The following is a 285,778-nucleotide window of genomic DNA, read 5'->3' as shown; positions in this document are numbered from 1 at the left end:
TGCTGGTTTATTTGTTCTTCCTGTTTATTTTGATTCAGTTTCTTACCTGTAAAGTTATATTACGAAGATTAGCTTAGACACTGCTTTGGTTTTATTTTAATAATGGTGGCACATAGAGTGCCTATATTTTCATGACAAAAAGGCATCAGGACCAGTGCTTGACACCAATATACATAATGCACTTTAGCTGGCCTGAAGTACCAATGAAATACTCATTAGTCAAGTGTTGATTATGTTCTACTTTAGATGCTTTAAAAACAAAACTCTGTTTAGAAATCAGGACTCATTTGTGCTTAATTAAAACTCATAATCTTAATTAAAACTCAAATAAAGCTGGTGAAAATGTTACTCAACTTGTTATAATCTTGGTCTACCTTAATAAAAAAGAGACAACTTACATGACTATAAAGCATGTCCTGTAGCCCATGCTTTCTGCATCTCAGTGTCACTACTTCAGTGACTGAATAATTCAACTTGCAGGAGTTCAGTGTTTTTAACATAGCTTTCAAAAGCTAAAATTCTTCTCTTATCTTTCCAAGTCAGGCTCTTCTTTCCAGACTATCTTGAATTTCCATGGGAAACACAGACCAAATCCAACTCAGAAATGGTCTGCCCTGCCTTGGAGTGAGGCTTGTCATGGACTCTATTTCTTTCCCAAGGAACACTTTCAGGAGTTTCAGCTGCATGGATTGGGGGTTTTTTTGGATTTTCTTTATCCATCAGTTTCAAAACTACTGAACTGAGAAAAAAATCCTTGGGGTAGTGGATTGATGTTTTTTGGTGGTTTTTTCCTGGCAAAGGATTGTGGAACCTGCTTTAAAATTGCTGCTTTGTTTTTGCAGTCTAAGCCATGAGCAGGCAGTGACAATTTCTTTTGGAGAATGCCATGGGTGACACTATCAAAGATTTTACTTATGTCCAAGTAGAAAATATCCACAGCTTTCCCCTCATCCACCAAGCAGGAACACCATGTTGTAAAAGGAGATCAAGCTCATCAAGCAGCACCTACCTTTCATAAACCCATGCTGGCTGAGCCTGAGCCCATGGTTGTCTTTTATGTTTAGGGTGATGGCACTCAAGATCCTCTGGACCATGACCTTCCCTAGCACCAAGGTCAGACTGACAGACATGTAGCTTCTGGGAGGCTCCTTCCAACACTTCTTGTAGATGGATGTTACATTTGTCAGCTTCTAGTCAACTCCAGTAATCAGGACTGCTGGTAAATGATTGAAAGTGGCTTGGCAAGTTTTTCTGCCAGGTCCCTCACTAACCTTAGGTGGATCCCCTTAGAGCCCATAGATTTATGGGTGTTTTAAGTGGTGTAGCAGTCTACTAACCACTTCCTCCTGGATTATATGGGCTGTATTCTGCTTCCAGTCCTATCTTCCAGGGTAGGGGGTGAGTACCCTGAGGTCTGCTGTCTCTATGTTTCCTTTTGTGTCAAGTAAAGGATGGAGATTCTCTATAGCTCTCCTTTTGTTGCTGATGTATTTGTAAAAACATTTTCTCTTGCCTTTTATGGCCCTAGCAAAGTTGTACTTGAACTTTGGCCTTTTAATTTTCTTCCTGAATAGCCTCCTCACATCTTTGTAGTCCTCGTGTACTTCTTCACTATTCTGTCATCTCCATCATTGATTTATGTTCTGTCTTAGTAGCATTACCATGGAGAAGTAGAAGAATCTAATCTGGTTTCTGCCGCTTTCAGCATGAGATTTAGTTTGCTGTACTTATTATGAAACTTTGTATTCTAAACTGAACAAGCCCTGTCCCATGGCCATCAGAGATTTCCTCACATGGTAAATGTGAATAGTATCAACCTCCTTGCAGAAACACCAATATGTACAAGACCAACAGCCATAAAAGAGTTTATTTTCAGTTCCCTTTGAGTTTCTGTGGGTAAATGCCATCCTTCTGAAAGAAATCTTTTAATGTACCTCTCAATGCTGTTATAAATGGAAGAGATACAGGAGGAAAACTCTCCTAATTAGACTTTACTCCTAGGACAAGGTGTTTTTCTGCTGTATTAAGGGTATAAAAAAGTTTAGCAGAACACAAACAGCCTTGTGTTGCAGCTGGTCTTCAGAGGGGCTGGATATGGCTGGACTTAAATTCTGGTTAGAGTCAATAGACATTGTTTACATAAATATGCTCTGGCTTCTTTTCCTAGGAATTTTTCTCTGACAACATTAAGTGTTTCAGTGAACACTGTCTGAGATCAATGAGAAAAACATGGCATCTGTTTTAGACTCTAACTTTGACAAAAGCATGGAAATACTAAGGGAAAACGTCAGTTGATGTTTTATGACATATTCTATATCTGTGTGTTCAATTCCTGTTCAATTTATGCAATGAAAAGAGAAAGCATGCACAATGAGTCATGTCCTGGCAAATCTACAGCTAAAAGTCCACAGGGGAATATGAGTATGTTAATGTCAGTACCAGTGTCTCAAAACCAGAATCACTCTTGTTAGTAAAAGACTGCTTGCATAAAACCTATGTATTTCTTCACAGCTCCTTTGAGATCTCCTCTCCTCTTTTGTTACTGAGATAAAAGTTGCCCTATGGAGCATCAAGACTATGGTTAGGAAATGTCTTTTCCTTGAGAACTGTGTGTGTATGGCATGCAGCAGACTCAGAGTCTCCTTGGGTCCTCCTTGGGGCCCACAGTCTTTTCTTTGCATGATGTAGAGCACCAGATTATAAACCTGGTAAACCTCCCCAGTCTTGGGGAAATGTACAATGCAATGCAATGTAAGATTTGTGTACAATACTTTTAATTCAGCAGTCCTTTTCTCTTTTCCTCTGTTCTCTTTCTTAATGTAGCCAGTTGGTAAAGCCAAAATTGTGTCCAAAAAAGGAAGACTATGAAGGTAAGTATTAGTAATCCCTTAGGTGTCCCTTTTAGCCTGGTTTCTGAGAAGGACTGCATTTGGTCGCTTTGTCTATTTAACTTGGCTCCAAAAACGTCTGAGGTCATCAGTTTAATTCAGCTGAAGCTGGGAGGATACCACAAACATAATGAATTTCCTAGGAGTTTCATGAAAAGAAGTTGGAGCAAACAGGAGGGGATGCTATTGATTCCTTTAATGGTTGGGAAGAATGCAGTGTGAATTCCTGCCTGCTCTTAGGCACTAGCAAATCTGATCTTTAGCTCAGATTTCTTTGTGACATGGATTTTTTGGAGTCTGCAGGACAAAGATTAATTGTAAATCGTTCTTGAAGAATGAAGAAATACTGCAGTATTGTAGCACATGTGAAAATTAATTTTGTCATAAGATGCACAAACCCACTGCTGTGGGGAAGTTGAACATATTACCCTGAAACCAAATTGCTGTGCTGAGTACACAAGAAGGCTTGGTGCCATGAGGCTGCTTGCTGGAAGCTGGGAAAATCCAGTAGCTCCTACCAATCATAGGCTAAATGTGGAAATGGGCCTGAAATGCACTTTGTGCATAGTAACTCAAGTACTGCTTGTGCAATATAAATTGTTATTTACTGAGCTCACAATTAGTTTTATATTTGAGATTATGAGATCAAAGCCTAGCTGCACCTAAACTAACATGGTGATGTGTCCATTACTTCATTATTTCCACTTTTCCAGACAGAAGTAACTGGAATAAATTTGACTCTATATGGAACAGAAGTTGGATGTTTGTTGTCATCATGGCTTTCCAGTCTATTAAAAATTTGCTGGACAAATTAGGCTTTTAAATAGACAGTTTAAGCTTAAGTACTTTAAGTTGAATGCTGTGGTCATGACAATGACTTTCAATTCAGTATTTAAAGAAAAAAAACTCTATCCACTGTACTTATTTTTCCATTTTCCTACAGCAACAGTCAAATAAAGGGAATAATATACTTTCTGTCTCAAAGACTTTATACGGCATTATACTTTAGTCACCAGAACAGTGAAGACCAGAGCTTTCACAAAAGCTACAGGAAAAAGTGTATTCAGAAAACAGGAGAAGAAGTTATTTCTTCCATTTCTCCTTAGTCCCTTTTTGCCACAAGTAAGTTGCAGACTTTGACATTCTCTCCAACAGAAATTTCTATTGAAGCTATTTCTGTTGATGTTTAGACCTTTCTGTTATGCTTCAATTTTTCCCCCTGAATTGTCTAATAATCTCAGTTTGTGGTCTTGAGCTCAATTTGTCGTCTTGAGCTCATTCTAAGAGAAAAAAAATAAAATTATGGCATTGTTTTGAATTGACTTTCAGAAGCTGCTGAGGGAAAAACACAACATCTGCCAAAATGTGAGTTTTGTCATTTCAGTCTTTCCTCATCTGTAGTTTATTCTTGCTGCAGTCAGTGGTTGGACTAGTTCAGCAGAATTGCTGCATCAAGTTACATGCAAAATATCAAAATGTCACCCAAATGTGAAAACATTCAGGACATGGAATTAGAGTCTTCAGTTTTGTCTACAGAATAAGAAGCTTTCAAATTTGCTGTCAGAAATGGCATCTCCTCTGGGTGTTTATTGCCATGCTTGCGATCTTATACTTGCTGCTTGATGAAGTTTGTTGCTCCAATAATAGACAGGCCTTAGTATGTGTTCTGATGTCTAAAAATGCATTTCTAAAAGCATTTCCTCTCTGAATTTGTTTCCCTTCACTTTCTGGATTGATTTTGCCTTTTTCCTTATTTTCTGTTATTGAATTTCTGTTCATCATATGTATATTATTAGACTGACCAAGATATTTCAAAACCTGCCCTGGTCGCAAGGGAAGTCTTCACTAAAATTAAGGGGTTTTAGAGTGTGTTTCATGTGATTTTTTCTTCATTTTCTCTTAAGTGACCTCTGTCAGCATTCTCTGAGGACACTGAAACTGGACTTTGTATCTGAAGTGCAATCACACAAAAGAAATAATGCAGATTTTGTGTATGCAAAATGGGAAATTTTCATTCAGACTGCATAAATTATATTCCAAGTTAGGCCACAGTGTCACTCCAAGGGGTTATTTTCAGCCACTTGTTTGCCAAGGGTGCTAGCACCTATTCCAAAGCAGTAATTCCTAGGAGACTTCTAAGACTTGCATTTCTTGTTCCAGATGGGTGATACAAAATTTCCTATTTCATTGTTTGAGTCCAGATTATTCAGTGTGCCTTTTAGCAGCTGGTATCAGGTTCATAACCTCAACTGGGACCTTTCTGAACTGCATCCAGCCATTGATCATGTCACAGTATTTCTTCTAAAAATATTGATCATGTAATGCAGACATAAGAGGGAGTTTTTGGAAAAGTATCTCAGCATCATGTGGAGATGCCCGAAAACGTTTTAAATTACCTGTCACCATGATTTCTGCATGGTCAATGGGGCCATTTAGCCATCTTCCCCTGAAAGCCACACAAACCAGCACTTGAGGTAGGGGGTGTGAGCAGCAACCCTCAAAAGCAAGGGTGTGTCTCAGATCACAGTTCCTTTAGTGTCTGATCCAGTGGAAGCATCTCCCTTCACCCATGGTTAACAAAACAGTCTTTGATTAAATGCTGAAAGTCTGTCATCAGAGAAGTCCTTTGACTAGGTGAGGGTAGAAGAGAAAGTCAATTTTAAGCTGTACTGGGAGCAGAGAAGCCTCCTTTTCTCTCTGATATCTCTCTTCACTAGTAGGAAAGACCACTGATTTATGTATTAGTCTTGCTTTAGCCTGGGTTCTCTAGACACTTAATACGCAGGTAAAAGACAGAGTTACCACTTCTCCAACCCTCCCATATCTTTCCAGCCACTTTAGCTGAAATCTGGGTGGGTACTGGTACTTTCATCTTCCTTATCAGTGACTTTGAAGGCCAGGCAGTGTTCATCTGCATGAAGAAGGTAGTGGAGCCCTGTGAGAGGGGTTTTCCTCACAGCAGTGAAAGGGTCAGGAACCAGCAGCTCCAGGTAAATCACTGCCATCACCGTGGCTGATCCCATCCCCTGTGCATTTATTATAAGAAATGTAATTTTCCTGTTTGTGCTCTAACATCAGCTGAGGTGCTCTAACAGGCTGACAGATGAAAGGTTAATTCCTTCAGAGCCAGAAGGCTTTTATTCTCCAGACCCAAGCTGGAGTAAGGTGAATTATATACTGTATATGGTGAATTATATACTGTATTATGAACTGCATACTAGCAGTACAAAACAGAGATCAGTGATCTGGCAGAGGAACAGGCAGAAATACACCTGCAGGTAGCTGCAGAATGATGCTGATCAGTGAATAGCTGTCTATGAGATGATCTGAAACACATGAAAATTGAGAATGTGCGAGATGGGCAGGAAAGCAGTATTCATTTTTGTCTGCTGAATTTCAATACAGCTTAAGAAATCTTCCTCAAATAAAAAGTCCTACTTTGAGTTTGCAAATACAACTTTAAATTAAAGTAGGACTATAATGAGGCTTGAAGCAATCCCAGTGGAAGCAATAGCTCCCATTAACATAGAAGGGTTTTATTTCTCTATTGGCTTGTATCATCTATAAGATTGAAGGGTCTTGTTTGAACTTTCATTTCACATAAACATCAATGCATTTAAGAACACCCCACCTACATTTTAACTCGAAGATCCTTTGAGTGTGTTTTTCTTGTTTCCCAAAAATTCTTATTAAATTTATTAAAATGCATCTCTTAGAACATTTTCACATGTTAAAAAGAAACACTTGTCCCTTTACACTGTATTGATCCAAATGACATTATTTACAATTAATCACCAAAACTGTTCCTTTGAAAATTTTCCTTAATGTATTTTTTGAGACTTTTCAGGTTTTTTTCCTCTTATTGTACTTGCACATAACATCTCTTCCTTCCAGTCTTTTTCTTTGTGCACTGAAAACCCTCAGTAACTGCTGCAGTGTTTAGTACTCTGCCACTGCTCTTGCACATCCTCATGCTACCAGTAGCTGTAGTAATCTTCTCTTCTGGATAAAAAATGGGAGTTTTCAAGCATCCTGCATGTGTTCCCAAAACAAGGCAACTGTGTGACAGCATAGGAGTCTCAGGATGAAGTGAAAGTCTATGATAAAACACACCAATCAATACAACCAGGAAGTGGGAATGAGTCTTTTTTCTCCCATGGCCTCTCTTACTGTGTCAGCAGTCTGAGCTGGGACTGGAGAAGCAGATTTATCTGAGTTTTCCTTTGTCCCAGAATCTGGTGTCCTTTCAGTCCCTTAAGTGTCCATTGCAGGTGCATCACACTGCTTTATTGCTGTAAAGCAGATGGAAGTCTGCTGCTAAGGGAGCTGACACTTCTGCCACACTGGGCACAGCCTCTGGTAAAAAAAGATGAATGCAGTAGTTTTGCATCATCCACTCCCTGTGTCTGCATACAGGGTATTTTGGAGAATAGAGTGAAACAGAAGCTTTGGTGTGGCTCTGATGGCCCTATACATGCTTGTAGGTCAATCCTAAAGCATCTTCCCTGGGTGCCTGACACTGGAGATCTCCCTTTGCAGCAGCTCAGCCTGCAGACTGCACCTGCTTTTCTCCAGAAACACTTGCAAAGGCTGGTTCCCAGCCTTTGTTCTAATCTCCATCACGGTCACCCTTGAAGATGTGATGCTGTCCTGTAAAAGGGGCCAGGCTTGACTTTGTACTGCTTGTAACTGATGCCTCCAACAGGAATTACTTTTTTTAGGGAGTGGCGGAAGGGGAGAAATGACCCCTTCAAGACACCTGGTGAGATGGCTGGTCTGTTATAGCTACACAATTTTGGCCTTTCCACTTGACAAGAGACAAAGAAGGGAGTCACTCTTCTCTTTCAATGTGTTTAGCAATATCAATTTCCTCTCCTTAATTGTATCACTGTCTACCAGTGTATGCTGGCATGGGCTTTCACATCATCTCACTGCTGTCTGAGATAGGGCAGCTAGCGTAAAGCTTAATTTAGTGAAAATTATGTTGAGGGCCTGTCACAACCCAGAAGCAGCAGTGATGTTCATGATAAGTCCTTGTCAGCTGAACAAAAACACCAATCTGCATGTCAAGGAACTCATGCCTTATAACTGTCTAGCCCACTTCTTAGTTTCAGAAGTGTTGGTTTGCCTGTGGCTTGACTAAGGGCTCCTGCTTGGGTTAGTTATTTCCCAATTTTCTTTTTTTTCTTTTCTGTAATCTCCGTACATTTTCTTGTAGTCACGAAATTCCTCATTTTTTTTTAAGTATCCATGCCATGTCCCTGATATCTTGCCCTCAAAGTTGTGTCTTCCTCCTTGATTATTTCCCCCTGCTTTTGCAACACCTCTGTGGTTAGTTTTGGTCCTTTCCTGTGCACCTCATGTAATTGCGGTCCATATTTTTGTAGTCCCTAAATTTCCCAATTTTAGGATTTTTTTGTTTTGTTAAGTGTTCATGCCATGTCCCTGTATTGTTGCCCTTAAAGTTGTGTCTTTCTCCTTGATTTTTTCCCCCTGCTTTTCCAACATCTGTGTGGTTAGTTTTGGCATGTTTTGGTCCTTTGCACTGCACTTCATTTCCTCCAAGACCATTTTCTTGTAGTCACGAAATCTCCTGATTTTCAGGTTTTTTTGGTTTTTTTTCAATTGCATTTAATTTCATCATATCACCTTTCTGGACTGTTTGTAAGTCTTTCTTTTGTGTTTTGCAAGATTTCGTTTCCCTTCCCGAAAGGAAATGTTATTTCCTTTCCGGAAGAGAAACGAAATCTTGCGATTTCAATGGGGATCAACTGGGCAAGCTGTGGTCTGTGTCCCTGCACTTGATGGCATGCCATGCCTTTGGATGGCTTTCAATTTAGCTAATTTTTTTTTTTTTTTTTAAGTATCCATGCCATGCCCCTGATATTTTGCCCTCAAAGTTGTGTCTTCCTCCTTGATCTTTTCCCTCTGCTTTTGCGACATCTGTGTGGTTAGTTTTGCATGTTTTGGTCCTTTGCAATGCACCTCATGTAATAGCGGTTTATTTTCTTGTAGTCACAAAATCTTCCCATTTTCAGGTTTTTCAGGTTTTTTTCAATTGCATTTCATTTCATCATATGTCCTTCCAGAGTGTTTGTAAGTCTTTCTTTTGTGTTTCTCAAGATTTCGTTTCCCTTCCAGAAAGAAGTGAAAGAAAATGGTCAGTGAGGAAATGAGGTGAAGTGCAAAGAACCAAAACATGCCAAAACTAACCTCACAGATGCTGCAAAAGCAGGGTGAAAAAATCACAGAGGAAAACATGACTTTGAGGGCAAGATATCACGGACATTGCATCTATACTTAAAAAAAAAAAAAATCTTCCCTGAAGTAAAAGCCTTCATATGCTATGGGATGCCATGAATGGCAGGGACATAGACCATAGCTTGCCCAGCTGATCCCCCTTGAAATTTTGGAAATACAAAAGAAGGACTTACAAACACTCTGGAATGGAGACACCATCAAAGGAATTGTAATTATAGAAAGAAAAACCAGAAAATTGGGAAATTTAGTGACTACAAGGTAATGGACCTCAATTACATGAGTTGCAGTGCAAAGGACCAAAGCATGCCAAAACTAACCTCAGAGATGTTGCAAAATCAGGAGAAAAAAATCAAGGAGGAAGGCAGAGCATTGGTATGGGTTGAACAGAAAATATTTTTGTTGGTTGGTGAAAGCAGCAGCTGTGACCAATCAAAAGAATAAATACCTGTTTTCTGTGGTTTGTGTATTCTTGAGGAGAAGCAATTTTACTACATTTTGTAGCCGGCTTTTTGTAAGTTTATTTTATATTAAATTCTTGTGCTCAATGAATCAATCCATTGTAGAGCTGGGTCTTGCAGAAAAAAGATATCCACTGAAAACTCTATAGAAAATATTTGTGAATTTAGAACAGACAATTTTGGGTCTGTTGGGTAAGATAGAAAAAAGAATTTTAAAATTGACTTTGAGATGAACTGATGATTTTGGACGTGTCAAAGTGACAGACTATATTAAGACCCTTAATATTGTGACCTTTATTGCAATTATGACTGTGCCAAATTTTTCAATTCAAAAGGTTCAACATTTGTAGCTAGATGTGAATTCATGTGAATGCAACATCTGTGAAATAACAGTCTAAGCCAGGAAGAAATTTTTTTTTTTGTCTAGTTGAGATGGCAAGTGTAAGCAGTTAACGTTGTTTAGGTAAAAGCCAAGGTATTTCTTTGTATATTGAAAATAGGAAATTGAAATTCTGTCAGGAGGTTCTGCATGAAGTTTATAAAAATTATGGAGAGGATGTCTATCTTTTGGGGTGTTTTCCTTCCATGTTTAATTTTTCTTTTCTATTTCATCTTTACAGGAGCAGTCCTATTCCACTTGAAAAACAGACTGAAAAGTTTTATTTCATTAAATGGCAATCTCAAAACAATTTCAATGAAGCAAAATAACTGAGCTACCAGAGGTCAATGAGAAGGAAGTGCAGCAAGACAGGTACAGGTCAGTGCTCTTGTTATTTTCTGGTTTTTTTTTATTTTTATTTCTGTTTAGTGTCAGAACTAGTTGGAGAGCTTTTTCCTGGATCTCCATAGTGAACATATTTTACCAAAACTAACTTAGCTTTGATGATTTTAGAGTCTCAGCAAAGAGTATTAATTTTGAACTATTTTTGTATGTTTATTACTTGCATCAGATGCTGTTTCTTGGTACGTCCTAATAAAATTATTACATAATAACATATATATATTTTATTTGTATATGTGTGTATCTATCTATTTATATATATATATATATCTACATTTCATATATAACATAATGTTAATCCCAGTCATTGCCTGTAAAGTTTGCATAGTAGTACCTACAGTTTCTTGTAGCTGAAGGGTTCTTTCACTTGGAGCCAGCAGTCCTTTACTCTTTGTGCTTGTAGCTGCTGCCGTCCAATTTTATTGAAGTTGAAGAAGATTTAATTATGGTAAATTGGGTGTCTATATCTGTTGGCCCCTGTGCATAGCAATCTGCATAAGTATGACAGTTTTGCACGTGACAGCAATGCCTCATGTGGAGTAGCACATTTCCCTTTGTAGAAGGACATCTGCTACCCTCTGGTGCATGGTTTCAAAACACAGATGGGCCAAAGAGGTTTCAGCTCTGATGCATGTCAGCACAGTTCCCACTGCTCTGTACATCATCATCATTACTCTGTTGTTATAGGTGATTTTTCTGAGGTTTACTCATTTGAGTACTACTGCAGTATCAAAAACTAAGTCCAACAATTCTGCTCCATTTCCCCTCTCACAGTTTTCGTTTTTTAATTTCAAAGAGGAGCTGACAGTACTACTTCTACAAATCTAAGGACTTCAGAACAATTTTCAGAAGGAGATACATTATTCAAAAAGGAAAATACCTTGATTCTCCTTACCTTACTTCCCTGAAAAGGTCTGAGTTCGCCTGGTTATTTCTGAACAAAAAAAAAGAGCATGGGAACAGAACGTGGATTCACATTTTCCAAGGAATGTAGCCCTCTGCTCCCCTTATTACTGACAGTGAGCTTTGAGCTCACCAAGCAGAATCTGCCTTAAACAAATTTGGAAAAGAGAATCTAATTCATATCTAACAACATTTCATGATCATGTTATTAAGACATGGTGTTTGATCAATATCTGCTACTGCAGATGCTGAAAGCAGAATGTTGTTATTTTTGTCTGTAAGTTTTATTTGACTGGTACTTAATCCAACTCTTGGTTTTATCCATTTTCAGACTCTATGACATGTGTTGCATATCTTCATCTTTCAAATCAATCTTACTATACAGTAAAGTTTGAAAGGCAAGCAACTTCTCTAAACAGTAACATTACCAACCAATAAAACTTTCTTTAAACAGCCTCTTGACAGACACAAAGTATTAGGACATTTCACAGATTCAAATAGTCACAAACTTTTAGGTCAGAAAAATATAGCTGTGTTCATCTAATCTTACTTGGATGACATGAATTACAGTATGGAGAGATATCTGGAATCATTCATACAATTTACAAATCCATCCAAAGTATGAATTATTGTTGAAATTAGTATTATGTTGCTGTTGTAAAAACTGTTCCTCAATAATCAGTTTGGCACTGTATTTTCCAGTCATGTAACCAGAAATTCTTTCACATCTCATCTGAATGTAATGAGCCAAGTTTGGTGACAGAAACAGCGTAGGACAATGAACAAGCCTGTTAGACACTTTCTGAACTAAGCTGAGCTATGGAACAGGACAAAACTAGCAGAGTCTGAACAGTGAAGCCAGGAGAAGTGAGGCATCCAGCTCAGAGGTGGGCAAGATTTTATAAGGGTTTGTTTCTTGGTTTTCTCATACAAGGCCAAATGAAACGCCTAAATTCAAAGGAAATTATTGATAAAGAAGAAAAAAAACTTTATTTCAAAAAAAGATGCAGGTGGAACAGGAGAAGACTGTGAAAAGGGATAAACCTCTATCACAGGTAGGAGAAGGAAATTCTAGAAATCCTGTGAACAAAAATTTTGTTGCACTGAGAGAAAATGTTTTGTCAGCAGGTAAAAAGATCTTTTAGGGTTCTTAAGAGGACACCAGTACATGGATGAAGTAATGTTATATAAACATCATTAACTTTTTGAGCCAAACTTGAAAAGTCATTAAACTTCATAGATTAGTTACACCAGATTTACTGTCTAAGAAGCAGAAAAATAGTTAACACAGAAATAAAGCTTAGGAATCAAAATAAACTTTTGTCAGGTTCCCTCCTTTCCCTAAGTCAAAACCAATATGTTCTTAGACAAATGCAATTTGAGATAACTATTTAATTTTAAATTAGACAAAGAGCTGTGTTCTAATGATCCATAGAATTCATTAAACTCCAAAATGCAGAATTTATTTCCTTGCTATCCAGTTAAAATACCAGTTAAACCCTTCACCTTGTTAATCTTTAATCAAGAAAATTAATGCTACTTTTAAACTCTTATTTAAGTCTCATATCATAGGATAACAATAACAATTCCTCTCCTTTATGAGGATTTTGGTGCTGCATCCAGCTGTGCTGCTAATGTAGCAGCCATGTAATAGTCCCTGGTTATTTGCATTCTTGTTTATGGAATTTATATGGTAGTAGAGATGACTGAAATATCTTGCCTGAATTATTTAAATGATTTAATACATTTTGTCACCTTTTTGAGATGATCACCCAACATTTTCCATCACTTTTCTTTGTAACTTTTTTTTTTTTTTTCTCTGGGTATATCAATCTTCTCTTGCTAAAGGATTCTGAGAGGAGTTTCGTTTGTTTCTTAGTTTGCCTTATTTTGTGTTATTTTGTATTTTAATTTTCTGAGCAGTGAGTGACTCAAGTAGACTAACTACTGCCATGTGCCACAAAGGATAAATCAAGGTCTCTCTCAAAGACAGACCAGGTATTTGGCTTAGACTAAACATGTGCCTTGAAGATGACTGTGTTTGATGTGGAGATGGAGGCACATAGTGGCAACCATTTAGGGTTTGGCTCTTGAGAATTTGCCAAAGCTTGGTCTCAGTTTTAAGACTTTAAACAGTAAGTTTACACCTAAGTTGTTCCTATACCAGTGTCACACAATCTTTAGGTCTCCTCTTGATCTCACTACTCGCACCTTGCCACAGGAAGTTTTAGCTCTGAGACCAGGACTTAAAGGACATGGGAATGGTTTGCATCAACAGAGTAGTAACACAGTAGTGGCTATGGGCAAATTAGACTAAGGAATAATTGGATTTTCTCTAGTAGAAATAATTTACAAATAGAAAAATTCATGTAAACTATGCTCTACACTAAAAAGCAAATTCAGGCATGTAACCAAAGATATAGCTTTCTTCTACAACTAGATGTCACAGCTTTGAATTATAATTTTACACTGAAAAAGTAGTCTGCAAGATGTGTGGTATATTCTTGATGATCAAGGTTTTGTTACCATGCTATTCTGAGCATGTAAATGAGGAAGGATTTGAAATGAGGAGTAATTCCTTTTATCAAGCTGATAAAATGGCAACTAGGCTTTTGGACATTGGAGCCATTTTTCATATATACATTTTTGCCTTCATCTTTTAGAAGAAGAATTGTACCTTTCTGCTGAAAGGTATTTTCATTGACAGTTGAATTTACTTTGGTAGGATGAAATGAGTTTTCTTTTCTAAAATTTGCTTCTGAGATAATAGTTTCTTTGTTTTTATTATTTCCAGTTTTCTCAGTGGAGCAACAAAGAAACAGTTGGCAGAAATCCTGTCAGGAACAACCTTAATAAGTTTGGTTTGTGGGTTTTTTAAAAGAATTACTTTTTAAAATGATTTTTTAATTTTAGCATTTTGTAGTAGAGTTCTTCACTCATATCCAGTCTCTTGAAACCTTCATTAAGGATCCTGTGTTTTATGACACCCTCTTGCCCTTTTAAATTGAAAATGCATTATTCTCATTTGTTGCTATAAACTACAATAAATGTCTGCCAAAAAATTTACCAGTGAAATAATTACTTCTTGTTTTGCCTTATCTAAATAGCTGTGTAGAATATTTGCCATTAATTCATGAAACATTCACTGAGGTGCATGAAGTGGGATAGCAAATATGCAACGAAAATATGCCATGACATTTTTTCTAGGAGCTTTCTTCTGATACCAGAGATAATCTGGAATCTGGCAAGAGATGTTGCATTTTAATGTAGTTTGCTTCCTCTCATTTATGTTCCTATCTCTGAAAAAGCTAGCACTATTCTCATTCCCATGTTATTAATGAACACTGAGGAAAACTTCTATTTATTATCTCTGACTAATGCTGTTTTACAGCTTTCAAAGATCCTCTACATCTTGTCCATTTGGTGCATGGGATAATGGTGGTTTTGTGTTATCAGGCTTCACTCCTATCTAGCCAAGCACTCATGGCTGAGAATATGCCACATGAGTTGATAAAGAAAAGATAATGAAGTGAAATCAGCTTTTGCAATAAATGGCAAACCTCCCAATCACTGACAGGGTGTGTGTTTAGTATTGTTATATTTTTCATGAGCTGTTCTCAAAAGCTTCATGCAGCCTTTGCTTCTAATCCTGCAGCATTCTTGCAGGCCAGGTTCAGCCCTCTGGGCATGCATGCTCTCAACCTTAGCTGACCTCTTCAGAATTTTAACTTCAATTATTCCTCGGTAAAATAAAAACTTCATATCCATTTTGTGGTACTTCTGTTTGTCTCCTCTTCTTCTGAAACTTGATTTGATCTTTGCCGTTTAAGGACTCATTTTGCCAAGAACTGGCTTTTTATTTCAAGAGTGCTCAAATAAGTCAGAGCAACATTTGGCTTTATAAAGGAAACAGAACTCCTCATAAGAAAAATAATGGGATTTTTCAGACTGTCTGGAAGAAATTGCAAATTTTCCTCTCCCATAGCTTATCTTTAATGAACTCCCTTTATTGATTTAGATAAGATGCTTGTATCTGCAGTCAGAACTGTCAGAAAAAGCTGATCCCAGCAGCCATGGGCCAGGGAACAGTGTGCCAGGCATGAATTCTCATCAGTAAGAGCTGCACAGCAATAGCTGTGTCCAGTAAGAGCTTTGTCACGAGTACACCAAGTCCCTGAAGTCTCCCTGGCTCGTCTGATAATAATAAATGGAAAACCTCCCAATATTACTATAAGGTAATTTGGATGGCCTATATGTAAGGGAACATACTGGCCCAATCCTGGCTCAGAATCAAGGCCAGACCTGGCTGAGCATCAGGCCCTGTTCTTGCACTCTCCTGTGCCAGAGACAGAAGGCTCAGTCCCAAGGACACAGAGAACAGGTGCATTAGCTGGTGCTGTATGGTTTCACAGGCTGGATAGGCATCAGGATGAATATACTGCACTGCTTTAGGATACATGACAAGAGTAGGAGGCAAGACTTGTGAAATTACCTAATTACAAGAATTCTTTTGGCCTTTAAATTTTGATAAGGCATTCATTGGGATTCAGCTCTAATTTTAGATACATTTTCTGCTTTATTGCCTTGGATGCAGGAGGATTCTTCATTCAGACAAATATCCTTTCATAATGTAGAAAACATCCAGTACATAATAACTTCTCCACTATATTAACTGTAAACAGCCAGTATGACTCTAAAGCAAAAGGATCATCTTGCATTCTCTTAATTTCCTACATATTTTACTGAAATTTGCTGTGAAATTTTTAAAAGCATGGATAATCTGATTGATTAGCTAGGCGTATTGTAAACTATGTGATAATGACTAGTGTCTATTTATTATAAATCAGAATGCAGATATTTAATATATAATGAAAGTTTCACACTTTTAACAAAACGTTGTAGGTTTGTAAATGCCAGTAATTAATGAGGCAACACTGACTTCTCTTTGTCCAGGATTTTGACCCACATATGCCTCATGTCTGTTTTACTGTTTCTCAAGTAAACATAGATTAAATATTTTTGTGAATAAGACAGGCTAGAATCTAGGCCTGAGGCATTATGCTGCTAGTTTTCAGCAAAATAAGACTTCTCCAGAAAGCTTTAGCTACTGCAGAGTGAAAGAAGAACACAGAAGTGTCAGTGATTCTTTTTAAAGGATCATCTTGGGGCAAAATGTTTGTCTCACTAGCTTTTATTCCATGAATTTATTTTGTTAGATTCTGTTATAAATAACACAAGTGTGTGTTTGAACAAGAGTTTCAAAAGTTTAAATTAAACAGAAGAATTAAACAACTGATAGACAATTTTGACACTAATTACTAAAATGAAGTTCTGTTGAAAAGAAAGGCTTATAAGTACTTAAAAGCAAACTTCACTATGATTTTCACACAGAAAACCTGTTAATTCTTTCAGAGATAATTCCTTTAGGGTCTCCATCCAACAAGATTTTAATTGTCATGGCTCAAATTGAATGCCTCAGTATCTGTAAAATAAAATACTGAAACAAGATTTTTGTCAGTTTCATACAGCAATTTTTATGTCATTCCTTTCACTCATGAAGTTCAATGAAAACTTTTTAATTACTCAAGACAGTATCTCTCTGGTCTTGTGTCTTAGTTCCTCTCAGGCCATTCCATGCAACATGAACATGAAAGCAGGACTTTCCATGCTTGGTGTGTACATGAATTAAGAATGAATTCTGAATTATGAAATAAATCTTACCAAAAGGATCCCATCTTCTAATCTGTGTTGCACTTTTCAAGCAAGGAGATGATTGCAGAGCAGGTGTATAAAAGATGAGAAACAGCTTGCCCAGTTGTCTCCTTGGAGTTGCTCATGACATGGGAATGAGTGTAGTTAAGAGAAGCTTCATAAAGAAAGGAAGTTATATTTCTAATTTTCATGCTGAGTTCTCTGTACAGTTCCTCACTCTGGGTTGCACAGTGTGCATGAGGCCACTGATGAGGCTGTAGTGGCCCTGGGGGGAGCAGAGCTCACCCAGTATATGGCTGTAAATTTGAGCTAGTGTCTCCAGAAATGTGCTACTCCTGGCAGGGAAGATCTCTTTCCTGTTCATCCTTATTCAGAGCCAAAAACTGAGAAGAGCTTCTACAGAACAAGACTTATCTACAGAAGAATAGATCAGCACATTGAGGCATCAACACAACTGAATACTTCACTCTCTGCTAGCCACTGGGCATGTCTTCAGCTGGGAGGTCTCATAAAATCACAGAATCACAGAATGGTTTGGGTTGGAAAGGAACTTAAATGGTCATTTAGTTCCAAACCTGCTGCCATGGGCAGCGACAGCTTTCACTAGACCAGGTTATTCAAAGCCCCATCTAGCCTGGCCTTAAATGCTTTCAGAAATGGGACACCCACAACTTCTCTGGAATATCAGTTCCAAGTGCCTCAGCACTTGACAGTTTCCACTTGGACTTTCCTGCTATACAGCAGGCATTTTGATGTCTTTCAAGAATTATATCTGGGGATCACTTTTGTATTTTTTTTTTGTATTCAGTACAAAGAACTTGCTTTGTCCTTGCCAGTTGGAGATTGCTCACATGAATTTGTGTGATTTGAGTTGTCCATTTCTTTATCACTTTATGGATCATTAAGATGTGGTGATAAAATTGAAAATAGTAAGAGCTGATCTTTTAAAATACATTTCTGTGACCTCAGATTTCTTACTGACCCTTTGTGCTAACTCATTTCAAAAGACTACCCATAGATGTGATAACTTAGAGAAACAAAGCAATAAGCTAACAACCATGACAATTTAACTGCATTTAATCTCAATGATGCAGCACACTCATTTTGAGGGAAAAATGAATCTGTCAATTTATAAGTTCTTCATATATGTTCCAAACTTGAAAACATTTTATAACCTGTTTTTAAAGTATATTTCAAAATAATGCTTTCACTATCCTTAAAGAGAAAACAGCCTTGGAAAAATATTTGGGAAACCCCAAGCACTGGCATTTTGAAATGACAGATTAAATTATTACAGTGAAGGCTGGGGACATTACAGTCTTAGGCCAGTTTTCTAGTGAAACTACAGTGAAACTATTTTGCATCATTACCAACTACCAGCCAGTTAGCTGGCCTGAACCAGTTGTGTAATTCTTTAAATTGGACATGGGTTATTCATCAAAATATCAAACCAAAATATTTCAAAAATACCTCAAGAAATTTTTGGTATTTTTAAAACATTTCTATAAGGCATTTTTATGATATAGTGATGTGTAAAGCTACTGCTTTTTGCCCAGTGTGCCTTGAAACACTGAAACCAGAAGTGTTCCCTGAAGTTAAGAGACGTATTGAGGAAATTTGTAACTGGTAAATGTTTTAATAAAGGGATCTATATAGAGTTCTAGCTTTTTTTTTAGAAAGGAAATAATTATACTTGGCAACTTTGATGAACAGAAGGTTACTATTTGAAATACAAGAGATGTTAATAAATTCTGTCATATTAACTACCTCATTGAACTTTATTGTTATTTAAAATTTTACTGGCAGGATTCTGCACTGAATAACACAACATGAGAAATGCTATGTGAAATGGGCACAGAAATAAACTTCCAAAGGGAGGAATTTTTTAATGCACTATATATTCTCCATTTGAAAACATACTACATGCTAAAGAACAAGAAGGAGCACTGGGTTTTGTTTGTCTGTTAAAACATTTCTCAAATTTGGAAACAGAAGTAATGTAGTCTGGCTTAGATGATCCTTCATACACATGCAGAACAAATAGATGCTAACAAAACAGTGTGACATTTTTAGAAGGTATTTGACAAATACTCAAGTTCGTGTAATATGTACAATCAAGGCCTGATGTGTACAGAAAAGAAAGTTTGCCAGTGTATTCATAATTAGAGCTGTCATACTCTATAGTTACTTGTTTTACAATTTCTTAACTGCAGTCAAGTGTGACACACAATTTGCTGAAAATACTGCTGACCACTGGATCTTGGAAGAATACGTCACCCAGCCTAATAAAGCATAAAATAACTTTTCTTCTATTGTTGTGTACAGAAAAACATTATGTAGAAAGATTAGAAAAAAAAAAGAAACACGTAAATCCAAACCCCAGGCAAAACATTTTTGTTCTCTTGTTGTATAGGGAAAAGAATTTAAAAGAAATGTAAGAACCCAAACTTTAACAAAATTATGAACACAGTTTTTATAAACTATTGCAAAACAAAAAGGCAAATTTCACAGAAAGTTACAAAAACTTCTGACAATCTGTAGAGTACAACAGAGCAAAGACATCTGTCTAAGCACATACTTCCATTAAGCCTAAATATACATATAGTTCTAAATTAATGAATACGTTTTTAACTTTTTGTGGGAATCATGGCATGACTGTATTCCTTCAGAAGATCCAAATCTCCTTCAGCTTTTTTAATGAGCCCAGGAAATGTTCAGTACATTATAGATGCAGATCTTCAAAGTTTAGATTGCACCAAATTATTGAATACAGGAGGAACCTCTGCGACATTTTCCCAGAGAAATTGCAGCGTGTCTTTGAATGCTTGTTAATTCAACAGCTACATTCCCTAATTAAGTTATGGAACACCCCGTTAGTTTCATTTTATCAATTGTATCAAAAACATATAAGTAGTTTTATCTAGTGCAGAACAGAATATTTAGCACACACGGTGTGACATGGTGTTGTGTAAAGTAGCAGACAACCCCACAGTATCAGTGAACTTGGCAAATAGAATTAGGCAGGATTCAGTTAAATTTCAGACAACTTGACACTATCTGTCCATTCCTCTCATCTTCTCTTTCCTGATGGTCCCTGTTTCGTTTTGCAGTATTGAAAACAGTCCACAGAAATTAAAGTGTCAACTGCACTTTCATAAATACAGGAAGAAATATTTTCTACAGTTCTTCTGTTCCTATGAACATGTGCCTTGTGAGCATACTTAGGGGGACAAAGCTTGTGTTAGTAAATGCTTTGTAACATTTGCAAGCATTGTGATAGCACACATTTGTCATCAAAGGTGAAAACTGACATACTAATTTGAAGGAAGAATACTATCTCTATGAATAAGAATGTGTCCTGGTAAATATCTTGGGGGAGTCATCTCCAGGATGCACCTATTTTTCTCTAATGGCTATATGAGAAGTCTGGACAGGGTTTTTTTGCTGTGAGTTGTATGCTTTGACAGAGTGCTGAAGTTCAGCTCCCTTCTTCATATGAGGGTAGAGGAACAAATTAGGAGCTGTGTCAAACCTCAATGTCCAGTCAGACCAGGTAATTGCTACTCTGAATGCTATAAAGATTTGCTTATTCTCAAGGAAAGCAGAGATGAAGTCCCTGCCACTCAGTCTTCTACAAAAAACTTTTCTTGATTGCATTGGAATGTGGAGCAAAAAAAATGTGTAATGTTTTTTACCCCCACAATGTTTGTATCAGTTTACATGACTAATGTTAATGAAATTTGAAATGCAATGTAAAGGAAAGGCCAAGGCACATCTTCTACTGTCTGGATTGTTTGCATAACACAAAATGTCTGCAGACAGAGGACTGTGAGCTGTCATTTCAGAGTTCGGCCAAAAGATTCTGTTCACTTCTAATATAATTTCCTAAAAGTTACTTTTAATAATCTGATCAAATTTATGGAATTCTGTGTGATATGGATGATACAATTCAGCATTCAGTCACCTCGACATCCTTGTGTGAGTACAAAGTTTAAGTGAAGTTATGAAACTATCCACTCAAAAGTTCCTCAAATAATTCAGTATCTTCCTCAGAAATAAATATACTGTGGTCTATAGCTGGCTGAATAATGCAATAAGTTATTAATGGGCAATTATTCTATGAAAAATGGTCAAATTTAAAACAGGTTTTATTCACAATAGATTATTTGACCAGTTTCACTGTTGTGAATCAATTTTACTAGGCAGCCAGGGTATCTCCTGTATGAAATACACAACTCAATGCTATTAAATGAAATTAAGTACTTCTGCAATATTATTCATGGTTCACTGTAGCCAAAGAAATACCTTATACTCTGCAAAAGTTTTTATGGTGATATAAAATACTTCAAATACCTTTAAAACTATCAGAGTATTGTCTTGGGGTTTGTCTGCAGTTAAATATCTTCTTTTTTACATCACCATTTCTGTGTCATTTCAATATTTGTATTTTACAATGCCTGCATGCTGGCAGTCAATACACTGGGCTTCATGAATAAATCATTTATTTGCAGACTGCTTTCTGCAGTCTGCACATTAAATACCTGCAAAATCCAAGGGGCTTATTGGACTTTAGAAGTGTATAGTATATTTTATTATTATTTACTTAGATCTTCTAACATCCTACAGTAAGAAAAATACTGTGATGATAAGAAGCAGAGATTGCAGCTGATAAAACACATGGGGTTTTTTTCAAGGACACATAAGTGACCTGAAAAGTGTCAGGGCTCACCTGAACTGCAAAAAAACTGCCCTGTGCCCCCAGAGAGCTCATGGAGAAATCTGAGGAAGAGTGTGGTAACAGTTGTAAACAAAGGCAGAAACTGCATACTTTAAAGAAAATTAAATTGATTCTATCTACCTATCATGTGGAATGATTCCTTGAACTGCAGCTTAAGATGAAAGACGAAAGATTGCTCTCCAAACTCATCATTACTATTTTAAAGCTAATGAAGGTCATTAATAATGTTTCCCAGACTGAAGGAAAATGCATAATACTATGACTGAATAGGTTTTTACCAGGTATCTACAGGAAAAAAAAAATACATTCAAAACACTAATTGCAAAAAACACCTATATATGAACCAAGAGGAAAGTTAGTGTTACTCTTGGAAAGAGTTTACATAAAATAAAAATAAACCCCTGAAAATCCAAGAACCCCAAATCTCTGTTCCTGTATTCAAATTTGATTTTCAGTTTTATAACCGTAGACTTTGTGTAAATGAGAACATTAGCTTCATTTCTGTCATAGGCTGTATTTTGATTTTTTGGTCTTGGACTTTACCATAGAGCAGTCTTTAGATAGTCCTTGGTGGTGCTCTATTTCACTTAGGAGTTACTATGTTTCCAGTGTTTAAAAAAAATTACTTATTTTAGAGTCTGTCTTTGTAAAGGCCAAGGTAGTAAAACTCCCAGATCACTGGCGATTCCTTACTTGTCCTTTACCTTCCATAACTGGTATAATTTCCTGAAGCATCAGAACTTTGGAAGTATAAAGCAGAAAGGTATTATATATGCAACTTTCCCTCTCAACAGCCAATGGAATGCCTTATCTGTTTAATATAAATATAAGACAGACAATTTCCACGTGCAGGATTTTAAACAGATGCATGGCAATATTTTGGTTTTAGGGTTTTTTTTGTATGAAATGCCTTTCCTGCCTCACTGCACTTACCAGGACTGTGGTTCAGCAGAAGTTTTTCAGAGCACTACGGTGAAACCCTCTCACCTTACAGCTGAATATTTAATACCATTCTTGTGGGCTGTGGGAAAATATGGGCCAAGAGCCTCCAGCTGGTGCCTTGCTGAATTTGCTGTCTGTCCTCTGCACTCAAGACCACCCAAGTTTTAACCCCATCTCCTAAAATTGTAGAGCTCGTGAATTCAGGCACTCTCCTGAGTGTCAAGGGCCTTGGTCTGTGTCCTCAAGGAGAGGAATAGGTCTTCTTTGAAAAATTAAGCAGGAAATTAACCACAGTATGTTTAGAGATAAAAGTGGTTTTGCTTTTGTGTGTGCTGACTGGGACCCGCTTGTCCCTGAAATCTCTTTTTCTTTCTGCCTCTACATTACTTTCATAGAAGCCTGAAATGGAAACTGCACAGAGACTGTCAATGACTACTAAAATATTTATTTAGAATTACTGGGATTAGGCAGAAATATTGTCCTTCCTCCAAATGCTGCTTCATATTTACCATAGTTTTGAAATGTTTTCTTTTGGATCTGGTGTGAAAGTAAAAAAGAAACTACCTCACTATTTTCATTAATTTACCAAGGCTTAGATGGTCTAATTTTGTCTTAAGGCAAAAATAAGCAGACTGAAGTGTAAAACCTTATTTATTTCAACTGGTGAAGGAAAGTTTACTCCTGCAGCAGTGATTTTATGGATGTCCACTAAGGAGAAAAATAGATGTCAAAATGTAGCTTAATCAAATCAAATTTTTGGCTATTCTCAGAGAAGGTTTTCAGTCCAATTTCAGGAAAGAAGGAAAAAACCTCACTTGTTATTGTAGAAGATTAAAGTGATATGGGCTGTTATTTTCTTGTTTTAGACATTTATGTATGTTTTGTTCATTTAACTGAATTACCTCAGTGCTGGTTAAAAGTATTTGAAGGTGAAATGGAGAAAAAATTAACTAGAGTGTAATAGGAAACTAAATAATTATTGCTGCTGTTTTCCAAAACTTATTGGGATGCAAAGGTATAAGAAGCAGAAAATTGGTCAAATGCAGCTGGAAGTGGATTTTTACTGTCCCAAAAGATGTCTTGTGATAATGAAGGTAACAAGTGAGATACAAAGTAGAACAAATGAGTTCTGATCAATCACTGGTGATCAGCACAGATCAATTTACAGTGAAGGCTGACTTATTTCTCTTATATCTCCTTCTCAATGAGATCTACAATAATTCCAGGGAAAATGCAATATAAAAGATCTGGAAGAACTTTAGAATGAAGCAGATGGATGTTCTACATAGGAGGCTCTGCCATTTTCAACTTTTTTATGGGACCATTCAATGAAAGCAAGAAGTATCACTGTGAGTGGAGTCATACATAGGCAGCCGCTACAGCTCTCTTCTGTAAACCTGGTCCTTCCTCTTACCTGTGTAATTTATGAACAAAAAGGGAGACTCAGAAACCTCAAAAGACCCCTCCAGACCATGGAAATGAGGTTGTATGATTAACCAATCATACAGTGAGTGAGCAGCCAGTCACACACAACAGCTACACCGCAGAACAGAACTTACATTTGATATTTTAGGCCATTCACTGAAGAACTGTGTCAAACAGCATATTAAAAACTCCTAGAATGAGTAAGAAGCCCAGTTATGGATGTTTGATTGAAGAGTGTAAGTTGTGGCTAACTTTCATTTGCACCCTTCCTGAAGCAATAAGACTCCATGAGAGTTACTGTGTCACATAATGCTTCTGGATGCAGCTGGACACCTTCTTCTGGCACTCTGATCATGCTTCCAAATAAATGGCTATTTAAGCCATGCTCTGAGAGGCTAAAGGGGGGTAACTGAGAAAAATATCTTCTCTGATTCATGACAAACTGGAGGGAGAGAGCTCAAAGGATGGCAGAGGCATGAAGGTTTCAGACAGTGGCAGAAAGAACCTTTCTCCTCTTCACTAGATTGCATTTTTGAAACTTGTATTTTGGCCTGTAGTATTTGACTTCACCAACTCTTTCCTGCTTGTGCTGGCAAGAGAGATGAGTCTTGGATTTCCTGTATGTTTTACAGTTTCCTGCAGGGTGGGAAATGTAGGTAAACTGGAGAGTGTGTGTTGTAGTCTGTCTTAATTCTCACCCTTTTAGGGCATTTTCTACTGAAATTATGTTTCTGTGAGTAAAACTACTTGTAGATGAGTTAAATTACTTGAAGACTTGCTGCAGTAGTATCATATTGAGTCTTGCCTGAAAGCCATGTGGTCTTCTTATGAATATCTAGTAAAGCACTTTATGCAAATGGTAACACACTCACTATTCTCACACAAAGCATGTTTTAAAATTAAACTCAGATCTTTCATGTCAAAATGCATGTAGTCCTGGTTAATTATGGGACAGATTCTCAGGGAATAAATTCTTCTGAAGCATACGCTGTATTGAAAGTGTCATTATAATGCATATAATTTCAACAAAATTATAGCTAATCATAGTAAAGTAGTGGGGGTTTTTTGTTCACTTTCTTCAGTAATTGGAATAATTATCAGAGCTTTCAACTGTCAGCCTTAAGTCTGCTGTGTTTCATATTATTCATGCCATGATCTGTGAGTTGGAAGTGAAATTCCTTTACAAATCTGGTGACAACTCTTGCTGAGATAAAAGATAAAGGTAGCAATATTGACACTAAAGGGATCAGGTTTACTGTCCAAATAATACCACAGAGAAAGAGAGAAAGACACTTAAATAGTATTGCTTTGAATGCAAGACTCAGAAAAGAAGGAGTTATATGATTTTGATGTTCTAAAGACCAAAAAAAGCAAATTTTGGAAAGGTTAAATCAGCATTTGAAATCTAATTGTTTTAGTAGCTGTTTTGCTCTGATTTACTCATGAAGGTTGGTGAATGTCCATGAACCTTCTCAGAAAGTGTCTTACGAAGTTTCTTATTAAGTGCAAGATATGAAACTGGAAGAGGGATTACTAAGCAGGACCTCAGTTTTGCAAAATCCTTGCATACATATGCAAGCATATGTATATATATTCAGCCTGACATCCTTGATGCCTAAGTGACTACTCAGGATAATGGTATTGACCTTAAAGTTGGGCCCAGGAGAAGTGTGTTTTGGGGTTGTGGACCACTGGTCTGGGGCACAGGGGCATTTCATATAGAACACATATAATTAATATTTATATATTAAGCAGAATAATGTATAATTAGAAATCTTTACCTGAATAATCAGTGTTCCTAATCTACTTCAAACAAACCAAGCTAGTGTAATGTTTTCTGTCAAAACTGATGTTAAGATTTCTATCTTCATATTATGCTGAAGGAAAAGGGATTACTTTATGTTAATAGACAGAAAACCATTTTCAGAGCTGGTGTTATTATACTTTTCCCTAAAAAGTAATAGTAGCTTTTAGAGGTCCTCAAGAAAATCCCAAGAGGACACAGGTAATGCAATAGTCATTTATTTGTTATCTCTCCTGTAACAATCCTTCTCTTCAAGCCATGTTAGTGATTTAGCACTGGAAAAAGATAAAATTATAAAAAAAGTAGTAGTTTTCAGAATTATGGGGACAGTGACATATAGTATAAACCCAGAACATAAAAATATGAGAAAAATAGGTGCATTCATGTCTTGTCTAAAGTAACTGCAGCTGCTTTCCTCTCAGCTTTACTGGCCTAATGATCCATAAATTTTGCTGCTTCTCCTGGTGTTGTAGAAATATGAGTATTGCCTTAAAAACTAATTGGAAGTTCTGCTAGGTAAAGTCTGATATAATCCTATTTTAAATCTCTTAGCCACAGTTAAGACTGTGGAGGATTTAAAGGGAGAAGAATTATAATAGAGTTTTTTTCCTTTAAAGTGTACTATGCAGGAAGCTTGTATTGCTGTGTCTCTTTTTTAGCTAAATGTGGGAGTCAGTGTCACTTGAAAAGAGTGCTTTATGAATCAGGACCTTCTTTTCTTGATAAAGCAGACTATTTCATGGCAGGATATGCAAAAACCCTTTTGCTTATATACAAGCTAAATATTATGATCTGTAACTTCAACTGATGTGAATCGACATACATCTTGATGCCAGTGATTCCAGGCCAGTCTGTATCTGATGGGGATGGTCTGGTTGCATTCTCTGCTTTTGGGTCTATATACATGTATTAAAGAACAATAGTAAATTTTACTGAGCTACTGTTTGAATCACAGCTAAAATGCCATGAAATTCAAGAGTGTCTATCAACCTGTCATACTGTCCAAGAAGGAAACTAGCACGATTTATTTCTTATGTTTTCAATGTCACAAGGGCCTCTAACATTTACTAGATGGGAAGAAGACATCTCTGTGAATGGGCATATGATACTGATCTTTATTTTGTCCCAGAAGAAAAATAAAAATGCTTGAGGTATTTAGTCTACATAGGAGAAAATAACAGACTGCTGTAACTTCACTGTTAATAATAATTTAAGTTATTGTGTAATAATTGTTAATTCCAATAACTTATATTGTAAAGCTTAGCAGGAGCTCACACAACATTAGAGAATTGCAGCAGAGAAATTACCTTTCAAAGCATGGACCAGCCACTGGCAGGTGAGACTTCAAGTGGACTGTCTCCATGAGAAGTTTATTCCAGAGACAACTACCTTGAAGCTTTCTGAGGTTGTCTTGGAACACTGAAGTGATCACTTAAGGGTGCCTCTGTTCCTAAAAATATGTCTGTTTTGCTGCCTTTGAGGAATAAGTGTCGGTTTGTCACATGATGTATTTCTGCTAGAGCTGAAAAGATATTTCACAGTGGCAAATAAACAGTTTAGTTTCTCCACCGGAACACATTAAAAATTAGAAACGTTGACTGTGAGGTGTGATTCACCCCAAAATAGAAAAAAAAAAAACTCTTCTACTGTGCTAGGTTTCAGAGATGCCCAGCACAGACTCTCACAGTAGGACATCAGCTCATTAGCTTTTCCTCTCTCTGCAGGCACAGCTGGATGGCATTTCAGCTCCAAAAAGCTGAAATGGTTCTACACAATTGATGCTCTCTCCTTCTCTGTGAGGTTAGACTTACACTGCAGAATTTCTACTGCATTTTTTTTCTACACATCTCCTTCTTCTGTGTCCTTCACAGCTGAGAGAGCATTATGTTTCACACATAATTAAAGAGAAGGAGAAATTATGGTAGACCACAGGTTTTAGGTACACAGGTAAGTCAGCTAGTCTGACTTCCCATCTGCACAAGCCAGGTGTTCTATTCACATTGCACATACGTGTTCCTGGGGGCTGCAGTCCAGACTAGAAAATGAAATGGCAACATAAAAAGAACTCTGTTACTTCATGCCTTCCTTCTGCTAATTAAAACAAGCAAAACAATACTAGCCAAGAAATGAACAGCCCTTCTGTGCAGAATGACACATGAGGCATTGATGGAGCCTTCAAGAGACTCTGCCCGCTTCAAGGGACTCTGCTGGGTAGCAGACACCCTGAGGGTGGGAAGGCAATGGTGGGGCAGCAAGAGGGCATCCATCCAGCAGGGTGTGAGTCTGTGATTTCTGGCAGTGGGAAGAGAGCTCCATTTCAGCCTGCAGCTATTTAATCTTAAATACACTCCAGTGCCCTGGCAGCAGAGAAGAAATAAGTCCTGTTGGGGAAGGATCCTAGGTCAGATATCTCAGCTTTTGCAGTTAGGATCAGTGCTACAATGAGAGAAGTGCAAGTGGAAGAGGTGGCATGAAAAAGGAGCACTGGCATGGATGAAACAGGATATTCAGCACAGACATGAGGACTAAAAAGGGAGGAATAATTACAACTTCTGTTGAGGAGACCTTTGAATGTTGAAAAACTACAGGAGGAAACAAAGTGAGATTTGGAAGTGGTGTGGTGGAGGTCAGAAACAGATTTCCTGGGCAGAGAAGGAGGTGTATGGGCCTTGAGTAGCTATTTCTTGTCCTCATGGGGTGCTGTCATACATCTGGAGGGAGGGCACCATAGGATTGAGCAAATCAGGAAACTGACATATTCAAAGTATCCTTTTGTGTCAGTTCTTACAGATAAAGCCCTTTTCTGGGACTACTGCTTCTATCAGTGTGGTTAGGAAAGAGAGAAGTGGATAACTTCTGAGGAGCAAAAGCTTCAGAGGATTATTTAGAGCAGCTGAGTGTCTTCAGATCTGAATGCGATACATTTAGAGGTATACTGAAGGAGTTTGCTGAAATGATGGTGAGACTAATCTAAGAAAATTCATGTTGATCAGAGGAGATCCCTGCTGACTGGAAAAAAGCCAACTTTGCATCCTTCTTTGAGACAGGCGAGGAGGAGGTGGAGAATTGCAGCATTCTCACTGTAAACTCAGTGGAGTCCAGGCTGAATAAATGACAAATTTTCAACTCAGATAGCAGTCTAGTGTTTTCTGCTGAAACGAGACGCTGAGAAACTGGAAAGAGACAGTGAGAGCAATATCACTAAGCAGAGATACACAGCATATGGAAACACCTGTTCCTGGTTGTGTTGAAGACTCAGCTATGGCTACAGTCCCTCTGGTGCAGTTGTGGGAATAGCCCTGCTCAGAGCAGGATGATGTACTAAACAACTTCCAGAGGCCCCTCCCTCTGCCATTTCTGAGGGTCTGTGAGAACTACAATAGAAAGACAAAAACTGGCAGTGTAATTTTGTGTGGGCTAGCAGAACAGTTTACTCTGATGTTTTCTAAAACCTTCTGCCATGCAGGTTTGGTATCTGACTTAATGCATGGATTCCATTGTTGTTTTTGTATAGAGACTGTATTTTCACCAAGGACATCTATGTCTAATAAACAGCACTTGAAACTATCTCACTGCTAGTGCCTTGAAGTCTGTTGGCTGAAACTGACAATGGAGTTTTCTGCAATACAGTGGGAACCCACTGAAGATAGTGGGTTCTAAGAAATATCCATTGATATAATCAGCTGCACTGGAGAGCATTAGCTAATATTAATTGTAAAATAAGTTGTCTGGCTATGATTGTTCTGTTTGGTTTATGCAGTTTTATACACCTTGAAGACTGGCTTTGAATTTATCTTTCAGACTTAGAAAAATATTTTACCTTTTAAATGTTCATGGGGAACAAAATAACTTTACTTCATAAAAGACCTTATTTGGTTTTATAACAACAGCTTTTTATTCTTGCAGATGTGAATTATGGCTACATCTGTAGCCTACAACAGTAAATTCAGTCAGTCCTTCAGATAATGTTGTTGACTACAGAGGAAAGCATATAAATAGCTCAAATACTCCCTTTATAAAAGCAGGCTCTGCAGTATACAGCAACATCTTGATTATACTTACTAGAAAAGAAGGAGCAATAGGTTTTTAAAATTATTTGTTGTAAAGTTCCTGGAGTCATTTGTACAGTTAAAGAAATAGACTTCAGGGAAATGGAAGCATTTCTCTAACTCAGAGAACATTTGTAATTCTGGTATGTTTTCATATGTTTGAATTAAGTTTTAGGCAACTATTCATGAATCAAATAACTGCTTTTTCAAGATCAAGCACTATGGTTAAATTGTATTCCTAATTTTTACCCTATTTATTTTATACTTTATTTAGAAAAATATAGGTATAATGTTATACAACACCAAATGATACTGTTATAGGAAAATAATTTGGAGAAGGGTCAACATTGTGCTTCAAATATACCTTTCAAGGAATGGGCATGTTGCCATGCAGCAGCAAATCAACTACTACTTTTGCTATATTCTTTTCTTTCTCAGGTGGATAATAGGACATGAAATTTAGATTCTAAAAACCTGTGTAGATAGCAATTTGGTGGGGGTGGAGGACAAACACATATGATTAACCTTGTCAAGGTCAAAAGAATTCCTTCCCTTCTCTGTCTCCAGGACTCAGACTCTATCTCCAAAAGATCATGAGTCAAAGAAAGGCAACCCCTTTATTTCAGATTGATATAAACATTTTTCATTTTTTCAAAGTGTATCTGTAGTGTGATTTGGCACTCCACTCAAATCCCTCAAAGACAAAGTAAAATATCAGTGTTATAGTAGAGGTTTATCTTCAATCACTGTCTCTTTCTTCCTGTGAGAGCTGTAGGGATAGTGTAAAGCAATAGAAGAACCAATATATCTAAGGGTCTGGCTCAAAGCCAAGACTAAAAATAAGTGCAACAAAAATCTCTCTGAAGCAATGCCATGGATCAAAATGAATTTATAGAGAAAATGTCTTCCTATTAGAGGGCCAACTGGGTCCTGGGATGCATCAGGCACAGCATCAACAGCCAGGCAAGGGACAGAATTGTCCTGCTCTGCTCTGCACTGGCCTCATCTTGAGTCCTGTTTGGAGTTTTGGGCACCACAATATAAGAAAGATATTAAACTATTAGAGAGTGTCTAAGGAGGGCTGTGAGGACAAAAGGACTGGAGAGGAAGCCATATGAGGAGCCCTGAGGTCACCTGGTCCATTCAGCCTGGATGAGAGTGAGGGGAGATCCCACTGCAGTCTGCAACTTCCTCATGAGGGAAAGAGGAAGGGCAGACACTGATCTCTTCACACTTGTGACCAGTGACAGATCACAAGGAAATGGCATGAAGCTGACTTGGGAAGTTCATGTTGGATAGCAGGAAAACGTATTTCACCCAGAGGGTGATTGGGCACTGGAACAGGCTCCCCAGGGAAGAGTTTACAGCATCAAGCCTGACTCTTCAAGTGTTGTTTGGACAATGCTCTCAAGTATATGGTTCATTTGATTTTGGGGGTGATTTGATTTTTGGGGTGTCCTGTGCAGGGCCAGGAGTTGGACCTGGTGATCCTGATGGGTCGCTTCCCACTCAGCATGTTCTGTGACTCTGTGATTCTAGTTGTTTACAATGTGTGTCAGGGCCACCAAAGTGCCAGGCAAATTTGGAAGGAAGCATTTTTCTGCATTGCCTTGCATAGTGCAATTCTGATGCTGATGCAAGTGATTTCTAAAATGGCATGAGATCTTGGCATGAGGTCAGCATACACATTTTGCAGGCTGAAGACTGTATTGTAGGACACAGTAGAGTGCAAACTGCCCAAGGTGGCACCACTGTTGTATTTCATCAACAGTTTCAATGCTGCAACATTTCTGCCAACCCAGCCCTTGCCTCTTCTTTCAAAGGAAAGATGAACTCTCTGAAATTCTCTCAGTGTATACTGAGGCAAAAGAAAATGATGAAAATCAATCAGACGTTACTTCAAAAATTTATCAAACTCCAGTAATCTATTCTTACCCACCACCCACATTACCCTCTTTTCTTGTTTTTTGTCTCATTCAAGTAATAAATTGCAGCAAAGCTAAACCATTTTTTTTCTATGCTGTATCCCTCACTCAAAAAAATTTGGTGCTCATGAGTCTTAAGTGAAGATTCTTTTTTAAGGGTATATAATTAATCTGTCTCAGAGAAAATCAACTTCTACAAATAAATATTTAAAGATAAGTAAACTAGTACCTGTATTTCAGTGTATCCTGTATATTCCTCTATCTGACAGGAATATATTCCTGTTAAGCCAAAGATTTTAGTAAGAAAGATTAATTGTTTTGAAAGAAGCAAAATGCAGTACAAGCAAAAATTGTGTTTAGATGAAGGTGGATGCCCTGTGAAGGTCAAGAGGTAGTAATTGTTCAACAAGATAGCTAGTTTTAAAATACAATTAAATGCCTATCTTTCTATTACTATTCAAATTTTGGGTTTTATCTTCATCATTATGGATTTTTTCAAAATCTTATACATAGTAGGAGACTTTACTATATTGAAAAGGTCAGCATTGCATTATCTGGCATGGTTTTGCAAGAGAAAGATACTTTCTATAGCTCTTTATAGCTTAAAATGCTTCACTATTCGCAGCTTCTTAAAGCAATATGAAAATAGTTCTTGACATATTTCTCAGCATGGTGGGGCATTGTCAGAAACTGGCTGATTTCAGGTACATCACTGAATATCAATTTCTGTCCATTTTTTACCTATGGTCACAATAAAACTTTTGCAAAGCCTAACAATTGATCCTCAATTGTAACACGTTCACCAACTTCCCCAGCCCCAGATTTTCTATAGATCCCCAAGAATAGTCTTCTGTGTCAAGGGCTAATCAAAGATCTTGTCACACTCTTGTAGAGGTGGCTTGCTCACTCACAGTAGTGATACCTCTGCCTGGGCAAAAGGAGAAGTTGAAGCCACAAGCAGCTTTTCTGAAATCTCCAGGGCTGACCTCGCTTAGAAACTAGATGTTAAATAAACAGGCTGTGGGTGTGTAGCCATGACATTTTCTGAAAAATACCTTTGCTAGGATTTTTTCTCCTGAGAAGCCGAGAAGCGTCAAAAACAAAATGTAAACAATGATTATCTGCTGCTGTGGAATGCAACAGGTGCATCCTTAATTGGTCCATGTCAGTTGTTTCTAATTAATGGCCAATCACAGTCCAGCTGTCAAGGTCAGACACAAGCTTTTGTTATCACTCCATTCTCTCTTTTCTTTGCAAGCCTTCTTATGAAATCCTTTCTTCTATTCTTTTAGTATAGTTTTAATATAATATATAGAATAAAATAATAAATCTAGCCTTCTGAAACATGGAGTCAGATCCTCATCTCTTCCCTCATCCTGGGGCTCCTGTGAACACCACCACATGGGTGAGCCTTAGTATAGCAACCTGTATTTGCAGATCCACCTTTGCAACCATCAGTGAGGATTCAGCATTGCCTTGTTCTGAACCCTTTGCTCCACCTGCATGGAGCACACCAGCTGATCTAACACTCTTGGAAAAATTCACTTAAAATAGACTGTTAAATAATGAAAGAAAAAAAATCATTTTCTCTAGTATGAAACCAGATTCACACATTCAATTTAATCAGCTAAGCTCTAGGAGTATTTTTCTGTCTTTTCAAGGCTGGTCAAAATTCTGGTAGCAGAGACAACAGTCATGTATAAATACTCAATGAGTCAGTTAGTCCCAATCTTTTGATTTTTGTGGTTGAAGTTCAACTTTTGTACTCTGTGAAGGAAAAACACTGCAGTAGAAAAGAGATGCTGAAGTTTCTGTCTGACTGGAAACTCAAGATCAATTGGTTCACTCAGCCACCTGACTGAGAAGCTCCTTTATTTATATGTTTTAATCTGAGAAACAACCTCTCCTATGGCCTCTGGTGAATGCCTAATAAGTAAAAAAAAAACCAACCTATTCTTGTTCTCCTGGTAATTGAAGCAAGGCCACTGAACCTTAAAGATCTGTACTAATGTAAAGGAGCAAAGGAGTTCATACTGGTACAATTAATTGATCTACATGTCTGAGGAGTGGTTCACAGGTGAGCTGTGTAACTCACTAAAAAGAAGTCAGGTAACTTTTTAGGTAATGAAGCTGCTAAGCTGATTTTGGGTAACAGTAACGCTTCATGTATTCATTTGTCAAAATATTACAGTGAATCTTCATTAAAACCTCAAAATACACAGTCTTGAACTCTAAAGAATAAAGGAGCTGCAGGTGTCTCTCCTTTGAGAAAACTGTCTCCACTTTCCAGGTGTTCTCATGCACAGACTGATAGGAAATATTTCAAGTTTGTGTCACCTCCAAGACAACCCTTAGGAAATAAAGACTGTTCTGTGTTTTCTGATACTATTTCAGATAGTGCAGTTTTAAATTGATCTAGATCCAGAGAGAAAACCAGTGAACAAACCATCTCTCCCTATTATTAGGCATAACTGGCATAGTCTAATACAATTTTCTTACTCCTGAAATCACACATGCCCACTGAATCTCATTTGCAGTTCTTGGTCTTAGACATATTTTCCCATTTCACAGAAGCTGAAAAATTAAAAGTTAAAAATATCACTACTGGCATGATTTTCCTTCCTTTTGCTGTGGTGTGAATTTTGTCTATCACTTCTGTTTGATTTTTTTCTTTCTCCTTTTTTTTCCCTTTAAATGAATTGGTAAAGGTCATTTTGTAGCTTTTCACACTTTCTCAGGTCTGAAAAACAAGAACACATTCACATATACAGAGAAAAACACATGAAAAAGCATCCTGGTTATCAGGGTAGATATATATATTTTGTATAATTTGGATCTACCACTAAATGCTACAAGAAAAGAAAAACAGCAGCAAAGTACCACAGAAGAGCAAAACTTAGGTTATAAATATACGTCCAACATCGTTATAATATTATGTGTGTAACAATAACATTTTCTTCTCTCACTGTTCAGAAGGCAGTATAACCACATTTTTGGTAATGGGTAGTGTGTGGGTCACAAAGAGTTCTGCAGAAAATATGCAGCAGATGCAAATATCAGTTCACTGACTTCAGAGAATGTTGAAATATTTCTAGGTTTAATTCAGATGCATATGCTGAAAGAGAAGATAGTGCACAAAGCAGCACTTCAGTGTACTATTTTACCTGGAACCATGGCTTTGACTTTATGCAACTTTCTCCTTGGGAAACTCATTTCACCCTTTGTGGAATTAGTACTTAAAAGTCCCTGGAAAAATCAGCTATTTATTATTCTGATAACAAGAAGAAAGACATGGAAAGGGAAGAAGAAAAACCTATTTAAATTGCCCTTTCCTCCTTGTGTTGTTGCAAGCTGAAGAGACAATGTTGTCTTCAGTTCCCCCAGTTCATATGTGCATGCATTGTATGGGCTAGGGAATTAAATCTGATATTTTTACTTGCAATCTGTGTTCATACCTGTGCATAAAATAACGACACATTCACAGCTCCAGTATCTCTTCAAATCTTGTGTCCAGTTCTTGGTGTCATCTGCAAAATGCCTGAGGGGGCACTTGATTCCCTCATCCAGATCATTGATAAATATATTAAACAGGAGCTGCCCCAATACTGAGCCCTGGGAAACACCACTTGTGACCTACATACAATCTACATGTATAAATTCTCAGAAAACCCAGTAATGCTGAGGCTCTCTCTAAATATAATTTTAATAATTTAGCGTTGCCACATTATATTGCAGTACAAGCTAGCTTGTACTGGGCAATTAATTCAGCTGCCCAGCCAGCTCCATAAAACCAGCCTCTGGCTTGGAAGACAGGAACCTCAACCAATTACGTTCCATCCTAAGCTGCAGGCACATCACTGGTCCAGGATCTGGGGGAGTAAAAGATCAGACCAATGAGCTGTCTAGAGCTGATAATTTTGAACTCTCTATAAAAGAAACAATAAAACACACTGTTTGCTGACGACCCACCGGTGTTGTGTTGTGTCTTTGTCTCTGACCCCACGTTACCACTTTAGAAATTCTCTTCTGGGATTATCAGGCTTGTTTTATGGAAGCTGTCAGGTCCTTGTGTGGTATTCACATGCCCTCTGAACAGCGAGAAGCTGTGAGACAAGCAGAGAAGAAGGAAAACACAGTTCTTATCTTGCTTGCTGTGCCTGTGTTGTGCTAAAGTAGAATGTGATATGGAGATTATTTACCCAAAGTGAGGATGTTTTGTTCCCTTGGCCTTTCAGGGCCAAGGAGTGTGTGTGTGTGGGACTGCCACAGGACAGTCACGAGAGAATCAGAGAGGAGTGCAGCTCTGTGCAGTTGTGAGCAAGAGTGCTTGGCAGATTCAGTTTAGATGAAATGTACATAGTATAGTATACTAAAGTATTCATTAGCCTTCTGATGATGGAGTCAGATGCATCATCCTCTCTCCCCTTCGTCAGAGTCATCTTTGATTTACAATATCCTTGAAAGCAGCAGAAGCTTCCAATGCAGAAAACCTAGAGGTAAAACATGACCTCTGAGTTTCCAAGTATATGTAATGTTATGTGGAGGACAGAGGGAGAAAGGATATATTTTACTTTATAGCACTTTTGGGAAGCAGGCTTTGCTGCCTGGTTTTTCCAAGTGAAGTCAACGCTTTTCCTTGCAAAACAGCTATCATAATGTAGATAAGATTTGTTAAGATATTATATACTGACATGATATTATTAAGATAAATTAGTTGGATCTTGAGGAATGCATATCAGCAGGAAAATAAGAATATATGTAAATATGACTCTCCCTATGACCAAATAAATAATCTTATCACTCCTTCAGTGCCAGGATTTAGGCAATGCTTTTTTCATACAGGTCTAAGTGCACAATCAGAGTCCTCAATATGTTTTTTCCTTCACTGCACCAGAGGAAAAAGAGAAGTAGTATTGTGCCTGTGCTTTTTGCTACAAATTACACACTTCAAAGACAGCTTCAGACTTTAAATTGCAAACTGGATATGAATTTGAAAGGATACTCCACATAGAAAAGTGACTGAAACTGAAAGAAGAAATCCAAATATTTTAGAAGATTATTACACATAAGTACTTCTCACTATTTAATACTTCCTTTCAAATAATTTCACTTTTGTCTAAACAGACTGTAATTTTCAAAGGCATGATATTGAACTTGCACTTGCTATAAATCTTTGCTTAGATAAAAAAGACTTTTTATATTGGAAAGAAATATTTTTTCTGCTTTCCTAGTTATAAACTCAATAGTTATTTTGGTGATTTCTTTCCAAATAAAATGATGCTTATAAATTCCATTTAATAGTGAGTTTATATCTGGTGTATTCAAAGACTGTCAATTTTACTGTAATGGAAAATATGCAAAATCAAGAAGAATTAAAAAGAGTGAGATAAAATGAAGTTGTGTATTGAAAAATCAAGCTGTTCATAAACAACATTCAGTCCCCAGAAATGCCTTGCAATGCCAGAGTCAATACTAAGGGACTTGTGATGATTGCATCAGATTATTATTTTTTTGTTTATTAAATGGAGAAGAGATTGAACTCATTTTAGCAATTAAATAGGTATCTGGAAGTTTGATTTTTTTTTTTTTTAAAGTAGTCCATTCCTGGTTCAGACCTGATATTTTTCTAAAGGGAGCTAAAAGAATTAGATGCTCATTTGCTCCAATATGTCAGGAATATATTTTGTGGGCTTCTCTGAAAATCTGATCTTGAAGTTGGAGGTAAAAGATGTGTGTGATTTCCTTCCTTTGAGTGATACTTTGTTTATGGAAGTATAAGATTTTAGTACCCTGAATTACAAATAGCAAGAAAGGACAGGACATGGGAAGATTCAGGTTTAAAAATTAGGTACATTTCCTTAGCTGAAGGGCTTGCAGGGTCTTATAAGAATAAGAAGTCATTCCAAAGCTCTCAAATATATTTTTGCGTACATTTTTTTGAATGTTAAAATTTTGTAAACAGTACTGTGGCAAAACTGCTTTCACATTCAAGTATGAAAATACAGACCTATCAACACTAAACAGAAGGGATGTATATGCAAAGCATGTAATTGAAATTGCAAATAAAGAATATGAACACAATTTAAAAAAAAATTGCTTGGCTGTTGGCTCCCTGGTGGCATCATCTTAGTAGTAAGCCCAGGAAAACCTCATAACTTAATCTCTGGTCCATGTTGTTTTGCACTTCTAACTGCTGAATAGTTGTTTGCATCTGATTGAAGCTATTTGAATTAAGCTTGAAAGGAAATAAAAAGCTCTAGCAGATCATCTTCACCTGATGGCAGATCAGAAAAATTCCAAAAGCTCTTTCCTGCACTTCTTCCCTTTCCTGGCCTCACATTCCTGCTATTCCTGCTATGTGTCATCTGTTGTGACTGTGCACTTAAACTGGGAGCAAGCTGGAAGTCTGACCTTGCAAAAACCCCAAAATATGTCTTGCTTATCCTCTCTTAAAGTTAGAAGATTCTTTCCATTAACCCAGTCAGCTAATTAAACACATTCCACAAGATCAAATGTGGTGGATGCAAAGCACTGGACAACACTGCGGCTGCCTGGGATAGTCCTCAGCTGGGGAATTTTCTCTCATTTGCAGCTATTAGATTGATCTAGTTGGAGCTTATAGGTTTTATTTTACCCTAAAAAAACCCTAGAGGATTGAAACTTGACACTAACAGTCCTAGCTGTAAGTTTTATTCCTTCCTGTACTCCTCACTAGGGGATGGTCACCAGATTAAATCAATTTCCTTAAACGAAGATATGTAACCTCAGTGTTGTGGTTCAAGAGGCTTCTCTCAAGAATAATGTAAGTTAAACTTACATTAGTCTTCAAAAGACATCCTTTGGACAAGAATCTTCACTTGTATTGAGTTGGTGACATACAGTTCTCAACCCAACACTAAACAACACAAAAAAGAAATCTAGCTGGAATTTCTCAGATTCCCTTCCCAGGGCTTGTGAATGCAGGGCTTGCCAACGGGCAGATAATTGGGAACAGAGCAAAGGTCTGGTACACTGCCTTTCCTTTAAGGTTTCATCACTAAATAAATGCAACACATGAAGTGATTAACACTTTCTTTTGAAACTTCTCAGAAAAGTAACTTTTAGTTCAAAGCACAGCAACTCCACATATGATTTAGCACATTCTTTATACATAAAAATAGGATGAATCATACAAAACTGAGTGCAAACCTATGCACTTTCAACCAGAAAACTCTCATTTTCATGCTGATAATAAGAGCTGTATCATATTATTCCTAATCACAGCAGGCCAGAAGCCTCTGGTGTGCCCAGTCTAATAGCAATATACAGAACAGCTAGGAATTATCACTAGATTAATTGTGAGTATAAGCTACCAGACTGCAGTGCTATGGTCTGGGTAACAGTTTTTTAGCTAAGCCTGAGCATATGAGATACTCTTGTACATTTTTCCTACCAAAAAAGAAGGAAATGCTGGTGTAGTTTCCCCTCCTGAGTTATACAGTAGTGTATTTGTATTTCTTGGAAGCATGGGAAGATCAATGTCGGCTGAAACACAATAGCATTCTCTTGCTTATGCTGGGAGAGAGTCATTTCTGAACAATTTTGCTCAGTCGGACTAAAAATACACAGTTTTATTTCTATCTCTCCTTCATGTCTTTTAGGCTTCAACTTGCTTCTATCAAGCCCTATTATATAACTTCTGATCATGTTGCACTTCAAGGGTGCAGAGAGAGGTGTTCAAAATCCCCAGGTAAATGTTAATGGAATAACCTGTTTCCACATTCCCTTTGTGCTGCTAGTGTTTAGTTTATGCAATGGAGAAAAAAAGCATATGCCTTTCTTAAAAGAAGAACTATTACTGTTCAAATATTCTTGGAGTTTTCATTATCCCCAGAATGGCTAATACTTTTCTGAATGCTGTTCCAGCTCTTGGTTTTATGTAACCTAACTCACAAAGAAACAAACAACTTTACAATTATAATTCAGGGAAGGTAGTTCAGATACTGCAGTTCTAACCCTCAGTTTTAGACAAAAAGGACTCCGTGAAACTGAGAGCTGAGGAATAGCTTTTAAAAGAAATACAAAGCCTCTGCATTTGTAGTTTTGGTTTTTTTACTCAAATTATAAAGCTGGATGTGGTTCAAAATCTGTTGTATCCTTCTCAAAACTGGTCTCCCTGTTTTAGCTGATGGTGGTCTCAAGAGAAACTTTTGCAGTACATAAGCATGAATATACAGTGAAACTAAAGTTTGACAGGGCAATATACAAAACAAGAACACTACTGGTCATAAATTACCAATTTAGCACTAATAAAATAATAGGTAGGTCTTTGGAAAAAAAAAAGGCCAGTATCTTACAGAAAACATTGTGCCTTTTCATGCTCTTGCACATGGATGTCCCTGTGACAGCCAGAGAAAGACACAGAGTACTACTTCACAACAGAAAGACTGCACAAGATCTCTATATATTAGAAAAGAAACTCATTAGATTTCATGCACAACAAGTTTGCATGAAACCATAGATATCTCCTTTATATTATTTTGCTGCTATTAAAACAGAAGGACAAAGAAATGTGTTTGTAAGGATGCCACAGCCCTAGTGGCAGGAATTGCCTCTGGGACTCAACCCTCCCATCCCTGAAAATGACTGTGTTGGCCAGGGCTGAATGCTTTTCAGCCAGGTTTGCAGCTGGGCTGCAGGGCTGCTTTGGTGTTACTACCGAGCAAAGTGTCTCTAACTCTGAACCAGAGGTGAACCTGTAATTCAAAGGGGAAAAAAAAAAAAAGAAGTCTACAGCACTTTTATGTTCATTTCGCAGTTCAGGGCGAGAAATTATTCTTATTTTTCAAGTTCCTACAGTGCTAGGCTGAGAAAATGGCTTTCAGTAGTTCTCTTTTGATTGGGAGCCCAGCAGTACAAAGACGGCCAGGCTGGGGTATACTCTAAAATCACCTGCTGCAGCTTGCACAGTGGCAATAATTGAGGCTAGGTGTGACTGAGGTATAGTTCATCTAATGGCAATGATAGGTGCCACACTCTGGTGTTCTTTCATAGGTGATAAAAGGATAATTTAGCACATGCTACATCTAATTCTTTTTGTTCAGTGGGTAACACAAGATCAGGGTTTCAGTTCCAACTTTACTTAACTATTATAGGACTTACCAATAACTTTGATTGATTTTTGCTACCAACTTACTTTTTATAAGCTTTGTCCAACCTGGTTTCCAGTTTTCCATGATTTCGTACAAGAAATTCCCTGTTATATGAACAGATATTTGGAAACTGTTGTTGATATGAATCTGAATTACTCAGCTACAGATTCTAGTTTGAAAATGTATTCAAAACTTTTCTTTACCTACCTTGGCCCATTTTTACTGGCATCTCCCCGCAGTTATCCTATCAAAACATCACAGTAAAAAATGGAAGTCTCATTCAGCAACATAAATATCCATAAATATTGAAATGGTTCCAAAACTTACATCCTTCTCAAAACTGAAGTTTTGAGACTCTGAGTAAGTCCTGAGTAGCTGAAACATCCTCCTGGAAGTGGCAGGTATGGTCAGGACTATGTGAGCCTTATTTCTTTGTGGAGAATCTAAAGGAGGACCTAAAATGGCACTAGACACCTGTGTTTAGTCATCTAAATTGCTTCCTTGGTGTCTCTGTTTTGGGATCTTGAGGAAGGCTTCCTGAGGACTTGAGTGTGTGGTATTACCATTGACTCCAGGAGGACTTGTGATCTCTCAATATTTCTCAGCCATGAAGACTGCAACCACTGGAAAACATCTGTGTAAGTGCCTCAGTTCAATCTTGCAGTCCTTGGAGCGTGCCCTCAGATATTGTCCTGCCCATACTGCTTTTGTTTAGCAAGCAAGAAAATGCTCAGTCTGCATCTGGGCTAAATTGCCATAGACTCAATAACTCTGTATGCCCTGGTCACACAGCTCATGCCCACACTCCACCTGTATGCACACAGGAACTCTGCCCACCTTGTACTTGGTATGATTATTTCATGTATGCATTTAGATAGTCTAGTTTGGTCCCGCACAGAACCTAGGTTTTCATCCAGTGGCATCTTGGCAACAGGATAGCCTCTCACTCTGCCTTTCAACAGCTCTAAGGTCCTTCCTAATGCACATACTTCTGTATGGTGTTCCTTGGGACAAACACTGGTTCCTTGGCAACATCTTGCTGGTTTCTCCCTCTGGGTCTTCCCTTTGTTCATCCTTCTCCAGTGCCCTTCAGTCACTACTATTTGCTGTTTCCTTCCCTGAAGCCTGTCATCTTGGGATTCATCTGACAGTGGATCTTAGGAATATTTCTCTTCTGTGGGAACAGCTGGGGCTTACCCAAACCCACCCTTCTTGTAGCTCTTTATCCAGCAGCTCATTACATAGCACAGATAGTGCAGAGATGAAATAGACAGGAACAGCTCCCCTCGCCACTTCAGAGACCTTGAGTCTACAATTACAGACTCCCTGATGCAGGGCTGCAGAATTTTCTGAGATAGCCCTTTCTTATTCTTTCTAGCTGGAACTCTTCCTCTGGGTGTGAACTAAGTGCTCAGAGGTTATGAATGAATTTTCATCCTGAATAGGATGAGAGGAAGCAAACTGAGCATGACTTCAGCAACTGCAGGACTCTACTTGGATAAAAGGTTCCTGCTTCAATAAGTGATCATGATGAGAATATTTTAAATATAGACAAGAGATTCTTGTGATGGAGAATATACATAACATGGGTGCTACATGCTGATTCTGGCACTCTCCTTATGCACCTTCAGCATTTTTTTAATGTAGGCTTTATGTATGTCACTTTACAATAATATGGAAACACAGCATCACAGAATTTCTGAGGTAGGATGAGACCTTTGGAGATCCTCCTGTCCAGCTGTGTTGTGTGGAGCTGGGGCACATCTCCACCAGTAGGTGCAGAGAAAGTCTTGGTCCTACTTGGAATTGGGGGTAGGCTGAAAAACCTGAGCTGGTAGCACATGTGCCCGTGTAAGGCAACAGTAAGTTCGGCGGGAGGGTTTATCTGCTGGAGGGCAGGAAGGCTCTACAGAGAGATTTTTACAGACTGGATCAATGTTCTGAGGACACCTGCATGACATTCGATAAGGCAGAGGGCCAGCTCCTGTCCTTGGGCTACAACAACTCCCTGCACTGTCACAGGGAGGGGGAAGAGTAGCTGGAAAGCTGCTCAGCAGAAAGGGAGCTGGGAGTGCTGGTCAACAGCAGCTGAATATGAGCCAGCATGTACCCAGGTGGGCAAGAAGGCCAATGGCACCTTGGCCTGTGTAAAAAACAGTGACCAGGACAATTACTTCCCTACTTCCCATTGTCCTGCTACACTTGGCACTGGTGAGACTGCATCTCAAGTGCTGTTCCAGTTCTGGGCCCCTCACTTCCAAAAGGACACTGAAGTGCTAGAGCATGCCCAGAGAAGGGCAACAGAGTTGGTGAAGGGTCCTGTAAGGAGTGACTGAGGTGTCTGGGGTTGTTTAGTCTGAAGGAGACTCAGGGTGGCACCTCATTACTCTCTACAACCACCTGAAAGGAGATCATAGTGAGGTAGGGGTTGGTCTGTTCTGCTGTATTAAAAGAGGAAATGGCCTTAAAGTGCACCAGGGGAGGTTCAGATTAGATATTAGAAAAAAAAAAAAATCACTTGAAGAGTGGTCAGGCATTTCAATAAGTTGCCCAGGGAGGTGGTGGGGCCTTATCTCTCAAGGTGTTCAAGAGGCACCTGGATGTGGCACTTGGGGATACAGGGGTGATTATGATGGTGCTGTGCTGACACTGGACAAATAATATTTCCAACCTTGTTGATTCTGTGATTTTATAGGCTCCAGTTTTAGATTCATTGGCTCAGATCTTTACTAGTTTGTGTGTCTCCCTCATACTCTCAGTTATTCTGTGTAAATGTGCTGAATCTTTCAGCCAGGTGCTTTGGAGATTTTTATGTATTAAAGGATACAGTGTTGCCTAAATTAAAAGAGAAAATGTACTAAAATTAATAGTTCAGTAATTTTTCTATTTTTTTTAACCAAAAATGTCTGCAAAAATATGGAAGTAGGAATATTTTTCCTGAGAGGCAACATGCTACAGTAGCATGATCCTTGCTCAATTGTAGTGATTCATGGTTAGTAAAGCCTATATTTTCAATAGCAAATGTGAGCATAACTTTCTCAGCATCCCTGCAAACCAGTCCTCAATGGGGTGCACTCTTAATTTTATGAATTTCTGTATTTGCTGCTGAAAGCTTTTCTAAATTTTCACCTGCATTGCTATGGAGACCACTGAAATCTAATTATCATTGCTGAAGGCACCATCTTAGCTTGAAGAGATTAAATAATTTTGCTTTTGCACAATGTTTGCTCTAAAACCTGGTTAACACGGTCAACTTAGAACCACCCCTACTGGGAAATTTGCTGGAAAGGAAAATGTGATTTAAGATTTAAACTCCATTACTATGCTGATTATTCACAGCAGTGAAAATTTATACCCAGCTTGATGTGAAATATTTAGTTTAAGAATTTTGCCCACAAGGAAACACAAAGATATGATGAACTGTAACATCAGCGTCTTTCAATTTGTAATGATTTTACTAGGCCAGGGTCCTATGTAGTCCTCTGAGCTTGCTGTTATCAATAGAGAATAGGAGAAGTCTGTGAGAGCTAAATGACCTCTCCAGGTCCTCCATCCCTTCTCTGTAGCTAAGAAATGGTTCAAACTCCTTCTTCTGTGACTATTTGAGGTTTGATGATGAAAAACAGTCTCTAAAACCATATTTAAAGAGAGGCACATAAACTCTCTGAGAGTTTTACTCCCCAAAGCTCAGTCTCTTAGCTCAGTCTCTTGCAACTTTGGCCCTACAGGAGGGGATGGGATGTGCTCCATTTGCAGGTCTGTGGGTTTTGTATGTATAGGTGTGCACATACCCATTTGGTCATGCTCTTCATTCCTGGGAGGAGACCACCTGACTGCTTTTATCCTCTCTGAAAAAACTCATAGTTTAACATATGAGACCATATAAGGGGAGGGTTAAGGTGTTGGGAAGAGTTTTAACTTGTCCCCTGTAAAGACACCTTTGAAAAGTGCTATCTGAGGAAGCTGCAGGAAATCTGACCTCTGCTTGGATTACTCACTCCCTTGAGAAAGCAGGAGCAGCAGGTGTGTTCTCCTTGTAGCTCTACACTGCATGGAATTTCACAGAGCTTCTCTTGAACTTCAAGTTTACATTTGATGGAAAATTCAGCAATGTCATTTGTCTACGTGGATGCCCATTTACAATTCCATGGGCACTCATTTTTCTTATTTATCTTGTTGCTGTTATTAATTGTCCACTTCCATCACATTATTTTGTGACATGACTTGAATCATCCAAGTTCTGTGTGGAACAAATTGACCAAAATGAGACCCATAAAAGCTGGTAGTCTGGATTACTGTTTCCCCACCTTGTTCGTTTACCAAAACAATAATTCAGAACTTACAATTCACTTACAAATGATCCTCATGTAATTGCAGAAGAATCCAAATTTCAAAGGTCACTCATCCTTGAAATCAGTACAATTGATTTTTTTATAGCTTGCTGTCAAAAAAACATATTTATGTTTCTGAGACAGGACCTGATAAACTTTCTCTCTGAAGCACTATTAAATAATATAACTCAGTGAATAGATTTGCAAAACACAATTTCATACACTGGTACTTTGATTACAGGTAATGCAGCACGTCATCACAAACATGGTAAAACTCCTGACACGTATCACTGAAAGTTGTCTTGTATAGAACTAAGAAATGTTTCAAAGCTGATTTGCTTGATATCACATATTACATAAAAATGTGTCCTCTTTTTAATGTAGATTACTGATGGAGACCAGAATACAAGACACTGTCAGGTGGAAAAAATAAAGGAAGAAAACAATCTAGATATTAGGAAGAAGTTCTTTAATGTGAGAGTGGTGAGACAGTGGGACAGGTCTCACAGAGAAGTTGTAGATATCTCCTCCCTGAGGATGTCTCCTCCTCATCCAAAGTTGTTGGATGGTCTCATGAAAAGTCTGCCCAGGGCAGGGGGCTTAGAACTGGGTGATCAATAAGGTCTCTTCCAACCAAAAACCATTCTATGGTCCAATGATCTATAGCTTTTCTATCAATGGAAGCATAGATTTACAAATAATTTCACCACTCAAGTAAACAGATATTTATGAAATCCCTCCCTTGCCTTGTGGATTAAACACCAAGGCTAAAATTCTGAAGAAGGTTTAAATGTTTAATGTGATTGACTACTTATTGCTGAGTGTTGAATTCTCACTAAATTTGACCAAAATCACATGCAAATTTTGAGGCTTGCCCCTTGAAAGAATCATCAAAATCATGGAATGCTATCAGATGTGAAAATAACTAAATATGTAGGGGAGGTTTCTTCAAATATAAAATGAGTACAAGTACAAAACATCCCCTTTCCTCAGTCATTCTGAGGTAAAATCCTTTTGATGCTCATTCAGATCTCAGCACCAGATCCAAGCTGCAGCCCTGCCATGCTGTAAATCCTCTGCTCCTCCACCATGTTCCACTGAGGTCCTGCTGCAACAGCAGTATTATCAGCAGCAATAAAATTTCTTCTTTCCTTAAATAATTTGCTAAATGTTCCTCTAACTGCTCATAGAATGAACACTGACCACAGTTTCTGCTTAAGAATCCAGTTGGAGAAGACACTGAAGGTACTCCTTTAATGACTGTCAACAGGGATGAATTTGATTCTTATTTTGCACAACTTTAGTTGTCTCAGGTTCTAGTAATTATCTAAAGCACTAAGCAGTGGAAGGGTTTTTTTTCCACATATGCACAGCTACATACCATAGATATATTCACATGTAGAGTAATATACCAGTAGGGTGGTTATGCAAAGTTTTTTCTCTATTACCTCAGGCTGCTAAGTGGTGTAGCCAGGACAGTATCAGAAAGATTTAAATGTAACCTTTAGAAACATTTTTGTTTGGTTAGTGGGATATATATGGGATGGATGCTCTGCAAACTAGTTTTTGTTAAAATAAAGTGTGATACTTGCCAATTAATTGTATTTGCACAAATATGGAACAAAAATCTTTCTTTGAGGGGTTAATCAGGAAAGAAGTACTTATTATGGCAGCCACAAAACTTCAAGCAATTTTTGTGTCAAATGGGTTATTATTCCATCGCCCAAAACCTAACAACTATGTATTCTCTGTAGCACTCAGTATTTTTTCTAAGCAGTCTCTCAGAGGATTTTGTTACCAGTTTTCCAGAGCTGATTCTTGTAAGGGCATGGATTGTAAACACAGGGCTCTAACTGCTGTACACAAGTGCCTTTATTTTCTCTTTCTCTTTCATTCTCATGGCCAGAACATTTCATTGCTGAGAAAGGCTCAGAGCTACTGTACTAACTTGTTAAGTTGTGCTGGTTTTACCTTGTATTTCAAAACAGTCTTGCTTCCCAACAATACCAATATAATTTAAAATAATTCTCATAGACTTTGTGGACCAATGTTCTTTAGTTTGCCTGCATAGCAACACCTTGGGAATGGAATAGGGAACTATGAAAAAGAAATGAATTTTGGATACTGAGCAGAAAATGATAACTATTTTTGGCATGGTTTTCATAAAATATGTTCATACTGCTTTTGTGATACATGAAACTTAGAAGCTTCCAAGATAAAGAAAATGCATTTCTTAAATTCAATGAAATATCCCCACTATGCCTCCCTCTTTCTCACTCCACTGAAGAATTCCCTCTTTTCAGGAAGTCAGTCACATTTCATGTCAGTCATTTTTTAATACAGTACTGTTGCTTAAATTTCTCAAACTATTAAAATGATAGTAGGTTTAACATTTTTATCCATTTTACTGAAGTTTAGGACTTAATATTATGAATGCCTCCTTCTGTTTGGTCTTGTTTGAAAGTTTGTGAAGGGTGGTTGTAAAACAGAGATTTAAATACCATTTTTCCATGAGAGAAATACATTTTTCCTGGAAAGTGTTTTAGAGACACATTTTAAGAGAAGAAATTGCAAAACTGAATTAGTGCATAAATCAGAGAAAATATTTATTTACAGACATGTAAAAATTATGTTACAACATTTTAAAGAAAACTGTAATGAACCATCAATCTGCTCTAGTGGGCAAACTCTGAATGTTTCAAATCTAAATTACAGTGGCACTAATTAAAAATAGGACTGCTAACAAGATTATAGTTATCTACATAGCTTAAGTACAGTGATTTTTCAGAACTAAAAATGGATCTACAGAGAAAATTAATAGGAACTGCAACAATATGTAATACAAGGGTTTACAAAAGTAAAAATATTTTTTCTTGATCCAAACTTTAAAGCTTTTTAGTAAACATTTTCCATTCATGCAGCTGCCCATGTTTGAAACAAAACATCTGAAATACACATATATATCTGTGTAGAAAATGAATTGGTTTGATTCAGGACTGTCTGTAAAGGATTTTATGACTGTTGACTGTCCAAACTGATTGACAAGATCTTTTATGTTTCCTATTCCTCCGTATTGCAAGGGATGAGCAATGCTGAAAAATCCCACAACTGACAAAACTTGTGTCAAACAAGTAACAGGTGATGGCAGACAACACCAAGCATACTGCATACATGGACAGCAGAGAACTATTAAGCTCTGTCAAAGCTACCAGCATCCTCTGGAGTGATTTTAAGCAAACATGCCATTGAGAAACCTTACTAGTAATAGACTGCATGGGGGTAACAATCTTCTGGCTTGCAAATGAAATAGTGCCTCATGGTGTCATCAGAGATGACTTTTGTGTTCAAAATATATTCAGGACCTAAGCTGTGGTGTGAAACAGTGTCAACATTATGATTGTGCAATAATTTCTGTGAGTTTAAACTGAAAAGGTAATGACTGTAAAGAGTGTGTAAAAATCTCAGAGTGCTTTCTGTGAGTGTTGGCTCATTTGGAATGGAGATGGTGAAGAGACAATACACCTAGATGTTTCTCATGTCTAGTTTGTTAACACAAATATCAGAACTGATTTCCTTGGATGATTTTCTGCATCTTTTAAGTCAGCCAACAGTTTATGTGACTTAAATGGTGCAAATGCACCTTGAGCTGCTGAAGTTTGGAGTTCCTTTCTTTTTTAACTGTCAGCCAAAGACAAAAATCCCAAAATGGCAGTTCTTTTTGCATTTTTACAGTTAAAAATGTTCATAACCTATATTAAGAGATAGAAAAAGGAGAAGTATTTCTCTCTCTAATTTGACCTAACATTTCACTTACAAGGAGTAATATTTTTTTCCTGCACTTTTCTTGGAGAGTCAGCCCTGATAAATTCTGAAGCTGCAGTGCTTTATGCTCAGGTGTAACTGCTTACACTAGTCTTTCCTTATTTAAGGAGCTGGGTACTACTCAGCACTTAAGTAAACCACGTAACTCCACGTACAATAGACAAGCTAAATATAAGGTACACAAACGTAACTGAGGGTGCAATGTCACACAGCTACCTAGTGAAAAAAATTCTTACTCAGTAATAGGTAATTAAAATGTATGCTTTGCTTCCAAATTTTTAAAAAATATCAGTCCTTCCTTGTTGATGGTCCCCATGCCAGAAACCTGACCAGAGACCTTGAGTTCCCACCGGCTTACACCCGCACTGCTTGAGCTGAACCTGTCATCTCAGAAACTGCTTTTTAAAACAGATATTTAAAGTTAGATCTTTTAAAAAGCCTCTCTGGTACCTTTTGTTGTCTCTCGTTTTCAGCCTACAGAGAATGTTTGAAAGGGCAAGGCAAAAGTTCATTTTTGTAGCGCTGGATGATCTGAATTTGTAAGTACCCCAGTCATGGAGCTCAGTGATCAGGGCTTAATGCTGCAGACTGGGTCTGTGCTCCATTTGACTGTGTAAGATACTTCTTAAATTAATGCCTCTCCCTCTTGGGAGGCTGTAGCTAATAAATAATTTGTTTACCCTGCAATCACTTTAAAGACATGTCTCTTTCTATATGAGCACCACTCACATAAAGATGTGGATGAATAAATACATATTCCTTGTTTCGTGTCATCTGCAATGCTAAAGAGGTCTGACTTTGGGATGGTGAACAAGTTGGTACTTTTCTAGGGGAAGAAGTCCTTATGCCCAATGCTTTTGTTACCTTTAATGTGTCAGTAACACAAGAGAAATAATGCATCCATTCTGTTTGAAAGGAAATATGATTTATTAAGAAATTCTATCCTGAGATTTCCCCTACATTTGTAGTAATTAATTATTCCAACTTCAGGCTTTTGGGAGGGCCTTAGGAGTTTGTGGGTGGAAAGACTACTGCCAGAAAAGAACCCAAAAAGTAATAAGTAGGCTAACTCAGGCTGTCAGATATTGGCAGGCTATAAGTAATTTTTCTGGCTAGACAGCAGGCTGGCTGACTTTCCATATGGTAGCAACAAACTGCCTTTAAAGATTTGCAAGAGCAGCTGTAACAACTGTCTGATGAATGGCATCACAGAGAGGGCTTATCTGAAGAAGGGGATTTACAGAAGGATGCAATTTACAGTTTATCAAGGATTGCTCTCTTATTTTGACATTTCCACTTTTTAGAAGCTATTCTATTACCAAATGTAATTATTTCCAATGACAAATAAATGAAATAAAATAATGGAAAATACCATACAATGTATTTAATTGTGGCACTGGTCAAAATGGTCTTGTTTGTACTAAGCAGTAAACAAAGAAGTGCAATATCACCTGACTCTAAATATGGTAAAACAGTAAAACGTGCTAATCATAAAAATAGCTTTTAGAAATATACATTTGTATACAGTGTTTTCCACACCTGTTAAATACGTCCTTCATATTATTATGATACAGTACATTGGCCTTTAAGACATCAAAATTAAAAAAATAATACCAATAATTAGCCAGAGAAAACCACATTTACAATCTAAACCATAAAAATCTGACAATTGTACAGCTTAGAACATATAAGAAATGGAGTTTCTAATATTTGAACAATAATGTCCATTTTAATAAGTAAATTGGGTTTCATACAAATTGAGTCAAAGGTGTTGTCAGCCAGTAAGAAACTGCAGTTCACAATTTTCTGTGGGGAAGTCAGAGTTTCTCTTCTCAGCCTTCACGGGGTTCACACATGACATTTCATCACTTGATCTGTAGAAACTGAGAAATGAAATGTGGGCTTTAGTATGAAAGCATAGAATTTCTTCCACGAGAACCTCAAAAAGAAACCAAGATGGCTGGGGAAAAGAGCCAAGAAGACTATGAATTGACTTTTTTCCCAAATCAAGCAAATATCAACGTCTATAATGCTTTCCCACCTTAAACCATTGAAGGTTAAAAGAAGAATGGTGTTCCTGCAGCAGTGGGCAGCCAGGACTGTGCAACAGTCTTGAGTTGACTGTACGGCCCAAAACAATTACAGCAAATCAAGCTAGAGCTATTGAAGCTGAAGTATAGCTCCCCTCAATAAAGCTATGCAAACAACTCCTGAATAATTTCTATTTTAGCAGCAGGAAATAGAATAATGTATCTTGGCGGCTTTGCAATGAAATGCTTTATTTGCATAATAGCATTCAATCTAAATAAATTGCTTGTAGAATTCTTTGCTTCAGACCCATCATACTATTTATATACCTTACTCCATTTCCATTGGCTGTGTGCTTTCAGCAATGCCTACAGTTACCAGATTGATGGGTTTTTCCTCAGTAGCTTCCTTTTTACCATGCCTTTTTTGCTATTGTTTGTGTATACCTGCCATAGGATATAACCGAATATCCTTTGATATCTTTTGTTGCTTTATCAGCCACACTCTGAAAATGCAAAAGTCCAGTGTTAGCCAACACCTTTAAGGTTAATTCTTCCAGCAGAGGCTGGAGGCAGGTTGCATCTAAATATCTGAGTCCTGCAATGTGACCCATTATTGCTAGCAGCTTCAAGTAGGCATTGAGTGATGCTGCAGGGGAGCATAAGGCACACCAGCTCCACCTACCCACAGGGAAACTGACAACATTGTCCTAATTGCATGTTTGGAAAACTGACAGTAGAAAATGTTAGCAGAAGTAGATGGTTTCTTTTTTTTTTTTTTTGAAGAGAAATTTGAAACCCAAGTTTTAAAAAAAAATTTGACAGTAAAAATATTTTCAGCCAATCTTTTCTGCACTCTTTTTTTTTTTTGTGGGAGGTGGAGTCTAGCTTGTTTTATAACTGAAACAGGAGATAGCTGATGAAGTCTGGTGCACTTCTGATCAAAGGCTGAAAAGCTCCCAGATGTTCTTTTCAGCCAATTTCCACCTACTTCAATTAAAAAAAAAAAAAAAAGAAGAAACAATTTTGTTAAAATTTCCATTTACTGAAAACCTGGTTTCCCAGAAACATCCTAATAACTGCAAGACTGGGCTCCTGGCCTTTGAAGAAGTCAGGCATCAGATTTCCCCTTCACTGCAAAGAGAGCACCAGGTCTGTGGTTGTGGTCTTCACAGGTAACCAGGACTGGAGAAAAGCTCATGTGAGAGATCCCAGAATTTTCTTCTTTAAGTTAAATCATCCAGAAACTATTATTCGCTACTTGCACAGAAAAAAAAAAAAATTCATCTCTCATGTTTTAGGTCTGATCCCTAGAGATACTAGCTATAATAAAAAAGACTTTTAAATTCTTCCCTTAACTCTGAGAGGGGCTTAATGGTTTTTAACTAGCTATTCATCTTAGGTGGAGTAAAAAAAAATTCCTCTGTACATCCTATTAGCTCCAAAGAGAGCTCCTCTTTTCTAACCTTTTTCTCGACTACGCTTTGCCCTTCCATTATGCCATTATAAGAAGCAACAATTATGAAAGCAATAAGAGGCAGATTTCCAAGTTATTTATCAAAGCTTTTTTCCCTTGCCATAAACCTTTCAAGCCTTTACCTGTCACAGCATTACAGAGCTTCATTAGGTTACTATTGTGGAACATTAATGTTGCTAATCATCTTGACCCAAGTCAGCAATGCTGCTTTAATGTTGGTTGGAAACAGTGATAAAAATTTAGGAACCCTGCCAGTCCAAAATATTCTAGTGTTCTTCCTTCAGTACATAGTTTTCTTATTTCCCTCTCACTACAAATAATGGTAAAGTTTGAGAGGAAACATTAAAATCTGAAAGAGCCAAACTTTTATTTTCCCTGTAATAGCAGGAATCCAGGGCTATGATTAATATAGAGTAATTCAGTGCTAATTTCATTCTCTTTCTTTCTTCTGAATAGTGTGTCATTTATCATCTGCCTTTATGGCACTGCTGATGATATTAAAAAACCCTCATGATGACTAGTGGAGTTTTAAAATTTTTTTTCATTTCTTTCCCCTTATATATAAAAACATCTCCTGACACAACAAGGATGAACTGAATTACATTTAAGCCAGTAATAAGGCTTTCATTTGATGTAGTTCTAACAGAAAACCACTTTAGAAAGTGTGATTTGAACATAATGCATTTTAAGAATTGAATAACTCAGCTGAGCATATAGACTTGGCATCCATAGACAATATCAAAGAAACTCTATATACTGTCCTAATTGCCATCATAATCTCTGAAAAAAAGATGGAGAGAGTTTATGGAATATTTATTTGTTCATTTTCCACCTCAAATTATTTCTGCTGCTTTTTCCCTATCTGGATGGCTTTTTGAGCATGAGGTATTGGAAATACTCTACTTAGGGATAACACTGTATTTCAGTCTTCAAAAAATGCTGTTGCTACTGTTATAGTTCTAGTATAATCCTTCTGGCATTTTTGCCAAATTCAAATTCTACTAGGTTCAATTAATTTTAAGTATACACATTGTATGTAACATGGGAAAGCCAACATTAAATAGTTTCCTTCTCATAGGGTTTATGGGAAGAGCATTCTGGGCAAATGTACAGGAATGTATGAGAAGGTAAATTCAGCATATGTTTTTGGGAGAAAGTATTAGGAATGTGCTATGACTAAATGACACAAAAGTTGTACATTATTACCATCTTTCCTGGTTAAGAAAATGCTTAAATAAAAGTCCCACAGAATATAGTTGTTACAGACTTCACTGTATGGTTACCCCACACTAATTATAAGCCATAAGAGCATCCAAAATACAGACAAATGAAAGACATTCATCTGAAAAAATGCATCCATTTTTAAAAAATACTTTGCTCTGAATGGCTTTTATGATTAATCTTAGAATTTTTAATTCCAAGAAATTAATTAATTTCTTAGTTAATCTTAGAAACTCTCAGCAAATGCAGCTAAAAGGAGGATGGATAGATGATGGTTCACATATACATGTGAACTTGAAACCCAAAGCCTCAAGCATCCTTCCTTGTACTCTCCTGTCTCTTTTTCCTTGCCAGACAAACCCATGCTCAGGATGGAATTCTCATTTTAAGAACTGTAATGGAGGCATCTGAAGGAACTGCTGACCACTGCTTGGTAAAATTGCACATCTATCTCTGGCAGGCTCCTCTTGAGTAGGAGACTTGATGCTTGACAACTTTCTAGGTTTCTGCTGGTGTCTTACTATGCTTTGACAGAAGGTTATGTGACTGCAATACATCACTTTCTGCAAAACAGCAGCAAGCCCCATTAAAATGCAGCACTGTCCTTTCACTCCCAACACTGGCCCTCTTGCTTGTGCTACCTCAAACTGCCATTGTAGCACAACTGATTTCTTTACATCTGATGCTCACTCCTAATACTGTTATCTGTACAACTGCGAATTCTGAATCCAGGTCTACAGATACTGCTTTTATATCCTCGAGGATAGCATACTCTGTTTCATCTCTAATAATTTCTTTTGATTATGAAATGCACTTTCTTGGCAGCCAAAGAGATGAAAAATGAAATCTGTCTGCAGAGCAGGCATTAAATAAAAAAAAAAAAAGGCAAAACAAACACAAAAATTTGCCAAAACATAGTTAGGCATTATTGATCTAGATATTTATGTAAAATGAGAAAAATCATAATGCAGTACAGAAAGTAGAAATGCAAATTGTCATTCTTTTTATTAGCTATGTCTAACTCAAGGCAATATCTTCCTTTTCTCTTAGGCAGGCACTCACACTGAGTACAAAACACGGTAATTTATATTTGTAAGGTACCATGGGGACATGCACATTTGTTGGCTTTTACACAGCATTCTTCATCATCAGTGGAAAGCCACCAGGAACAAGCAGAGCTTACCAAGGAACATTGAATTTATATTAGCCATCACATTGACTTCACAGCTGTGTTCATTTGAGGTACACCTTGCACTTTGTCCCTTTATTTAAAGCATCAAATTTCTAACTCAGTAGCAGTCATAGAGGTGGTTTAGTTTAATGCCCCCATATGAAATGTAAATGCTCAGTTCAGTAGGTGTGAGCAGGGGAACGTGAATGTGTATCACACTTTTGCTTCTTTCAGCTGTAACCCTTGCAAAACAGGAAAAACAAAATGATGGCAGTAATGCAAAATTTTTTGTAATGAACTAGTGATAGAATATTCACTGCATTTAACAAATAGATTTATAAATAATAGTAAAGAATAAATAAAAGAACGACTTGCACCTTCTTTAAACCCTTCTTCAAATGATGAAACCTAATCATTATGTTTTGGACTCAATCATACTTTAACTGCTAAAAACATTACAGAATTGCTTTTCTGTTCAGTGAACAGCTTAATTGCTTTGAAGTGCTAGTATTTATGTGAGTACATGTGAGAATGATTGTTTGCCATCAGTGAAAACAAACTTGTATCTTCTCGGTATTAAAATGCTCTGTTTCACTTGTTTGTCCAATAAAAATCAGCAGGAAGAATAAGATAGCCCTCTCAGATACTGATTTTTCCCCCAGACCATCATCTTTTCTTTCTCAGAGTCCAGGCAGAATTGTGATAAATGCTTTTGGGTGTAGTGGTGGAGACAGGATCCAATATTTGGAGTGCTAGCGAGGACACCCTGCAGTTGAGATGATGGTCAGGTGTGAGACTGAAGGAATGACTTTGGGAATAGAGTCACTGTGGTCATTTGAGAGCTTGAGTGGGGCCATGAAGGAAAGAAGTGGATCTTTCCACTTTTCTTTGGCTGCGTGTTTTCCTCCTGCTAGAAAGAAAGATTTTTGCAGCAAAATCTTCCCCTGCAAAGTCCTTTATAGTAGTAGGAAGAGACTTGGGGACTAGTAGCACAGTTTCTGGTGACAGTGGGAGGGATCTGAAGCTGGAGGCACTGGGCCTTCTGCAGAGTGTGGGGTGGGCCAGGATCTCCAAGCAGATGTGGAGGTGGTTGGAAGGTGGGAAGGTGGTGCTTTAGTAGAGCTCACTGCCCTGAAATCTTTACCAGAATTTTACCAGGTCTTTACTGGAAGCTCTACCACATTGCTAAGCCATGGTGAAACTGTGTTCCCACCAAACTCTCTCTTCTGTTCTCTCCGGGCTCATAAAGCCAATCTTGATGCAGTAACGCGTCCCTGATTCTGTCCACTGAGTTCCCTCAGCCCACACCAATGTGCCTTGAGAGATGCTCAACACCTTCTTGGGATCCGGTGCCAAATAAAGCAGAGAGAAGAAAATGTTGCCCCCTAATTTATCCCTGCATATGAGTGGATATTCATAGCAAATTCTCAGGGGTGTGGCTTTCACTGGAGATCCCTGGGTACTTTCTGTTTCTTGGGATGGTGTCTGCTCCATGAGAAGCAAGTCCAACTGAGTCAGTTCTAAGAATGATTCATGGTAAGTACTGTACTTTTATCATCCTGGATGCTACAGAGGAGATGCTTTTAAGTTACAGGGTGGTGTAAAAAATCTGTAGACTAATATTCCTACTGAATTAATCTTTCCTTAATGTGAGGAGTAGGAATTCTCTAGTGTGAGATTAGGTGGTCCAATTAGTATTAATGTTCATGACAAAAGTTCCTGTCCTACTAATGTCAAGGGTGCAGTTTTGAACACATAGTTTAATGCATAAAGGAACTACTAAACTTGTACCCTGAGGCCATCTAATATGTCTACATTTTAACTGTGTTTTTAAAATAAATTAAAGTAGGACCTTACAAGTAGAATTGCCTTAAAGTAATTATGCAGAAAGCACACAATAAACTTTCTCACTATTCCTAAATTAGAGTTTAGATAGGTATCAAAAACCAAAGGGCATCCATTCCAAGCAAAATAACTGCAGGCAATGACAGGAATAGATCTCAATGTATTGAGATGAGGAATCTTCTGTCTAATCAACTGGAGATTTTTCAGGTACTTGGAGGCAGAAGTTCTGCTCAGCTGAACAACCAGGTGGAGTAGCGTTAAAAAAATAGGAAAGAAATGGGAAGGAGAGAGTGCTGGAAGAAGATGTTGGAAGCATATAACATGAGACAGAGATACTGGGAAAGCCCAGAGTAAACTATGGGAAGAAGGAGTGGAATGAGACAAACAATGCAAAAGGAATATTTAAATGGTGACAGAATAATGAATTAAGACAGTCAATTGAATATACAGGATGTAGAGTTACATGCTTAAAACTGTCATCTGTGAAAGTTTTGCTGTGGCAGTGTGATCCAGGTGGAAATGGCAATAAAAGATGGTCCTATTTAAAACAGTTTTTTATTTTTATTTTCCTGCCTAATGCCTATTTGAATGCACAGTGCACAGTAGTGCATAAAATTTTGGTTTTATGAGGATTTCAAGAGACATTAATTTTAAAATAAGAGTTAGAAAGCAAAATGTTGGACTTGGGGTCAAATTGTGGTCTGCAAATGGTGCAGAATCTCATAATAGCTGAGAAAGGATTATGATAACTCTGCAAAGAGGAAGCAGAGAAGAATTTAGGCTTTTCATTCTTTATTTATTTGGGCTGGAAAACACTTTTATTCTTTTGAAAGACTACAGAACTGTAGTGTAATTTTAGAAATCAATAGCGACAACAATTTGGAAACTTCAGACACACATAGCAGCGTGACAAGCTGGATAAGTTGGTATATGATTAACTTCCAAATCTTCATTTTGGCAGACTGAGCTTGTCTTATTCTCACTGATTGCTTTTTTTGTTGTTGAAATGGCAATTACAGTTCTATCACCTTCTAAATAACTTCCTCTTTCTGAGGTGTGAAAATGCCTATGTATGGATAAATTCAATCTGCCTTTCATGTTTTGATATTAATCATGCAGAAAATCTTCTTCTTCTTCTTAGTAACACATTTATATTTTCTAAAAAAATTGAGACCTTTTGGAATAATTGGGTCACTAGCTGTAGTGGCTCTGCAATTTGTAATGAAAAAAAAATTTACAATTTTGTCTTTTAGTATGGAAAAATAACAATCTTTTGGCTTTTCAATGTTTGCACCTCTTTACTTGAGTGAAGGATTTCAACAGAAAAATGTTTCCTTTGAGAGTTTTCCATTCAGAATTTTTCATGCTCAAGGTTACTGATAAAGCCTGTGAAATGAGTGTTTTTTAGGGGAACTAAAGCTATTTATTTTCAAAGTCTGACACACCAAGAAAAATGTGTGATGCATGACAATTGTTCAATCTCAGTTAAATCTTAGAATTTACTGATTAAGCTGATAGACCCAAATCCATTTGATCCAATGGCTGTCCTGAGTTCTTCCAGAGGATTTCTGTGTTCAAGTGAATGCCTAGAAAACACCAGTGTCCCCCTTCCCATCCACCACATTCCCAACATAACTCATACTGCTGCTTTGGTTTTTATACTAGGTTACTGTTCTGATGGTTATTCCCCCTTTACACAGATCGGGACGTTTGGTTGTAAGTGATGGGTGAGCAAAACCCAGTGCAGCACCTTCAACAAGTCCCCCAGATTTACTGGAGTCAGCCAAAGCACAAGGGCTGCTCCACCAGAATTAGTTAAAATTTCACTGGCAAAAATAGTCATGCGTGGAAACTAAAATCAGTCTTCTTATTTAAAATGCTGAGTTACTTCAATTAATTTCTGATGTTTCTTTTTCAGCCATAAGGTACACCAAAAAGCATGTGATATTTTTTAGAAGTCATCATCATCCTCACCTGTAAAGGGATTCAGGTTTGCTTCTAAGAGGTAGGTGTTTGGCTGTCCTTGTTTCTGCACTTCACTCAGAGGCTGACTCTATGCTCATAAATTTTGGGTCAGCAAAATCTGTGGAGCTAATTTTGATCTACTTGGACTAAATAAAAATAATGAGGCTACCAATACTGAATATTAAGGTCGACTACGTTATGTCAGAGAAGAGTTAATTTCATTTAGGCAAGTATAGTGTTTACAGGTCTAAGAGAATTTTTGACCTGTTCTGACAGCATTGTTTACCTCTGATTAAATTCACTGATTGGTGTGTAGTTTTGCTTTGTTTTTAAGTTGGAGGCAAAGCAGTTGTTTTTGATAGAACCTGAGCCATTAAAATTAAATATTTGCTGTCTCAAATTTATCAAGCACCATGACTATTTTATTAAATGATGACTGAGACTTGAGGCAGGTCAAGACAGATGGCAGTGTGCAATGAAAAAAGTGAAACACATTCATTGAAGAATATATTGCCTGTTGTTCCACTGACATTTTTCGCTTCTGGAAAGCATGTAATTTTAATTAGTTTAAATAGTTGGGAATGCTCCTTCCTTACATGTCAAAGAAAGGCACCTGTTGGTCTCACCTCAGAAAGAGGTGCAAATTCTACCTGCATTTTCAATCTCCTGAGACACATTGCCTACCACATGGCCTCAGTGTCAAAGCTGGGAACAGGACCCAAGATTCCTGATCTCACATACTTTCCTTAAAAATGAGATAAATATAAGAGAAAACCCATTATTTTCAAGCTCTTTTTCATCAAATCCATAAGATTCTAATGTCTGTAAATTAAGTATAATTTTTGCATTACAATGTTTTAAAAGTTCCATGATTTTAAGTTTTGAGGATTTTTTAACTGGGAACTAAATGATATAGAGCAGATTCAGAGGAATAGATCTGAATTCAATAAAATTTGTTTGCTTATTTGTTTTACAAAAATGCAATTACAGACAGGAAAATCTAGTAGAAAGAGACACAAAATGGCATGATAACAATGCCTGCATTTTCTGCAGGTTCCCACTTGATATGTATGGGATAGAATTTAAATAATAATGAGAAAAACATTGTGTAATCAGTCATAAACCAGTTAAAATGCTGAACACCACTTAGGAAATCTTCCTCTGATAAATTAACTGCCAGGAAAAATGGGGAGGAGGGGCAATGGCAAGGTCCTTGCAATGACTCATGTAACACTGGGTGAACAGCAAACACCTCTACTGTGCTACTGCATATATTAAATAAAACAAAAGGGCATGTCAGGAAGTTCCTTACAATTTTTGATTTCATGGCATGCTTTTATTACTTTCTCCATTTTTTCAGTCACAGATTATTAGATTTACTGCAGCTTTGGAAGGTGTGAGGAATTAGTATCTGTTGGGTATGGTGCCCTTAATGACTTTCTTAAGTTGCTCAAGTACAAACATCTCACACTGATATTTATCAAGTGAACACAATCTCTTTTTACCTGTTCATTTGTCTTAGGAATGAAGGACATCGTGTTTCCCCGACACTGAATGCAAGATTTCAATGAATGGTCAGCTCAATAGAAAAGACAAAATTTTGCGTGATCTTAGTGATTTTTAAAGTAAGCTGAATAAGATTTCTGGCACAACATTGCTTCAGCCATTGCCATTAATTATAACATTTGTGCTTTATTTTCTAAGTAGTCCTGTACAAGCGCATTCAGAAAGCTGCAAGTTGTCAGAATAGCTACTGATCTTTTCGACAAGCCTAATCAGCTTAATTTGGCTGATAATAGAAGAGTCAGTCTTGTCTGTCCTGATGCTATGGACTGAAAAAACAGGCATCTAAATGGACAATGAAAAATCTAGTTTAATTACAATGATAAATTAAGTACTATCAATACTATTAAACAGTCACATATTTGATTAATCTTTCTACTTGAAACTAGGTTTGAACTAGATGAAATTAATCAGACAAATTTTAGTTCTTTTTCTGTAGGTTTTATTTCACTTTGTGCAGAGTATTTTCATTGTTGAATTCCATACAAAATAATTAAAGCAAGGAAAGTTTCAAAATTTCTTACAGATTTGCTAATAATTTCACTTTAGCTACCAATAGGAGGGATGTGATGCATACAATCAACCCTTTTACCAAACTAGTGGTAATTTGCTTCAGACTCTGAAGGAGGTAAAGGCCTGAGCCATAGCCCAGGCAGCCAAGAACTCCTCTAGCTGCAATCTGTTCTCTGGAGACCCACAAAGGCTAGGAATGGCCCAGGGTGCATTGATGTGGGTGATGTTGGAACACCCAATATGCAATTAACACATGAGCAGCAGGTAGCTTTTCAAAGTCTCACTTGTCAAGGAACCAAGAAAGTTGTGGGTGCAGGGAGTCTCATACAATCCTTTCCCATTGCATGTAATTTGACTACAATACAGCCACTACATTCCACAAATCTGACAGCCTAAATGGGCCTTCTTTGAGCTCTCCCAGCTGAGCAGCCTGGCTGCTGGGTGGTGGTTTCCCCTTGAGCTGGGATGCCTCTCAAGGTTACTTCTTGAAGCAGACAGACCATTTACCAATGGCAGATGTTTGGGAAGTGACTGGTATTATACCAAACCTTTTAGTATGGTGACTATGCTTTGTGCTTTGGTGGTTTTGAATCATTGTGCAAATGACTGTGCTATACAGTACTACAGTGAACCTTGCCACTGAACCTTGGCTAGTTACTCTTCTACAACATCATATTAAAACCTCTTTTGCTAATACCTTTGATAGTGTACCTGTGAGCGATCTAAATCACCCATTTGTGACAAGAGGGAAATGTTTTTGATGAGCTTTAGCTGCTGTGCTTGTTGGTTCCATTGATTTAAATGGCAAGTCATCAATTTCTACAAGAAGTATAGCTATTATTATATCATAATGGTTTTACTTTTGCATAATGAAAATGAGTGCAGCAGGAGGATTATCCTGAGTTTTACATCTATGGCAGTTTCTGGTATTAATATTTGAAACACTGTTCTCTATCAGATGTTAGAAACAAATTTGATAGACTGAAAACATGCAGTGTAGAGGTGGAGAAAGGGACAAGAGTAAGAAATCAAATACCCTTGAGAGGTAAATATACCAGAAATATACTTAATAGAAAGGGAACTATAATTGTTGTTGAAATAACTGCTGTAAATCTACATTGTAGCCAGAACTGGGCCTTTTATAGTCTCTATATCTTTGGTTCTAAAATAATTTAATAAAAATGCCTCTTAAGACACCTCATTAAAGTTGACTCATTATTGTGGAACTCCCATCTAATAATGCTTGTCTGGCTTCATCACTTTTAGCACAGCTACACCAGCATAAAAACAATGCTGTGATTGTGAATAAATCCTTCAAATTCAAACCAAGCACTAACCAGCATCTGATCTGAGTAATGACACCATAAATCTACTGCATTTGCATCACATACTCTACCAGAAAACAGTTTGCTGTACTGAATACTCAACTACTGGACCACTACCATGCTATTACTATTATAGTTATTTACTATAAAAGGCTGACAGTTTGATAGGAACTATTACTCTCAGGCAATGTAATACATATATGAATGCTTGTGTACAGTTAATTATTTTGTTGGTTTTTTATTAACCATTGGCTAAAAGGGTTTTGTGGTTGTCTTCCCAAATCTATAATACTTCAGGATTTCAGTGAAGTAACTTGTTTTATTTACAAGGGGGCTGCAATTACTTGATCAGTGCTTCCTCAATGATTGATTAACACCCTTTGAAACAAGTTCAGAGAAGATATAGGAAATGTTCTGGGTCTGCACTGGGTTGTCCATGTGCTAAATCAGCAGAATTAGGGAACACCAAGCATGCTCATTCCAAAATGTTCTTCCTTCAATCTTTCAGGCAGACTGCACAATATTAATGCTCTTTCTATTAAGAAGGGACTTATTATTGGGGGACTGAGGACAAGCTGCTGCTCAAATGCTGTAACGTGTTGGACTGTGTTGCAAAGGTCACTTTTCTGTTCCTCCCTGTGCAGCCACAGGGGTAAGAAAAGGTTATTTGTTTTCCTTCCCACTACTTACAACTTAAAGCCATGGCAGACACACAAGACCTGCTTGATATCACAGGAGATTTGTGTTAGGGTAATTTGTGACCTGTTTGTGATTTTTGTGTGGACTTAATTTAGTAAACATAAAGACCTTTCTTCATGAGAGCCTGTTTTCCATAAAATGGGATGGGTGTGTTGTCTTTGTCACAACATTGTTGAGGGACAGTTTAAATTAAAAGGAATGCACTAGGAAGGAACATAGAAATTTTAAGTTCACTGCTGCTAGAAACCGTTCAATGTTAGGAACAGAATGAAAGTCCGAATTATGGGTCCAGTAAAATCTGGGATAACCAACTCCTTGTTTTTTTACCTGAAAGGAGCAAAGGAAATAGACCTGAAGTTTTCAATCCCTCTCACTACCTCTGCTCAGTTAAGTGACATGAATTTTAAAGTAAGCTCAGGAGCTACATAATAAACCAGTGACTATTTTATATATACATAAAACTACAATGTATGCATGCCCTTGTACAGGTGGGAGTGAGAGGCTGTGTGAGAGCATGTGGATGAATGCTTATGGAGCACTTTACTGGGCAAGCTGAAGCCAATTCTTTAACATATTCATACGTAGATGGATCATGTTTCTCAGATCACCTTTTAAAGAACTCTTCAGTATAGAAATGCAGCAAAATTCTTTGGGAATTTTTCTAAAGAGGTCCTTCAAGCTGGAGTATCTGAAACACTGGAGACATTTACTGAGAGACACTTTTGGGCAAATAGTACAAAAGAGAATTTCTCAAGAGGTGGTGTTTGATGATTGCAGCAGGTGCCTTAAATGCATCATGTCTGAAATTGGAGTTCAGATGGGCAATCAAGTTACTGCTGCGTTAAACTTTTTCACACTTTAGCTGAGCTATAATGACTTTTTGAGGGCATGTGTTTAGTCACTGAAAATTACAATGCAGGGTTGAACAACATCCTCTTCTATATGGGGGAGGAAGAAGGTGTGCAGCTGTTGAGTGTGGTGTTGTTTTGTGTGTGCCGCTGGGCAGATAACTGAAGGGTTCCTAAATCCATGCCTGACTTAACTCAGACTGTGTCTTTCTTTACAGTTGATCTAGGCTGAAAGCAGGCATGAGGACAGCTGCCATCACTCAGTTAATGTGCAGTAACCTGTTCCTTCAAATAGACAGTTTGTGAATTTAGAGAACTGATCCTACCACCTAAACCCACAACATACATCCTGCGTAGTCACTTCCTTTGCAAGTTAGAATTAGAAATAAAGAAATGTATTTTTGAGTCCTCTGCTACAAAGATGGAGACCCACATATATGGATTCAGAGGCTCCACTCTGGCAGCAACTGGACTCTGGCAGTGGGTGTGACCTTTTTGAATACCTCCCTAGATTGACAGCCTTAGGAAAACAGAATTCTGTTCTGCAAACCTGCAACAGGTTTTGGAAAATGACCAGGCAGAAGATTTGCAGATAAATCTGAAGAACTCACTAGAGGTTAAAATCTGAATTTAAGTAATTTCCCTATTTTCCTCTATTAATATTTTTCATACTAGTGGACTCACAATTAAGTTTTCCTGCTGAATTATTTCAGGACATTAGCTTTGCCCATTTAAATATTTTTCTATTTCCTCTGCTGGTCTTAATGGTGAAAGAAAATCTTTTCTTAATAATTGTCTTTAATTCCTTTAGCTCTATATTTGGAAAACATTATAGATTTTATTAAAAAAAAAAAACTTTTGGAGGATTTTTTAAGATTCCAAGTCCAATGTTATTATTTTACACAAAATAGTAATGTTTTTCTTATGTAGAAAGCTTTTCTTACTGTTGTCACATTTAACATGTTTAATTCTTAACCTTTCTTTTGCTTTCTCAAAAGATTTGTATCTACTTCCATTCCAAATTACATATTTGCTCTTAGTCAGCTTTCTTTCCTAAATAATTTAGCTTTTATAAAACAGAATAACAACATTTCTTAGGACTTCCTTTATAACAAGCTTAGATATATATTTTACTTTTCAAAAGACAGAGGGCAATTTCAGATAAGAGGACGCAGAATAGGTAGAAGCAGACTGAATTGCCAAGTATTTCTACAGGGGTATTCATTATGTATTAGGTAGTATTCTTACTGTCTTTCCCTTTACAGAGCTATCAATGATTGGAGTAGGAACTAAATCTCACAGGAATTGGTCAAGATATCTAAATAAATATACGTCAGTAACAAACAGTTTAAATTACAATATGCATCAAAAACTACCATCTTCATATCATAACTACAGGCTGATACTGCTGGCTCTTTGGATAAAAATTGTAGAGGAAATATACATAATTCAATTTATAATTGCCTTTCTGTGGAAAACAACCATGCCCTGAGATTTGCACATTTATTTTGAAGCAATCCTTGGCTGAGCAATCTTTTATCCTATCCAATGCAGTTTTGAATTCACTAATCTCCCTAGGCTTTGAAAAAGAGGAAAGTGTTATTATCACATCACAGCAGGCAGGAAAACAAAGGTGAAGTAGCCTCTTCCAAAACTTGATGGAAATGGCAAGAGAGGATGAAAGGGACAGGGATTTTACATCAGTGACAATCTTAGTTGCAAGCTTTAAAGTCTACTGCCAGCTTATCAGCAAGAGGGTCCCAGCCTTTGGGAAGGTGGAAGGCATGAGGCTGACTGGCTCCACTGCCCTGGCATTGCACCAGGCTGCACCTGCCTGAGAGGATGCACAGAAGTCCTCTTACTTGGCCTTTCCTTGCTACCATCATGTTGGGATGGGGGGCATGCCACTCATGCCAGGATGCAATGCAGAGGACACCCCTCTCCACATGCAGTGATCTTCCTCCTCCCAGCACTCATGCACTTAGTGATGACAGGTAGAGGAACTGGAGCTGGTTCCCCACCCTGCCTTAGATGTGTGTGTCAGACCTTTGAGCTGTCTTTGGAGCTGTGTCTGCACTGCACTGCGCTTCAACAGCTGCAGTTCCATAACGTGAATCTTGGAAAGGCCTTTTCACTTGGAAGCAGCGGTGTGCAAATGTGCTTGTGCCAGTTCCAGACTTTCATTGCTAAGGAATTCTGCCTGTGCTGCTTGCTTTATAGAGCCTTTCCTGCTGAGGCCTTTGATAGATGAAAAAATTCTTCTACTTTTTGTCTCATATAGTATGAATATATGCTGAGTATATAAAATCCACGGGGTGAAATGACAGCATTGAGCAATCAGAGTCTAATGCACTGTATGTTAACATCCCCACTTAGTTGTCTGTAATGGGGAGTATGGTGCCTAATTAGTGCAAAACCCACCATTCTTGTAAAAATCTGGTCACCCCTATTGCTAAAATCACTTCAGCTCGTCAGGTTTTAGCCATGGTGAAAGATTATATTTGCAAGTATTTCTTAATTACAAAATTTCAACTCCCTACAAATTCAGAGTGGTAGCTCCTTATATCTGAAGAGGAGAAGCTGTCTCTTTAAGAAAAATGGGATAATGTCATCTGTTCTCCATTACGTGTGAAAAGATGAGGGAATTCAGGTTTTAGTAGCTTCTTCTGGGAATGGTGCTATTCAGGGTATAGAAATTCGTCTTGGGCTGGCTAACGGGACACAAACCTGAAAAAATTACAAGTAGGTTTAAATTGCTTCTGCATTAAGCAGCACAAACACCTGGTTATTCACATGCCCCGTTACTCCAGACTTCCTGTTGATTCTGCTTGCTAACTGACTTCTGCTGCTTCTCTAAAAGATTTTTACTGTACACACATGATTAAATATTTTTTAAATGCAAGCAATGACAATGAGCAGCAAAAGTTCTTTCAGCTCAAAGCAGAATAAGAAAACCAGGAAGGAAGAGTATTATAGAGGCTCAACCACTGTGACTGTTCCATTCTTATTAGGAATTCATAGAAGGGTATAAATCTCACTTTCCAAATATTTTTTTAATATTGCTCTAGAAGAACATAGGAGTTTAGCACCATAATGGTGCTAAATGAAATGCTTTTATTTAATGAAAGATGCAGCCTCAAGCTGAAAACCCAAATATTTCTTAGCCAAACATTTATTAAGGAGAAATCCTTCCATCAAAAAAATCTGTATCTGCCAGTACAGCCCGCAGAGTATACACATGGAAGATAGAGACTCGGGACTGTGGAAAGCACATGTTTAATAATGAAAAATTTCAACATTTTAGAATCTTATTTAATTTTTAGAAGCAGCAGTTAAGAAAAGAAAAAATAACACTCTACACTTTTACATTTGTAAAATAATAAATGTAAACCAATTTAAACTACATTTTATTTTCTTTCTAAAATCACCAAATGTAGTAAAATATATTTTTTTATTTCTCCTCAGAGGTTCCTATGCTTAATTGATATTACATTGTGTGAGGAGTATAGGTCTGGGCACAAGTTACAGAATATCACAGTGCTGCTCTGAGCTTATTTTGTTAATCCAGATTGCTGGTTCTCTGTGGTTACTTGTAGGAACCAAATAGACAGAGAGGTCATGATTATTCCTTACCAGCTCATTGCTGCCATCCTCATCAAAATCCTCCTCTATCCCATCAGTCATATCTTCTCCATCCCCATCTGCATCTGGCCCTCCTTCAATTGGCTCTTCCGTAGAGTTATCTGCATTCTCTGATATGCATTCCTCTTGAATCAAATCAGCATTATCTTCCATTTGTTTCTTTTGGGCTTCTGTAAGGAAAACATACTCTATGGAGATTCAGTAACCTTTCCTATTGGTGGCAAAGTGCTCTGCAGAAGAAACCTAAGCTTCCCTCTCCAGATGTGCCAGATTTTTAAAATTCTCTGTGATAATGTCTACCAGGCAAATATGATTGAAAACTTTTCTTTCAAAAATTAGTGCACAAATAAATCACAATATCAATATGATCATCTACCCCATCTATGCCGTGCAGTGGATGAAGGCTTGATTTGCCAGTAGATCCAGCTTTTTGATTTTCTGTACTTGGCTTTGCCTTGGAATCCAATTGGCATAATCATCAGATGTTTATTCATGTGCAGCCAATGAGAAGTACATAAATATCTATGCTCTGAGAAGCAGAAGGCTGATAATTGCCAATAAATGAGTAAGAATTTGTATTAATTTACTATGAATATATCTTAACAGTCATACAGGTAATCAACAAATACTTTTAGACAGGTAAACATGTTTTTATGAAGTTAAGTATTCATCAATCCTCATTGGTATAGTGTGCTGAAGTAACTGCAGAATGTCCCCTTCCAATCAACCAAATATTGGCTTCCTATATTTTCTGCAAAGTGGTAGAAAGAAAGACAATTTCCATGGAGGCCTGAAGAATCTGTTCTGGTTGACTTCATGAGGGTAGCTGCTTTGTTGTGCCAAGGCATTGGGAAACTTCTGGATATGCTGAGGAACTTCATCCAAACAGCAGAATACCAGAGGAAGGTTGATGGAAGAGTGACAGACACAGACTGGCTAGAAGAATGTTTGGAGGGATCAAAGTCTTAATTCTATGCATGTCAGGAACTTATATGAAACACTTTATGTACTCAGAGTGAATCAGGCCAGAGAATTTGTTGCATGCAGCTAGAAAAATGTCTTTTCAGTCTGAGGGTGATCAATGACAGAATTTCTAGAACAAAATATTTCTTCCTTTGTAAAACTGACTGCTCTGTAACACTAGTAGTTCAACACCTATCTTGTTGGACAGCCAATGAATTAAGTGTTGCCTTGAAGCTCTATATTTTTGAAGCTCTATTATTTTTTTAACATAAGTTATTACCAGCTACACATAATTTTCAAATCTGATGGCATTTTTCTGTTCCATAGTCTTAAATCAAGACATTTGTTTTACCTTTTGACTTTGCACATTTATTTTGCCACTTACATTCATCTCTTTAGTCTTCACTTGTCTTTAGTCCCTCATTTTCAACTTTGCTTACTAAAGAAAGAGAAAAATCAGGCCTTCCTCCCTCAGTCACCTAATGTCTTAAGAAAGACTCTTAGATTTAAATAATACAAAGTCATCTTAAGCAGCTGCTCTGACAGCTCTGACTGTAGTCATATGTATTAGCAGAAGATTGAGCCCGTGGAACCTTATCTTCTATTGGTAAGGTGCTCCATACAATGCCATGCCAGTTAAAAGTGATTGTGTTACTTGCCTTATGCACAAGGAAATGTGGATTGAATCATCTAGGCCTTCTATGTCTGGCCCTACCACTTCCTGTCTTTAGTCACTTCTGAGATCATTCAGCTCTAACAATGAGAACTGAAACAATTTTGGTTAAGGCTTTTAAAAACAAGGTTTTAAAAAGCCTTAACCAAAATGGATTATTATTATTATTGTTATTATTATTATTAATAATAATAATAATAATAATAATAATAATAATAATGGAAAACCTTCTAAGATAACAGCTACTAAAAAATTATGTCACTAACTTAATCGTCTTAATGAGAACATAGACTGGGTTCTTCAGAGAAGGCTAAAATACCATCTCAGTACCCATCTCTTTTGGGCTCTTCTGAGAAGCTAAACTCAAGTGTCAGAACAGCTTATTCCCAGCTTCCCAGTTCAGATTTTTGCAAACAAAGAAGCTATTTCTATAGTTTTCCTATGTACAGGAAATCCTATTTTCTATATCCCCCCTATTGGAAAGGTTAGGGGCTGATAATAGAAAAAGCCAGAACAGCTTTTTCTGCAAGGAGAGTTTTTATGCAACTAATATATGCACTGAGCTTGTCCAGCCTGTAACATCACATTCCCCCAGATGTAACAACTTTTAGGATTAAAAATTAAATATTCTTCAGGAGAGTGAGTCAAACTTAGAAAACCAAAATAGCAAGATGATGGCTTGAGTTTTCTTTTGTGCAAATGAGAAGCAGATCCTCTCTCTGATCCCTGTCTTGGTGAGGCCACACCTTCTGGCAGAGGAAAATAAAAGATTACATTGCCAAACCCTAGAGAAGGAACAAAATCACCTCAACATCTCCCATTTTGCACTCTAAATGAAATAGTTTAGCTACTGATGTAGCTTACACAAATCTCTTTTGGATCTGCAGACTAATCATCCAGGCTGCATAACCCTCTTTATTAGCTCAGGAAGCTTAAATGGAATTTCATGCTTACTGGTATCTTTGAAGTGTTTTTCTCCTCACACTCTCCAATGAGAGGAAAAGAATATGAGGGATGGATTCTACACCTGATGTTTCAAACCATCAATATTTTGAAAACATTTTTTAATATCTGAGGATATTCATTGCATGTCTTCAGAAGCCATAAGACTGCGACTCAATACGAATCAAGATTTTCCTTTTTGATATGATTTCTATTTAAATGAGATCACTACAGTCCTTTAGTAAAAGTGAATGAAAATTGAATATCAAAGTAAAATGATCTGCAGATTGTTTTGCATAGTAATGGATTTTTTATAAAAACTCCCCAAGGTAGCACAATCAAGAGTATTTCAGTGCACAAGTGATTCCATGGAGTGCCTTGCAATTACATCTTCACCAATTATACCAACTTTTATCCAACTTGCATAAAGTACAAAATAGAACCTAATGAATATATATTGTACACAGATCTGAAAGAGATAATCACACTCTCTACTAATGGTTTACCTTAGAGCTGAAAAAAGCCCTCAACTTTGTGAGATAAACTGTAACAGCTGGGGAAGTGATCCCTGTCTGTCAACTTAGAAAGTTATTGTAAAGAAAAGGTAGGTTATTTTTCTAACAATTTTCTTTTAAAGTTACTTGGGAACTGGCGACATCCGTATCTAAATTCTTATTTTGACTGTGTCAGGTTTATAACCCTCAACTGCTAATTTCCAGTAATGTTTTAGACAGTTTTTATGGAATTCTCTTTATGTGTCCTGATGGGTTTTTGACTTTGTGTAACTGACTACTGTCCAGACACTCAGGCAGTTGTGGGTTCTGAGGCAGAATTTCTTTCACACATTTCACACAAAATTCAGAAAAAGGTTTTATCACAGAATGGAGGGGTGAAAAAAAAAAAAATTGAGTTTTTCATGAGATAAGACATCCATGCTGACTCTCAACTAATATAAAGCTCCTGTAAAAATATATATGTGATCTATAAGGAAATAGCAAAGAAAATGCCATAGACAGGCATAAGAACTGTGTTTTTTATATGTACTATGGTGAAAATACAACCTTTTAACTCTCAGGATGACTTTAAAGTGCTGTCAGGTGAGATCATTCATCTAACAAAAGGAATAATGCACTGACTTCATTACATTATGAAGTAGTATTGGATTTCTTCATTCCTAAGGTCTGACTAAAACCAAAACTTTTTAAGCCAGAAAAAAGCTAAACTGGAGCTGTAACCAGTTTTACAAAGATGCCCGAACTTCACTCAATAACTGAGGTTGGAAACTATCTCTGGGCTCTCCAAGTCCAAACCCTCTTCAAATCAAGGACAAACTCAAATTTTAGCACAGGTCCATAGGTCCTGAGCCCAATGAGTTTTGAATGTTTCCAAGGATGGAGCCACTATACTGTCTCTGGTCAACTCACTATACTGCTTATTGCATCTCTTTTCATTATATCAAACAGAATTTTTTTCCTTGCTTCAGCTTGTGACTATTATCTACTGCCTATTGCCCAGGCAAGAATTCTTGATATACACCATCTATTAATACTTAATGTGCCTAGCACCAGCACCCCCATGGTCAAAAACTTCTAGCTTAATTCTGCTCAGACAGTTTTTTGTGATGTCTTGTTTCCAGAACAACTAAAAAGATTATTTTTTCCTACTACACCATAAAAAATGATTCTTAAATGATGATGCATGTGCTGTGAAGAATATTAAACTGTTCTTCCAATTGTTTTACCTGAGAGTTGATTTACCTTGCTTCAGGCCTCCATTAAGTACCAATATTTCAGAAAGTTTTCATTCTCTTTGGTCTGTCTGCTTGACTGGTAACAATATTCTAATTTTATAAATATCACTAAAAATGGCTTTTACCTACCTGCTTCAGCTTTTTGCTGCTTTTCAATCTTTTCCAGTCTCCCTAACAAGGAGTCAATTTTTGTTTTGATTTGAGTTAACTCTTTCTTGATTGTTTGCAACTCATCTGATTTCACTGTGGAAAGAGAGCAAAATGCAAATCATGAAATAAACTGTATTTGTGGTAACATTCCCCACCCAAGAAAAACATTGGTTTTTTTCTTTTCTGTCTAGTAGAAATACCACCCTCTCATTTTTGTTAATATTTTCAGAGATTTAGCTTTTAAAATTAAAATTGTTAGTTAAAAATGCAGAATCCTAGAAACCACAGGATTCTAAGGCTTATTGGCAAGAGTCCATGAAAGGTGTGTTGCTTAGTAATAGTAATTTCAGGAAAAACATATCAAATACATCTTCATAAATCCAAGTAATTTTTACTTTAGAACAGCCTATAGTGAAAGAATAATTCAAATATGGTAGACATGTCATGGTCTTGCAATGTTGTTTTGCTGAACTCTTTTGTAATAATATTGACAATAATAAATAGATCCCTTAAAATATGTATTTATCAGCAAGAGTGAATGGTAATATAATTGCTAGGGCAGCCAGGAATGCAAGGTTATGTTCCAGTCAAAAACTCATTGCAAGAGGCATCACATTTTGTTGCTTCAAAAGCTTCCTGTTCAGTTTCAGTTTGCAATTTCTTGTGTTTTTTCCAGCTACAGATAATATATCAAAATATTTCATTTTATGATCACATCCAAGGACAAGGAAGCACCACCTATAAATTATTAGCTGAAGTTTCCAAATCTTTATTGCACTGCTTTACTCTTCATTTTTGTTTATTAATGTGCTCCCATTGTCTAACCTAAGAAGGAGTAACTGCTTTGGAGATGTTTTGCCTTCAAAGGAAACAGTGCTGCAGCCCTTATAAATTACCCCATTATTTTGGCATTATCAGAACATGTGTTTTATGCTCAGAAGGTGGCCAAAACAAATACACTTGCCCTGTTTATGCTAGGATATAATGTGGAAAAGATCAAGAGGAGAAAATGGCAACTCCATGCTAGCATGGGAGAATAAAGCCATTTATAAAGGAGCAGAGTAGGCAACAGAGCTGTCATTCTTACAAGTCTTATAGGAAGAAATGGACCATCCCCATGAGGGACTGCCAGTGGAAGAGCACTGAGCTCTGTTACTCCTCCACCACTGCTGTAGGAGGATGTGCATTGACTTTGGTGTGTGTATTGAGAGCGTGGATGCACACAACAAGGAGGGTCCTTATCAAGCCTGGGAAAAGGGATGTTCTGCTATGGAGAAGAACATGTTCCCTTTCTGTCAAAAGGGTCTTCTGGCTGCATCTTGCTGCATCAGTCCTGTTCATTGATGACATTGGCCATGTCTGTTATCATGGTGTCTCAGGTAATTTGTATTGGGCAATCAATCTGATGATGAAGTGGGAATACAAGCTATTGCCTGCTTCAGTGATAGTTGATGAGTAGGTATTTACTTCAAATTAGCCTTATTCCAAACTTGAAGCATATTCACTGAGGCTGAAACCAAAGATTTTTATTTTAGAGTTTGGGCCATGTGCATTTTAGTATAACATGTCAACTAAAGGCAGCAGGTTGCTACATGCTGTAATGCCCTTGTTTAATCATGCTCATATTGAGAAATGGCATTATCTCACAGTATAGGCTGAAACCTCTGATCTCACATGGAATGAACAGAAGGACTTAAAGAAAAGAGGGTAAAACTGACCTTTGTGCTAGACTCTTATATGCTATACAGTATTTGATGGAATTATTTTGTGTGTTTGTAGAATGAGGGTTTAATATGTTCTTAGTGAGATAACAGGTCATTCTCCAATCCCACAGATCTGAAACAAACTGTTAAGAGTCTAACTATATATTTAGAAGGTTACTGTTTCCCCAGGGGCAGTGGCTGGTCCATGTTGGAGTAGCAAGGTAGCTCAGAATCCAGAGTGAAATGGTGTGAACTAGTCCAGTGGGGAATGCTAAGTGCTGGCAGCAACCTACTATGAAGCCTGTTGGCAACACATTCCATGCAGCCAAACTGTTGTGTCAGGGATGATCCCTTGACTGGCAAACTGCAGGCTGGCCAGGCCCAAAAGGTCAGACCCAGAAGTGACACTGCAAGGACCTAGTGGTATTTGTTTCCAGTCTGCTAAGCAAAGCAAAGCAGAAAACATTTGCACTTCTGAGTTTGAAAAGGAAACATGCTCATGCCTAGCCTTGCTGTTGAGCTCAGGTCTGCTGCGCAGAGGCTTCCACGTAGTGTCTCTGGAAAAACAATGCTCGGAAGAAAATGGCACCAGAAGGAACAAGACAACAACAAGGATTCAAGGAACAAACCCTAGTGAAAAAGGACAAGGGAGTGCTGGGCAACAGACCACTGAACATGAGCCAGTGTGTGCCTAAGTGGCCGAGATGGCCAATGGCATCCTGGCCTGTATCAGCAACAGTGTGGCCAGCATGAGCAGGGCAGTCATTGTCCCCCTGTACTGAGCACTGGTGAGACACCTTGAGTGCTGTGTCCAGGCCTAAGCACCTCATCTGAAGAAGGACTGAGGTGCTGGAGAGTCTCCAGAGAAGGACAATAAAGGCGATAAGGCTGGTGAAAAGTCTAGGAGGTAATTTCATATGAGCAGTGTTTGAGGGAGTTGGGGTTGTTTGGCCTGGAGAAAAGAAGTCTTGGGGGAGACCTTATCACTCTGCACAACAAACTGAAAGGAGGTTTAAGGTGGGTGGGAGGTGTCCACTTCTCCCAGATAACTGGTGATAGGCAAGAGGACATAGCCTCCAGCTGCACCTGGGGAGGTTCAGGTTGGATGATAGAAGTAATTTCTTTAAGGAAATGATTTTTAAACATTGGAAATTATTGCCTTGGGAGTCACCATCCCTGGAGGTGTTAAAGAAAACACTATCTGATATTAATGCTGTGGTCTAGGTGACAAGGTAGTGAGTACCTAAAGACTGGAACTGGACGATCTGCAGGTCTTGTCCAATCTAAATAATTCTATGATTCCAGTATCATAGAGTCATTTGCTTCAAGTAAAAACTAAAAAGGACTGAAAGAAAAAAGAAAAAAATCTCAACCAGTCTGCACAAGTGCCAAACTTTCACTCTGTTTCCATTATTGTGATGGTGTAATTATTTCAACTGCTTACTGTTTTACCTTGCAGAGGATTGTACAAGTCTTCAAAAATATTCTCCTAGAGAAATTCCACTCTCAATTATAGTGTAGTGGGTATTTCTGTAGTAAGCAGCAACTACTAAAGACAAATTATAAAGGAGCCTGATGAAAAGTAAGTTGAGCATGAGCCAGATCTTTTCCTTGTCACAACTTAACTGCATCCTGCAACTGAGCACCACGCAGTTGCTTATTTCCCTCCAACATCCAGAAGGATGAAGGGAAGAAAATAAGTCAAGTAAAAGTGAGAAAACTAATTGGTTGAGATAAGAACATTTTAGTAATTGAAATACAATTTAATGATGATAATAATAATAGTAATAATAATAACGAAAAGGAAAACAACAGAGAAATAAAGTCCAAGAAATAAAAGCAATGCAATGCAATGGCCTGGAACATCCCTTTGGCCGTCTGAGGTTGCCTGTCCCAGGTGTGTCCCCTCCCAGTTCCTTGTGCATCCCCATCCTTCTCATTGGTGTCATCAACACTGTTTCCAGCACAAATTCACAACACAGCCCCATAGTAGCTACTGAAAAGAAAATTGCCTCTGCCCCAGCCAAACCCAGCACACCACTCTACCCAGCACTTGTCAGGCCACATCTGGAGCACTGTGCCCACCTCTGGGCTCCCCAGTACGATAGGAAATGAAGAAGACAAAACCAAACTCTTCTCAGTAGACCTCACTGATGCACCAAAATCCTTTGACATAAATTAAAGCATGTGGAATTTCACCTAAACATGAGAATTTTATTTTTTCTTCCCATGGGTCTGGTCAGACACAGCCCTGAGAAATTTGCTTGGCAAGTCACTTGCACCAGAGGAGCTTCAGAGGTCCCTTCTAAACTCAACCATTCTGTGGATCTGTGATAGCACTTGGCAAGAACTTCAGGCTTTTAAAGTATTGTTATGACGAAGATAAAATGTAAAGATTATAAATTCTGTGCTCTAGGTGTCCTGCTTTGAGTATATAAATTCTCCTATAAAACATCATATATTTTTTAAAAATTGATCTCAGGCAAGAAACAAAGCCATTGGTAAACATGACACCAGAACTGCATGTGTCCAAAATACCTATTCATCTGTTTTTGAGCAATAGAGTAGGAAATGAAGGTAACTTATTCTTCAGGAATTTTTTCCCAATTAACAGATAAAATAAAGGACAGCATATAACAGAAATTCACATATTGAAAGGGAGAATAATTATTACTGAAATTTGTATCTTCAACAACTCCACTGCAAAAGGTAAATAAACAGGTGAAATTTGCTGATGACATGAAATTGAAAGATATCACTTATTCAGAGTAAACTGAAGTGGAAGAAGAGGTCAGGTGATTTAAAGGAATGTTACATTAGGAAAAAAAAAGATTTCACTGAAAAAACCCTACACTTAACAACAGAAGTCCAACTCTTAGCACCAAGGCTCATCTGCCGAAGAAGACTGTGACAGAATTATCCTTGGGTTGATAACAGACTATCACTATCTGCAACCATGAGAAGGAAAATGCAGGGCTGGGGTGTATCAAATGATGCATTGCTGAGGATTGAGAAGTGTATTGTCTCTGTATAAGGACCTGGTGAGTACAGGTTGAACCACTGAATTCTAGCAGGTTAGTGTGGAGAGCAGCTGTGAAGATGACCATAAAAATGGAAAGCCTTTAGTGTGACAGAAGCATTTGTTTGCTGAAGATAAAAAAAAAGGTAAAAAGAAATAACACTTTTATGCTAAGACAGTGTTGGAACAAAAAAGAGAATATGAACAAATGAGAAACAAACTAAGCTGGAAATTGCAAGAAATAGAAAAAACCCAAACCCTGACTATTTTTAAGATGCATCTTAAAGGATTAGATGATGATGCTACTTGCAAGAGTAAGGAATTTGATTCAGTGACCCTTTCCAGCCCTTTGTGGCCTTCTAGATTGCATCTTTCATTGAGGCATCTAACATCAAAGGAGACAGCCACATCCAGAGCATTATAAGAGGAATACAATTAAGGTCAATTGCATTTTTAAAAATGAAAATGCTACTGTTGAGCTATAGCTTTTTGTGAAACATATTTTTTCTTAACTGCAAATTGATTCATCCACAAAGCATGATTCAGATTTCTTTGGGAAGAAATGTCATGTATTTTTAACCAAGCCCTTCATGTTTAATAAAAAATATTGTATCATATTTTATTACTGTAGATATCACTAAAAAATGGATCAGCTGAGGAAGCTAAATATAAACTCTATGAGTCAAAATTAATTCCTTTAAAGACAGAATTCAATACATATTTTAATGTCTGAAGTGTCTACTTCTTAATTTCAAGCACATAGAGTATAAAAGATTTGATTAATATTTTTGTTCTGATTTCAGATGTGTAAAATGACAGTGTACACTCTGAGCACTTCAGTTTCTACATTGCAATAAAAAGTGAGCTCTTCCCAGTTCTAAATAGCAATTTGAATGTACTGCTTCATACCATTAACATGAAGAACTACTATGTGTGATTTACCCACCAACATGTTTAATTTTGTGAGTTACTTCTGGTAATTTGGAAATGCTGATTTATGTTCTTCTAGTCTTTGGAATTAAAAAGAAAACAAAATATTGATAACTGTTCCTGGAAAAATTATGGGTTTAGGAAGGAAATAAAATATTCCTAATGTATTTTATGTTTTGGAAGCAGATTTAAAGCACATTGTCACTTTTTGGTCAAACTGGAGTTTACTGTGCTGGGAGATATTATTTTTGCAGATATGCTCATCAATGAGCAAGGCATTTTTGATACGATGTTTTTTGTAATATCTTCGTGCAACAATAAACCTCTGTCTTTGGATTTCTGTTTTTCTGAAGAGAGTCCTTTTGATTCTGATGATTTCACTTAGGGGTCTCCTCTGTTCTGACCTTTAATATGACATGTAGGGGTTTATTTTTTGGATTCTGTCTGAGTGTAAACAATTATATCTATGAGATTTCTACTTACACATGAAAGGTCTCTTAAGGGATGTGATCTCATGAGAGTTTTCCTATATGGAGATGAAATCTTCAAAACATAGTCAGTACTATTTTGACATTGTTAATTCTAAACTTGCAGTTAGGGTGTTTTATGGTCTTTCATTAAACTCAAAGTAGCTTCCTTCCCATGAACTACATTTTTCCTTATTGAAGAATTTGTTGAATGTTTCTTGAATGTTTCCCCTTATTTACCTAACAATAAATTAACATTAGAATTTACAGTGCATTAGTTCAAGGGGTTCAGATTAGCAGTGTAGAGTAAGGAGCTACAAAATATTAAATTGCTTTCTCCCACAATTCAATATAACCAACTTTTCCAAGAAAATGGCAAAAGAACTTGCAAAACATACTTTCTCTACTTTCCAAATCGAAGTTCTAAGGGAATGGCTCCATTACTTCTCTGATAAAGGTCTTACAATCAGCTAATTATATTCCTGTCCAAGTCAATAAAATCATGTTTCTATATTTATGATGGGTTGACTAGAATTGACAAAAAGGAAAGTAATTTTATGGGAAAATTAGGCATGAAAATCTGTATACTGGGTATCTGATTCCTTTTAGAGATGTGATGCATGCAGAAAGAATATTTTGTGCAATTTATTTTATCACAATAAAAAGTCTGCGTTTTTTTCCAATTGTCATTGTAATGAATTGAGGATAGAAAACTAAAACAGGTCAAAAAGCCCATGTCTTAAGTGATGCATCTTGCAGCTCTGCCTTCAGTTAAAGAGCTGGATCCAAGGATGATCTTGCCCCCTGGAGCTCTAAGACTGATACTTGGAATTCAGATCACACCTGAAAACATTGAAGGATACCTCCACTGGGGAATAGCACTGTCTGTTTGGATATGGAGACTCCTGATTGCACTTCCATTAAATAATTTATCGTTTCTGCAATATTTGCCAAATTTTGCAGGCAGTGTTTTGGAAATCTTATAGCAAGTGCCTGTGGATACTTGGACTAGGGTTGAATCCTATAATCTGTGCCATGCATTATTTGAGTCCCAACACACTATTACAAAGCATTTTTTTGAAATGCAGAAGCAAATTTTACAGTAGTTCTGTGGAACAAATATCTGGATATTAATGCAATATTATCTGCCTCATTCACTGCTATAGAAATTCAGATTTCTTGGTGAGAGCTTTTCTTGACATCTGTTACTAAGATCCTCAGGACTATAGAAGAATTTTATAGTTATTCTTGTTCTGAACAATAAGAAAAATATATAAAAAACTTCTCTGAACATAAACTTTCTTTCCATGGCTAAGTGCAGCAAAAAAGCCCAATATTATTAATGTATACTTTAGGAAAATTAGTCATTTGAATGTAGTAATCCCACTAAGTATTCGTGTACATAAGACAACAGAAACTGATGAACAAATGAGCTCTAACTAAAGCTTTAATTCACTTTGTGAAAACCCAAAGATCCAAGGATGGAAAAGGACTAACAAAGTAATTTAAGTTCTAACTTTCCTAAAGTGAAGATCTTGAGCTGCATCCTTTCTTTTAAAATTATAGAAAAAAAGCTAATTTATTACTTAAAATACTCAGGAAAGGGTTACTTCAAGCTAAGTATGAAAATGTTTAGACTCACATTCATCCTCCAGAGAACAAAGGAAATATGGCTACTCCCAGGCATCCTCTAAGGGTCTGAGTCAGCTTTATAATATGACACCTAAATTTAGCTGTCTTTCTGTGTATTAGGCATCATAGCTCTTGTTGGTGGTAATGGACATCCAGCCCATTCATTCCCTGGAGACTTGGAGGTGATTTAACTGTACATGCAGGAGAGCCTCTCTGTCAGAACATCATCCTTTCCAAGGAATGTCTTGAGCTCTTTGTTCCTGAATGCACAACATTATCTCTAGTTGTGTTTACCACATGTCCATTTTTTCTGTCACGTGCATTTAGATGTTTATTACATGTTTTCCTTCAAGGTCTCTGATATTGCTGGGTCATACAAGAGATCAGGAATGGATCCTAATGGGCTCACGAGGTCCATCTTCTTTGTTTGAGACTAGTGTGTAAGATTTGACTATGTTATTCAAACAGAGTATATGACTGGGTCCTGGTGATGCCATCGATAATTAACTCCTATGGCAATAAGATGTACTGTTGATGGGTTCAACTATTCCATGGTAAGACAGCATGATGTTTTGCTGGCACTCTAGTACTGCAAAAGACTTACTGCAGTTCCTTCATTCCTTCTAATATCTGATCCCTACCTGATCTTTCTCTTCCTCTTCCAGTGGCGCTTCCAAGGACAGTATCACTCCACATAAGGGGCAGGGGAAGACAGGTGGGTGCTGAAAGATGCACGAAGAGGAAGATGAAGTTCCCAGGACATACTAGGGAGTGGGGAGCTTGGTGAGCTTGGAGGAGGGAATGCCTATTGTCCATCTAGCTCCTCTGTTAACCCTTCTTAATCACTAAAGAAGGGTTAAATAAGCCCAAGTTGCCAATCCTGTTTTGAATTTCCTTTAAAACAAAGACATTTTGCCTCTTTCTACACTCAAAGGAGTCCAGTAAAAAAGAGCACACATAACCCAACCTCCCCTGCCCCACCCCCCACCCCTCCCAGTCCACCCCTACCAGCTTACATACAATCCTGAGGTCTCCACAGAAATCAATGTGTCTCTGTCTGTCTATAAAAAGATTATTATTTTTTTTTTTTTACTGCCAGCAGTTCACAAGATCTCATGGTGAATGAGCAGTCAGGTTGAGAGGAGATTTTAAAAAGACTTTTTCTGAGGCCGAGGGAGCAGGTCAAATGTTGAAAGAATTTCCTTAAAAAATGTCATCAATGTGTTCCTTGACTTGCAGGAGAAGCTGGAAGCTTTGGTAATCAAACCAGTTTTTCAAGCTAGAGATTTAGGCTGGGAAATGACTTCAATAGGGATATCTGTATAGTTTAAGTTGTCTGCAGAAATTGCTAGAATCATTGTTTCAATACCATTCAACTGATATGAGCAACTCACATTTGGATCCTGAGGAAGAAGCCCCGCTTGAAGTGGATCGTGATGCTCCCTTCATGGAGAAAACCCCTTTGCCTCTACGAGTTGTTGTCACAGCCACACGAGGACGTTTGAGTGGAATCACTGCACGGGGCGGTGGGGGGACACGGCCATGGTAATCAAACAACCTAGAAAAGATTTAGTCAGCTGGACTCCATAAAACCCTCTGTGATTTCATGTCATGGGAGCTCTGTCAACTAAATTTGTATGTTATCTGAGAAAATTACCCTTTGAAACTGTAATCACTTTATATCAAGTCAAATTAGATTTCAAGGACCTATGCACATTAAGTGCCTTATTCAGATTTCAGTCACACACTGGTGCACAGAGCAGCTCAAATTTTTTGTGTGTCATTCAAATGAAGGATGTATTATGGGACTCTGCTATTTGCCGTATGGAAAATCCTTAACTTGCTTTCCACAGGTCCACATCATTTCATTGTTCACAGCCAACAGCAGCACATTTTGTTGTGACATTTCAGCTCCTTTATTACATGCATGGCTTAAATTCTAGTTTTCCGTCTGCTATTCTTAAAGATGTAAAAGTAAAGTACAAAAGAGAACTATCCTAAAGACAACCATTACCATAAAGAAATATCTTGCAGTTTCTGAAATAACAAAAGTCTTGGCATATGTTCTCTTTATTGCAAAATGAATTGGTGCAGAAATACTAAAATACCCAAGCATGCTTAATTAAAAAAAAATTGTTCAAAACAAAACCACTGTAGCAGGCAGATATTCAGACTTTTTACCAAGGACGCTCTATGACAAAAATGAACCTTTATTCCCAAACAGAATAGCCTAATCCTAATGATGCAAGTATCAATAGCAGGTAACTAACCCGTGAGAGGGAAATAAAGGCAATTAAAAAGGTAATCAAAGCTACAGATATACTTAGAACATAAAATATATGGGTTCTGGATATGACAGGTCAAGAGAAGAAAGTTCAAAAACCAAAGATTTCCAGTTCAGAATCTGAAGCAACATCCTCATAAAATATTCTCAAATTTATTTGCAACTAGTAATTATGGAAATTTATAACCACATGTTTAATCTTCACAGTTGTGAGCACTGTCAGCCAGCTGGGCAGATAGATAAACATTTGAAAACAGACTCCCAAGAAACAGTTATTCACTCACCACAGCATCTAAGAGTATGATGAAAAGAGCACAGAGTTAAATCTTCTAAACCATTTTCTGGTGACTACATACCTAGTACTTAAATCAAGCCACACTTCTGTCTGTACTGTAATCCTACAGACAGCGTAACATCTCCCTCCTTTTCCATAGCTGCCTACAAAATGTGACACAGGGATCCTGTTACACTCAATGACAAAAATCGATGGCCTCAAATATTCCCACAAATGAGTGGCTTCGAGCCATTGTTAGCATAACTAAAGAATTGTGTGTGGAGATGGACAATAAACCATTTTTTCTACTTTTAATACAAATATTAGTGTTTATTGCCAGTCATCATTTATCATATTAAATGATCTTCAGGTTGGTCATAAATTCCTTTTTGATATTAATGGAAAAAAAATGTTTCTGAAGTGCTATAAGCTGCCATGCAAAAGTTCATAATGTGATTATTGGTCTGAAGGTGATATTTTTTTTAACATCCAATAATTTCTCTTTAGATAATATAGTGAAAGGTGAAACTATGCTTTCATTTCTTGAAATAGATAAAAGAAAACATTTATCTAAATGACTGTTATCAATCTATTCCTGCTTTTGTTTGTGAAATTATGCAAAGCCTTTGGGCTTGGTATTTTGTTTAGTCCCACTCTGTATATTCCAATAATATGCTTTCTTTTAAAAAAATAATGCTTCCATTTATAGTTTTGAAGCACGGTGTCTGTTTTTCTTGTGCCTGGAATATGAGAAATGATGAAGAGAAATGCTCAGTTCCAAAGCAGTTCTTTGCCCCTACATTCGTGTGCATACAACTATGCCTTTTTTTTCAGTCACCCTTCTAAATTTACAGTTCTGATCTTGCCAATCTGTCTTCATATAGATTTTATTTTAAAGAACTATCCATTCCTGACACCCTTTTTTGACCCCATCACTGCTTTAGTCAAGGTAAGAAAGACATATTGTCCCTTCAGGGAGTCTGGAAAGTTAATCGGTTGAAACATTAGAAAACAAGATCTATGGTTTGGGATAAAACCTAGCAACTCAGAAAGTTCAGAAGTTAAAAAAATTCAAAGAATCATGACTATATTTCTTAATTTATATTTTCTATAAATAGTTTGTACACCAAATTCTCCATGGGATTTTCTTTTCCATGACTACTATAGAGATTTTCTTCTTTCCATTCCATCAACTTGTATCTAAAACAGACTGTTCACCTCATAGAGTTTTTATTTTCAGAAGAACAACATGTCCAGCCTTATGAGGCCAACCTCATATTCAGGTTTTCTACCATAGAAGTTCTGATGTCTTAACTCTAAGAGACTTCTAAATTAAAAAAATTATACTATTGAATAGACCTATGGATACATTTCACTGTCAATGGTTTTCTATAACAACACAATTATCAAGAGAGATACCAAGAAACAACCCTTAACGTCCAGTAACTTTTTAAAATAATTTTTTTATGTTTTTTTATTTTTTATTTGGTGAAAATTGACCATTACAGTTTATCATTCCTGCTAACTATAAAATACAGAATTGAGGAAAAAACTAGACATATACCTTTAATATTCATGTGGCATAGATGAGAAATGCTATTCTGTTAAAAAACATACAATTCCACAGATGAAATTCAGAGCTGTAACCTTGGAAAAAAATAAATAAAAGCCTATGGAAATTAACTTTTTTCAGGCCATGTGAAAGGCTGCAGAGGCTGGACTTTACTGCAAAGGCTGGACTGAGCAGGATTAAACTGCTTTGATGGCTTTTACTTCATATGTTCATATGCTGTGCTATATCTCACTATTTCTAGCTTTGTCCAAAGGGGCCATGGTGATTTAAATGCAAAACTAAAACTAGTGGCTCAAATTGAACTCACATCAGGAGAAAACAAACATAAAAATATTGTTTCTACATTTTTTCTGCTGTGTTCCTAAGTAGAAAGGTATATAGCACATGCTAACTTAACCTCTGGGTGTCAAGTGCTCCCCTGCTTTCTACTCCTGTGTTGGGATTCTGCTGCATCTGAATAAATACATTTTCACAGTGCTGAGCTAGGCTGTGTGTAACTACTCAAGGCAGAACCTCCAATTGCTCAGGCGTTTGGGGGCAAATTTTTTTTGTTCTATAGGAACACACTGTTCAGCTTGTGCTTTTGTTTCTATCAAAGTTTTTCTGGACTTCTAAACATTCTTGGAACATTCTTGAGGAGTCATTGTATCTTTTTGTGCACATGGATGAAAATACAAAGCTGGGAATGTCATATTGAAGAGTTTCACAGCCACTATACATCCCAGTGAAGTAAGCCTGGAAGAACTCTATTAAACTACCATTAAACTGTTCAGCACAGCAAATATCCCAAAAACTCTTAGAGAAGGATAAAATCTAAGGGCCTGTTTATTAAGCATACATTTGGTGGTGGTGATCTTTTCTGCAAGATATTAAAAAAAGTCTTCTGATACACGATAGAAATAATGCAATGAATAATCAATAAAATCAGAATTAGCCTGTTTAACCAAACAATGGGATTATATAATCAACAAACATAAGAAATTATGTAGGATGTACAAAAATACAGGCACACATACCGATTGTAGAAATCATCTCTGTAGTAGTCATAGTCAAAGACATAACCACTGTGGAAAAACACAGAAAAACAAGAATGAACAGTTTTATAGGAAAATACAAACTGATTAAAACTTCTGTGGTAATATTGGCTTACTCTCAAATGTCTATCCCTTCTTCAAAGTCCTTCCACTTCCTTTGTACTGTGTGCAATGTACATTATGTTTGTCAATGCTGCTGTCAGCTATCACTGTATATTTGGAAATGTGAAGTCTGGGGCACGCAGAACTGTGTAAACAGTTGACAGCACACACAGATAGGATTTAACACAGTGAGACAGCTCTGTAATTAGAGGATCATTATAGTGTAATTCTCTGAGTGATCAAATGAAGTTAGCATTCCAAAACTGACACTCTCTTCTCTTCTGGTCTAACATAGCATCATCAGTGGAGTAGGAAGACAGTTAAATACATGAAAGAGTGGGAAATGAGTGAGAAGGTGAGCTAAGACAGTTACTTTGATTTAGAGAAACATGAAAGGATTGGGCTTCTTACTGGTCCTTGGGTCCACCAAATTGTTTTCATTTGAAAAGAGAAAAAGTAAAACATTAAAAAAAACCCCTGCTAAATAGGTGTTACAGGGATGCATTTCCTCTCAGGTTCAGGGAGGAATATACACACTAATCTGAGAAAGGACAGGCACCATCAAGGGAAACAAACAAATGTGAAATTACAGATGTCCGAGAGAAAACTATTTTTGAGCTGTCAATAGCAAAGTCGATCACAGATTCCTGGTTTTGCATTCCATTACAAACTTTCTACTTTTGTGGTGAAGAAATAACAAAGAAGTCTTATGTATCTCATACACCCAAAAAAACCCAAACCCCAAACCAACAGACCAATGAGCCAATAAAGGCTCTGCATGGAAAAGTCACAAGGGTTTATTTATACTCTGCCTAGTAACATGCTCTTTTACTGTTTTGAGAAGGACAATTATGAATAGTAAAGGTAAGGAAGAAAGTATCACAAAAGAAGGAGAAGCTTTAAGTGAGAAAGGGAAAAGGTAGAAAAGACAGAGGTAATAAGGACAAAACACAGAAGAAAACTTTCCCTTAAAAGAAAGGAGTACTATACAATGATGGTGTGATTTAGGCTGGAAAGGACCTTAAAGATCAACTACATATTAAAGGAGCTTTTCTTTGCAGGGAATGGACTTGTGGATAATTTCTGTTCTTGAACATTGAGCAAAATGGGGTTTTTAGTGCATAATTTGAAGAATGTGTCAAGAATTCTACCAGAGCAGGTCAGGGCACAATCTCTTTCTCTGCCACACCTCTTTCACATGCAAGTGCCCAATTGTAAATAATAGAATAAGTTGTGCTGTCTGCCCGTACAATATTGCAGTAGAAGATCATGAGAGCTGCAGGCAACTGTGGCCCTTTCTTTAATTTATTTGAGAAAAGAAATCCTAAGGTACATTTCATGTGAAACACTGAATTGAACAAGCCTGAGAGACTAGAAACCAGCAGCAGGTAGGCTGTGTGTGGCAGAGGATGTAAAATATCATTAAATAATAGTAGACTGTATATAGTGATCTTGTGTCTGTATCGTAAGATGCATCGCTATATCTTAATGTAAAACTGGCAATTTTTTTTCTGAACTATATGACAGCTCTTATTTTGTCTTTCACTTCAGTCTGCAAGGAACTAAGTAGCAAGTATCAAAGGTATTATTTATTTACAGTTATTCACAGCTTCCTAGTGGTTTTATTTAGCTGAATGATTAATAACTTCAGTTAGCCCATACTTAATATTCAACATGGGTTTTTAAGTGGAAGATAACAGACAATTTGAAGAAAAAAATATTAAATTTAAAAGCCCTGTCACATGAAACCTTTTGCCTGGAATTGACATTTATTGAATTTGCATAAAGACTGGACAAATTCACTTTTCAAGGTTGAATACCATGAAGCTGGTGAAGAATAATTCACTGGCACCAGTTAGAGCAAGGCTATAGGACAACTATATTTTTGTGTAGTAACTCAGCTCTGGCTTACAGAATAGAATAAGGACTGCTGGCCCCTATATGGGCATGAAAATTTTATGTTGAATGATGATGTTTCATCTGTAATAATATGTTGAAGAGATTATAGTGTGAAAGCACCCAGTATATCTCTCTATCTACAGCCATAATTGTTCCTGCTTCTGCATGTCAAGGTACAGACATAAGACTTGGTCAGTGCTGCAATACAACACCAAGCAGAAAATTAGCACAGATAATCACTGGCACTGAGATCAAGGTGATGACTACAAGGCTCTTAACCTCTTGAGAGTTATTCCTTAGCAGCCCAACAGCCTGTGTAATGGAGGCCACAGGTAATCACTCATACAGTGTTGAATACCAAACACTCAGCAGGTCAGAAGCAGAGAAAGGTTTAAACAAGCCTGTGAACTGTTGGAGTCAGCAGTTTCCTAATGGCACTGTAAACAGGCAGATTACTTAACCACAAATGTGTGCCATCTTGACAATATTAACAATAGAACTGTGTGCATGATGCTGATATTAATGCAGTAGACAGCAAAAGACACTGCTTTACATGTGTCTCACAATGAGGCAAAGAAAACTCATCAATAAAATGTGCTTCTACTAAGCAAAAGTCATGGTTCCTTTTCCTAACTTAGTATCAGCAAGACAATCTTGTACATGCTGTCTTTTTTGGTTTCACTAAGCACTATATGTATCTTTTAAACTGTGTATGCCTGAAGAATAAATGTCTCCCCCATGACCATATTTTCAGAGCTATGATGCTGTGTATATTCAAAGTTCCTGTGCCTATCAGCAGCTGCACATGTGCCAAGTGGGCAAATAGAATGTTATGCTTCTGCATCTTTGAAATAAAAGTATGGATGTTATTATGTTTTTATATACCTGATGATGCAATCATATTACTGCAAAAGTACAATCTTTTTTCCATTCTCTATGCTATGCCCTCAAAAGATGTTTATAAATTAATGATCACATCCTGTTTTAACTTAGCTCCAAACATCAATGGTATAACTGACTTCCGTGGGGTTATTCTAACTTTAGGAGAGTTAATGCACAACAGAGCAGAAAAAACTTTTGTTATTTTCCTGTCAACAAGACTTTTGTCTTCCTTTATCAGCCTTAGCTACTACCACTTTTTCTTTCCACCGGTACAAAGATACATTTAAATCATAAATGTTGACAAACCAGGCACACTGTATCTTAATTTAATTGACAGTGCTATAGCTATTTATGCTGTCAGTTTCTTCTCTGTTATGAGGCCTGAATAAAAATATTAAATATAAAAGCAATATTCATTCAATCAAACTCTTTTTGGGAAGCACATATCAACCTAATGGTTGAAACTAGTATTCCAGTCATTTGGGAAATCATTTCTCATGTCATGGGAAAAGAGTGTTAGAAATTTTTGTTGTTGAGAGCAAAAGAGAATCAGTCTAAACTGATATGATGTTAAAAAGGAAGTCAGTGAGGGTAACTAGATGATTTAGAGAAGAAGCATTGAGAGATGGAAACTTCCCCCCTTAGAAAATAAATCAGATGGAAGTTACTTCCATAAGCTATTGAAAAAAATGGTGGAGATTTCAGGTCACTTTTCAGTAGATTCAGACATGAATCAAATTGGTGGGTTGAATCCCCCCATTACTTGAAAGAAAATTCTATTTTAGGTAAGGATGAGAATGCTGATAGAAGAGGAAGGACACCACTGTTTTGCAGTTCAGGCTGCATATTCTGCAGAGAAAGAGAACTTTCTCCAGAGCCTGCATTTTTGCTGACAGACTTACTATCAATGGTCAAATTATTTCAGTGATTCTTTCAACTAGGAAAAAAGAGGGGGCTGGAAGAGGAAAAATAATTGCAGAGAAGCATTTTACATTCATTTCCATAGTGAAGTTATGAGGGCAAATAAAAATGGAGGCCACAGGTATAGTTAAAAAGAACAGCTCAACACCAAAATCCCCAATCACTTATCCCAAAATGCGAAACAATTGAACATAACCTACTATTTATATATTTCAATTAATGATTAAATTGCATAGTAATTTTGTAACCATAAGTTAATAAAAGTTTTTTGAATTTTTTCCTTAATTCTGCACATTTATTCAATTAATAAGAGCAAGATGTACTTTTTCCTGAGTGGGGAAAAGATAAGGAGTTAAGTTGCAAAAAGTGCATCATGGAATGTAATACTTTAAGTGGATATTTTCTTTTTCTGCATAACTGAAAAAATTTTTCCAGTTCTAATCTGAAGAGGTGCATTTTGTCCAAGGAGGACATGTATACATAAAAAAGCTGACACACCATTTTCTATTAAAATATCTTTCTGCAGGCACTAGGCAGAAATTATTTGCAATAGATTAGGCTGTATTTTTTCTGTCTCTAGATAGGTTCCTTCTCTACTCTCATCCTCTCTTCCAAGAACTCTTATCCCAGTGAAATGTATTTTGGGAAAACTGTTGAACTTATTGTGCAACCTGAATTTTAGACAAAGCTTGGGCAAATATTCAAAGTTGCAAATACACATTCAGGTAATTAAAACACTAAGGCATTTTCCTGTGGAGGATTAGGCAAAGCTTGTGAAGCAGACAAGAACAAAGACATTGAGATCAATATTCACAGTCTGGGGATCAGCTGGTTTCAGAGCTGTTTATGGAAGCAAGACAGACAATAGTGATGCAGGCAAAACTAACCCCCAACAATTTTCTGTACAGCTAAGTATAAGAATTCCTCCTAACTAAAACTACTTACTGTGTCTGCAGACACAGCCTCTGCTTAATATTGTTGCCCTGCTGCTCTTTAGAAACAAAACAGTATCTTTTTTAACGTAAAGATACCTGTGTACATCTACCTAATATCTCCCCAAACTTCTCCTGTTGCAAAGATAAACTAATGTCCAATTATTTATGTTTCCCTTGGACACATTTCATAGTAAGGCAAAGAAAAAGATTTCCAGTGGCCCAACCATTTCCCAAGGTGTCCTTTAATTGTATAGTCTGGGGAGTTTGCAATGTCTCTATGATATTTTTTCTTCCTTATTACAAGAGAGATGGGTCCTGCCTCTTAAAAATCTGTTTTAAATTCAGTGTGTTCAAAGTACTACTGTCAAACCATACACATGTGATTGATTATCCAATTTGCTAATAATATTGTGTACATTGAAGGAGTGTCATTTGACTTGGTTTGACAACTACAGCCGACTCTTGTTGGCAGGTGTAGGATTAAGTGATGGGTTTAGTGTTTCCACAGCATTTCACTGAACAACAGTTTAAATTAAAATCCTAGTGGTAGCACTGGAGTTGAAAGACTAACTTTTAAGATAACAAAACCAGAAATCTGAAACTTTATGCACTTTTCAGAGAAGCTGTCTTAGAAGCACTGAATGAAACACAAAAGCAGAGTTCACAAAAAATTAATCAAGTGGAATGTGACAATGTCAGAGTTCATGTAAAAGAAAAAAAAATCTAGACAATTGCATCACATGCTTTCCTTTCCATTTTTCAAAATATAAAAGGGTTTAAGTTAAATTTGTGTTCTCATTTCCACTAAATTTACTGATTAAATTACTAGGTAGTTCTGGTATTTTTTTTTTTGAGCAATTCAAGATTTAAAGCTGCAAAATGGACACGTAAATGGGACAGAACTTTCAGCGTCCTGACCCCAGCTTGTGATGTCAAGCCATAGCGGCTGTTTTTCCAGGACAATGCTTTCCAACTGCTGCAAGTGCAGTTAAATATAGATTACCAGATTCTGATACCAGAATATAGATTACCAGATACAAGATTATAGATTACCAGATTCTAAGATACCAGATTCTGTGAATCTGCAAAAGCATTCTTTTACTCCTGACCCAATGAGTAATAATTTCCACGGCAAGTGCATCTGATAGCTGAATCCAGTTCTGTGCATCCAAGCACAAAACTGGATTCAGTTCCAGTCTGGTCAGAGATGAGTGGAAAGGGCAGTTGTGCATCACACAACCAGCTGTTGAACTCTACCTGATTTTATGAGGCATTTTCTACCTGTTTACAGGTAGAAAAACTGTAAAATAAACGCCTCATAAAATCAGGACTGCTCTGTTATATCTGTGGCTGGCCTGTCATTTCTTCCAAGAATGAATACTGTTAAGGTCTCTCTCTGACTCCTCCTTCCTACCCTGTTACCTTCTTGCTGAACTCCCATTGCATGATTTTTGCCTCCTCCCAGCAAAACCACATTACCATCACTCATCTGTATACAATCACATGGCTGGAATTTTACTTCTCTGTGAATGCTCTACACAACAAGACAGTTTTAGTTTTATAGCCTATAAAGAGTCATCCGGAACATGAAATACCCCTAAATACTGACAACTAGACAAGGTCAGCTTGAAACTAAATCATACTTGATTCCATATTTAAAGTATAACCGTGATTAATTTGTGTATGTGTACACAAATGAAAAGATTCATTTTGCAAGGAGACAAAGCCTTTATTCAATACCTCTCCGGGTCCTCCATCTCTGCTAAAGAAATGGGAGCACTTTGGAACAAAACTGCTTTATGAGCCACAATAACGAGCTCCAGTTTTGTTTCAATAACTTCACTGTCTCAGAAGATGCAGCTTCCAGTTCCATTCCATACCTATTTGTACACCAAGAAAAGATAGATCTGCAGTATGGAATTAGATTATTTGAGAAATGCTTCAGTTTTCCTCCTTTGCATATTGATCCTAATTTCTGTGAAGGTGTTAGCTGTGGCAGCAGCTCTCTGGCTACAGAGAGTGGCACAAAACTTTCCCAGGCATTTTCGTGGGGAAGGATGTAAGAAGATCAGAGAAAAGAATGATAAACAATTCTTATCTTCACCTGCTGCTCCTGTTGTGGTGCACATGTGGAATGTGTTGTGGAGATTTGTTTACCAAAGGGTGATTTATTGATTGGCCACTGGTAATGGTGTTTGGATTGACTGACCAATTGGATCTGTCTGTATTGGACTGTCTGTAAGGGTGACGAGTTTTTAATAAGTATAATATAATAAAGTGATTGATCTGCCTTCTGGAATCATGGAGTCATTGCTAATTATTACCCAGCTGGTGGCCTGCAATGACAGTTAGTTACTTTCAAATAGCTCAGAACAAATAGTTATGTGAGAAATGCAGTCTGAAAACTGGTAATTTTTCATTTTGACTATTTGTTGTTCATAGTTTGCCTGGAAAACTCTCTTTACTTTGTGTTCTTTCATTTAGATGGTAAGAAAATGAGGACATATCCAGTAGGTACTTTTTGGCAAATAACTGCTTCTGGCAAAAGCATCAAGAGTGTTGGTAGAAAAGAAACTCTATATGAGTCAGCAGTGTGTACTTATTCTGGGCTTCATCACAAGGAACATGACCATCAGGTGAGGGAGGTGATTCTCCCCCTCTGTTCTGCTCTCATGAGACTCCATGTATAGCACTGCATCCAGCTCTGTTGTTCCCACCATAAGGAGGATGTGGACCTGTTGGAACAAGTCCAGAGGAGAGCCATGAAGATGATCACAGGGCTGGAACGCCTGTCTCGTGAAGACAGGATGAGAGTTGTGGGCTGCTGCGCCTGGAGAAGAAAAGACTCTGGGGAAACCTGACAGCCTTCCAGTACCTAAAGGTGCCTACATGAAGGATAAGAGAGGCACTTTTCACTAAGACATGTCACTACATGATAGGACAAGAGGGAATGGCTTTAAACTGAAAGAGAGCAGATTCAAATTAGATATTAGGAAGAAATCTGCTTTGAGGATGGTTAGACACTGGAATTGGTTGCCCAGAGAAGTTGTGGATGCTTCACCTCTGCAAGTGTTCAAGACTAGATTGGATTAGGCTTTGAGCAGCCTGGTTTAGTGGATGGCACTAGCTGTAAACAGATGATATTTAAGGTCCCTTCTAACCCCAATCTTTCTGTCAGCCTAAAAAAAATTATAATTGTTGGGACTCTACAACTGCTTTCTGATGTCTATCTCTGTGTTTATCAAAATCTTTGATAAAAGTTGCTGGTTGCAGGATGGCAGCTGATTCAACTTTCCATCCTTCTTCTTTAGAATAAAGGCTACAGGATTCAAATGTGGAGAGCTCAGAATGTTCGGGGTTTTTTTCAATTTTTTTGTGGATTTTTTTTTTTTGTTTTGTTTTTTGTTTCCTTTTTTTAGATACAAGATTAGAGACAACTGAAAAGAAAAAAAACAACCCTCTATATTTGCTGGAAATCAGTTTATACCTTTCAAATTAAACAAATGCTTTAGAATTAACAACAGTCACTACCATAACAATGTCAACTGTCAGTGGCTGGTTTTGCATGGAAGATTCACTTTGATATTTCTACTTCACTTTTAAGGCTTATTCTTCAACTTTTAACTATGCTCTAATATGTTGTGAAGGATTTAATTTTATTGAGAAAAACTGGTCCAGTTTTGATTTCAGAACAAAAGCTGAAGACTTTAAAAATTTATTTTGAAGGACAGTAATTAAACTCTTAGCAATAAAACTCTTATCCTACTATTGATATGGCAGAATATGACCTAATTCTGTCTCTTTTTTTTTTTTATAATGCTGCATCAGCATTGAAGTTGTTATGACCTGTTAAACTTGTGCATACACGTAGAGTGTTTATGGCTGATATAGAAAAAGTTGAACTTAGGCTTGAGGAATGGTGAGAATTATAAGAGTCTGGCCTGAACCTGAGATAAAAAAAATCCTTGAACTCAATGGATAGCTGCATAGTGCTTTTGAGCTATAGTTCATAATTAAAACTAAGCAAAAATTTCCCCCACAGAGACTGAAACCAAAACAGCCAAAATCAAGACTTTTGAAACCAACACCAGTTTGGACCAACCAGAATTGAATATAATCATAAATACCCCTGATACAGTCATGCTTCTTTTCAAATTATGGTCTGTAAATCCTTATTCCAGGGCATTGGAAAGTGGTTTGTAAGCAAGGTCAAATCTCAGACCAAGATAAATTCGTAGAAAAAAAAAATCTATGATCCTGTTCATTTTACTAGTTGAAAGCTTGCCTGATACCAGGACATATCATGATTTTATTTCAATTAGGGCTGTACCACAATATGGGAATGCACAGCTGAACGACCCGGTAAAACAAGATGTGAGTAGTTGTTCCTTGGTATAACACAAAAAGCTATTAAGAGAGCAACACTAAAGACAATTACTCCTAGCCTGAAGCTCTTTGTCATTTTAAAAATCTTTAACAAACATGAGAGAGAGAGACCGGAAAGTTCCAATTTGCTCTACATAAGCAATGTTTCTCTCTGACATGCCTCTTTCTGCACTGCCTCCTCTCTTTCTCCTGACTTTACTGCTCAGAAAGCCAATGCATGCACAGACTGGTATAGAGCAATAACTTCTGAAGCAAGTCCACTGACTGATTGCTATGATCACAGTTAGTTGAACTCCAAAAAAGAAATCTCTTTATCAGGTAACTGCAGTTATATTACAAGAGAAGGAAGCCGACTGTCAAGTAAAAGTTCACACAGCAGCACTGGCTGTCTTTCTGGCATTTACTCTTTTAAGCAAATCTTTCTCTTGTAGCTCAAGTGCAAGTAAGATGTTAGGTTATATGGATCAAATTTCAGTTTCTGATAAAAGAGATCAAACTGATTTCAAGGATGGAATCAGAGGGATCAACCATCACATCCCCTCCAAATATTTGTTTAGGGCCTAGTGTGCTAAGAACTTGATATTAAGAAGAGTTTAAATTGTTATTATTGAACAAAAAGTAGTTGGAGAAACACAGGCAGAAGAGCAAGGAGTAGACACCAGCTGACTGATTTGTACAGCATTATAGGGAATTTGAATCTCAAAATACTAAACTTCAAAATTATATCTTTCAATATATCTTTCAATATCTATCAAGAGAAAGAAATTTAGATAAAATTTCTTTGTAATGATCTGGAAATTTGTGGAAATAAATAAAGTCTCTCATATGCAACAGCCATAGGAAGCATGAAAAACTGTCTCAATTTTCAGATGTGTTTTGAGTGGGGATCTAGGTCTCATGATATTTCTGCATGTGACTGCCTCAGTAAACTTATTCATACTGAATACTTGCAGAAGCCTGCATGGATTGCTGTGGCAAGATGCTGTGTTGATACCTCAGAAGCAGGAAATAGTAATAATGCTCTCATAGACCTTTTCAAACACTATTTTCAATAATTTGTAGGTCAGTCACTGCTGTTTTGGGGGAAAAAAAGCAAATTAGATGTAAATTGTTTGGCTCCACAGTGAGGGTACATGCCCAGCAAATATTGTCCTTCCTCCTCCCTCCATCTTTCATTGTAAGGCAATATCTCCCTTTTTGTTTCTTTGAGTTGTCCTTTTCCCTTGACTTTCCTATTACGTTCCCAGATTTCAGTCCTACACTCCCTGACTATTTCAGCCTCCTGAACTTCCTTCAGAGACATTCTCTTGCGAATAATTTTCCCTCCTCTAGAAAACATCCTGGCTATCTGATTCATAGGTGAGAGTACACATATTCAGTGCTAAGGAATTGTTCATCATTAAACAATACATTTTTCAAGAGTTTCTAGGGAAAGGGACGTCTTGGAAAACAGAAATAGCAGACAGTAAAAAAAAGAGAAAGGGAAATAGAATAACCAGAAGAGAAAAATAGTGCTCTCATGCTCTTGCCTTTCCCAATTCTGAAGAACATTTCTTCTGATATTATTAAGGTCAGAGAGGGGAAAAATAGTTTATTAAGATGACTATCTCCTAAATTTGTTGCAAATGAAAGTTAATTTAGGAATTACAAATTATGGAAATAACAATTGTTTGCTAAATTCATTAGTCTTTTTTAATGTAATATGTATATATTGCTATGTGTGTGAAAGTAGAAGTGATGTACAATGACAAAATCAGGCAAATAGGGAAACTATAAAATAATTAGATTTAGATTGCAGATCAGTAGGAAAAGTACATAATCTAGGATCTTTAAACATTGAGTAATGTCACAAAACCACTGAAAAATTCCTTCACAGCAATGGACCAACATTGTTATTACTGTAGCTTTGTAACCACTCTTTGTGAGAGACTTTCAAACCAACAAAAAAAAATTATAAAATAGCTGTATTCATGTCCACTTCAGAGTTTTAAAATAATGGTAAGGGGGCAGTTATAGAAAAGCTTAAGCCTTGTGGGATTTGGAAAATTGGAAGAGAAGGATATCAGTAGTACTACCTGAAATTAAATGGTATAGATAGATTCTCAGTGTCTTCCAGTCTTCCACAGGTAGCCATCTGTGCTGTCAAATCCTAAATCCCTCCTGTCTCTCTACAACTATCCAGAAAGGCTCATCCAGTAAAGAGCCTTTGCAGAGCCCTGACATGTGCCTCTTGCCTCCAGGCTAAACCTCACACATAATCAAAGAGCTGGTTGTTTCAAAGGGTATTCTCTGCAAAAGCAGTTAATCTGCTACTCCCTGCCTAAATCAGAAAGCCCAAGTGGTTTTAAGCATAAGAAATTTTCTTACTGCCTGGGTCTAAACAATGAGTTTAAATATTTGTCAGGTGTGTTCTGTCCTCCTGTGATTTTCATGAAAACAGCTCCTGAATACCTGGCCTGAATATGAATGAGAGTTACAAGATTATGTTCTGGTTGGTAGTTTTATTTGGGTCACAATAACAGAGAAAAATGAGTCTAGTATCTCCTCTTTTTGTATTTTTTCCTCTGCCAAAGAAAAATAATTTTCTTAGCTCTCTCTCTTCAGAAGCTGGGTAGGAACAGTAGGAACAGTGTTTGCTCCTTCCACTGGTCCTACCTGACAACCAGGATGAGGAACAAGAGTGATGGGATTTCTTACAGATGATGCTCCATGGCTACATTCTATTTTGTGCCTTACTTAATTGGCCATTGAAAAATCAACAACAAACCAAACCCCCACAAAAACTGACTGTGAATTGAAAAAACTTGTGTATTTGGGAAGTGGACTGAGTATTATCATAACAGACCCTGCAAACACTAGGTTTTTATTTAAACTATCTGACTTCTGCAGAACAGGATCCCTCAAACCAATGGAAGAGAGCAGAATTTCCTATAGATCTGCAAAATGGCCTTGCAGGAAAGAAAATACTACTAAGCAAAAGGAAGAAATGTGAGTAAGAAATTTGAGTTATTTGATGTATCTTAGAATTATTCTTCTGGAAGAAAATTAATGAAATTTACTTTTTCTATTTTAGAAGCATTTCCAAGTTCTTCTGAGAACCTGAGCCGACCAAAATTATTCTGTCTCTTGCAGAATTAAGTACCTCTGTTTGAAAGTGACTGTGATTATAATATTATTTGGAAAAAAGCATGGCTTTTCAGTATTTTCTACTGTCATATACTTTCTAGAAAGAGGACCTTGGTGAGGAAAGTAGTAGTTTAAACTACTGCTCTAGTAGTAGAGTAGACTTCTAGTGTTTTCATCAAGAATGTAAAAAAATGCATTAACTAGTGCTAATTTTACCTGTATCTCTCTTCTTTCTTCCATGACAAACAACTATTCATCATTAAATAAATACATTCAATGCATTAATTTTCCCTTATATTTCCCTCTGGGCTTTCCACCTAATATTATACTGCTATAGGAAACAATCAATCAAAAACAAAAAGGAGAAAAATATTCAAAAAATCAGAGAATAGTTTGAATCTCAGATGATAAGCAGATGTATATAGCATATACATTTTAAAAGACCATCTCATTGAAAAACTATTGCCTGCTTATCCAGAAACAAGCCCATTCTCTGCAGATGACAGTAAATGAATATGTTTTCAGGAGACTCAGAAAAAAATCAGTTGTTTCTCTCTCTCTCTCTCCCTGTCTCTTCTGAATTCAGCAATATGGGACATATTAGTAAATGATGTCTGACAGAAAAAAGAAATATTTTTACAGGTTTGACAAAATTATTAGTTGCTATGATGAAATTTTCTGCCTCTGCGGGGGTTGAAGTTATATTGATCACCTGTTATTATGGAAGTTAAAATTATAGTTAGAAACCAAAAATAATTAATTCAAAGAATTTATCATGCAACACAGTTACAAAATAATTATGGCCTCTATTCACCATGTAATTCTATTACAGGCCTTAAAACATGCTGCATTGTCTGTGTCTTAATAAATGAGATTTTAATTTTAAGGCTCAGACCTACGACCAGTTACAAATCTGCATGTGGTATTACCTGAAATTTATCAGGTGCTAAACTCTTAAAGGCAGATAGCTATGATAAATCAGCTGCTAAGAACTTGCTGGTGGTTAGTAATTGTATAACCAATCTAATTATTTGGAGAGAATGATAACTGTTTTGTTGAGGTAATAATTATGCATCTTTACTGTTAGGAAATTTCCAAATATGGAGAGCTGATGTGGATAATTAAAAGATGTTGGTATTTTAAATATATTATTGCTTTTACAATATAATACATCCTTTGCCCAAAGCAGGATGAACTTAATATGAGTGGCACTCAGTTGTTCTTTTCTCACTGTCCGTTTTGCAGTATCCATATATTTTTTATCAAGACTCTTGACCTGCCTTGTCTTTTTAAGTCTGAACCTTTCAAACTTTTCTGCATTAAGCTAATTTGATGCATTTTTATTGGAAGATATTTACCAAAACTCCTGCCTCTGATATTAAAGTCTTCCAGGCACTCTGAGCATTTGCATGAATTCTTTTTTGTACTAAACCTACATGAACATAAATGCTATATAACATGAAAAGGAAAGAAAGTCCAGACACCTCTTGGTCTTGCTTATGTTGGATATGAGTACAAACCCCCAAAAGTGTGGAAATAACATTTCTGGAGAGGATTATCCTATGCCCTAACAGGCTGTCACTCAGCAGTCTGCACTAACAAATATCTAAGCCTTCCCTAAGGATTATATCTTCATCATTAAGAGGCAAAGGAAGGCAACACAAATAGCAAATTCAATTTTGTATTTTAGCCCAAAATCACAGTATTGCATTCAGTTACTCTTATCTGAATAGACTCTATTCTTGATGAATTTTTGCTCCTGAATGCTACCATTAGAGACTTTCATTAAAGATGTTACTATGACTTCAGTGCCAAATTACGCCCCTGCCTTGCACATGGAGTAAAGGAGAATGGGTTTTGCTTCTTTGCTATGCACCTTGCATAGAAAGAATGATAAATGGAATTGTCTTTGCCAAGGGAGTACAGGAGGTGTTCTCTCCCTGCATTTGAGACACGAAGGACAACAGCAAGAGCTGGGTTCTCTTTCTCTCTGTCTGCTTTCTGAGGGTGGGGAAAATTGCAACATTTTATCAACTAATTTCCTTTTGTGGGATCTCTTATGGGAGCATTGCAGCCCTGCATACACACACAGAGCTCAAAAACCTGTGGCAGACTTGAGGTCTTAGGTTGCCACACTTCATGTTCCCTTCCCCTGCCAAAACAATTAGAAATGGAAAAGCACCAAGAAGTCATGTGCTTAGGCACAGCAAAATGAAAAAGCTTAATTAGGTCCTGCAGGCAGCATAATGAGAATGTGGAAACAAATCTCTGTTACAGAAGATAGATGAATGGGAGGCTGGTGTGTAGGATCAAGCCATCTGGAGGCAGCCAAAAGTAATTTAGATTGGTGTTTTGACAAACTCTGGCAGCAAGAGCCATTAAGGGCGCCCATGTGTTTGTTTAATAGTGGTTAAGTTAGCATTTCTTCTGCAAACATTACTGTATTTTAAAAGCCTGGTGGTTGCAGCTGTCTGGGCTAAAAGTTCAGATACAGATCCTGGCACAAGAGCTCATTCTCTGTATTAAAGAACTCCTCAGTTTTTGTGGGACTAGGAGGAACATCTCTTTTATGTGGTACCAAGGAGGTGGATGTTGGTTTGGGCCCCTCCTTAGAACACCTAACCCCCTGATGCCCTGCTTGGGAATGGAGGAAATACAGAAGTAAAAGGCAAAAGCAGCACACGGAATAATTTTGAGAGATTTCATCTGTCTTCATTATTATGAACTTGGGTAAAAGAATTTGAGTGCATTACAAACTTCTGAAATGTTCTGGAAAAATTTAAGTCTATTTGTGCAGATTAGAATTCTCAAGAGGAATCAGTTTTAGAGGCAAAGTCATATACAATAAATATGCGGACATAATGTGCGTTTACATAGTGGCCACCAATCTGCTCATATGGAGACAAACCCAAAGCCAAAACACAATACTTCCTCCTAGCCAAATAAGCTAAAATTGCCAGCATGGCTCTTCAGATCATGATAAGAAATAGTGTTTACTATTTTGTGGCAAATAATGTAACCACTAGCATTGTATTTTTATTTGTTTGCTGTTGTACTTCGAACTTTGCTTCTCAACGAAAATGGCATGCAACTTCTTTTTTTAATCTTAAAGTTGATATTTTCAAAAAATCACTTTATTATGAGAGTGGAGGCCCCAAAAAGCCAACTTAATAGGATAAGTTACAAATTGGAGTAATCATAGTTATTAACAGAAGGAACTGAATTTGATAGTAAATTTGGACATTTCAAAGCATGCAGAACAAGAGCACTGTATCCTCCAAATATTATTTTCCAATAATTTTGAACTGGTAGAAAGTAGAAACAACAATCAATTAATCCAAAATCTACTCAAATGAACCAGAGTTACTTTATGCTACAGAAACCAAGATGTATCTCTGTCCTGTTTATGCTAATTTGTGGGGCTCTTTTGATCATAATTTACACACTTTCTTGCTTGTTAACTTTACTCTGCACTTCAGAGTTTGAAGTTGACTTCTAGTTCTGCAGTTAGTACAACAATTTGGAAGTCACTGATAATTACATGGTAGAGCTAACCCTCAAAAGGATATTTTGTATGGGATCTTTTGTCTGCATTTTATATTCTTGTTAACACAAAGTATGGTGTGAACAAAGGAAGATGAGAGTAAAGACGCATAAAAAAGACTTCTGAAGGAAAGCAGGGAGGGAGAATGTTAGGACACTTTGGAAAGCTTTAAAGAAAGAAGCTGAAAGGAAAACTGTGCATGAAAAGTGAAATTGCCACTCAGAAGTAAAATACAGGTAATTACTGCTAATACGTATATTAGTCTACATTTTTTAGAAGACTGATACTTTTTAGAATATGACACATTTTAAAATAATTTTTTTTTGTATGATTAGTTATCATCTTAATACAGAGAACATATAACTGTTTAAGTGACTCTTGACACCTTGAAGGCTATGGCTGAAATATGCAAAACAGGTCAGTGATTTATAATCAAACTAAAATGTGATTTTTTTCTATTTCATAAATTTGATTTTATTTCTGTTATTGAAGTATCACAGTTTTTTAAAGTACATTATTAATCATTTTTTCATGGTTTAGACAAGTAGTACAGATGAGATTTAGAATAGTTTCTGAATAAAGTCAGTGAAAATAAATTAATAAACCAGCTACTTTTTAATGCAACATTTAATTCCTATATGTATTTTAGTGTAAGTTTTGTTTAGTCAATAAAGGCAAAACATACTTAGTTTCTTTTTGAGAAGGAAAGTATCCATGACTGCTGACTTTATTGGCTAAAACCTGCGTTTTATAAGCTTAAGTATAGTAAATAACCATAATGAGAAATAAAATGTTTATGCTCAACATAATCTCATAAATTATATTGTATGGTTGTTAAATATATAACCACCCATGAAAATATACATATTCTTACTTACCCAACGGACAGGAAAGGCTCCTTTGATTCAAGTCTGTCAAGTAAATAACAAAAAGCTTTAAATATAGGTATTTGTTGTACTTAAAAACAATTATGCAATGAATTTAAAACAGCTGTTCTCAGTGTTAAGTTTATTTAATTACACAATTTAGCATTACTAGAAGGGCCTGATTCATTTTAGTAGGCACTTTTAGTATTCCTCTTTAGTTTCCCCTTAACTTGGAAAAAATCCCATTTACCCAAAGGAACTTTGATCTAGAAATCAAATATTTACAAAGTAGCACATCTAGGCCCTTTGAATTTCACAGATTGAGTTGACTTGTGTAGATATTTGAATGGAATCTCTAGAGTGAACAAGAAATATTTTGTTCTTTTTGTTGCCTTTTTTTTTTTTTTTTTGGTTGGTTTCCAGCATCCTATGCTCACATGACACGATCACTTTGTCCTTATGAGAACTTCTGTCCCATTTGCCAGATTTAGCCTTGTGCTGGATCTGGGTGTCACTGTTTTGGTAGATCCAGAATCCTGCTCAGTTCTAAACCTAGCGGTTCAAGGAGCTCTTTCACTCCCAGCTCTGGCTGCTGTGGCTGTGAGGAGATGCAGCACCTGCACACTGGCAGGAGCCTCTTCTACTGGGAGTTTCCATCCAGCCAGGGCAGATGGAAGAGTCCTCATCTGCGTTATCAGCCAGTGTTCCTGCTCTGGTATCTGCAACTGGCCGCCCTTACTTTTTTAGTGTGTTCTGCCTTCAGTGAGTTTACTGATATCAGCTGCTTGATAGGACCATTAGCATGAGATTTTAGGATCCTTTAGAAACATATTTAAAGCATATTTGCCACTGAGTAATTTTGAGTGGTTGCATGATGTGCAAAAATGTTCCGTTGTGATGATTCCCACTGAATAAACTGTGTTAGGAAGAGCAGAAAATAAATGCCCAGATCCTTAGTATCTCTTTGTAGCCCTTAATAAAAGGGTTTCTAATGCAGCAAAGGGTATCATACGTGGAACTGGACATTTAATTTATGAATCTGAAGCCAATTTAGACCCAAAATAAAGTATTTGTAATATAATTAATTTTAATCAATTACCATTAGTTGTAAATGGTAATTGACATTAAAGGTACTTTATTAAAGGTACTTTAAATAATAAATGTTTTAAGGAAAAATTTTCATGGAAGTCATCTTTATAAAAAAACTGAGTACTGTCGCAGTTATTATTCATCCAGAAAAGATTTGTGCAAAAAACTCACAAACCACTAGACCAGTTTAATTATTACCATCATCTAAAATCCAAAACATTGAAAACCCAGTCCCTTTTCTGTCGTCCGAATGATTAGAGCTCACCCTTCCATTTCTTTCTGGGGTTGACATTCACATGGAACTAGAAGAATAGAAGAGGAAAAGCCACTGATGGCTTTGCATATTTACCTGGAAGCACAGTAGAAGTCAAAGCTGCATGTCCTTGTGGTTGGGGCAGTCCCAAGAAAATCTGAGCTTGGCATTCTGTGTGCTCAGGCAGTGCTGACAGAGAGCAATAAAATGACAGGGCCCTTCATGGGGGGCTTCACCCTTCTGGAGGCTCTGTCATGTTTTGCTTTCCTCTTTTTCTGCTTAATGAAATGAATCAGCCAGGGGAAGCACTCAGTGTTTGGCTGGAGAGGTTAACTATAAGCAAGAGGATGGAAAAAGGAAAGCCCTAGAACACACTTACATATTTCATAATACAGAAATTTGTAATCAAGGGAGACATAGCACTACCCTGATGGAGGATATTCTGGTGGATTTTACTTGAAAACAAAGTGTGTGTGATAGAATGCCCTGAGGAAAAAATACTGCAATTAAAAATCTATTTGAAGTCCATTCTCAAGCTGGAATTCAATTTGATTTAATGGTGTTTCCCTGGATTTGACCTCTCTCTATATTTGACTAAATGGTTTTAGATAATTTGCTGAATTACTTTTAATTAGTTCAAGTGTTCCTCATAGTAAAGGAACACAATTATCTGTTGGCCTTTATTTGGTAATTCAGTATATGGCAAATTAATATAAAGGTTTAAAACTGCAATACAATATGAAATAACATCTTATATAATCTTTACTGGTGACATTTGTCAATAAAAAACACTTTTTGCCTTTCTTTTCAACCTCATGTACACTGACTTTTCCAGAGTTTTGAGGAATTCTTGAAAAATTAACTATGATATTGCAAAAAGACTAATTCTGATAAGTCCTTTTGAGAAGGGCTGTCATACACCTCCAGGAAAAATCTTAAAGCAGATGTTTTCCTTGCAAAAATATATTTTTGTGTCCAAGAAATACTAAGTAGACAGTAAACAAAGGGAATCATGTTTTAATTTTGTAGGAGTGCTAGTGAAGCAGAAGAGATTGAGAATTTTTCTTTCTCTCCTGAAATGCTTTTCCCATAGAAAAGATCAGTTTGTCAATATGCCAAGGCAGTATATCAATTTGAATAGGAGGGAGGGAGGCTAAGCAGTAGCATGACTGGGACATGGCAGACTGAGGTGGTGTTCCACTTTGATTCTCAGCTAAGATTTTCTGAGCCAAGATTTTCCTTATCTACATATAAAAGACAAGTTTTGCAGGAGGAAAAAGAATTTTTACACTATGTAAGTTGCTCAGTTAAACCAGTCACTGTAAACTGAACAGGCATAGGCAATTGATTACTCCCCATTGATATGCTACAGTCCTGTCACACTGTTTAAAATAAAGACCCTACAAATTTCCCATTTAGTGTTACTCCCCTTGCACCCTGTCTTGGAGAGATATTTTACAAGGTCTCATTAACCCAATTGTGTATTTTATGATTTTTTTTGCTGCTAAGGTTTCTTATATAAATGGAAATTATCCAAATTCCATCTTTGACATGGACTGAACATCCAGATGGACAAATTTTCCAGGTTTGCAGACAAACATACAGGAAAATGTGACTAGACTAAGGGTGTGTGAATTCCTCTTTGACTGGTAAACAAATCATGGAATGACAGCAAGATCCCAAAGTAAATTCTATTTTCTTACATAATTGTCCTATTAAGATTAAAGGCAAGAATTTTTCTGCATTTGAGGCCTGACCCAAGATACATAAATCTATATAATTACTTGTTAAAGAGTCCTCTCCTCTCCTTCACAAAACTGTGTACAGGACAAAGTGAATAACATTTCTAACAATATCAATGCAGTACACAAGCAAATGGATTTTAGCCAAGGATTTTCCAAGGTAATTAATTATGAATCAATATATTCTTCCTCGTGGTGGTCATATAATTTAATCTTTAAGCACTTAGTAGGAAAAACACGTGGAATTTAATGAATTTGTTAGGATTCTTATTCTGACTTGTTGAGGAAACAAAACCATCTGCCCTGAATCAGAGAAAGGGGTCAGGAACTAATATTTTTTCAGATGAGTCATCATTTTAGGTTACAACCTTCATTTCAAAATTCCTGAGGAGGATTAGCTGACTGTGTAGCTGACATCACACATTTTCTGTTTGACTATGAAATGCATGAATAGTGACTGCAGTTTTTAAGGGGATTGGGAACATTTTTATTCAAGCCAGATAGGAAAGTCAGGAGAACTGTAAAACATTTTGGACTTCAGTATAGTGTTAATGTGTATTTAGACTGACTGATGTGGCTGACTTATTTGCCTGTCAAGTATGTCTATTTTGCACTGAGCAGCTTTAGGAACCAAAGAATTAGCAGGCCCAAAGATTTAACTGAAATATGCATAGTGACAGAATATTTAGATTTATGGCTCACCCTCTTTTTCAATGCATTAAATTTTAAAATGATGAGAACCACTCAAGGCACCTTTCAAAAGAAACTTAAGTTTCCATTCACATAATCAAACATGGATTCATGTTTCTCTGAATGTTGAGTTTGTGGTTTGAAGTGATCAAAATTTTCTTCATCTTTCTTCAGAACTTTTAAAGCAGTGCTAAATATTATCTATTTTTTTTAAAGCACATGCATTATAAACTTTGCTACCTCCCAATATTTCAATTCAATGCAAGCAAGCCTAATACAAGCATGTCTTAATTTACAGAAGAAATATAATTTCATATAACTTCCACTATCTATTGAGTCTGAAAAAACAATTGCTGATGAACCCTACGTCATCTTTCCTTTCTGGTTTCTGTGACTTAATTTCAATCCAAGATAATTTTCCTGGATATTGTCAGCAACAATTATCAAATAGAATATGATAAGAAGCTCATTTTGTCTTCTGAAGCTTCCATAAATATTTTTATAAATGTTGACAATTTTTATCAAGAAACTCTGTCATATTCTGGAACAAATAAATGGTAGAATGGCTATATAGAAGTTCTACTCCATTAGAAGTGTTTCAGAAGCAGAGGGAATGGAAGAATAATTTACGTGTTTATGTCAATTTTTACAATTGTCCCTAACAACTTTAATAAGTTCTGCTCCCATCTGGTGGTTGACATTGCAATTGATAACTCAGATTAGAAAAACAGCAACCAACTGTTGTTTTCATGAACATTGCAAATGTCATATGCTATGTATTAGTTTTAGCAGTACCTCAAGAGGTTGTATTTGACAGACCTAAGTGCTTCTGTGATTTATTGAAATATAAAGATTCTAGCACAAAATAAAGTACATCACTTAAGCCATGGGTGGAAACTAACATACTGCGAGCTCAAGCTGTCGTTTCTCGGTGCAAATTGAGTCCTTTGATGCTTGGTGGATAAATGATAAGACAGATGATAGGTGAGACTTAGTCTCATTTTTAAAACTCTTGATATTGCCTGATATGAGAGTCTCATAATCAAGCTTAGAAAATGAAATCTATCCCCAGCATGACCATGAACAAATAATTATGTCAATGGGAAAGAGAGCCACATTAAATAATAGGAACACTCAGTGTTATGATTCATTTAACATTGGTCTGCATAAAGTATTTAACCAAAAAAGTTGCTGCATATAAAATAGGTACCAAAAAGCTGTTTTTTAATCATCCAGTGAAGAGAGTTAAAATATGATTTTTTAATATAAATTGAAGAATTAGTATGAATTCAGTATGATGAAATTTGAAAAAGAATAACAGAGTGAGAATTTGAGAACAAGAACTATTTTATACATATATGAAAGGAAGAAAAACTGGCTGGGTATTGCAAAAAAAACTTGTTAAAAGAGGAAGAACTGAGTAACAGGAGACTGCTAGTTATGGGGATGTATTAAAACATCTTTCCTCAGAGCTGATTGAGAAGTGTCCTTTAATCAGCACATGCCTCCTCTCTTCTAGTCTCAGATCATAGTTAATCAAAGTTCACAACTGAAATATTCAAGTGTACTAAAACTAAATTTTACTAATTACTGAAGAATTTATTCAATAAGAAAGCTACTACACTAGGAAGCACTCTAGGGATAAACAGATTATCAAACAAGATTATCCCTTTGGCTATCAGCCTCTCTCTATGAGATTTATACATAATCCTTAATAGATGTATAATACATATTTAGTCCCTTTTGAAAGTATCACAACACATTACACATTCTGACTGATTAAAAAAGATACATTTTTTAATAATATTTTGTGACTTTTTTGTCTCGGTTAATTATTTAAGATTGAGAATAACTTAGATCACTTCTTGAAGCACCAGCACCAAGCCCATGAGAAAAAAGTAGTACCCAGAAGAAGCTAACTTCCCAAGACATCTGTAGGTGATATGGATCTTACACAGCTTAATTTTTTGTGATAGAGAAAACTGAAATTATAGTTTGTCCCCACAGGACAGCTTGATTTTCTGTCTAGGAATGCTTATGCTCACTTTTGAGTTTGGTTTGCATTCATGCACTTACTCTACATTTAATATGCTGCAAGATGGAGGTGCCTTTAGTCTTGTCAGCATTTTGAAGTGGAACAAATGGAATTTTGGCCCAGTGTATCTATATCTATATCTATCTATATCTATATCTATCTATATCTATATCTATATCTATATCTATATCTATATCTATATCTATATCATCATCTATCTATATCTATATCTATATCTATATCTATCTATATCTATATCTATCTATCTATCTCTATATCTATATCTATATCTATATCATCTATATCTATATCTATATCATCTATATCTATATCTATATCTAATCTATATCTATATCTATATCTATATCTATCTATATCTATATATACATATATAAAACAAGATTTTTAAGCATTTTATATGTCTGGACAACAGCAAGTATGTGCAAGGTTTTTTTTAAATAACTAAATTAAATTAAATTTAATTTAATTTAATTTAATTTTAAAAAAATCTGCAAAAACCACTGAATATTGATACAGTGCATTTTATGTAGCCAGTTCTATTTAGCACCTAACCCCAGGACAGTGTAGTGCAATAGCACTATCTGTAGGAAAAGACTTTGAGGGAACTCTTAGCACAGGATGCTGTCAATAATACCTGATGTCAGCCTGTACTGATCTGTAGCATATGTACTGGATGTATCAGATGTACATAACAGATGACCAAATTTAGCAAGTTTCCTAGCAAAATGTGTATATTACATCATTTATAAACAAGAAATTCTTGCAATAAGTACAAGTTTCAAGAGCCTCTAGGATTTTTTTACCCCATGGGTAGCTAGGATAGATAACCTTTTCACCACTAGTTAGTAGAATGTAATTAATAACCTGCTTGGGGTTATCTTTGAAGTTTGACAGTTGAAAAACTGAATAAAAGGTATCTTTATGTATAGGGAAGAAGTGCTTTACAGAGACTGCCTCTTCCCTGTGCTAGCTCTCACAGCAGCAAGAGGCTAGGATGAGACTTAAGCTGGCATATGTAAAAGTTGGTTTTGATATACCAATAGAAATGTACGTTGTCATAGTGTATACTGAATGCATTACTGTTATAACACAGGATGGAAGGGTTTTGGGGATGTGGTAGGAAAGGGTGACATGGAGAACTCAGGGGAACTAAAGGGAAAAATGAAGTAGTTTCCCATAATTTTCATATATGGGTGGCCTAAATTCTAGGCAGCAAGAAGACGGGGAAACCTAAAAGCTCTAAGTAATTCAAAAGCTGTATCCTATCTGATTTTACAGGTTAGATTTTGCTGCATCTTTCTTTATGGATCCAAAACTTGCAAAGATAACATGAACAGTGGCATGGATTCTCATAGTTGACTAAATCCTGGTAGCATGTCTGAGGAAAATTAAATTGTGATTTGGAGTAAAATTCATTCAGACTCTGCATTTGAAAACCTTCTTAGATAATAATGGGTTCCAGTTTCCTCCCATGCCACCCAAGAGAAGTCTTCTGTTGCCAAAGAGAGTTATAAGCTAAACTGTGTTTAACGCATGCATTGCTGTATGATGTTTCCAGTCATGAAGCAATTCACACTTAGATTCATAGTGAGATTCTTTCAAGTTTCCCAATCTCAAAACATGCTCAATTTGGTACCTTTGTTAAAGAAAGCAAAGGAAACAAAACCTGAAGAATGAAAACAACTCCACTGTCAAAAAATTGACAATAGCCACTCTCAATTTTTCTCAGCTTTTTCCCACGATTTTTACTAGTTGCTTAATTTTGCAAAAATCTACGCTCCAAACAAAAGACAGAATTTTGAGAAAAATATAATGTTCGAAGTAGTGTGCCTTAGAGATCTCCTCCTTACAGGCTTAATCATTCTTTGCATGAAGTTGATTTCACCTGACCCTCTTCTGCTGTAAAGCAGAGTAAGAACACTCAGGTCAATATGTACTGATCTAAAACCATCTAGAATGTCTTCTTCAGGGTGGGTTGGACAAAACAGTGTTGACTGATCTAATGCACACAATCAATACTACTTTGCTGCATGGCTATTTGCAGTCACAAATAGATGAAGGTTAATGCAGGCAGTGCCTTTGGGGATCCCAAGGGTAGAGGCTTAATATCCTTTTTCCCTCAATGACAGTGCTAACACTTTAAAGCAGTTACAGGAGGGTCACTTCTCTAACAATGTAAGATTCAAGATGTCATGCTGCTTCCTAGAATAATCTCATGCAAAACTGAAAAATGCAACATACATTTTTATGCCAATAGGTATTAGAAAATGCTCATTTTTTAGGACTCAAATCACATATGATTATGAATTCATCTTTTACTTTTCAATAAAATAGCCAATGCTTTTGCCAGAAGTTTTGGGAATACTGGCATGCAATACCAAAAAGGCATGCAATTTGTACCCTCTGCTTTAAAAATAAAATTACATTTGACATTATGAATCAACAGCACTAAGTATCAGTTCTGGTAGGGTGGATGACATATTTTCAGACAGTATTCTCCAAGACTAACAGACTTCATCAAGAAATAAAGCTTAATGGTAGTTTTATTTTTATAATTCACTGCATAATAATATGTTGCTATTGTCCCTCTGTGTTTCATACAGCCTTCCAGGCTATTTATAATTTTACTTAACAATTCATTTTCTTTCAAATTAAGTATATTTTAAATGTCTTCTTTTAATATAATCCATAAGACTTTAAAATGTGTACAGTCTCTTGCTTATCCAACCTTCCTTATTTATTCACAGAGTACTAAATTTATAATCCAGCATCATATTTCTGTTGCTCTCTGTAAGCCACTTAAATGGTGCCCTTGCAGTACACCAGCAGCTCCCAGACCAAATTACAGCCTTCTATATAATTAGAGGTGTTACATTAAGTGAGAACCAATGCCTAATTGCAAGTCCACTAAGTGGTTCTCTGAAGCACAGCGTTCTGCATCTCTGATTACTGCAGCAATTAAGGGTTTACTAAATTCCTAAAAATGAAGAATTCCTCTGTTCATTTGCAATGCCAAGACAGGCCCTTCTCTATTCTCTGTCATGAACCCAAGACTTAATATGACAGTTTCTGAACAGCACTGTCTGCAACTCTTGACACTGTTTCCATGATGCCTTCTTCACTAAAACTCAAATGTAGAAAAACATCATGTTGTCAGTTTCTGATTTTTTAAAATATGTTGAAGGCACTAGTCTTTTTACCCTAACTGAAATGCAGCAGAATACCTACAGAAGACATCATCTTCATATGGAAGACAACATGTTGAGTCCAAAGTGATTTCTTAAATTAAATGCAAGAATCCGTGCAGTAATAAAGCGTAGAAATCTCATATGCAATAAGGGATAGGAATAGGCCTCAGGCTGTCAAGATTTAAAGCAAATGTGTGACTAAACCTACTATTTCTGTTTGCCTGTAGGCAAACCCATCAATACTCTGGATCTTTTAGGAATTTACTTTTTGATTTCTAAGCCAAAGTTTTTTCATTTGTATTAGTAGCCAAAATTCTCAGATAAGAAAGGAGTCATAATTATTTCCATTGAATAAGAAAGGAGTCATAACAATTTAAATGCCATCAGAAGATTGTGGATATGTTTTCGGTTCTACTGTGGTATAAATGGTGATTAAAAACCATGAAAAAAAAGAGATAGGTTTGCAGTTAGATACTTTATCTATAGTATATTGCTTAAGGTTTCATAGCATAAGGAAAAACTAAGAAAGAAAATTATGCACCAGGAGAAAACCCCAACAGTAATAAGTGAACAGCCTATTCTCCAAATTTGCTACTCTCTGAGCATGAATGTGATTATGGTGTCTGGGCTTTTGTGGAAGAAAACAACATCATTCATGAGGTGATACCACATATCACCTTATGCAAGAGGAAGAGTACTGAGATAGGAAGAAGGATGCAGCTGCTGTGCAGATGTGTATAAGCTGGACTCACATCCTCTTAACAGAGGAAAAAAACCCTGAGGAAATACTGTATAAGTCTAAGGGATAACTTGAGGGAAGATTTTTACAAAGACAAGTGCTAATCTTTACGTAGGACCTACTTCTAAATGGATCTTTGTCAATGCCATCATTTAAAAACTAATGGTGAATAAAAGCAAACAAACATGAGAAAAATGTAATATTTATCATATAGTGATGATCTGAGAGGCAAAACCTGCCCTAGTCCTCTTCTTAAGGGGAATTAGCAGTATTTTTAAAAGAGTGAATAGGAAGATTTAACAAAACAAAGTTTAGTTGTCCTAGTTATTATTGGAGTTACCCCATAGGTTAGGAATAATATGACTGAATAAAGAAATCAAGATGCCAGTTTCATTTTTTATATTTGAGTCTTTTCCTTTATCTGTGATTTATTTCAAAAGAAACAGAAGCAAAAGATTTTCCTTCTACTAAGGACCTGAAATATCTTTTTCTCTCCCATTTTCTCCCCTCTCTAAAGCTATGAAGTGCTGCACAACCATACTCTGAATCATATGAAAGGGCAAACCTAAACTTTTGTCTGCCTTTCCCAGTGTCTCTGAGCACATGTACTGTTTTAAACATCTATGGAACAAAGCTGATTGCAATTACACCACCATAATTTAGAAATGGAGACCTGCATGTGCTGCCTTCCATCAACAGACTTAAAAAAAAAATATTCCTGTGATATTAGTTATTTGACATGGAGGCCTTTAATTGAAAGAAAACAAACAAACAAACAAAAGGTTCAAATTGAATCACTGGGTCTGCTGTAGCTTTGTATCTGTACCTTTTGAGATTTTTAATGTAATTGAGAATACTATTTAAATTCTCAACACAAACAAAATTTGTATCGTTCAAGTAAGAATCTGAAACTAAATTGTATTTTTTCTGTACAGTAATGACTGTCTCAAATGTGATCACTGGCAACATTCTTTGATGAAATTAGTATAAATAATATCCTGCTGGACTTAAAATCTCTCTGTTTAAACATATCTAGAATTGTGGGGATTTTTTATGGAAGCTAAATCTTTTGTCAGGACAAGAGCTGCAGAACAACATTTATCTTAGGTGCATTTCACTGTACTGAGATAAAATAGCTTTTCTTATAAAGAAAAATAATCAAAAACATCAGGAGGATACATTTCTGTAGAAAAAGAATCACTTTGATTCAAAAGAAATATCACACCATATAGTCCTAATATAACATAGTCATAGAAAAATAATGTTCCATAAACATATTTGTTTTTCTTTCAGTGTATAGAGTAATGTAGGGGTTGTAACCCCAACTGAATGTAAGACTAAAGTGTCAGAAAATACTTGATAAGGTTTGCTTTCTGTTTTCTGGACAGTGTCTTGAGTCTCTTGTAGATCAGTAATAATGATGGACAAACAAGTTCATTAATAAAAATAAAATATAAATAAAAATGTTGTTGGAAATCTAGGACAGTATTGAATTAAGAAAGATACCTATACCTGCAGTAACTTTTATTATATGAAAGGTCTAAAAAGATTGATAACACACTATCAGTGGCACACTATTACAGTATTGATGCAAAATCCTGCATATTGTAATGGAATGGTAATGCTTGTTTGGCACAGAACTTGTTGAGTTTATGTTAATGTTTTCGAGTGGGAGGAATGACCTCAATAAGATTCCTGCACTAGAAGACAAAATCAAGTTGCTCATCAATGTCCCTTTCACACTTTTTCCTGAAATGAAGGGTGCTCAGGAGTGGTCAGAAAAGCAACTTAGAATAATGATGGCTCTGAGGCAAACCAGACCACACCAAACTCTATAAATGATATTTACAATAAATGAAAGAAGCAGAGGGCTAGTAGAGAATGACTGCAAGCAATTCTTTCAGCCTTGCTATAGGACTAAAAAAAACAAAGGAAATGCAAGATGTGCAACATAATTCAATCAGTTTTGTGATAGAGATTATAAAAGTAAAATGTACTGAGGAAATTGATAAAATATTTGTGTCAAAAAAACCCCATTGACATAAAAAATAACCATACCATGTAAATAAAAGAATATCCCTTTCCATTATACTAATATTAGACATTTAAATAAAATAATTTCTTCTAGAGGCCATGGGAGTTATGAAATTTTAAAGTAAAGGCTGTTTAATGTAGATAATTAGTAGCAAGTTAAATCAGGCATGTTAAATCTACATTTCAATTTCATTACGTGACAAAGTGATTGGTAATGGGAAACCACTGTGCTATCTAACACCACTCAGAGAGTGCTGAACTGTACACCAAAATTTCAGAGAACAGCTGGGAAAAAACTTTTTGTGGAGGGAAGCCTTTGCAGGGTCACCGTGTGCTACATCTGGGCAGTGCTGTGGGAACTCAACACCAGTGGCTGGTTCTGGCTACAGCCAAGCCAACACAGTGAGAGGCTATTTCACTCAGTTTTCCCTGGCTTTCTTTAATGAATCTATTCACTAAATCCATTTTGTTAATTGTCTTACTACAGGATGTGCCTCAGCAGGATGGATCTTAGGCTAGCCAGCTTCATTCCCAGACAGCAATAGGAGTACTGGAGGACTGGGGTTTGAATGACACCTTACTAAGTCTTCTAGATGTGACACTGGGGCCTGCCAGTTTTGCTTGTGGCACTCCAAAGAAATTTGAAGTTTGACAAGGATGAAAATGTCCACATAGGGTTTATTTTTCTTGGATAAAACAGTCTTGAAAAAGTTTATAGGCCAACCATAATGTTAAATTGTGTAGAGCAAAGAGATTGACTAGATACCCTGGCAGCACCCAGTAACTTGCCTTTCCATTTTTGTTCCAAATCCTAGTTCCTTGCTTTGCCACATTATACAAATATCACTTTAGGGATTTGTCAAGTCACTAGCTTTCTCAAAAAGCAGTTGAATGTGACATGGGACACTGCACTCTCAGTTGTACCAGTACAACCACGCTGGTTTTGACTCCCCATGCCCCATGTGATCTCCAGCAGATCCCCACCACCACCCCAATGCAGCAGAGCCTGCAGTAATTGTGCTCATTTTCATGGCAATATAAATGGCACCATTATGCCAGCCTGTAGCACACTGGTTTTGTTTTATCAAAAGATTCGAAAGTAGGTGTCCTTGTCATCCTTCTCAAATCCTTTTAACCTTGTTACTACCAGAGGGGTGCCAGATAAGACTTTTAGCCAGCTCCCAAGGTCAGCCACAGAGAAAGGACATGCTGCATGTCCTGAGGGAAGGCCAGCCACAGGTAGCATGTGCATAGTGGCTCTGCTCCACCTGTCCTGGGGCTTGGATCCACTCCTTGAGCAGCTGGGAAGGGTTGCACACCATTCACAGCCTCCAGAGTCAAAAATTGAAACAAAGGCTTCTGAAATGGAGAAAAAGCTTTCAGGCATGTATTTAATATGCCATATAACATGGTAGTGCACTGAAATGAACAACAAATAATTAAAGCATTTTATGATGAAGAGAAGCAGAATAACAGTCCATCAGACTACTTATGGTTGATTCTACTTTGGTATGTTAGAGAGTAAACACAGGAAAAAAACAGTAAATGAGCTTTCATATGGTGACACAGAGTTACTTCAGTGAAATACTGATCAAAACACCACTAAATTAAAAAGATAAAGTGTGATGTTTTATTTTACCAAAACATTGCTCCCAAAGAGTGATTTAACACATTTGTGTCAGCACCTTTAATCTTCGCCTTGTGTTTCAAAGATACTAAGATGTGCTGCTGGAGGCTAGACGAATACGAGATGCAAAACAATTTTAAGATGCAGATTTTTTAAGTGTGCGATTTTCTGCAGAAGTGGTGTGCTGAAAAGAAAATTCACAACAATTTTGAATCTTCTGAATCCCCTCAATGCAACACAAATTAGGATGGATGCTGGTGGAGTTTACAGCTATGTTAGAATTTAACTGATTCCTGAGTGCTACTCTAAGTATTTTTCAGATATTCATTGAGCATTCTTAAATTAATAATGTTTTTAACAGCTTTCTGAAGCAAAGACTAAATGTACTCAAAATATTTTTAAGGCCTAAACAAAAAAATAGAAGTCATTTTATTATTCAATTGCACCTAAAAAAAATTGTATGTCTCACATTTAGGCTCATGCTAAATTTCACATAGATAAGACTAAATGAGACTATTTTCACACAGATCATAAAACCAGAAAAGTTAAAGTAAAGGAATGTAGATCCTGAACTGAGATATCAAAGAGTATTATACCATTACAGGAAAAAGTGCATCTAATTACTTGGGCACACAAGCAAATTATGAGGATATAACACATCATAGAGATCAGTTGCTCTGTATTAATGACTTATGTGTATATCCACCTATAAATGTGATATGAAGTTCCTTTCAGAAATGCAAAGTTCTTTGAACACTTTTGAAGCCTCAAGTACTTCAAAGTGAGTGAAATCCTGCAAGCCTGTTCAGCCCTCCTTGCTTATCTTAAAATTCTTCTTTACGTTGTCTCACATATGAAAAGTACCATTTAAAAATCCATAACAAAGGAAACTGAAACGTTAACAGTTATTATCCTTAATACTGTGTTGCACACAGTCTCTGTTTTTCAATTGGATGCCTACCTTAAGACAGCTTCTTCTAGACAACTTTCCTGAACATGCTCATGATAAATGAAGAGAGTCAAAGCTGGTTTAAATGACTGTCCTAGTTTTGTACAGAGTTATCTTTTACAGCAGCCAGGAGTGGTGGTGTGTGCCTGTGGTCCCAGCTGCCAGGAGACTGAGCCCAGAGGATCGGATTGCTTGAGCCCAGGAGTTGCGGGCTGCTGTGTGCTCTGCCCAGTGGGCCTGGCCATCACCCGAGTACTGTTGAATACCATTTTACATCACTGCCAGGGGCAGGGGAAGAGGACTTATTTACTGGTTTCTGGAAAGCAAGGCATTCCTTTCCAGTTGGGAGAAAGTGTGGTGTGGTATGGAAAAGCTGGTTGGTATTGGTCACAGGCTTTTTGTGTAAGTAGTTTTTGTCTTATACCTTTTGTTACTAATGTTACTAATATTTTTGCTGTTACTGTTCCTTTTTTTTTTTTAATCTCATTGCTATTTCCAGTAAATTGTTCTTGTCTCAAACTGCAATTTTCACCCTTTGTGCCTCCAATTCTCAACTCTATCCTGGAGCAAGAAGAAGGAAGGAAAAGGATGTGAGCGAGCAAGTGGAATCTCATTTGGGAGTCTCAGAGGATACTAAATTGGGAGTGTCATTGCTCTACCATGACAATGACTTTATAGCACATCTCTTTCTACATTAAATTTGCTGTCTTGTCAAATAAGGAAATTATATTGCTTCAGCATAATACGCTCCTGATTTTTTTAACCAATTTATTAATTTCTTCGCCTTGATAAATTGATTTCTAATAATGTGTTTTAGTACATTTCCTAGAATCAAAACTAGTCTCATCTAATAATTTTCTGGATCTCTTCTTCTTAAAAATAGGTATAGCACCTTCCCATACCCACTGTTTCTTTGCCTTACAAGACCTCCATAAGTTTTTGGAAAGAATCACTAATAGCTCACATACAGATTCTGCTAGTCCTTTGAACACACTACTGTGAATGTTATCAGATCATTTCCATCAAATTCACTTGGTCTAACATTGGTTAGCCAATTTTTTCATTGTATACCCTCTGGTAAAAATTTATTTTCTTTAATAGCTGGTCAGCTAACCACTTTTGATGAAGTAAAAGAAGTCTTTTCTGTATCATCTACTCTCTTTTCCTCCTAACTAAAAATCAGAGTATGTTACTCTAATGACAATTTTTTTTTACCTTTATACTTTGTACCATTATATACTCTCACCTTTCTGACATCCTGTAGAATGACTCTGCCCTTCTTTTCTACTTCCAGTCATGGTGTTTTGATTCCACATTTTGTACTATTCCTTTTCAATTTTTAGGATGTTAGAGAAAGTTGATGCTGTCATATAATTCCTTTGATTTTTTCTGCTTCGGGAGAATTTTCTGTTCTACCTTAAGCACACTCAGTGCGAGATTTTCTGCACTTCTTTTGTCCCTCAAATTTCTTTCCAAGAATCTTTCTACTCACCAGATCTCTGAGCTCACTTAATTCTGTCCTGTCTGAAATCTGTTATCCTCTTTCCACTTACAGTCCTTCCTTTTAAAAGTGACTATTTTGTAACAATTGAATTTTTTAACCAATGAGTCTCTTAGTGCAAATAAAATCTAATCTAACCACTTCCCTCGTATCTGTCTCAGTCTTGTGGGTGGATCCTGGCCAGCAGCTAAGCACCCACATAGTCACTGTCTCACTCCCCTACCATTGTCCCCTATCAGGATGAAGGCAAGATTGAAAGTTAAAAAGCCTCATGGATTGAGATATTTGCAGTATAATAGGAGAAGGGAGAAGGGAAAAAAATCCAAGTGATGCAAAGGCAATTACTTTCCACCTCCCATAAGCTGTGCAGGCAATCTCTAAGCAACAGCTGCTTTGGAAGAAAAACCTTCCCTATTTTTATTTCTGACTATATGAGAGAATATCTCTCTGGCCAGGTTGGGCCAGCTGTCTCAGATATATGTCTTCATAACTTCTTGCCCACACCAAGCCTATTAATTATAAAGGCAGAATAGGAAAATGAGAAAATCATGAGGCTGTGCAAGCACTGTTCAGTAACAGTCAAAACATTGGTGTGTTTTAGCAAAAAATCCAAAACACTTATAGGATTCTATGAAGAAAGTTAAATCCATCCCAGATAGACCCAGTTACAGTGTTCTGAAATAAGTAAATGTTCTCAATGTTTCCAAAACTTTATTAATCACTGATCTTCTCACATATTGGGTTAAGCGACACTGAGATAATAAAAGTTCCTTGTTGTCATACAATCATAGAATGGTTTGTGTTGGAGGGGACCATGCTATAGAATGGTAGAGGGGGTTGGAAGGAGCCTTAAAGGTCATCTAGTTACAACCATCACAACGTGTGTGCTACATCTGGGCAGAGATGCCATCCACCAGATAAGATTGCTCAGGACTCCATCCAACCTGGCCCTGAATATTTACAATGGGACATCCATAACTGCCCTGGGCGATCTGTTCCAGTGCCTCACTATCCTCTGAATGTAGAATTTCTTCCTAATATATACTCTAAATACCTCATTTTTTAGTTGAAAATTGTTCTTCCTTTGTCCTATCTCTATCTGCCCATGTAGAAAGGTGTTCTATTTTATAAGCCCCCTGTAAGTCCTTTCTTGTGCTCAGTGCTCCAGATCAGGGCACTGTACTCCAGGTGAGGTCTTACAAGGTCAGAGCAGAGGGAAAATTAAGATAAAGGGAGAAATTGAAGGATTCTCTTAGTTGCTCAGAAAAGCCTCCTGATCTTCTACAGAAATAGTTTGCACTACATCCATGAAAGGACACAATCTAAGATATTTTTCCTCTTTAAAATTCCTTTAGAACTTTCCACAGGTCTCTCTTCTCCCTATCTTTTCTGTAGAACAAGTATTTATGAGAAAGCCTTCAAAAGCTCAGAGGTAGAAATGAATATAAATGCCAGAAATCACAGAACATCTTTCAAAATCTTTTGAAATACTGGAACAGGGACAGGATAGACCAAGGTTACCAGGAACACCTACAGAGTTTAGTAGTTTGCAATTGAGAGTAATGATGAAACAGGGATTCTCTTCTCCAAAATAATATTTCTATCTCTTCAGCTTAGGACAGCTATATGATAAAACTTCAGATTTCTTCTATGTAGCATGGAGGCTCAGACCTAAAATGCTTCTAGTTGTCTTATTCTGAAATGCCACCCTCAAATTTCCATCTGAAGGTTTCAGATGAGAAAAGGCATGAAAAAGAACTGCTCAGGTGTGTCTGATTTCACTCCTGAGGTGTTGCTCTCAGAGCCAGTCTACCTACATTTCAGCTACACTAAAATCAGCCTTAATCCCTTCCATGGATCTGGAGTATAAATTCTGTAGTACTTTTATAAGATGTAAGGTTTATTGAGCAGAAATACACGTGGGCATGGTAGCCCTAACAATCTGTAATACTTCACTAAACATAATTGATTTGGAAAAAAAAGTGGATGTTTCCTCAAGTTTGTAAATGCTCTATGACAAAAGGCATCTGGGAATATGACAAAGACACTATCAATGCCCTCCTGATCAGCCAAGGTAGAAATCCAGTTTTTGTCAGAACTTGGTTCTCATCCCTGACAAAAAAATCCTTGAGAAACCAATTTGTTGCTCTGAAATTGTTAGTTATTTCACTGACCATTGCAAATAAAAAAGTCACAAAAATGATGCCATAGCCAAGCACTGAATCAAAAGGACTAAAAGTTGAAATGACATTTAATTAAGAAAAAAATTATTGATAATAGTACTAGGAGTAGGAGCATTATCAGTAATTAGATTTCATTGTAATTTTGGTAAATATTGCACAGTGCCATTGGTAGATACATTTTAGGTTGCCATAATTTTTCTGATAAAAATTGTATTGGGATAAGTTAAAGTGAAATCTCACTTACCTGTAAAGTGCTGAAAGCGGCCTCTTGTTGCCAGGTTTTGGTCTGTATGGTTTTGGTTCTCCTGCCATGTTGATATCTGAAAGCAAACATTTGACATCAGTAAGTCAAATACCTGGAAGTTTGCAATAGCACCTTAAAGTCACTGAAAATGAGTAACAAGCAGTAAAAATGGACAGCATACCTATAACACTAGTCTAGTTTCTACCTCTTCTGAACTGATGCTGTAAAGCTTTCAAAAAAAAATTTTACTGTAATGCATGAGGAATTTAGGCAAATTATTGTTAACAGAGAGAAATGACATTTTTTAAACACACAAGTTTCTACTTGGTGAAGCCAATAATGTATTTCTAATACAGAAAATTTAGATGGTAGCTTAGATGGTGAAATAAACTATGATCTCAAATCAAAATCTGTTGGGGAGGACTGCTATTTTCTGAAGAGCTCCCCTTTAGGAGCTAAAAAAATTCACACTGATCTTTAACTGCTACTCTATCATCCACTCAGAAAGTATCTATTTCCCATCCCAAATGCATCTCTCCTTGGAGAATGAGAAAATCTGTGTTTGCAAATGTTTTCTCTTAAGCAGATACTTATTCTCAACAAGATCAGAAATCTTGTGAATGCTTTGAAAGTTCACTTATATTCTACCTGTAAATTTATGCTTGATATATAAAAGAAAGTCAACCTTACATAGATATAAGCTTGATATAGAGATATAATGTCTACAGACATTATTTTTGTTCTCAAATTTGTCTCTTCATTTGAATCTTACTCAAAGACATACCAGGAGATAGATGTCTCATTATGATAGCTAGAATAGTTATATGTGGAAAAAGCAGTGACCCCTCAGTGGGGAATACCTTCCCCACTGAGTTTAGGAAGCTATCTGTATAAAAACAAATTTAGGAAGCTATCTGTATAAAAATAAATCTATATTAAAAAGCTCCTCCACTCTGATTAAATGTTGCAAAGTTGACTTTACACCGAATCACATGGATAAAGTGAAACTTTTGTTTAGGAAATAAATTTCATACAATTTGAGGGATGCTGCAGCAAAATCTCTTCTCAGCTTCAATAATATAAAAAAGAGTAACAGTCAACAAACTCATCAGAATTATTTCAGTGTAAAATTGCTGTGACAGACCATCATATCCTATTAAATGTGGAATCAAGTGGTGGTTGAGACTTGCAAGAAAACGTGTTTTCAGTAAAGTCTATTTTAACCTGAAAAGTCTATTTTACACTGAAATTAACTGTGGTGGAGGGAGATGTAGAAAGATAAGGTGTAGGAGTGGGGATAAACACAGTCCAGTGTTTTAGCAGTGATGCTAAAAGCTCAAACTTTTTTTTTTTTTGACCTCAAAAGCCTGAGACTTATTGACTGGATATTTTTATTTCACACAAAATTAATAAAAAACTCCCAATCTGACCTTTTTTAATAATGAGAATTATTGAAAATGCATGTCCCTTAGAATTCTTTTTGACAGAAAATATTTTGGCAATGGAAATATTTAAAAGAATTTTTAAAATTTTACACCTATTTTGCATATTTTGGGCTCAGTCAACCTGTATTTAAAACTATACAAGGACCAGATATAAAATGCTTTTATGTAGAACTATATAGTATAAAATACTTAAGTAAAATTTGCCTTATATAAAGTATTTTGGTATTAAATGTTCCTGCAGTTTCTTCTGTAGGAGCTGTATTACTATTAAATCATAATTTTTCATAAAATAATAAATTTTTTGTTTCATCTACCTCTCTGAAATTGGAGAAATATTTGTCTACAGTTTTCATGACTCCTTAAAATGCTTTCCTTCCCTTAATTTTAGCAAGTGCTTTATTAAATATATACTATTTTTGTCTTCAATTTTCATTATAAGTTCAACTATGATGCCCTTATTTCAAGATATATAAATTCTAATATGTTGAATCCACAGAGTAAACACCGAGCATTTCTGAAAGCCACTGAGGAATTTTGATAGCTCTGTTGCATTTCCATCGGCTCCTGGAAACAACAGAATTGAAACACAATTTTCATCCTGTGACCTTTGCAATAATTAGACCTTTTCATACTCTCTTTATATGTCAGTTTAAGGTCATTGACTGTGTTGGCTTTCACCATCTCCAACTAGAAGCTGGACAGATTTTTAGGAAAAATAAAGTAGAATTATATAATCTGCTCTTGGGAAATATCTAAGGTACCCTTTTCACAATACAATAATCTTCACATATTTTTCATGTCTCATCTGCTACTGTTTCAGAGATATATCTTATACCCTTATTTTAAAAACCCATATATATTATACCCAGATTTTAAAAACTTTATCATATCCTCCTGGGACAGATCAATGCTACCTTGATGACTGTTCTTATAGACCTACATTAGCAGCTCTACAAAACCCACTTTTAGAAAAGTTGAGTAGTGTAGAAGGCTAAGGGCTGTTAGTTATGTGTTCTCTTTATTTCAATCCAAAATGTCAGAAAGGTGACACTGTAAGAGGCACAGTGGCAAAGCTGTTCAGAATCAGTTAAGATTCCTTCACATTTAAATAAATCTCTAAACAGTGAACTACTTTATACAGATAGTAATAGCCCAAAATTCTCTTTAGCACAGGAAATAGTTCTTAGAAAAGCTGTGCACATGGGGCTTTTCTTTTAATATGAAAGTGATTGAATAGCTCTGCAACTCCCTAAGCACTTTGTAGCAAGTTAAGAATGAATATAGGAAATGCTTTGAAAAGTTAGAAAAGATTTTCACCCCATTATTTTTTTAGCACTATCTCTCCCAGCCTCAATTTTCTGACTAAGATTAGAAGTGAACTTGTCAACATTTCGCAAGATAGATTATTTCTATCCCAACTGGAAATCTTGTGAGATAAGCTGTTCTCTTCCTTCATTCATCATTGGTTTCACAGCAGACATTTACATCTACTAGATCATAAACTCTGTGTCAAATAAATTTGCTGTCAGCAGCAAAGAGATTTACCTGTGCTAATGATTCCACCCCAAGGAATGCAGAAACATATCACTCCTTAGGCTGTCAAATTAGCTACTACACTTGTACATGAATATGTACCAGACAATTTCCTTCACAAGGGACACAGACATTCACAGACATTTCTTCTGGAGAGGCATAGATTTGATTAATTGGCACCTGATGGATATAGAAATGGCTCATGGTCACACTCAAAAATGTATTAAATGGGTAGATTTTCTACTGAAGACCACCGACAAGTGGCATTTCTTGGGGATCAGTATTGGGACTGGTGCAGTTTAACATCTTTCTTGGCAACACAGACAGTGGCATTGAGTGCACCCTCAGCAGGTTTGCTGATGACACCAAGCTGTGTGGACACTGGAGGCAAGGGATGCCATCTGGAGAGACCTTAATAGGCATGAGAAGTGGACCCGTGTGAACCTTATGAAGTTCAACAAGGCCAAGTTCAAGGTCCTGAACCTGGGTCTGGGCAATCCCAAGAACTAACACAGACTGGGTGGAGAACAGATTGAGAACAGGATTAGGGGGTGAAGATGAGAAGCTTGATGTGACCTGGTAATGTGTGAAGCCCAGGTTACAGAAAGCCAGCTGTAACCTGGGCTTCATCAAAAGCAGTGTGGCCAGCAGGGCAAGGGAGGGGATCCTGCCTCTCTGCTCTGCTCTGCTCTCAAAGCACTGTGTCCAGCTCTGGGCTCCCAGAGTAAGGATGTGGGTCTTTTTAAGCGAGTCTAGGGGAGGGCCACCAAGATGATCAGAGGGACGGAGCACCTCCCCTATGAAGACAGGCTAAGAGGACTGGGGCTGTTCAGCCTGGAGAAGAGAGGGCTTCACAGGCCTCCTTCCTATGTGGGAATGGAGCAGCCCAGAGACATTATTTTCTCAGCTTGTATACTAGAAATGATCACTTAGATATCAATACCAAGATAAATTCATCACTGCGATTCAAAATACTATGGAAACACTATGAATATAAAAGTGAATATGCAGAAAACAACATGTCATAATGCAGCATCCTGGTCTTATGTGCTTTCAGAATCAAATGAAATTACATTCTTTATCAAAAGAAATTAATTTTTAGTTCTATACTTTCCTCTTACCATGGCAGACCTTAGTCAAAGAATGAGATTTAGATTTCATTCAAGGTTGTATGTCATCAGCAGAATAGATCTGATTTTGAGAATGGTATTTTTATTTGTGATTGTATTGAAAATGCCTGGTGATCAATGACAAAACATAAAAATAATTTAAAAAGAGCATGATTACCATTTTAGAAGGGCACTTATTGTATTGAGTGGCTACAAAAAGTTGTCTGAAAAGACAACTCAACACAGCATGATCTACATTTTTTCTATCACCATCTCCTACTGTTGACAGCCTACCTTCTCCAGACATGAACATCCCATCTTTGAAGAAGCTGTGTCTGCTAGTCCTTGTGCTTTGCTCCCAGATTCCCCAGCAAATAATCTGAGAATCTGGTCCTGAAGACAACAGCTGACCTAAAACATCTTTGTAAGTGCAAGCAATGGTACCTAAAGAGCATTCATACCTTAGGAGTATTTCAGCATTTCTTGGTATCCTTACCCTTCAGATTCTTTTAAAAGTGTTATTTAAAAGAAGAAAACAAAATAAAAATAATTTTGTTTCACAAAAACAAATGCCATAAACAGGAAGCTTCAACAGGCACTAACTCAGTTAATGAAAATGGGGATTTTGAGGCTTTCTGCTGATGATCCAGAGCCCATGTCTCAGGCTACATCTAACCTACAAAATTAAATGAAGCCCTTCAAGGCGTGAGCACTCTTTTTGTGTTAAATTGTTAACTTGTTTCTTACCATGACTTTTAGCCACAGTTTACAAGTACTGTCCCATGCCTTTCTAGATATAGGTAGAGAATGGACATGAGCTAGAGACCACTGCAAGAATTTCACCCCGTGAAAGAGAACTGAGCCATGTACCTATAATTTAATATTAAGGATGTGACCTCTGAGTGTGGGCTCCACGTCAGAAAGACTGGAAACCAAAACCTGGATCCAAGAAAACTCCAAGTACCTTTAGAGCTCAAAAGATGATTTTCTAAGACATGTTTCATCAGATGTTCTTCCACACATTCTTGTGAATGGTTACAGAAATGAAGACATTCCTTGAACAATTCTACATTTATTTGACTTAAATTTTCAATAAAAAATGTATCATTGTGTATTTCCAGATAAGCTGGAAGTAGATCAATATTTAATGAAAGAGATGGTAATTTAAATTAGGATATAAGAAGGAATTCACAGGGTGAGTTTGCAATCTATATAAGAAGGAGGTATTGATAGAGAGAGACCAGAATGCATTTTTTCCTCTTTCAGATGACAGAAAGTATTTGGGATAGAAGAGAAAGACCAAGAGGTAGATGCAATTTAGAGAAAGCTTGTAGCCATATGGCTTATAACATAATTGTACACAAGAAAAGCTAAGGCTAATCTATCTTTTATACTCTTCCATCTACTAGTCTTATAAATTTCCCTGCTACTTGCTAAAGAAATTTTAAAGAAGTCATATGACATTTTTTTATATCATAAACTTCCTTTTTTCTTTATATGTTCTATTGATTACATGTCATCTCCCCCCTTTTCCCCATCTCTAGCATGTGAAAAAAGCAGAGAGGAAAGGACAGCTCTCTGTTCTCTTCCATTATATGCCCAAATTGTACAGCTGTAAAGACGAAACTTTCCAGAAAATTGAACACAAGCTCAAATTGATTCTCAAGGCTAGTAAAATATTAAATGGAGCTCAGGGTCACACCTTTTCCTTTTCCATAATGGTAATAAAAATTCTTGTGGGACTCTCATTATTTGGATTTTCTCTTAGCATTGAAGTAATTGGAAGCCTTTTTTTGTGCAGAGATGACAGCTATTGTTAATGCTTCATACAGAAAGAGCTGCTTGTTGAATAGTATATAAAATTGCTTTGTTCAACCATTTCTTCTTTCCTTAAATACTGCTAAAATGAAATGAGGCTATAGGATTATATAAGCTATCATTCTTAAAACCATTCAGTAGCAAAAGTGTCAGGAGCCGTCTTGCAGGAAATTTTTTCTGTTCCCCAGGGAATTGGGTTGGTGTGAGGACAGGCGACAAGCAGGACAGCTAAAAGGGGAATCCTGTGCTGTCTGTATGCCCATCACACATCATTCCTTCAGAGCCCTGGAGACAGCAGCCTCTCAGCTCCAGAATTGATGCCAATGTACTCCACAGCTGCGGGGGAGCATTGGTCTGCCTTGGTTTTTGTCTGTTTGCTGCCATCCCTGCACCACCCACCCCAAGTAACACCACAATCTGGACCAAGCTTCCTGGCCCTATTGGTTGTGCCATCAGAAGTGATCCATGTCCATACCTAGGGAGAGGCATCAGTTCTGCTGGGGGAAGGGGAGAATGCTTATTTGTGCTCTTGGACTGACTGTCCATGGACTCCACTGTGACTGAAGAATCTATGGCCACGACCCTACAAACTACTTATCTTCTGGTGCTTGAATTTTTGCAGAGGAATTACTGTGATGTGGCAGGAGTCCCCCATGGGTACTGGGCTGCAGGGGAAGGAGCACCAAAGAGAATCTGGCGTGCCTTGTGAAGGGATTCCTACGGGAAGGACAGCAGCCCTGTTGCTGGCAATCCTGCCCACTCCTCCTCCTCTGCACAGGGCTTGTGCATTCCTCTGCAGGAAGCTCGAGACTTGCAGATGCAAGAGAATCAGATTCAGCTTCAAAGGGACTATATGGCCATGGTCATAGCCACATCTGCAGACCAGCTCTGTAAGAGCAGTGGGGGTTGGGGTGTTTGCTGTAGAAACACAGCCTGGTTTGTGCCATGGCAGCCATGAAGGTGACAGTCACACATGTGTTTCACCCCACCAGAGCCAAATTATAGATGCAGGCAAGTATGATCTTCCTGTAAGAAGATCCTTTTAATTTAATCAGGCTTGCAGCTTCTGTTTCTCACCCACAGAGCAAGATTTCTACTAGGTACTTGTTTAACACGTGGACTAGTAAATTATGCACATGCAGATAATTACTATTGCCATGAGGGTAAAAGAAAGCAACAGAAAAGTACATCAGGAACTTTCTGCTGTCTTCAGAAAAAAAGAAACAGTTTTTATGTAAGCCTAGCCAGCAAGAAAATGAACCAACAAAGAGAGTTCAAGCAAGGAGTCTCATATGATTGCAAACCCTGTTTTCACTTCTACCTTCTCACTGTTGTTAATGGGAAACAGTCCTTGATTTACAGCTTTTTTTTTCCCAGACAGTGAGGAGTGCAAGGATTATCTTTGCTTTCTCTTGATCACAGTAAAGATGCTGTTTACAAATAAAATATAGAGCATCTGTATTCTTTCAGATCAAGTGCAATCATTACAAGGCAGCAGGCAACAAACTCTGCTGCTCTTCTCTGATAACAAAAGATAGTTATTACCATGAGACTCAGACAAAGCTTCGTGTTGACTGGATGTCTGAGTTTCTCAGCACTGCAATTAGCCCCAAGCAGAAACATTAAAGAGTGTGGTGGGGATAGAGTATGAAAGTCCCTCATCTACTTCTTTCAGATTTCAATATGATTTATTCTAGGGAACATGCCCTGAATCTTGGTAATTTTCAACTTGTCCTCAGACTACATTTTTTCTCTCTCTCTCTTCTAATACTTGGCTACATTCTCTGCCCCATGGCCATTCATCTGACTCTCTTACTGCGGTTAACTTCATGCTCCTAGCAATAGTTTTTCATGACAATTGAAATCTGTAGTGTACAAAAGAGTTCAAAATCCCCATTGCCCCAATCCTTTTGTCTTACTCACTATTTCTCCTGCAGAGGGTCAACTTTATTAACTCAAACATGAGGAACTTTTTTTCCCCTAAAATAGCAATCACAATTACAACATTTTCCAAAAAATTACCAGCATTATCTGCACTTGTTAATCATATTTCTTGAACACTAAAACAAAATTTGCTTACACGTGGAGTGCATTTTCTCATAATGCAAAGGGAATGAGGCCAAGGCTCTCTGGGCATTGCAGGCAGAGTGGCTTCCAGAGAGAGACTTTGCAATGCACATGTCATTCTGCATGTTGCAGCCTGGGACCTTTCCTGGTTTGGGCAGGAGGTTTCAGCAACTCCAGGACCAGGGAGCAGAGGCAGTAGGTGATGGTTTGGGGTAGAAAACACTGATGGACACCTTCAAATTGCTGTTAGGTGTGAGTGAGTGTGTCTCTCTGAAAGGCTGGCTGGGATCAGCATTTCAGTCATCACTGAGGGGTTGGTATGTTCAATACCCTGAACTTTGCTGTCAAAACCTCCAAGTTGAAGTCTGACCTTGAAGGTATTCCCACAGGCTAGAGGCTTTCATTCAGGCTTACAACAGATCAGAGAGGAATCCTGCAGTGGATTTCACTGAATCTTGAGCAATGGTGTTCACTGATCAAGGAAGCTGGTGGGGGTGACAGAAATGGACATCTGCAGCCCCAAATGCACTTTCAACACTTTCCAATAATATTCCTCTCTGGTTTTACTCTCATTCTCTGACATGAAATCTTATGTCTAGTCTTCACCATTCTTGGCTTCTCAGATGATCTAAGATGCAGGCTTTCCTGTTGGTCCCACTTGAAAACACCTATTGACTCAAAGCAATTACTCTCAACTAATTTCAGCTGTTCAACTCTCCTTTCTATACACTCTCTTTCAGCTCATGATTCTCATGTTCCAGGTTTTGTGGATTTAGAGATCTATAGAGGGAGGATCTTTTCAAGCTCTGAGTTTACTTTGGCATTGCATAGCATGTCTTCTAGCATTTTCTTTCCAGTGTTAGCTTTATGAAAACTTGTGCCCCATATTATACACTCATAGAAATATACAAAAATGTATGTTGGAAGGGAGCTTTAAACATCAGGTTGTCCAACTCTCCTGCCATGGGAAGGGACATCTTTCACTAGATCGGGTTGCTCAAAATCTTGCCCAAGCTAGCCTTGAACACTTCCAGCATTGGGACATCCACAACCTCTCTGGGCAACCTGTGCAGTGCTTCACCACTATCATTGAGAAAAAAAATTCCTTGTATCCAATATATCTCATAATACAGTCCTGAAAAGTTTTGTCTTTGTAATACAAACATTGTAAATCATATGATGGACAGCTACTGTATTATCTCATGCCTTATCATGGAGAAACTATAAATATTGCCTTAATGCTATTATAGTTTTAGTATTATGCAATAATAAATATAAATATAAATATAAATATAAATATAAATATAAATATAAATATAAATATAAATATAAATATAAATATAAATATAAATATAAATATGATAGGTTTTGTATTATAAAATAATATAGCAGTAACATAAACAAGATAAAGTGGAGATAATTCCATTGAAATTTGGCACATGGAATGAAATTTTATGGTGGAGGTGATATGCAAAATAAGCTATGCCAAACCCAAAATTTCCTTCACAGCAATGCTTAGGTCCTGACCATGTTCTAACTCTGTTTCACTGGCAGCTTTTGAAGTTGCTCAGTGGATTCCATTCAGTGACCAGACAGCAAAAACATGGAGGTCTATTGCAAAAGCAAGGCATTTAAAAATTGCAAACACCAAAAATCTTCAAAATGAATGACATGCACTGTTGTTTTATTTCTATCTCAGCGGCATTCTTGTTAGGAAAATAGAAAAGTTGATAGGAATAGAGAAAATGCTATGTCTTGTCAGATTGATGCTTGATATACTGTAATTTTCTGCCTTCAGCAGCCCCAAATACTTTGGAAGAAGACACAAGAACCACAAACTAGGTAGAAATAAGATTATTTTCCCTCCATTCTCTTATCATCTCAGCATGATTCTCCTCCTAAAATGCATAGCAGTTTAGGATTACTTTAAGACCTAAAGCATGATGTTTTATCTTTCTTGCCTTACTGATTTTGTCAGTACCTAACTGTTAGGAGCTGGAACCAGAAATCAATTTCAAATAGTCTTACTGAGTAAATGTCCTGTTACTCTGTTCTTGCTGATATATCATATTGGTGCATTTTTAAATGAAAAAATGTTTCTTGACAAAAAGTGAGCTTTGTTTAGACCTTATATTTCCCCTCCTCTTAACTGCCTCAAATCCTTTTTCAAACACTATTTCACTCATCAGTAATAACAAAAATAGCAAAAGTCATGTCAGAAACCCTTTGTTGAAACACAAAACATCATCATTCTCCATGCAATTTATTGGACTTCTGATGTTTACTTCTGTATTTCTACATTTGGTGTTGCATACAAGTATACTTTACATGCTGCTTCAGAGGTTCTCTTACAAATGGTTTAAGGTACTACGTATTATCAATGACATAAATTTGCATATAGAAATAATCAATAACAGGAAAAAATGTAGTAGCTTGCTAAAAATGCTATTATGAAATAAAATAATTATTTGAACCTCATTAAATCAGGTCTCAATATCAAAAGTATTACCAAAAGGACCACATGACATATTTCAGTTGAATTTCAAAGAAGAAAAGGTATAATTACCATGCACATTAGTACACAGTGCTAGTGAAGCTCTCACTGAACATTCCCTACTTTTTATGTTAATTGGGTTCGTGTTCTTCTATGCTTCCTAGTAACATTTTCCGTCTAAGCCAGCTTTTCCATAAAACTGTCTATTTTTTTATCCACAAAGCAAATATGTAATTTGGCTCAGAAATCATAGAAACCAAGAACTGCCTCACTCTGAATTAATTCTTCTCCCCAGAAATCTGTAGGACCACGAGACTTCCAATTTTTTTTCAGAATGTGATTATTTTGGGCAAGCTGCACATAAACACACATCAGAGATGTTTGTAAAAAGGCTTTGGAAACTACTGTAATTGGGATAAGAAATACATAAAGCTAGACAAGATAGTGAACACCAGGTGGACATTTGCTTCCATGAAGGCATTTTGGACTTAGATTCCTTTAAGGAGTTCAGAATCCTTATTTTTGCTTTGGGTCTCATTGGAAGCTATAGCATTTTTTCTGCAACTTCATTATGAAGTTAAAACAGGCACAATCCTCACCCCCAATCAAATTTCCACCCACTTTGCAAATCCCTACCCAAAGTAATTGCATTTTCCTTTTCCTTTATATATTTGTATGTGTATACTTGTGTGTGAAAACATTTGCAATAGAAGCATGTATTTTTTCACCTGGAAAATGTCTTGCCAAGTTTGCATATCATCTTTATCACGTAGTTTCTGAAAATCAAAGATTACATAGGAACACTAAGGAATATTGAATGCCTGAATCCAGCATTAAATTATTGTATTGAAGTTGATGCTGGAACCAATTGCTTTTAAATAGAAAACAAAACATGCCTTAGTCTCAGAAATACCAAATCTGCAATTCTTATCTAGCATTATTGCTAAAGGAAAGTGTCAAGGATCTATCTTAAATCTCAGTACCTGCAGCTTTTAGATGGTTAGATTATTTGTTTCTTTTTTTTTTTTTTTTTCTTTCCCTACTCTGTGCAAAAAGAAATTCTGGTGGCTGTTCAAATGAAACAGCTCTCCAAGATCACCTGGAAACATTAATCTTCTGGACATACTGCATAAACCACTAATCTCATGCTTGTCATTAAAATGAGTTAGGGAGTACAAGGAGAGATGAAAGATGCAGGCAGATTTTTAAAGCTCTAGCATTGCTATTTTAATTTATTTTAAGAGTAAATAAGATCCCTAAATCTTACATTGCAACAAACAGAATGGCCAGAGGAGAACAATGGGCTGAATGATCCTTCTGAATAAAAATGAATGTGATTCAACACAATGCTTCAGCATACTGTCTACTAATCTCTTGCTTGTGTTTAACTCCTTCTAGGACACTGCTGTTAACAACATGAGTTTGCTTTTTGGTTTTTTTTTTTTTTTTCTTTCAAGCAAAGCCAAAGATACATCTAAACCTTTAAAAATATATATGCTGGTCTGATACATATTGGCCCAACAGCTTGCAACCAGCTGTGCTAACCTGTGCTCTGGCTGTAATCCCAACCTTACAACTTTTTCATGTTGCCAGACACTACTTATGAATCTTAAAAGAATTTAGAATTCCATACTTAAAAATATTTTTACCTATTTTCCAAGCAATTAGGTCAGAATGGAAAAGCAGTGTTGATAAAAGAGAGGACAAAAGTTTGGATGAGAGCTTAGGCTCTTATTGTTAGTGTAACCTTCCCTTCAAGTCTTCGATAAAATCAGGTTTAGGTCAGTATTGTTACTTTTCACTAATCAATTGTATATTTTATGATAATCTGAACAGTAAGTCTTTTTTATTTGTTTGTTTGCTTTTGTTTTAACTTACTGACTTGGAGTTAATAAACTCCAGTCAGAAGGAAGAAGGTTTTTGCCTTTTTCATTTGTGTCTTGCTCATTCATGTGATCGCTGTCAACCCAAGCTGCTTTATTTTAGGGAAAAGGAAAATGTGTATCCAGCAATAAAGCCCCCCAGGGGTTCAGGATACTGTGGCCTGTAATGGACATGTTCCAAAAGTGACAATGGGAAATTCCATCGGGTTCTGTGATGTTTGCACCTGTATCAATGGAAAATGTGTTTCACAGAGCATGGCTGTGCTTGAGCACATGGCATTGTGTAACCTGTGCAGTGCAGTCAGTCTGGTCCATGCAGGACTGCACTGCTGTCCTTGCAACAGCTGCCTCCCACCCTCAGCTCCATCTCCTCTTATACAGTGATCCACAAGGACATAAAATAACATTGGGAAGCAATAAATTGCAGTACATTTCTTCGTTCATTGCTTCATTTTATGCCATTCACTAGAGTACTGAGTCACCAGCACAGAAGCTGCAAGATCAATGGAAAATTAACCCTTTAATGACAATTAAACATTGTTGGATGCAAATTATGCTCTTTATTTTGGTTTTTATTCCTCAAAAGCCTTTCCCCGCCCCCACCACACACTTTAAAGAATTCAAAAGGCTGAGCTAATTAAAAAAAGTCATGAATCAGAACATGGAAATGCTTCTTAGCTTCAGCTCATACAAGAGGATTGGGCCAAGATGAATTATCAGTTACTTACCAGAAATCTAGCGCTCACTTCAAGGTATCCCCAAGTTCTGATGTGTCAGGAATGCAATACAGTTTAGAGTCTATTCATGTTTTCTTACAGTTTTTCATTTAAGTTGGTCTGGAAATAGAGTCTGTTCTAACTCTTGTTCTGTTTGCAGTAAGTAAGAGAGAAAGGTCCATATTTGCTTTACTTACATTCAAATAATTAGTTCAATATTTGACACCTCTCTTAAATTAAAACAGTACTCAAACCTACTTCATTTTAGAGATCACAGGTCCTCAAATCCTGTTCAGATATTGAAAATCTGTAAATCCCTCATTCCAAGATATATAAAATAAACATGCCAACAGAATAATTACTATCTAGCTGTACTTTCTAAATTAAGATCTCTTTGTTTGTTTTCTCTGATACATGCACAGTTTGGAGAGGTGAGTGATACTGCTGAAGATCTATCCCCACAGGAAGACAAAACCCATTTGCAGATAACATGGCTCAGTTTTAGGTTCAGCAGATTTTTCGGGATATGATACCCCTGGTGACACATGCTCACAAGGACAGTCATGATGGATGGTGCACAGCACATTTTTTTCTGCTAGGATGCCAAGCAAAAGTGAAATGATATAGCTGCCATGTCAGAACAACGAGTGAGGGCAGGCGTGGCAGGGATTAGTGCTGTCACTGACACACACCCCATGTGACAACTTCAGCTGTCACACGGGGTACAGCCTGTTGCAGAGTAGATGAGGAACAGGAGGGCAAGTGAAATAAGAGCATCTCATTAAGAATATAAATATTCCACTCAGGTCTGATAATGTTCATAAACTGGGTACATCCTGCTTTACTTCTGCCTTTCTCCATACCTCTGGGTGCTTCTCAGGCAGCTCACATATGAGTCTGCGAAAAAATCTCTGGCATGTGTGACAGAGAATCACAGCAGCGTGGATGCAGAAATTATCTAGCCTGGCACAGGCATCCCTTAGGACTCAGAGGATGAAACTGAGGTCTTGATTTTCACAGAACTGTGTAACAAAGTTTTATGGTGTGTGCATGCAATCTTGCATTTGCAAATACCTGAATGTATTTTTCATGCATTATCAAGAGAGCTAACTGGTAGAGCATTTGCATATGGAAAGCATCCCACTTATGCAGACTACCAGATTCCAAGTTTCTCTAATAAAGGTTCTAGCTATCACAAAGAATTAATTTTATTTAATTCTTTTTAAAATGAAAGAAATAGTAAAAATGAAATCGGTGTACCAAAAGCAGAAGACACTGGGAAAGCTACCATTATAGAGGTGTAAATATACTTAATATACCTATATAGCTTAAACATTAATATTTTAAATTTTATATCTACATTTGGCAAAATTTTGCAGTTTTACAGAATGCAGTCTCTGCAGAATAGTGTGGGAGATTTTACTCGTGTTTGCTTTTGCTGTTCTGCTAAAAGTATGAACCTCTGTTCTGATATAGGATGATACTGGGAGAGAGGTGAATCATAGATCTTTTGCTCATGCAGTCACTTCTGTCGTTCAGTCACTGACAACACAGCAATGAAAGGAATCTGTTCAAAGGTCAGATACAATTTTTATTTACAGATCTTCGAAAATACACATCAGCACCAATTTTTAAAGTTTAATATTAATTAAATACACAGTATTTTTAATAAAAAAATATTTTATTCTACTTTTTACTAGGTATATTTATATTTGCTTAATCAATAAATTACTCAATAAATTATTTCATTGTTTCATTAAAAAAAAAACCCACAGATGGAACGTTCATTGTTAAATCCCTGTACTGTCAGCAGAGGTAAGAAGTAAAAGATCCACAGTTCTGTCAAACATGCAATGGAGAAGACATAGCCCTGCTAACTAATGGGTAGCATAGCCCAAAAACTGAGTTTTGGAAAAAAATTCTTTCAGTCATTAATCTGGGTATCAATTTACATGTCAGTATTACAAAAAAACCCCAACATAATGACAAATAACAAAACAGAAGTAGAGAACTGCTTGTATTAGGAAGAGTGCAGTTTTTATTTACTTTCAAAATTCATCTCTTTTTCCCCATGTTTCTCCTACAGACATATCTGCAAATGTCAGCACTCTTTATTTCCTTTTTTATTCTCAAGAACAGGTCTCATTGTATGCAATCACTCCTGAAAAATTGGTCTTTTCTCTTAGTGAGCTACATAAAAGCCAAACTTACATGAAGGCTATCCATATTGTGAAGACCCAACTTGTTTGACAGGTTTCCCTGGAAAAATCTGTATCCACGACTGCCAGAAACAAGGTCATATTGGGCCATGAGATTACATATTTATTGTGCCACCTTGGAGCACATGGTGTCTCCTTTGATGCTTGGGACTCCCCTTTTTGTACCCCACAGCCCCTTTGTCATGAGACACTGGAACCATGTGGACCCCTGGCAGCCCCATCCAGGAGTCTCCCATCCCTTGTGCTCACAGGTGCTGCCATGGCTGGAGTCTGCTTTATCCAGCAGAAACACGTGTTGGCACAGTGGCAGTGAAGCACTGGGGAAGTGCCAGTGTGTCCAAAAAGCCAGGAATATTTCACACAGGTGTCTCCTATGCTAATTGAAATATTGACCTATTGACACTGTGACTGCATGGCAGAGTTCAGCAGAAAACACAGCAAATCAACAATAGCAGCAGCTTCCTTTTACTGACATGGCCATACCTGAGCTACAATCCAAACCCAAGAGATGAAACACTAAGCTGGTTTAAAATATACCAGAGCTATCTCTCTACAGCTAGGTTGTAGCTTTGTCAAAACTAAAAATACTTTTAGCTGTGCAATAGTTTCCATTTGCCCCAATGGCTTCATCAGCTGAGCAATGAAAGACAAAGACATATTATTTAATTTTTCAGGTATGCATGTTTCTATACTGATTACTCCAAAAGACAAATTGCCAAGCCATTAAAAAAATATCAGACCCTCAACAAAGCCCCCCCCCACCATTCCATATTTTCCTTTATTCTCTCCTATATTGCTCCACATGAAACTGAAAAGAAAATAATTGGCAAAAATTTGAATATTACAAATAGAATTGATTCCTGTGCCCATTGCTGCATGATAACACAGATATAATCAACAACAGTTTGTGAAAGACTCAAGGTGCCTTTTGTCTCTGAGGTGTGTCTGCAGTGAGCTTGAGCTGCCATATGGGGGCTGGATAATCAAATTCTGGGTAGGGAATACAGATGACTAACCAAAGATGCTGTATTAGTGCAACTTGCAGTCCACAGCTGGAGTAAAAAGGACATATACAGAGTTGCTCCTGCAGTCCATTTCTGAACCTCATGGCACTACCCTTCAGATTTCTGGGATATGTGAAATGTGTCACATGGCTTTATTCCTAAAAAAATGTCCAAGCACTTGACTGTATTCACATATTTTGGGCCTTTGGGTTTAGGTTCTTTCACAGTAATTGAGGGAAAGAGACCAGCTTTTCTTTCTTTAACTAACTCCAGTGAGATGAAATGGATTATTGCTGCTATTTGATTTTTTTTTAAATTACAATTGAACCAAGAATATATTTTAGGAGAAAAGTCAAATCTGTAAACACCTTGGAAAGAAAATGGCCATTGGAATAAGGCTTTAACAATTAACTTTGAAGAGTTTCTCTTTTTACACAGTTTCTTTAAATTTGTCATATAGATATAAGTTCTTGAAACTGCATTCTGCACTCTCTGCCATTTTAACTAGGACATAAAGTAAGGGCTTGTTAACTTTCTTCTGTGAAAGTACTGAAAAAAAGCTCACTGCAGTTCAGGAATCTTAACCTATGACATACTTATGAGTCTTTCTGACATTTTGAAAAAGATTAGAAACAAGATAATAAACTGAAGGCCTTGTCAACAGGTGATTAAAAAGGAAAAGTAGGAAACCACTAGCTTACTCTTTCCTTTCTGATCATGAGCTTGTTGCTGACAGCAGTTTTTTTTCCTCATCTTAACACCATTAATCTCCCTCATGAACATACTTATACTTCATCTGTAACCTTAGATAATAATTGTTAGCATGGTGACCAAAGAAAAGGACAGAGTCTTCCCAAATGGCACCCTGAAAGCAATAAAAAAACCCAAATTATAGGTGTGCATTTGAGAAATCTCAGATATTAAAACTGTAAAAGCTGAAGAGAAAATCCATTTGGCATAGGAAGCGTGGGCACTGGAGCATGTCATTTAGTTATACTAGAAACAGAATTAGTTCAAAAGAAGAGAACTGGTTCTTCATTTATTCCTAATATCTAAAATGCTTGTACCTGTGAAATTGAAATTTAGCTAAGAGAGTTTTGCTGTTCCTTGCTTTTATCAAGCTTAGGGATTTATTCTTGTGTTAGTACTTCTGCTTAAAGGAACAGCAATCAACTAAAGGATGACTATGTGTAAGGTTGTAAAACTGACACAGAATTTCAAATACTATTACTTTAACTACCAAGAAACAGGGAAAACACCCAGAATTTTGACAGTGATCTAAAGGCTGTGATGGTGGTTGGAAGAGACAGAAATAGTGACAGTCAAGAGAAAGAGGCTTTTCAAAGGCAAACTAATTCACTCTATTGTACACACAAGTTAATAAATACGACAAAAATTGCCTTGTTTTATATGATCTAAAATATCATGTTTCATGAACATAAAAATATCCTTTATGCACTTTTCATATTTTGATCTTACCAAATAAACAAATTTGTGATACTGTGCTAAATCAGAAAGAAAGAGTAATTGCACCCATACACTCCAGTGATTACCTCTTTCTGCCATCTCAGCAGCAAAGTGGTGTACCAAGAAGAAAGAAAAATACAACAAGTTATCATTTGTGCTCTATAAACTCCATAAAGGTAAACAAGAAGGAGCTGTTAGCAATCACAGATAATGAGAAGTTCCACAGGAGCAAAGACAGGAATAAAATAGAAATATTTTTATTATTGAGCTGTTTCCAGCTGCTCTAGTAAAGGAGTTATGAATAGCCAACATAAAGTCATGCAGTGATAAATTGCCTCAGCAACATAGATACACTAAAAAGTTTTAATTTGTCAAGAGTTAAAGCATGGATTTTGCAGCTTAGTGATCAGTAATACACTGCATTTGACTCTTTTTTCTAAACATCGCTTTTTCACCCTCTGACTCTGCACCCAGTCCTGTCAGTTCCACTCACATCATGCTTGGGCTGAGCTCTGGGCATGTTCCTCCTGACTGCATGGGTGCCCCTTGTGCTATGACTTAGCATATTTACCACTAGATCTTCTTTTAGTACCCTAAAAGATTAAGCCTCTGACATGAAAAAACAAACATGACTTATGTTCTCATATGAAAAATGTCAGGGTTTATTTATTGCCCTGTAATTTTCTGACAATAAATTAGTAATTACTTAGAGCAACTTTGAACTTGTTTCTACTGCAGATACTAAGATTCAAAATATGCATACATATATTCAAGATTTCAAAAGTTGTATACATAAATTCAAAAATTGCATGTTTTACTTTGTTTATAACAACAATAGTGTTAAAAAATTTAAATATAGACCTTGTTTATATTTTCTTCCAATTTTGCTCTAAAAATGTTTACATGTGAATTAATTTTCTCATGCTCAGTAGCTGCTATTGTGCATATTTCACTAGCTATGAGTGCAGCAGTTTTCTATTCATCTCTGATTCCCATTCAATATAAAGAAAACAAAATTGATGTAGGACGATAACGTCTCTTGTCTCTCTAAAAGCAGGTTTATCAGGGTGAACAATTACCTTCACAGATCACCAATAAAATCATCTGCAAAGTATGTAAATTTGGATTAACTAAATGCTTTGATGATTTTGGCAGGAAAGTATTATTAATAATTTTGAGCATATTGCCCAACAAGTATCTCTTGGGAAAGAAGAAGCCAGGAGACTTGGATTGTTGAGATTGTCTGTATAAAAGGCTTTGATCAGTGAGTTCTCTTTTAGAATTGCTTGCATGTTCAAGTGCTCACCATTAACAACAGCAATAAATGACAGAGTATAAATATCATATTTGGAGGTTCCAACCTGTCATGTGTTGCTATAACATTAAAAACATAATGGCTAGGTATTCAGGGTAATCCAAAACTAGCTATAGTGATGGCAGAATTTGTAATGCAGCCAGAATTCTTTTAAGCCATTGTATTGAACAATGCTCTTGCTGCTACTGCAGATCAGTTGCATTAGTTCACAAAAGTTAAAAAATGGGAAGAAATTTTTTATTAAAAATATAAGCTTGTTATGATGATATGTTAGAAATGTACTGCAAACCTTTAAGATTCACTTAGAATATTCCTGGTCCAGTACCTTTATTCAGTAATTCCATTTGCAAAGAACATAATAAAAGTAAATTTCAGTATTTATTATTGTTTTAATGTGATGTTAGAACAATAAATAAGATGTGGTAAGAATTCATCATAGTTGCAAAATAATGTTCCTGAGAAAAAGCAGAATAAATCTACTGGATGAAATGTTAACTGGGAGTAATTTCTCTCAGCATGTGAAAGTATTCTATTGATAGATTCTGCCCTCAGGAAAACTTGATTTTGTAAAGTTATTGTAACTGGAAAGGATGGCAAAAAATTGGCAGTACACCAGCACTCTCTTTTAAAGGAAATAACTTGAAGAAAACCACATCATGGTAAATTTCTTAGTCAAACATGTTTCTATCTGATTTCAAATTTCTAGCATGGTAATTAATTAAAACTGCTGCACTTTTAACATAGTAAGTTATTATGATAAATGAGATATGTGCCTTCTGATGAGAGAAATAACAATTGCACTGCACAGACAGGAAAAAGCCTTTGCACAGTTTAATTCCCATGCTGGTGTCAAACTGTATGACTAATGTAATTATGGTGCTATTTCTAAGCAGTTTGGATCTGTTGGTAGGATTAAGGAAGCCAGAGGGATCTTCTGAGGTCATCAACACAGCATTGACTAAAGACAGAGAGCATTGGAAAAGGAAAGCTGCGATGTGTGGGATGCATGTGAGCCTCTGCCAACTCCCACCTGGGAACTGAGAGCAACACTTCCCCCTCTCCCACCTGAGTCATGGAGTGATGCATAGGTCTTACTTTCTCATCCTTCTCCTTCCTCTTATACATTTCTAATACTTCCTAATAGTGTAATGAAGTTCTCAAAGGAGGAATGAAATAGTCTTCCGAACCCAAGGACAGCTGCATAGAAAATTCCTTGCCTCTGCTGCTACACCATCTCTGATTAAATTCACAGCTGACTAAGATCACCTGTCAATAAACGCTGGAGAACTGGTAAACACTTCTCTCCTGACATGAAAGCTCTTTTACCTTAAATGAACTCCCCATAGAAGCCATCAACTTGCCCCAGGAAAAGTTCTGTTCTCAGAGTTACAGAACTCCAGACAAGGAGAATGTTTGTTCAGAAGGAGCAGCTGAGTGTGTCTGCCTGGAGATCTGATAGAGGATTTTTTCCCTTCTGTATGGGGTGTGTTTATCACAGGTGGCTATGGGAAAAAATTGCATTAACCTGGAAGTACATGGCCCACAATAAACACCTTCTGTGGGGATTCTGATGATAAATACTGGCAGCACATATCTGCTACAATGGGACTATCTTCTTAAGCCTCAGCTAGCAATCAGCTTAGTTTTGATACAGAGGGATTAATACATTCAGAGGATTTTGTACCATCCAGAGCAATGAGAAATGGCACAAACTGGAAAAGAAACCAGCCACAAAACATGGACATATATAGGTATATGCAGCTTCCTTAATTTAGAGATGTATAAAACAAAATATATCTGATCTTATTTTGAATTAATAGAACCCAGGCATTTGGCTTTTAAAACCATCTAAAAATGCACACAAATCTTTGTAAGTCTGGAAAAAACTTTTTTTAGTAACCTACTGTGGTTTTTCTCAAACTTCATTTGCATCTAACCTTTGAGGTGTCAGTTTGTTAAGCAGCCTCGGTGCTGAACAATTTAGCACTGCATGCAGGCTAAGAGAATTTGGATTGTTCATCCTGAAAAATGGATGGCTTAGGGGTGATCTAATTGTGGCCTTCCAGTACCTGAAGGGAGCCTGCAAGAAAGCTGGAGAGGGATTTTTTATAAGGGCTTGTAGTGATGGAAAAAGGTATAATGGCTTCAAAATGAAAGAGAGTAGGTTTAGATTAGATATTATGAAGAAATTCTTTACTGTGGGGGTGGTGAGGCACTGGAACAAGGTGTCCAGAAAAGTTGTGGATGCCTCATCTCTGCAAGTGTTCAAGGCCAGGTAGGATGGAGCTCTGAGCAACCTGGTCTAGGGGAAGGTGTCCCTGCCCATGGCAGGGGTTTGGAACTGGATCATCTTAAACGTCCCTTCTAACCCAAACCATTCTATGATTCTGTGATTTCAGGGTACACCCACAAAAAGCTGCAGAGGTTTAATGATTAATAATTTTAAAAGGAATTTAAAATTTTTGAGCAAACATATTTCTTCAGTGCACATGAGCAGAAGTGGGATCTGGCTAAGGCCACATTGCATTTAGTTTTGAGTAAAACATGCATCAAGCTAATTATTCTTTCACAGAGTGACATCTAAAGCTTATTAATGTCTTCTACTCTTTGCTTTCCTGACTAGAATGAACCAATGATCAAACTGACCATCTTTGTGACAAAAATTTCTACAGCTGTGGAAATGAAACAGGTGTGACTGGCATGTGTTCTTGATTGGTCTTTTGTCATGGAACTGCAGACTCATTTTTTATTTAAGGACTTTGTCAGTAGTTATACATTACAAGAATTTGTAATGTATAACTTGAATTTGTGTGTCAAAGAAAATAAAAAAGCTTGTTATGTACCAAATTGGAACAATATTATTGCATTCATAAAAAAGAAAGGTGCCAGAAGGAGTAGCCTATGTTTGTTGTGGAAATCAGGAAGTATTAATTAGATACACATTATTTAAAACTTTGTGGCAGCTTAACATGCCATAAAATTAAGGGCATGGCAAATAGCAGGTTGATTGTACATCAGGAAAAAAACTGATGAAGTTATAGCCCATAATTAACAAGTTCCTTCAGAGTACAACTTTCTTAGGCCGTATAAATATCACAACTATCACCTGAATTACTGACATAGCTTTCAAACTGTTCCACTGGGGAAATTAATTTAATTAATCTCAAATCCTCTCAGGGAGGACATTGATAGAGCTTCAAGTGTGTGATCTTCTTCCAAGGAAAAAACAGGATGCTGTTCTTTCATACAGAGTCAAGAAGGGAACTGTTACTTCTCCAGAATGCAAACTTCTGGCCACAATAGCACAATGCTTTCAGTACAGCCTGGAACTGAGCTCCATGTTCTTGCTTTTTCTCCATTCTCTCCTTTTCCTTACACATGCTTGCTTATTGCAAGAAAGAGATTATGAAACATAAATTAATGCATAAAAGTTCAAATGGCGTTTGATTATGCAGGATAGATTTGAAGAAATAAGTGGCAAATTGTTGCTTTCAAGTCACAAATGGTTGGTTTCTAGTATAAATAGAAACAGGTTGTTACTAAGAGATGAAAATAAAAGCATTTTTATTTCAGATACGTGCCTTAATCCTTACTGGAGTTATAGAAAAGTTGTAAATTATGTAATTGAAAGGGAGGGATCTGAGATTCTGAGTCTTTAATCATCTTGTTCTACCATGAACTTTTATCATTAAGAGCTTTTATTCAAATTCAGAGATCACAGCATCAGACAAAATTTTATTTTTATAGGCTTGTGCCTATATAAACAACCTTGTGCATCCCTATAGACCCTTTCAGTGAGCTTTAACATTATTGTTGGTGCTATTTTTAGCCAGTTAGTAAGGCCATTACAGGAATTTCACTAGTTTCTATAACTTTAGTTCATCATTGGTCAAATCCATCAATCACTGACTCTCTCATGACAGCATTAAATGGAAAGATCACTGGTACCATTTGGCTCTCCATCAAAAGGCCACTATATATTCTTTTTTAAAACTTTCACCTTGATTGGATGGCATTAAATCCTTTGAACTTCAGTGCAGACACAAACGCTATCATAAACCATTTTTTTCTTATCTCATATTTTCTAGAGCCCAGAGCATCGTGTTAATGCACTGGCATATGAAGTGTTAAAAAACATTAATGTCCTAATATTTCTGAGTAATTTATGTCTAGAAAATTTATAATATAATAGTGAGCACTGTGAGTGTATTCCAAATGCATTGTAGCTTCCCTTGAAAAAACCCACTTATGGCAGGGTTTATAAATTGGCTGCTTAATTTGCATTTGCTTGAAGCACAGCCAAATATGTCATTGTTAAAAACAGAATGCAACATTTCTTTTTCCTGTACTAAATGTGTTTTAAACTGATTCAGCTGGTGGTTTTTCAGAAAGGAGAGACTGAAAATGCATACACAAGTTTTACTGCTGTCTGTCTGATGCAAGACATACAAAACTATCTTGCAGTTTCTTTTGCCTCTGTAGGGAGAAGAGAGACCATGGTGGCAGATAGATCTCTGAAGATGCAGTTAATGCCCAACAACAACCTATGCCTGTTGAAAAATGTCAATCTCGTGTAGAGTCCATTCTTAAGGTCTGACTAAATAATTTTCCAAGGATTGCCTAAAATCTTGTGTCTCATAATATAATAATTCAATAATTCTCTTTTGTAGTTAAAATTGACAGCAAAGTATATAAATGCAACTTGTCTTCTGCTGCTGTGAATGACAAGATAGTTACATGGCCTAAATGAAAGGATCCAGGTGTTCTTTTGAGCACAAGACATATTTGCTTTCTTTCCAGTATCCCAAATCCTTGACTGACAGAACTCCAGTGACATCCTCACTTTTATCCATTACTAAACTCTGTTCTCCGCAGATGAGGACTTGAGTATGAATTTGGGTGAGACAACGATGCGCTTAGCTAACCAAGAGTCTGTAGAGAAATGACTTTAGAAATGAGTTTAAATTCTGGCTCAATGTTATTTATATGTACATATGTGAACATTAAAAGGCTGGAAGATTGTTTAAACACAAAGCAGACCTGCACTTAAAAAGTTACAGGTAGGAAAATGAGATTCCTTACAGGACTGAAGTACATTTTGATGGTGCAATGTTTATGTTTCTAAAACTCCAAACTTCAATAGCTTTGTGTTTGTATTAATTTTTCTCAGCCAAAAACTACAGGAAACTGTGGTTGATTGGACACTTTAATGGCAGTTTCAAGAGATGCTCCAACAAAGCAGCTGAAGAAACAGAATAAAAAGACATTCACTTGCAAGACATTCTTTCAAATTGGAGTTAAATCTCTGATGAAAGGCTCCTAGGGCACGCTATATGGCTGTTTTCTGTGACTGCAGTATGAAGGACAACATAATTGTCACTCTTTTCTAAGCAACAAAGACTTGATTCAATGCTATGTCAATCAATGTGAAGGTTGCCATTGATTTCAGTATCGCATGACCAAAACTTTCATAATCAATAAAACAAAAAGAATGATTGGAGGAGATGCTCAGAGGCAAAATATGCTGTTAAAAGCCCAATTGCTACATGGACTTTTAACAGGGGTTAGTTGGAATATGTTCACTGAACATTTCTCTCTTCTGGTCTCTGATACATGACGGCCATGGCTCTCAATGAATATCACTTACATGTAACCTGACTATTCACAGAATAACCTCTTTTCCCTAAAATAAGGACAAATTATATGTATGGGTTTTTTCTCACCCCCCAACCATAGGTAGGTCTGCATTTCTGTTTATTTACCTACTACTTCTTTAGCAAGCAAAATTTTTTACTAGACACTCTAGGTGCTTCAGGATACCTATTTGAGCTAACGGGATCTCTGGAGAGTAACTGACCAGTTAGCAAAATATAGCTAATTCTGTAGCAGATCTCTTCTGTTTGAATACATACAGTACATTCTGTGGAAGCAGGCTTTAAATTTAAATGTAAACATGTTCTCCAACATAGCTAGAAGCACATTTTATATAGGGCTTTCAAATATTTTGAAACTGAATTATAATAAACAGTCTTGGTTAATATAAAAATGTGTATATACATTCAGGGGAAGGTGAAAGAAAGATGTAAATGTATATGCACATGTATTTTTAGGAAGAGGAAGAACGAAATCAGATTTCACAGTGACTGCACAAACATTTGCAGTAAGGAAATTCAAGCAGTATTTATAGGCAGGTCCATCCAAATGACCCTGCATTTCCTGAGACATTGTCCTTCTAATATTTCTTAATATATCCTGGTTAAAACACATCTAATAAAAAGGAAATATAAAAGGTTTTGTGTTTACTTTCAAAATGTTCCTAGCATTGCTACAGCAATATCAATCTGGACAAAAAAAGTTTTGAGTTAATCAGGGAAGGGATTATTCTCACCTATAGGACATACATCATAAAACCACATATATTAATACTTTTAAAACTAGAAATATTTATTTTTCACATTTTGGTTTTTTAATAAGTATAAGCAAAATATGTGTGAATAGCAGCAAAATATTTTCTTTTTGGCAGACATTAAAAAGAACCCTAAGAGGCTCATTTTGAACAGTAGTGTTAACAACAGCTTTTGTGTGACAGTCAAGATTTACTAAAAATTCACTCAAAATATCTCTGTCATAAACAATAATTTCTGCAAAGATGCTCAGAAATGTTTTTATCTGAGATTATATAAAAAATTCAAATCATTGCATGATTGCTCTCAAACTGTTAGAGAGGGCACTCGTAGTAGCTATATGTAATCTACTCATTGCCTGCCTCTGGCTACTCATTAATGGACCTAGTTCAGAAAAATGCTTTATTTCCTACTTTGTGGAAAACCTATTGGCTGATCACTGTCAAGCGCAATGCAGCATGTGTGGCACATTCCAGACTGCTTTTATATATATATAGAGATATATATATTAAAAAATAAAAATAAAAATAAAAATTAAAAAAATATAAATATATATAAATGTATACATTACTGGGGACTGGTACTGTAGGAGCTTCCCTCTAAAAAGCTGATCTTAGAGTACCAGGGATGTAAGGACAATTCTAAAATTTCGGCAGATTTTCTACTCTCACAAAAGTGATTTGTAGACAAACATATCTTAATGATTAAAAAAAAAAAAAATTTTTAGAAGTATTGGAGTCAGGAAAAGTGTGTTAAAACTAGATCCATACCAGCATGAGTCCATCTTTATAAGCCTAATTCTTAAGAAATATCTTAAATTGAAAATATGAAATTATACCCAATGGAAAAGCTCATCAAATCAAGTATCTGAAATGAAATCATAATATAAATTCCTATTTCTCAGGTCAGGCATCCTATTTTAAAAGTGACCAGTACTAAGCCTCTGAGACTTTATTTGGTTTTTAGTTCAGTTACTGAGGGCAAGCAGGACAGTACCTCCCTTACCTTACCACTCCTTATCTGAATTGGTTTTTTTTGAATTATATACTGCATGTTTAACAAGAACATTTTCCCTTCAAGAAAAATGGTTGAAGGCCAGGTTGGATGGGTTTCTGAGCAACCTGATCGAGTGGAAAGTGTCCCTGCCTGTAGGAAGGATAGGTTGGAACCAGATGATCTTAAAGGTTCTGTCCAACCCAAACCATTCTATGATTCCATGAAAATTTAAAGATCATTTTCAAAATAATAAACAAGATTTCTGATTTTTGAGACTTTCTGGCATTAGTTTTCAGCTTTCTGCTGACAGCACATGTTGCCCTGAGGTTACCCAATAAAAACATGGCAAAATCAAAGTGTTGTAAATAGCTGTGCTAAATCTTCAGTGAGTCCTAAGTAAATAATATCTGAATGCAAGCAGTAAAACAAGCCTAGAATGTCATTCTTAGATCAAGCTTTATGACAAACCTGGAGGTAAACCATAATCAGCAATAGAATTGTCTTCAGACACTATTAAGACAGGTACCAGCAATTTGGAGAACAATGGGTGTTGTATTTGAAGAATTACACTGGGATGATTTTCTAAGGCAGTCTCTAACTCACCAGAGTCAAAATAAACTTAAAATACAATATGTACTCCTTATTTCTCTATTTATTTATTGTGAAAAGTAGCCCTTGGCTAAATTTATTTTGCAGGAAATTAAAATAGATTCTAGAGATCACTGCTGTCTTCTGGAAAGGACAATGTGGAAGAGATGATATCTTATTTATAGAGACAGGGACAGAAAAATCTGTAACCATAATCTATGGTTATAATTATGGTTATTACTGACAATGCAGCCTATTTTTCAGCATGTTTAACAAACTAAAAATTGAAAAAATTTTAAAATGAGAAATTAGCTGGAACAGAGAAAAATAGAAATTTATGGCCAAAACGATAAACTTTTCAAAAGTAAAAATGAGATGTAGAGTGCTTACATAGGAGCTAGACGCTAAATATTGGTCTTTTGTGCTCACAGTCTTCATTGTAATGTCAGTTTAATGTATCTGAGATCTCTGTCCCTTTGAGGAAGTGCAAAGAGGAAGGAGGGAGAATGTTTCAAAAGTAACCTTCAGAAATGAATCTGGGTTTTACTCTTGAAGAATCTCAAAGATATAACTGCTAGAAATGATGGACTTTATGCATCATTTAGGTCTTGGCTGATACTTCACAACCACTAAATACACCTTTAATTATTTATCAGATTTTGGTTAATATTTTGAGGTACTTGAAAGATGTTTATTAAAACTTTACTTTTTTTTCCTTCTGCAGGTGTCACCAGGCATTTACTGTGCTTGGTCTTATGACTGCTCAAAGCTGGAGGTATGTCACTAAAATGTTAAGTTTTTTGTTTTTTTTCATTTTTCATATTTAATTTGTACTAAAACTTTCATTCATTTATTGCAAAAAAGGTTGAATCTCTCAGAAAGATTGGGATTTTCATCCTGTCAATAGTTTTGATTATGAAAAGAGGCAGAGACACAGGTTTTGTCTGATGCTAAGACCTGTACTGGAGGTCAGATGAAGTTTTCTTTCCTGTGCTGTTCCATCAGAGAAAGTAAATTTAATGCAATATGAAAAAATTGGATCAGTTATGAAAACAAACAAACAAAAAAAAGATTTGCTCTTAGAATCAGGACTTCTATTGCACAAATATGTAGTCATGCAATTCTTTTGTTTTAAAATAAAATTCAGAACTTTAGAGGAAAATAAGCAACAGCAGATTTTCCCTTAGGAGAATAGATTCTCTGTGTTCTGAATCTCTCAAGCATTCTTCCCCTTTTTCTGAGTAGTCAGGTAGGTGGCAATTCTATAGCAGTGTATCGAGTTTTTAATAGAGGAAGGCTGTAGCTCCTTTGAGAATTCCAGAGTTTTGTAGGTTTTAGACGTTTTATGACAATAATACTCTTTCAACTTACATACAACCCTAGGATTTGAGTATGTACTTTGCAATCGGGTTGATAATAATTCAATAAAAGAGACTTTAGAAAATAGATGAGCAATCTGTATTCAAAATCTAAATGATGGAGAGGACAAATTGAAAATTCCTTTAGTATTTTATGACTGATTACACTCAGAAAATTTATATCTTAAATCAGCCTGCAGTAATATAAATGTAGGTTCTGACGACTAGACTTCTGTTTGCTCAAGTTAACAACCAAAACTGTCTTTCAATATAGATTACTTCAGACTATGATTATCTTCAACCTAATGATTATTTTTAATACAGTTCAAATTTTAAAAAAAACTTTTTATTAGTTTTTCCAGATGTCTGGTCTTTACTGGAGTGCAGTCATAAAAATTTTAAAATTTGACTCCTTATAGAAGAACAACCAACACACAGTAAGTGCTGTTTTACTAATGAGAAATTGTGCTGTTGATCAACATAGCAGCATTTGGTTCCAGCCTGTGCAGGCTGGAATTTTATTTGTGCATGAAAACCAGTAGTACACCTATATTTCTGATACTTCCTTAGTTTTAAATGACCTTTCAAACATAAACGTTCAGCCGTGCGGCCCATTCATCACTAATTCCCCTAATGCACTTCAAATCACATAATCCAAATTACATTATTTGCATATGTTTGTACTTTTTAATAATCATCTTCTTATGATCCTTAATAATAGCAGATGCATTTCTATGAGATGTCCCTAGCTTTCAAATTTTTCCTTTTTGTTGAATTTTTGTACATTGTCCACTATTCTACTAAATTATGTAAAAGAAAGAAACCCTCCCCAAACATTTAAACCATAATATTTTAATGAAGTCAAAGCTATTATTAAGCTTTTTTACTGCCCCAGATGCCTCCTCCATAAAAATGAAGTGGCTGGCTGAATTTCTTTGTTATGTTCTCCACTTGCTTTTCTGCTATTCTGAGTTCTGCTCTCAGACAATTCTTTTAAAGTCAGTTCTGAATCTGTACCTACACTGTTTATTCCTTTCTCTCCCTTTTCAAGGCAGATAGTAAGCTTTTGACTTGTAAAGGTTTTCTCCACGCTTTCAGCATTTCCTCTACAGGGACAAAAATTCTACTCTTCTTCCTGAGGCAGACTCCTGCCAAGCAGTTTGAAGCATCATGTAAGTTGTGCGTGTTGAGTTTGGTCAGACTACTAATCTCTCAAAAGATGTATTATGAAACAGTTCTCTTTCAATACTTTACGTTTATTTGTATTGTCTAGAAGCAGAAAAGAACCAAACATGTCTTCTTTAGAAGTCTACAGAGATATTTGAAAAAGCGTCAAGGAAAAAATTGTAGCTCATTTAGACAACATGCTTCAGTCAGGGACATATGTCTTCAGTTTTACTGCTTAGTAACATGGGAATAATGAGCATGAATAATTTCAAATAAGCCAATCCTCTCAGCTCACCATGAGCTCCCTTCAAAGCTAAAAGAAGAAATTTTCTAACCCTGAAGCCCCTGACTTATTGAGTTGCAATTGTATTTTTTATTTGTATAAAGGTTTTATCCGTGTCATGTGAATATTCAAAGATATTTGTATTCCTGCAGATCATGTGTTTCTTCTTGCTCAGCCTTATTGCTGATACAATTAATTGCGTTGAACTCCACTTCCTGAAAAGGTATGCAGCAGCAGGAATATCCTGGGGCTATTCCAGGATGGCTTTACATGAAGAAAGCTGTCTCAATACCATGCTGAAGAGATATTCCCTGGTTGTCTAGGTCTCTGATGTTTTAAGGAAAGAGACAGAGTTTTCTTATATGTATCTGGGTCAGTAACTGCACTTGTTTTCCCCAATGACATTTGGTTTTCCAGTCACTTTACCTCCTAGCACACACTATATTAAAGGCTGCTGTTTTCTTTGAGCAGCAACAGCCTCAATACTGAGGCCTCTTTTCTGCCCTAAGAGGCAAAAAGAAGATGGAAGTAATCATGGGCTGATCAAACTGTAATATAACATGACTCAACAGATGCCAACTGAAAGTGGTTATTTCATCTGTAAGGGTTGACAAAGAAGATAAGAACAGTAAATCCGTGATAAAAAGATTTGCAAGTGGCACCTTCTCAATGAAAGAAAATAGATTGGACAATGCAATAGACCAAAGAATTCAGATGGGACAAAATACTCCTTCAAAATGGAATTTCACAGAATTTCTCATATTTTTCAGTATACACAAAACTCTTTCTTCAGCAAGACAAGGATTCTTCACAAACATACATGAGGTAGAACCTTCAGACTTTACATGGTCATCAAGCCATGGCAGAAGTCATTAATGCATTTGGAGCACAGTTTCAGGGACATTTGATGTTGACAGGATTCTTCATATTGGAATAGACAAGTTTGTGAATTCCATTTCCAACACCCTGGAAAGGGACACTATCTGTGTCTGCATTTGTGGTTGCTGTTGACTTTATCAAAGGTTCCCAATATTCAAAAGTAACTGATCTTCACCTCAGCTGCCCTTGTGCTCTGACTGTTACTGCCGATGTGTGAGAGGTCCCATGATACACTAAAAACAAGAAGCTGAAGAAAGCAAGAGACAAGTTCTATTTTTCCTCCTTAATTTCTCCATCCTTGCTTTACCTTTCCGATCCCCAGTTCAGCACTCTGGCAGCACTGGCATCTCTCTGGCAGCGCTCTGCCATTTCCTCCTCGGTGTTGCTCCTGTGGTGCACACCTTCCCCAAAACACATCTGCCTGCCACACTAGGCACTACTCTCTTTTTCTCCACTTACGTTTCTTCTGAGTCAAATTTACGGTTTTAGACCAAAGAAATATTAAGGATCATCTTTTCATGCAGAACCCCTCACAAGGTTGTGGTGATTTATCTTGTCAAGCTACACAAACCACCAGTAAATAAGAATAATGAGAGTTTCTTAAAGTTGGTAAGTAAGTTTTTTCCAATGTTATTTTCTTTAGGGGTAGTAGCCTTCCCTGATTCCTGTAATAGCCTTCCTGTGAAGGCTACAAGAAAGACTGTAATGAGAAAGGGAATGTCTGCTGCTCATTTTGGGAGAGGAAGCCTGGAGGCACGGCATCTACAGAAGGTGTGACTGTGGATGGTTGCCACTCCATGCAGAAAACCCACACCTGCACTGCAGCCTACTGCAATACTTTTCCTGTCCATCCTCCCCAGCAGCCCCAAAGTAGGACAGTCTAAGATTCCGAGATTTTACTTCAGAAAAGCTCTACCACCACACATTTACCAGCGCCCAGTAACAAGACTGTGTTGGTTATGATGTTTTCCCCTCACTCAGCCATTAAGTCCATGCAATGAAATGAGAAACCAGCCTATCACCTGGATAAAATCCTGAATCAAGCATTCTGAAGGATCAAGTATGCTGTCACCAGCTTGGAGGTTGTGTATTTGTCTGTAGGTAGGTACCCACAATCATACAGAAATAGCTTTAATCTGAATTTTGTTTATTTAGTGAGACAAATTTTACAATTACTTCTGATAGTTATTTTAATTCTCATAAGTTACAATGTTTATAGAATAAATAAAATATGTTAAGTATTTAATATGAGGGCCACTTTTCTACAGTTGAACTCAAAGTTACAAGGAAAGAAAAGCATCAAGATTAACTTAGAAGTTAGAAGATTTACGTATTATGTTGTAGCTGAAAATATGCATAGGAAACCTTCATCCCATTCTTACAGACAGGTAGGTAAACACTTTTTTTGCATGTATTCTTCTAGCAACAGTTTTGTACCTGAGACAGAAATTGGATATGGAGATTACTTCTATTTTGCATTAGAAAAATGCCATCACGTCTCTACATTTTCTATCCTCCTCTCTTATCTGATGTGCTTTTGAATTAAGTACAGAATGCATTTAAAACTTTTTTAAAGCATTAAAAAAAGGGAGTTGGAAAGAAATGGTTATAGTGCTCTGAGGAGTGTATGAAATCCAGAAGCAGAATTTCAGTGAATAGGAAGAGGCCACAAAGTTCACTTTCCTTTTATGGCACAAGTTCAGCAGTGGTAGTGAGAGGTAGTGAGAGGTGGTGACGAGCTATGGATCCCAAAGTTTACTCCTCATATATTGGAAATTATATGCTCATCATCTTTTCTTATGTCTTATTAAGGGGCACCTGAAATGCACAGAAAATGTAGTACCTACCTACAGTCTGATGCAGCTGCTACCATAATCCTTTATATTTCAGAATAAAAATTGCTTAGAATAAATCTATCCTTCAAAAAGCCTTTGAATGATATAAACTAGAGCATTATCAAAATGACTCAAATTTTTTTGTTTGTTTGTTAGGGTTATTTCAGTTACTAATTAGCTAAGGTATTAATGAAACATCCATGTATACAGTACTGGTACCTATGGATGTATAATAAATATGCCTATATATGTAATTTATATAAAATGTGTGTAATATTGAGATATTTTCTAGATTTGTATCTTAAAATTGAATATAGTGTTAAAACAGAAAACATCGCAACATCCACCCTCATAATTTCAGTATGAATTCTGATCATGTTTCATTGGTTTTTTTTTTGCCTCTGGACAAATCACAGATTTTCCTTGGGGTCAGCAGGGGTGAAAGCAAGGTTCTCTTCATAAAAGCCTTCTTAGAAGCATCCTGTGCCATTTTAATGAATTACTGTATCCTTGCCACAAAAAACCCTTGAAACTCATCCACTCCAGCACAAATTTTTTATTGAACACTATGACCAGGCTTGGACAGGAGAGATTGCAAGAATGCAGCTGGGTATAGAAAGAGCTCCTGGTTTACATAATAATGGTGACAGTAATTAATACATTAAAAAGAGCTAGATTAATCATAATTTGCCTATATATAAATAATTTTCTTCTATTGCTGCTATGAAAATTTATGATAATTTATTTTGGTTGAATGTGATGCAGATGATTGATTTCTGTTGCAGAGATTTTAGCAGAGATCTGTCCTGCTAAACTTTCTACATTCAGCACATTCATTTCTTTTGAGCAAGACAAACTGAAGGACAGCTACACTGATTAATCTACAAGGACCAGAAACTGAGGTCAGTGATTTAGCTGTATATATCCCTCTGAACCCTAGCAATGCTCCTGTCCAAATGAAGTCCAAACTTATCTGGTTTTCAATTCGATATTCTGCCCCTCCTGCCCTCTCCCCAAAAACACAGTGTGTAAATGGCATTTTTCTTAGAGGAATGTCTTTTTTTCACAGCTTCTGACATGCTCTCTATTCATAACTCAGCCTTTTACTAGATTTTCTTATAGCAGGAGATACTTCATGACCTGACACACAGCACATTTTCTCTTGCCTCAGTCACCTGTTCCATAAGCTTCCAGAGGAGGCAATATTGATACTCAAATTCCCCCATCTGATGCCTTTGCAATTTAAAAAGTCAAAGAGGTGCTTGACTGGAAAGTCATGCATTTAGAAGCCAGTGAATTTTCAGAGCTGGAGCGTTATAAAGGCACAGCAGAGACACATGCAAGCTTCTTTTTCCCCCTGCTAGCAAACTAGTTAATTCTGAAAGTTGTGATATAGGAAAATAAAACATCTGCCCTTAAAGTTCTGCTATCACTGGCTTCTTAATGCAAACCACACAAAAAAGTCCACCAGGGGAAAGGATGTCAGCCTCATCAAATCAAAGGTCACAGCTAGCCACTAATTAAGCCCGTAATAAAGGTTGCTCTTTTGAACTAAACTTATATTTAATCTTTGTTTCTTTGTTGATGCCATCAAGCAATCACTTTCTGAGGGTTTCCATAGTAACAAGTGAGCTTTTTTTTTTTTTTCCCCTTTCATTTTAAAGCTCTTTCATGCACCTAATATGAGGAAACAGTGGGATAATTGGCATGGAATACTGTTCCTGTTTTCCTGGTATAATTCAAGCAAAGCAGGGTAAAGTAAAACACGGTTTTCTATGAAACTGGAGATTTATTTTCCCTCCTCTGTAAGAATATTAAAAAAACTATAATTTACTTACATCTTTGGTTTCTGCGTTTGCTCTTGTACATAGTCATTGTGAAGAAATCCCACTTTCTAAGAAATAATTGCCTTGACCACAGACAAAAGAGATCGTGCTCCTGCTTTGCAGTGAGACAGTTGCTCACTGACAGAAGGTAACCAGCAATCTCTCGGAGAAAGGCAGGGTAATACCATTCTCCTAAAATCCAGGGGAGCTGCTGCTGGCTCTAGCTATTTTACTATTACAAGGCTCAGAGACAAAACATATTTATTTTCATACTTTTTTTAAAATGTGTTTGATACCAGCTAATAAAAATCCAGAACACAGAATAATTTAATCAAAATGGGGTAATATGCTATGCAAAGGTCTGAAATCAAGATTCCTTGAAAAAGCCCTGACATAACCAAAATTCTATAAATGACCTCATAAACTAACAAAAACTAACTTTCCGTTGAGAGGTCTTAGAATTACGCATATGAGTATGTTAAAATATTTTGGGCTACATTTTCATTTCATTTACATTTCCAAATTACTATTAAAACAAAATCAACACATGTTGATCAATAAATCTTGACTGCATGTTTGAGCTTATGAATAGATTATTCTATAAAGATATAATTTAAATAATATTAATATAGAAAATGAATTTTTTTTTCACGCCTATGTTTAATTCTGCATCACATTTCAATGATTTAATTTGGGGAAAGCTATTTAAATAAAATTTTGCTGATGGCTTGTTTTTATAGCTACTTCACTGCTCTCTAGTCTTTTGAATCACAGGGTCATGGGGATAAAGTGACAGCATTTTATGATCATCCACCTATATGTGTATCACCATTTCAAAGAATCCAGGTATCTTTCTAAATGGAACAGGTGAATGGGGAGGAAATTTTTGCCATGTTGAGGAGATGGGAGTTGGTATTTGCCATGCTGGTTAGATGATAGTCAAAAAGATCCCAGTGGCAATAATGGAGTTGAAAAGAAGTAGAAATTCCAGGTCATTCAGCAATAAGTCTGCCTTTAATAAAATTGAATGAAAATATTTTTTAAAGTTTTAAGAAATTTGTATTTTGAGCTGCCTGCCATTTTAAACCCAGATACCACTAACAGAGAAACATCTAAGGAAAAAAAAAAAGTAGAATGACTGAAATGTCTCGAAAACTGATAAAAAATACTCTTTCTCCTGCTTAAAATACATATTTAGGCAGCAGGTCTCTAAACTACTTAAAAAAATCTAAAAAATATCTTTGGGTTACCTAAAAACCAATAACATCTGGTGATCATGGGTCATTCATGTTCCAGTTAAAGTGGAACAATTTGCTAGCATTCATCTAAAACATTGACCTACAGTTACTTTCCTAATGAAAAACAATTAAAAGAAATTAAAAGAAATGTCTCTCTCAATCTGCCTGCCCTAAATTTAAATTTTTTCATAACTTTTTCACCTCTCAGATATATCAGATAAATTTTTATATCTCCAGTATAACCATGTTTAGCTTTGTGCACCATTTAATTCTCCTTTCAGTTGTTCAGTAGTCACAAATCCTCATATTGACACACCTCTAGTTACTGAAGCAAAATCTTTATATTGCTCTATTAATCTAATTTCCTCCTTCTGTCAAAATCTGACCACATACCTTTTCATTTGCTTTGGATTTGTGTCAGCAAAGCTGAGGATAAAGTGTAGCCTAAAGAAAGTAAAAGCAATGGATAGTTTTTTTGGATTTCTTTAGTATTTCACCAACAGTTGTCTCAAAATACCACACTTGAGATTACACCATATCTATTGTTGAGGTCAGCAGAAAGGTGGGAGATTGCAAAACAAATCAAAAGTGACAGGAAGGAAAAAAATAGGATAATTGCTAAGCATAGCAGCAGACAGAAAGACCCCGGTGGCCTTATATTTAAATGGCTTTGTGTAGTTAATATCCATTGGAGTCAATATTTTTGCACCAATTTATATGAACTGAGGATAATTCCACAGTTGCCCTGTTCAATTTTCCCTCTGAGTAAATTTGCAGCTGAACCAGATCTGTGATCTGACTTAGACTACAGAGATCTGTGGTCTCCCTTTAAATTTACTGGTTCATGCAGCAATCTTTTCTTTTCATGCTCTCTTCCTTCTTCTACCTGAAGGCTTCCAAACATATTATTCAGTTCAAATTTTCCTTGTTTCATTGATCTTGCAATATGTCTTCAATTTTTTCCTCAGCCCACATTAGATTGTAATTAAAAAGCCCAGTTATTTTCCTTGTTATTAATGTCCATTTTTCCCCCTGATTTTTATTCAGTGTTTAACGTAGCCATATATTACTAACTCTCAATGTTGTATTATGTACAGCACCTACAACAACTTGCATATTTTTTCCTCTGGTCTTTCATGCATTATTCTATTACAACATGTATTTATATGGAAACATTTTGGCAATGGTATAATAGTAAAAATTAAACTAAATGGAAATTTCATGGGATAGGGATTAATTTATTTTAAATCAATGATCCCTGAGATTACAGCCTTTATTGATTTTTTCTTTGTGTTAATTGGAACTCTGATTCTTCAATGCAGTGAAAGTTATTTGCTAAAAATAACATAAATATAATCTGTCTGGCTAATCACTGCAGGTCTCTTCTTAAGAAAATATTGCAAAAAACTCCACACCTTGAATGTGCTGGCTAGCTTTGAGTGGGCACAGCATCTTCCTATTTTTCTGTATTACTGTTTTCTGTTAAGAGATTTTAAAATTCACTTTCACAGCATTACACCTTGAAAAAAGTCAGAATCTGGCATATGGCTGGTTAAATGTAACTGGTTTAGTGAGGTGGGAGGAAATGAATGGAACATATGAGAAATAAAAAAGTCACCTGGTCACATTAAACTTATTGCTTTTCTACAAGGATGCATCTTACATGATTGAAACAGTTTAAAATGTTATTTAAACAGTATGTTGGAATGAAGTTTGTCAGTCATTGTTGCTGGTGGTAAAAGAATTGATAATGTCCACATCTGCACATCTCATAACACCTCTTGCCTTTCTCTCCTTCCCACCCTATAGGTCCCAATAATAGGGTCCCAATATTTTCTTTGAATAGTGTAATAAATTTCTCAAACTCTCTTTTTTTAAGAAGAAGAAAAGAAACAAAATGCAGATATTTTAAGAGTATAACTGCTGACATGAATTTCTCATATTACTCATCAATAAACACTTTGCCTGGGTGGTATGTTCAATTTTATTTTTAATGAACAGATCTTAGGCAGAAAAGGAAGGAGGAGGAAGCTTAAAGTCTGTTCTCTCTTTCATTGTCTAATTTAGCACACCCAAAGAGTCTTCTCAGATAATAATCTTTTATAGATTCCACTACAGTTGTTTTTATGATGTCATCTAAGAAAATATTCCATCTATGAATATGAATTAGTTTTTTCTTTGGATAAAGGATGTATGTAAGCATCAATGTTTAACCTCCTCCAAGTAATAACCCCTCCTTGATAAAATTATTGATGTATTAAAATAATGTATGTGCACCTTTTACTGATAAATATTCATACAGACATTTGACAATATTGCTTTATAACATGTTGTAATATTAGATAAATAAAATTCACTTCAGCAAGAAATGTCACTTAGCTAATAAGGCAGATTTATAAGATATTCTTTTTATGATATAATGAGAACACAGCTTAAAATATTGGCCAAACCAACCCTGCCTAACACTGGTAAAACATTGCAGAAAGAGTGGCAAGTTGGATGAGAAGGAGCAAAATTTGTGCATCCCATGCCTACAACCGTAAGTTAAAATCAAGGAGTTACAAAAATGTTTTTCAAGGCACAACAAACCTGTCTAGCATTTCTGAAACACATCAGAAATCAAGACAATTGACAGTACCAAAGGAAGAGAAGGTTTATTAATAGGTTAGCTGTAGATTAGAGGACCTAATTCCACTGGCTAAACATTCATGTCTAGCACAAGTTCAATGATTTATGGCATCTGAGACATTCACACAGTGCCAGAAAATATAGCACAGCACCTGTGGGAAACCTACAACCTTCTGGAGCACCCTGCTGAAGCCAAGACCATCTTATGTGGCTCTAGGTAAATATCTAGGCAAGTGAACCCTGCCCAAAGAGTTTATATTCAAACCTCTCTCTGATGACTGCCATTATTCTCTAGCATTTTTATTTTTAGGGTCATTGTTTCTAAGTGTTCCCAACTTTAACTCTCAGGTCTTCACCCTGCAAGACTGTGATTGTAGGAAGAATTATATGGAGAGAGAAAATGATGTGCGACTGAATTTGTAAATACGCTCAAAGAGGCCGCTGTTTGTTAGTACATAATCACAGCTGTGTGTATTAAGAAATTTTCTGGATAAAAGAAAAACAACTTATCACAACACTTTCAAATCTGTAATCCTTCTCTTTACTAAAGACAAAATGCAGTTAAAGTTCTACCATTATTTCTGTTGCTTTTTGCCTTGCTCCAGTGTTAGTATCCAGAAGAATATACAGCTTGCAAGATTTCACAAAGACCTCATGAATTTATCTAAAGCTGCATTTAAAAAAAATTCGCTATCTTCACAGCACTTACATCATCTAGCAATTTAGGAAAAAAATCAGAAGAATTTTTTTTCTGGAGCTGTTTGAATTTAAGAAAACTTTGGCTGCTTCTTTTCTCTATTATCTTCTACATTTTTGCTGACCCGTTTTACTTTTTTTCAGCACTATGAGACAGTAATGACACTTCACCACAAAAGATTCCTTTTTAGATAGCAGGAGAAAGCCCCTATGGTACTGGTCCTACTTTCACCATGGGTAATTTTTTCTTATTCAATGAAGCTTTTTCACTAGAATTTCATTTGTCTCATTGTTATAGTAGCATTTATCTTTAGTCTTTAAGGAATTCACTGTCAAGCTTCCCTCATTAGATTGTGCTCTTTTTATCAGATGTCACTATAAGAATTTAACAATATGATCCCAGAGGTATTAAACAAAGCCTGACACCTTCTTTCTCAGGTAGGAGCTCAAACTGGCTGTTGCTCATGGCCCTTGCCCAGTTCCCAGCACGTTCTCATTCCTCCAACAAGAACACTAGAAATACATTTGGATATTTTTCTGTGACTCATAATTTCCCAAGGTTTAATGTGTTACTTGCTACAAATATAACATTGGAATCAACATGTACTTGTCTAAAAGTAAAATTGTTATCTATTATTAAAGAGAGGAGTTTCAAAACATGAAAAAGGTTTAGAGGAAAAAACCCTAAATCAACCAAGTGGAGTTACTTTATAACTGCCCTTGAACAAAAATTTGATGGAAAAAGCCATGAATAAGCCATTTTCTCTGTCTAGATGTTAGTAGAGTATGTAACAACAAAGATTTAAATCAGTTTTTTGGAAACCAAGTGTGTTAAAGGTGAGCATAAAAAGGCTTGCTAAAGGATTTGTAAGAGATTAGGTATCCCAGAGGAACCTTCACAGGAGACGGATAAGATGACAACTTGTAGCTTTTTCCAAGCCGTTTTTGTGACAATGTATACCCAGATTAAATATAAATTGTCATAAGATTCAGCACTGGCCAAGATTTGGTCCATCTTAGTCCTTCAGCCTCCCTAATTTTAACAGAATATTTCAGGCAGGAGGAGACTAGTATGTCACGGGCTACTTAACACCAGCAAGTGTGAAGCATGTAATGTCCTGTATCTACTTTTAAGGAATCCTGAAAAACAAACCTCTGCTCTTAATGCTGGAGCAGCTTTATCAGCTGGGAATGAATGAGATCACCAGTGGTTAAACCCTTATCTGTGTAGGGAATGAAAAGATGGAAACTTCCACAGATACTGAAAGGTTTGATTTGCAGCCTTGTAAGAAGCTTGGATTGATGTAAAAATAAAAGTACACAGATTTTAGGCAGAAAAATTATAAATTTAAGTTCCTATAGTTGTAAGTAAGAATATGCCTTCAATAAGTTAGAAACTGTATTGAGTAAGATAGTGAAGAGTTTTATAGTAATAACTTATAACTTATATTAATGTAATTCTATAGAGTAAGCTAAGAATTTAGATGTTATAATAGAAGTATAGATGTGAATGTGCAATATTAGCCCATTGCATAAAAGTATACGCAGTGCAGCAGAATTAAGTAAAGATGATAGGCTACAGAAACAAAATAAACTTGTGGCAATTTTCCATTGGATTGGAATGTTATATATTGGCTTGTAACTAACTTGTGGCTACCTCGATCTATGGCTGACTTCTAACTCCTCTTAAATCCCATGGCCTTTGAAGCTGATGTTTATCTGAGCAATAAATCATTTTTAGCCTGACAGTAGTCCCATCCCTTCATTAAGGTGTCAATACTTTGTACATTTTAAGCTACAGATTCTGGTCTGATAACTTAGGCACCTACAGGTACACATTTATGAACATCTTTCAGAATTACAATGTGTCCTCGATTACATTTGAGTAACTTCCACAAATTTAGAGCAACTACAAAGCATCTATATGCTGTAAGCCTGAAACTTCACTTTACAATTCAGATTGATGGGTTTTGTACCACAAATTGCCCCACAGCATTCTCACCAGTTCCAAAGATTGACAGGGGCTCTAGAGCTTGGTACTTTCACAGCTTTAACCCACTCCTTATTGTCCACATTGTCCTTATATCACCTTTAAGTGAAACTTGGCCAATTCTATTATTTCCTCTATTCCAGAAACAAGTAATGCAGTTATGAATGCCTGATATTCTTCCTTTTCTCAAAAAAGTGCTGTGCATAAAAAAGTACAGGTCCCTTTAGACTGGTAATGATAGCATTAAGCTTTCTGTTCCTTATCTGAGGAATATTTAGCTGTTATTTTAAACCAGGTACAATAAGATATTCCTCTCTGAAATGTCTGGAAAAAATCAATTAAACTTCAGGCTCAGAGTTAGATATTCTGTATGGTAGTTACAACAGTGGAAAGACATTTTCCTTTCTGCTTTGGCAAGTGGAAAAGATGATAAATCAATCTCAGATGAATGATGTTCTAACTCGTTTCACTTACTTTATACATTCCTTAGATACAAGTGTGTTGGTCCCATCTTAGAGTAACTTCTTTCCTAATTCATCACAGTTCTTGACAGGTTTGTTCTTGGCCAGTTTCCTTTTGGTTTTGAGTAATTTTAATATTTTGTTTTGTTTTTTCTAAGTCCAACTTTCTCTTCATCTTAGCTTTAATTTTATTTTATCCATGTTATTTTTATTTTATCCATTTTAACTAGCCATGATAAGTTTTAATTTGTTCTTTTAAATTCTTTGCTTGCTAGTTTGGCTGGGACTTTCATTATCTTGTATTTGATCTTGAGGAGATTTTCACCATCCAGAAACAATACTTAGTTACTTTCACATTATTTCCAATCCTCTGTTTAACAATTGAGACAGTCTTAAGTGGTAGTCTGCTTCAAATTTCACAGATTTTAGACTAAGCACACCTCATTTCCATTAAAAAGAGTTAGGTTTGTATTCCAAATTTTTGTCCAAATATAATCGATTCCACACAAAACTATATTGTCTTTAGAATTTACATTATTATGGTAAAGAATGCAAATTATGTATAAAGAAGTGATGTCAATTTTTCTGATCATTAAACTGTCTTAGCAATTCAATTTATGAGCATAATACTATTAAACCCTTTTATATTTTACCTGACAGTAATCCTTTAAATGATCATAATCTTTAATATATTGCAACAACATGGTAAAGTTAGAGCTCCTGGAATTTCTTAAGTAGAGGACAAGCATAGGCCTGTAGTTGGGACCATATCAATTAAAGATCAAATTGAAAAAAAAATGTCTCTTGGATATAAGAGAACAATTTTTATAAATTATCAATTGACAATTAACAATTTTATCAGTTTAATGATGAGCACGCTAAGAACTTACGTAGGTCTTTGAAACAATCCTAATGTGTCTGGAATTAACACATCAAAATGTAATACTTTTTATTCACTTGATAATTTTTTTATTGTGGAAAACTGTCAGAAACAAACCAAGTATTAGAATTTTTTCTTCCTTGTTAAATCTGAAATAAGTCATGGTGCCTCTAACAGGGACCATTTTCTATCATCTCAGAATACTGCAAATGTAGAACAGTAGACAAACACCAGATGCAGGGCCAAAGCAGCTGTACTCAATTTTTTTTTTTTAACCAGACTACCAAGTGTTTAACTATGTACCAAGCACTTAATTGTGGATTTAATACTAAACATTCATACATATAATTTCTAGAGAAATAAAGTTTTGAATATTGGTTAGTTTTCATGAGAAATTTAAGAAAGTTCTGACTATTAATCTGTCTTTATTCTGCTTAAGTTACAAAATCATTCCACCTCAAAAATAAAGGTGTTAATGGGAATTACACCCACAGTGTCATATTCTCAAAGAGATGATATCTGTTTCAATTTGATTGGAGTGCCATGTAATGAAATGGTGCCCTGTTTTCGTTTTCACACTGGTTTTAGTTATCACACTGATGACACACTTCACCATGCTAAAGTCAATGGAACAAACTTTGAGTACAGAATCCACTCTTGTATAACCCAAGAATATTTCAAAATTACACCTCAAATTTGTGTCCCTTGATTCTTTTCAAGCACTATCTACTTGAATGCTTCAAACAGGCTTTTCAGGAATAACCATTTGAAGAAACTATTTGCTGTCATCATCATTGCACCTATGACATTCTATTTTAAAGTTTTTATATGTTCATTGAAACAGATTAGACTCACACTCAGAATCCATTTTCAGTTCTTCAGTGCAGTGAATGTTGTCCCCCTCTGTGTCCAAAACAGAACAGGGAGAGCTTGAGAAAGAGCCTCTTTTGAATAAATGAGGCCCTTAAAATGTCAACTTAGGGCTTACAGCAATGCAAACTGATGATGCTTTATGGCACAGCCAATAAACTGTTGCTGCTTCAACCTTTCATTTCAGACTAATGCTTTTTTTTACAGCAATCAAGAGAAAGATGAAAATGTTCTGCTTTCTTTTTTCTGTATGGCATCTTTCTCAGTGTGGGGGACTCAGGACAATTTTAGTAGTAATCAATCAGTACAATTGCTGGCTTGAGAGGGCAAGTAAGGCCTTTGAAAGAGATGAGAAGATTGAGTTTTGGTGTGATGAAAAAAGCTTCATTCAATTCACCATGAGGCCATGCTAAAGGATGCACTACTGGCACACATAAGACAACATCCTTTGAATTACAGGGAATTGCAAAATACCAGAATGACTCCAACTCCAAAACTACTCAAACATTTTGTTGCATTTTTTTTTTTAAGGGTTCATGTGGATGCGTCTGTGTGGGGTGGCAATGTGGGGAAAGGACTAAAGAAGAGATATTAAATCAAAATTAAAAATGCATCTTATTCAATGTCTTCATTAGATTGGTGGATAGCAGTGGAGGAGACACTTTTTTTATAGTCTAAATTAGACTGCATGTCTTCAGTGGGATTATGTACATTTTGAGTGTGAATTCAGATTTTATAATGTGCCAGTCATATGTCAATTTCTCCAAAAATTACAACTGATTCAAAGACAGTTTCTGAGACAATTGAATCCTATATGGAAATGCAATTTTTTTTCACTATGCTTATAGCAAGCCAAATTATTGGGTTTTGTTTTAAGGTCAAATCAAGGCTGGCATAATAACGCGATTGGTGATATATATATATATATATATATATATATATATATATATATATATATATATATATATATATATATTTATTTATATATTTAGATATAAAATTTACCATTTTTTCACTGGAATGCTTTAAATACATGTACCTGTTTTTGGTAAGGGTATCAAACATTTGAATCACATTTTTCATTAAAAAAAATCTGGCTAATACCTACAAAATTTTACAGAAATTAAAAAAAAAAATTATGATTATTTGTAGAGGACATCAGAATATGCCTTTGCATGATAAGGTACTACCAGATGAAACACATTTTCTAGGAAAGAATGTTTCAAAATCACAAGAAGAGGAAATTGGAAAGACTACTACTTCTCACCTTGAGGTTTTACTACTAAATATCACATAATATTTTGTATTAACTGCAAATGCACATAACAACTCTGTTCAATGTTCAAACCACAAAACAGAATTGTGTTTTCAATGACCTGAAAACTAATTAAAAAGACATGTCTGTACTGTAGAGGAGATAAAGAATGCTTTTATCCCCTTGTGGATTTAGCAGGAAAAATGCTTTCTTATCCAGGTAAAGAGTTAAGAAGACAAGTGAAAATGTGAAGCTAATGAATCCAGGATGTTTTATTAAACTGTACTCTAAAATCATAGGCAATAAAAAATTTAGGGACAAGTTTTCTATTCCCTGTTCTATAGCATCTTGGAAAGGTAAAACTATTTCTGATACCATGAGAATAGCATCTTCTGTAGATAGTCTGTTCAGAGTGGATACCAAAACTAGAGGGATATCTGGAGTAATTTTTGACAAATCTGTCCCCAGATCACCAGCATTCTTGAAATTTTTGTTCTTGGTTCAGCTATACCAGATGAAATATGCTGATATTTTAAAATGAAGTTTAACTTTTACGGATAAGAAAAAATCCCGTTGTGGTGCTGCAGCAAAATAAGAGAGGGATTTAAGAAAGGCAGTGTTACTACTCACCTTTAATCTCTAAACTGAAATTCCTGCTCATGTCTTAGCATATAAAAGGTGTAGTGGATTATTCTGAAACTAATTTTCATAGGATTCAGTTTAACTGGTGCTGCACTGAGCATGTAGATCCTTCCTGCCATTATTGAAAGAGTAAGGTGCCTTTAGAAGCTAGCACAAGTTTGGCCATTAGTGTTGCCTATATTGACATCTAAACAATAAAGGTAAGAAATGTTCCAACTCCTTTCAAGAAGTGTTTCCTCCCTCCTGCAGCTCCCTCCTTTCAATTGCAATAAGTGGGGTGATCTGGGCAGTTTGCACATCAGGGCCAAGGACAAGCTGAACGTGAGATCTTTGTCTAAGGGGCTGCATCCTCCCCCCTCCCCAGTTAGGGCTGATGTGGGGCTGATTGTGGGTCAATCACTAGATCATTCATTGCTTTTAATAATAGAGACATCCGCTCCAGTATCAACAAGCCCTTTAAAATTTAGACATCTATGCTGCATGTTAAAGTTGGCTGAGCTGTTGTAACAGAGCTAGTCCAAAAACCTGTGGCTGACCTGTGCTACCAAAGTTATTTGTAGCACAGGTCAGCCTTGCACTAAGGGTTTTGTTGGCAAAAGGAATAAGTTGTGCTATCCATTGACCTGCAGGTATAAAAGCAGGGTGGCACAGGAGTCCATAGCATAATTTGTATTTTGCCTTCATAATCCAAATCAATAACTCCAGGTAGTACAAAGAGTCCCAATTTAGTGGCAGAGGAATGCACTATAGCAAAGCATGGATGTTATTACCAAGGGGTCCCCACACTCCAGTAGGAGCTAAATGTACTGAGAGTGTCATGAGAGTTACTGATTCCCTGGAGGCAGCCCTGCACTGCCGGTGGTTTTCTGCAGCTAATTTATAGGAATGAGAATTACAAATAGAGTACCTTAAATGAGAACCTTTGCTCTGAAGTAGACAGGAACATTAAACTTTGTGGGAAGCTAATTAATAGCAGACAAAACGTTAATCCACCAGGTTTTTTTGCACACCATAAAAAATGCTATGACTAGTTCACATTTTACACTGAGTCCACATCTCTCATTTAAGGCCATTTACGCGTCATTGTTTGGAACCAACCCAAACCAGTCCAGATTCAATTTAGCAGTACCATGCTTTTTTGAAATCTTTTAAATCCAACATCTGGACTATTCCACTAAGAAAATTAAAGTGATGAGTCCAGAATATTATTTATTGCAGAAGGACACTATACTTATGACCCAAATATTTTAAAATATGAGGTTTGAAGAGTAAACATCCTGCTGTACTTGGACTCAAATGCTACTACAAAGAGAAAATGAGAAAATTTGTATTTGATTTGCTGATGACATTGAACTTTGACCCAGGCACATTTGGTGGTGGTATGACATTTTCACTGTGGTTTCACTGGCTTTGTCTGGGAGAAGGACTTGGCAGTGTTAGATTTACAGCTGAACTTGATGATGTTAAAGGTCTTTTCCAACTAAATTATTATGTGATTCTGTGGTTCCTTGACTAAATGAAAAATAGTGATACTTACATATTTTCCCAGGAAGCCAGCAGATTTATTGAACCTGACAAAGATTCATAGGTACTTGCAAAAGGTAAAACAAAAAAAAACCCAAGATCATGTCAAGCATATGATTAAATCAACTTGTTCCAACTTTAATGTAAAACACACACAATGAAAATTATGATTGACATTTTCAACAACTTCCAGTAAATATAAAAATAAAAAACATGTGAAAAACTGAGGCAGGTTTAACTGATATAAAGTTATTGCAGAAAGCATTGCACTTTCTCTGATCTGTACTGTGAAGAGAGTTTTCTCTTCTGAGAGTTTCAAATGGCTTCTGCCAACCTGAAGCTGAATATTTGAACAGCAGTCAAAATACACCAGATTTGAGTAAATGGGAAGAGAAAATGTTGGAAATCAATACACTGGGTGGAAGGGTCCAGTGTAGAAATATAGTCCTGCCAAGAGGATTTTTGACAAATTTTCTAAGTTATATGCCCCCCACTGTAGGACAGTGCCACAAACCCCTCAGTGCTCTGAGAGCAGCAGAACATGTGATGATTGTTAGTAAAGAGATTAAGATTTTTAAAGAGTCTCGCAAGACACAGAGCTATTCACTAACCCTCATTCAGGATAATAAATGTTAGTGAAATACTTCTTCAAATGTTAATGGAAGCATTGCTTCTGGATAACACCAAATTAATAACATTTAAAACACCTGACCTCAGGGAAAGAGAAATAGAGTTATGTTTCTTCTAGTTTTTCATGCAGAAAACATAGAGTGAGGTTCAAGAATGCAGCATTTTTTTATCACTGAGTTCAATATAAAGAAAATATTAAAATTTTTAGGTGTTATAAATTAGAAGATATTATACATATTAGTTGCCTGGATTCATGGATGACTGAGTTTCATGATGTGGGAGGTTCTATGTTATGCAAAAAATAAATCCAGGGCAATCATCATGATTATTTTAATTTAAATTAACTGAATATTTGGCTCACAATTCTTAACTTTCCAAATCAGTGAACTTACTAACCCAATCTTTCCAATAGTAGTAGGAGTTTGATCTGTAAATGGTATTTCTGGCTGAACATATGACTAGTCATGCCATTTCACTGCCCAATTTCATCTCTTTTGGTAAGATTGTCATACTGGAAGTAGTCTTGAAATTTTCAATGGCCTCAATATTTCTAAGGATAACAGAACTAGAATACATTAATGTGCAGGCCTTCAGAAAAATGCTGGAAATTGGTCTAAATTTAAACAAAGAAGCTTTTAGGAGTTTATTTAGCAATTGCACCTAAAAAGTGATCTACCCTTAAACCTCCATCTAGGATCTGTCCTGAGATACTAGCAAATATAGAGCATCATGTGTTAAGCAAAATAAAATACTGCAAAAGAAAGCAGAATTACCCTGTCTTAATGATAAATACATTTTTAAAAGTGCAATTCACAATGCAGATATATTTTCTTGCAATCTAAAGTCATAGATAATGAAAATAATGGCTTTAACATTCAAAAATAAATTACAAGTATTGAAATGTCATTATCTCTGCTTATTATACATTCATATTGCTCCATTCCACCAGAACAAAATTGTCATTCCATTTTAAAGGGTCACCTCTCTAAAAGTCTTGGCAGCATTTCATAACAATACAATTTAAAAATACAGCAATTTAAAACAAATACATGAATTTGTCTACAAAGGCGCCATTAAAAACCAAAAAAATTCCAACAAACTGAACAGATAAAGTTCATCTCTTCTGGTAAATGCAAAGTAATTAAAAAAAAAAGGATACTTTATTATTTTAAAATAACTTTTTTAAAATAACAAAGTTATTTGTAACAGACAAGTATCAGAACCAGATGCTGCATAAAAAATTACATGCTTCTTCCAATTTCCAAGCTTCCTTTTCAAACTTGATTCTACATATCTGTAGGAACTATTCTGTAAAAACTAGGAGACACAGAGAGGTAACCTATGCTAAACTATCCTGTGTACCACTGATCTGTATTATTTAGACAAAGAAAATAGAAAACATAATAGGGATAGACACATTTAGGGATAGACACATTTATTGTATCCTGATCTTTGTCAATGAATAAACAAAGTCCTTTAGATAATTGGATGTAAGATTTAAAAGGTAATTCAACATTTATATGAAAAATGGGACTGCATTTGAAATGGAGACATGAGTTGCAAATGAAAACCTAGTCATGACCAAGACAATAATGTTCTTCCCTTAAATTTTAAGTTCTGTACATTGACAGATTGCAGTCAAGTACAGAGACTTACCACCAACATATTCATAATTTCCTACCCAATTTAGCAATTAATTGCACTCCAATGAGCCTCAAAATCTGGAATATGAGAAATCTGTGCTCTGATCATGCAAACAGCAACCTGAGACATATCCACCAAAAGGGAAGTAAGGATGAAATGTGATTTTCCTTGAATTAACACGCTGTTGACGATTGCTTATTTTTTTTTGAGTTAATTTATGTCTTTTTTAAGCTGTGGCTCATGGCCAGTTGTACAAAACCACTCAGGGATTTTCAACAATAAGTGCTCTGCAGCAGATGCTTTTCCACAGTATTTAGTCCCTCTTTCCAGGGATAATATGTTGTGTTCATTCTTTTGCAAGTTGAGTATTTTCCATTCTAACACCAAAGAAATTTCTTTCTTCTTTAAATTTAGATGTCATTTCTACCCATTACATCAATTTCCCAGAATGGGCAAGATAGATGGGCCCATTTATGTTCAGTGAGTTTATTTTACCCAGGTTTTACATAGAACTGTCATTCATACCTGTGCCTGCTTTCTCAGTGATTTGATTTTACTTTTTTTCCATATAATTTTCAAAGTTCTCTTTTTTACCCTCCACTATTATCAAATTGAAAATTGATCCAAAAGGCTATTTATTCAGTTTGCTCATCATAGATAATTTGTCTTACATAACTCTGAAGTATTTTTCTGGAAACTGCACAGCCAATTTGATCTTTTTTCTTTTTTTTTCTTTCAGTAATGTTGTAAATCTATATCTTTTTGTATAAATAAAATGTTTTGATAGTTATGGTTTTCAGTAACTAATCCAAGTCCATAATGTACTTTTAATATTACTGATCACTAGTTGCCTATTGCTCCTTTTTGGTAAAAATTTTGGGAAAAACTTTCATGTAGCCAAGTGTGTAAAACTTGTTTCTCTTGCCTCCCACCTCATCAAAGAATCTCTCCTTTTTAAAAGAAATGTCTCTATTTCCCACAGAGCACTCTTTAGCTGATCAAAACGCGACACAACAGTTTGCTTTTGCAACCTGCCTGAACTGCGTGTATGAAAAAAAGATCATGGGGCCTCATCAGGGACTTTGGCACGAGTGATGGCACAGTAAGTACAAAGATTTATAACACAAGGCAGAAGGGGTGCCCTTGAGTTATGGTACTTTTATCAAAGGAAAAATAAAAGATAAAATATTTAATTCTCTGGACCTTGTTCAGAGGACCAGTTGAGTCTCACAGCTTTGTCTCCGGTGCCATCTGCTGACACCAGCTTCCATTGCAACTCCTGAAGAAAAAGGCTCCTCCAGAAGCCAATTCTGTTGTTTTGTGCCTGCAATAGTTGATGCTACCAGAAATTCCTTTTCAAAGTGATTAATTTCACTTACTTTTAACATGTTATGTTCCTTGTGGGCATGTGGAGGTTTTCTGCAGAGCCACTTGTCTGTATTGCTATCACACATTACAAATGGAGATGTTTAGAAGATTCTGATTCTTAATGTGTTCAAATGAGAAAAAAGAGGAGCCATGTGAAAATCCTAAAAATACTCCAAACACAGGACAATCAGGTTGCTTAAATTCAAATGAATATGAACAAGTTATGCCCTGAAGTTGTAATTTGACATTGTAAATGTTTGATCTGCTGGTTTTCAGTTATTTCTTGTCTCTCTGAAAACACTTTACACCCAAGAATGATCTTGGCTTTTAATCCCACTGCAGTTAAGTGGTTTGTCTTCTTAAGGTGGCACCTCAACGGAGAAGAGCAGAAAATGCAAATACTGAACTTTCCAGTGTGAAAAAATGGACAGCACTTACTGGAAAAAGAATGTCTGGCAAGCATCAGGGAAAAACTAGCAAATATATTACTTTTGTTCAAACTCTAGGGCATCTCAACAGCATTTTAATACTTATCTGATTTTTATGTGTTTATTTGTGTAATTGGAAGTACCGATGTGAGAGAAATCTGAGTCCTTATGTGTGTTTCTTCCTTTGACCTTCTTTCCACATTGTTGCACCCCTCCCTCTTTTCCTTTTGCTGCCTTCTCATCTCAGAAAAGTGAAGAAACCTTGCCATCTTGTGGTCATTGATAGTTATTAGTCTAACAAACATGCAGACTGCAAATACTGCAGTGGTCACCAGGTAGAGAGCTGCAAATTCAGTGAATTTAAGGAAAAAAAAACCAGAAATGAACAAAAATGCTAAGCTTAAAGAAAATGTAATACACTTTTTGTCAGTTTTTTACAGACTACAAGAATAAAAATGGCTCAGAGCAAGAAAGAATACAATAGGGTGTCATGTACAGTTATTTCTATTCAGCTGACAAGCTCTGTTAACTAGTGGAGACACAATGAATATTTTCTTTTGACAAATAACTGATGTTTGCTAAGAAATTCTATGATCAAATTCAGAAGATTTCATCAAATGTTTAACCTTAGATGAACTACGAAAACCTGTTTAGTCTCACATGGATCAGCAAAATATCTGGTTTTCATTTTGCCTGAAAGCCCAAACATGAAATGTTTAAAAGTTGCAGCTTCCATGAGGAACACAGAAGATACAGGCAGCATTTTTTCTTCCACAGGTGCTTCTGACAGAGAGGGTCTGAACTGTCCCTCATTTGCCTCACGACCATCGCAAGGACGGAGACCGGGACCCTGAGGATCCTGATCGGAATTCTGGCCTGCTTGAGGTGGATGGACACCAAGATCCTGGGGCCTCTGAGCAGAGTTCTGGCCTGCCAAGTGATGGTTTGCAGGTGTATTTGCCACCATGTATGCTTCTTCTTGCAGGGCCTGGTTAAGGGGGCGACATGCCCTATATTTTCTTACACCTGCTTCAGGACAATAGCCCAGGAATTTTCCCACCTCTTGGCCAAGTGAACTTGCTGGGGCAACTTTGGTGGTCCCTCCCCATGGAAAATCCTTAATCTACTTCACTATCACCGTGATGAACAGATATTGAAGACCCCTCCCAGGGACTGAGAATGAGACCCCTGTAATTCTGACACAGGGGCACTGGCCAGACTGAAGTGAGCCAAGTACTGCCTGCAAGTGTGTTTGCTGGACCAAGAAAACAATGGGTCCTGCTCACTGCTGAGCACATGGAGCATCTGTACCTGCTCCCCCCTTGATGGCTTCAATACCCTTATTCTCCATTATATATGTTCCCCCTCAGCAATTTCTTTATTACCTGCTCCCCCCTCGTGCAAAGGACCATAATAGACCCCTGAGTTAACCAGGACTTTTGAGATCTCCCCAACATGACTACGTGAACTCCATAGACTGGACCATGAGGATTTCGTCTCTATGTTTGGTAGCTCTACCATCGTCTCTCCCTCTCTCTCTCTCTCTCTCTCTCTCTCTGTCTCTCTATCTCTCTATCTCTCTATCTCTCTTCTTTTCCTTATTCCTAATTTCTTTAACACATTTGCTGTGGTCATTCAACAAAAGGTGCATTTGTTTTGATTGATACTGCAATCCCCTTCCATGTTATTTTTTGCATTCTGAGATCAGGTAATGAACCATCACAACCCCCATTTGTATGAGCAGATTGTGACAGCTTCCCACAAGATATGGTCAAGTTGTGGTGACCATCTCCCTGCCTTAAGAGTGGAAGCCAAGAAGAGAATATGTCCAGCTGGTGTACACTAGATGAAGTGGATCTTCTCTCTTCCTTTCCACTAATCACAGTGAAAAGATAAAAAGGCCATATCTGTGCAGTAGTGATTTGTGTCTGCTAAAAAAGTTAGTCAAAATTATGTGTCTAATTTAGACAAGCAGCCAGTATAATATTCCCCTGGCCAGTACTATAGACAGAGACATAAATTCAGAGTCATGTGCCTTATACAAAGTTCTTTTTTTGCTTGAAGAAGTTTGAGTTTTCTCCACTGCTATGACCTTGTAATTTTTTCCCCAAGGCTTGTAACAAATTTCAGTGGGGTTTTGCATACAAACCCATGCAGTTCTTGTCACTGTACTGTTAAGACAGAAAAATTCTCAAAAAGAAGTTCCTTTTTTTTTTTGTCCTCTTCAAATGAAAAGTTTTCATCCAAGCCCCTGGAATATTGAGGTTTACTGGCAGTGATATATAATTGAGAATTTCTAGGTGTTGAAGACCCCTTAACAACCCACAGAGGGTACCTGAAAATGAAACCCACTAAGGAATTTTGCCTTACATCAGACTATAGTGGAATAGCCCATGTAAATACAATTAAACACTTTTATACCGACACAAGGTATAAAAACCAGAATACCTGTAAAAATGATCCTTGACTCAAGGTTTTTTCAAAATATGCCTTTGTGTTGCCAGATAAATGACAAGCCTAAACCATCCCAGGATGATTTCAAAAACTTGTTCTCTGGGTGATTTAGATCCCCAGCCTGGGAACTTAACCTGGTTCAGCTTAATTACCATTAGGTGTGGCCAAACACTTTTAGCTCCATTTTATAACAGTGGATTTGGCTCTGAATCCTGGAGGCAAACACAAAGTTAGGAGTTATTCTCTTATTCATAAAAAGTACATTATGCCCATTAATTGTGATGAAATTTCTGTCTAAAACAGCAACAAAAAAATCTACTTGTTTTCTGTTATCTACTTGAAGAAGAGAAAGAATGGCTGAGGAGAATTTCTTTAGGAGAATTCAAGAGAATTCAAGTTCTATTGAATTAGGAAAAGAAATGCATATGTGGCATGGCTCAAAAGGGTCTGGGAAGGCTTTTTATATTTCCATTATTTATATTTCAATTATTTCTGTTATTTCTATTTGTATTTCCATTTCCATTTCTGTTTCTATTTCTATTTCTCTTTCTATTTCCCTTGCTTTAATGATTATCATAGCACTGTAGCTAAAATTAAACATGAAAGCCTAAACTTGATATGCAACATTTGAGTTCTTCTCAGGTGAGATTAAAAAAAAAAAAAGAAAAGCTTAAAACTCCATGTTTTCCATGTTTGCTAACAATAGAGAACTTCTATATATCATTAAAAAAGAAAAGACACAGTGTCAGTAAAATTTTGAAATACTTCACAATAAAACCAAGATCCATCCTACCCTACCTGGAGGCAATGACTTGAAGGGCAAGACAGCAGATTTATTTCTGGGATATGTACATGATTAATGAAATTTCTCTTACCAAATTAAAAACACAGTGTTGAAATTGAAGGATAGGCAATTTTCTTGCAATCAGAGGAAACAATCATTATAATTAAGCAAGTCATAAGTAAGGATGACAAAGGTTATCTTTGAATTGAAGGTTTTATTTGATGTCCATCTTAACAATTAGCTTCTTTGCATGAATATTAAAAATTAGGTAAAGTGAACCTAGGCAGTAATATTCAAGCTTCAAAACCTGCCTTAGCCCCTCTACCAGTGACATATCTCAAGAATTTTTCTTCAGAAAAAGAAATGAAGATAGTAACAAGCATGACCAGAAATATAAACAGAAGTATATTTGTTTATGACTCTTTTATAGCCATTGTTTGCTGCATATATAAAGAAGCCTGAGAGGTTCAGACAGTATCTCCCAGCAATGTCCCTGTGGTCTTGGCAGTTGAAAAAGAATTTTATCATGGGAAGTATCGAACAAGAAGATGGCAGATTCTGCCAGGGTTCTCCATGCCTGGAACAGAGCCGGGTAGGTGGAATAGAAAAGAACTGAATATTGTTCTGGACCCCTCCTCTGCCTTTCCTCACTGGGTCCCCAGGGATTCCATGAAGCATCAGACATACTAATTTTAATTTATTCTGTTCCTAGGGAACAGCTTGGTGCCTGTTTATTGTGGAAATTAAAGGATTTACAGCAGTGTATGCCAGAAGTAGTGATCCAAAATCTCTGTTCAAGGCATGTGATATAACAGGTTCTTAACATAGGAAAATAGTAGGTCACCAAGTTTTCATCTGAAAAAAAAATCTAATTGTGGTACAGAAATATCTCCTGACACATTCCACCATGTTTCCCATTTCAATGATTAGGATCATTGTGAAATAACAAGCAAGCCATGGGACTTGCCTAGACCATATACAGACTCACAGCCTAGCCTGAAGATGGCTTTTGGTGATATACCTATGCACAATTACTCCTGCCAAGAAATTAAGTAGAATTCTCTATTTCCACTAGCCTCAACATTTTTAACCAGTTTATATTCAAAGACCATTTTCAGTAACTAAAAACTATGCTTCCTCAGGAATAACTTACTGATTAAACAGAATCATTCTGTCTGTCTGTTAGACTAGAAAGAGTTCTGTTTGTTGCTAAGAGGGAAAGTGTCCTAAAAGAGATACATTAATGAAAGCTCAGAAAATTTTCCTGAATATTACGTAGCACAAAGTTGCTTGAGCACAAGGAAAGTAAAATCTTAATTCTGATGAACTAAAAATTGCAATGTTACTATTAAACATATGTGGTAAAAATTATTTACTCCCTGTTTTATTATGCTGCAGAATACTAGCAGTATCTTAAAAAGCCCACTACCTTGGAGTAGAACATAGAATTTGAGGAAAACACTACTAATAGAAACTTTTGATTAAGTCTATATGCTTTCTGTGTAGTAACCTTATAATGCAGTTAAGATTCTTGATCACCAGGAGGAAATCACTTGGGCAATATAAAGAGAAACATTCTAAAATAGAATCACCAGAATAAATATTCCCCATTCAAGAGCTTCTTCATAGCAAACTTAAGTATTTTGCTTTTACATGTATCTCTGTATACTTCAGGGTTCTTCTGTACCTAGGTTTCCAAAACACTCGCCCAGTCCCTTCCTGCAATGATGCTGGGTGAACAACTAGAGAGCCTAATTGTATGTGTGGGAGTGTGTAAAGGTAGACCAAACACAGACAGCTGCAAGCCTCTGTACAAACAAAAATTAAGTTTGTGGCTGGCATGAGAGTAAAACTGAATGACTGAAAGAGATTCAGCCATGAGACAGATCTTCATGCTTTTGCCCATTCCATTCTCTATAAACTTTGCCTCAGCGTGGTGACACATAAACAACAAAAAGAGCTGAAAGAATTCAGTTCTAGGGCACCATCCTCTAGGTTTTTATGGTAGTTGAACTATGGTGCTGAGGCTTTTCTCAATTAAATGTCCATTTAATGACCTCTGAAAGAGGTAAAGTTTAGAACAGAGGGGAAGGATTGCCTGTTTTATTAAGTTTTGAAGGATGGAATCAGCAGATTACATAGATTCATAGGATGGTTTTTGTACGTGACCTTAAAGATTGTGTAGTTCCAACATCCCTGCCATGGGCAGGGACACCTTCCACTAAACCAGGTTGCTCAGAGCTTCATCCAACCTGGCCTTGAACACTTCTAGGGATGGGGAATTGACTACTTCTCTGGACAACCTATTTCAGTGCCTCATCATCTTCATAGTAAAAAATTTCCTCCTACCATCTAATTTAAAATCTACCTTCTTTTAGTTTAAAGCCAATGCATGTGGGCAGACAGTGTCAAAATTATAAATTCTGCTGGCCTGGCAGAAATTAAGTAATCTGTTTTTCCTTTTAGGTGATATCCTACACACATTTTGAGTATCATTGTTAAAGAACCTGTGAGAAGAATGCAAAAGATCCGAAGTACAGTTAATGGGTGTCACTGTGCATCACCAAACCTGTCACATCGAGAGCAATGGGGGAAAAGATGGTAAGAAAAGGAGAATCCCAAATAACAATTGCTGGAGAGGGTGGTCAGCAATGCATAAAATTAATCCAATAAATAATAGGAAAAAAAAAGTACTTTTCTGCCTCTCCTGGCTTTGTAAATATCATAATTATGAGCTTACACATGTCATGGCTGGAATTTGCTCCTGAATTCACCCTGTCACATACAAGTGCTCTGGAATGTCAAATTTATTTTTTTAAAAGAAGTTGTCTGACTCATCTAACTGCAGAGGGCTAGCTAATAATACTCAGTTGGCTTTTCAGAGAGCCTGGAACAATGGCTCTGATAGGGGCTAATTGCCTCGATCACCACATTCACGGCTCTCTGAACCTGCTGCTCTACAAGTTAATTATTTTTCAGTGTAAGACAAATACAGAATTCAGTGTGGAGAGAGTTCATTCCACTATGGCCAGATGCCAAACATCTGCTTCACTGCTCTGTTTCATCCTGTTATTTTCTCTGTTCCTTCTCTTTTTTCCCCTCTCTTGAATTTTATTTCCTTTTTTGCCAATTGCAACCAAAACACATGGTTAAAAAAACAGTTGGGACAAATATCCTTTTTTTTTTTTTTTTTTAAGCAGAATGTAAGTAGAACCAGAATTTCAGATTTGGCTCCTACACAGCCCAGGAAATAGAAGAGATGCAAGAATGGGTCTGGCTGAGATGATGAGACAGCAAAGATCAATATAAATGTCTACTTTCTTGTCACACGGAGTATAAGGAAAGGACACATGACTTATGGTTAAAGTCATCTGTTCTGTAATAGCAAGATTGGGCTGATGCTTTAAAGTGACAAACAATTCTTATTTGGAATTAAAAAAGTAAAATCTCCTGTGGATTGCATGACAATCTTTGGCTGTTATACTTGACTGCTGGAGAAAACACAGAGGATAACTGTTTCCTACCATGGAATTTCTTAGGCGTCCAATACACCTGAAAAATTCTTTGCATAGTTAGACAATAATTCAAGAGCTTATTTTTAACCCTGACTGGATGTGACTTGAAGAGATGGTGGAGTACCTGAAACTTGTCCCTGAAGATTTCACACAAATTATGTAAGTTGCTTCGACCATTGCAATAAAGTTCTTGCTGCAATTTGCCTCATGAAAGACTCATTCTCTCCTGACAACTTCAGGACAAAAGGTCCCTTTCTGCATGTTGTCCCAGGTTCCCTTTCTGACAAACTGGGCTAATAATTGGAAGGAGATCTAAATTGGGAATTAATTTATTACAAATTTTGTTTTTGAATCTCACTTCAGATACATTTGTGGTTACGAATCATCCATAGATTCCTTCACAAATCCGGGTTTTCCTACCCCCTGAAGTTCTCGATACAGATACACGAGCAAATGCAGTTGAAGGTTGTATCAGATGGTGGCAGCAAAGCACCTTGCAGGGTTTGGGCTTCAGCATTCTTTCAAGGTGTGTGTGTGCATCCAGCACTCTCACTGCTCACCCTGACTTTTGATTTCAAGTACCACCTATGCTTAGGAGTAAATATTGCACTGCATTTGTTACAGCAAGAGGAAAAATAAAGAGCACATGGTTTATTGCTTGTTTCTCAGACAAAATAAAAAACAACCCTGTTGGTATTGGGTGTAACTCATAACACAGTAAAATAAAACAGAAGGGAAAAAAAGGGTAAATAAAAGCAAACAAAACTCACAAGTAAATAAAAGAATGCTAAAATAAGTCTGAGTCTGTAATCCCCCAGACAGTGAGAAATTTGTTAAATATTTTTGTCTAGGTGTTAGAATAAATTCTAACATAGACTGAGGTAATAAGCATTATTTTCATAACTAATACTTTTCTTGGTATCATTGACATAAAAATGATTGCACTGACGAAAGAGGCAGGTCTCTTTCTGTGCACTTGCTAGGGCTCAGCTGCAAGTCAAGAATCAAATCTGAATCTAGAACCTGTAGGGCATAGAAGATTTTCATTATTTGTTGATGAGATTTCATAGTTTAGGAGGCTGAAGATGGATGGCCCTGTTCAGTACTGTTGTTCTGCATTATGCTACAGCTCCACAACTGTGGGCAAATAATTAACAGCAAGGTCAGATATTGCCTAGGAGAGACTTGAAAATGGATTTAGTAGGAAAGCAAAGAAAAAAAAAAAGTAGTAATAAATTATAGTAAAAAATAAATAGAGAAAAGAAAAAAATTAAAATAAAAGAAAATTAAACAAAAAAAAAGGGGGGGGGGGGAAGGAAAACAGTACTGAAAACTATTAGATGGCTATTAGATGTTACTATGCAGATAACTGGCTTACCAGTAGCTGAGATTATCTGAATTTTTATGGAAATCTGAAATCTGATTATCTGAATTTCTATTTCTATTTTCTATTGGGCATGACAGTGAATTTTGGATTTGAACTTCAGAAAAAAGCTCTGATTTTGCAAACACATTTCCAGTGACTGCACATATGAGTTGGCACAAAGTTTTAAGGAGTTTGAGGGGGACTGTGTGAGATCCTCACTGGTCATGCAGAAGAAATTGGATGTCCAAGACAGCCTATACTAATTAATCAAAAAAGTGTGTATATACTTTCCAATTACGCTGTCTGTTCACCTGCATTCAGCAAATATCTCTGTGTTGTCAAAAAAGGATCAAAAGGCCTTGTCACCTCCATGGGGTGAACTCATTGAATCCACCAGGGGTTGCCTCTCTCCCGCTGTGTCCTAATTTTTCATACCAAGCACACACACTCTCTCGTTCCTGACTCTCATCCTCTGGATTTTAAGGATGCACTGACAATTTTCACATTCACTTTTGATGAAGGGTCTGTGCCATCTCCCTTTCAAGACATCTGATGCTCTAATATTACCAGTACCCATTTCTAGGATGACCATTTAGCTTGCTTTCCCTTCTCTACATCATGAATACTTCTGCTGATCAGTTCCTTCCATAATATTGTCCCTACCTCCTCCAGCATACTGTATACTAGGCTCTGACAGGATTTTAGTGGGTTCCTGCAATTCTTTTAAGGTTTGTTTTTTTAAAATTTTTTCTTCTCCAGTGGAAAATGTCATATAAAGTATCATTACAGACAACTTTTCTGAGACCACTGATGTGTAATGTGAATTATCTTGGATTTGCAGAACTGCATCAGTTCATTCTTTGGTCTATGGGCAATGACATCAAACCAGCTATTTACAGCAGTCACAAGGTCTGGTGAGCCAATTCAAGACAAAAAAAAATGATTCCTTGTGGTCTTCTGCTCTGTGCTTCAGACTCCTTTTCCAGATGAACAAGGTCCTTCTGAGTGTAGCTCAGGTCACTTGCATGTGCCTTGGGGTTGGTGAGGCACACAAGTATGCATAAATGGCATACGAACAAATGATGCATTCAAAATCAAAAAAATTGACTTTGGTTGTCTACTGATGAAATTCCTTTATATCTGAAAGTCTGCTGGAGGTGTTTGAATAGATCCATTCAATTAAATAGAACTAAGTATTATCTCTCTGTAGGTGGCCCACTTTAAACTGTCACTCTGCAGTTCCCTCCATGGAAAAGGCTGCCTTGAGTTGTGACTCAGACACTGTTTTCTTTGAGCTCTAAACAGTCTATCCAAAGAAATTTGTTCTTCCCTTTAATCTACTGTGTCTTTGATAGCCTCTGCACCATGACTTAAATACCCAATATGTCACGAGAAAATATCCCCGTCCTCTATTTCCCCACCGCTTCTGCACCTACACAGGTGCAGGATCACAGGATCACAGGATCACAGGATCACAGCCATGATCCCTGCACAGCCACCTCTGACACGCTACGGCATCTGGGGTAGCTGTCACCTAAGCTTTGTATAAGTCAGCTCTGCTGAAAAATCTATTAACTAGTGAGGATAAAGCTACTCTGAGAACAAATAGTAAGTTTAAAAGCAGAGGAGTAAAACATGACAATCTTTCTTTCATCATTATTATGCCTAACTGCAAAACAAGCATTTGAAAATCAAGGATAAAGCATATTCTTCTACCCTACTGATTCACCAAAGACCTCAGAAAACCAGGAAATTTTCTGAAATGATAGTAGCACAGGCATTTAGTAGGATTTTATCAAGAACTTATACATGTACAATTTTATCTAGGATGATGTTACATCCAGACTCAATGAAAATCCATAAACACCGAGGACAATGTGCTTTAAATCTTTGTGCTCCTTATTTCATTGGTTTGTCTCATTTTATTTTGTATACATTAATAGGTTAGTCTGTGCAAGGGATCACAGCTTTTCTTAAATTCTAAAAGTAGGCTATGTATATATAGTTCATAACATGAAAAAAAACCAAGATTAAAATAAATTACAAAGTAGCTATGAAGAAATTATAATGACACTAAAACAAAATATGGATCTATTTTTAAATAAAGTTGGCAGAAAATAATTCTTAAGTATAGCAAAAAAAAAGCAGAATTGGACACTGGTAATGTACTCAGTCAGTACCTGGAACAACTCAGACAGAAAAGAACCAAAATGTTTCAGATAGCTACAGTTAAAACACTCCAGATACCCTGGAGAAATCCCAGGACACAGCCACAACTAATGAAGCCCAATGATGCAATTTTACATGGTTCAAAAAAGTGTCACATTTGGGGATCTCTGAAGTCTTGCACCTGGATAATGCAATGTAACCTATTACAGTGTTGACTCTTTCATGTGCCATGGGAGGAAGCTTAAAATCTGATAGATACCTAAAACCAGATCTAATCTAGAGTCCTTAATCAGGTCATACAGCTTTAGAAATATTAGGCTAATTACTGTCAAAAGCACCATGCAAAACATAGAAGTCTTCGTGTCACTTAGAACTGTCAACAGAAATTGGTAAAGATTTACAAGGTAACAATTAAATTCCAAACCAAGAATGACTTGAGAGTCATTACCTCTCCACAGTGATAGGCACTGCCGAGAACCTTTGCAGATAGTGACTAATAGGGATAAAAAATATTTGCAAGAATCTAGGGTGAAGTCAAGCTGCCCTCAACAGAAAAGAAAGGAAGGAAAGAAGAGAACAACATTTCTTTTTTTTTTTCTTTTTGAAAGCTGTCATGCTCTCAGTAAACATAGCTGCTTTTTTTTAACTTGGTACTGCATGTTCCATCTTCTTCAATCGTAACATCATTGTGGAGAAAATTCACGCACAGAAAGCATTTTCCACACAAGAAAGAAAAGACTTCTTTTCTATGGGCAAAGACAGACAACTCAGTGGTGTGGCACAACTGTAAGCAGACTATTTTTGAATACTTGAAGGAAATTACAGATTTTTTTTTTCTTATTTAAGGAGCAGAGTCTGCTATAGGACTGTGACAAATTTCCCACAGCTGCAACAAGGAAAATATGCATAGCTCTGAAGTATTACAGACCAAATGTTGTGAATGATTTCAAGGTCATATATTCTGAGTGCTGCTTAGCCTTTGACACAGTGTATGTGAATGTACAGGAACAGAGCAAGGGAATTCTAAGCTGCATTAGTGTGGTGACAAATTGATATAAAATATTTCTGTTCTACAAACTTTAAAGATGTTAATAATAAAATTATTATAGCAGTGAGAAACCTATATGGTTCTTTCTGTCAGGAGACTGAAACACTCAGTACTTCTTTCAAACTTTGCTATTAGCTCTTACCAGAAAAATATCACCTCAAGGTCTCCTTATTTTGTTAACAAAGTCTTAACACTGGTTGCTTGAAATTCACAGGGCAGGATTATTTATGTATTTAATTAGCTATTTTTTAAACCTCAGCTTCAGGAGCCCTGTGGTTATAGGCAAGGTAAACTTAAAATGGTGATAAGGAAGTTTTGACCTTCAGTGGAAATCCTGAAGACCCTGAAACAGAACATACTACTGTATGCTGTTTTCAGATCAGCACCTTATGAGTTTTATTACTGATATTTACTCCCTTGAGACTGGAAAGCTCTTTGCTTTTCTGCCTACTCCCTAAGAGACTACCAAATACAGACTTGGTATTATATATCCCACGAGTGAGATATATATGAGAAATTATTATCAGCAATGAGTGTAAATAATACTCCATTTAATAGCAATGTTCCAAGATTTACACAAAATAATTTTCTGTTATCTACACTGTTAATTCTGTTATACATTTATAAATCTGGAAAGACTTCTGTAGAGGATTTCATGATTTTAAACTTGATTTAATCCTGAAAATAGCAAAAAAACCAGGGTGGCACCAGAAATTATTATCCCTACATAGGATGGATATTGCAACCTTGATCTGGTAGGTAAGGTGCGAAGAAAGAGCATTCCTTCCTCTAACAATGCTCCAAGAAGGACCCTGACATTTACTTGTTTGAGAGAGAAAAAAACAGGGTGCAGAAGGACAGAGTTCTTCCTGGAGGAAATGCCTTTAGTAACTCTGAACAAAGTACTAAATATTATGTGAACAGCAAATTTAAAACCTGTGCTTCTTGTTGGTATCAACAGTGGGTTAACTTAGACATCTCCCAGCACAGGATGCCAGCTGCTAGAAATCCCTTTGCAATGCACTTCATGTTGTAGAGGAATGTTGGGTGACCAAGTCAGCACTGTGGGACCCCATGGGAGCTGAAATGCAGGAATTACAAACTTTCCATGTGCCCCCTTTGGCTCCTATGCTATCTCTCTCAAAAATGCATCCATTTTTGAAGGTAGTTGCATTCCTGTTTCCCCAAAAAAGAAACTAAATGCATTAAAGATTGCAGAATTTTTGAGTGCCAGAGTTCTTGCAAGGTAATATAATATAGGTGGTTTGTCTAGAAAGAAAAAAAAGAAATTAAAAGGTAGGGAAAAGCTATCAGTTCCTCATGCAAAGAGTACCCATTCAAATGTGGTAAGATATGAAGTGTTTTATGCTAAACAATTCAGCAGGAGAATGTGTGGGGCAAGACAACTTTCTCTAATTAGTGAGTAATTAATTCAGAGTGTAATTTTCTCCCACTGAGAACAATGTACTTGTCTCAGTAGGACTTTTAGGAAAATAGGAAATAATAGGCTCTCATAATTGCAATAGGTAGGTATCCACTTTGGTGCTCAAATGCCTAATTACTTTCTTGCTTTCCTGGTGTTAAATCTATACCTAGGCAGCTCCAAATTTTCTCCATTCTGAAACCATTGCTGCAAGTGTCAGTATTTAATAGGCAGTTCTTGCATGGGGAGGTCTGCCTTGCATCATGAAGGAGGCTACGTTTCAAGCCAAAATTTGTTTCAATGTAAAGAGAGCAAGGTTTTGTCATTGAGGGAGAGAAAGAATAGCCAGAAGCTGTGGTAGGAATCAGTGCTGCTCTACCTGCCTTTTCTTTCAGAGAGAAGTAGAAATTATAGGGGAGGATGACTGTTCACAACTGGATGAAAAGTGAATAGAATCTGGGAAATATACATACATATTTTTGGCATCTTTGGACAAAAAATATTTGGAAACACAGGAGTTTACTACTGTGAGACAACTGTAGCAAGTGGACTCACACACAAAAACACTGAAACCTCGTTATCAGTAAGTCATAACCAATTATTCTGCAGCTTTCTAGTGCCTTCATAATTATATTTATGTGGGTCCCAGGCTTATAAGTTAGTTTCCTTCCAGAAATTAGCATTACCAGGACGTTCTTACAAGTTTGGAGGGATGTTGGTATGGCTATGAACTGTAATATGAATTTCTTTTCCTGTAAAAATTGATGATAATTTACACTTATTAAAGATGATGAAACCATACCTTTGGAGGTAATTTTTAAAATTATGTGAATAGAACTACACAACCACTTTGCACTGTAGTTATCCCCAGGAGTACTGTGGTGATACAACTGAGATATTTTCACAGGAACAAAAATTCCATCTGGAATTATTACACATCCATAAAAAATATTTGAGCCTGTATTTAGTAGGGTCACAGAGTAAGCTTTCCACTGCTTGGCAGGCTTTGCATATAGCTACTATACAGGAACTCAGAATATTCGTATGAAGAAAAGGTATCTCCTTGGAAACACAAAAGTACAAATGAACACAATACTGAGCAAAAACAAGTTATCTGATACAAAGGGTATGAACAACTTGAAAACTCCAAAAAGGAGTTTTTCTGGGAGGAAAGCTCATTGGTTAAATGGTAGCCTAGCTTGATAGCTCTTCTGTAGTAGTCTATAATTTCTCCAGTTGTATCCATGTGCTTCACAAGGCTGTTTGAGGAGCATTTAACGGGACTCCTGCTGAGTTGTGGCTTTGAAATGCCCTAAATATGAAAGCTCTTTATGAATCACCAAAAACACCTTCATGAGAAAGGAGGTCAGGCTGAGGCAACCTAGCACTAGGTTTCGTCAGACTTAGCTGAAATACGTTATAGCACATTTAACAGGTTGTGTTTTATTTCTGTCCTTCTGGTTTAGGTTAACTGTGAATGCTTCTCTAATAAAGTCAGCAAAGGTCATCTTGAAGCTATTATTGTCACAGGAAAAGCACAAGAAGCAACAATGTGCCTGAGCTTGCTAAAGCTGAAGTCTGCTTTTGGTGAATCTTGGTATTTGGGCATATCCAGTATCTCCAAGTACTAATCCATAGGCATTTTAGACCACTGAGAATTGTTTTTTTCCTTGTTATTGTGGTACTTGTCAGAGTTAAAATGGTTTGTAATATATTATTCCATGTAGGTGGCTGACTTGTAACCTGTACCATAAATAAAGATCTTTGATAATTATCTCTTAATGATATCATTGGGAAAGACTGGCTCCAGTAAGGAACAGATATTTACTGTTGTAAACTACTCATATTGCACTGATAATGTGGGATCTGCACATAAGAAGGTAAATTCTAGACAATAATATTAATTTTGAGGGGTTCACAGAATCACAGAATACCAGGGTAGAAATGACCTCAAGGATTATCTGGTCCAAACTGTTTTGAAAAAGCACACTCTAGAAAAGAGGGTCCATTATCTTGTGTTAAGAAACACATTAAAAAAAAAATCCAAGTACATCCAGTATTGTATCTTTAAATTTAAGATATGAAGACAAAAGTTTTTAGCAAGTTAGAACATATTATTCATTTGTAGTTAGTCGGCAGTCTGGCATCCAATAGGATAGCATTCTGTTCTGCAGAGCTATAAGAAAACATGGAGAAGGACATAAAAATGATCCAAAGCTCAAACAACATGACATACTGAGAAATACTGAAATATCTAATGTCTAGGATAAAGAGAAAGAAAAGGATTTTAAAACCTCCAAATATTAAAAAAAATTAAATTATCAATTGATATTAAAGTCTGCATAGAATATTAAACAAAGTTATCATTTTAATGAACATAAAGAGATTTTTGCATTGTATTTCTTAGGCAGATGATGGAATTCCCTTTGTTGGAAGTTTGAGACCTGAAACAGTTATCTGCAAAGATTGGACCAAAATCACTGAATCACTCAAAGTAAAGAAATGGATTTTCTGAGGGCCTTTCCAGGGCCAAATTCACAAAGAGAATAGTTAGGAGAATGCATCTAAACTGGAACACTTCTCCTTTTCCTGTGGTCTGGAATTCCCTCTGGGACCAACCTGTCTGTAATACATTACTGTTGTGGCCTGCTTCTGCCTTTTTCTTGGGAAAGGTACTAAATCAGCAGTTAGTAGAAAATTAATGGTGCTCAGCCTGCCTCCATCCCAGAAATCTCTCACCTGCTAGAAACTGCACGGGTAGAATCAGACTGTATTGTGAACTTTGTAAAGCAAGGCACTAAATAAGGATATGTGATATTGCTTCAATCAGGCAATGTACCGCTTCTGAGCCAAGTTACTTATACAACATTTCATCCTGCCTGTCTTTGAATCCTATTTCACATTTAATAAATATACCTTATCTGATAATCCTTGAATTTAAGATGATGTGATGCACTTTATAGAAAAGCACTGTTAACCACCAGGGTAATCTTATTCCTTCCTTTTGGGGACAAGGAGAATCATTCTCACATTCACACTGAATAGCTTGGAACAGGAGCAGCTGAATGATTGTCTATAACACCAGCACAGGGACTTGGAGTTTTAGACCAATTTTCAGTTTTGAATACTGAAGCTCTTTATCATAAATGGAAGACTGATTTGTTTAAAAGACAGGTTTCTCCTTCTCCAGAGAAAATGCCCATAAGGACTCTGGATAATCAGAAATTTCGAGGATTTCTATTCCAAGTAAAAAATGCTTTTTTTTCAGTAATAGAAATATAGCAGTATGTTTATAAAGAAACTATCAGCTGTCAAAGCATGGTACCATGCTTGCATATTCAGTTTTCTTCTAAGGCAAGATTAGTAAAAGGGGACCACAAGGAACATGAGTTAACCAAAGCACTTTCTGCTGTACTGGAAGGTGTTTTAACAGTACATTGAGGGGCTCTTAAATATAAGTGCTAAAATTTAATTATTTGCAATAAGCCCAAACTTTGAAGTGACAGGAACTGAGAGTTGTTACAGATTCAGCAGCAATTATTGGACTAACTGCTTCCTAGAAAAGGTTGACTTTCTGTAAAGCAGGAAAGTACAGATTGAAAGTATAGATTAAAAGTATAAATTAAAATAAAATACTCATTTTGAAAGAAATTACCTTTCCTACTAAGAACTACAATCTCATAGCCAAATCAGTGAGGAAATAATGGCATCCTTGGTACACTGAAATGTACAAGAGCTTCAGAAAAAATAATGAAAGGTCGTGAGGTCTCTTTCACATACTCGTTAACAGTGTCTCATCATCAGGATGTTATTGCCTGAAGCACACAAGAACTGAATTTGCCTGGTTTTGACCCTGAAAGTAAATGCAATGGTTTTGTTATTAGAGTATCCTTCAACTCATTGTGAAGTTCTAAGTGAACATTATTATTGTTCTTCATGAAGAGGCTTTATTTTTTTCCCTCTGAAATAATTAAGTTGTTTTCAAACACAGGGAGACTGATAAAATGTTCACTTTCTCTTTCTTACTGCAATGAATTTTGACATACAGGAGCCAGATACATAATCATTATTGCTTACTATTTCAGCTGTGTCATCTACTTATAAACATTCAGGCTAATAAAAACACCTGCATGTAAGGTCATGTTCCAAACAAAGACACTTAATCCTATTTGGAAAGCTAGTTTTAATGATTTACTTCTATGTGAATGAAATACATTGGTTAGAGTCTGTAGTTTTGGATCTGGAGTCAAATAGACTGGAAACTTACATAAAAAGAGTTGTAGGAGTAACTAAAAGACAAAATTCTTAATGCTGCAGTGTTACCAGCAGTGAGGCCCTATCAATGTCACATTCACTTGATTAAATTGGTATCTGTGACAGGCCTGGAGATGTGTGGTTTTGGTCACAGTAATTTTATTGTCTTCTCTTTCAAACTCTGTTCCATTTTGCCAATTGATTTCTGCTCCTAATGTACATAGCCATGCAAAAAACAGGTATAAAAATAGATCTTGAAGGCACTAAGTAATTCAATATTAAATAAAAATTAGTGCTCTGAAAAGCCAAGGTTTAATATACAGATTGATGCAAACCCTCAGCAATTTGGTTATGGTATGGCTAAAATATTTGTCAGTCTGTTGACTGCATTCAGATCCATGTGCTCATTATGCAAGGCTGTATTTATGAAGTATATAATAATATACAGTGCATTTATTTTGGTTAACCTTGGATAGATGTATACTGAAGGTAATACAGTTCCAGATTAGAAGACTACATCAGAGAAATAAATGTTAGCTAATGTTGCACATTTTTTCTTAACTACAATGCAAACGGGTTTAAGTATTCATTGCATTGTAGGAGTACACTACTATAGCTGAGCTCTTTTTTACTCTTTCAAAAGAAAAAAAATAAATCCTATTTTATAGCCAAAAACTGTTATTCAGCCATGGTCAAACAGCTGAAATGAAATGCTTTCTTGTCTTTTCTTATTCTTTTTTTTTTTTTTTTGGTCCTTTTGAACAAAATATCTTTTTGAGCTTGTCTGACCAATTCAGCAGAGATCATTACAGGCTTAAATAACACACACTTTGTGCAAGCAGTATAAGAAAGTCACAACTTAACTGAAAAGGTTTCAGATCTTGTTCTAAATTCCCAGTTGTGTTTATATCAAAACTCTTCTAATGCTCCAGACTTGTAGTCATTTAAAGATTCGTGTTTCATACCTAGAAACATTTCTGTACACACTTGGAGACACCTGTCCCACAAAAAGGTCCCTTCCTACATTGTGTGGTGGCATCACCTAAGCTCTTTTGTAAATTAATCCAAGGACTGAAGATCAGTGTACGTGACAAGGGGTCAAAAAATCACGGGTTGCATCCTAGTTAAAGAAACCTCAGAACTGAAGCTTCTGCTTGAGTTGAAAGTAACAGATTTCCAGAATGTCATTCTTTGGCAATTTTTACTGTTTAGATTTTTTTAATTTCAGTTTAAATTTCATACTCTTCCTATGTGAAGCCACATAGGAAATCTTATGCAGATTCTCTGCAAACAAAAAGGTATTTTAAGGATAGGGTAAATTTATTCTGTTTTCTTTGTGCAGACAGGATACATTATACATGCATTATTGTCTTCCTGGTCTCCTCACTAAATTCAAGTCAGCCAAAAAAGTGCTCTGCTTTTAAATCTGAAGAGTAGTAGTACTAATTCACTTTTTAACAATAGGAAGCTATGCCAAGATTTTTTTTCAATGATCTTTTGTTCAATTAGGAAAATTCATTGAAAAAGCAGATTTGTGTCTTAAATTGAAAAGCAAATAAGTGCATATTTCTTATTTCATGGGATAGCAGCTCTTTTCTCCTTGTTCATCCTTGCACAAACTTCCATATCAGAAAATGCATACTGTCATAGAATAGACTCTGTGGTGTAGGCATTCACTAGTTATAATCTTCTATATGTCTTTCAGGTGTCATGTAATACTTGAAAAATAACAATACACTTTAATAAAGGCTCTAAACCACAAAAACCTTTAAAGTGTGTAAGGTAAAATTGTATTTGGACTACAAAAACCAGAAGTGAGTGCTTTTGTAAAAACTCTGAACTAAATGTTGCTGAGCTTTGTGGTTGAAAGAGAAATACTGTAAACACGCTGCAACATTTTATATTTCAAAAGTAACACGTCAGCAAAGCATCAGTATATTAATGAGTGTTTCACAGCTGCAGTATTATAACTGAAGAGCCAAGAAATACATTACAAAGGCACATGGTTGAATAGAGATATCTTCTGTAAGGAGACATTTAGCTATGTGAGGATCCAGTTCTCCTATACTTAATATATACAGTTTTTGAGGAAGTTGTGACAGAAATTAGGGGATATTCAAATTCTGGATTTTTACTTATAATCTAAATATCTTCTGAAACATGCATATATGAAAAAAAACCCTAAGAAATATTTCCCCCAAATTAAAAGGCAAATCTGTATTAGTGTCAGATAACATCAACTTAACTTGATGTATCTTTTAATTTCCTGTCTTGTGAAAGTTATTTCTTTTTTGTTTGCAGATCAGGATCTTAGACACCAGATGACTTCACCCATATTGAATGACAGTTGCTTACTTTTGGTTTTTAAAATTTAGAATTTAGCACAGCCTTAAATATGTTGAGGAAACAATGGAAAGCCACAAATTAATTTTGAAAGTTAGATATGGAAATACAAATATTTTGTGAAATACCTGTTTGGGTTTTTTTCTTGAGTACTCACTTGTGCAGCTGTTCAGTGTCCAAACATCCCATTAGAATACTGTTCCCTTTCTTTTTCACCTTGTACTGGGTGATCTTACCTCCCTCCAACCTGACCATAAGAGAATTCTAAACATAATAATTGGCATTACTTTCAATGACTATAGTTATCTAGTTATAATTACTGCTATATAAAAGAGTTTATAATTTATATAAACTTTTTATAAGTACCTCACTTTCTCATCTAGCAGGCAAGTAATATAGTACAGAGCCATTTGCTACAGAGCTGTGTTACATAGTTTACAAAAATACCTAAGTAGGAGGGCTCTACTTTCCTGTTCTTAACCTTTTTCTCCTTTTCTGCTGCCACATTGTCAGGGATGGAAGATAAATGGTCCATCCTGGGTAATTTAAAGAAATTCTCATAACCTGATTTCTAGTTGATTAATATTTTTAACCATTTCTGCTTTTTCATCATCATTTTATTAGGAATAATAATAAAAAAAAATCTAACCTTCTCTCAAAATCGTGACTGTAGAAAGGCATGTGTACAGATAAAGTGAAGAAGTTTCCAAATCAGAGACAAATGTATAATATTAATAATAATCTATAGCTTTTGGATCCAAAGCATTTATGCTGTGTGCCCTCTTCATTTTTCCATGTGATTAGATTCCCTCATTAGAATGAAAGCCATTTATCATCCTCAATGTACAGATAATGTGATGATTGATGGCTTTGCAACCAGCTGTATAATATGCAAATATGTGACTTTTTAATATTTTGCAAAACAGTGTGCATGCATGGTTGTTTTTATCTCTTTAACACTCACATTATGAGCACGCCGTGTAACATTATCACAGTAGGGCCACTGGACCCTCTCTTATCAAAACAGGCATGATTCCAATAACAATACAACATTAATCTTTTTGGGGTTTTTTTTTCTATTGGAATTTTTGTAGTACACTTCAGTAGATGTTTTATAAATGGAATGTGTCTCCAGCACAGATGCAAAAACACCATCATTACCATGAGTAGGTTCATTAAAATGTTCCATGTTATTAAGATCCTACAGACTTACATTTACTAAAGACTTAAGTAATCCTGCTACCAGATAGGGGAGATGTTATATTTCCTTCTCACCCTGCTTTTGCTGCTGATTTTTTTCTCCTACAGCAATGTGAGAAAAAGATGCAAGGACTGCACAGAGGCAGTGAAGTCTGTGGCTAGTGGGAGCCACGGGGCAGCCACTGCCCCCAGAACAGGGAAGGGCTATAGATGAATCTTCACTCTGAAAAGGGGAAGGAAGAAGAAGATTGTTTTATGGACCACAGCCCTTAAGAAACTTGTGATTTTCATTTGGATTGAGAACTGGTAAGAAAACATGGGAGGTAGAAATGCTGGAAAGGTCTCTTTCACATTTGTCACATCTCTGAGGTCCAGGAGAGGAGCCATAAAGACAAATGATCTGGTAATAAGGAAATGCCTCTTATGACAGACAAAAAACAATGTGCCATACCCCAGCAGTCCTTCATCTTTGGAGCAAGGATTCTGGATATTCATCTTAGTTTCTTCCCATTTTACCTTGCATGGTTCATTCAAGTAATTTCAAGGCAAAATTAAGAAACAAATTAGCACCACAAACTAAATGTAATCATGGCTGCTAATGAATGATTCCCTTCCCCTCTTTCATCTCCTATTTTTTTTTTTTTTATATTTTTTTATTTAGCAGGCCTCAACACACACATTCAAAGTGGTCTTCTTTTATGGAAATGACAAGAGTTTTATAAATTCATTTTACTTAGCTTTACTATAGAACTTAGATTTCAAGAATCTCTGTGCATTTTTAAGTATTTTAGACTCCCTTTTTTCTACAAGGAATTCTTCATGACTTATAGCTTTCTGTCAAAGAGGGAAATATTAGTCTCTCTTACTAGATGATGAGATCTGCTTTTTATAGACATGGACATTTTGCCTTTGACTGATACTGCGAACTTCACTGTGACATTATTTGAACATTCATTTCTTTTGTTGCATAGAGACTTCCAGTGACAAGAGAATGGGGGACTGGTGGGACTCCCAAGTGACAATGCACTCTCAAAGGCCTCTTCTCTCACTGCAGCAAGATCTACTTGAAGTGATATTTTGACACAAACGTATCCCCAAATGTATATGTTGTACAAGAACACCTTGAAATTTCTTTTACTCAGTATGAATATGACTTTCAAAGCTGTAAGTTATGTTCTCAAAGAAGAATCTGCCTCACATACCCTGTTGTTCCCATCAGAGCACACACAGGGTAGACAGGGAGACAGTGTGCTTAAAACCATTTCACCCCTCAAGGCAGTGACTCGGGCACCTTGTTTTCCTATTCAGTGGCAATAGAGCTACATTCAACAAAGCCTGGAAAAGTTTTTGCCCAGATTCCTCCAGATAATGTCTGGCTGGAGCCTGCTCTTGAAGGAGGACACAGCAGGGATCTGTCTGTCACCAGAGATTGGGTTGAGATGGCTCTTGTCACCTCTGTCCACCAAGAAATCTTTAGTCCTTGCATGTGTGCAGTAATTAGCTAGCTTTGATATCAAAGGATTATTCACTGGCACTGGATACTTTGTGAAGCCTGTGGTGGATGGTTGTCACATCTATAACTTTACCAGCTGCCCTTCATCCTCAGAGCTTTGTTGAGGGTCTGCACACCTGAGCCTGTAACTTCCCACACTTACCCTGACGCCCTATCACCTATCTCTCACCAGCACTGATTTTATCTGCTGCTTTCTGAGGAGGATTAAAAAAGTGAAGAGTGAAGAAAACAGAAATGAAAGACTCTAATATCCTCATATTTTTCTAAGTAAAATGTCTCTATTCACCATAAGGACAGTGACACTGAAGGGCTGTCAACCTTTCATGGTTTCCAGGGTCCCTTGCTTATGTGTGATTTTACCTCCAGGTGGACACTGTGTAATATTCAATACTATGTCTTTTTCTTAAAAATGTAATCTGGCCTTCACAAAGAAACAAAAAAAAAAAAAAAAAAAAAAAAAAGGAAAGAAGAAAAAATACTCATGAAGAGGCAAAATAACTTAGGGTTGAACACTTTAACTAATCATTTAGTTTTCTGCGAGATATTCAACAATTCTGGTTTGTCTGTGTTGCAAGGAAAAGCTTTTCTACACTTCTCTTTCACTTTCAAATTTATCATGCAAGTTGTCCACTGCACACCTTACAGCCTGAGAATGACATCATCCAAACCCTCATTCATCTACACTGATTCCATACCAGATATGCCTTTCTAAAACCAAGAACAGCAATGTGACATCTTTATATATTTCTGTTGTCATCTTATTGCAGGCATTCTATACTGTTGTCTCCTTATCACAAAAGTTTCACACCTTCTCAGTATTTCTTCTTCATAAAGCAGTCAACTGACTCCAAGTCCCTTCTCAACCAGCCAACCCACATTTTATAGCACTCTTCTTCTCATTGGTTACAGCTGTGGCCAGTTAAAGTCAGGCCTGTTCCTAGTCTTTAATAATTGGCCCAGCTGCAACTCCTTAGGGGTAAGATTACATTCTACACTATCTTTTTTTTTTTACATTCTATCCCCCTACATATTTCTTGTTCCTCTCACTGACCTTGTGAGAGTTGTGGTAAATTTGTAAAGTTTTGCAATCATTTATGTTTTGCTTATCTCTACCTATAAATGCACTTAGCACTACCTATTTTACTTAACAATACCTATGAGACCTATCGTCTTAGCAGGTCATCAGATATTTTATTTTTATTCTCCTTTTTCCTTACAAAACCAAAGGACATATGTGCTTATTAAGGGAAAAAAAAAAAACCAACCCAAAATGAACCCAAACAAACAAACAAAAAAACAACAACAACAAAAAAAACCCAAACCAACTCATCAAACAATAAAATAATAAATGGGAAAAAAACCCAAAACACACGAAACACGAATGAAGAAAACACCAACCCTCTAATGTTTGTTTTTTCGTTTATTTTAACTGGAACATTTGTGAATAAACCTGCAACTGTACCCTTATTATTTAGAAGGTACAGCATAACCCTTTCATCCTTTGATCAAGACTTAAAAGGTGAAATCCTTATTTATTTATTTATTCTATTTTATAATTCAGTGACTGTTGCCCAAGGGATGGTACAATGAAATAACGCTGATTAGACTGTGACCTACTAAGCATACTGACCAAGGGTAACAGACAAATGTCCATGTTTTTTCTTCCTTTTTCAGTATAAAAACAGAGATGCAGCTTAAATTTTTTGTAAAATACTCTGCATCATAAGGCAAAGCAGCACATAAAACCCTTTTTCTTATGCAGGCATCACTACAGATGAAACTGATTTCAGAATGTTGTTTTCCTAGTTAGGTCTTTTCACTTTTATGATACAAAATAATGAACAGCAGTTACTCGCATTGCAACAGCTTTCTGTGCATTGAAAAACCAGAATTTCCTTCTTTCTGCAAGAAATGTGTTTATAACACATATATATAAAATAGTGCTTTCCTAGAATAAAATGTTTAGAATACTGAGCATTAACTGGCATTACTTTTTTTTAAATGACAGCTCCAAACTTTTTAAAGTAGTTATAATGAGAGTGGCAGCACAATGTCAGGTATGAATTATGGAAATAAGATGAAATTACAGAAACTTCCATGAAGACAGAAGAGTACCAGAGATGGTGAGGAAAAGCTGAACTCCAAACTCACAGACCTGAAGCTCTTCTCTTTGGTCCCTGTACACAGGAGAGGGAAGACAGCAGTGCCACCAAGGTGCAGAGGATAAGGCCAGGAGTCGAAAGAGGGAAACAAAACTGATGAGAGGACAGCACTATCTAAAACTCTGCAAATACCATAACCTATCTGGAAGTCTTGCAAAGATCAAAGACTCTCATATGGAAGATGTCTAAAAAATTTTACTACAAATATTGATGAAAAAAATTAAACTCAAGCCAAATCATGACTTAAAGTATTATTGATTGATAAAGATAAATGTACAATTTACCTTCTTTATAACCCAAATTAATAATCACTAATTAGTTACATACTAACAGAGTGTTTGTAATACCATAACCGTTTAAAACCTGATAAGAGAAGGATGAACTTGCCCTTCTAAGTCATTAACCTTGTAGAACCCTGTCACCCTCCTGTATCATTTCCACACGCTCCATCTTCTTGACCATAAATGAAACAACTACTTTGTATAAACTAAAATGAGAAGGTAAAACATTCTGTGTTTTGTGTGTGTAAAAATGTGTTATGTGTTTTCTGTATTTTCTGTGAACTTTAGGCCATGAAATTGAAAAATATTTCGATATTATGGCTCAAAGCCCATTTTATTTACTAATATTACTTTGATAAATGTGTCTTAGTTGTCTTGAGATAAGTGGCAATTACAATAAATGCATTTACTTTTGACCATGGTTTGAGAACATTCTTTAACCTGTATTGCCCATTGCCCACTTTCAGCTGAGATTAGGTTTTAAATTAAACTATTGTTTTAGCACATGTAACATTAATTTATTGTTTAATTTCCTTCAGAATTCCGTTATGTAGTAACTACCAACACGAGAGTTTTCCTCTTGCTTGAGCTTCAGAGTACCCAGAGTCTTAATTCAGTGTTATTTCTCATTGGAACTGTAACAATAATAACAGCTGAGTCTTAAATTCTCCCAAGATCTTCTGAACAATTTTTATATGCTGTGACTTTTTTTATTTATCTATTGGTTTATATTGTAAAACACCAGATGCTAAATAGAATTAGAGCCAACTCAGAAATGTCTGTAACTTTAGGTTAAAATCAAATTCGGAACTTAAGATATGCCACGTTTACTTTTTAAACAGCTCCCACTCTTCCTCACCTTCCTAAAGTGGATAAATTCACTTTCAGCCCAACTGACCTGATGTGATCTATTATTAGTCAGAATATCTACATGGATATAGGGAGAGATCTTCAGGAAGCACATTCAACATGGTGGTGGTTGGAGCTCATTGAACATATATTTAAAATTCTTAGCTGTGTTTTTAAGCATATATTATTCTATTAGATTTGACTCTATATCTCTATTAGTCTGTCAGTCTGCATCAATGATGAGAAACCAGTATAACAATATGAAAATTGGCCTGCAAGGTACCTTGTTCAGATTGGATTAGGCTACCTGTAATCTTAAAAATAGGGACAAACCAATAATTGAGTAATTCACATCACTTCTACCTTTAGCTGGGCACAGCCATGATAGTATTTAGCATTATAATAAACCTTCTCTATCTGTATATAGAATTTAAACTCTGTGTGAGTTTAAAGAGATTTAGTTAATCCATAATTAAATAATGAAAGAGATAAAAAACATAGCTATTTAAAAAAACAAACCACATCTTACAAAATCTAATTAAAAGGTAAGGCTGTGCCTTCTCAGAAATTTTAAATTCTAACTGCAAAGTTATTTGGGCAAGAATGATAACCAGTAGAATTCCTCACTCTTGTCTCAAACTTCAAAAGTGAGGTAATTGTCGGGTATTCACACTGTGTTAGGTAAAGTATTTTTGTTCTGCATCCTAGAAACCAGGCTACAAATTTGTGTCTTATTTCAAATTATAGGATTATACCATCTTTTCATCTATTCATCCTAATACTACCATCTTCCACTCTTAGTGAAAGTCACTGAAGTTCATGGGATTATAATAATGAGTAAGGTTTATTCTTTTAGGGAGAAAATCTCTAAATTAATAGTCCTACAAGTGTTAATTTCTTATTCTATTTTTTATTTCTTTATTTCTGATGCTTCTGATGCTCTTTCAACTTAAAGGTCTATAAATAAAGTCAAAATTTTTGAAGGTAATATTACAGCAAAATCTATAGGATAAAAATTACAACCTGGAAACAAAATAAGAAAGAAAGGGTGCTTGTGTTCCTATCAGTAGACTTGTTGGTATGACAAGTCTGCCTCAGGCTTCTGAAAACCAGCCCACCAATTTCTGTTGTAATGTAACATAAAAGCATTTACTCTGCCTGGTGCCTTGTTCAGCCATGAGGCTTTTGCTGGGACATTGCATCCATGGTGTCCATGCCCACCAGAATATCAGCTCCAGCCTGCAGTGAGTCAGCCATCCCAGATCAGCAGTTTTGGGCCACCCGCAGGCTTCTGAGACGACACTCCACTCCAATGGTGTCAAAACTAAGAGCATGAACCCTATGGATTCCTGAGATACATCAATAGTAACCAAGCACCATTTGAACTTTGTACCACTGTTCAGCATCCTTTGAGCCAGGCAGTTTAGGCAATTTTCCACCCACTTTATACCTCATTTATGCAGATGTCACCAGTCTGGGTATATATAAGTGTGCTGTGGGAGATCATGCTTTAAGACTTGTGAATATATCACATCTCCTGTGCATTTTCCTGCATGTTACTATAAAATGTGGCCCACTCATGCACTCAGATTTCTCCTAGCACTGAACTGCTGTTGAAATCACCTTCCCTAAGTTTAAAAAGGCTGAAAATCATCCATAAAGAGAACCAACTGTACAAGTCCTGTTCTGTAAAAATTGCAAAATTCCTTAATGCTTTTAATAAATTTCAACAATATAAATTATAGCAATTAATTTAAAGGCTGAATTTAAAGTCAAAACTGATTCAAACTAGTATAAAAGTCCTTAAAAATAACCCTTTGCAGCACTACCACCATCCTCCTTCCTGGCTTCCATCACTCTCTTGTCATTCTGCATTTCAGACTTTACCTCATCTGCCAGGATCTTACAGTGCACCCACAAAGAGCCTGACATTTAGCCTTTTCTGCTCAGCTTATGCCAGTCAACCCTATTCCTTGTCTGAACATTCTGAATGCACTTTGCAAATTGTTGGGTAGTGTCAGGCAGAGTGCAATCGTGAGATTGACTGTTTCCTCCCCTCCAGAAAAGCCTGCAATTGTGCCAAGTGTAACTGTTTGCCTACTTGTCTTATACCCCATCTATCACTCCCTTGGTGTGGGACAGCCTGAAAACTGTCAGACAATGACTGAGCTAGGGCATTTTTATCACCCCTGGGAAAACATCTGTCAGCTGTTATGTACAACCCAAAGTTCAGTAAGCAAGACGACAAGGAAGGCAAGAGAATCAAGAGAGGAAAGCTAGTTTGTGGCTGTCAGAAAGCAGGTTGGCCAGAAATCATTGCTAGCTGTGCCAATCAGTGTCTCAATTGGCAGTTGTTTAGTGTTTGGACTGTTCAGATGCATCTTGCTGGTAGACTCAGATGTGTTCAGTGAGTCGAGTGACTTCAATCACATTTTTTCTGCTGTATTGTCATTTGGAGGAGGACCATTTCCAAGAACTGATGGGGTGGGAAATGACAAAGCATTATTGGGCAGTTTGGAAATCCTAACAAGCAGATGGGTATTTTGCTACCTGCATAACTGAACACCCCATCTTCTTAATCAAAAAGAGAAGAAAATCTTTAAATGAAAACAAAACCCAGGTTAATTTGTAGGAAATAGAAATAAGAGAGACTACATATTCAAAGAATTAAAAAAATTAAGATACCCTTTTCCTGGGAAGACAAATAAATTGTTCATAATTTAAACAATATTTTATCTCTTTCCTTTTAAAATATACATAAAAAACAATGATCTTGCTTATGATAGAATTGATATTCAGGAATTCTGTTAAAGTTTTTATCCAGAATTAAATTTTGAACAGGGTCGTAATTCTGCAGAATGCTTTCTTCATGAAAAAGTTATTTGCTAGCTGTGGTATGCATGAGGAACACATAAATAAAGCCTTTCCAGTTCATTACAAAATCATCTAAGGCACTACAGAACCACTTATGCAGAGACAATAGGGCAACTGTATTGCTAGGCAATTGTCATCAAAAAATTATTTTCATCTGAGGTTGACTACCCACTTAGCTAGGCCAGGGGAAAAAATGAAATGATGGTCCTTACTCAGTGTAGTTCAGGGTCATCTAAGGGCACTGCAAAAGGTAGAAGTGAGACAGCCTCTTCCCCAGAATCACCCCACAGATCAGAGACAGAGGGAGGATTATAAGCATGACTTAAACAGCCTTTTAAGTTGCTAAAACTACTTCCCAGAACAGCCACAATCTGGAGTACAACACTTAGCCAGATGTTGGGGAAGCATGGATAATGACCGTAAAAATGGGCTGCTAATAAGCTGAGCATGAGATTTTCCTGACAAATGAGCTGTTAGGAAGCAGTAAGCTTGCAGCAGGTGAAGTTGTTTTGAATTGAAAGTCGAGGTAGCCAAAGTGCTCTGTGTCAGTACAGGATGCTGCCTGGGGAGCTGCAGACAGCATGAATGTCTCTCTTCCTGACAGCCTCTTCAAAAAAAAAACTTCAGATGATTAAACATTAGGATGGTGAAACAAACATTTGTTTCTGCTTTAAATTTTAGGCTTTCTTATCTTCTAGAATGCAGAGGATTTCTGGCTGCAGCTGTGTTAGGTTCAGTGATACGTTTCAGAGTGATTGTCCCCTCTTAGCATGTGGTGGCTCAGTCCAGAGACTTTTTGTTCATGGTAACCAAGTCTCTTTGGGAGAAAACTGAAATGTGAGCTCCGCTCCAAGCATGCACCAAATGTTTTCCCATACCTAATGAGGACAGAGGCGGAACAAAAGAAGAGTCCTTCAGACAGCTTCAATCATGTGTTGTCAGAGGCAAACTAAATTTTGGCTGGAGTAAATCCCCAAATCTCAGACACAGAAAATACAATAAATATAGTGCATACTGCTTTGATTAGTGGTCCATTTCTATTTTGCCAAATGCTTCTTAATATAGATGAAACTTTAAAATTAAAAAAAAAATCCCTTTTCTAAAGTCTAAAGTCTGCTTAATTTTGAGCAATAGATAAGAGAGTGGGGAACAGAAGTATGTTGTGGAGACACCTTTTGAAATCTGGGAAATAATTTTCTTCCTGACTACCAAATAAGTTCTCCTTACGAATGCAGTTAGCAAAACTGTAACAATTGCCATTTTCATTAAATATTGCATTAAAGATTTAAAAATGGGGTTTATGTTTGGGACTTTACATGTATTAGTAGCCCCTCTCACTTTTAATGTTACTTGTGCCTGCAAGAAGCCTTCTGCCTTTGGCTTAGATTCACTTTAACACTTGTCCAGTGGCACTATACAAAACCCAGTTTGTTCATTTCGAAAAAAGAATGTATCTTCCATGCCTAAGGGTTTTTTGGGGAAAGTAACTTCCTGTGTCTGCCAACAGGGAGCTTATTATTATGAAAAGTGAGTACGTGATTAAGTTCTTGGTAGACTCCTTTGGAGCAACAGCAAACAGAAAGGTTACTTACGTAGCACCTCTTTGAGATTTGTTTTCCATGCACATATTTATGTTGTGGTTTGCACAGAGACAGGCTCTGAAAGACTTTTGTTTTAGGCATGGATATATCCCTCCCTCCATTCCAAATGCAGATTTTGTAAAAGAGTGAATAAAAATCATTCCTGGAACCTTCTATTCTGATGTTGGTTAACATTTGACTCCAGATGGGAACATAGGACAGTGTGAATTACAATGCCCTCAACAGTGAAAAAGAAGCACAGAAAGGTAATGTCTGTACATTCCCAAATTCTCTGTGATGTGGAATTAAAACTTAAAGCTGAAGGTACTGAGTTTAACAGGCCTCAGAACTGGGGCTGTCAGGCTAACTCTCAGTTAGCAGTTGTCTCAACCTGACTGCACGTTATTTCCATTTGACTGAGCTCTAACATAAATTAGTATTTTATTTTTCTAATTTTTTTACCTTTCTTTTTGACTCTTTTTTGTTTTACTTCTGTTTCCTTCTGTATGGCCCAACCATTGTTTTATGCAGTTAGAAGAATGAAATAGTTCCTGTGTGTAGAACAAGATACCTAGGACTAGTGAAATGAAGCAGTTATTGATTAATGTAGGCTGCATAAGATAGGAGAGTCTTGGAGAAGTGCTGGTTTAGGAAGTTATACAGAATATGCACAATACTGTAGGCATAGTATTAAGAGATGGGACACAACCTCAGCAATGGCCAGATTAAGAAATGTACACCTGGAGCTGCACAAGTCCGATTTTAGAGGGGACAAAGAGAGCAAAGGAATGAAGAAATGGTGTTTAACATATTTTAAAGGTAGCCATGTAGTACATTTGTATGTAATATAGAGTTGCAACCCAACAAAGAAATGACAAAGGTGTGAAACAAACAAATGATACTATGATTAGATTGTTGAGATTTCTGTTCAGTTATACTAACAAGAAGTTCTTGTCTTCATAAACAAGATGTGTAGGGATTTTTGCTCATAAACAAGGTTGAGCAAACAGACAACGGGAACCCCAAGTATCTGTAGGTCTCAGGCTTTCCAGTCAAACATCATTTCCTTTTATGTGCTTTCTGAAAAAATAACAGCATTTAAGGCTGTGTCTTGGCATCAGCCAAGTTAAGAAACAACATTACACTTACCCCTGGTGGGAGTGTGGCCATTAATAGGAGAACCCTCACAAGCTGGTCAGGACATTAAACTTAGTAGGCTTCACTGGGATGCCATTAGAAACCAGTCTATCACAAAACCCCCATGTATGCTATGATTGAGACAAACTAGAAAACTTCAAATCAAATACCACCACTCCTACACGTAACAGTGAAAAAGAAGCAGTAAATTACACAACACTTCCCACAGAGTCATCCTTTTATTATACTTTTTGCAGTAATAGAGAAAAAAAATAGTATCCTTTTTCTTGAAACCACTTCAGGTGAACAGATTCCACCTGAAGATGACATAAATGTGTATAACCCTTTGTGTGTTCCAATAAGCCTATGGACGATTCCAAAAGGAGAGAAACTCACAGCCATCATTTCTTTGCTGTATGAGGACTCCTAGGAGCTGATACTTTACCATACTTCCCTTCAAATTATGCCATATTCACATACCACAATGCACTATTAAGAAAGTAATTATAAGAAACTTCAGCAAGTAAGGAAAGTGAGATGGATATGATTGAGGAAATACACATTATAACTGGTGGGAAGAGTTTCAAAACACTGTACCCTAGACAGCACTGGTGTTTGTCTTCAGACTTATACCCAAACTGAGCTATTAGAGGTTGCTGAAAAGCCTTGAAACTGTTAATATTTGAACATATTCCTGTATTGTATTTTCCCTTTTCTATCAAATATTTGGGCACATCTCTCTCTCTCTCTCTTTCTCTCTCTCTCTCTCCCTGAAACAGTCAGCATATTTCAGTCTGTAGAACTCACTTGTACCTCCCTCAGTCATCAGCCAGCATTGGCCTGTCACAAACTTTGCTATCAGCCCCCATGACTGATTAATGGGAAGGAGAAGATGTCCAAGTCTGTATCCATCATGGAAGAGAGCTCTCTCTGTTATTTACCTATGTGATAAGCATGACCCTTCCTCCTGCTGGAGAGGAGAACCCAGAGCTGGAAGGGAAAGCCTGGTACTGACTGAGCCATCTCCCCACATCTGTGTGAAAAAGCAGCACATACATCCATAGCTGCAGCTGCAAGGAAGTAACTAATTACAGACTGGAATAACTGCCTGGAACAGCACAAAAAATCTGCCACTGTGATAAAGGATGATGGGTTCTTCTGAAAAGAAGTTCAAGTTTCCCTTTCTTTTCAGAAATATTCTGCATCTTGTATAGATATTTACATGTGTTTCAATCTAAATTGAGCAGGAAGTCCCTAGTACTTGTACATAGTTTCCACAGACCTTTAAACATTCCAAATCTGAAAATGTACTGCAAATTAGTGAGATGATAATCAGAAAAGGGGCAGTAGCAACCACTTTACTGGGGAGAACAAAGCAAACCAAGAAAATTATATGCTGGAAACAAATATGTTGGATTATCCTTCTATAAACTCTAATGATTAACTTGCAATGACAATTAACTTGGCAGAAACCAGTTTTTGTCCTTTGCTTTTCTGGGTATTCAGGACCAAAAGAGCTCAGAAGTTTCACCATTGAACACAAGATATTCATCCAGTTCTCGTTGTCATGGCATTAATCTAGTTCTAATAGGTGTAAGTCCTCTTGTTCAACAATGTCTGGAATATATCTTTACTTAACTACAAAAAATATCTTCAGGCCTTGTTTTTAAGATTTATTAAGAAAGTGAAGGCAACTCTTGCTGATATAACAACAAGTCACCCAAGTAGCTGCTGCACCCTTGTAAGATAAATACTCATGTTTAAATTTTCCTTCAATCCAAATACAGTCTTGGTTGCAATTTTTTTTAAAATTTATTTTAATGGAGATTTTATTCACCTGCTTTCAGAAAAAGTGCATGTGTAAAGCTGAAAGGTTCAAGGACTAATTTGCAGTTTTCTCTGAGACTCATTTAAACTGATTAAGTATCAAAATTTAAGAGCCTATTCTTTGACACAGCAGATGCAGAGATTGGAAATAGGATCCTCTGGTATCTTTTATAAACCTTTTTGTACTGAACTAGACATGCTCTTGTGATGCTTTCCCACCTTGTGATAGCTTTAAGCTAGTTCAAACTGTCTTCTCTTCAGATTCTCTGTTTTGATAATAACTATTGGCATATAGCTATTTATATAATGCAGTGATGAAGATGAAGCCTGTAGTGTGATTTAGGAAGAAACAGTTTGGCATGTGGAACTAAGTCTGAAAGTTCACTAATTAAATACTTCCTCAATTCTGACTCAGTATAGTTTAAGATATTGTGTTACAGAAAACATACTTCTAGGCTAATGAATCTTTCTAAAAGCTCAAAGGATGCTGATTTGTTTATTTGGGTTTTTTTTTTTTTTTTACCTAATCAGTGTTTAGTGTGTTTAGTGAGGAATTGCTGTTAAATAGAGGAGTTGGATAAGACAAAGACTCAACTTTGGTTGCCCTTAAACCCTTGACTCAAATACAGGACATGACAACTTGTGTAGAAGCCCCTCTGCCAGTACTCTAAGTTTGACCCAGTGTCTTTTGCTATCCTTTCCCTGTTACTCCTCAGTGCTAAGTCACACTGTTCTGTAGCACCTGCTGCACATCTCTGTGCAGATAGCTCAGTGCTGTTACAAGATCTTCAAGCAGACTCGGTGATGGTAGAATCAAGAAGTTTCCTGGCCACATCAGGAGCAGTGAAATGAGCTGAACAGCAGACCTCCTCATCAGGAAAGGAAAGCATTCCTCTAACTCTAGTAAAGGGATATCCTGAATGTAAACCGTTTAATACAATAGCTTAGTGGGACACCTATGATGTATAAGCTGTTGATGAGGTCTGAAAGTTGCAACTGAGTTTTTAAAGTGACCTTTCCCAATAAATTGACTGACTGCTCATTTGGCCAGACACTTAATATCTAATTCATTTGGCTTTCAGTCATTTGTTAATGACCTTACCCTTCTTTAGAACTTAAAGTGTAATTCAGAATTAGTCAATAGGCATGATATTGCCTTAGTTTAGAAACATTCTAAAGTAGATGGTCAGTCATTAAGTCATGTGGTTTTCACTGTCATTAATCATGACAAATTAATTCACTTTACAGTTACAGGTGATATGTAACTTAACTTACAAGAGTTCTTTGGTAATTTTGCAATTAAAATCAGTTATCCTAAAATGTTACCTAGTTTCCAATATCTATTTTTTTTAAACTTTGTTGCAATATATTTTGCATAAATATAAAGAGATCAGCAAAATTCTTAGTTAAAAATGCCTTGTAAGAAAAAGCACTTATGCTAGGGAATGTTAATCAAATTCTACGAGCAGCAGCCATGGAAATACTTTAACGAAGGCAAGTCAATAATCAAGCACACATAAAAGCATAAAGAAACTATTCCTTAATGCTCACCCCATGCACCATTAGCATATATTTTTCACCATACAGTTCTCCTGTTCTGGGGTACAGGAGGAAAGTGGGAAAGCCATAGAACTGAAGGTGTAGAAAAACATTTATTTAAAAATATTTCAGTTAAGGTAAAGGTAAATATGAAGCTTATGATTAACCTCCATAGCTGTTGAAGTCCTATCTGTATTAATTTTTTACAAGCCTTACATTTAATACTTAATAAAAATAAATTACGAACATCACTTAAAACATGCTCTAAATTAGTATCCTATATACTACTAGGGTCTGGCTGGGTGATTTTTCTTATTTCCTGCCATAAATTTATATTTCATGAGTCTTACCTCTAGTCACCCAGGTTTACAACCTAAGTAATGGAATTTCAAGTAATAGAATTGTAAAAGTAATATATAAGCATAGAGAAATTGCACATACTAATTCTGCATTGTATATCTGTGTAAATTGGTTATCTTCATATCTAGACATAAATTTTAAGAGACACAGAGCAAAAAATGCTAAAAGGAATTTTAGCACAGCTAATTTAATGACAAGAAAAAGATATAATTTCCTGTTTGGTTTGTTTTTTTGTTTTGTTTTGCTCTTCTTTTTAAGCGATATCAGACTCTGCATCTGGCAACAAAGAAAACCTGGAAAGCATTATATTAATGGGTGAAATGAGTAAGAGGCCAGGATGAGACAGTCAATAAGACCTGTATTGCTTTATTTCCTTCTTAAAGCTATTGTTATCAGTGCCACAAGAGAATTTTTTCTTCTCTTGGGGCTGCAGTTACTCTTTATAAAAGGTGTAAAATGGTTGACTCATACATGCCTAAACATGAATGAGAGGAAGAAATGCTGTCCATCCTCACCTTTCCAAGGAACACTAAAAGTCTTGAGCTGAGTAGTAAACCCTGAGTAGTAAACTTAGTTCAGATCCTCATAAACCTAAATTCCTCCCTGTTCAAAAGAACTCTTGAATTAAAAACTAAGGAAATCTCACTAAAAATTAGTAATTCACTTTGAGCTGCAATTTTGTACAGTTCTATACCAAGAGTGCAGGCTATGTGATAATGAATTTTTAGAAAGTTAATAATGAAGGCAATGTGTTGGGTTAAAAATAGGGTGGGGAAAGGAGACAGAGCAACTATCCTTGAAGGCCTAAGCATCAAACTAATTTTCTGATAGCTTCCTTTTTTTCATTAAAATACCCCAAATCAAGCCAAAATCAAACAAACCAACCAACCAACCAATCCACCCCCACTCATCCCCCCACTATTTCTGATTCTTAAAGCTAGAAATCAGAATAAAAATATTAATAAAAGATAAAACAAGTATAAAGATTGCTTCCATGGAAAGACATATATGCAGTTCCTGACTAGAAAAGCAGGTAAGAAGATGGACTCACCGAAGTCAAATACATGGCTAAGTTCTAAGTAGCTATTTCTGCCTTTATAACCACAGTTTTAGAAAGTTAAATAAACACAGTATCCTCCAAATAAAAGGCACAGGTGTTTAAGAATCTGTCCAGGCTCTCTTTTTATTCCAGTCCTCTCCCAGGGTAAGTGTGAAGTTTTTTGTTTTCTTTTCCTCCTTTTAAGTGTATCAGATGTCTATTTCTATTTCTAATGCCTTACCTCTTCAAGATGCTGGGAATCTATTCAAAGAAATGGAAGTTCAAAACAGGATAGTATTTTAATGGTCTTTCATTCAAATGCTGAACTGTAATATCAAACCAAGACACATACACAATTAAAGCAAACCAAAAAGAACTTAAAACCTTCCAATGAATGATACTGAAATTTAGTGATAGAGAAGATAACAAGGTAATTTCTTTAACCTTTCTGTCATATTAGAAGTTGTGGTATTTTGCTGTTGTTATTTTATTTCATTTTTGGTTTTTTTTTTTCTACTGACTGAAAAATGTCATTCCTTTCCAATATTGAAAAATAAAAAAAAAAGAGTTTGCATTTCAAAATCTGTAATAGAGATCCAACACTCATTTTCACTCTAAAAAGAGGAGCAATTCTGACTGCAGAAAATCTTGCAGCCTCATAATTAGGGCATTCATTAAAAAACTGAGAAAGCCAGATTCAGGTCTCTCCTGTATCAGCCTGATCCAGGACTTAATCCAGGTCAGTGCTGTAAACAGTAGACTCTGATGCTTTGTAGTGTGAATATCTTTTTCCAAAAATGTGTCTCCTGTTTTAGAGAAAATGGGAAAGGGGGGTAGTAGAAGAGACCCCATCTAGATCCAGGATGACCATTATGGGGAAGGCTTCATTGCAGTTCTTAGAATTCTGCAGAAAAGCCTCATCTTAAGTGAGTGGTTTACAATTAAAAACACACAGGCAAACAAAAAAAACCCCGAACCCAAAAAACCCAAACAAACCCCTCCATATATTTCTTGTAGTAACTTCTCAGAGGAAAATTTCTGCATCTTCTGGGTTAATGACTGTGTGGAGATAAAACCTATAAACAATAGGATATTTGAACTACAGGTTTTGGTATAAAGCATACCAAGCCTATACGTGCTATCTTTTTTTCAAGTGTGTTTCTCATAGAAGTAAAAAGCTCTTCTCTGTAATCATGAAATAATATTAAAAAATAATCCTGATTTTCTGACGCTTTAAATCCATGTTTAATATCTAGGGGAAAAAAGTTTTATTTATAAAACTGTTTTACTGCACAAATATGCAAGCAAGCTGTCTACTATAATATTTGGCAATTTCCAAATCATCCGTTATACTAAAAACAGTCAGTATGTTGCTTGATTGGCAACACTTGTTCCTTCTTCCCAGCATATAGCTCTTTAGCATCTTTAAATATGAGCCCTGTGAAGTTATAGCTCTCAGTACAGAAAAAATATGTTGATCAGTAGTCAATTTTCATAAAAAATGACATATAAAGGTCAGAAAGAATGATAAAAGTCTAAAGCTGCTTCTATCTAAGTAAAGATCCAAATCAAATGCAGTCAAATGAAACAGTTGGCAGTAGAGGTGCATTAAAATGTTTTTACCCAGAATTACTTTGGCAACTATTCATTTTAACTCTTATGGATGATCGAATTACACTTATTTTTTTCTAATCATGTCAAAATACCTCTAAAACGTTAAATTTCCCTACCTAACTTCAAAAGCATCCTGCAAGATTACCTCCACCCAATGGTGGTATAATTTGGTTTATAATCAGGGACAGGGCTGAGCACAGAGGCTGAGCTCCAGGCTCCAGACATGGCTCAGGGAAGTTTCAAGGTGTACAGGGGTTTGTGTGTGGTTGTCCTCACTGCTGGCATAAAGAGCTAGGTTGCATGGCTATTCCAAAGAAGAAAAGCCATGAAGATGTGCAAAAGGCTTTACAGCTCCTGTGTGATTTCAACCATTTCTCATTTTTTCATTTGTGCAGTAAAGTGACACCATACCTGAGAGTGTTTGGTGTAGTAAGGTTTATTCTTGAACTCCCTGAAATCAAATGTGATTTTGCTGATGAGAATGACTTGTTAAATCTAAAACACATTCTGTGGGCATAAAAGGAATATTGATCTTTATGTGAAGGAGTTTTGTAATCCAGAGCTGCTTTCTACTAAAAAAAAAAAATTATTTAAAGAAAACATGTGTATGAGGATATAGAAAATAAACATTATCAAGCATCAGCTCTAGATGTACTTTGAATGGGAAAATTAATGTTCTAGAACAAGTAGAGTATTTTGTGGGATTTTTTAGTTGAAATTATTTACCAGTCAAAAAATGTTACAGACTTTTATTTAATTCCTGTAGTTGGTATTTCTAATAAAAACTGGAGTTGATTTATTTTGATAGAAAATTTGATTCACTTTGATAGAAAATTTTTGTAGACTATTTGCTAGTCTTTACCCAGCAGCAGTGATTGAGATCTCCAAAATATGGAGAAAATTTATTTAGTTTTCTACATTGTTTGCCAACTTTAAAAAAACAGCTGAAGTGACTACATTAGTGTAATGTTGTAGAGAGACAACTGATAAGACTCTCTAAATCTCAGGCAACGTTCTTATGTGGGCTACTAAAAAATTTCAAGCATCAGAAAAATAATTTTGCAACCTGCCTGACACAGTTTTTTCATGATTCAGGAAGAGGAAAAGCTTTGTTTGCTGATAATAATGACATAAATCCCACTCACTATTCCTAAAAACATCTCCTTAATTAAGGAATAGAGGCAATCATAATTTTTGTAGTAGATTTATAAACACAATTGTATGCAAATAATAAATATCGACAATAAACCACATTTATTGCACCTGCCACAAAGGCAAATAAATGGAAAAAATTAATAAGTAAAAATTTATGGTAGGGTTCAGAAAAAAATCCAGCACTGTGTACTTACAATAAGAAAGAAAAAAATCAAACATGTGCAATCCTATGCTTATTAATTGTGAAATCTTATCATCAAATTGAAAGTTCCATGAGATCCATACTTATTCTGTCAGGTGTCTGCAAATTCAAATGGGCCACATTTATTCCTAGGAGAGAGCATATGTAATGAGTCTGATGAGTGTGGGATGTATCAGCCCACCTTTACTTGTGTTTTACAGATGGTCCTACAATAAACCCAAATGATTCAGTAATTTTGCCTTTCAGGAAGAAGGTACCTTGCAGGGTTTATGTGTAAATCTGAATGTTCCCAGATGAGTTGGACTTTGTGCACTCATGCTGTCAAATTCTGTCTTGACAAAGCTTTGAGCAGGTAGGGAAAACAGCAAAAGCAACCCTGACAACACCGAATACCACTAAGGCAATAATCTGAAGCAAAGCTGGCAAGTAAAGCAAGTAACATCCATCATAAAAAGAGAAACCTAAATAAAATATGAGGAGATTAGAGCATTTGGCCTGAACATCATGGTAATGCACTGTGTAACTGCTCAAATTTGACAGCCTAAGTAGATGGTCTTGCTTTAACTTATTTACTTATCTATTTATCTATCTTTAGTAATATTTGAAGCATTGTCCATTTTTTCCCAAGCAACTCAAATTCATAAAAATAAATTATTTTTAAGACATTCTTGATAAGGGAAGTTGGACTAAATGATGTCATAACAATCTTGTGACCCTGCAATTCCATGGAATACTCTGACCAAGATGTGATATTTGAATTTTGCTCTATAGGAGAATCACTGCTAACCAGATCAGCTCTCCAACAAGTCTCCTCAGACAGGCTTTGAAACACCCACATACTAAAAATATATATGCTTCTTGAATTAATCATCCTGTTGCTTCAGTGAACTTTGATATTCCCAGAAGGATGCAGTCACTTAAAAAGGAGGAAATGGTGCTAAAGAAGGCCCTGATGAGGACAAATCTTCCTTTTTTTTGTGAGGAACATGCACAGAGAGTGCAGCTTCACTGTTATGTGCTCTTTGCGAACTCTGAACTAGCTAGAGCACTTATTTTTGCATAGTGATTTCATTCATAGGTGCTGCGTGTAATCATACCTGCAGGTCACAGAGGTGTGCATCACTGTGGACAAGCTTAAATCTAATGTGACAAGGTAGAGCACCCTTCCAAGCTTAGAAGGAAATAAATTCTTTTTGGATCCTTGCCTACTTTAGTGTCCAAAACCAGCAGTAACTCTCAAAGCAGCAGAAGTTCAGTATAAAAGCAAGTCTGCCAAATGTCCCTATCATCAAAGCACAGATGTGTTCAGTAGAGAATGAAATCTCAAGGAAATGAATTTTTAAAAGTTTTCCTTTTTGCCCACATCAACCTTCTCTTCAACTGTTAAGAAGTTCATCTTCACTCACTCCCTGGTCTTTCATAAGACCTTGAACTGAGGAGAAAGACTATTTTGTGCCACCTGAGAGAAATATTGTGTGCAGTAACAACAGACATTTGCCATATATCTTTGGTTGTATTCTCATTCAGCAATGTTTCTGGACTTTTTATAAAGAATAAAGAAAAAAGAGAAGAAACAGGTCCAGCTGTGAAAGCAGAGTTTTGGAAGAAGTTAACTTTGTCTTAATATGACAAAACATTTGGATGAGTCATAGAAACCTTGTGAAACCTTAGTATCTCTTTGAGACCAAAGTATTCCTAGACTTAAAAGTTTTTTAAGTGTTACTTATCATCATTCAGCTTCATGTGTCTTGTCCTGGATCCTCTCAATTGCCTGAAGCTCAGCAAGGAAGGGCAGATAACAACACCATTGAGATGTAGTTAGTGCCTGCCAGCTGTTCAGTTATCTTTTCTAAAGAACATCATCCCAAAATTATATCCCCCTCATTTTCATCACAGATTGACTATTCGCTGTTTCATGCCGTGTTTTCAGAAATATTCTCTGGTTCCTTTTGCAGCTACCTTCCAGTGATCCATTCAACCCCACAGCTCCCTCGAGGATAGCCTTGCTTTATTCCAAACCCCATTCCTGAAAGAAGCCCAGGTTTGAGATCTGTGAACATTTTCCCCAGAGGCATTCACATCTCTTCCTTAGCGTTCAGGTTCCCAATTTGCCCAGTTTTTCTTCACTCCACTCCTCTCCAAGCATGAGTGTTCCTTCACCCCAGACACACCTCACTCCCCTCCTCTAGCCAGGCACCTCTCACCTATGTTCTTTATCTCCCAGGATATCTGAGATGCTGCTTTCCAGCTGACTTTTCAAAGATGCCACCACAGGAAGGAAAGGACCAATTTTCAGTTATAAATATTCAGCAGCTCCCCTCACTGTATCCTGTCGCTTTCCTTGGAAGCTGTGTCTGGCTTCCCACATAAAGCACTGGTTTCAGAACAGCCTCCAAAAGCCTGCAAGACCTCTCTGCTCCCAGCTTGCATGACAAAAAATAGATCTCCTCACCTAGAAATGCTATTCAACAATGCCATTCTCAGTGCTAACCGTGTATATAGTTTTCTATACTGTGGAAAATAGTCATTTATTTCAGCATCATGGACTAGATGTGATCCAGAAGCCACACACTGAACAAGCCAGAGTTTTGATACTGCGCATAAGGAAAGATGCAACCTACAGAAATCTAGCACACCTAAGTGAAATAAGCTTTCTGGAGGGAAACCTAAGGGAAATAAAAGATCTGTTTATATTTTTAAGAGTCAAAGATAGTTATGACTTGAGTTATTTTTCCCTCTTAAAGGAAGGACCATCACTGATGCTAGAGTGGACAGAGAAGAAAAGAGGAAACAGAATCTTCATACAGCTTTCAAGAATTCTATCTAGTAGCAGCTCCTGAAACAGAATCAGGAAAAAAAAAAAAAAACTTCTGAAAAAGAAAATAAGCAATCAATTTCCTGTGAAGGCTGTAGATTTAGCAAAGTAAATTACTGAACTGCACAGTATCGATGGAGCTGAACATATATACATTTCAGGTCTGTCTTTATGACAGTGTGTAAGTAGTAAAGAGATAAAAAAAGAGGCAGATCATTCAGCTAAGACAGAAAAATGTCTGTTCTCTCCTATTCCCACCAAATTGTCTTGTCTATAGCATTCAACATCCATTTTCATTGCTCTTTAAAAATAACTTCATGACCTATCCTGTCTGTAAAAGTCCTGGGCAAATACGGCCCTGTTCCTGCTGCACTTCTTTGGGGCCCATCTCCCAGTGAGGGGCAGAGGAATGTTTGAAGGTGCTGATTCAGCCCTGGGAGCATATCGACAGGAGAACAGTGATAGGTAACAGTCAATAAAAAAAGTTAGCTCAGTTAGTTTATTAAAGCTTGAGTTTCTAGTCACAATGGGACCTTTGGCAGGCCTATACCTCTTGTATCAGAACAAGCACAAATGGGTATTAATATTCAACATGTAAAGAGAGTTGCAGGGAAAAAGAAAGTATATTCCCCCTGCAAACTTAAAATCTGCAGTTATTTTATGGCATGCACATTTTAAATTTAATGAACAGAACTGAAGGATGAGGTACCTAATGCAGTGCACCTAATGGAGTCTAGAAATGCCATACAAGTAACAGATACCATGGAGAAGGATTTAAAGTTATTCTAGAAGCTAGAGTAAAAAGGAAGGAGAGAAGAAAGGTTTAATTTTTTCAGTCATGTCAGAGTGCTCCTTCCTTGGTGTATTGACCTTATCAGGCAAGAAAGGTCTTGGGAAGGAAGGTAATGTTTTAATTTCCCCCTATCCCTTTCCCTGAAACCATGAATTTCACCTTTGTATTGAAAGTAAAGGGAAAAAGAAAAACTTTTGGAAACCTCACCTTTCCTCACCTCTACCCTTTAATAAGGTTGTTATCTAAAATTTGTAATCTAATCCTTGAACACTCAGATAGACACGGGACATTAACTGACCTTTTTATCCCAAGAGCAAAGGGTGTATTGTCACACAGACCATGAATAATAAATAAATAAATGGTAAACAAATATACAAGTTAATTCTGTAAAGAGATTGATACAAAATAGTTCCTTATCCACCATTTTTCTTTAGGTACCACTTACATTCTGCATTTTCTCCAGCTATTACTTATATTCCCTTTAACATTTTAATTCCCTACACTCAACCAACGTCTGGATAGTGGTTTATGTGGTTGGATCATTCAAGGCTGACTGCAGTTCCTGCTCCCAAGTGTGCCTGCAGCAAGAGGCAAACATTTCTATTCAGTTCACAAAAAGGGATCGCGGAAAAAACGAAAGGGGACAAAAAATGAGTTGCACTCCTCTTGCAGTCCTTAGATATACAGTAGTATGGCTGCTGGGGTTTTACCCTACCAGTCCTTAAACTTAAGACCTTGATGGACAACAAGAAGAACAGGGAGCTCCTAGAGGTCTCCTCTGACTGCCAAAATTGCAGAAGGCCTCTTAATCTACGGAAAAAGAGGAGGGTGTGTTTGCAGCCAGATGTGGGGCTAGGAGAGGTGCAGAGCTGTCTGGAGGGCACACAATGATTGATGTGGGGCTAGGAAGCATATAATTAATTGCTGTTTCTATACTAAGAATGCATAATAAATTGTTTTAAGTCTGGAGGGACACAGATTAATTAATTGGGGCTTAGGGAGAAACTGGTGCTCTTAGTACCACTGGGCAATATTTTATGCAAATATGTGTAATGTTATGCAAATTAAAAATCTACTGGGTTTTTTTGTGCCATAAGATATTGCTAGAGATGTGTCTGCATTGTAAAACAAATTCCCTCTGCAGCTACAGCCTGACTATAATTGGGCGAAGAAGGTAAAAAATTATATTTTTTCAAATATTATACTGTTTGTAAAATTTCATATTAAAATTACACTTTATTTAGATGCATAAAAAAGCACCTCATTTTCCATATATGCTTTTATAAACATATATTGGGCTACATAAGTAACTGTAAAAAGTGCAGTAACAAAACTTTTCAAATCATTTTAAGACCTCTGTGTAGCTGAGCTCATATGGGAAAAGATGAGTTACTTGGAAATAGAAATTGCAGAATGTCCATGAGGAGAGCAGCATTTCAGGGTAGTGTGAGAGGATGGTAATTTCTACACCCTGGTATAAGAGAAAGGATCCTGGTTGCAACTACTGAAATAATGATCTGAAATATGAGTGCAGTAAAATCTTAATCTTTTCTGAACTGGTGTCAGCCCAGACACAAAATAAAGAACCATCAGGGATTAATCATTTGAGGAAGGAATTGGAGAACTGTGAACATATTCTCTGCTAAATTTTGCAACATATATCTGAAGTGAAAACATTCAGAAACAAGGTGGATGTGGGATCATCATTTGACATACAAAGTAGAACATAACTGCTACAGAAGATGAATGAGATCACTAATTGGAGTTTCATGAAGCAGTGATTCCAGCAAGAACAGTGCACTTTCTCCAAACAAATTTGATTGTAGCCCTTTGCACCAGTGTTAATTTCATTCTAAGAAAAAAACCACTTTAGACATTAGGATGGTATTAAGCTAATAGCATTATTATGTTGTCTTTTTTTTTTCTTAAGGACAGAAAACATTATGCCTGTGATGCTCAGAAAGGTGGGTACAAATACATCTCTGCTTGTCTGGATGAAAAAGTAGGTTGCGATAAAAAAAGAACTTTTGAACCTTATAGGGAAATATTTTGCTTCTGTGGCACAGAAAGATAAAATAATACTGATTCACAGGTTCATTTTATTCTTACAGATTATTACCAGTTTTATTAAAATCTAGATAAATGTAAAGAAGACCTTGTAAGAAATATATCTAAAAACATTCTGTGGTTTAGAACATTTTAAAGTCCTATTTCTTCTCTCCTTAATTGGAAATGTTGTTGAAAAAACCCTGCTTGTTTGTTGGCTAAACTAAGCCATGCTTTCATTAGGTGGGTATTGCTCATCTAATTTTCAAAGGTGCAGACAAAACCAGACCATTTGTGTAATTTATGTAGATTTATTACTAATATCAGAAATAAATCTTTAGGGACCTTAATAAAATTAAAAGGCTTTATCTTTTTGTTGCTTTATTGCATTTATTCAAAAGTCTGCAAATCTCTGTCTTTGGAAGTTTCTGCAGCTGGTCCAGAAAAAAATTCCATCTGGTTTGTTATAAAAGACCACAGAATTTCCTTGAATTAAGTCTGGGCAGAGCTAGAAAATATCCTTTATGATAACATCCACGGTTTACTTTAGAAATTTTGACTGAAACTTTTGGTACACTGTTCCTAATGGCCTCACTGTAGAAAATATTCTCTATTTTGAGGTTTGTTTTTTCTCACTTAAGCTTCCAGCCTTCAGATTTTGTTACACCTTTTTCTCCCATACTGAAGAGCTGATTATCAATGTGTTAGATGTTATAGCTAGAGGAGTCACATTTTGACTCCTATTTTGGTATTTGTTTTCTATTTTGATATCAGTGTCTTTTCTATTCTGCATTCATGAGTTCCATCATCCTTGTGCCATCTACAGAATTTATCAGTGGTTTTTGCTGTCTTTTCAGCTGGGTAAAAGTATGATTAAAAAACTTATTCTACCAGGGACTGCACAGAATTCCTACACCTGCTGCATGATTACTTCCCATTTACCAGTCTTTTGAGACTAGGTTTTAATCCATCTGGCATGTACCATAACTATGTCATAAGACAGTTTCTTAATCGAATTTCCACTTGGAATGAAACAAGTGCCTTGCAGAACTGTGTTCCATCAGTTCAGCCTTATTATATGGTGTTAAATTATAAAAGACAATACATGTTTAATTTCCCAGACTCTATTTTCTGTAAAGTCAAGCTGATATTAGTAACGTTATCCCCATGTTAATTCTTGATTATTCAAGTCCTGCACCAGCAATTTCACTATTTTTTCCTACAATTTAAAATAATTACAACAGGATTCTTGTAACACAACTTGGGCCTTTTACCATTTTAAATTATTTATATTATGGGTTTTTTTGTTTGTTTTTTTTTTTTTCCCCTACAGGGTGTGTTCACAGGGTTCAGTCTTGGCAAAAAGGCCAAGGAGAACAGGATAACAGCTGCCAACAAGACAGGAATGAGTGTAAGGATGAGGTTAAGTGGGATGACCAAACTGCCTGAGACTGCATTTGCCAAAATCTGATGTAGGTAAGGAGGAAAACAACCATTTACCAAATTAATTACCAAAATTACCAGAAGACACATGACGAAAAAAAAAAAGTCAACTAGACAGAAATGCAGATTTGTGGTGAGCAGGAGAGGAGGGGAGCTGGGCAGCAGGGTGGAGACCCTTCTAGATATTGTTGTATGGCCCGGGGGCTCTGCTTCTCTGTAGGCACTCCCAGCTGCTGCAGCCAGTTTGTGCAATGCCAGCACAGGAACATCCCAGAACCTCCCCCTCAGGGGGCCTCGGTCACCTCCCCTGGCTGCCACCTGCCCTTTGGGAATGGAGGTGGGGGAAACCTGGGCATGCATCTCACACAGCATGGATGTGCCCTGCTGAGATTAAGACTAGAGATGGATTTAAAAATTTTGGAATAATTTCATAAAAATTTGCAAGTATCTAGAATTGAGTATGATCTCTTGTTATAGATATAGATCATCGGTTCCAATTAATTTTGTGTTAATAAATCAATAAATTACTTTAATGTTTATTTGGTTAAAACTATACAAACGGAACAACTTCTCCTTGTAAAAATTCTGCCTTTCTGAAACTCTTACTTCAGTTCAAGATTTACTGAAAGCAACTCTCCAAATATTAGCTGCTGAGAACCTCCCTGGAGAAAACCCCAGCTAGTTCTTCAGAAATTCAGAATTTATGAAATTTATGAATTTATGAAATTCTGAAGAGATTAGAATTAATTTTAAGTATTTAAATATAGTTTATTTTGTAGCCCTGTAATGATTTCTGGAATGGATAGCTCGTCATCATCATTCTGTGATCTGGATGTACCTGTCAGCTTCCAAATACAGGAGAAAAATATCTTTACAGATTTATCTGTATTGAAAAACTAAATAAAAAAATATCCCATGTTTCTTCCCAGAAATGCATTAAAACCTTTTTCAAAAATCTCTTTGCTCTTTATACTTAAAGTACTTAAAAATCTAATTTAATACAATTTTTCTTTATCTTTTTTTTTTAGTTACCTTCATCTTTTTTTTGATTATGACTTTTAAAGTGTGTTTTTAAGCACACCATACTCTTTTCATGATTATTTCTCTTCTTTTTTTTTTTGGACAACAATTAAAATACTTTAATCTTTCCAGGTCATATTTCTACTTGTCTTCCTCAACTTTCTTCTAATAGAACTGGTTCATATCTACTTTCAAGGTTCACCCAATTGGGGATTGTAAGCAGTGTGCATATTAAGCAAGAGCAGCTTGTGACCATTTGTGCCTAAGCAACCAGAGCATATTTTTTCCATAATTGGTTCTTTATCTATCAGTACTGATTTCTTCTGCAACAGGTTTTTAAATCAAAAAATTACATTTTGTAATAGATAGACGTTTGGTTAGAGTCCAAATTAGGCACAAGACGCCTCAGGGAACTATTTTCTGTATTTTTCCACATATTTGGTACTCTTTCTCATTAACATATCTACTTTATTAAAAAAAAAAAATCCAAGTTAAATTTCTAGGTTAGTGAAGAACACTAGGGCATTCTCTTCCTATCAAGATTCAAGAGCATAATGGCATGTAGGCTGAAGGAAGCTTTATTGAAGGATAAAATGGAATTGGGATGTCATATTATAGAACTTGCTGTATTTTTTTTTCTGTTCTCATTCTAGATATATTAGGATGTGTGCCAAGCAATCATTAGTAAGCACTTTTCATGTCTTTGTATTTCAGAAAATGCTGACTTGATGAAAGGTTAGGTGACTAGCCTTCATTTCTGTAGACATAAAAAAATCATATGCCAAAAGGAGTGCAATATACGGTAGCCATCAATTCTTTGGGATTTTCATTGTCTCAGCTCATGAATTTTATACCTTCTTATAAATTCTAAGAACAATTTGACATTTTCTGGTAGTATCACAGAGCCAGAGGATCCCTGTGAATACTAATGAACTTTTACTGGAACAAATATATGGTGTACAGTGATGATGCAGTTCACTGTCAAAGTATCTCGCTATAGATATACTGCATACATCAGAATTTAAAACAGATGGCTTGGAAGTCTAGTGGTAATTTTACATAACCACTAAAAATAAAAGATTACATTTCCTGTGAATTACTATCCCTGGACTGCCCTTTCACAGAATTCATGGAGCACATGGACCAGGAGAGGAAAGAATGCTTAACCCTTGCAGGATTAATGTCACGCTCCTGAGACTGGGTTAAATTAGTGAGTGCCTGGGAGAGCAGGCCAGATCCTGAACGTGTTTCAGGCACTGCCATCAAGGCAGCACACAATTTCAGAGAGAAAAGACATGAAATTACATGAAATTATAATATTCCACCTTCCTGTTCTGTGCCCTGTTCCAGTTAACTAAATATGAATCAACTAACGTCTTAAGTTTTAGTTTTTCTATTTTTTCAGATTCTGTTCTCCTTCAGTGTGTACTTCTGAGCTTCATAATAGGGGATAGTAAGCTCTCTTCACTGAGTAGGTAGACAAAACAATTCCTTCTCTAGCTTGGCACCAAGGACAGTTGATCCAAGTTTCAGGCCCAAGAGCATAAACGATGGTGGACTGAAGAGAGACAAACAAGAAGGATGGGAATTCATAAGCTAAAGCTATAACTGAACAATTACCTCCAATATGTGAATGGACCAGAACTTACAAAAGTGTGAGACCTTGTGAACAGCCCTCCATTTTGTGACCATTTTGGGCTCATATATGGTGTAGCCCTGACTGGGCCATTGTAGTGCCCAAGGTGGATCCATTGAGGCCTTTTAATAAATACCTACTTTATTCTTTAACTCTGTCTAGTCTCTGCTCTAGGTCAGCCTTCTCAAGGCATCACAACAGTGAGATAAACTTCTGTGGCTCAACATTTTACAAAACATTTTTGTCCAGTAGTTTATGCACTTTAGTCATGTTGTCTGAACACAATCAAAAAAATCACATTTTTGTTTTTGTAAAATGTTACTCCAAGAAAATTTGATTTAATTGGGGGGTGGGGGGAAGTGGGGGTGTTGCCCTGCTTTAAGTAAGGAAGTCGAAAATGAACTCCCAGTCTTTCTGGTTCCTTGCCAAAATGTGCCAAGGGTTTCTGTATTGGAGCTTTTGCTACATGACAATGCAGTTCTGCACCTCCATGCTTACCAGGATGCTGATATCTCACTGGGAACTGAAAGTGCACAGAATTACTAAAGCTTCCCATTAGACCTTGAAGGGAACAGCTCTGAGGAACAAGGCAAGTAGCAAGACAGCAAGAGCTGTTGGTTAAACAGGCACTTGCTATAAGAAAAAGGAGAAAGTAGATTTTTCTGGAAGAGGTAAATAAAAACTAGAAATAGAGGAATTTTATTGAAAGGGTCAAGATATGACTGACTGTATGACAATGAACTAATATCAGTGTAAGGAAAAATTTATTCTTTCTAAGTGTGGTCAATGTTAGTAATAATAAAGAGTTTCAGGATAAAGACCAAAGCAAAAAGAGAAAAAGTGATATAATTGGAATGTAGAAAATTTTCTTCTCTTTATGTATTTCTGTTCTACTATTAGTAGAAAAAAAAAGCAGAGTTTTGTGGTAAAGCATGTATGTTACTACTGTCCACTATGTTTTTGTCAATATGCTCCTAATGGAGATAGTGTCTTTCTTTTTTCTAATTTTTTTTTTCTTATACACAAAGACTTTGTCTAGGACCAAAATCACATCACATTAGATTGAAATTGGTACCTCGTTTTGCACACTAGACCAAAAAAATCCCAACATAACCACTTTTACTACTCACATCTAAAAATATTCAGGGTTTTTTTGCCTTTTCTTCCTTGTTTCCCTGTAGATTTAAATACATCAAAATCAAAGTTTAAGACGAAGAAACAAATAAAGCAGCCATAAGTGCCAATTAACAGAAAATAAAGACCTCTAAAGTCAGGCTGTAAAAATTCACAACTGCTTTTCCAGATGCTGCAATGCTAGTATGAGTGTTGATTTTATCTTCTTGTAATTTGATCATTTACATTTAAATTTTCTCTAAAAGTTTTCAACAAGGTCTGGGTAAGAAACAAAATAAACTCTAGAAAGAAAAAAATCCCTAGAACAGCAGCCACCTTCTTACCCACAAAACTAGCCTGTGTTTCACAAGAGTGTTAGCATGGAACTGTTTCCCTAAACTCAGTTTTCACACTCTTGACAATAGTATCAGAGTTTACTTTTAACTAAGGTCAGGATGGCTGAAGCCTCATCACAGTTCACTTTGAGGTATTCATACACGTACATGGATTAGATTAGATAGGAATACTACATTAAATTACACTTTTTAGATTTTTCTGATGCAATTTCAAAAAAAAAAAAAACTCTTAAAATAATGTCCTCTTTAAGTTTGAGATAATGTAAAAATAGTGTCTTTTTTCCTCCAACTAGAAAACCCCAAAAGAATCCAATACAATTTTATGAGCTCTATAACTTTTAAAATTTGCCTAAGACATGGATCAGGTCTTATTTACACAGTTATCAAACATCACTCCTGTAAGCCAAGGAATAACTAGAACTTTTCAAACTTTGGCAATTGGAATTGCTAGGACTGCAGCAAGATCATTAAGAGCCAAACTTGATTTTCAAAGCTGGACAAAGGCAAATAGTAATTTTCACTCCAGATATATCAGTTAGGAGTAACTCTGTAAATCTAGGATGAAAATTTGTCCTATTTGTCACATGCACTGAAATATATTAGGAAAAACTAAACTGAACAAAACTCCAGGGAATAATCAAAAAGCCCAAACAGAAAAAGGAGACAATAAACCTTTTCCTATAGTTCTGAATTTTTAAAACTGCATCTGTTTAAAGTACCATCTTAATTGTTCAAATCAATATAGTAATTTGGCCTTATAAGATGAAGGAGCTCCAATTAAAAATAAATATTTCACCTAACCTAATCTTCCTTTCCAAATCTATCTGTTTCTCTAACCAATGATTCTTGCTGCTACATGATCTTTAATTTCTTTTAGCCCAAGTGTTTTACTAGTGCAGAAAATTAACATCCTACCTATCGCCGCCCTAAAGCCCAGTTTCATCAGGTTTCAAAATACCAGCCTGTGACTTTGCACAGATTTTCAAAGCACCACTGCATTACTTCTTTCATACATATTCTGCCATCATTTGCAGGAGAACTGCCACCTTCATGGATACCATCCGGATCAGCTGCTGGAGTAACTATAACCTGCATTTACAAAACAAGAACCTATTAAAATCAGATCTAAATTCACAATCCTGTTACTAATCTTGAGTAAAAGAAAAAGAAAAAAAAAAAAAAAGAGAAAGTAATATTCTTGTTGTGGAAAAGAGAAACTGCCAAGAAATTGACTGATTTTATTAGGAATTATTGTGGTGTTTGCTTTTCTTTGAATGTCAAGCTTTCATAATGATATAATGAAATATAAATTCTCAGTGTTAGAATAAATATGAGATTTGAAAAAAATGCATCCAGGGACAGTAAAAGAGCTGGTTAATATTATTGTGAGGCTGCTCTCTATCACCTTTGAATGGCTGGAGAAATCAGGAGAGCTCCCTGATGACTGGAAAAAGGCAAATGTCACACTCATCTTCAAAGACCAGAAATAGGCTCTGGGGAATTACAAGCATAACCAGTGTTATCTCACTCGATTGGAAACATTAAGGTTTGCATGCAGACAATTAATCCCAGCCTCTGACATCACCAAAAAAGTAGCAGCTGGAGTCTGGCAAAACACTACACATTTAAAAAAATAAGAGCAGTGTGACATGACAGAAGTCATGAGTAAGAGAGACATTTCTGGGACAAGCTCTTATAAATACCAAAAAAATTTCTAAAGTTAACAAAAACTGGGAAAATAGGCTAGGGGAAGACAGCAGTAGAATATTTTAAGATGAAATTATGTGGTAAAGGGGCAGAACTTGGAAGAGGTTGAGGAGGGGAAAAAAAAATATAAGAAAAAGAAAATCATGTCCTTGAGTTTTTTGGGAACTGCAAAAAACCTATTGCATGATCTGTGCAGCTTGGAGCAGGACAGTGAATCTGTGGCTGACCAACATGTATGTAAGGCCCGCTTCCGTGATCAGGATGAACTTTAGTATTGAAGATGGACAACCCCAACAAAACAAAGTGGACAACTACAAGCAAATCATCTCAGGAGCTGCGTCCAGACTCATGAAGGACAAGATAATGAGGAGCAGTCAGTGCAATTAGTGAGGCAAACTGACCAGCCCAGTGAGCATACTGTGATGGCATGAATACCTTAGTGGGTGGGGGAAGAGGTAGCTTAAGTGCCCTTCATCTTCAGGAAGGTCTTAGACACAATGTCCTACGTCACCCTTGCAGCCAAAATTGGAAGGATGGGTTGCATGGGTGAATTGAAAAGCAGCTGACAAACCTTTTGGACTGTTCACTGCTTTGAGTCAGCCTTACTTTGAGTAGGTTGTTGGACTAGGCGAGGTCTCCCCCTAAAATATTATTCTACAATTTAACAAAAACTGTGACAGTATCAAATCAAGGGATAAAGTTTATCTTAAAAAATCATGAAAGGGAAGTATTTTTAAGTGTCTCTTTAAAATTTACAATGTTGAATTATCATATAGCTGAGAAGTGAATCACAGCTTGAAATGGCTTCAGATTTTGCTATTGCAGGATTTCCTGTCATCTAGTGTCTAATTATTATCTACTCTTTGTTTCATACTTGCTATTTTCAGTAAAATATTGTGTTCCTCACATGAAACATTAACTAAATTGACATAGATTTAATTGAGTCCAGAAGCCTTACAGTTGTAGAAGAAATAGAAGATATTATATACTTCCCTGTTTATTTCAAGATCTGAAAGTTAATTCCACATTTCAAACTCATTACATTCTGTTCCTCTTTTTCATGATTGTGTGAAGCATTAGGAGCAGAACGAAACAAAGCACAGGAGGATTAAAATTTGACATTTAATTGCAAACAGTAGGATAGGTGGGACAGATATCTTCAACAAAATACCACAGCAGTCAATTGGATATGTTGTTTTTTATGAGGTTTTAAAAATGTGTACAAAAAGTGTGCTTGTAATAAAAGTGTTCAGATAAGATCAAGTCACTACACACTTACATTGTGGAGACTGGGTAAACAAGAAACAGAGCTGACTAAAAGAAAAAGGTATTAAAATACTGAGACTGACACAAAGGAAAACAGTTGTTTTTTAAGTGCACCATTTCACACCTAAAAATAAATTTAAATTAAATTATAATTTAAAAAAAGTCATACTTATGGCAGCAAAGACTTTCAAGCAACTCCTGCCCACATTTAGTCATTGGTTGTGGAAATGATTGTACTTCTTTTGGAGGCAAGCTAGTGTATATCCACAGCTTTTAGCTACTTTACTGTTATCACTTAGTGGGAGAAAGCTGAGGAACTCACATATCTGAACTTACATGTACATCAGATTAGAAATTCCATGCTGGCTTGGAACAGAGACAATGTTTTCTTAAAGATATATTATCATTTTGTAAGTAACATGATGTATTCTCTGAAGTAAACTAAAAAGCAACCCAATCCTTTTTCAGTTGGCCTTTTGAAAATTATAAGTCTTGCCATGAAAAAATGTCTGATTCAGTTTCCATTAATTTTTTAGGAGGTACTGAAGTAATTTAAAGGGTTATAACACGCAAGGATATGAATAGTGTTCAGTTCCTAGTAATTAAAATATCTAGATAACTACTTTTGCTTGAAACTTCATAAGCTTTTGGTGGAGCTCATTAATAGTAACACTTCTTCTGGAAAAAGGAGTATTATACAATAAGAGCATCTGATTTGTTGAATTTCCCTTTTTTTTTTTTTTTTTTTTGCCTGTGAATTTTGCTTTGCCATCATGATGTGCTGAAAACTAACTGAATTAATGATAAGTTATAAACAACTAACTTTGGGGTTTTTTTTTCCAATATACATGACTTACACAGTTTTGCTGATGAGGCTGCTGTTGAAAGAATTGTAGGATTAAGTGTGAAACCTGAGAAAGAAACAGGTTTCCTCTGCTGCATTTTCCCTAGGTGTGAAATGCAAATGTAGGCTTAACACATGAAATCAAACCTGAGACAGCAAATGTGCCCTCAAAACATTTTTTGTCTCTGTTAAGCTAAACAGGAAAAAAGAACACTTTCATTTTAGCTGAGCTTGCTTTAAGAAGGGAAAGAAACAGGAGGAGTGATCCTAAAAAGTTCATCATGCTAAAGACCAGCTTCCATGAATTTAGACTATGACTAGGAGAAGAATTTTTTATGCTACATCAGTGTTCTGTCAGGAAAAATATTTGCTATACTTTCTCCTCCTTACAGCTGAGTGATATCTTGGGAGGCAAATCTATTTCAAGGCTTTATAAATCATTTGTTTTTTTGCCCAAAGACAAATAACAGGGCTGGGGCTTACCCAGATTCTGCAGTACATTATAATAACATTATTTTGTCCTGTCACCATTCAGTGCTCAATACCTGTTGAAAACCCCCATGTCTCAAATTGCAGACTAGAAAGATAAAAACTGGCCTGTCAGATTTAGATGAGAAAGCTTCTGATTCTGTGCCCTTTCCATTCAACCCACAGCAGAAGTTAATTTCTCCATATACCTTTTGGAAAGAGGTCCTCAATGAAATGTTTTAGCAAAAGAATGAGAAAACAAGTATATGCAGCAGGCACACTTTAAAAACAACAGGTGACAAGATGTTAGCAACTCCAACAGCATCAGTACAAGTGAAATAGTGAAGTATTGTCAAATGATCAAGAAGAAAATATCAGACTCATTCTTGTTGAGATTTTATTTGAAGTGAAAGAAGCCAAATGCATGGAAAATAATCTATCAAATTAAATCAAGCTAGATCAAGCAAAAAAAGGGAAGCTGTAGACTTCAAGACATCCTAGCATACCAAACCAAAAATTGCAGAGCATCCTAGAGATAGTTCTTGTTTTTGTACAGTGCATTCCACATGAGACTTGGAGATGAATATTATGAGAGAACTTATCACAACAATGTTTTTATGTTTATCATCACTGCCTGATGTTATGATAGTTCAGAATTTAACATTATAGATTTATTATACAATTTTAGTGATCCCAGCAGTCACTAATCAAAGCAAGTATATTTAAGAAAAGGTAAAGAATTCTGTCTGTCACAAAGGAAGCATCTTACAGACCTGCAACAGAAATAAAACAGCACTAACTTCAAATCCAGAAGGATCCACTGGATATGGTTTGCTAAAAACCCCAAAATCAACTATCTCATCAAGATGTGAACGTATTAAAGGCTTAATACAGAGGTCTTTGAGATATCATAATCTAAATGTTTTGAAAAGCTCTTACAAAATTACTAAGGATATATCATATCCATCTTGAAAGAAGACTTAAAGTGTTTATGAAACCCAAGGATGAAATGATGAAAAAAGTAACACTTTATGCAGAGGGACCGTGTGTTATATACAGACATGTCAAACAGCAGAGAAGGACCTAGAAAGATCCCATAATAACACCTTGTCTATGATTTTAAAGATGTGCTGCCCATGCAGAAGACTAAATGTATCTTTATATGCATCGTTAAAAAGCCTTAAAGGAAAGGTTTTCTTTCAATAACATCTGTTGATGGCAAGCAATCAGGTCATCATTTTTTGCATTATGGTGGAGGGCATGCTTAACATTTGCATGAGCTGACATCAGGCTGCTCAAAGTACAAAATCTTATTCCAGGAAGAACATTGCAAACTTTCACTTTATGATAATATAAAGAATTTCACAGAAAGAAACAGCAAGCAAGTAATAAAGAAAACATCACCCCCAAAAGTTCACCTCATAACTAAACTATTTTATTGATATGTGCTTTTCTGAACATGAAAAATAGATTTAAATTGTAGTTTCGCTTGGAATTGACAAAATTCCACTAAGAGAGAAATAGAAACTTTTGTGAAATATGGGGAGTAAAACTCACTCCTTCTTAGTCCAGGGATTCTCAATCTAAGGAATCTGGTAATTCTATTAAAATATGGATTTTTCTTTCATGATGAAGTATTCAGCTTGCTCTTCTGGAACAGGCATATGTCAATTGTGCAACCATGCCCTGCCCTGAACTGCTGAGAGATGATTATTAGAAATGACCCTTCCTTCCTACCTTTATATGAATTGTTTTACATGCATGGATAGCCCATGGAATGATTTGTGTCAATGGTACTGTAGGATGAGGAACTGTTGATTACAGAAATGCACAAGAAATAGGACTGTGTAGTGACAACAGGATTTAATAATGTTTTTCTGGTCAAGAATACTAAACTGGTTTATCGTCTGATGCTGTGGCTGCAGGATTTTACTGCAACAGTAGAAGGTATAATGTATTGGGAGACACCAATATGTGTGACCATAAGGGACAAATGAAAATTACCCACTATTAGAAGACTCTGTGAATAAAGATTGTCGTATCCAAGGTCCTCTACAGCAAGACTTGACACTCATGTGTGCTATTGCATTAGCTTCACCAAGACCCAAAGGGCAAAGGTAGCAAAAGGGCTCAGCAAAAAAGGCTAAGACCTATGAGATAGCTTTGGGCAGGATCCCTGTTCCTGCACAGAATAGGCTGAAACACGATTACAATGGTTCCCAAATATAGAAACAGGTTGGAATAATGGAATAAGAGTCAGTTCTAGTGGGTAAAATTTAGCTCCTCTGAGCTAAACTGTGGAAATATAATGAATGATTTTTCAGAAGTTCAGTAGCAATCTGTCTTTGCCTGAGGGCTTGATGATGAAGACATTGATTAAGATGAGATTCAGTGGGGAAGACTTGGTAAAGACAGTGCAAACCTGGGTCGATATTCCTAGTTTCACTCTAGGTTCCTGTGACATTAGGTATTATGTTCATCTTGGCTACAAATGCATTATCTTTTGGGTTTTGTTTCTGTTTGTTTGATTTTGGAAGAAGACAACTTGGTCTTTTGCTTTATCATTACTTCATGTTTAGTTCAACATAAAAAAAACTGGATCAAATAAGCTTTCTCAAACCTGGCCTGTATGTTGATGGCTATTTTATAAAAAGAAATTGGTATCACTTTTTGAAGTAATCAACAAATAATTATATGGGTTCAGCAAATGCAAAACTCATCCCCAGAGTAAGCCAAGACTCACAGCATCTTTCAAGTTATATAGGTTTATGGATAGTTTATTTTACTGATTGAAGTATTTGCTTATTAAACTTTTTCATTCTCAACTTACATGATAATGATAATTCCTTATATAACATTTCACAAGCATGATTTTGCTTAAACACTACTCATTAAAAAGTGCTTTATTTTATCAGAAGAATACAATATTTTTTGAAGGAGAACTTTCAAGTGTAGAAAACCATATGCTATAAAGCTTTCAAGGCTTATCAGAACTTAAATACTTTGCTTTCTAAGTCTCACTTGGTTAGAAAATTACCTGCATGTTACTGAGTTACAGTTCTCAGATTATTTACTCCATGGTGCAATGCTCCATGGTGTAAAAGTACCATATATCAGAATGTGAGCCTGCAGAAGTTACAATGGACCAAAGAATTTTCTATGAAATGCATTGCCCTTCCAGTAGTGTGAATATGCAATATACACTCTCTTAATGATAAATGACTTAAAATACAATTTGAATATGTGATCAATCATTATGTGTACCTAATTTTTCTATTTTTTAATATTTCATTAAAGTATACATCAAAATATCAAAATATTCCCCCTTTTTAATTATATCAGTACAGTCTATATGGTTTCTCTTAGGTAGTCATTGTCTTTGCCTGGAATGTTTTGACTGACATTACAACTCAAGTCTTTGCAGATTTATAGAAGCAAAATAAGAAACCTTTTCAGTTGCTCTTCCACTATAGTCTTTAAAACAAGACAACATTGCTTTCCTGATAAATCCTGCCAATACATTAGTGGGACGTGGGTGGGTAAGAGTACCAAGATTGCTCTAATAAATAAAAAAATAAAAATGAGTTATGTTTGTACAAATAAAAAATTGGTGTGCTTCCATGCTACTGTCTGAAAACTGATGACTAAGTAGAATAACCACTAATTCAGATTTCTTATCTTAGCCTATCATTGGCATAGGTAAAGATTAGTCATCCAGAAAATCTGGGTAAATCTGTTATTTTTTTAAGTCAAATGCTTTTTTTTCACAAATTAGTTCACAAAAACAGCAAAAGTGTTTATCCTTTTTAAGACAGAAACTTTCATGAAACAATTAATGTTTTCTGCAGCTCAGACTGAGATGAAAAATTGTTTCAGTCTGGAGACTCCCACAAATACACATCTCTGAGTGTTATTAGACATTACAAACATAAAATAGAAAAGATATGTTTTGAGTAGAGGCAAGAGAAACGAAAGATAAAACAGCCTTATTATCACATCAGTTCAGTTTGCAACAGAGGTATATGTTGAGTCTCTCTAAAATCTCCCTTTATTACCTGCTATTCACCTTGGATATTTTCTACTGGGTAGTTATAATTTAAAAAGCCCCTTCAGGGCTCTTGTGCTTCTCAAAAGGATGTGTAAAAGAGTATGTCTCTTAAAATAAATATCTGCAACTAGCATCTTACCTTAGACTTTGTGTCTATATGCACTCACTTGGTATTCAGAGACTCCATCTAATTTAGACCTGAAGGCGACACAGGTGAGTAATATTTGCAGCAACAGAACATGATTCAAGCTACAGAGGAATTTATTTATTAGTTAAAAAGGGCATTAGCTGGAGAACTACAGCATTTCTTGTGGCCTTGGTACTATAATATTTCCTTTTCTTAAGGATCCAATAATGAAATTCCATGTCTTTAATGAAGAAGAACAAAAGTACTAGCCTTACACCATTTAACTTGCTTTGATAAGATACCTGTGAGATGCCCTGGCTTATATGCACAAATGAAGAAAAATTCTCTAATTAAAGGAATTATCCTGGTATAAACATGTGCATGAAAATGGAAAAAAATAGGCATAATAATGAAGGTATTATAAAATAAAAGGCCATGAACTATTACCCAAGAATAATCAGAGGGACATTATGATTTAGAACTTGATATGACAGCTATATCAGAATTTCAGACTGAAGTTGCTACGTATACCTTTATTTTAAGATCTTTATTTATGATTGGGTGAAGGGATGGACTGTGCTCTCATCAAGTTTGCAGAAAACACCAGGTTGGGTGGTTGGCACTACAGAGGGATCTGGACAGACTGGATCAATGGGCTAAGGACTTTGATGAGGGTCAATATGATCATGTGTTGGGTCCTGCACTTGCGTCAGAAGAATACCATGTGGAGCTACAGAGTGGGGAAAGAATGTCTGGGAATCTGCCTGGAGGAAAAGAGCCTGGCAGTGCTGCTTAACAGCTGGAGTGTGCCCAGGTGGCCAAAGAAGGCCAGTGGCATCCTGGCCTGTATCAGAAAGTGTGGCCAGCAGGACCAGGGCAGAGTTCATCCTGTTGCACTTGGCATTGGTGAGGTTGCACCTTGAATCCTGTGTTCAGGTTTGGGCTCCTCACTATGAGAAAGGTTACAGCTCATTTCCTCAGCCCACAGATGCAATGAGGCTCTTGCACCATTTGTTTTTGAGCAAGAGGGTGTCTAATCCTTCTCTCACCAGAGAAGGATGAAATCACCCTTTGTAAAGTTCACAGACTTATTTTTTCCTCAGAATAATTCCTATTCATCCTGTCTCTTTGTCCTATTTGGAAAGGAAGTGGATATGCACAAATATTCTGTAACTCACAAGTGTGCTTAAAAGGGTGAAAAACTTTTGAGAAGATTTAATAGTGTGGATGTGTTCCCTCAACGAAGAACATAACTTGCAGTTTTGTCCTAGGACAACTTCAATATTTTCTGAACTCCAGCCTGAAGCAATGTACAAAATAATCACTGTGAAGCAAACTCCTGTGCCCTATACTGACCTGTCTCTGTCCTGTGGGCAGGAAAACATGCTATTCCCATGAAGACATAATATTACTTCAAGAAACTACACTGAACTTCACAATAATAGCAATAAATTTCCCAAGCATATTTTTTTTGTCTTCCTTTATGATCTCTACCCCACAGCTTTTTAGAGTGTGTTGCACTTTATGAAACAGGAAGATTGGAAATAATCACACAGCTCATGAAATCCTCTTCCGTCAAGTCTTAGTGTCCATGGAACCACCATTACATATCACTGACCACTGCACACATCAGAGTTGATGGATGACACCAACAGCCCCATAATAATGACTCACAGGAAGCTGGCAAGACTGAGGGTAATACCCATGTTTTAGATTTGTACATCGAATTTGAGGAATTTGGTAAACAAAATGCTTTGTTATATACCTTCTGAGCCTAATCTTTTGTGCCTCCACCTCAGAGGAAACATTTAGACAGGATACACAGTGAACTGTCTGGCACTCTAAAAAGCTATAAGAATTTACAGTTTCAGTTTTAAATTTCAGATACATACATGGGAATGGTTTCTGACTCAGGGATAAAGCTGCATCATTTTGAATGGCATCAGGCCACAAAAGGCAGGAGCTAATGTAAATGGTTCAGTTAACCACGAACGAGCTGATGTACATTATTAACACAATGTAAAAGAAGCAATGCTTTTTTTGTGATGTACTGAGTACTAGAGTGTATAGTAGTAACAGGCATATATCATGGGATAATATTTTTCAAATATGCCTTTGTTCAAATAACTTTCCTTATCTGGTTATCATGTGGCCCTCATATTATTAATTTATTCTAATTCAATTTAATAGAAAATTCAGCTATGTTAAACAAGTTTTTTTGTACATTTGTAATAGGATTTTCTTGTCCCTTTCCATACTTGACTATTGACATAAATTCATTAGTTCTATTTATTTCTGAATGCAAAGCTCTCAGGACAGAGAAAAAAGTAATTTTCATCAAGAGGTTTCACAATAATGCACTATTTGTGCCTAAGATGTTCTGGGTCAAAATCCCAAGTAAATTTTCTCAGTCATCTACTCATTAATGTGTGGTGACTGTTAACGTCTACTGCCAATTAAAATAATTCATAGAAACTATTTCCTTAATGAGAAGTACCACTTTTACAAATTCATTATTTTGTCAAATTTTACTGATAGCAATTACATTTCACATATAAAAAAAAGCAAATTAGGGAGACAAAAAAGAATATCTCACCTTGCTTATTCTTTATATTCCTTGATATATTAGGAACTGAGGCATGAATATGCCATCAGGAGAATGTGCAGAAAAATCAAAGTATTTTAAGATTAAACAGTTGAAACTTGAGTATCATTTCTGTTATTATTAAGATATTAAAAAAATTCCAGTAATTATTTGTCACTTAATTTCCTTTGCAACAAATTCACTTCCCTGCTACAAAAAGCATAAAAATACACAGAGTAGTGCAAGGGCATTTCCTTGCACAAAATGCTTGGCATATTACTGATGCCACAAGAAATACTTAAAGAGTCTAGCAACAGTAATCACAGTAATAACAGATCTATTGCCTTAGGAAAACACAGTTTAAAAATCTGGTCAGACCAGTGTGCAAGAAGCTGTAAGTAATGCACTGATGGCATTACATGGCCTATTGCTTGGAGAACACTGCTCCAGGAAACGTCTTCTAATAATGCCATCCCACAGACTGACTTTGCTGCCTTGCTTTTATCACTTGAGTTCTTTTATTTCACTCATTTATATGACTTTTCCTAATGAAGTTTGAAAGAAATCTACCCTTGAATACAACTGAAATTATTTAATCTGTTTTTCTCTTGAACTCAAAAGGTAGGAGTTATAAAACTTAAAATTACTGTTCAACAACTGTGATAAAAGAACAACCCATCTAACACAAATGCTTCGGTTTCTACAAACGATCAGAACAATAGATTTCCAGCCTGCAACACTGAAAATGGACAAGACATATCCATTCTTTGTGGCTTGTTGCAGCCAAAACACTGGCTCCACTTCACCTTTTCCTCTCGTAGCGTTACACAACTGGGGTTGGATATGAGCAATACAGTTCAGAGGTGTAGTGAAAGACTTCTGAATCCCACCAAACATCTTGCTGTACTGCACACTACTACTGTCTAAACATGACAGGTAAGTCTAGTAATGAACTCCAGAGCTTATCACTGACAGCCTAAATAGGTAATTAAAAATAGCTTTCAGAGGCAAAAGCTGCATTATGTAACAACTAGGTTTTACTTAAGCACTCATGACAAAGCACTAGAAGAGAAAAATATGACTTTTTTTTTCTTTTGTTTATTTGAAATTTAGATGAACAATATTTACAATATTATGTGGGAAACCTGCAATCTTAGTTTTTAATAATATACTTCTCTAAATAACACTGTTACAGTTTGATTTGGCATGATTTCAAGGACAAATAAAAACTATTCTTTTGCTTCTGTATAACATCTGACACCTCACTGGGCTGCGTATCATTTTAGATTCATTACATGAAAGATAACCTCATATATTAGATGAGCCCTTTCATACTACACTAAATTTACTAAAGTAGAGTCAATGAGAAAATAGTCATTTTTTCTTCTCAAGAGTAATCATATTCATTACAGTGGAATTACGAATAAGTATAAAGTTTTAAGAAGTGATCTGTTTAAAAATAAGCAGTTTATAGGGCTAAATAATTTGTAATACCTAGGTAATATACCATACGTTAAACATGCTCTAGTTTCCAAATCCTGGAAATATGCTGAGATGGAATATCAGCAAAACAAACTCACTACTCCTGCAGGCACCAGCGGCAGGTGATATTTCAAAGAGGAAGGAAAGAGAAGGCAGTGTTTCAATGGAATTAACAAATCCTTACCTAGTGGCTGCCCCGCAATGATCCTGGCATTCTCTCCTGCCACGGCGGCCCTCGCGTGCCTCTCGCTCATGTACTGTACGAAGGCATAACCCTTGTGCACCGAGCAGCCCACGATCTTCCCGTACTTTGCAAAGATTGCCTCGATGTCACCTTTTTTGACAATAGCTGTGTTCAGATTACCGATGAAGACTCTGGAGTTGATGGACTTTGGGTCGTTCTTATTGGTGACATTGCTCGTCTGTGTTTTGCCCGTCATGGTTGGATCACTTGGCTTTAAACCTTAGATAAAGAACAAAGAGAATTATGTTTCTAAGTGTACAGTTACCCTGACTTTGGATGATTTTTCCAGCAATAATTCACTTTTAATTTTTCACTTTGGGTGAATCTCGGCTCAGAAGAATCAAACTATCAATAAAATCAACATAGCACATTTTAAAATACTGCTCAAAAGTAAAATTTAAACTTCTTCTTTTTACAGACGTGGAATATGCCAATACATCACTTAATATAATGCTGTGATAGCAGAGCTTTACTGTAATCATGTGTGGATTTCTGCTTAGAAATTCAATATTGACTTTTTAAGTACTTAGCCATCTAGAAACTGCAAAACAAGAGAATGAATCATTATCTACTGTCAAAGAAATGAACATTCAAGGCCACGGAGAGAGCAAACTCTTAAAATGAAAAACAACTCTGCTTTTGTTTGGTGTCAGTTAGAGCACATTTCTCACCAGCTAAATATTGCTGTGAGGTGTGCAAGGCAGGTAACATACAATTCTCTACTGCAATCAATATGTTTCTATCAGAACAATTTTCCCAGTAAATTCAGTACCAAAAAAGAAGTGAGAAAAGACAGCGGCTTATGTTCTGAGAATTAGAAAGTAAAAAAATAAACCACTTGAACTCTAGGAACACAGATTTTCTTGCTTCTTTGCTCTTTTATCTGAGGTCACAAGCAGAAATGCATCCTGGTAAATCTCTGATGGGAAGAACCACATTATTTCTGGGAAAGATTTGGTAAAAGAAGAAAAAATAACCCAACACTTCTTGTGTTCATCTAGCCTCACCCCTCTGAAGTGCATGTGATTTTCATAATTTGTATGCAAATTCTACCTGCCAGCAGGTCTCTCTATTTACATATTTACATCAATTTACTTAGATGGAAATGAAATAAAAGAAATTGTTCCACATCTGCACTGGGTTCTCTTTAGCTTTAGTAGACCACAGAAATGTAAAAAAAATGCATAGCTTTAAGTAGAGAAAACTGATTTTGTAAGAAAAAGGTCATTTAGGCAGCAGTCAAATATAGGCCACGTCTTACAGCCAAGAACTATGCTACTATTTTTTAACCTTTTCATACTTTTGATTAGATCACAGTAACAACTCAGGCAAGAACAGAATCCAGTTATATACTTTTCACAGTTAAAACTCAGTTCATTTCTCAGAATGAAAATGTATAATAGCTTCTATTCTGAACATCTAAATCGGAAGTTTTGTATTTTAAATCAGTAGCTACCATACATGAAGCTAGAAAAAGGAACCATTGTCTCTGAACTCTGCATAATACCTGCTGAACTAAACAGCCACAGTTGCAGCCATCAGCACTTTGACTGCCTCCATCCCAGAGGAACCAAACCCCACCTTCTAGACAAGAACATACAACAGAGATGTATGAGCAGTCCTCCTAAGTCTCAGCAAATAGCCTGCCTTATTAAATGAATGTATGCAGCAGAGCTGCCAGTCAAATAGCTTCCACTTGACTAACAACTCAGCATTATGTTACAGCATTTAGAGAATGCACTGAAGAAAATAAGAAAAAGGGTGTTTTCCTCTAAGTTTATGTATTTTAAAATACATTATGGAAACGTACTGTATACATGCACAAATTTCATCCTGAAAAACCAGGAAAACTGCCTTGAATGCGAACCTCTGACCTTTATCATCAGACAAATTCAATACTGTATATTTCTAGATTGCTGTGCAGATTGTGAATGTTTGAAGCCATGTCTGTATAAAGCTAACCTGGATATTGTGAACATTCAAAGTAGTATGGTTGGTACTGTAATATTATGTGTGCAAATTCTTTACAAAATGTAAATATGATGCACACTAAGATCCAATTGGCATAAAGTAGACTTCTGACATTTTCTGAGTCCCAGGAAATTTAACCCTATCTTAGATACACCTGTACTACACAGGAGTCAAAATGACAATAACACAGCCACGTTCGCTTAAAGAGCCTTACTGACCCAAACTGAAGAACTAACACGGCAGAGTGACGGTATAAGAGTAACAAGGTATGAGTAACAGGTGCTGCAGAGTTGCACAACACTTCAAATACCACTCTGTTGGGAAAACTTACCATGGAGAGTATTGTGCTCATCTTTGCGAAGATCCAGGGAAAAAAAAAGCTGTAGCTGTTCTTATACAATTCTTAGCATCTGTTGATACTATCTACATTTTTTGAGCTTGAAACTGAAGTTGTTTTACTAAACACATAGAGGTAGTTTATCACAAATATGACTGGCTTAGAAAGCAGTAGCCTGGACATGTACACCTGTCTCAGTCACTAAACTGCTGCATGACTCTTCAGCAAGATGCTTTTAGTGCCTCTGTTTCCACTTTTTAATCTTCAGACCAGCATTTTTTTTTTACTAAGTGCTATGTCTTAATTTTTTTTTATATAACTTCTAACACAACAATGTGACCTCAGTTGGAATATTTAAGCATGACCAACAGATCATTAAAAAAATCCATGGAGAAAAAAATCTACAGAAAATCTGCCAGAAGTCAAGATTCCCATGAAATTTATATGCAAAAAACTACTTTATTTATCACCATCAACATTTTCTACCACACACATTACCACCACAATATTTTCCAAACACTCTACTACCCTCTGTATTTCCTCTGTTGTTTAGTCATTTAACATGGGATTTGGTGAACTATTGTTATTTAATAAAAATTCTCAGTTTTTCCCAGTTTTTCTATGTACTTATTTAAATAGACTTTGAATAGGACATTGAATATTTCTCTGTTGTAGTTCTTTGCAATGCAAATTTACAATATTTTGGTAACACAAAGAAAACTAGCTGTCCGGTGGGTTCTCTCATATTCAAATGAGGAGTCAGGAAAATGTGCTGCAGAAATTCAATGGGTTCAAATAATACTAACATGAATCATTGAGATTTGATTGCCTTGCTCGTCACAATACCACTGTGAATATTTAATAAAAATCAAAGATCTGTGGGATCTTCATTACAATGTGAAAGAGTTTATGGCAACTTCTACACCTCACTTCCAATATACATCTGTGAATACTGAATTATACCCATATTCTCTGAGCTATCAGTAAAATCAGAAACATTGTACCTCATACAAATGCAGAAATAAATGAAATAGTGAGAGAAACAGATCTGAAATAATCTCATTTCCATGCAGCCTTCAATAAAGCATCTTGCTAATTTCCTATTAGTGAAGTGGTCTTTTCTGGTAAGAAATACCTCCTATATGCCAAGCATATCTTTTATAAAATGGTTTACAAATAACATTTAGCCGTCAGCGCACTTCATTTTTATTCAATGTACTTCATTACATACAGCATTGTTCTATGCAGTAGCTGATTTAATTATTCTACCAAGAAGTAACTAGTTCATCTTGGTATAGTTAAAAAAAGAGTTATAATTAGGAAATTTCTTTTACTACATGGATCTCTAAAATTCTTTCTTAAGCATTAACATTTCTAATTTGCAAAACTGGAATGAAAACACAAGTTACTAAAATGAAATTCCTATCATCCAGGACGTACAAGTGAAAAGTTTAAACCAGTCAATTTGAAATGCAAAAGAGGGCAGTAGAATTTAAGTCTTGGATTCCTTCACTTTTCCAGCATTTTCTGACAAAGTTTGGCGAAGCACCAGCAGGACAATGCATTGCTTTGTAGCTGTGAAACTCATCTTCTTTCCATAAGATGCATATGAGAAGGCACAACTCCTTGTCACAGCTGTTTCCCCTCTGGGGCTCTGCCTGGCACCTGGTGAAGACAACAATCCCTTTCCAGTTGTGCCATGGCCCAGTGCAGGCAAAATATAAAACTTGAAGCAAAGAGAAAGGGAACAACTTTTCAAAATCTGCATTCCAGTCGCCCCAAGCTTTTCTTTTAGGGAGTAGGGTCAAGGCAGGATCATAAATTCCTATTGGACTTCTGATCCTTGACCTGCTTTGTGTGCTTTACAATGATTTTTCAACCAGTAAAATGCAAAATTTGCCTTTGAATTGACAGCAATTTGGTCAAAATGCAAGAAAAATTTAAAGATATATAAAAGTTTGAAGATATCAGTTGAAGGAATTTCTAAAGCAATTTATTTCAGCATTTCCCCAATTGCACAACTGTATCTTATTTGAAAACACTGAGATGCACTCATGACTTCTAATTAAAATTTCTACCAAGTACAGAAATATTGTCTCTGGGATTGTCCTTATGCATTTTCCTGTGCTGAATTAACCAACAAGGCTAACTAGTAACAACTCCGTTATAATTAGAAAAATCAAATAAATCTCTTTAGAAGACTATGAAATATTTATATTGATGACTTGTGTTTTCTCTCTTACTATTTTCTCTTATTTTTTACTTGTTCCTAAGATATATACCTAATTTAGCTTTAAAAAAATTGTCTTCACTACATTTAGTAATACTTTCAGGAATTTCTTTGTATTTATGTTCTTTCATCTTCGAGCTGTTTCTTTCCTTTCAACAATAAAACCTTTTAACTAAATAGAGAAAATTCTACAGATTTGAGTAAACTAAGCATTACTTTCAGCATCTTTATGGAAAAATAGGGTCTGCTGAGGAAAAACTGAAGCAACCAAATTGAAAATCTTTAAGGAATAAAAATCCTCTCTGAAAATTAAATAAAACTGTGTAATTTTTATAGAGATTTAATATAAAAAAATCATGTATTTATATGTTTTTACAAAAGAAACAGGAAAAAATCAAATTCACTTTAATTTCCCTTCTCCCACTGCCCCCCCACCCCAATTGTTTTGAGATCATGTTTTGAGCTGGGCCAGTAAGTAATCAACAGCCTGTATTAGATGTGTGTGAGAGTAATTCTGTAGAGAAACATTTTTAACTATGAAATTTTCCATCACTGAAAAGTTACTCTAAGCACCATTAAATTCCAAATCTTAATTTTTGCTATTTATTATAAGATGCTTGCACACTGAGACTCATAGCGCACATTTGATTATTGCAAATCCTTCTTAAAAAGATAAAGCCATTAACAGACACAGGGTTGAACACTCATGTTCGTTTCCACAATGAAATCCTCAGTAGGAAGTACAAACTGTGAGAAATTAATTGCTGGGATATCTGGGGGCCAACCTGAACATTCTGGCAAAAAATCAAACATCACAGTATTGGTCTTTAGATAGACAAAAGGCAACACTATTTGATGTGATCTGTCTCTGGCCCAAAACATCTTGGGTTTTTCTCTTTTCAACATTTCCAAGAAATCTCTACCCTTCTTCTATCCACTCTCAGTTAAAAGCTGAACTTTTGTCAATATCAAAGTTCAATTGTTGCTTTAATAGCTGAGATTTTCTGTGATGTGCTGTGTTTGAGCTTAAAGAATCAATAATTATTAAAATTTATATCAAGAAAAAAAGATTATGCCATAACATATTTTCTCTACTTTTCAATTACCTTTTAGAAAGAGTGATAACATTAATATTTTTATAGAGTTGCAGAAAATGTTAAGATATTTAAGCATTTGAAATATCCTTCTGTGCATCAAATGTCCTACAACATAGATTTATCTTGCATTGGTACTTTACTGGTATTTTATGGAGAAAAGTCAATATTCATATTAATTATTTTAATAAGCAGTCATTAAAAGTATTTTATCTCCATTAAATCACTACTTGACAAAACCCCTATAAAATTTTTCATATCTGTTGGAAACATGACTATTGGATATTTCGTGATGGCAGTCAGAAATGAGAAGGAGAGAAGAGGGGACAGAAAGCAATCAGATAAAATATATTTTGTCTTGGAGAAATTCTTTCTGCTCTATGTTTTAAATTAATTTTTATTGAATTACTATATCTAGGTAATGGAAATAAAGAAAAAATTTATTCATAGATGCTTAGTTAAATTCACATCAAAATACTATGGGCTTTTCCAGTTGTCATTAAAGTCAAAGAATATGCTTCCTCTCTCTCTCTCTTAAAGATATTCTGCCTTTTAATTAATTAATTAATTAATTTGTTTGTTTGTTTACTTATTTTTATATGGTTTAGCTTTTAGCTTCCTTTCAATTACTTTAAAGAAGGGGTTCACACATCGTGTCTGTAATATAGACAATGTTCCCTTCAAATTGGCATTTCTGGAGCTGCATAAATGACAATATGCATCAATGTGCCACATCTTGCAGAAAAAGAAGCACTGAAAGATAAAATGATATAGCAGATCTCACTTCATCTTCTGCTGTCACTCTTAAAGAGACAAATACTGTCTTCCTAGAAAGTGAAGAAAACATATCTACTTGTAAAAAAAATTAAAAGAACTAGGGATTAATAGCAACATACCAACAAAAATAAGCACTTTCAAGGATATATTATTTTGCATTAGTTGTTTAAGCTTTTGGAACAGTAAGGGGAAGTAGTGAACTCTGTCCCAGGAGTAGCACCACTAGCAAGGAGTGGGAGGAAAGGAAAAAGTCTGTACAGGTGGATGGAGCTGCATCTTTAGCCACTTTAACTCATGGTGCTGGAACCTTCTCCCACCCAAATGGGTTGAAGGAAATGGAACATGTCAGCAAGAAAAGTAGGGATTTTCCCTTCTATTCACACGTTTTTTGTTCTCAGGATGTAGAAAATAACCCTGTAAAGGTTAGAAAATAACCCTGTAAAGAAATATGTTTCTCTGATAAAATATTTGATGAACACTCCTTCCTCTACCTTATTTAAAATCTATAAAATACAAGGATTTATTTATAAACTTTCAAGATGCAGCTCTGGTGGCTAAGATAAAAAGTAATCATGATAGCACATACCAGTAAAAAACTGTGCAAACAATTCAGTGAAATCAGGAGAAAAATAAATAAAAAGACCTAAGAATGATTGTCACCGACATGATTTATGAAAAATCCTTTCCTTAGGATTTTTTCCTCCAAAGAAACTGAGAGGCCTCAGGAATAAATGTAAACAATTCTTATCTTCTGCTGTGGAATGCAACAGGTGGATCTGTGATTGGTCTCATCTGGTTGTTTCTAATTAATGGCCAATCACAGTCCAGCTGTCCAGACTGTCTTGGTCAGAGACAAACCTTTGTCATTCATTCCTTTTCTCTTCTTAGCTAGCCTTCTGATGAAATCCTTTCTTCTATTCTTTTAGTATAGTTTTTAATATAATATATATCATAAAATAATCAATCAAGCCTTCTGAAACATGGAGTCAACTTTCTCGTCTCTTCTCTCATCCTGGGACCCCTGCAAACATTGTCACAAATGATCTAAAATTTGAAGTGGAGTTTAAATTGGAGTAAAGATAATGCATTATCTAACTGTGTAATTTCTCAAAGAGATACACAGTTCAAGGGAATATTTAAGAAATTTAGACATTGAGATCACTTAGCAGATTCCATGATGGAATCTTTGCTATTGTCCTAAAGGTAATACTTCACCTTTCAAAATGCCTCGAGGAGAGAGAGTGCAGTTTGGACATTTTTGATACTAATTAGTAACTTATTTATTAATTTGAATTAATAACTAGAATAATGTGTTTAATTTGATACTTTAACATGTCTTCTTCAGATCTATGTGCTGGATATGTCTACCCAGGAAATGACAATGGAAACATTTTGTATTAGGATGCATTGCTTTTACGTGCTGTCAGATAGGTTCTTGGAGTAGGAAATGAACAAGTTTGGGGTCTTTTGTTTGTTTTTTTAAACAAAAAGGTAAACTTTCCTTCACTCCCAATATTTTGACCAGATCTATTAGTAACCAACTATCTCACCTAAGTCATCATTTATCATTTGTGCAGCAAGCTATGTTAATCATCTCTAATCACCCATTCCTGCTGAATTTTTAATAATTTTTAAAGCATTTCTGACTTTCTCTGGTTGTCTAAATTCTGTTTTCAGTCTTCAGTGTTCAGTGCAGTGGCAGTAAAATCTGCCGGACTGCTATCTTTCTCTTCACTTGGTTACTTCATGATACAATGGATCACCTAAAAAAAAATCTTAGCTATATTTGCTGTCATGTGTTATTTCCAGCTAATCTTGTGTTCAGTAGAAATGCTTGGTGTCACTTGGCACCGTTCCTCCCTCTATGTTTGTGCTTTCTCTTCAGCTTCATATCACTGTGAGGATTAAATGAGCCTTGGCAAGTAAGATAGTCTCCTACTATTTTTTTTAATATTTCTAACTTTCCTAATAAATGCCATCAATTTTCTCTGCCCTCAAGGGAGTTTACAGTCACAATATACAACATCTTCTGAAATTTTAATTAATGAATTGTTTTAATGATGTAGAATCTAAAGCCATATTTAAAACTGGCTGTAACAAGAGTACCAATGTCATGGTTAGATGTTTCCCCAACACCACAGTTCTTATTTCAATTCTTCTCTGATACGTACTAAGATGTTTTTGGGACAGATGACATTAAACATAGCAGAGCTGATATGAAGAAATTTTTCGAATTATTCTTAAGGGAAGAAAATTATTTTGGAAAATTTGCCATGCATTTTAAAAGTAAAATCTGATATTTATTGCTCATGGAAATGCTATAATCAGCTCATAGGTAGACTAATTTTGTGCCACTGAACTCTCTGGCAAAAGTTGTGGTAGCATTATTTTGACTACCATTTTGCTCCCTTATGTTTCTTCTATTATTTTATGAGAGTTTGAAATTGGATTTGAGCAATGTCATGGTCTAGGCTGTTGAATACCAAACAAGAAGTCAAGAGCTTCCAAATTGTAATCCTACCTCTGGTACAGACTTGATAAGAGACCTTGTGCAAGTCACTTAATATCTCCACCTTGTCCTCTTTCTCTGGAAACTGGCAATAATACTGATGATATTCCAGCTCAGTGGGTTGCTGCACAAATGAAATTTAAAAATGCAAAACACCAGAAAAATGCTGCAGCTCTAGGAAGTGTAATAGAAAATATACAGTTATTTGAAAACATAAGAGTTTGTTTTGAAGATTAGTGGTATTCTTGTTTTTCTGATTTTTGTATATTTCTAAGTATTTTCTATTAATGGGTATTTCTTATGTTTTAACCCCCATACTAGTTGATCAAAATTACTATTTGATCTTTCATAATGGTGAGAGGTATTTAAGAATACTTGAATTTCACAATCAGAGTCAACCTGGAATCACATCTTCTGTTGTATTCACTCCATAATGGCCCTCTCACAATCATGTCTTGGGGATTTATGCCAGGTGACCGCACTGTGCATCTGACTTACAGGAAGACAAGCTATTACTGACAACAAAGTAATTCTGATAGTTGACTCTGCCAGTAACACTCCCAACATTACGCAGTAAATCACTGACATATTGTCCTTTTGGCTTTTCATTTCATTCTTTTACCCTGTGTATTCAGCCTGGCTAGATTTTTGTAGTGGTCGGGTGTTAACTGCATCTTTAAAATAAAAGCACATCTGCAGACAACATCTGGTAGGCTGCCACATCCCTGCACAGCCTTGCTTTTATTCTTTAGCCTGTAGAGCACATCCTGAGTCAGGAACCCAAGGTGATATGCTACCATTCACCACAAAACAGATGAATGCTTTTTTAGTCTATCTACAAAGTCTGTTCTGTCTTTTCACACCCTAAATCTCATGTGCATATATCAAAGTTTAAAATTACAAATGTGCTCAAGAAACAAGAAATCTCTCACCACTGAAGATATACAACAAGACATCTGCTATTTCTTTCCTTGATAAACTTTAGTGAAATGTGTGAAATGAATGTGAAAATGTGATTTTGAAATGCAAAATATGAAAATGGGATTTTCCATGTGGGATAATGAGAATTTCCATCATCTATACATAAAATACTCAGAAAGAAAAACTCATAGAAAATATGAATATGTATCTAATCATGTTTTTTTTAGTCTTAAATCTTGTATTTGGATCTGATTCAGCTCTTTTTTCCATCACAATAATTCAACCATGTGCAAAGTTCTTATAAACTAGATCCATAAATTCTCCTCAGAATTTCATAAAAACAAATTCTAAGCTATCTGTGAAACAATTTTTCTTCTATCATCTGAAAATAAAGGCTTCTGACATTTATTTGCAATTTGGTTTCTGAAACTTAAAAGCAAACTAATGTCCCAAAGAAGTCTTTTCAAGATTTAGTGGCTTGAAATATATAGAATGCTTAAGCCTGCCCCAATGCATGCATTAAGATGCCTTGCCTACAGACTATTGCAGTAATTTTTCTCTGTTGTGAATATTAAGGACACAATATACAATTGAAGTACCTTTCTCAGTGTTTTAAAAGATAAGTCAATATTTAGGACTTTCTCTGAGACAATGGAAAGTTTCCTTCAATCTTCTATCGCTGAAAATTAGAATTTGCAGTCTTGGTCTCCCAGGTCTGTTCCTCGGCTTTTTTTAGCAATCATGGTAGCATGGCTTTTTCAGGCTCTTAGTTCTGTATCTCCCTTCCTAGACTACCTTCAAGAACCTTTGACATTTACTTTGTAATTAAATCTGTGTGAATATTCATGCCAAAGCTTTAGTAGGTACTTTTAATAAAAAAAAAAAAAAGGCTTTTTTTTCAGTTACATGCTAAAATATGGAAATTAAATGAAAATTAGTATAACAATATTTTCATTGCTACTGAGAGATCACAAAACCTGCAGTTCCAACATTGTTCTCCATATCATATAAAATTTCTGCTAGATAGCTTGAGAAATATGTTAAAAGCAATGTGTTCCAATACTGTGTATCATTGAGAACCCCTGAAATGCTCTTTTAACTTTTCTTTCTAAAATAAATTGCATATACACACAAAAAGTCTTATCTGCTCCCTCTTTAACTTTTTGCAAAAAGCCACATAAAAATTGTATGAGAAGCTTTTTTCTCCCCTATATTCTACAGTTTTGTAGTCTCAGCAATAACTTTCTGCTGCAGCAAATAGATACAAGTAAGATTTTAATTAAGTTTGGCATAAGAGCAATTCTTAGTGGAGCTATGACTTTAGTGCACATCTGATTCCCAAACACAATGATTGTAGTCCCTACTCAGGTAATTATTTTATTTATTTTATGCTCTTTTAGAGACTTGTTTAAACAAACACCACAGAATAATAATATGACAAAGATGGTCCCCTAAAAAGATTACCCAAACATCAATCAGTCAGATCAAGGTGGGCTTTTTAATGTAAACCATACAAACTCAGCTGTTGGTGTAGCTTTTCTAGTAAAATATTTGAGCAAATTGATTTTCCAGGACAGAGTCTAATTATTTTATTTCAGAGGGTAACTTGGCCTCTGGGCTCCACATCTGTGTACATTTAAATGTTCTATAGTTTAGTGCTGGCTGCATATTCCTGGGCTAGGTTAATACTTGGCAAAGGGCTCAGAAAACAAATCAATTTCCATTCGGATACAAGTCTAAAGCGTCACGCTGTTTTCTTGTACTGAATTCTTGTATTATAAATATCATCACCATACCTCTGTCATGACACCTGTCTCATGTATTCTCTGCTCCTCCCCATGCTTCAGTCCACTCACACTATTTCTTACTCAAGTCCACTTTATTTTTTCCATGCCACCCCATTCTTCCTGCTGATTTTCTTCCTCCTTGAACCTGGAGGAGGATCACTGGTATGAAGGTTGTCACAAGCTGTTTTATCTGATTTTTCTCTCTTCATTAAAAATAATCTGGGGTCTTTTAGCTGCATAGCATTTTTAAAGAATACAAAAGAATTATTCTAGCAACACTGAGCATGCAGAATATTGAGTTTTTCCCTTACTATTTTTTTCATATTGTTTTCACACAGTATGTACGGATGGGAAGGACCATAAACAAAGAAAACATTTTCACTAAATTTAAAAATTGCAAAGTGGATTAGGATTTATTTTTAAGGCAAAAAATGCAAGCCTGCAAAGAAAATTCTTAGAAACCTCAGTAGCAATAATAAGAATCCAAAATGTGTAACATAAATATTTTCTCTCCTCTTTCACAGAAGATTGGAAAAATTTGAGTATAAAGAAACCTCCCTATGAATCTTACATTTAAATAATTTATATTATTGATTATACTTGATCTCCAGCATCATGTTGTAGAAGTGAAAAATATCTGATAAGAGTGCAGTAAAAGCTGGTTAGAATAAATAACTTAGAATGAATAATTTATCTCTCAAATTTTCTACCCTGTAAAGATTTTTCTATATCTCATGCTGTCATAATACTTAATCTCTGGTGTAATGAATTATATTATTAGAAGGATTCATTATTAAAGTAACTTTTCTTTAAACCACAATATAGCTTTCATTGATTTAATTGGGACAGAAATAGGTATCAATTGAAGCAAGATGTGTTTTGCTACTGCTTTCACAGTATCCCCTTGAAGTGAATCTGAACAAGTGTACCTTATGTTTTGATATTCAACAGTTTACAATGAGTTAGGATTTTTTTTCTTATAAATATAGATCAGTTGCGAACAGCTATTTTGTAGCACTTGTAATTCAACATTAAATATTTTAATTATTCTTCAATTTTATCTAGTTTACATAGACTTAATTTTATCTAGTATGTTCAATGATGCAAAATACTTCCAATTGACTCTTAGTGTGTTTCTCCCACCAAATTTGCCCAGGGAGCTCACAAATAAACATTCAAAACCACTCACACCAATGAAACTTGTCTACTCAGAGCTGAAATATAAAAAGACCAAAACAGCAGGCAGAGCTAATTATGAGTGTGCATGAAATCTGTGGAAGATTGTTGCTTGTGTTTTTTCACTTGCCTTAAGTGATCAGCTTTGGCAGCTCAAATTGATTATTTTCAGTCTGCATTATCTTAACATCACAACTAATTAAAAGACATGTGGTGCTCTTAATATGGCCTTGTCAACAAATATTAATTTTTTTGGAACTAAAATATACTCAGCAGGGATTACACTTGTCTTTTAACACGCAAGTCTCAGTTCCACAATCACTTTAGATACAACAGTCCTGGATTTCCAATAGTATTTTTAGTTATTCTAATGTGAGTGTGCATTCTTATAATCAATTCAGAACAAAAAAAGCAAAACAACAAGAAAAAAAAAATCTTACAAAAGAGCACCTTATTGCTTTTTAAAAGTGCTGCTTTGAAACTGCTTTGATAGTAGCACAACATCATTTCCTACATGTCTCATTTGTGCAACTGATGAGAACTGTCAAATAAGGAAGAGTGAGCTGGAGTTGAGTAACATAAATCTCATCATCTTTGTGCAATTTAAAATAGAGTTTTCTTATTTTTTACCTATGTTTGCCAATTTATGTAAGCATTGCTTCTAAAATTATCTGAATTATCTGTATATTTACAGCTAAAAGGTATTGATTCAATGCTTTTTGCTATTGTATTGTTATATTCTTCATTGTTGAAAGGAACTGTAGAAAGAAACTAGAATCCTTTAGAGAAAGGTGTTTGAGGAAATGATTGCTAGTCCCTTATTTCTTTCACTTTAATCAGTATGTGACTTTCATCCCTATCTTTGATATTTATATAAGGAAACGAAGTGCTATCATTTTCTAACAAAAAAAGAAACTACCTTCACAATGGAAAAGTTTGTCATGATTAGGAGAAAGATCTGGATGAAATTTTGCCACAGAAGAATTCCTCTCTCAAAGTGATTTCCTTAGATGTTTCTGGTAGTTGTTATTGAGCTATTTCTTTTCTGTCAACTCCTCTAAAGTGTATAATAAAAAATAGTGTAAAGAAATGCATTTAAGAAAGAGTGGAAAATTGCAGTAATCTCTGGTTTTATATATTGGTAATCTGAAGATAGCAATTTACTATTTGGTGCATTTTTCTCCTTTCTGAATATTAGAAAAGTCCTTGAAACAACCGATCCATTCTGAAAGGCTAAAGTTCTTTGAGAAATTGAGATCTTTGTCCAAGGTGAATTAGGAGTTCTGTGGTCACACATCTTCAGAACAGCAACAAATTATGTCGATCTGCACTATTTCTTGCTTTCCTCCTGCAGCAGTACACTAGGGATCTGTGAAATGCTAGACAAATTCCAAAGATAAGGTGTAGACTGTAGCATCTAAGGACATTAAAGATGTCTGATGCAATAAAAACTTTTGTTGCTATATGATCTATAAATCCTCAGAGAGGCAACTTACACGTTTGGACTGCTTGACATGAGTATGAAGGGGTATATTAGTCTACATGAAAATATGAGTAATACAGAAAGACTTGTTGCAAAAGCAGATATTTGAAACTTGTCATGAGTAATATTTGCTTTGCAAAGCATAAATAATCAGACAGACTTCTTCACAGTTCTCTCTGTCTACCAAGACAATCCCTTCAAGGAGTTCCTTAGAAAAATGGGAAAATACCTAACATAAAGTTGTCAATCTATTCACACTTTTGATGGTGGAATTTGTTATGAAATATAGAGCGAACTTTTTCATAAAGCATCATTGACAAAAGTATGCCATATATATAATGAACCTCTTCTCCTGGTTCATGGTGTTAGTGCTGCCATAAATACTTTCACAGCTTTTGCCTTCATCCTACACTTCAGTAAGTAAAGAATGAAGAAGGATATCCAGAGTCATAATTTTCTGTAACCAAAGCTTTGTCCAAAGATGGAAAAACAGATTTCCATGTCATATATCTAAACACCTACCTAGCTAACTTTTCAGAAAGATTTTGAGACTCTTTTTTTCTATCTCTGTGCTAGAAATTCACTACATGTTTAAGGTGAATAGCAGAGAAAATTTGCTAAGAATCTGAAAATATCCACACTGTCTCAGGCAACTCAGATGTAAAGATTACTAAGAAACTGCTACAAGCTCAGTTAATGATACCAATACACACTTCTTCTCTCTTTATGTTTATGAAGTATATACACTTTAAAGAGCATACTATAAAAATGTTGAATGATTAAGTGTTTTACAATTTTTTTTTTTCAGCTAGTAACATCTAAAGAATCTTTAGCCAATAACAATTTGCAAATAGAGGTATATTTTAATTAATCTGAAATTACAGAATCAACTAAATGAATAAAAGATGCTGTAGAATGACTGTTCAACCTCTTAATAGAATCTGCTCCAGGAAAAAGCTGTGGAGAGTAGATTGCTGATTAAATTTAAAAAAGGAAAATTTTCAGATCAATTTAAACCAAACATACTTTCTTACTCTAAAGCCATAGCAACAACCAGAAGGAAATATATTGTTTTGGATAAAAGCTAGAAGACACAATAAGACAGGAAGACAGATATTTTAAAACACTGGTATATGTTAGAATTCAGTGTGATTTTGAAACTGTCCATTTAAAGTGCTTTGACTTTTATTCTTTCTCCATTTCTCATGCTGAAAGAACACGATAAATTTGACATTAAAATTAAGTACATCTGCTTGAAAATTTTTGCAGTTTTTCAATGATTATTTCTCATGTGCCAAGTGCAACCACCTCAAAACATTAACAAATTTACTTTCACAATCTCTCCTGGTGGAAAGGATGTTTTCTATCTCAGCATAACAACAAATTACCAAATTTCTTCCCTCAAAATATCTCTATAAATACATGTATTCAGCCTTAAGTCCCAATCAACTACTCATGCACATGTGCAATTCCATTTGAAATATAGCCAAAGTGGTCTACAGAAAGACTTTAATGAGAATAGAGAGCACCAATGACAGCATTCCATTATATCTTCCCACAAACCCTCTCTTAAGGATATTTTGTCTTACTCTATTGTAGCATCTTCTAATGTTTTCATCAAGATTTTTTTATTATTTTATCTCAAAGAACAAGAATGTCCACAGTGACAGGGCAATTTTAAAAGGATGCACACAATGTTACTTACACTTGGATGAACCTTATTACATTCTGGCCTTGTTTCTGCACGTTACAACAACAACAACAACAAAAAAATAAAGGGAAGAGTCTCTGACATTTATATAGTTTGTGGTTGCACAGCTATATTGTGTGTTGAGGGTATTCCCAGATGCTGTGGGTTATATAGCACTCCAAAATAAATTCTGCAGGCACCATACCAGTTGGAGGCTTACAGATGGCTGATTGTGAAAAGCCATTAGAAAGTCCGAGTCCATGAGGCAGTAATTTCTGACTGAAATAGTGCAGTGCATTATATCCACTGCTTATTTTATTTTGGATTTTTTCCCTTTTTAACAGCACTCAATATAGAAAAACCCCTTTCTGTTCCCATCACAAACTTTCATGACTGACAAGAGGGGAAAAATCTAAACTACAAAACACATATCTACATGACTTTCCTCTTTATCCAGCTTCTCCTGAGTTCCAATCGAATTATTTTCCTGCCAATGTTTCCATTGTTTTCACAAAATTCTTGTGATTACATGAGGCTGATATCACCAAATACGTCATTTAGCAGAAATAAGAAAGACAACATCCTGAAAATGAGTCCACTACAGCTTAAACCTGCAGTTCAGGAGAAAGCTCTAGCAAAATCACTGCATTGTGTCTCTCCACTGACATTTTGAGCTCTCCTTCCCTCTTTTCTTTTTTCTCAAGTGGAGCAGGAGGTCTTTGTAAGTCCAAAACTGCAATGTCGCCCATGGTACCATGAGGAAAAAGGTTGATTTTTATTTATGATGGGGCAGTCTTCCTTTGCAAAACTTCTACTGACTTCTGTGAGTGCTTAGGTTGCTGCCTGGCAAGTATGAAAGAACTAAACACAGACAGACATGACATATTAAAAAAAAATATATTTGATTAAGCAGGATTTCTGGAAGTGACATAAGATTAAAATCTTGATCTCCAGAGTCTGTTCTCCCATTGAATCAGAATCTCTTTATCTACAGATGCTTTTCCCTTCAGACTGCCACCCTGAGACACAAGCAAATGAGACAGTTAAGCACTGCCAGGGAATTTGCTGCAGCCCAGCAATGCTTCTTACTGAATTATAGAAAGATGTCATTGTGTCATCCATAAAACCATGAAGGCAGTCTGAGACTCAGTAGAACTCATCAGGAACTACTCTGGTTTCTTTTGCATAAGGTCACCGGAAAAAGCTCTGGACTTACAACAAACAACTGCAAAACCATGATATACTGAATCCAAGTTTTGAATCACCAGGAGTCTAATTTTGAACACAAACAGAGTGCCCAATGCAGGAAAGATCAAAATGGCTAAAAGTACTGTGGAAAAACAAGCTGAGTTTGGGGAAAAAAAAATGGATGGAGCAATTTTACTCTCAAGTGTGTGAAAACAAGAAATGACTCACAACGAGTTTCTTGGGTGCTATTTCCCTGGCCAAGAAAAAATTTATTTTAATAGACTCAAACACTTCACTTTACATTTATGGTGAGAAATAGCACTCACTTGTGAATGATTATTATGCACAAACAAAATCCTTAATTAGAAAGGTAGTAAGGAAACACTGCTTCATTTACATGAAGAGCATTGTATGCATCTGTGGTTAAGTGAATGAAGTTTTACAAGTCACTGCTTCTATGATTTCTATCATCCTTGCTGGAGACAGCAATGGAAATAAGAGGCTTCAGAATGAGTGCAGATAAGAAGTAATACCAGTCCAGAAATCTTTCTCTCCTCTTCCAGTTCCACTGTGATGCAAGATGATAGAATTACAGAATCACAGAATATCTCAAGTTGGAAGGTACCAAGAAGGATCATTGAGTCCAACTCCCAGTCCTGCACAGGAGCATCCTCCAGAGTAATACCACAGTTTAATATCCTTCATATATTGTGGCCCCCAAACCTGCCCCCAGGCCTCAAGATGCAGAAGAGAGAGCAAATGTGCAGAGCAGAGCAGGACAATCCCCTCCCTTGCCCAGCTAGCAATGCTGTACCTCATGCCCTCAGGACAGGGTTGGCCCTCCTGGCTGCCAGGACACTGCTGACTCATGTTCACCTGGCCATATACCAGGCCCCTTTCCCCTGCACTGCTTTCCAGCCTCTCATTCCCCAGTCTGTCTGTACATCCTGGGGTGTCCCATCCTGGTGCAGAATCTGGCACTTTTCCCTTGTTTAACTTCATATGGTTGGTGATTGCCCAGCCCTCTGATTTAGCAAGGTCACTGCGGGGCCTCCCTCCTTCAAGGGAGTCAACAGCTCCTCTCAGTTTTTTATCTGTAAACTTGCTCAGTGTCCCTTCCAGTCCTGGTCATTCAAGAAGACGTTAAAGAGCACCGAGCCTAAGGTGGAGCCCTGTGGAACCCCCCTAGTGACAGGTCCCCAGTCTGATGTCACCCCATTCCCTGTAACCCTTTGTGTTTTACCTGTAAGCCAGTTGCTCACCCATCACAGGATGGGTTTATCCAGCTGTGAGATGATATTTTATCCAGAAGGACTCTGTGGGAGACAGCATTGAAAGCTTTACTGAAATCCTAAAAGATCACATCAACTGGCTTCTTTTGATCAACAAAGTGGGCTACCTTATCACAAAAGGAAAAAAGGTTTGACAAGTAGAATAGTCCTCTCACAAAGTTGTGCTGGTTGTGATCAATGGCTGCATTGACTTTCAGGTGTATTGCAATACCTCCCAGAATAATCTTCTCCATACCTTCACCAGGCACTGAAGGGAGACTGACAAGCCTGTAGTTTCTGGGGTCTTCCTTCTTGCTCTTCTTGAAAACTGTTTGACAGCTTACAGTCAGTTGGCACCTCTCCAGATTCCCAAGACCATACAAAAATCATCAATACAGGTTTTGCACAGACATCATCCACCTCTTTAAGGATTCTTGGATGAATGCCATGAGGACCCATAGATGGTGCAGCAGATCTCACACAATTTCATTGTCAACTGAGAGATGATCATTTTTGCAGTCCTGGTCCTCCAGCTCAAGTCACTGAGACACCCTTGGTCCAACATTCATGTTGAAGGCAGAGGCAGAAAATGAGATAAACACCTCTGTCCCTGTTTGTGTGGTGACCATCCTCACACTGTACTGGGCAAATATTATTTTTACACTGACTTTTGCCAATAGCATAAGATTATATAATTTATGGTACTTAGGCCAAATTTCTGTAAATGTACATAGCAGAATGAAATATCCCTTGTTGATCTGCACCTCTTTGAAAAGGAAAGCAAAAAAAAATAGTTTCCACCTTCATAATTAATTTTATTTATAAATTTGCCCTGCAAGCAAGGGAAAGTGGAAACTGGGAAAGAATAAAGTGCATACACTTCCTAGAGTATTTGTAAGAACTTGTTAGAGCTACTAATCTGTAGTTGGAGGAAAGTTCAGTTCTTAATGCAGTTTCACCTCTGAAATTAGGCTAGATTTACTTATACATACCTTGATGATGAAAACAAGACTGGCTAGGTAGTCCCCAAAATTACAGAAGTCATAACGGAAAGAACCTTGAATTTAATCTGTCCTAATTTATATTCCTAAAAGGAGAAAATGAAATTCTCCTCTCTTAGTCTCACTGCTTATGTCAGAACACTAGGAATAATTTGGTTTTTAGAGTGTCAAAAACTGAAATAATGGACACACATATATATTCGTGGTAAGTAGTATGGTGCCTCCAAATCTGTAGAAGAGCTATTAGAGTGCTTTTATAAAAAATGAGTGGAGCAAAAGCTACACTTCTTCATTACAAAAAAAAAAAAAAAATCATCTAGATTATTTTGCGTCATCACAAAAAAGTAATCTAGACCTCCCAGTAGTGCCTGCTCAGGAGCAATGGTTGCCTGCCTCATGCTGTGGTCACAGGGAACCAACAAGGGGACAATGACTGAAACCAGATGAAGTGATATTGCTGATGCCCCCATTTCTTTGAGCAACAGGGTGTGGGTTATGGCTCTCTTTCAAGAGATCCTGTTTACAGTCTCTCCTCAGCTGTGCACCAGAATACTTGCTCAGTGCCCTAATCACTGATCCTGGGTGATGGCCATGTCACCCTCCCCTGCTTTAAACATAGTCTCAGGTTAAATGTCACAAATGGGTATTGAAAGTACAAAATTCTACCTGCAAGTAGCGTGGAGTCCCAATAACGTCTATAGGCTAACAGTAAATCCACCATATCCATAGATAAATTTGTCTTTGTTAGAAAAAGTAGGAGATCAGTTCTGCTAAGTTCAGCTGAGCTGAATGAAAGCTCACTGCACCGGTAATCCCTGCAATTTCAATGGGACCATGGAGTACAGCAGTACTTAAAGTGCAAACTGTGGGATCTAGCTAAATCACTTAAGTCTAAGAATTATGGCTGAGTAGTGGATCATAAAAGAAAGGTGAAATAATATTTTTTTTAATAAAAAAATACAAGTTGCCATGTTGCTATGCAGAGGTATGGTAACAGAAAATACAGAATAGCCAAAACATAATGACTATTAATCTGTCTGTTGTTTCACAAAAAAAAGTATTAGTACTATTTTGCTTTTTCAAAACTGAATGAAAGCCAGCTTTCTTTTTGTGATCTCTGTCCACAAAAAAGCTTTCATAAATATGTGTATGAATGTGCACTGGTCTGAGGATCTATGCTGGTGCTCTGCTCAGATATTGCTCAGGGAACTTGAAGATATAATCAGACACAACATTATGTGATTGCAGTAGCCAATTGAAAATGCAAAGCTGGTTAACCAACATCAAACTTGAAGTTACATTCACAAACTGCAATAAAAAATTTGGACAGCTCTGTGTCACACGTAAACACAAAGAACGAAGCAAAAATGGTGCTTTTGATAAGGGTAACTTTAGAGATAAAGACAGAGATGGAATCATCACAATGGTATCTATAAATGTAAAAAAAAAATAATTCAAAGCCAAAGCAATATGTGATTAGTTGCAAATGCAATACCTAGTCAGGACATGTAGTTTAGACATGAATCTGAAAAGAACTGGCAAATTGGTATAACATTCTGTTCTGTGCTGCTTTTATTAGAAGGTGCCTTCTGTTGCTTACTTTAAAACAGACATTTAAATCCCATTGAATCATAATCATACAACTAGTAGTGCTTATTATTCTGGATAATGTGTTTTAACTCATATTGCATAAGCTGCTCAAATTTGTGGTTCCCGGCTCTTGCAAAGAATGAAGAGAATTAGTTCACATACTCCCATTTAGAGCAGAAAAACCAATGTGTTTGAGCAGAAGAAAGACTAACTTTTTTTAGCTATGTCTACCTGTAAATATATAAATATGTTGACTCTATAATGGAAATAATTTAAAATATCATCTCAAAATCAAAGATTTGGCTAATATACTGAATTAGCATACTTTAAATTTACCATAGTGTCAATTAAATTGTTATTGGATTACTGCATTAAAGAAAACTAAAATATGGCTACATATAATCTGAGACAGTTTATCAATTATCATCTGCTGTGTAGTAAGATGATACCACATGGAAGGGCATTTCAGTCCCAAAGTTTAGCATTGCACTGGCTGCAGTTTCTGGCTTTGGATTTTTTTTTTCTGTAAGCAATAATGACTGTAAGCAAGTTGGCTCAGCCACACAAAAAGATATGAGACATGGCATGGTCTGTACAAGTGTCTTATGTTTATTTTCTGACTGGCCAAATTTTTAAGAAGCAGTGCAGAAGATATTTTTTATATTATTCCTGTTTTCTGATTTGTTCTGTTGATCAAATTCTAATGCTTATTTGTAAGTCCTACTCAAAAAAACACTTTGCTTTCAGCTTCATTTTTACAATCCATATATGGGGTCTTTTTGTTCATAAACTTAATTCTCAGAAAACCTCATCCACTCCTTACAATACTCTAGTGTACTATACTATACTATACTATGCCTTCATTATTTTCCTATTATTAAAATAAATAAAATTTATAGTTCAAATGCTAGAGCTATTGGTGCAGCTCGCTGCACTCCTCTCCAACCTACATTTCAGATATCATCTTAAGATAAAAATGTTCTTGAAAAATCAGCATCCAAAAATTTGTATGGCTTACAAAACTGCAATAAATAAGTATCCCCAAAATATGCACATAATAATTTTTATCACTTTGACACTTTCTCTAGCACCATACAGTTCAACTTTCCATGCTTCAGAAGTCCTGAATATGTGCATATTCAAACCAAGGAGCTCATGGGCCATAGCTACAGGCAGCCCTCTCACAGAGATCTATTTCTGCTTCTTAATTATGTCATTATTAGAATGTAACCAGTAGCATGTCTTCCAGAGGGGTAACCATTCATTAAGGCAGACAGATCAGACTGTGGTCCATTGAAAGTAATGAAGTGGAAACATCCACATTAACTCTGAAGCCCTTGAGACCATTCCTGTGATATCCTCTGTAGTCCACAAAGCACAGTCAGGCACCTTCTATTGTAACTGTGCAAGTGAAACAATTATCCACACAGCTTATGTTTTCTGTAGTTTTTTGGGTCAAAAGGAAAACCTCAGCATCTCATCTAGTGCCTTTATACTGCCTCTCATCTAGTGCCTTTATACTGCCTAGCCCTAACTTTAACTCTCAGGTTTTGGTTTTGAGGTTTTTATAGGAACATGGGGTTTTTGTTTACTATCTTCACTTAATTCATAGTCAAGGAAAAATCATGAAGTAGGAAGATGGCGAGACTTCAAATAAATAAAAGGTTTCTGCTGTAAAAGGAAATAATATACTCTTCAGATACCTGAGAGAAACAGAAAAAATGCTAAGTTTAACCACAGAAAGTAATGTAGATAAAAACTCTAGCAAAATATGCAAAGTAAATGCAGTGCAAATGTACATTAAACCCCCTGAATATACATGTCTTATGAGGTTATGAGACCTCTATTTCTGGAGCTCCTTAGAATTGGACATATATCAATATCATTCTTGACAGATATATTTAAACCTTGTTTCAAAGCAGGGAACAGATAATATAGTCTTAAAATGCCTTCTGGATCTGTTTTTCATACTTCAGTGATTATTTGCTACGTTAGGGAAAGATGAGAAAACACCATTAAAGTTCAGCAAGCCAAAATGCTAATTTCTGTACAAGTCCTATTTTAAGAGATGAATCCTTCCAGGGAGAATTTATGATCTCATTTCAGATAAGACACAAGGAGATGTTATAACAATCAAATGAATGGCGGTTGGCAGGACAGTGACAGATCATAACTTTAAAGTTTGTTATTTTCAAAGAGCAATTTTTGCTTTCAATCACATAAAAGATGTTAAAAAACTGTTTCATGAAATAGACAGACATTGTTCTACCAACCATGCACATCTGAGTGATGGGTTATTCTGGAAGCAGCATCTATTTGGACAAATAGGCATGTTAGCTTGTGGTGAACCAGGAGGGGACAATTCTCTTTGCTGTAATATCTCAACAGTCAGAAATGTGCCTTCCCACACATCTCCGCCTTGCATATCTCATTGTTCTCCCTAAGCTCCTTAGGGAAGCTTGGATCACAATCTCAATTTTAATGTTCTGAATTGCACTCTGAAGGGGACTCTCCCACTCCAAAGAATCCTAAAACCGTTCAGCTTGGAAAAGATCTTTAAGATTATCAAGTCCAACCAATATCATAAAACCTAAGTTTATAGAATAGATCAACTAAGAGAATGACAATAGGCCTTTCAACATTTGTTGAAGTTCTACTTCTAGAATATTGTTCCTTCCTGTGTTATAATTAAAACCAATTGAACTTTGCGTTTTGTTAAAAAGTATAATTTTACCAATTAAAGGCCCGTTCCTTTGAAAAGTTGAAAAGTTATGTAAGACTTGCCTCTGTCACTCACAAAGCTTGTGTAGAAAGAATTCTGCAGCAAATAGTGCATAAGAAGAGCCCAGTTTCAGAAAGCTTCGTCAAAACACTTTCTACTACCTAAGCATGCACATAAAAACATATAATCTGAGAGCAGACTGCTTTCTTTTGCTAAGCTTTCAATTTTGTTTTTGTGAAGTTAAATCTAATAATTTTATCTTGTTGGAAAAACATTTTCCACAGATGTTCCTAAATCAAAATTAAAAAGAGACTTTCACAAGTTCATTGACTGTGATTTCTAACAATTTGGTATAACCTACCTTTTCCCCATTCAATATCTTCACTTTCTTGACTCTAAAGATACAAGTAGTGTTAGCTTTCTTTTCCCAGCTGACTTAACCTTTCCTGCTGAAATTAACTTTGGCTTAGAACCCACTTTATTGTGAAATCTCCATTTTTTAAAGCTCCAGTTCTTTTAATCATCTTTATGGTTGCACTGGTAGAATGGGCAATAATTCAGTTAGCCATGAAGCAAAATAGAACATTCCTTCATGCTTCTAAGAACACCCACAAAAAAACATTTTGATGATGCAACCCATAATATCAAAACCTTTAATTTCCCAAAATAGGTTAGCCCCCTGAGATGACAGTAACAAGAATTTTTTGTGACAAGATCTAATTTTTTTTCTCATGCTATCTAACAACAAGCCTTTGCATTAAATTTTTCTTAATATAAAAAGCCTGAAAACTTTCCTGAGAAATAGACTGGTTTGCATAATATGCAGATTATTTCAGTTGCTTGATCACTGTAATAAATGCCAGAGAAGATACAAGCACTCCTTGCAAATGAAGCATTGCATACAAATTTCATTTTTATTGGAATGACACTTGGTGACCTATTCTGGAACCTTAAATTGATGAGATTTTCCTAACCAGGCATGGTTTCTAATATTAAGTTAATAAATGTAGAAAGGTAAAACCTCCACAATTCTTATTTAAAAAATACATACATAAAAAACCTCATTAAAAATTTGGGATGGAGAATTTAAAATGCTTGAATAGTCAGAGATTATTACAAAGCCAGAAGAACAACATTTCATGAATAAATCAAAAGGTATTAAGATTAAACAAACATGTAAAGTTTTAAAATTAAAGGAGGTCAATTAATGAAAGCAACAAATTAATTCAATTTTCATTTAAGCACTTGACATTAAACTTGCTGCCGTAAAAATAAACTCAATTTCAAGGTGTTTGATGCAGAAAAGCACATTCCAAGGAGGTCAGAATTTGTCTCAAAGCTTTAATTTCCTGATTGCTGAAGTAAGACCAGCTATACATCTGTCCTGAGTGCTATAAGTATGTTGGATTGAAATCATATTGTATTCAAATCACACCTCATTTCAAATCAAAGAAATCAAGTTGAACATTGAGCACAACAGAGAAATGATGGGTTTATTTGCAAGTGGACAAGCTGCAATATATGACATGCAGTATATTCTCTTTAGACATCCATGTGGGTACTACACCTTATTTGAACTGGAATGAAGGTGAACTTCTGATGAATGGTCTAAAGAAAGATCTGAAAGCATATCAGCCCTGGGAAACAAGAGAAGGATGTTTATACACATTTACCTGTGCCACTGTATTAAGACAAAGATCCCGAGTCACTCGTATAAAATGGCTGGATCTGCATTCCATCAGTAAGGTCCCTATGAAAACTTTTTAATATTTTCCACTGCCACTGAAGAATTATATGATGCAGGATCAGGAACCACAGCTCCTCACAGGAGATGTGATTTTTCTTCCACGCATATTTCTCCAGAACAAAAAGACAATAGGTTTTTGTGTCTATGTAACAAACCCTAATAATTACACAATCACAGAGCTGGCAAGTATTTTTTCCACTGCTTGTCCATGCAATCTTCCTCATGGACAATCCACATTTAAATCTTAAAGATGAAAGACAAGTGGAAGATGGCATCTGGTTTTGAAATCTCTGCAAAGAAATTCCTTAAATATTTACAAAAGACTATAATTTAAACTTGATAAGGAATTTCATTGATATTAATATCAATTCCATTGGTATTTTGAAGAATGGATAATAACACAGAAAGACTGATTTGGAAATACCATTTACCCTAGTCTTCATGGCTTTTTGTGCTAAGTAAATTATGTCTCTGACATTTTAATTGCTAAAGGAGCTAATAATGAGAACTAAATTTTCTCCCATTCTTGCAGCAGAGATGCCACCTACTAGAACACGTCTGGTCAATGATGAAAAGATAGCTCTAGATGCTGGTTTGAATCTTTTCTGCCTACTCAAACTAAGCAGTAGTCTTTAGTGAAACATGTACAAAAAGTATCAGGTGGTAGAGGGAAATTGAGCATGAGAAGAGATTACTTACCTCTTATCTAACTATGTGCCTAAATGAATACAGGAGTCATCCCCCCCTTTTTTTTTTTAATTTCTGATTTTATACACCAATATTTCATTACAGAATGGAATTTATGTAGGAAAAAATGATCAGAGTACAAGGTAAGGAGAAAAGCCTTATTAATTTCTACAACAAAATATCTAATATGTGGCTGAGCCTCCGGGTGGGATTGTGTTCCTTGGTGAAGCCTACCCTGCTCCCAGCACCCTGGGAGGTATAAAGTGAAAATGCTCCTGCACTCTGGCAGCACTGGAGCAAGCACATCCAGATGTCTGAGCTTTTAACTTGGTACGTACTAATGAAAAGTCATGCATGGTTAGTTCCAGTTAAATAATATCTTTTTCTACTGAGGACTGTTTTTTTTTTCCTATTCCCCAGAGTTAATCTAAAACAAAAATTTTTTTTTTTCCTCCCAAAACTTCAACACAATTTCCAAATGTATCTTCTGCATGAGGAATTTTTAATCTCTATTTTACTGATGGGGTAGCTTTTGGAAGGAGACAGGGTGACAGGCAAGCACATACTGAATCTGCAGTAGCAAAAGCCTTAGTCGGTCTTCTGTTGCTCGCCACACTGCACCCTGGCCTTTAAAAGAATCCTTTTCCACAGTGTAAGAATTAAACTTTTCTAGGAGTAGTTATTTTAAACCTTTTCAAAACACATGTTTTTGAAGAAACACAGTCTTTTATGAATTGTGTTGTCATATTGCATCAAGCATTTAATAATTCTTATTGAAAATCCTTGCTTGAGGCCTTGGAACTGATGATATGATTTGTTCTACTCCTAGATATACAGTATTTGAGCTATTGTGTCAAAAGCACTGGAAAATTAGTTACCTATTTGTTTTATGGCTTTCCAGACCTTAGAACTCTCATGAGATCATGGAACCCTCTCAATTACCATTACCGATCAAGCTTACCAATGTTTTCTTAAGTCAAATATGCACATGTTTAAAATTCTTTCTTTTTTAAAATCAAGATTGCTTCCTATTTATATAGGGGGTTTTAATTCATGGAGCTTTTTGTATTCATCCTGTATTGTATGGTTGAATTTTACATTTTGAGTAAAACGAAACAAAAAATTATGCATTTTTATTTGCATGAGATGCTACAGCTGTACAGTAATTCTGCGCTCCTCCTTAGTGTTTGAGAGAGCATCAAATCCAGCAGATACCGTTCAGCATCACGGAAGAGAAGCAGAACATAAAAGCATAACAAAGTCCTCTCTGGGACAGTGAGTTGGGTAGCTTGAAATGCTGACAACATGCCATCTGGGTTTCAGTGAGGGTTAGCTACTGTTTAAATGATTGTGATTGAGAGTCAGAGCTTTATACACTAACAAGCCAAGTTTGATTGTAATTCTTTGGAGAGTAATCATCGCTCTACCCTGCAATTATATACAATGAGTGTTGAATTAGAAGCAAAGAAAAGGAACATGAAATAACTTTCAGACTTGGAAAAGCAGACTAATAAACACAAATCAGAGGTGAGATGATTGGTGAGAACTGTGATTCAATGTAATATTGGTGGTATAAAATAAAAAAAGATCTAAGGAAATGTCAATTTCAAGAGTTACTGGGAAAAAATAAGGAACATGTGAAGAACATACCTTACATCAAATGAGCAGAAAAGCATCATATAATGGAAAAAAGTCATGAGCACATGCACACTGGATTTTGCAACAGAACTGTGAACTGTAGAATAATTTTTATTTTCCTTGGTGCTAACATTTTTTTGCTAACAGCTGAGTGCTGAATCAACAGTTTCACTTGTGTCCACTCACAAGAGATGTGCTCTTGCCTTTACTTTCAACTTGACCTGAAACTGTAAAAAGCAAGGTTTACAAACTATAAAGTCCCATCAAGATCTTTGAGTCAAGTTTAATTTTGTTGAGAAAGGAGGAAGACTACTAATGTCTAAGAGCAGGGTTACAGCAGGAAATGAGTCTTATTTACAATGAAGACACAAGGGTATGTTTTCAAAAGGTGAGAGGTAACAAAAAGATTAATAATTAAATTAACACACGATTCATCTCTTTAAGGCATGCTTAAGAAACAGATGTGAGTATCTTAAAATTGATAATATTTTCTATTCCTTTTTGACAAGCAGTCTATTAGCTGGTGTTAGACCACACAGAAACCAGAAACCATACATGTATCTCCTGGAGATTATATGGAATCATAAAAGGATTCGTAAAATATGTTCCCTTCCAAACTCTGAAAGCAAACAGTACAGTCAATATTGTGTTTGAAGGATTTAGGGAAAGAGTGGAACATTTAGCTTAGGAGAGTGAAAATGTTTCCCTGAAGTGATCTCTTGTTCTCAGTCCCAAAGTAGGGCCACTGGGCATTTGACAATGATTACACCTTGAGTGTTACAACTCCCTGTTCAACCCTTTCCTATTCTGTATCTTGCACCAAGTCTGGCTCTCACCCTCTTCTTTTGATTCTGTATTTTGCTGCCTCAGGGACAGATCTTGCTGCCACTGGACTGCATATTCATACTCTTTTCTTTTTGAGAAAGAAAATAGTACAAATATGCAACACAACAGAAAAGAGCGGTGTGAGACATGGAGTCTGCTTTGCTACACCCACCGTTAGCAGAGTAGGTGGGACAGGGGAGAATCTCCCAGATTTGCAACCTCCTCTGTATTTCCTGCTTCTGAAAGAGAGAAACTGCCTCTGATGGCTCTGCTTCAGGCAAGCCAGACAGCTTGGCCATTGTGGCTGCTTTTTGCAGAGTGCTGTTCAAAGCAGCTCCCTGCTCCTCATAGGTCTGGAACGTCCCACAGCTTTGCTCCTTCCAGCACCACACAGCTCCCTTCCCTCCCCCAGCTCTTCTGCCTTCACACCATTGTGGCTCGCTCTCCTATTCAGTGCACCTACAGTTCTGCTGCTCTTTGTCATACAGGAGGTTTAAAGAATTTGCTATTTATAGGCCACATCTGCTCTCTAGACCCCTTTTTCCAGGAGCAAATGCAGATTTTGCCTAGGTCCCCAATCATCTATAATCTTCTCCTTGCCTGATTAGCTTCTATTTTGCCAATTTGATGCTTTTCTTGAGTACCCACTCCATCACACCCTGCTTCTCTAAAAGCCCGTGGAGAAAGAAATACTTCCCCATTTATTTTTTAATTTCTTTTTTTCCCCACTTTATTTTATTTTGCTAGCTCAACATTCTCCTTTTCACATTCCTCACCCGAAAATACATGTTCTTGTTTAGGTGTTTATTCACTTCAGGAAAGGGAGTTAAACCTCTCAGCTTTATTGGGTTAACTTTTTTTTAAAGCAATACTTGCAAAAAATATTTACTCTAAAAGAGTAGTTTCACAGAACCACTGCATATAGAGATATACAGACACATCAAAAGGAAAAAATATTCCAGAGGCATCTGAGATAACTATACCAGATCATCAATGTTCCTTGGAATAACTACCTATCCATTTTTGCTGATATTTATCTCCAGAGATAGGACAGAGATTTTGCAACACTCATGCCCTAAGGGTGCATAGTATTAACTAGAATTTAAATGTGGCAACTGTAATGAAGGCTGATTTTGAAATGCAAAACAAAAGAAATCAACTAATTTTACATATCTGACAGCTTTTGAAATCCAAATCTTTGCTCAGTTGTTAAGTCCAATTTTTTTGTGGAATGAGCACATTGGAACTAGAAGGTTATTTTTAACTCATTGCATCCATTGGTATGAATATGAGATTTTTCTTACCATATGAAGAATATTTGATTTTTTATGGCTTTTTTCACAATCTCTCTGGTAGCTGACATAATGGTATCTCAGCAACTCTGATCCCTATAGAGGCTCTGAGGTGTCTGAGATGTATTGTTCATCTTCAGTAAGCTTTACTATGCATTCTTCTTTCTATTTAGCATTATTCTTTGCCAGAATCATATGGGATACTCCAGAAATACCAACACACTTCACATGTAACAGTACAAGCCCATTAAAAAATAGAAAGTTCGTCCACTCTTTCATAAACAGGGATGAAACCTCTTTTTTAAAATGTTTTTTCTATTAATGCTCATATTTATTGCTCACATTTATTGCATGGCCACAGCAGCTCTGACTGAACTATGGACTAGGCTCCCATAGACTTTTGCACATTTGGCAGAAGATCTAGGGAGCACCAGTGAGCCATGAAACATTCCTCAGGACCTTAGACAGTCCTGTCAGGGGACTTATGTCAGAGAGATATTACCCTGGTCGCTAGACTGCACATAGAAATGTCTTCCAAAGTCGCCAGATGTTGATGCACACACTCAAAAAATGCCTGGATAGGAATAAAAAATCAATAGAAGATAACTCAAATTTTGCCAGCAGACAGGAAAACAGAGGAAAAATGCCTTTCTTTGAGCATAGGAACAATGGTGATCCCATGGTGTTCCAGTTAGTTCCCTTGATTTGCTTAGAGAAATCAGAGATGCTGCTGAGAGGAGAGAACAGGGAAACTGTTGCAAAGGTGAAGTATTTTGCCTATTAACATCTTAGTCTCCCTTGAGTACAGCTGTGTAGTGGAGCTTCACCTGGGTAACCAGACCAGGTGGGTAGACACAGACATTCCATTCTATGTCCATAAAAATATGAGAAAGATTTGATTTGTATTTAGTAATGGAGCATGAATTATGAGATTTTTAAAGCAGGCATGCTAAAATATTAGCCTCTTGCAAAGGTCTTTTGCAAAACAAAAAAGCTTCCCTCAATTACTGCAACTGAAAACTATAACCAATGAAACTTTATATATACATGTGTAATATATGTAATACATATATACTTGAGGTATATACATTCGGTTATACAAATGTATATACACACTAAAATGCTATAACCATCAAAGATTTTGCAACTGGTGCTTGCCAGATCCCTTGACTGTTAGTTTATTTTCTGTATGAAACATACTTTCTATGGACTGGTACAATTTCAGATATAGATATTTTAGATTTAATGTTTTGATCAAATTATTTAATTATTCTCAAATTCCATGAAAGAAGACCACACCAACCAGCAGCTAAGGACACAATTATTTTTAAGCCTAGGAAGTATAAATTGTCAGATGGATATATGTATTTGGTACATGTAATTATAAAAGTAAACTATTTAAATTTCCATTCTAAGATACTTAGGTCTATTTGGCCCAAAACAAAAAATATAGGTTCAAAGTAGAAATGTAGAAATGTATGAATAAACTATGAAATTAAACTGAAAATAAAAATTTTAAAAATTAGTTTTAAAAGCTTTACTTTCAAACAGAGTTTTTTCATAATCTACTTAGACCAAAGATAATCCATGTTCATTTTCCTAGTAAGGGTAGAGAGCTGAATGCACTGCACATAATTTTTTTTTTTAATTCATTCAGAACAATGACTACATATGCAGTCAGCAGAATAAATTCTTTTTCCAGTGTAGGAAAGGGAGAAAACATTACAGATCCGTATCTCTGAAGTATAAAGCAATGCATCAGAAGGTGCATTAGAAATCCTTGCCATTTTGGATTTATAAACTAAAAGTGTTAGGTTGACTCCTATAAAGTCTGAAATACTTTAGATTTAGAGTCCAATGAATTATATACAAAAGAAATGAGAAGGGTAAATTTTGCCTGGAATTCTGCAGTAAGACAAAACCACAGAGTTAGAGGAGCTATGACTTAAAGCTCTCTTATGGGAAGAGGTGATGTAGGTTAAGAACTCACAAATACCAGCTGTAACTCTACTAGAATGATCAATTGACATTTTATTCCACGTATCTATTTTTGTGCTGTGTTTATCTTAAGGCCATCAGTTAGATTCCAAACAGGCTTACATTGTAAACATCCCATTGTTATTGGCTTAGAAAAAGGCAGTTGAAGTGCAGTAATCAATGTCTGAAATAGGCCCTTGCTACAAATAACATTGTGTCTATATTTTTCAAATATATTTGTATCAATATTTTGAGATTAATAAAAGTGTGCAGATTTTTCCAAAAAGAAAGCTGTATTCATGTCTTTACTCTGGGAATATATTTGCAGAAATTGAACTCTGCTTTTTTGTGAGCTTCAGAAATAAAATATGCATAAAATGAAATGCACCTTCACAGGCAATACCCTGCATTCTTGCACAGAGACATTTCATAGGTGAATCTTATTTCTCCATGTCATCTTTGAAAACGACAGCATTTTCTTTTTTTGTGTGAATAAAAGAATAAAGCATGTAAAAATTTTCCCAGCCGGAGACTTTGAACCATTAATTGGATGCTAGTGGAAAAAAGTAACCATTCAAACTCTTTGCCTGAAGATATTAGAAAGATATTACCATTTAAAATCTAATTATGGTCTCAGAGCAATCCTCTGTCCTGTTTCAGAACCTTATGCCAATGGAAATTGGATGGGAGAAATACTGACCATCAATCAAATAAGATTAAAAAAAAAAATCTCTACTCAAAAGAGTCTTCAGACATTAAATTAATTTGCTGATGATTAAATAGAAAGTCTTTAACAACAATCTCCTAACATATTTCACAATGGGAATCCACTAGATTTGAAGTTGGCAACAGAAAATTCCCAGCTTTGACCTTCTTGTCTTTGTACAAGTTCAAGTGAAGGCACGACTGTTACCCATAGCTCAGTAGGCTGGCTTCTTCTGTATGGATTAGTAAATCACAGAGGAAAAACCATTTTATGCATACCATACATTTTAAGTGGTTTCACAGAGGGTCATTATATCCCCCCAAAATAACAGAATGGGCACTGTGATTATTGTATAAAGAGAAAATTAAAGCTAAAGTGGTACAGACCTCTCTTTTCAGAACCACCATTTTAGACCTGCAGCCCTTGACACTGTTAAGGTGAGCATCCAGGGCATAGGATCCCACCCAGCACAGACATAGCCACAGCAATGCTATGAAACCTGCACCCCAAATGCTCCCAGTCCTCCACAGAAGGACTCACATCACTGCAGCTGGGAGCACACCCTCCCCTTGGGCTTTAGAGGACAGGAATTTTGAATGCAGTGTAAGGTCCCTAGCTTTTGTCCAGGTTTTCTCCATATGACTTGCAACCAGACTAGATCATTTTTAACTTCTGGTTTAAGTTGCTGTATATTAGTGTTTGCTTACAGAGCCTTTGCAATGAAACAAACCAAATAGTGTCTCCTTTTCACTTTTTCTGTCTTTTAAAAAAATTACTGTCTGTTTCTTTCCAGCTCTCTTGTTTTGCTTCCATCACTGATGGAGATGAAGAGGGAACAAACAGTCCTAATTCCCAAAATCAAATGTCAGACCAAAATGTTCTTCCAGATGAGTTCACTCTAATTCTTAGTAATTTAAAATAATTCCAGTTTAGTTAAATTCCAAACCATTTCTTACTTTTTATAATGCATTAAACAAAATGTCACTGCACAGTAGTATCTCTCTCTCTCTGTCTCTCTTTCACACACACAGACCCACATGAATATCACTGGCGATAAAGTGTGTATGATAGAGATGCAATAAATATAAATATAGATTACTTTTTGATTATGCCTTTTTTCCTAAAAGACTGGTCTGCTGACAGACTGACTTGCTAGGAGATTTTATTTGAAATCATAAATAAATTCTATCCACTAATCTAAATTAAATTAATATTATAGAGATAGTGCTACAAGTAAATGTATAATGAGGAATAGAGCAGGTTGAACAAAAGCAAGTTTGAATATTCATCATATAAGAGAATCATCATTCTATTTTACATTCCAAGAGTAATTGACATTGCAATACAAATGTTCTTAAGAATTGTGCTTAGAAAAATAATCTTTGAGACGGTGATAAACCATCTTTGTCACCACTCAGAGATTATATGATATGCAGAAAGTGTATTCTGTTATGCATGTAACAATAACATCCATTAATTTCCCCCATTTATTTTCATTACTTTCACAAGACCCTGAAACACTCACAAAACCAGACCTGTCTGATTCCCAAGATCTGAGACATCATGAAAGGCTAGATTATACCTTTACCCACTGGTGAATCCAAAAATGCTTTAACAGTCCTGACCTCAGAAGCTTTCCATATTATCAGCTCTTTCCAACTCTTTTCAGTGTACTGTGAAACAAAGATACTGCAAATGCAAACCACCTTTTGAGATCATGAAGAGAGAAGTTTAGAACAACAAAGAGAACATATATGTTAATTTAATTTTTGAAGAGATATATGTGGGCACATTAGATAGAGATCTGAGGCTTAAGCCTCCCTGTTCTGCAGGTTACACAGAATACTGACATTTTTTCCTACATGTCTTTTATCTTTATCTCCGGCTTCATCAGGCCCTGATCCTTCAGCCTAATTGGCTTTCCCAATTCCTGATTAGCCACAGGGAGGAGAAATTCTCCACGTGCAGAGTAGAGCAACAGGAGCAGCCCCGGTGCCGGTGGGCACTCGGCGCAAGGAGGGAAGCAGCACAAGGCTCCAAGCTGCAATCCTTTGAGAGCACCCTCCTCAGGGCTTGTTTATCATCCACAAAGCAACAGCAAGTCAACTGCAAAACACATGGCAATGATCCCCAGAGGCTCTCCAAGGTCCAGTCACGCAGGACACAAGGTCACACTTTCCCCTTGGATTGCAATCCTGTTTTTCCCTCCTGCTCCAGCAGCTATATGGCCAGCCAGAATGGCTTAAATGCTTTAGTGGCTGTGTTTACTTCTCACTACAATGTTTACATCTAAACTAAACAGACAGAAAAATTAAATTCAGCTGAATTTTTGATTGTGAAAAAAAAAAAATTTCTCAGCCCCAAATGTTCATGGCAAACATCTTAACAGCCAGAAAATTAGGCCTTTTTTTCCTACAGCTAAAAGAGAGTAGAATATAAATACAAAGACTTTACCCAAAACAATAACCAAAAACATTTTCAGTCTAGGTATTCTGAATGTCAGCTGATTTATTAGGGTACTTTTCTCAACCCCCAGTAATATTTATGTGATTGGGCCACTGCCAAAAAATGAAACAATTTGGTATTCAGAGCTCAGAACCACCTGTTTTTCTATCTGTTACTATACAATCTTCTACTATGAGCATGGCAAAAGAAATTTTAAAGCTTGTCAGCCTCACAGTACTTTATTCCCTCCTCTAATTTGTATTTTTCTTTAAGAGCAGTAACAAATTAAGGACCACCCTTTGGATCTGGCCCAGAGTTAAATGATTTAGGAAACAGGATCTAAAATTGATATATGAGTTTTTATATAAAGCTGCAGCAGAAAAATCCCATCCTGCATTCTAAAAACATTCTCTCTTTTGCTTAAAAGGCTATTGCTCAGATTAGCAGAGAAATAGTCTTGAGAAAGCTTTTTTAACTTATCGCTTCTCTGGAGTAACGTAAGCAGACAAGTTACCACATAACCAATTTTGGTGCTGCAGTGCCCCTGTGGTACCCCATCAGGAGGCACTGGGAGCACAAGTGAGTGCTTAGCTGGAGAGACAGAGTTGGTGGTGCTTATTTCTACACCAGCCTAGCTGTGATGCAGAATTCACACAAAACTGGCACCATGAGACAGCACCTACACTGAGGGGTGTGTGCAAGGCAAGTGTAACAGTGAAGAAACAGTCAAACATGCATCCAGATTATAGACAAGCCTCAAGGGCAGCATACTAAACCATACAACCACAAACTTGAAGAAGTACCTTGCAGAGCAATAATTATTTCTTGCAAGCATAAAAGTACTGGTAAATCAAGGACTTTTTATTAGCCCAGTTACAGTGACTTCTAATCAATTATTACAGCTTATTCTTCATAATGACAGAACTGAAGCTGATATTTACAGTTATCCATTTCTCTGGTGTTTAACTCTGACTTTCTGTGTTTTGCTGTGGTGACTCATCATCTCCTAAATCACTTTATGACTCAAAGTGTGGTGGCTGTCTGTGAAGTTTTGCCTTTGGTGCATGTCCAGAACTGCTCCTGCCTATGTAACTAAGTGACTCACCTCCAGCAGATCAGGAGCAGAGCTATCAAACCAGCTGGAGGACCAGTGGGATCAATAATCTAACTAACACAAACGGCCTAAAATCCAGATTAGAGCTTTTAATTAATTACATTACAGCACTCCTGAAATGAAGCTTAACCACCTGGCTATATAGCCACCATTAAAGTACAGGAAATATCCAAGCTCATGAGTCATTGCAGGGATTATTCTTCAAATATTAGATACCAAGAATGCTTTTTAGCTGATATATCAGCAAACACTTTATCCTCATAGTAGAGTTACCAAGTGCATAGACACGACCAAAACTTAAGACTACGGTCCTAGAAATCAAGGGTCACTATTTTTTCATTTTTTCTTTAGTGGAAAAACCCCATTTTTATTATGTTTTTTTGCAGCAATGAGTCAGCAATATTCTAAAGTATGAGTCAGGAATATGGAAGACTCTTTTAACATTTTGGCAATTTACTACTTTCTATTTGCTCTATACCACCTTGACTTTACTTTTATGGCTGCTCTAAATTTCATTGCCCCTCAAAGGTCCTGCAATACTGGGAAGGAGTATCCATATTGAATCACACAATGCTTTAGACTGGAAGGGACCTTGACTGAACACGTGGTCCAACCATCCTTGCCACATTCATCTACCACTATATCAGGTTTCTCAAAGCCCCATCCAACTTGATCTTGAACAATTTCAGTGATGTGGCATTCACAACTTCTCTGGGCATCCTGTTCCTGTGTCTCACCACCGACAGAGTAAAAAATGCCTTCTGTATGTTCAATCTAATCCATATCATAATTTCCAAGCTGCTTTTGCCCACAACATCCTCAGAACACAGAGCTGGCCCTAAATACTTCATCCTTTCCCTCCCCATTGCAGAAACTAAGCAGTGGATATAGTCCTGCAACCACATATTCGTGTGCTTTTATCTGGCAATGTGGTACACAAACAGCAAGGAAAGTTCTGAGTGGAATACAGATGCATACATTTATTCTCATGCAATAGTCATGGCTAGCAACAGACAGCTAAGAGAAAGAACAGAAGGATAGGCTGTTTTGAATGTGGAAGTGGAAATCTCTGCCAGGTGGGAAAAACTTAAAGCATTTCTCTAAACAAAATTGGAAAGGTCAGGCTAATGCTGAGACAGCTTGCCTTGCAAGGAACAGCCCCTTCTTTGTGTAATTGGTAATGGAGAAGAGTAACTACATCCAGTCTGCAGGAAAACACTCATCAAATTGGTCAGAGAATTCATATTGCAGAAGCTAGACCATTGTCTAAATGGGAGTAGTTTCATTAATAAACAGGAGCTTGATGTTCAGAGAAATGCTGTCAGACTTGCCCTTTAGAACATTGATCCAGTGCTGGTAAACATCAGAAAGAGGACAGAAAGCTTGCTGCAAATACAAGCCATGGATATTATGTCATTGAATTGCAGTGAAAACAAAATAACAGGAATAAAACAAGTTTGATGAACCCATATTGCCAAATATTTTTCTCAGTAATTCAGCACCTGCAAACAATATGCATTGCTGCTCATAAGGAAAAACTCATTTTGATAATCTAAATATTTGCCTGCTAGTCTCAACTGATTTGTCAGTAACAGTGCTAATGTGCTAGGAATGGTAATGCAATGATTTTGAACACAGTTTTATGTTTCCTTTGATATTCCAAGTGTCTCAGTTGCTGTGCCTGAACAAGAAAATCACATAATTACTTCTGCAAAGAGACTTGTCATAATCTAATCTAATAATAATAATCTAATGTTTAGTATGGACCTCTTCTTTCTTTAGAATGTGAACTCTGAAATGTTAAACTCAATATGGAACAGCCAACAAATGCACAGATTTTCAATAAAACTGGTCTTGTACTGATAAAATCAGAGCCTGCTAGTGGTCCTCTTGGGTAGATAAATATGAATGCGGAGGCTGAACGGTGCATAAGATTCCTACAGAGTTTTTCATTGTGTTGGTTGCCTCCAGTTTTCCATTCAAATTATTTGGTTTCTTATATGAAATCAACAAACATCTACTGCCCAATTTCTCAGCACCAGTTTTCACTTGCTTCTCTACTTTCTCCTTCCAAGCTATTAACCTCCCACAAACTACTGAGCCTCAGGAGACCAAATGTGATACAGCAAGTGAACTTTCCTATTGTAAAGAAAAGGACTCACATAACAGACAAAAATTCAGTAAATAAAGAATTTGAGATAAGATTAGTTTCTTTATAACACTGAATTTTGCCCATGATTCAGCAGTTAGCAATAAGATAAAGCCAGACACAAACCAGCCCAGCTTCATGGAACACATGGGATATGGTAGTGAGAAGCCCAAAACTGAAAGGGAACAAGAATCCCAAAATACCAACGATTACATTGCATTCACAAAGAAGTGAAAACTTCATTAACAAATCCTGCACAGGCAGATGTTTTTACCAGCTTTATCTTATGTTTGAGGAATTGCTGGTGAGAGCTATATTAAAATTACAGTTTGCCAAGGCTCACATTCATACCTTGAAGGTGATGAACCCTGCACAGCTCTTCTTCCTCTAGCTTAGCTCCTTCATTACCTTTCTTTTCCTCCTTGGTTCAAACCATCCCTGCTTTGTGCTGCCTGCAGGCTGTGCCTGGTGATGAGGTACAGGTGGACATGAGATGCAGCACAGCAGGGAAGCTGCCACAGACTAAGGATTCCTAATTTTTTTATGTCTGTGCTTGAGACTTGGGTGTTGTGGGGAAAAACCCTCAAAAAGAAATGTTTTTGAGAAGTAGGAACATGCAAGTCAAGTTCAAGGATGTCTTTCCCAAACTCTGAAGCAGAGTGCTCGATACAGAAAGAGTATTCCTAGGTATTCCTCTAAAGAAAAGAGATGGCACTGACATCTGCCTCTGAAGGATGATAAAATGGCATTGAAATATAACACCCCTGGAGACAAGAAAAACCCTGCTGATTTCTTCTGAGGGCAGGAGAATCACAGAAATTGTTGTGCTGTTTGAAAAGAGAAGAGGTGTATCCTACACAGTCATCTTTCATTTCTCTGCCCACCCATTCCTTAGCTAGCTCAGAGATTAATAGTAAATTTAGAAGCAACTTGCTTGGTTCAATCCAGTTCTCCTGGTAGAGACAAAAATGGTCACTGTGAAAAGAGGGATGTAGAAAAGTGAAGCAGCAGCAGCAGTTTACCTAAAACTAAGATGACTGCAGTAAAAGAGGGAGAAACAGCAATCAAAAATTGCTGAGATCTCTGAAAAAAAGAAGAGATTTCAGCTATTAAAAAATTATTTGGTTTGGGTAGACTTTGCTCTCCTGACTGGATGTTTACTTCCTCCCTCCTTTTACTCTACATTCCGTGTTGCACACACAACCTTTCCTGCTGCTGTGCTGCATGGAGCCAGACAGGTTAAACAGGTTACTGTGACCCAGTTGATGCCCCTTTTACACATAAAAACAAATCCCATACCTTTCTAGTGCATTTAGATCAAAAGTCTCTTGTGCAAAGTGACTGTTACTTTATGAAGTACTTTGCACAGGCAGCCTCATTTTAGGTCATCCTAGGCACTGCCAGAGTATGCTCCCCAAAGTCCAGAGGCAAAAAGAGTATTAAAAAATATTTTAAAAAATTGAAAGTAAGTGATGGTGTGAATCAAACATAGGCAGTCTGGTCCTAAGGGAGGAAACAGTCACATGAATCACACACAAAATCACTTAATGACATAAGAATTTTCCTTAAACCAGAAAAGTGAGATTGAGAATCAAAACATTTTTCAAATAATTAAAATATTACTTTGATCCTCAGTGGTACTCAGATATTCATCTTCCATTGGGAGTCTAAATTACTCTGTGGAAGCTTTATTAGAAAAACAACACAGCTCACAAATTGCCAAGCATATATATCTGAATACCTTTTAGAATTAGCTTTCATGCTTGAGTGAACTAAGTAGTAGTTGATTTTTTGAGAAATATAAATATTCATGAAAACTGATGATTCTTTAAAATCCCACCAATCAATAAAATACAAGCAGCACTCTAAATGTCACCAGTTGCAGCCTGCACCTTCCTTGTGTAAAAGAATCAATGCCCGTAAGCAGAATAATCAGGGAGTGCAGAAATATCTGTGTAATTACAAAAAAAAAAAAAAAAAAAAAAAAAAAAAAAAAAAAAAAAGGCAAAAAAAAAAAAAATACTTCATCCCAAGGCTCTAATCCTAACAAGAATCATGCACAGGAGTAGTTTTACTTTATTCTGAATAAAGACAATGAATAACTTTATTAGAGCAAACATTCCCAGGCAAGTGTTTCAAGGATTAATTCCCAAATCTATAAAGACACCATGTTAAAAGCTCAGGTAGAGTTGTTTTCTACATTTATATAATTTACATTTGAATACAATTACATAAAAATAAGCAATTTACCATTAAAGCTATGCTGGGAAATGGAAATAATTACTACGGGGTTTTTTTCCTCCATCAGCTATCAAAAAAAGCAATTTAAAACTGAGTAAAAAAGGAGATATAATCTAAACTGTAGGTGTTGTGAAAACTGTTCAGTGAAAATTAAAATACTAGTTTGTGCTGCAGCCATAAATTACTAAACTAATTATCTAGTAGCAGGCATAACCGAATCATTCAAAGGGGTAATTAGCAATCAGACATAATGAGTACTGCTACTATTTCTTGTCATACTGTATTTAGCTTCTGTGCAGCCTAGAGGAACTGAATTATTTCCTACCCTTCTCGGAGGGCATTACTGCTATATTGAGTGCATCAGCCCATATTATTACTCCCAGTAGTTTAATTCTTCACTGGACTGCACAATTCTGGTTTCCCCTGTCGAAGTTTTGCCTGATCTCCTGGGTCCTTTTAAGAAGGTATCATCTTCACAGTTTCTTCCTCTGCCTTAGTATACATGTAAACTGCAATGTAATCAAATTACATGGCTCTTTTATAATCTTTGTTGTATTGCTGTCCCTGAACATATGTTGCATCTTATAGATCATGTTTTCTTATAGTTCTTGGATTTCATACACATTTTAAAACACATGAAAAACATGATGAATTTCAGAAAAACTTCATATCCGAAGACTGTTGAGGGAAGTTAGACTGACAATGACTTTTAAGATAAGAAGGTGCAAACCCACGTATTCTGTTGATGTAAGGTACATTTGGAGATCCTTCTTTTTTTTTTTTTTTCCCTAGTTAGTTTAACACCCGCATTTCACAACAAGGAAAAAAACTTCAAAAAACAAGTTTTGTTTTTATCTGGAAAAAATATAGCACAGAGAATATTTCTCACTTAATACATTTTGTTTGGGATCTGTTTTAACTTTGAATGTGAAAGTTTATTTTAAGACCGAGAATCACAGAATTGTAGAATAATGCTGAGCTGGAGGGGAGCCATCAGGATCACCAGGTCCAGATCCTGGCTCTGCATAGGAAACCCCAAGAATCACACCATGGTGTTGTAGAGAGTTGTCTAAACACTTGAACTCTGTCAGGTTTGGTGCTGTGACCCCTTCCCTGAGGAGCCTGTTCCAGTGCTCAACCACCCTCTGGTTGAAAAACTTTCTCCTAATATCCAACTTAAAGCTCCCCCAACTCAGCTTCATGCCAGTTCCTTGAGCCCTATCACTGGTCAAGAGAGTGAAGAGGGCTGTACTTTCTCCTCCACTTCCCCTTGTGAGGATGTTGAAGACCACAATGAAGTCTCTCCTCAATCTCTTCTCTTAGCTGAACAAACCAAGTGATCTCATGTCTTATTGTCACAAGCTTCACATTACTGTTGGCCTCTAATTTTGCTCAGTTTTTACACATGCACATATGTGAAAATATATCACAGAATATATCAGTCAGATTCTGCCAACATCCTTGCCTTTTTGCAGCACAAGTCAAGGACCATCTGGAGGTGCTGATTACTTATGAAAACTGGTGGAAGCAGAATTCTGTAGTGAAGGAAGTGTTACTCTGATATGAAAATTCCAAAGCTTCAAATATTATAATTTAACATACTATGTTAATATAATATAAAATGCTAAATAATATTAATAAATAATAAGTGCATAATTATCAATGATAACGTTTTCTGTCATCATCTGAAGCTACAGGCAAAATTTCTTGATGCCCTGCAACAATTATCAAGGGTTCTACCTGGTTTTAAGGCTTTATGGAGTGACCAAGTCCTTGGAGGGATCTGGTCTAATATCAAGCTGCCAAGGTTGAATTCCTTACTATGGGTTGAAAAAATGGTAGCCGTTCAGAAATCATTGGTACAACTTCCAGAAGATACTTACACACAAAATATAGTATAACTCCACTAAATATAGTATATCTCACATATCATTGTGAGAAGACCCCACTTCCTTACGCAACATTTCTTTTGTTTTGTTTTGAAGCTTGTTTGCTGCTGTGTTGGAAGGAAATGGAGAATTGCAAGGCAGGGTTATTGACCAGCCTGCCTGTGGATGGGCTCTTCATCACATCAGATATTGCTTGCTTAATTTTGTGCTTCTACAAAGGCCAATATTTGGCACATAATAATTTTGTCCACAATCACACAAACAGATTAACAAAATTTAGTGCCACATTAGCATTCTTGGCTGAGCAAACACTGACTGCGACACTAGTGCTGCTCCATTTAAAAAACAGACCAGGGATTTTATGAGTTGCATTTACTTTTTAATCAGAATCCACATGGCAGTAGTACTCCACTCTTGAAAAAGTCTTTACTTGAACCAAATCTTAGTTTGTTCCATTTGTTTCCAGAATATGTTACTTTTACTTGAAAAGAATCCCACCCTTTAGAAACTGCTTAGCCTGGAACATCTACATATGTGTATTAACTGGTAAGTTGAAAAGAGTCTTTTGTATTTTCTTTTTGGTCAAGTGCTCCTGCAAATACATTGTGTTCAAACTAAAGACCTCAGGAGTTTTGACAGCAGCTTCCTTGCACTGCAGCTATGGGTTACATGGCTTTTGACTGTAAATTTACATTGTTTTATTTAAATAGCATCTATGATATTAAGATATACCAGTACTGACAACAGGCTATGAAGATGCATAGATAGAGCTCAAAATAAATCAGATTATTTGTTTTATTTATGAAACAAACACATTGCATTTCAGAAAATCCATAGTTTTAACTGGATTGTTATTAGTCATAGAAAGAAGGAACTTTGAATTCACATAATTTTCCTTTAATCAATTTTAAAAATGTGGTTTTTAGCAGGTTGCTGAAATTTCTCTTTAGCAAGACATTGCAATAAATAAACCAGCTTTAGAATTGTAAACTAATAATTTTTTATTTGGAATGATTATGAGTTCCATATTGCCATATACATCTTCAAGGAACATTATGAATTCAACCTCACTTGTATACTCTTGTTGCATTTCCCAAGCATCTACATTTTGCTTGCTGGTTAAAAAATACAGTAATAAGGCAGAATCAGTAAATGATTGAGTTAAGGCTGATGCATAGAAAGAAGTTTTAAATGGATCACAGTTGAAATTTGTGATTATATCTTACTAGTTCTCCCATGGGACAGTTTTTGGAATTTGTGCAGCCATAAAAGCTAAGCCTTTATTCTTGCCACAATTTCACTTGATGTAATTCTTCTGTGGAATAATTTATCATTCTTATTTGAAGTCAAACAGACGCTATAAAAACTAATATTCTTCCAAGAAATGTGAAGCTCTCTGTTTTCTATTTTATTCACCTGCTCACTTCATCCTGCCTTCTCTTTTTGTTATCAAAAGAGGAATTAGGGCATTTTTATTCAAAATGCACATCACACAGATGGGTTAAAGCTTTTCCACTTTGATCTTATAAAAACCTCTGCAACTTCTTGATCAAAGAACTCCTTGCTAAGATCTCAGTTGTGCACCCGTGGGCTGTTTCACTGAAATTGGTGAGAATAGGACTCTTCCCAGGAGCATATCTTGCAAGGCTGGCCTTGAACAAATGGAAGTAGGGTACTAATGTTCACTAACTCCATTCATATTTCCCCTTTCCTGGCAGTGGTTTCCTCATTATCAGGCTTTCCACATCTTGATCAACTGATGTTTCTATTATGTGATATCTGCATGTCTTCACATTCTCCAAGTATGAAGATTTAATCAGTCTTTATCTCAATTTATTCCCAACATTAACTATTAAAATTAGTTTCATTTCAGTCAAGTGATAGTAGATTTCATACCTGACAGCTGTGTCACAACATATTTCTAATAATAAATATTTTTCTCCACTTTAACTTATTTATTTACAAAAGTCAGTCTTAGATGCATTAAGAGGCATTACTTGCAATATAAATTTGGACTAGTATCCTGAAAAAACTTTAAAAAGTATCGTAAGTATACGATACCTTCAAAATGTGTACACAAAAATATGTAAAAGTTAAGATTTTTTTAAATTATCTATCTAACTTAGCAGAAGCAAGTTAAATAAAGAAATTATCTAGAATGTGAAAATGCATGAGTTTTAGTTCTGGATCTACCTTTGTGATTCCAACAGTGCTGTTAGGCTTGACCTACGCCTCTGCATCCATTCTGGTCCTGCTGGCAGGTTACCCTCCCTTAATTGTTCTGTTGCCTGTGGTGTCTCTTAATCCTTGAAATCATCAAATTACTATGGTTTATTGCACTCTAGATACATCTTTGTATAAAGCAACCAGTGAGGGGCATAAACGGAAGTAAATGTTTCTTCTTAAATATTGTTCCTAAGTGTGACCTTCATTTTATACACTATCATTTCAAGCACAGCCATAACCTTTATTCAAATATCAAACGGAACTTTGAGATTCATTAAAGCTGAACAAGACAAATGCTTCTTCTTTTCCTGTTCCACAATGCCAGCCTAGCAGTTGTTTCTAACGTGCTGTGGATTCAGGCTAAATTTCATGTTAAAACCACAGGATCTCTTTCCACATCCTGTGTCACCACAATAATAGCAAAAAATCATTGTGATAAAACCATCTGTCTCCATTTCCATGGTTATTGTCTAACGAGTCTTTAAATGTTGTCCCAACCACTGGCACACAGGTCAGTCGGTAACCATTTTCTCATGGCTTTCCAGGCATTAAACTGTGTTTTACATAAATATGCAAAACTCAGGTGGTAAGGTGCTCAGCCTTTCATTGAGAACAAATTGATCTTCTTGGGTGTTTCAACACCCAAGGGGTTTGGGTACATGAAACCTGTGATTACGTTGCTCTAAGAGCAGCATACAAAAACTTATGGGAGCAATCTTGGAAGTGTAATTCCTTCTAAGTTAAGTTGTCACTGGACACTTTTATAGGGAAAAACCAGAACACATAATTGATGTCTTTTGGAATGTGACTAGTCCTGTCCCATTGTTTCTGATAGCAAGAAGTTCAGTGGAAGAAAACCATACTCTGAAGGGGATGGAAATGTTTTGCAGACCTTGTGCTATCCTGTACTGTGTCTTGAAATCATTCATTACATACAGTTACAAAGGAAAGGTTTTATAGAACAGAAGTCAGATAAAAGAGCCAAAAATTACTTTTGCTATTCAAATAACTGACATAAGATATGTGTTGTTTTGGAAAAGTAACTTGTTTACTTTGGTGGCAGATTTTAAGATGCATTTTCAAAGTTTCTGTAGAAATCTTTTTCTAAATGTCATCAGGTTTTATTCTTTGTTTAAGTCTACAGGTCACATCTAACATATCTTCCAGCAAAGCAAGATAATTAAAAGAACAACAGAAGGTACTTTAAGAAACAAATTTTAAAAAACATCTGTATTCCTAAAGTCCTCTCATGGACCAAATTTATCCATATGATTGCAACTGAAAGCAGAATTGCTCTCAGGTTTTAAATGTGGGGTTCTACTGACAAATACTGAAATTATAACCTCAGATATGCTTCAGCAGCTGAAGTCCAGTACCTGTTTAAAGGCAGAATTTGCCTTTAGGAAGTGAAATAGAGGGCAATTTAATAACATTCAAGGGGGTTACACACCAAAACATTACACCAAGAGTGCACAGTAACAAAACTGTATCTAACAAATTAGAATCCAGATTTTTAAAGTGAACTATTTTTAGTATAAATATATTTTCATGATATGTAAAATCCAACAAAAGCTTGTCTCCAGTTGTCGAGAAAAAGCTAATAAATTTTCTTTCCTGTTTTGGAACTAAAGGATAGTTTTGCTATTCTGCAGTGCTTATATTTTGAGCAAGTTAAGACAGATTAAGGATGAACTTTTCAGCCAGGAAGCAGAGGAGCTTTTGAATCCATAGTTAGTAATTGCTCTTTGTGTTATTTTTACTCTATAAAAGTATAAACAGCTTGAAATACGATTCTTTTTCCACAGCAATTTTTTTGAAAAAAATTCTCCCTAAGAGGTATAAAACTTACTCCCATACCATCAAGCTTTTATGCTGTCAGCATTGAAATACTATGCTTATTATGCAAAAACTGAAGTTTCTATCTTTGCATCCCTTCAAGCACTGTAAGTATATTTTTTTCTAGGCTGCTTTTAAAATCTTAATAGATTGAAATATAATATATTTAGAAATGAAGAGTTACATTCCATAAAAAACCCTATTTCATTTTATTTCAAGTGCTGCATAAACAAAAATACATATCTGCTATTTATATTCAATTTGCAGAAAGAAACAGAAAAACTCACAAGAAGACTCTAGTTACTGTCATTTTATGATTTTATGACACTGCATTTGCTCTAGAACAGAGCTAAATCTAACTCCAAGTGCAACTATTGCTATTATCTAAAACATTATGATGGCAGCATGGTGTCAAAGATTGCCATCTACTTTCTCAAGTTCAACATTTGACTGTACTTTCATTTGGCTGAAGGAAAATAATGTAATGCATCCAGTGTCTCATAACAACATGCATCACACATCAGACACTGTGGGAAAGCTCAGTGCACTTCTTTAAACTATTGTCTTTCAGCAGCATTCCCAATGTTAAAACACTTCAAATAAAACATTTTTGTGTAGCTTTGCCATTTCAAAATGGATGATCACAATTTAAAAAAAAACCAAAACCAAAACCCCACAAATTCTTTAATCTGTTAGCTCTGATTATAGTCTGATTTCTCAGCACTCTTCAGGTTTTTAAGAGTAAATATTCAGTTCATATATATTTGTAATAATAACAGAGCAAACACAGAAAATAAGTTAGCAATTCTTCTTAGTATAAATATTATTTCCTTATTAATTAAAAATCTCAAATTCCCACTGTGCTAGTAGAAATGTTATGAGGAAAACAATATGATAAAACCTAGAAAAAGTAAGGGGTTTTTTGTTGTTGTTTGGAGCTTTTTTGGCTTATTCCATAGAACAGAAGGCAAAATTCCAGTTAAAGTCTTAGCAGGTAAAAAAAGCACATGTCCCTAAGGGGAGAACTGTTCTCTGCTAACTTTGCTAGAAGTTTTCACTCACAAACGGGACCAGAAAGATCAAGGTTCCTGTGCTAGAGAGTTTTGATTCCTTTTTCAAAGAACAAGACAAAATCAGAACAATATTCACAGAAAGAGCATTGAATAGCTTTGGGCTACTGACATGTACATCAATTTAGCAGCTCTTGCTGTAGCCATGCATTTCAGTGGCTGCCAGCATCCATGGGATCTTGGCTTCCCTGGATAGGTTTAGCGAAAACATCAGAATTTTGCTGCAACAGCATCACCATTATAGAGCTTCTTACCATATCTTTGCCTTCTTTTTATACTGAGAGCATTCCAGAGGGGATCAAAGCTTGCACAAGTAAGCTATTTTCAGGGAAGGCAGTTCGGCATAAATCAAGGAGGCAGTCTCCAAGACAGTAAGGCTTGCTGGCAGAGATAGCAGTCTTGTATCTAAGATAACATGTCTAGCATGGGCAAACATCATGGTGTGAAAGCTTCTGGAGACAAGTGTTATAATAGCTGTCTGCAGCACTGACTGCTGACAGAATAAAAAAGCAGCACAAAAGGAAGAAAAATCCAAATATTTTCCAAACTAAATAATCAAAGATGAACAGTGGGTAATTGTGATTTTATTAATGGGGTTAGATTATCCTAAGAACAGCAGACAATGTCACTCTTGGAAAGCTATATTGCTAGCTCAATTCTGATCAAGGAAAAAATGTTCTGTTTTCTTCTCCAAAGCGAAAAAAACCCCATTTTTATACAATTTAACCTATTGGAAGTTTTGAAAATCATGGATTGTCAACATGTCCTTGACCATAACTTCAGAATCCTGTCTCCAGTGGACACTACAAAGCTCTTTATAATAGCTCTTAGAGTAATTTTAGAAGAGAACAGCTAAAGACTTGCTATTATTAGAACATGAGTTTAATTTTGCAGAAAGTTCAAGTATTGGATACATTAACCTGAAAGAGATGCTACATTAAAAAGCCCAGATCATTGCCCCTGGCAGAACTAGAATTAAAAAAATATTTATTAAAAAAATGATGTATCAATGTCATTTTGGTCTGTAAGAACTGATAAATTAGTGAAAACTTCACATATCTATAAACTTTAATTGCAGAACTGGGAATTGATATGCATAAAACATATACACACTTGCAGGACTTTTTTCTGAGAAAAATTCATCTGCTCTCCATCCCCACATACACAAACAAACAAACCTACATATCTAACAACTTAAGACTGCAGCCCTCTACAAGATTTCAGTTTGGGTGATTCGAGGGTTTTTTTAACTTTAACCTTTATTTACATTTCATAACTAACTCTAACATTTGTGGTAAATTTCAAAGGAATAAATAACATAACTAGGGCTGAGAATCTACTCAAAAAATTCACCTCAAAATTGCTACTTTATTTTCCATCTCTGAACAAATTACTATTGTTGAATTGATATAGATGGAAAGATAGAAACAAGAGTAATGTCTATAAAAATGAATGCACTAACCACAATTTTCAGAAGTTTGTTACTCAAAAATATTCAAATCATAGAATATTAGATATGCACAGTTTATTATAAACTTATTACATTTGAATTATTGAAATCTTTCTCCTTTCATGAACCATTAACAATCACAATTTTTTTTACTAAAAATCTAACTGGATTTTTAGGTCTCATGGCTGAAAGGAAATATTTGAAAGTTGAAACTTTGGAAAAATTAGCAGTTGAAAGTTTTGCAGCTTGAAAATATGTAGTATTTTGAGTGTTAAAATCAGGCAAAGTTTAAATTTTCACTCACACTGATTTTTCTAGTCCTATATTCTATAAAGCGCACACATCATTCATGAATGTGGTGGACATTCAAGATCTGAGTCCTGTCTGGGATGATCTACAGGGATTTTCTTACTCATTGAACTGTTTCATTCATAACTTTACACAAAATATAGAGGGTTCACCTCTCCTCTTTTAAAATTTCCTGCCATATGCTAAAACAAGCAAATAGCATTAAGGCACTTGATAATATTTCATTTAAAATCTGTTGCTGTCTTTAACTACTGGAAGGGTTTATCTGTTACTTTAAAAGGAAGAACCCACCAAATTATATTTCTGATGTGAGCTTCATGTGACCTCTGTTTCTCACAGGTTTTCCTCCAAGGCAACACTAGCAGAATGGCACTGGGTGCTGCATAAAGAACTTCAGGAATCTGAATTCCAAGGGATTGCTTATAGCTGAAACAAAAGTATACCTATATTTTCAAGCACTGAGTCAGCTAATTAGAACACAGGGTAGTTAAGAAACACCATATGCCAACTACAAAGCACAGTTTTGAAGAGTACTCCTTATTACTAAAATTTTAATACTAGTATTAGCATTAGTATTAGTATTTCTTAGAATTGAATTAATGCAATAGGAAAGCATGTAGGTCAGCATCACAGAGCAGAAACTACCACAAGCTTTGAAGGAGTCAACCTTTTTACAAAGGAGTCAATCTTGAAATCACATGTCACAGGCATCACTGATGGCACACATGGATTTCTCCACTCAGAGTATGCACAATATTTTGAGAAGTGAAAAATGTGCATCTTGAGAAGGGTAAAGTGCCACTCATTTAATACTTCCAGAATCAAAAAGTAATCGGGGAAGTGTAAATATTACAGCATAAGTTTCAATTCTGTAACCTTTTAAACTGTTCTGTCAATGATCATTACTCCCAGGTTACTTAAGGAATTGAAATAGCTGCAATCTTTCAGAGGAAATTCAGTGAGTTAAATTTACCATTAAATAATAGACCAAGAACTAAAAATAGTTCATTGCATTATTTCACCTGACTCCCTTTTGCTCCCTTTTATATAAAGACAGCTCCCCTACCCCAGCAGAATAAATACCAAATTGTCAGAACTGTAAAAATTCAGTCTCCTGGCTTCAGTCCACGCACGTATTGGTTTACCCAGCTAGCAATTAATTTAGAGTGCAAATGCTCATTTGTAATTGATACAGTAGCTTGCTCTTCTAGAAAATTTGTGCAACCATGATACATACTGTCAGCTACTCACATGAGCCAGCCATGTGCCACTGACTTTTGCAGAAAAGTTGTTACATTTATTATTAGGGGATTAATATCAGCCACAATTCGTAATGTCTGTAAGTAGATGGACTGAGCCCCTTTTTTTTCTCTTCTTCTCAGCTCCAGATAACATCAGCCACTACTTAATAATAATCATAGAATATTAGACTAATATTTGTTACTTTTATACATTAATATTTATTTCCTAATTTAAACATTTTTTAATCATTACACAGACAGATTATCTTTAAGGGATTAATTAGAGATTGGGAAGGGTAAACTGAGTAAAACACACTAATGATGATCCACAGAGCTTTATTTTGGCATTATGCCCTAAATCTCTATGCTTAAAGAAATAAAAACAATGAAGTACTGGTCTGAAAGCTTTGCTCCCTTGAGAACAGAACAAAAACCTCAGCTGAGACAGAAATGAATATTCAATAAAGCAAGTACTGAAATCTTAACTGCTGAAACGAATTATTAGGAAGTTTTTGCTATACCCTATGACAATTGTAACCCATTATAGAAACACGAAAATACTAAATAATAATAAAATAAGCACTATTTTTTCCTAGTCATAACCTCAGAAATTAGATTAGATTATTTCATGTCCTATTCATGTCAGAAATAAGATGATGTAAAACATATAAAGACCAGAATACGACTCACTGAAAATGAAATAAATCTATAAACATAAAATGACACAGATGAATGCCTGTGGTCTCCTTAAATTAGGGTTTGGAAAGAACTTAGAGGTAACAAGTGTTTAAGAGTTTCAATGGGTTTGTGTTTAGATTTTAATTTTAGAAAAAAGGAAACTTCTTATAGACATAAAAAAATTATGAAGGTAAAAACAGCAGTAGGAATGTTTCAGTACAGAATAAATTGAAGAAGGATTTCTGGATGTGTTTTTTAATTTTGCATTAAAAGTTTATTTCAAGTGCATGTTTTACTTCTTCAGAAATTTAAGATATTTTTTGTATTTATGAATTTCAAGGCACGTGAAACAGTTTTGTAACACCATTCCTTGGGCTAACTGAACCAAGTTTCCAGAAGTGCAGTCTTAGAAACCCAATAATTTCAAACTATCTGAAGTTTTCTAAATCCATGATAAAACACTACACATTGAATCATATTTGCACAGCTCCCTAAAGAAGTAAATAAAAGCAAAACAAGAAATATCTGTGGAATGATGCTCATCCAAAAACTAAGTGGCAAACTCATATAAAAACAATACCTTGTAGTCATTAACAATCTGTAATTGTCCCAATTTATGAAATCAGGAGCCAAGTCTGAGTTCAATGTGCATCAGAAGGGCTGGGGTAAAAATTTAAACAATTCTCTCTTCCCCAGACATTCCCTTACTTCCCAGAAAAAGAAAACAGTACTTACAATCAATATATTTTCCAGTGAATTTCGGCAGCTTTTAATAACACTTTGACAAAGTTATTGCTAATTTCTAATAATTCAATTTCATGAAAGAAACACTGCCTATAAATATTAGGTGAGGCTGTTCCTCGAGTTCTCCAGCTTTCTGTAGTCCTTGACATCTGTCAATGAACATTATTTTCAAGTCTGAGAAACTATTGCAGGGTATTAGCGTCCCTATTGTACTTTAAATATTCCAAAACAGTTTAGGATAATAACCTGCTGGCCCTTGTTCATGCATATGTGTTTCATTCTTTTTCAGAACATGAAACAGAAAGAGTTTGAACACTGGGCTGAATCATTCTTGTTTGGACTTACTTGGGCCCATCTCCAGTCCCCAGACTGCAGGCCCAGATTTTGATCACCTGCTTGCAAGAGCATAGAGCACTTTGAAAAAGGAGTTTATCAGGTCATGATGGAGATAGATTTACTTTCCCTTAATTTACCAAAACTGAGTGGATACACTAAACATTCCAACTGAATAAAGCAAACCTTGGCAAAGGAATTTCCATAGGGAGATTACTTTCTAATTATCAATATCCTTTTAATCTAAGTAATTGAAACACTCTCAGAAATAATGCATT

General features: G+C 36.2%; 1 protein-coding gene across 1 annotated transcript; it reads right to left on the bottom strand.

The window, feature by feature from the left end:
• Positions 1-47,937: 47,937 nt before the first annotated feature.
• On the bottom strand, positions 47,938-233,370 carry RALYL (RALY RNA binding protein like). Its single transcript, XM_059863015.1, has 9 exons — positions 233,097-233,370; positions 119,817-119,892; positions 101,534-101,566; positions 84,843-84,890; positions 81,090-81,253; positions 80,337-80,459; positions 71,924-72,037; positions 67,458-67,636; positions 47,938-51,053 (listed from the first exon to the last, which is right to left on the bottom strand). The coding sequence occupies exons 1-9, from the start codon at positions 233,350-233,352 to the stop codon at positions 51,036-51,038; spliced, it is 1,011 nt and encodes a 336-aa protein (XP_059718998.1). The 5' UTR covers positions 233,353-233,370; the 3' UTR covers positions 47,938-51,035.
• Between the last annotated feature and the right edge of the window lie 52,408 nt (positions 233,371-285,778).

This window comes from Haemorhous mexicanus, chromosome 1, assembly GCF_027477595.1.
Source record: "Haemorhous mexicanus isolate bHaeMex1 chromosome 1, bHaeMex1.pri, whole genome shotgun sequence".
Taxonomy (NCBI): domain Eukaryota; kingdom Metazoa; phylum Chordata; class Aves; order Passeriformes; family Fringillidae; genus Haemorhous; species Haemorhous mexicanus.
Note: the sequence above shows the minus strand (reverse complement) of the source record. Positions and strands in the feature narration are given on the sequence as shown.

What these genes read in the sequence shown, in the direction of transcription:
- RALYL (XM_059863015.1), bottom strand. Translation starts at nt 233,352, where the DNA reads ATGACGGGCAAAACACAGACGAGCAATGTCACCAATAAGAACGACCCA. An exon ending in GAGCCTTTCCTGTCCGTTGG is followed by an intron (nt 84,891 to 101,533) that starts GTAAGTAAGAAT and finishes GTTTTTCCACAG; the next exon opens with TGGTTATGTCTTTGACTATG. An exon ending in AGAGATGATTTCTACAATCG is followed by an intron (nt 81,254 to 84,842) that starts GTATGTGTGCCT and finishes AATCTTTTCTAG; the next exon opens with GTTGTTTGATTACCATGGCC.